This window comes from Oncorhynchus clarkii, chromosome 2 (genome assembly GCF_045791955.1).
Source record: "Oncorhynchus clarkii lewisi isolate Uvic-CL-2024 chromosome 2, UVic_Ocla_1.0, whole genome shotgun sequence".
In the NCBI taxonomy this organism is placed as follows: domain Eukaryota; kingdom Metazoa; phylum Chordata; class Actinopteri; order Salmoniformes; family Salmonidae; genus Oncorhynchus; species Oncorhynchus clarkii.
In genome coordinates this window covers 16,752,284-17,040,641 of record NC_092148.1, presented here as the reverse complement: position 1 = coordinate 17,040,641, position 288,358 = coordinate 16,752,284, and the positions used below count along the sequence as shown (strand labels likewise).

The following is a 288,358-nucleotide window of genomic DNA, read 5'->3' as shown; positions in this document are numbered from 1 at the left end:
CACTGATAGACCTGACTTATATCTCAGGAGGCTGGTTAACTTCCGTTGGATTGGTTGGTATATTCATCGATAGTCATTAGGATACACATGAAAACACCATATTGAGAGTTTACTTCAACAGTTATATAATAAACAAACTTTCCAAGGAGAAGTAACAGTAAGGTAAATCCATTCACTTTTTGACAGCACTATTTTTTACTTGAACGAAACCTTCCATACATATTTGAAGTGCTCAGAAATTGTATTTTTGGACCCGAACACCAAAACATTCAAGAGATAAAAGTGCTCAAAGTCGACCTATTTTAGATACCCCCCAATACCATGAGACATCCATGTCTTTATCACTGGAAAATATAAACAGTTGAGATTAATATGATTTAAAAGCAGACTGTCAAACTGTTTAATAATTTATTGAAAAAAAAAAAACGTTTTGTTATTTAAATTATTAAAAGTTTTAACCATAAACATATTCGCATATGTTGTACCATATTTTACATCCTGTTGTGCCCGCCATTGGTTGAGACTCAACATGCTCTTGGCTAATACGTACTAAAATGTAGACTTTAGACACACATCAAAGAATGTTGACTTCAATGGCCATATCTGTTGTTTTAAATTATACTCTCAATCCTCCATAGAAAACCTATTAAAATAATAGAAATATAGATAATAGAATAGACATGACCATGGTGGGTGGACCGGCGGCCATCTTTGTGGTAGTAATTAGAAGTTAAAATGTAAATTAAATTTAAAGCTGCAATATGTAACTTCTTAGGCGACCCATCCAAATTCACATAGAAATGTGTGTTATAGATCCGTCATTCTCATTGAAAGCACGTTTAAGTAGTGGTAGATCTGTTCTATGTGCACTATTTCTATTATTGTATCTTTTAGTTTCAGTTTTGTACACCAGCTTCAAACATCTGAAAATAAAATATTTTTGGTAATGGAAAAGATATTTCAGATGGTATGATTCTCTACATTATACTTGCTTGTTTTGTACCATAAACCCGAAATTAGGCAAACTATTACAATTTTAGCAACTAGGAAATGGCAGAGCGATTTCTACATAGTGCATCTTTAAATGTCAATGATGTACCAGATAAATTGCAGTGGTCTGAAGGGATAGGTCCATTCTATGAATTCTATGATTGAAATGACACCCACCCTGTATTCAAGAGCATCTTGTGTCTCAACCAATGGCAGGCACAAAACCTGAGATGATGTAAAATAGGGTCTAAGCTACAACATATATGAATATGATACAAATCTGAAATGATGTGTTTTTAGATAATTGATGTTAAATCTAAAAAATAAATCATTTTTATTCAAAACATTTTTTTCTATAAATTATCAAATAAAGTAGTTTGACAGCCTGTTTGTAAGCTTTGAAATGATATCAAACTCAATTGTATTTATTTTCCAGTGATGAAGACATAGATGTCTCATGGTATGGTGGGGTATGCAAAATGGGTCAGCTTTGAGCACCTCTATCTCCTGGTTGGTTGGTTTGGCATTCAGGTCCAAAAAGTCACTTTCTGACCACTTCTTCCATGGGCAAACATGTATGGAAAGTGTTGTTTAAATTTAAAGGGATGTTTTCAAAAGTGATTGAATTCACATGGATTTATCCAGTATAAAATTCTGGAATGTTCTCTGAAAAGAAAAGAAAAACACAGACTCTCAAGACATCTACTACAAACACTATGTTGAAGATACGTCAATATTCCCCAGAAGCTGGAGAAATAAATAAATTAGGAATTCCATCCCCGCCACATGCGCTGAACACCTGCTCAATCCTGGGGACTTCTGTGTACCAAGCTGTGAAGTTTTTATTTCCAGAATAAATAGCAGCCAGGTGAAAACGGGAGTTTTCTCCCGACTCTGCCAGGAGCCACAGCATCTGTCGGCTGACAGTGAGCATAAGGCCCCAGCACTGCCCAAATAACGACTAGACCAGATCACTGCGACTTAGGCATCTAAAACCTGTTTAGGATAATATCAGTAAATATATTGCAATTGTCCTTAGTAATTCACTGGACTCTTTCCCCCCTGGGACATCCCTATCTGATACCTTTTGATCCCAAACTGGATTATGTGGGACTAATACACACCAATGCGAGTTTGTGTTTTTGTGTGTGTGTGTGTGTGTGTGTGTGTGTGTGTGTGTGTGTGTGTGTGTGTGTGTGTGTGTGTGTGTGTGTGTGTGTGTGTGTGTGTGTGTGTGTGTGTGTGTGGAGAGGGAGAGGAGAGGAGGTAGAGGTTACAATATAATAGAGAACTATGATCTGATCCTGCCATAAATGACCATGCTTATTGAATGCCATGGTGAAACCTATAATGAGTTCAAATTGCAGCTCGGAAGGATGAAAAATTCCTGCCACTAGTTGGTGTTGGTGCGAACAGATCGCTGTTTGATTTCCTTTATGGCCAGCTCAACGGACTATTGTACGATTGGACCAGAGAAGAACGCACTTAAGCCTGACAAGACCCAAGCTATTAGAGCAGAGGCAAGGTAACATTGTGTGAGTGTGAGACCGGGTGAATGTGTGCACTAATCTGTATGATGTGTTTGCCTCAGATGATATGTGTGTGTGTGTGTGTGCGTGTGTGTGTGTGTGTGTGTGTGTGTGTGTGTGTGTGTGTGTGTGTGTGTGTGTATACTGGTGTGTACGTGTGTAACTGTGTGTTTGTACTGACCGAGAGCCGGTGAAGGTACTGTATGTGTGTTGAATATTAAACTCCTCACTCCTAATCTCCTCATTGCAGGTTAGATCGCCAGATAAAAGAATTGGGGCTCCAAAAATATAAATAAAGAATTAGCGCAGGGAGATAAGAAGCCGGCTCCTCGGTGGTTCAGTACCTGCTCCTCGCTCCTCTCCCAGCCCACACCGCCTGCCTCCACATTCTGCTGCTCATCAGGATGGCCCCTACCACTAACCCAGTGCCCTGTTCAGGCCCCTATCACTAACCCAGGGCCCTATTCAGGCCCCTATCACTAACCCAGGCAGGCACTTGCACAGATAGGGCTCAACCAGTGCCCGGGCACCTGCCGTTAAAACCTCCTATGAAAAAGTGTCCTTGCAGTGCAGTGAATTTTGAACATTTTCTGAATTACATTTCCTTTGATCTCTTTACATTTTTGGTTTTCATTTTAAATGTAACTATTTGCTCATCAAACTAGCTAATTTCATAAGCTCTTGAATCTCGGAAAATAACCCTCCCACCGCCCTCCCGCCCCAAGAGCGCTGTGGGCGCAGGGCAGAGAAACTTGAATACTGGTAGGAGGATACTTTTGAGTTGGATCTGTCAATCTGACTGCTTGTTAGTAAGAGGAAGATGGTAGTAGCAGAACAAATTCAAATCAACAGCAGGCACGTGCACCAATAGGGCTTTAGCGGTGCCTGAGCCTCTGCCCTTTTGCCCTCCAATGAGAAAAGCGCCCTTTCAGATTGGTAGCAATTTCTCATTAATACATATTTATTTTACTTTTAGTCTCCTTTCTCTGTTGTTCTGTGACAAATTGCACATCAAACTAGCTAATTTAAAATGTTTGAATCTTGGAAAATTTACTGACGCCTAGTGATAGTATTGTTTAGTGGCACACCGGCCACTTTTTGAGTTAAACGTCGTCTCTCGCGGTCAGAGACAGGGAAGGGGTTAATACAGCTGTTTTAAAGTATGCCTAAAGTGCAGATGTTAGCAGCAGAAGAAACTCCAATCACAGGATAAGAGTAGGCTAGTTAAATTGTTACAACAGCATAGCTAACAGTTAGCTAGCTAACTAGTTTACTGATTTACAACATCGACATTCTCTATTTGTCGTCTTCTGTGAGCAGTAGGCTAGGTAGCTTGCTTATGTTGGGATGAAAGGCATTTGTTAAAATAAAAAAGATGTGTTGAAATGTGGCTACATGAGCAGTAGAGAATTATGAATATAAGACATTTGTGTTACACCAATTGTTTGGTGGTAGGGGGTGCACAAAGGTCTGTGCACAGCCCCAGGGCTCTGTTCATGCCCCTATCACTAACACAGGGCTCTATTCGGGCCCCTATCACTAACACAGGGCTCTGTTCAGGCCCTATCACAAAAACAGGGCTCTGTTCAGGCCCCATCACTAATTCAAGGCTCTGTTCAGGCCCTTATCACTAATACAGGGCCTTGTTTAGTGATATGACGCCATTCTCCTAATGGAACCTGATGGAATGACTCAGACATTCTCGTGTATTATTCTGCTATGGGGATGTAGAGTACAGTACATGTACTGGTTGCATATTCCTCTCTGTTATCCACTCCACCTCTCCCCATACGCAGAATACTTTTTCATAACCTAAGGCTGCTGTGCTGTGGCACAAACATTTCATGTAACCTTTTGCTGTGGAGGAAATATATTCAAGCAGAATACCTTGAAAGCATTTAACCCCCGCCTCTAACACTTGTATATTCCCTCTCTGAGCCTCACTCACACTTCCTCTCTCTCAGCATCTCTCACTCATTCTATAACAACCCGGGTACCTCTCTCTTTCTCTCTATATATCTCCTTTTTTTACCTCTCTCTGCGTCTTTTCACATCCCTGGTTCTCTCTCTCTAGCTATCTCGCTACATCATATCTCTCTCACTCCATCTTTCTCTTTCTCTACATCTCCCTCTCTCTCTCTCTCTCTCTCTCTCTCTCTCTCTCTCTCTCTCTCTCTCTCTCTCCTCCTCCTCATCTCTCTCCAGTGTGCAGGCAGAGCCAGCAGATAGGGTTTCCAGCCTTGGCCCCTGGGGGTGTTGCTGATGGAATGTATTTGGGAGGCCTGCAGCTTTCTCTCTCTCCCTGAGCCACATGGAAAACGGTCCCACTGGGGAATGGACCAGTCCCTGTTTACAGCACAGGGGAGAGGCAGCACCATGGAATCACCACCGGCCATCTTAAACACCCTACAAAGATAGGTCCACACGATCCCCCCCAAGTTACAACGTTTTACTGCTGGTTGAAGAAAGAGAGAGAGAAAACCTGCCAATGGCTGAAAGTATGCTGGCTTACATCCAGTCACGGTGGAAGTCTCTTTTCTAATTCCTGTTTCATGTTCCCCGACATGAGAATTTAATTTATGAGCATGACAGAGGAAGAGATGCCTTTATACTCACAGTAGACACATACACAGACACACCGAAATATAGCAGCCGCTCACAAAGGCACTGGCGAAAACCTACAATGGAAATATAGAGTAGCACACACATGTACACACAGACAAAATGCTGTCACAAATTTCTGCTGATTCGCTCAGGCGGGGATCTCAGGAGATTAAACTCAGAGTAATTTACAGTATTTTTGGGTGAAACCCACTGTTTTACACTGACTTCCATTTAAAAATCAAATTTATTGATTTTCACAATAGAGTTTTTCCGTCGGGTGACCCCCCAGCAGTTAAATATTTATAAGTCATTAAAAATAAAAGATGCACATTTTGTACGTTTGACCTGTTGTAATATACGGCACAGTGTATAATATGCTCAATCCAGCGTACTGTCCCACTCTGAGGCGTACTGTCCCACTCTGAGGCGTACTGTCCCACTCTGAGGCGTACTGTCCCACTCTGAGGCGTACTGTCCCACTCTGAGGCGTACTGTCCCACTCTGAGGCGTACTGTCCCACTCTGAGGCGTACTGTCCCACTCTGAGGCGTACTGTCCCACTCTGAGGCGTACTGTCCCACTCTGAGGCGTACTGTCCCACTCTGAGGCGAAGCGGTTGCTGCGCAGGCGGAAAAACAACATTAGCAACTTGCATGTTTCAAGTTGATTAGAACTTGATGAAAGAGACACTGCAATCTCCGGATTTGGCAGATAGAGTGCCGGCAAATATCTTCATAACATTACAGTTGTTAGTGTGGTCATTTTATAAATGTATATTGTATATGTATGTATGTATAAATGAAAATTGGTTACCATTATTACATTTAGATAAGATAACTGCACAGAGCAATACAAAAAATGTAACTTGGAAAAGCTATAGAAACCTTTAATTAAAGAACTACTGCTGTTCAGACAACTGGGGAGATAGAACCGGGTGTATGCCTTGAAAATCCCTTTAAAGAGAGAGGGAGAGAAAGAGGGAGAGAGAGAGGGAGAGAGAGGGAGAGAGAGAAAGAGAGAGAGATGGAGATAGAGGGTGGGAGACGGTGAGAGAGTGAGGGAGAGAGCGGGAGAAGATAAATGAGTGACAATATAGGGATGAGTTTTATTCCCTGGGTAAAGCTGGGTAAATCTGACCTGTATGAATCCAATAAAGAACATTAAGACAGAATGAAACTCAAATCCTCGATGGCTCACTTTTGTGCGAGGGGAAATAAGGGGTAAGCTTTTTGCCCTCTGTTTCAATTCTCTCTTCTTCTCTATTTCATTTCTCCAAGCAGCTTTTCATGCTTCTGTCATTGCAGGAGAGTGGGGCAAGCTGGCACAGCGTGAGTCTACCCATCTTGAGAAAAGATGCATTGGATGCGACGCTCCCTGCTGAAACCATGCTGGGGCTGAGCTGTCGACTGGGACGCCCAACTCTAATCAACCAACACCAGTTTAAAAGTAGCCATGGGTAGTTTCACAGGGCTGCACCCGAGGGAAGACTTGGAAGGAAAGGATCACTTGGGCTTTTCAGCTGAGCCAGCGAATATAGACGCTAGTCACCAAGCGCCAACCACTAGCCCCTTGTAGGAAGTCAAGGGAATGTGACGAGAGGGGAGGAAGATGGGGGAGGAAAGGGGAGGAGGGGACAGGAAACAGGGTTTAGGGAGAGACACCTACCCTTAATTAGGAGCCCCATCAGGGGACATCCTGGAGATTTGAGCTAGTGTGTATGTGTGTGTGTCTGTGTCTGTGTCTGTGTGTGTGTGTGTGTGTGTGTGTGTACATGTGTGCGCATCTGTCAGCAGATGGAGGCACACTGAGGTTATCTCTAGGGCCTACGGTGAGAGGCAGACAGAGTATATATTGACTGACAGAAAGAGAACACACAGTCAGACAGACAGACAGCGCTAGCTGCTCATGAGACCACAGCAATAAAGACAACACCCAGGAGGATCCTCATCATGGTTTGTCATCTTAATAATCAGCCTCCCTCCTTCTTCCCTCCAAGAACACCCTTGTCCTCAAAAACACACATCTAAATAACCCCTCCTCCCCATCATCTCCCCATCAATGTCAAAAGCACAGCCTTCCCCCACCACCAGCACTACCACCCCCTCTCCCTCTCCCCTATTCCAGTTCTCATTTCATCCTGATCCCTACTGTAAAGCCTTCTCCAGTAGGATACTTTTTTTTTTTTTATAGATTTTATTGTCAGATACACCGAATAGCTGCAATGAAATGTATTGTTTTACAGGGTCAGCTATAGTAGTACGGGCACCCCTGGAGGATATTAGGGTGAAGTGCCTTCTCAAGGGCATATCAACACATTTTTCGCCTTGTCGGCTCAGGTATTTGAAATAGTGACCTTTAGGTTACTGCCCCAATGCTTTTACCGCTAGGCTACCTGCCACCCTAAACACCTTGAGGTTAATGAATACCTCTCCTGAATATGCCTAAATAAAACAGGGCCGCAAAACAAGTGGTAACATGGACTACAACAAGAGAAAAGCAAGATAAAAAACTACAGTGGATGAAAAACATCATCCAGGGGCCATGTTCATTTTACAACATTTACCAAAGATCAACAACATATTCTTGAGTAATTTATATGTTTTGCAGCATGTACAAGTACAGTAATCCTCAAAAATTATTTGTAAAAATATTTACACCCCCAAAAATATTCACAATAACTTTTCAAACCTATTACATGGTCACTCACTGTCTGCACCTGTCCTCATGCTAGTTGTTTCTAGAGAGCTAGGATCAAATAGGAAGTCATGCGACTCAGATATCTGCTATATGATACTATTGACTATTTCATGTTGGGATGGAGTCAAGACACTTTCTGGAAAACAAGTGGTAACATGGACATGATTACCTACAAGAAAACAACAACATCTAGAGGATATAATCAGTTGATTGTTGAGGATGGGACTCGCGTGTTATCTCCATGTGATTCAGAATCCAAGAACAGAGAAGAGATGCCGTTAAAACCACTGCAGAAATCACTGTGCTTCTCTCTCTCTCTGATGAAGAGAAATGAGCAGTATGTCTATGCTGTACATTTGAGTTATATTGTATTCGCTGTCAGCCAATACATTCAGTGATTGTAATGCTTACTAAGAGTTTCTCAAGACTGAAGAGAGCCAAGCAGCTATCGTAAATCACACCAGCATGGATTAAGTCCAGCCAGGTGATCATATCAGGGAACCCTCTCTCTCACTCAGCACCTATAGCTGGCCGGCCCCAGCCCGGCCCGACATTCAGATCCTTTGGCTCTCTGGCATGGGGAGATTTGACATGGAATACTAACTGTGAGAGAAAATCTGCCCCTGATTCTCATGCCTTCGCCACAATCCCCCCTCTCTTACTAAAGTAGGTCCTAGTCAGGCAGAGCCAATCTGGGAGAAAAAGGAAAACAGCCTAAAAATAAGGAAACAGCAAATAAACAAAAAAGACAAGAAGAAATCAAAAACGTATCTCTGTTCCATCTTTGGATGAGCCACAACTAAATGCTTCCAGTCTGATCCGTAGGGGTGGAAATGAGCCTGCGAGCCAAGAAAAAGCATTGTCTTTTGGATGAGGAGTTATGGGAAGAAAACTGTGTAGCCTACATACAAGAGTCGGCACGGCGCACAGCTCTCAGCAACAAAAAAAACAGGAACAGTGAGCCGGTGTAATCCACCCAAGACATAAGCTGGGGGGTGTAATTGAAGCAGCGCCGACAGGAGCACAAAAAAACACAAGATTGGAGATTGAAGGGGGTGTGTAGGGAGGGTGCAGGGGGAAATGATTGCAGATGGTTCAATTCCTGTTTTGTTTTTTAGGGACATGGTAAGGTCAGGGTTATAGCGTCACTGCTCCCGGGTCACTTGTTATCTCTAAGATGCAGGGGTAAATCCACACCACCTTCCCGCGTAGCGTTTCTCCAAGAGGATCGTCATATGTGGTTAGGCCAGTTCATTTCCTCCCAGACACCGCGTTTCCCCTTCTCTTCCCTTCCTCCTTCCTTCCCGTCCTGTGCTGTAAAAACCCTGCATGCATGCACCATCTTCTTCTCCACTCCTCAAAGATTCCAGAGCACCTTGGATGTGTCTCTCCGGGGAGCGAAGAGTAAAAAGAGGGAGAGAGGAAGAGGGAGTGAAAACAGCAGAGGAGAAATGGAGAGAAGGAAGGAAGGAAGGATGGAAGGAAGGAAGGAAGGAAGGAAGGAAGGAAGGAAGGATGGATGTTGGGGGAAAATAAGCAGGTTGTTTTTTTATAATGTTTGCAGTCTGTCCTTTTGATGTACACACCAAAACAACCTGGAGCCCTGAGCCGCCAATCCCACAATCCCACAGGCTGATGTGACAGTCGGCTTGGCAGCCGCCCCGCAACAGGCCAGACTCACCCCACTCCTCCTTCTAGCTATCCTCCGCCCCGTCCTCCACGCACCGCTCCTCGCCATCCTCCTCCCTCTTCCCTCACTACCCATCCTCCTATCCCACATGCCAGCTCTCAGTTTGCATTCCAGGATCAAACCTCGCCACTCTGCCAACCGCTCTCCCCGTGATGCCAATGCCTTGGCATCGAGCGGGTGCCATAAAACTGGCACACCGTTGCGCGGCGGATACTGCTGCCCGCTTACACTCAACTTTATAAAAAAAAGAACAACGCCAGAGAAGAGGAGGGGAGAATCCTCTTTGTGTTGCTGCTCCATTAAAGCAGCCAAGAGCTGACTGAGACAATAACACAACATGGCTGTAGAGGCTGTGGTGCTGGAGCCCGACGCAGCGGAGCAGCACCACTAGTCTAATGCAGGCAGGAGTCAGGAGCAGCCTTGCCAGACAGAGAGAGGGGATGGCACCCATCTAAACCCAGACACCTCCCAAACCAACACCCAATTTCACGGAGAAATTCATAACGATAGTAATGCATATGCTGAATAATAATTGAATAATAATAGTGATTATGATGAGGGGGGCATAATAATAATGACGGTTATATATAGTCATTATATACAGCTATTGCTGGCAGGGGTGTTTGTGATCATCGCCGTCACTGTTCTTTATTGTCTGTCACGGCCGTTAAGAGGCGATTAAAATCAATCGTGGGTGCCTCGCTCTCCCTGCGGCCTGCCAGCACGCCTCGCTCCCTAGCTGCAGTGCTCCCTCCCGTCCAGAGCTCTTGAGGGCGGTGATGGCTCTCCGCAGAGCACCCCGTCCCCTCTCCTCCTTCCCTATCTCCCATCCCTCCCTCCCTCCCCTCTCTCCAGCACCACTACTCCTCTATACTCTGCCATGGATTGAGATAGCTATCAGCGTGAGGCACGCTTTTAATTGATCTCGGTCACAGTTTAATGTGAGGCACGGATTAGCTCTTATCACACCGCATGAGAGAGAGGCGAGAGTTTTTCGGGAAAAGGAGATCACACTCCCCAACGTTAAAACCCCAGAGCCCTCCTTGAAATGGATGCTCTGGCTCTGGAGCGACCCACATAGACAGGAGAGAGAGAGCCGGCTGGGTGGTGGGAGCAGGAGGGACGAGGGACAGGGGACATCAGGCTGGGCCTTTATCCCAGTGTCGGTGTGACGTGTTGGGGTTGGCTCTGGGCTATTTATGGCCTAGTGTGGAGCTACAGTTTGGTGCTGGAGCTGGGCCTGCGGCTGTTTAATCACCAACTGTTATGTTAGTGGGATTTATAGGACAACCACTTCATATGGAGGTGAAGCATGGGGAGAGATGTGGCTGGGTGGTTCACCAGAGAGCCACTGGGGACCATGGGGACAGCCAGAAAGCATGTCTGGGACTGGGCCGTGCTCTCTATCTCTCACATCCATATTGACATCCATCGTCTGAACTCCTGTTCAATCATACTGCAGTCGTTGCGATTCCCCTTGGTTCAATAAACCGCCAGATAAATTACGCACAGGGCAGAGCGGACGACGTTAATCAGCGAATTACACAGGTTCAAAAACGGGTGAATATTATGAACATCCTGCTGCGACCACCACACACACTCACATCAGTGGAGGCAAAAATAACTTTACTCTTTTTTCTCCGAAGTGAATTTCAAAGTGCTCCTCCACTGTAGTTTAAATGCCAGGGCGACATGAAAAAAAAGAACAGAGAAAATGCGGCGCAGTGTGCCAACTGGTAGAGATTCAAACCGAATGAGAGGAACGTCATTACAGCTGAATAGAAATGGCAGTGTCCTTGTTTTGTTATTTTCTGTAGGCAAAAAGAGTCCCTTTTCAAATAAGGGAACGTTGTGAAATTCTCTGTCAAACGAGCCGGAAGAGGGAAAGACAATGAAAGGAGGAACAGAAGCTTGGTTAACAGAAGAGTGTGACATCAAAGAGGACAAAAGCAGGGGAGGATGTGGGGATGAGGGAGAGATGAAGGAGGGATGAAAGGGGTGGTTGGTGGTAAATCTCCTTTAACACAACATCCCGGTGGGATTTCGGAGGCCTGTTTATATAGAGAGGAAAATCTGTTTGCCATTTTGGTTCATTTATATGTGGTTCATAGATAGCAGAGTCTGGCGGCTCGAGGGGCTGCAGACGAGCAAAACAAATCCAGCTACCCCATGCCTCCTCTCTGCCTCTTCTTCCGCTACTCCGCTCCTCTACTCTCTGGCCTCCGAGGTTTTCCTCCTTCAGAACGTCTCCACTGACAGTAGACTATAGTTCAACAGCCTCTTCACAGTCCCTCCCTCCCTTTGCTCTGAGTTCCCCAGACAACACTTAGCTCTGAGGATGTATGATGAATCAGTGACAGCTTGATGTTCCATTCGGCCCACGGAGGAAGGGGGAGAGTTGAGGGAGGAGGAGGAGGACTGTTTGGACTGGTGTCAGACATTAGATTAACTTGTTAGACTGAGTGTCAACAGTCGATAGACAATACCATCCCCGGGAAAAGACAAGAGATGTTAAACGGTAGCATACATGTAATCAGGTCTTATTTTCAATGACAAACCCCTCATTGGGGATAGATCGCCCAATAAATCCTGATCCACAAGCTATTGATCAACAAATTGTATAAGCAAATTAAATGAAAACCGTTTTACAACTCCCGATATGAAGCATTAGGGCTCATGCACCAACACACACATAGGTTTATGAGTACACGCCAAATGTCTCGGCAACCTCCGACTTCCCCCACCATAAAAAATATATATTTATGAGAGCATCAGGCCATTGAGCCATGGCAATGTTTGCCATTTTCTCTTCGCTTTATGATTCCATCAATGCTCCAAGATTGACTTGGAGAGCTCCTACAGAGTCACCCTCCATAAGGAATACATATAATTCAACAACAACACGTATCTTTTCTTCATAAAACATACACTCATACTATTACCAGCCCTCAGCAACAAACTAAACCATCCTGGAAAGAGAAAGGATTCTTGGCTTGGGAAGATGGAGAGGTGGGGTGTGGGGGAATGGATGTGGCTGAGTGAGTGTGTTTAGCCAAGTTTCTATTTTTCTTCACCACCACATACAGTGCTAGCAAACACAGAGGGCCCTGTGTTTTTCCTTGCAACAGAGAAAGCAACAGACTGGCACATCAGGGGACACTGCCAACTCAACAATCACCAATCCAGGCTGGCAATTTTCACCCAGTCGTTTCTAATGTCCGTGGCGGGCCAGATGCTCAGAGAATATGCAGGGCAGTCAAACACAGAGAGGCCCAGGCATTGAACCTGAGCCCAGTGGAGAATTCCTGGGCATCTCTCCTCGCCTGCTTCTGTGTACCGGTATTTTAGTGTGACTGACTGTGTGTGTGGGGTAATGGGGTGTATACTGTATGGGGGATGGTGTGTGTGTGTGTGTGTGTGTGTGTGTGTGTGTGTGTGTGTGTGTGTGTGTGTGTGTGTGTGCGTGCGTGCGTGCGTGCGTGCGTGCGTGCGTGCGTGCATTCGTTCAAGTGAGCATATTAAATCAAATTGTATTTGTCACATCTGCTGAATACAACAGTTATATTAGTCCTTACAGTGAAATGTTTAGTTACCAGCCCTTAACCAACAATGTAGGGATTTTAAAAAGGTAAGTGAACAAAAGAAAAATGGTAACACAATAAAATAACAATAACGAGGCTATGGGTAAGAAGTCAATGAGCAGGGGCACGGGTTGCCAAGGTAATCGAGGTAATATGTACATGTAGGTATGGGTAAAGTGACTATGCATAGATAATAAACAAAGTAGCAGCAGCGTATGTGACGAGTGTGAAGGAATGTGTGTGTGGGTGTGTGTGTGTGTGTGTTGTTATTGTTGTGTGTGTTTGGCGTCAGTATGCATGTGTGTGTGTGTTTTGTGTGTGTGTGTCAAAGCCGTGGGTGTACATGACACATTACCACGGAAGGGGGGAGGTGGAGCATTGTGGGTCTGGTATGTGTGGGCTTCTGTTCAGTTGAATCCCCTTCCTGGCAACAGGGGTCTCTCTGGGCTAGGCAGGACCACCGTCGTTACATCCACGCACTCGCACAAGCAGATGGCTAAACAGATGATCTTCGCTCATCCCACTCATGGCCATCCATATTTATTTCATGATGGCTGTGCCCGGAGTCTCCCTCTGACTATCACTTCTCCATGAGTGATTTGGCAGGGGGAGGGCTGCTGTCGCACAAGCGTTTGGAAAACAAAACTGGCATAAAAGAAGAGGAGAGAGACAACAGAGAGAGAGAGAGAGAGAGAGAGAGAGAGAGAGAGAGAGATGATCTTCGCTCTGTCAAAACACACGTGTTGCTCTGCATTTTGTTGCCAAACTTACTTTGCTACCTGATAACTTTACGGTTTTTACTTTTTAATTACCGTTTATATTTTTTGTTTTTCCCTCACTCAACTTTTTTTCATTCAACTGTTTCACTCCAGACGCTTTATCTGGACATGGTTCGTCAGGACCACCAACAGCCGAAGCTAAGTAGTAACATTAGCATGATGCCTTCTAATTGTAGTCGCTGTACTCATAATATACAGGAGAACGATCGCCTTACGGCGAGGATAGCTGTTGTCGTGACGTTGTATTAGTTAATGTGACGACTGTTGTTCATCGAATGATTAAAAGTTTCTAATTGCGTGATTAACTGAATCAAGCAATTATTAACTCATTAACCTCTTGAAGCTAGGGGGCACTATTTTTTTGGGGGAAAAATAACGTTCCCAAAGTAAACAGCCTATTTCTCAGGACCAGATGCTAGAATATGCATATAATTGACAGCTTAGGATAGAAAACACTCTAAAGTTTCCAAAACTGTAAAAATATTATCTGTGAGTATAACAGAACTGATATTGCAGGCGAACGCCTGAGAATAATCCAATCTGGAAGTGACTCTTATTTTGAAAGCTCTGTGTTCCTATGCATCCCTATTGACCATTGAAGGGGATATCAACCATATTCCTTTTTCTATGGCTTCCCTAAGGTGTCTACAGCCTTTAGACATAGTTTCAGGCCTTTATTTTGAAGAATGAGCGTGAACGACCACATTCCATAAATGGTAATGTGAGGGCTCTCAGAGTGATTTTTGCGCAAAAGAGAGAGGCGGCCATTGTTCCCCCCGGTCCTAGTGAAAAGCCAACTGTCCCGGTTGATATATTATCGAATAGATATTTGAAAAACACCTTGAGGATTGATTTTAAAAAACGTTTGACATGTTTCTGTCGACATTATGGATATAATTTGAAATTTTTGTCTGCGTTGTCGTGACTGCTATTTCCGGTGGATTCCTGGGCATAACGCACCAAACTAACGGAGGTATTTGGATATAAAAAATATCTTTATGGAACAAAAGGAACATTTGCTGTCTAACTGGGAGTCTCGTGAGTGAAAACATCCGAAGATCATCAAAGGTAAACGGTTAATTTGATTGCTTTACTGATTTTCGTGACCAAGCTTCCTGATGCTAAGTGTACATAATGCTATATTAGGCTATCGATAAACTTACACAAACGCTTGTATTGCTTTCGCTGTAAAGCATAATTTCCAAATCTGAGACGACAGGGTGATTAACAAAAGGCTAAGCTGTGTTTCGCTATATTTCACTTGTGATTTCATGAATATGAATATTTTCTAGTAATATTTTTTGACTGTTGCGCTATGCTATTCAGCGTTGCTGATGATAAAACATTATCTTTGATTTGGATATTTTCCATACAACGTACGATGTATAAACATCAAACATATACTAGGAAAACTTCACGTTACAATGTTTTCGTAATAACGTCATCTATTAACCTTTAATAACAAAACAAAAATGACATGCATGTTTATATTCCATCTATCGTCATGACCACCATTGTGGCTGACGGAAACCATTGTTCCAAAGTCCCTTTATTTCATGTTTAATGTTCTGAGGCTGGTTCTCCATAGTAACAGGACAAAGGAATTTGTCTGTGGCCTGAGATTTACCAGGGGCGTGAGGGGTCATTAAACCCCCACATCTTCAGACCCCTAGATCTCTCCTCCTCTGTTGGGGTTGAGAGATAATCTGTAGGGTTGTGGTCTCCTGTAACCTGACCTGATCAGGACAGTCATGACACAATGCAAGTGTAATGTCAAGGCAAGTGTAATGTCAGTGTAGGAAAGGATGAAACAGCGTCTGTGCCACCAGTAAGTACAGATAGTGACGTTAGTACAAATCCCCTCGCACGGTCCCCGCAGCCGGACAACTTTCTCATGGCTTCTGGAGGGAAATGCTTTAGGAATGCTCAACTGGTGTCGCTCATTCAGCTGACAGAAACTTTCAACCGGTTTTCCCCATTAAGCAGTGAGTCGGAGTCTGAGGCCGAGCCTTCTCTGGTCTCTACTCCTCCCATTACGGGGTCTGAGACGCCGAAGCTTCCCACCATTAGCTCTGACAAATTGAAAACCCTAGTCATTGGCAACTCCTTTACCTGCATTATTAGACTTAAAACAAATCATCCAGCGATCATACACTGTTTACCAGGGGGAAGGGCTACCGACGTTAAGGCTAATCTGAAGATGGTGCTGCCTAAAGCTAAAACTGGTTAGTGTAGAGAGTACAGAGATATTGTTATCCACATCGGCACCAACAGTCAGAGGTCACCAAGCGCAACATACTGTAGCTTCAGCCTGTAAATCAGCTAGAAAGATGTGCCGGCATCAAGTAATTGTCTCTGGCCCCCTCACAGTTAGGGGGAGTGATGAGCTCTACAGCAGAGTCTCACAACTCAATCGCTGGTTGAAAACTGTTTTCTGCCCCTCCCAAAATATAGAATTTGTAGATAATTGTCCCTCTTTCTGGGACTCACCCACAAACAGGACCAAGCCTGGCCTGTTGAGGAGTGACGGACTCCGTCCTAGCTGGAGGGGTGCACTCATCTTATCTACCAACATAGACAGTGCTCTAACTCCTCTAGCTCCACAATGAAATAGGGTGCAGGTTAGGCAGCAGGCTGTTAGCCAGTCAGAGAAGTCAGCTCAGCTATCCCCATTGAGACCATGTCTGGGCCTCAACCTAGGTTGGGCAAAACTAAACATGGCGGTGTTCGCCTTAGCAATCTCACTAGAATAAAGACCTCCTCCATTCCTGCCATTATTGAAAGAGATCGTGATACCTCACATCTCAAAATAGGGCTACTTAATGTTAGATCCCTCACTTCAAAGGCAGTTAAATCCAATGAACTAATCACTGATCATAATATTGATGTGATTGGCCTGACTGAAACATGGCTTAAGCCTGATGAATTTACTGTGTTAAATGGGGCCTCACCTCCTGGTTACACTAGTGGCCATATCCCCGTGCATCCAGCAAAGGCGGAAGTGTTGCTAACATTTACGATAGCAAATTTCAATTTACAAAAAACATTTTAGTCTTTTGAGCTTCTAGTCATGATATCTATGCAGCCTACTAAATCACTTTTTATAGCTCCTGTTTACAGGCCTCCTGGGCCATATACAGCGTTCCTCACTGAGTTACCTGAATTCATATCAGACCTTGCAGATAATACTCAAATTTTTGGTGATTTTAATATTCACATGGAAAAGTCCACAGACCCACTCCAAAAGTCTTTCGGAGCCATCATCAACTCAGTGGGTTTTGTCCAACATATCTCTGGACCTACTCACTGTCACAATCATACTCTAGACCTAGTTTTGTCCCATGGAATAAATGTTGTGGAACTTAATGTTTTCCCTCATAATCCTGGACTATCGGACCACCATTTTATTACGTTTGCAATTGCAACAAACAATCTGCTCAGAACCCAACCAAGGAGCATCAAAAGCCATGCTATAAATTCTCAGACAACCCAAAGATTCCTTGATGCCCTTCCAGACTCCCTCTGCCTACCCAAGGACGTCAGAGGACAGAAATCAGTTAACCCCAAACTGAGGAACTCAATTTAACCTCTTTATCCTACCCCCTCCTTTTTCGAACATTCTGTTAAAAATCGCGCAACATTTCAGCGTCCTGCTACTCATGCCAGGAATATAGTATATGCATATGATTAGTATGTGTGGATAGAAAACACTCTGAAGTTTCTAAAACTGGTTAAATCACGGCTGTGACTATAACAGAGCGTGTGTTTCATCGAAAAGCGCAAGAAAAACTGGTCACTGAAATCTGAAAAAAGTATCCATGCGCCCCTTTCTTGGATTATTTGAAGGAAACCAAATTTAATATGGAGACGGATGCAATTCCTACAGCTTCCACACGATGTCGCCAAAAACGTCATTTTCATTGACAAAAATCCTTTGAGACATTACAAATAGATCCGTGATTCCATCCAGCCTACCTCAATCGATTTTGGAAGATTGAAAAATGGACACTGTTTTCTTTTGTAGCTGCTATTGAATACAGATCGCCCAGTGATCAATTTGATCGCTTATTAACGTTTACAAATACCTAAAGTTGGGTTATAAAAGTAGGTTGAAGTGTTTTGTCAAAGAATATAGGCAACTTATATAATTTTTAAACATGACCTTGCGTGTTGGAAGAGAGCTTTTTTCGTGATGCAGACAGGCTATACAAATGGATATCTTGGGCATACATGGACGGGAAAAAGACCAATTTGTGATGTTTATGGGACATATAGGAGTGCCAACAAAGAATATCATCAAAGGTAATGAATGTTTTATATTTTATTTCTGCGTTTTTGTGTAGCGCCGGCTACGCTAATTATTTTGTTTACGTCGCCTTCAGGCATTTTGGGGTGTTGCATGCTATCAGATAATAGCTTCTCATGCTTTCGCCGAAAAGCATTTTAAAAATCTGACTTGTTGGCTAGATTCACAACGAGTGTAGCTTTAATTCAATACCCTGTATGTGTGTTTTAATGAACGTTTGAGTTTTAACGAGTACATTTAGCATTTAGCGTAGCGCATTTGCATTTCCAGGTGCCTACTTGAGACGTCTGCGTCTCAAGTAGGAGCAAGAATTAACCTTGCGCAATACCCTAGATGCAGTTGCACCCCTATAAACTAAAAACATTTGTCATAAGAAACTAGCTCCCTGGTATACAGAAAATACCCGAGCTCTGAAAGCAAGCTTCCAGAAAATTGGAACGGAAATGGAGCCACACCAAACTGGAAGTGTAACGACTCTCCTCTTCTTCTGACGAGGAGTAAGAGAGGTCGGACCAATGTGCAGCGTGATACAGTGCCTTGCGAAAGTATCCGGCCCCCTTGAACTTTGCGACCTTTTGCCACATTTCAGGCTTCAAACATAAAGATATAAAACTGTATTTTTTTGTGAAGAATCAACAACAATCATGAAGTGGAACGACATTTATTGGATATTTCAAACTTTTTTAACAAATCAAAAACTGAAAAATTGGGCGTGCAAAATTATTCAGCCCCTTTACTTTCAGTGCAGCAAACTCTCTCCAGAAGTTCAGTGAGGATCTCTGAATGATCCAATGTTGACCTAAATGACTAATGATGATAAATACAATCCACCTGTGTGTAATCAAATCTCCGTATAAATGCACCTGCACTGTGATAGTCTCAGAGGTCCGTTAAAAGCGCAGAGAGCATCATGAAGAACAAGGAACACACCAGGCAGGTCCGAGATACTGTTGTGAAGAAGCTTAAAGCCGGATTTGGATACAAAAGGATTTCCCAAGCTTTAAACATCCCAAGGAGCACTGTGCAAGCGATAATATTGAAATGGAAGGAGTATCAGACCACTGCAAATCTACCAAGACCTGGCCGTCCCTCTAAACTTTCAGCTCATACAAGGAGAAGACTGATCAGAGATGCAGCCAAGAGGCCCATGATCACTCTGGATGAACTGCAGAGATCTACAGCTGAGGTGGGAGACTCTGTCCATAGGACAACAATCAGTCGTATATTGCACAAATCTGGCCTTTATGGAAGAGTGGCAAGAAGAAAGCCATTTCTTAAAGATATCCATAAAAAGTGTCGTTTAAAGTTTGCCACAAGCCACCTGGGAGACACACCAAACATGTGGAAGAAGGTGCTCTGGTCAGATGAAACCAAAATTGAACTTTTTGGCAACAATGCAAAACGTTATGTTTGGCGTAAAAGCAACACAGCTGAACACACCATCCCCACTGTCAAACATGGTGGTGGCAGCATCATGGTTTGGGCCTGCTTTTCTTCAGCAGGGACAGGGAAGATGGTTAAAATTGATGGGAAGATGGATGGAGCCAAATACAGGACCATTCTGGAAGAAAACCTGATGGAGTCTGCAAAAGACCTGAGACTGGGACGGAGATTTGTCTTCCAACAAGACAATGATCCAAAACATAAAGCAAAATCTACAATGGAATGGTTCAAAAATAAACATATCCAGGTGTTAGAATGGCCAAGTCAAAGTCCAGACCTGAATCCAAACGAGAATCTGTGGAAAGAACTGAAAACTGCTGTTCACAAATGCTCTCCATCCAACCTCACTGAGCTCGAGCTGTTTTGCAAGGAGGAATGGGAAAAAATGTCAGTCTCTCGATGTGCAAAACTGATAGAGACATACCCCAAGCGACTTACAGCTGTAATCGCAGCAAAAGATGGCGCTACAAAGTATTAACTTAAGGGGGCTAAATAATTTTGCACGCCCAATTTTTCAGTTTTTGATTTGTTAAAAAAGTTTGAAATATCCAATAAATGTCGTTCCACTTCATGATTGTGTCCCACTTGTTGTTGATTCTTCACAAAAAAATACAGTTTTATATCTTTATGTTTGAAGCCTGAAATGTGGCAAAAGGTCGCAAAGTTCAAGGGGGCCGAATACTTTCGCAAGGCACTGTAAGTGTCCATTTTAATATATAAAATGGAACTACAAAAATACAAAATAACAACGTGAATGAACAAACGAAAATCGAACCAGTCCAGTATGGTACAAACACAGACACAGGAAACATAATCACACACAACTCAAAAGTGAAACCAGGCTACCTAAGTATGGTTCTCAATCAGGGACAACGAATGACAGCTGCCTCTGATTGAGAACCATACCAGGCCAAACACAGAAATCCCAAATCATAGAAAAAGGAACATAGACAACCCACCCAACTCACGCCCTGACCATACTAAAACAAAGACATAACAAAAGAACTAAGGTCAGAACGTGACACGAAGTCTTCCGACTAGCTTGGAAAGACAGTACCGTGCAGTATCGAAGAGCGCTCACTGCTGCTCCATCATCCTGTTTTTCCAACTTAATTGAGGAAAATAAGATCAATCTGAAATTTATTTTTGATACTGTCGCAAAGCTAACTAAAAAACAGCATTCCCCAAGAGTTGGTGGCTTTCACTTCAGCAGTAATAAATTCATGAACTTCTTTGAGGAAAAGATCATGATCATTAGAAAGCAAATTATGGACTCCTCTATAAATCTGTGTATTTCTCCAAAACTCAGTTGTCCTGAGTCTGCACAACTCTGTCAGGACCTAGGATCAAGAGAGACACTCAAGTGTTTAAGTACTATATCTCTTGACACAATGATGAAAATAATCATGGCCTCTAAACCTTCAAGCTGCATACTGGACCCTATTCCAACTAAACTACTGAAAGAGCTGCTTCCTGTGCTTGGCCCTCCTATGTTGAACATAATGAACGGCTCTCTATTCACCGGATGTGTACCAAACTCACTAAAAGTGGCAGTAATAAAGCCTCTCTTGAAAAAGCCAAACCTTGACCCAGAAAATATAAAAAACTATCGGCCTATATCGAATTCTTCCATCCCTCTCAAACATTTTAGAAAAAGCTGTTGCGCAGCAACTCACTGCCTTCCTGAAGACAAACAATGTATACGAAATGCTTCAGTCTGGTTTTAGACCCCATCATAGCACTGAGACTGCACTTGTGAAGATGGTAAATTACCTTTTAATGGCATCAGACCGAGGCTCTGCATCTGTCCTCGTGCTCCTAGATGCTAGTGCTGCTTTTGATATCATCGATCACCACATTCTTTTGGAGAGATTGGAAATCCAAATTGGTCTACATGGACAAGTTCTGGCCTGGTTTAGATCTTATCTGTCGGAAAGATATCAGTTTGTCTCTGTGAATGGTTTGTCCTCTGACAAATCAACTGTATATTTCGGTGTTCCTCAAGGTTCCGTTTTAGGACCACTATTGTTTTCACTATATATTTTACCTCTTGGGGATGTCATTCGAAAACATAATGTTAACATTCACTGCTATGTGGATGACACACAGCTGTGCATTTCAATGAAACATGGTGAAGCCCCAAAATTGCCCTCGCTAGAAGCCTTTGTTTCAGACATAAGGAAGTGGACGGCTGCAAATGTTCTACTTTTAAACTCGGACAAAACAGAGATGCTTGTTCTAGGTCCCAAGAAACAAATAGATCTTCTGTTGAAACTGATAATTAATCTTGATGGTTGTACAGACGTCTCAAATGAAACTGTGAAGGACCTCGGCGTTACTCTGGATCCTGATCTCTCTTTTGACAAACATATCAAGACTGTTTCAAGGACAGCTTTTTTCCATCTACGTAACATTGCAAAAATCAGAAACTTTCTGTCCAAAAATGATGCAGAAAAATGAATCCATGCTTTTGTTACTTCTAGGTTAGACTACTGCAATGCTCTACTTCTTTCCGCCTACCCGATAAAGCACTAAATAAACTTCAGTTAGTGCTAAATACGGCTGCTAGAATCCTGACTAGAACCAAACAATTTGATCATATTACTCCAGTGCTAGACTCCCAACACAGGCTTCCTGTTAAGGCAAGGGCTGATTTCGTAGTTTTGATGCTAACCTACAAAGCATTACATGGGCTTGCTCCTACCTATCTTTCCGATTTGGTCCTGCCGTACATACCTACATGTACGCTACGGTCACAAGACGCAGGCCTCCTAATTGTCCCTAGAATTTCTAAGCAAACAGCCGGAGGCAGGGCTTTCTCCTATAGAGCTCAATTTTTATGGAATGGTCTGCCTACCCGTGTGAGAGACGCAGACTCGGTCTCAACCTTTAAGTCTTTACTGAAGACTCATCTCTTCAGTAGCTCCTTTGATTGAGTGTAGTCTAGCCCAGGAGTGTGAAGGTGAACGGAAAGGCTCTGGAGCAACGAACCGCTCTTGCTGTCTCTGCCTGGCCGGTTCCCCTCTCTCCACTGGGATTCTCTGCCTCTAACCCTATTACAGGGGCTGAGTCACTGGCTTACTGGTGCTCTTCCATTCCGTCCCTAGGAGGGGTGCGACACCTGAGTGGGTTGAGTCACTGACGTGATCTTCCTGTCTGGGTTGGCGCCCCCCCTTGGGTTGTGCCGTGGTTGGAGATCTTTGTGGGCTAAACTCGGCCTTGTCTCAGGATGGTAAGTTGGTGGTTGAAGATATCCCTCTAGTGGTGTGGGGGCTGTGCTTTGGCAAAGTGGGTGGGGTTATATCCTGCCTGTTTGGTCCTGTCCTGGGGTATCATCGGATGGGGCCACAGTGTCTCCTGACCCCTCCTGTCTCAGCCTCCAGTATTTCTGCTGCAGTAGTTTATGTGTCGGGGGGCTAGGGTCAGTCTGTTACATCTGGAGTACTTCTCCCGTCTTATCCAGTGTCCTGTGTGAATTTAAGTATGCTCTCTCTAATTCTCTCTTTCTTTCTCTCTTTCTTTCTTTCTCTCTCTCGTAGGACCTGAGCCCTAGGACCATGCCTCAGGACTACCTGGCATGATGACTCCTTGCTGTCCCCAGTCCACCTGGCCGCGCTGCTGCTCCAGTTTCAACTGTTCTGACTCCGGCTATGGAACCCTGACCTGTTCACCGGACGTGCTACCTGTCCCAGACCTGCTGTTTTCAACTCTCTCGAGACAGCAGGAGCGGTAGAGATACTCTTAATGATCGGCTATGAAAAGCCAACTGACATTTACTCCTGAGATGCTGACTTGTTGCACCCTCGACAACTACTGTGATTATTATTATTTGACCCTGCTGGTCATTTATGAACATTTGAACATCTTGGCCATGTTCTGTTATAATCTCCACCCGGCACAGCCAGAAGAGGACTGGCCACCCCTCATAGCCTGGTTCCTCTCTAGGTTTCTTCCTAGGTTTTGGCCTTTCTAGGGAGTTTTTCCTAGCCACCATGCATCTACACCTGCATTGCTTGCTGTTTGGGGTTTAGGACAGCAACACAACCCAACCAAATCATGAGAAAACATAAAGATAATTACTTGACATATTGGAAAGAATTTACAAAAAAACAGAGCAAACTAGAATGCAATTTGGCCCTAGACAGAGAGTACACAGTGGCAACTGGCCGAAACTTAAGGAACGCTTTGACTATGTACAGACTCGGTGAGCATAGCCTTGCTATTGTGAAAGGCCGCTGTAGGCAGACCTGGCTCTCAAGAGAAGACAGGCTATGTGCACACTGCCCACAAAATGAGGTGGACATTGAGCTGCACATCCTATCCTCCTGACAAATGTATGACCATATTAGAGACACATATTTCCCTCAGATTACACAGATCCACAAAGAGTTTGAAAAACAAACCCAATTTTGATAAACTCCCATATCTACTGTGTGAAATACCACAGTATGTCATCACAGCAGCAAGATTTGTGACCTGTTGCCAGAAGAAAAGGGCAACCAGTGAAGAACAAACACCATTGTAAATACAACCATATTTATGTTTAGTTATTTTCCCTTTTGTACTTTAACTATTTGCACATCATTACAACACTGTATATAGACATAATATGACATTTAAAATGTCTTTATTCTTTTGGAGCTTCTGTGAGTGTAATGTTTACTGTTCATTTTTATTGTTTATTTCACATTTGTTTGTTATGTACTTCACTTGCTTTGGAAATGTTAACATATGTTTCCCATGCCAATAAAGCCCTTGAATTGAACTGAATTGAGAGAGGGGGGGAATAACATTTGAGAACTAAAAGAAAAACAACGGCGCTGGCCTACCAGTCGCCCGTCAAAGTTCTTAAATAACTTCACATTGATCAAAGAAAGCAGCGAATCCATGCGTAGTTCTGAGCTAGTGCTGATGACTAAGGCCCTGGTCGATGCTGGTTGACGTGATTTATACAGCTTCCTGGAGTGCCAATAAATGGAAAGACTGATTTGCCCGGTGTAGGAATGGGGTGGAATGCCTCTGCACTCGCTCCCTTTGATCTCTCCTGGTACTTACTGAGGAAATGAGCAACCTCGCTGCAGACAGTTTCTCACTGAGAGACCCATACAATACTACCTGGTCCTCCTGGAAAATGTCCAAAGCTAAAAGGACCAAATTGGTCGAGACCAATGGTGTTTAATGGAAGCTGGAAGGGGCCATTTTTCCGTGTAACGCAGATTGTGGCACGTTGATAGGGTATGGCTCTTTGCTGAGGTGGGGAGAAAAACATACATTTTGCCTGGCACTCTAATTATATTTATTGAGACTTTTTTACTTTCTGTCCAGATCTGAACATTACATTTCAGATTTATTTGCCCATCATCACATCTTAGGCTACCTCACCCTCACCCTCCTCTCTCTCCTCCCTCTCCTTCGCTCCTTATTATGGGAATGTCTCAGCACATACTTTTTTGCCTTACTAGATCTGGCAGCGGTCCTGGCCGATGGATGATATTTAGGTTGATCATAGGAAGTGACACGCCGGGTTTCCCCTGAGGCCAGTGGCTGAGTGAGCAACTCAATTAACAGCAAACCGCCTCAGACAGGGCAGGCCAGGCCTGACCCCTGGGAGCTCCGGGGAGAAGGAGGGGGAGGAGGGAGATCAGCTAAGCACTGCTCGTCCTCCCTCCACCCTACGTGGGCAGGGGATGGAATGAGTGCTGGGCCTGGCTTGGCCTTGCTGGGCATGGCTGGGCCTGGATGTCGGTCTGAGCCTAAGCCATGGGGCAGGGTGACAGTGTGCTCCAGTTGTTCTGATGATTCACCATGTCCTCCTACAGGGGGCCCGGGGGCAGCACATGCCACACGCACAGATGACTGGACAGCAGCTTTGTTCCATTATCAATGGGCCGGAGGGTGTAAGCGAGCATGAACATTACAAGCCCCCCATAGCGAGCCCCGTTAGGTCTACAGAGGAGACCTCCAGTGTGGTTGGAGATAAGGCCAGATTATGGCTGTCCAGCTGGGACACAGATAGGGCTCAGGAGTCTGAGAACAGATAGCTAGTTGTATCCAGGGTTCAAAAGGGGAGCCTAGAGTCAAAGTGCAATCCCATCCTATAGCATGGAGCAGATAGGAAGTGCAGGCACCCACGGGCAGAGCAGAAGCAGGATTAAAACCAAAGTTTTCTCAACGACATCTAAGACATTCTGTGTCTCTGCATCTTTTTAACTGAAGGAGACACAACAGGATCAGGACCTGTGAGGACAAAGCCTTCAAAAACAGTGCGGTCTGTGACATATATGTCCACTAAACAGACTCAAATACAGCAATCAATCACACTGCAGCATATCTGACTGGCTGCTGTCACTGCTCCCATCTCTGTTCTCTCTCCTCTCTTCTCCTCTCATTTCCTCTCCTCTCTCCTTTCCTTGGTCTACAGATATTACCTACAGATGAGTGCAGCAGTAAAGTACTCAAACATGTCCCTCCATCCCTCAATCCCTCCATCCCTCGCTCTGTCCAACTCAACTACCTCCTAGTTCCTCTAGCCTAGTTGCCGTGGCGATGGCGAAGGGCAGGCCCTGACCTGCAGACTCTCCAAAAGGATAATGAGCTTCATCATGGCGTGGGTGGGCAGGGTTCAGCTTCCTCCAACACACAATGAGCTCACTCTACTCACTTTTTAAACTGAAACCTCAAAAGCATTTTTTTCCCCATTCTCTTCGTCGACCAAATCTGGTAACCGAGGACAAAAAGTACAAGAAGTTCAGAAATACAAAAAAAAAAACTTGAAGCTCGTTGGTGATGACCATCAGTGAGGAGCAGAGCGGGATCAGAGCAGAGTCATAAACATTATGAAATGAGACACCCGCCGACATTTTGAGGTCAGTGTCACTTCCTGCTCTTCAGCTCTGGCTCCTCAGCGTTTCTGATTGGCTGTATTAGCGAGAGGGGACACAGAGTGCCTACCGTGTCTCTAATTAACAGTGACAAACAATGCAACAAACAAAACAACATATGAGATGCATAAATCCTTTCTGAAGGCGCTGAGTGGTACAAACATGCTAGTCAACCTTCCCTTCTCCTCCCCCTCTCCCCTCTCCCTTCCCTTCTTCTCCCCCTCTCCCCTCTCCCTTCTCCCTTCCCTTCTTCTCCCCCTCTCCCCTCTCCCCTCTCCCCTCTCCCTTCCCTTCTTCTCCCCCTCTTCCCTCTCCCTTCCCTTCTTCTCCCCCTCTCCCCTCTCCCCTCTCCCTTCTCCCTTCCCTTCTCCCCCTCTCCCCTCTCCCTTCCCCTCTCCCCTCTCCCTTCCCCTCTCCCTTCTCCCTTCCCTTCTCTCCCCTCTTCCCTCTCCCTTCCCTTCTTCTCCCCCTCTCCCTTCTCCCTTCTCCCTTCCCTTCTTCTCCCCCTCTCCCCTCTCCCTTCCCTTCTTCTCCCCATCTTCCCTCTCCCTTCCCTTCTTCTCCCCATCTTCCCTCTCCCTTCCCTTTTTCTCCCCCTCTCCCCTCTCCCTTCCCTTCTTCTCCCCCTCTCCCCTCTCCCCTCTCCCTTCCCGTCTTCTCCCCCTCTACCCTCTCCCTTCCCTTCTTCTCCCCCTCTCCCCTCTCCCTTCCCTTCTTCTCCCCCCTCTCCCCTCTCCCTTCTCCCTTCCCTTCTTCTCCCCCTCTCCCCTCTCCCTTCCCTTCTTCTCTCCCCTCTCCCTTCCCTTCTTCTCCCCCTCTACCCTCTCCCTTCCCTTCTTCTCCCCCTCTCCCTTCCCTTCTTCTCCCCCCTCTCCCCTCTCCCCTCTCCCTTCTCTCCTCTCCCCTCTCCCTTCCCTTCTTTTCCCCCCTCTCCCCTCTCCCTCTCCCTTCCCTTCTCCTCCCCCTCTCCCCTCTCTCTTCATTTCTCCTCCCCCTCCCCCTCTCCCCTCTCCCTTCCCTTCTTCTCCCCCTCTCCCTTCCCTTCCCTTCTCCCTCCCCCTCCCCCTCTCCCCTCTCCCTTCCCTTCTCCTCCCCTCTCCCTTCCCTTCTCCCCCCAGCCCCTAGCCCCTGGTGGCTGCTGTAATAAACTGGAAGGTAAACAGGGCTGGGATTTTGGCCATCAAACGCTTGTCATCCTCCCAGAGCAGGCAGGGAACAGAGGTGGCCAAGGGAGACAGTTGTTGCTGCATTGTATTCTGAGAGAGAGAGAGAGAGAGGGGGTGTGTGTGTGTGTGTGTGTGTGTGTGTGTGTGTGTGTGTGTGTGTGTGTGTGTGTGTGTGTGTGTGTGTGTGTGTGTGTGTGTGTGTGTGTGTGTGTGTGTGTGTGTGTGTGTGTGTGGGGAGGGGGGGGGGGGGGTCTGATGGGATAGACAGAGGTGGAGAGGACAGTCACTCACAGTAGTGGGACTTGTCAGGAGCAGACGCTGTCAAGCATGGACACCTGTGACAGCGGTGTCACACTCGGAGTGAGCCGGCGTGTCCCCTGCCACGGTGGAGATTACAATGATCACCATCCTCACTGTATGGTCCCCACATGAGACACTAGACAGACAGACAGACAGACAGATAGGCAGGCAGGCAGGCAGGCAGGCAGGCAGGCAGGCAGGCAGGCAGGCAGGCAGGCAGGCAGACAGACAGACAGACAGACAGACAGACAGACAGACAGACAGACAGACAGACAGACAGACAGACAGACAGACAGACAGACAGACAGACAGAGGAGGAGATGGGATAGAGTCTATTCTTTCATTGCAATGCTGCTATTTCTATTTTATTCAGATAGGAACTTCATTCTGAATTCAGTCGTGAAGACTGAAGACTCCAAGGGAGGATGTCCTCAGGTGAATGTGAGAGTGGGTTTTTAGGGACATGAGAATTGAAGTGCACTCATGCATACAAGAGTTGTTGATATAATCTTCAGTGGCAGAATGATAGTCCACCTGAGAGCTCTCACACACTAGCCGAAAAAAACTAAGTTAAGAGGGACACCTTTCCAAGTACCATTTATCCGTACTCCAGAACTACCTGAATAGCGCCTTATAATAACTTGCTGGGCGGGACAAGGAATACCAAAGAAAAGAGCCGCTGTATAAAGTCATTATGGAGACTTAAACATCTGTGGTCAGTGAAAAATTTCTTATCACAACCTTGATAATGTCTTCTCATTTGAATTCCAAAGGGGCGTTGTTCCCCAGCTAGCCGTTAAAGGAACAGGTGTGAATGTGACCTGGTGGCTTGAATACTGAACCTGCCGTGGCATCCATTCGGAGGCGCGGGTCCCCACGGAGATCAGTGGAGGGATCTGGGAGGGATCTGCAGCCACGGCCTCTCAGTCTCTCAAACAGACCGATAATGATGCCTCTCAGCGGGGCACTGATTTCATCAGGACTTTGATGTGACCGCTAATCGCTGATGACAGACAGGGCAGTGTAGGGAGACTCTTTCCTTTCCTCACATCATCAAATAAACAGAGAGAGAGAGAAATTGAAGAAATTGAGAAACCTATCCAACAGAAAACATAGAGACCGAGAAAACGTGAGCCTACAGTATGCCTTCAATATGGTGAATCGCTAAAACAATACAGAAATAGACTACGGAAAAAGAAGGAACAGCACATCAAAATCAGCTCAATGTAATTGAAGAATCCATAGAATCTAACCACTTCTGGGAAAATTGGAACACACAAAAAAAACACGAAGATGTTTCTTTCCAAAACAGAGATATATGGATAAACGACTTATCCAATATTTTTCTCCCAATAATAAAGAACAAACAGCAAAAACATATACATGATCAAATACAAATCTTAGAATCAACTATTAAAGACTACCAGAACCAACTGGATTCTCCAATTACATTGAATGAACTACAGGACCAAATATTTTATATTCATTTATCTAGGCAAGTCAGATAAGAACAAATTCTTATTTACAGTGACGACCTACCAGCCAAGCCCAGATGACAGTGGGACAATTGTGTGCCGCCCTATGGGACTCCCAATCTCAGCTGGATGTGATGCAGCCTGGATTTGAACCAGGCACAGCAGTGATACCTCTTGCACTAAGATACAGTGCCTTAGGCCACTGCGTAACTCAGGAACACCTCCAAATCAAAAAGGCCTGTGTGTGTTTATGGTATCCTAAATGAAATGATAAAATATACAGACCAGAAATTACAACTGGCTATTAAACTCTTTAACATCATCCTCAGCTCTGCCATCTTCCCTAATATCTGGAGCCAAGGACTGATAACTCCAATCCACAAAAGTGGAGACAAATTTGACCCCATTAACTACAGTGGGATATGTGTCAACAGCAACCTTGGGAAAATCCTCTGCATTATCTTTAACAGCAGACTCGTACATTCCTCAGTGAAAACAATGTACTGAGCAAATGTCAAGTTGGCTTTTTACCAAATTACCGTACAACAAAAACATTTTTGACTCAATTTGGCATGAGGGTCTGCTATACAAATTGATGGAAAGTGGTGTTGGGGAAAAACATACAACATTATAAAATCCACGAACACAAACATCAGGCATGTGGTTAAAATTGGCCAAAAACACACGTCTTTCCACAGGGCCGTGGGGTGAGACAGGGATGCAGCTTAAGCCCCACCCTCACAAATATATCAACAAATTGGTGAGGGCACTAGAAAAGTCTGCAGCACCCGGCCTCACCCTACTAGAATCTGAAGTCAAATGTCTACTGTTTATTGATGATCTGGTGCTTCTGTCTCCAAGCAAGGAGGGCCCACAGTAGCACCTAGATCTCCTGCACAGATTCTATCAGACCTGGGCCCTGACAGTAAATCTCAGTAAGACAAAAAATAATGGCGTTCCATAAAAGGTCTTGTTGCCAGGACCACAAGTACAAATTCCATCTAGACACCGTTGCCCTAGAGCACACAAAAAACAATACGTACCATGGCCTAAACATCAGCGCCATAGATCACAGCTTTGTGGAAGTTAACGATCTGAGAGACAAGGACATCAAAAATAACATAACATTTGACATACCAGTTAAGATTTGGTTAAAAATAGTTGAATCAGTTATAGAACCCATTGCCCTTTATGGTTGTGAGGTCTGGGATCCACTCACCAACCAGTAACTCACAAAATAGGACAAAAAAAAGAATTGAGACTGCATGCAGAATTCTGCAAAAATATCCTCCGTGTACAATGTAAAACACCAAATAATGCATGCAGAGCAGAATTAGGTCGATCATTTTCAAAATCCAGAAAAGAGCCGTTCAATTCTACAGCCACATAAAAGGAAACGATTCCCAAACCTTCCATAACAAAGACATCCCCTACAGAGAGATGAACCTGGAGAAGAGTCCCCTAAGCAAGCTGGTCCTGGTGCCCTGTTCATAAACACAAACAGACCCCACAGAGCCTCAGGACAGCAACACAATTAGACCCAACCAAATCATGAGAAAACAAAAAGATAAATCACTTGACACATTGGAAAGAATTAACAAAAAAACAGAGCAAACTAGAATGCAATTTGGCCCTAAACAGAGAGTATACAGTGGCAGAATACCTGACCACTGTGACTGACCCAACTATGTACAGACTCAGTGAGCATAGCCTTGCTATTGAGAAAGGCCGCCGTAGGCAGACCTGGCTCTCAAGAGAAGACAGGCTATGTGCACACTGTCCACAAAATGAGGTGGACACTGAGCTGCAACTCATGCCTAATGCATGACCATATTAGAGAAACATATTTACCTCAGATTACAGAGACCCACAAAGCATGGAAAACAAGTCCAATTTTGATCAACTCCCATATCTATTGAGTAAAATACCACAGTGAAATATATGTACATCGTCACAACACTGTATATAGACATAATGACATTTGAAATGTCTTCATTATTTTGGAACATTTGGGAGTTTAGTGTTTACTGCAGATTTTTGTTGTTTATTTCACTTTTGTTTGTTATCTATTTCACTTCCTTTGGCAATGTAAACACCATGTTTCCCATGCCACTAAACCCCTTGAATTGAGAGAGAGAGACCCTTATTGTGTTTCTCATGCTGCTGCCCCACTACTGAAGGACCCACCCCTCCACCACCACCAGCGGCTTTGGGAGGATTGATTTAATCTGACCCTCGCAGAAGTCACTGCTAAATCCACATTAGCCGCTCCAGGATTAACCAGAGAGAGGGATAGGGGCCTAAACTTGTTAAGGTGATCTGGCGCCAAGCTAGGCAGAGGACTTTCTCTCTGAGCTGATGGGAAGACAACCTTTCCCTGGTACCATATGTACACATTCCTGGTTCACATACTACTCTCCTTCCTGTGTGCTGGGTTATAATGCTGGTGTGCCATGTCCCAAAATAATTCAAAATAATGCCATGCCATGTTTGAATATAACATTAAAACTGATGCTTAGGAACGCTTAAGGTCTGTCACATTGTATTATGTTGTCTGTCTCACACATATCAGGACACACACACAAACACATGTATGTACACACACACACACTCTCACCACCCCCCTTTGTTCCAATTATGACCCTGTATCTCACTTTCCACCACTGGGTTGGCGGCCCGGTGGACCAACCATAATATTTCCCATGTGGCAGTCACAACAGGTTTGACTCTTCGTCCTGACCAGTCAGTGCACATCGATTTAACAGGTTTCAGCTGCGGTGCAGGCATGTCAAACCATGAGTACACAAGTCAATCATATTTCAGTTGGAGCATGCAGGGGCTAACCACAACCCAACATCACCCTTCCCCCTCCCTCGCTCCTTTCTACCTCTCCCTCCTCCCTTCTTTCTCCCATTTCAGTCTTTGGGGCAAACAGCACTGGGAACGCTTAGTGAATCAAATGAGCTGTTCACACGGGAAACCCTCACACACACCCTATGGATGGTGAATGTTCATGAATTTGTTTAGATTGAGGTGAACCGCAAAAACCTGTTTTCACATGGAGGTAGTTTGCTGCAATAAAATCGCAAGGTTCCATAGTGATTTTTCTTTAAATAAAATGTTTTTAAAATGTCCAGAACCGAATGGTTCTGGGTCTATAGGAGTCCTTGGAGTGAATACATTGTTGATTCATGTTTTCCTGAAATACGATAATGATGAACAGCTGAGAAACGGATGTTGTTCATTTATACGGGTTTAGCCTTCTTAATTGGGAGAATAAGACTCAATCTTTGTTTAAGAATTCCATTCAACAGTAAATTAGGCTATATTCTACAGACCGTTATCAATAACACATCACAGTACACAATACAGTGTTACAGTGGCTTGCTAAAGTATTCACCCCCTTGGATTTTTAACCCAATTTTGTTTCCTTACAACCTGGAATTAAAATCGATTTTTGGGGGGTTTGTATCATTTGATTTACACAACATGCCTACCACTTTGAAGATGCAAAATGTGTTTTTTTATTGTGAAACAGACAAGAAACAAGACAAAAAAAACAGAAAACTTGAGCTTGCATAACGATTCACCCCCCCCCCCCCCCCCCCCCAAATCAATACTTTGTAGAGACTACTTTTGCAGCAATTACAGCTGCAAGTCTCATGGGGTATGTCTCTATCAGCTTGGCACATCTAGCCACTGGGATTTTTGCCCATTCTTCGAGGCAAAACTGTTCCAGCTCCTTCAAGTTGGATGGTTTCCACTGGAGTACAACAATCTTTAAGTCATACCACAGATTCTCAATTGGATTGAGGTCTGGGCTTTGACTAGGCCATTCCAATACATTTAAATGTTTCCCCTTAAACCACTCGAGTGTTGCTTTAGCAATATGCTTAGTGTCATTGTCCTGCTGGAAGGTGAACCTCTGTCCCAGTCTGGAAGACTGAAACAGGTTTCCCTCAAGATTTTCCCTGTATTTAGCGCCATCCATCATTGCTTCAATTCTGACCAGTTTCCCAGTCCCTGCCAATGAAAAACACCCCCACAGCATGATGGTGTTCTAGGGGTGATGAGAGGTGTTGGGTTTGCGCCAGACCTATTTTTTTTTTAAGCAATGCCTTTTTTTCTGGACACTCTTCCGTGTAGCCCAGCTCTGTGGAGTGTACGGCTTAAAGTGGTCCTCCTTTCCTTGTCTGTGAATTTTGGTGGGTGGCCCCCTCTTGGCAGGTTTGTTGTGGTGCCATATTCTTTCCATTTTTTTAATAATAGATTTAATGGGACTCTGTGGAATGTTCAACGTTTCAGATCTTTTTTTAAAACCCAACCTTGATCTGTACTTCTCCACAACTTTGTCCTTGACCTGTTTGGAGAGCTCATTGGCCATCATGGTGCAGCTTGCTTGGTGAAGCCCCTTGCTTAGTGGTGTTGTCACGATCGTCATATGGAATGGACCAAAGCGCAGCGTGGTATGCATAAATTCTCTTTTAATGAATGAACACAGAACAAAAAAACAACAAAATCAACGACCGAAACGTGACGCTATACAAATAGTGCTGACAGGCAACTAAACATAGACAAGATCCCACGAAACACAAAGGGGAAATGGCTGCCTAAATATGATCCCCAATCAGAGACAACGATAAACAGCTGTCTCTGATTGGGAACCATATCAGGCCAAAATAAAAATACAAATTCACCTAGATGACCCACCCAAGTCCCCATCACGCCCCAACCAACACAGAGAAAAAACAGCTTACTATGGTCAGGGCGTGACAGGTGTTGCAGACTCTGGGGCCTTACAGAACAGGTGTATATATACCATGTGACAGATCATGTGACACTTCGATTGCGCACAGTTGGACTTTTTATGTGACTTCTGAAGGTAATTGGTTGCACCAGATCTTATTTATGGGCTTCAGGGCAAAGGGGGTGAATACATATGCACCACTTTCCGTTTTTTATTTATTTTAAATTTTTTAAACAAGTCATTTTTTTCATTTCACTTCACCAATTTGGACTATTTTGTGTATGTCCAGTACATGAAATCCAAATAAAAATCCATTTAAATTACAGGTTGAAATGCAACAAAATAGGAAAAACACCAAGGGGGTGAATACTTTTGAAAGGCACTGTAGATACAGTTGAAGAAAGAAGTTTACATACACCTTAGTCAAATATATTTAAACTCAGTGTTTCACAATTCCTGACATTTAATCCTCGTAAATATTCCCTGTCTTAGGTCAGGTAGGATCACCACTTTATTTTAAGAATGTGAAATGTCAGTATAATAGTAGGGAATTATTTATTTCACCTTTTATTTCTTTCATCACATTCCTAGTGGGTCAGAGGTTTACATACACTCAATTAGTATTTGGTAGCATTGCCTTTAAATTGTGGAACTTGGGTCAAACATTTTGGGTAGCCTTCCACAAGCTTCCCACAATAAGTTGGGTGAATTTTGGCCCATTCCTCATGACAACGCTGGTGTAAGTGAGTCGGGTTTGTAGGCCTCCTTGCTCGCACATGCTTTTTCAGTTCTACCAACACATTTTCTATAGGATTGAGGTCAGGGCTTTGTGATGGCCACTCCAATACCTTGACTTTGTTGTCCTTAAGCCATGTTGCCACAACTTTGGAAGTATGCTTGTGCTCATTGTCCATTCGGAAGACCCATTTGTGACCAAGCATTAACTTTGTGACTGATGTCTTGAGATGTTGCTTCAATATATACACATAAGTGCACAAGTCCCTCCCGCAGCAAAGCGCCCCCCAACATGATGCTGCCACCCCCGTGCTTCACGGTTGGGATGGTGTTCTTCGGCTTGCAAGCGACCCCTTTTTTCCTCAAACATAACGATAGTCATTATGGCCAAACATACCACAAACGTGGTACCTTCAGGCATTTGGAAATTCCTCCCAAGGATGAACCAGACTTGTGGAGGTCAAAAAAAAAAAATTCTGAAGTCTTGGCTGATTTCTTTAGATTTTCCCATGATGTCAAGCAAAGAGGCACTGAGTTTGAAGGTAGGCCTTGAAATACATCCACAGGTACACCTCCAATTGACTCAAATTATGTAAATTAACCTATCAGAAGCTTCTAAAACCATTTTCTGAAATGTTCCTGTAATGTCCATTGTTCGAATGAGACCAAGATGCAGCGTGAAGTGATAACCAGGAAAAACAAGAAAGAGAAAACCAACAGCCTTGTAGGGCTCAACAACAACAATACAAGAACAAGATCCCACAACATAGGTGGGAAAAAAGACTAAGTATGATTCTCAATCAGAGACAACGATAGACAGCTGCCTGTGATTGGGAACCACACTCACACACATACAAAACATAGAATACCCACCCAAATCACACCCTGACCAAACCAAATAGAGACATAAAACGGCTCTCTAAGGTCAGGGCGTGATAGTTCCAAGCTGTTTAAAGGCACAGTCAACTTAGTGTATGTAAACTTCTAACCCACTGGAATTGTGATACAGTGAATTATAAGTGAAATAATCTTGTCTGTAAACAATTGTTGGAAAAATGTATTGTGTCATGCACGAAGTGGATGTCCTAACCGATTTGCCAAAACTATAGTTTGTTATCAAGAAATTTGTGGAGTGGTTGAAAAATGAGTTTTAATGACTAAACCTAAGTGTATGTAAACTTCCGACTTCAACTGTGTATCTGCTGGGGGGCAAGGAGAATCCTAGTTCCACTAAAACCATTGACAACTGCGACAACTATTTGGTTGTAATGTCACCACCTCTTGAAGAGCGTAGGCAGAATAGCACAATTCCCATTATTCCTTGCAAAACAATTGCACACATTTAGCTCTACCATCAGAGTTATTATTTATTTATTTAACTAGGCAAGTCAGTTAAGAATAAAATCGTATTTTCAATGATGGCCTACCCCGGCAAAACCTGGGCAAATTGTGCACCGACCTATGGGACTCCCAATCACGGCCGGTTGTGAACAGCCTGGAATCAAACTAGGGTCTGTAGTGACATCTCTAGCACTGAGATGCAGTGCCTTAGACCACTGAGCCACTCTAGATCCCAAAATAGTTAACATGTATTTAACAATCCTTTGAAAACTGCATGTCGGTGTCAGTGGTTTTAGCGAAGCTGGTGGTCTCCTTGCCTCCCAGAAACCAAATCGAACGCTCTGCACCGTATTGTGACGTTTCATTGATAATGACCTATACAAACAATATAGAGTAACAGCATATCTGGGCTTAAACATATTTTAGAGACTTTGATACAGTCACGGATACATTTCACAGATCCCCTCTCTGACCCTCAGGGGCCAACTAACTGGTATAAATAAAATGTAACGCAACTGGTCAGCCTTCCCTCATTCACGTCTCGGAGCTCTCACGTGATCATTTATCAGCACCACCAATCTATTTTCATTTCACAGGAGGTCCTTTTTCATTTTAATTCATGGGGCCCACTTAATATGAGCACGATCCTTTTTAATACAACACACGTTATGTGGAACGGTTGTACCCTTGAGCAATGTACTTTACCTGCCGACATTCCTCTGGTGCAGAGCTCAGCTCAGAAAATGGTTTCCAGAATTTGTGAGTCACTTGGGATGAAAGTCGGAGCCAAACCAAATTAATAATAATACAAATATTTTCATAAGGGTCTCTCCTCTTTCCCCCCTTCCCTCTATCTCCGTTTGGTAGAAGGCCCAATTTACAGAAAGGAAAGCAGCATTGTCTGGGCAGGGGAGCGGTAAGCCATCCCTTTATTGGCTGCTGCTTTTAGTGCTGATGCGGGGAGCTGTGCGGAGCGGCGTAGACGGTACCTCAGCCTCAGCAGTGTGAAATGTAATTAAGTCAGTGAAGTAAGTGGGGTGTCTCCGGGTGGAATTACACCCAGCCTGGCAGAGCCTTGCCTGAGTGTGACGAGGGCTGTGGAGTTCCTTTGGGTCACTATCCCTAATCACAGCTTGGATCCTACCAAGGATGTAGCTGCCCACGCAGAGGAAGAAGCACAGGAAATTAAGATGGGGAGAGAGTGGAGGGGAGTTGACTCCAAGAGTTGTTCCTAGGCGAAAAGGAATCCGGCCAGGAAGAGGATGAAAAATGCAATCAGGAAATACTGGAAGGAAGGCAGTAGCAACAACGACTGGCTGGCTAATAATAGGACAGTGATAAGAGAGAGACAATAACAATGATGGCTGTGACTCCAAAGCAATGTGCAGTCCAACTTTTCAGTGCCAATGCCTGGCAATATGTCAGCGGTTTACAGTGCTTATGTTGGAAATTCAATGAGGACAAGCCATTTTGCAGGCAGTATTGATGGTGAAACAATAAATTTTTATTCAAGCACCTCTTCTCTTAGTGGCATAGACTACTATAATACATAAACCATAACAGCATTCAAATATGTATCAAATCGTTTTGTCAGAAACATTAGTTTGGCAGTACCAGTGAATTATCATAATATGAATATGATTATTATCATCCTTTATTGAGTTTCCCTTGTTGAATAGAATACATTTTCAGATGTATTTTTCCAATATAATATGAGAATAGGAAAAATTATCTTGAGGTGTTTTCAACATGGAACAAGGGATTTGGTCAGAATCCCCCATCTTGGCTTTGATCCTTTTGACCTTGTAACAATCTACTCTGAAAATCCCAATCTTTTCCCCCTCCTTTTCCACAGGGACAGATCAAGAGACCAAAAGGAAGCCTACATGATGTGTACGTGCCTCGTCTTTGAATCCAAACAACCTTTACCTCATTCTCCAAAACACAATCTATTTGTCTGCCCTCTTCACCTAAGGAGTCCCAAACAACAGATGCTCATCTTGGGCTCCGACAACAGGGGATCGGTGACTCAGAGGAAAAAAACACTCCTCCAGATGTGTAAAAACATAACAAGGCCAGTGTTTTCAGTGTCCGGAGAATTTCCTTCCAACCTTGGTCTTTAAAACTCAACCCAACCTGCTTCCCATTCACCACTTGGCTCGAAGCAGGAACCAACACGACTCAGGAGTGACGTGTATTTTCTAAACCTCTGAGGTTATGACACTGGTATCTTCAAAGAATATCGAAGGGAGGACAGTTGGAGCCAATAGTAGATTGTTGATCCGGCACAGTTATTTAAAACAACCATGTGTTTTGCCAATCATGAACTGTTTTTAGTCAAGCGGCAGGAGGCTAGTGAAATGGAAAGGATCCTCTGACCCTTGAAACAGCTGAGGACAACTTGCCAATCTTTAACTTGGCCTTTCTTTGCCAGTCTCTTGCACACAGAGGGGGCCTTTGTGGTTTGCTCCCCCCACGGTTGGCAGCTGTGGGCTTAGCAGCCAGACATCCATAGAGGGGCACATTTTGCCGTTTTGGGAGAGGTTGAGAAAGCAGCAGTGTTTTTGTCTCTTCTCTTTTTCCCATCAAGCACTGTCCATCTCTGGGTTCTCACAAATCTGGTGAGTCACCTGTTGAGGGTTGTCCATGCTGCCAAGGGGGGTTGTTGATTGGCCGGAGTGTGTGTTTGCATCACTCTCCTGTCATCCAAACAGACTCTCTTTTGTTTGCTTATAGTTTGTTCTATTTCAATATCGAGACCAACAAAATGACATATTGTTTACTAACCACATGTATTCATATCCCTGCTCCAAAGTACAATCTGTTGCAAATGTGAGCGATTATGATCATAATTGTAGATAAGTAACACAACATCACTGTCCGATGAAAACCGTGTAACCCAAAGCAGTAACTCCCCTCAATGTACTCTGACATTTCATGTTCCAAGAAAATTTAGTAAATTTAGCTTCTGAAGATTCAAAATTGTATATTCATTAATGGTCAAATATAGCAGTTTTTTTTCAATTTCCTGAAAAGTTTCTGTTTTGGAGATGAGAAATTTCCCTCTGACAGCGACAGGTGTGTTTGTGTTAAAAGCGGAGGGAAGTATTACTGCGATTCTGAAGCATACAGTATGGGTGTAGCTTTCAGGCTCTTTAGATGTCAAATATAAGTGTAATTACAGTATAGTGTATGCCATGTTTGCATTGACTATATGCATCAGTCCCTCATTAGGCAGGGAGTTAGTATATTGAATCCTTTCCAAACGTTGTAATCAAAATCCTCCCCAACTCTGTTGGAAGCAATGTCAGTCCAGGAATTCCCTTTGGGTAGTAAATATAAATATGGCCTTTAACGGTTGGTGATGTTTTGCAGGGAGGAATCAGCACTCACTCTGTGTTCCAAAGTCTCCTTCCTGCTTTCCCTCCAGGCGCTCCCAGTCTTGTGCAAACCTACTGTGACATCCACCTTTTGTAGCTAAGATGGCTTGACCAATAAGTTATGACCGCTCACATTTTTAATTTAGGAGACTGATGAAAAATTTACTGTGGCAATGCAAGACCTTGATTTAAAACAACCCTCCTCCTTCCTGCTCCCTTTCTCCACAACAAATTGTCACTCTGCCTCTCATATAAATATGTGTGCCTTGCACTCGCTAGGAAAGAGGAGGGAGAGGGGTTGATCCCTAAACTCTGAGAGGCTGGGCGGGCGGCCCAGAAGCTGCTCCAACCGGAACACCTCTTCTCCCCATGTTGGTTTGGGGTCCACCTCCGTGATCTTCCTTCGTCTACCCCTGCTCAGCATAATACCTCCTGAAAGGTAGCTAACTATTAATAGAGCTCACACAGCACTGCAGTCATACAGATGGCCCCGCAGCACTGTGACTAAGTAGAACTGATGTCTCTAGTGACAAGTGCTCGTGTTGCTGTCACCCAAAACGTGCAGACACTCTGCATACATTACAGACTGCTGGTTTCTTCTCCTCTCCGTCCCCCCCATTCCCCCTCCATTCTGGAGGGCGCCACAGCTGCCCCAAAGGGAATTCCAAATGAGGGGAACTGCCAGGGTTTGTTTGCTGCAGGCCTTGATTTTACACTATTATTTTGCAGATGGAGAGAGAGAACCGGGAGCTTGTTCTGGAGAGTCTACCCCAGAGCAGAGAGCTACTAGTGGACGCTGCCTCTCTCGCCTCAGATCTGGCATGGTGGTCCAGACACTCTTAAACACAGATAATGGTATGGCAGGAACAGGAATGCAAGACGTTTTCATGCCCTGAAAACAGCCTGTCTGTTATAGGTTCAGAAGCCAAGACAGCCCGACAAAGCTCTCTCTCTCTCTCTCTCATATCCATCTACACATAGCCATCTGTTCTTCATTAATTTTTCTCAAGCGCAGCTGCATATGTAAATAATCCATGATGTCTCCTGTTAGATGGGTGGATCCTCCCGACCAGGGCATCTTGTGTTGTCTGTGAAAGCACTAAGCACTCTCTCCTCTGGTGCTCTCAGCTCAGTGCAGGACCAGATTACTTTAAAGTCATGTTGCTGTTCATCTGGGCCATGGGCAACAGTAAGGCAGGAAGACTGTCTCCAGCTGATAGGGTCTCCCTCTTCTCTGAGTCAGAGTGACTGGCAGGCAGGGCTTCAACCTCTGCCCAGCTTACCAAACACAAGCATAAAAACTGTATCTTATCTCAAAGTGCTAAGATATTCGTTCCAGGTCAATGAGTGTTTTCTGCTGTTGTTTTCTGTATGTTTGAGTCTGTATGTTAGAGCGTCCCAAATAGCACCAACCCATTTCTTCTTCCCTCGTGGAAAACCATCAACTCTGCCATCCCCAAGAAAGACTGACAACCGACCAGCCACATAGGTGTACAGGCACATCGACCAGAACAAACATAAAGCTGGAGTCAGAAGGAGAAAAGGGGGAAAGGGAACAGGGGAAAAGAGGGAGAAATGGGAGAGGGGAGCCCCTAATTATGGCCGTGGCTTGACATGCTATGGAAAGTGACAGTGGACAAGTCATCCATTATTTATAGCAACGCAGTAGAGCTGTATTATTTATGTTTTCAGCAGCGTGAGCAGTGAGGGATCATGGCACAAAACAAGCAGCCAGTCACGGCCCATTCCAGTGACTGGCAGCAGGGCAACAGGGCAACAGGGCCTGCCGGTGCAGTGTGGTGTGGTGGAGGTACTGTAGCTAGCTGCATGGTGCTGGGTGGGCTGGACACTGCACCACAGAGGCATACGGCTGGGCCAAGCTGTCTCTGAGTATCTCTCTCTTTATCTAGTCAGGTGGATGATATGCTCTGTCAGTCTCTATAGGCTCCTCTCAAAACATAGAAGATATGAGTAAAATATAGTGTCAATAGCTACAGTATCATATCACCTAAAGGTGATCTAACACGTATTCCTGCAGTGCAGAGATATATCTCCAGACACTCCGTCAGCACTGTATATAGGGTATGTCATTGCTAGAGGGAAGAGTGGGTAAAATAAGCACTATAATAATCATAAAGTGGTGATAGAGCCAAAAATCAATTGACACATTCATCAGCAAGTGACAGAAATACTGATCTGAATGTGAGATTCCCAGTAATCTATTCTTATGTTCAATATGATCAGTGTCATTGCCTCTGATATGTATCTGAAGTGAGAGAGGGAAAGAGGGAAAGAGGGAAAGAGAGAGAGAGAGAGAGAGAGAGAGAGAGAGAGAGAGAGAGAGAGCGCTAGAGAGAGAGTGAGCGCTAGAGAGAGCAAGCTCAAGAGAGAGAAAGCGAGAAAGAGAGAGAGCAATAGAGAGAGGAAACAGAGAAACACGTGTACCTGGCAGGCCAGAGCGTAGCACTGCAGATTGGGCATGGCAGATAGCGGGGGCCTGACTTGACTCTATGGAATGCGAGTCACCATTACCAGGTGTTGCTAATGGTGTGGACCACCTGAGTCAAAAGACCCTTGCATTATTAATAACTCGGTCAATTTGCTCCAGTTTTCTTATCAAGAGGGTCTTACTGTACAGCAAGTGATTTAGCCTACAGTGATCCTACCATCATCTTTTGGAATGTTACTGTAGCTAGATCTCTATGCTCCTCTACATGACCACCTGACCACCCCGTAACAGACCACCCTGTAACAGTCAGCGTTGGGGAGTAAATGATTACATGTAAGGGATTGCTACCAGCAAATATATTTTAATCAAATTACAGATACTTTTGAAAAACTAGATGATTACTTTGAGTATTACTTTAAATTCAGAAAGGATATTTGCGTAAAAAAAATGCTGACACTTGTTCTCAATGACATTCAAATTAGCATTGAAAAAAGGCGCAAATTTAAGTTCCACATGAGGGAGTCAGACCACAAGTCAGAGACCACTATGATGACACACAAAATGTGTTTGATGGATCGCAGGAATAGGCTTTTGTAGGCTACAGTCCAAGCTTTGAATTCAACAAGTTTAAGCTGCCTATCAATCATTTGTTTTTGAAAACAGTGGACAGCCAGTGAAAAATGTGCTCTTGCAACAGCTGCATAGGGCAGATCCCAGCCTATGGAATAAATGTGGGGCTTTTATTGCTCAATCTAATTTATGCTGATAAAAACCCATAGGCCTAATTGTAATGCAGTGTGTGCTGGTGACAGGGAAGTCAGGCGCAGGAGAATGAACTTGGTAAAAACGGAACTGTTAAATACATTTTAAAAAATTAACTCTGAAAACCAAAGTATACAAAAATAACATAATAGGGTGCAAAACCCATCACACACCAGAACAAATAACACACCTACATACAACAAACCATCTCTGACAAGGACATGAGGGACAACAGAGGGTTAAATACACACCTACATACAACAAACCATCTCTGACAAGGACATGAGGGACAACAGAGGGTTAAATACACACCTACATACAACAAACCATCTCTGACAAGGACATGAGGGGAAACAGAGGGTTAAATACACATGTAATGAATGGGATTGGAACCAGGTGTGTAGGAAGACAAGACATAACCAATGGAAAATGAAAAAAAAAATCAATGATGGCTAGAAGGTCGGTGACGTCGACCGCCGAACACCAACACAACAAGGAGAGGGACCGACTTCGGAGGAAGTCGTGACACTAATAGACTTAAAGGGACAATCTTTAGTTGCTACATCCATTTGTGGACTTAAATATATATATCCATATAAATATATATATATATATATATATATCCATTGAAACTTAGAAATGCCTAATGAGCTTAGTTCAACTGTCACACTCCATGAAAACCCAAAATAGAAGCTTGTTTTACTCCAATGTTAATAAACATTGTAAATGTAAAGAAACACTGTATGGCCTCATAACATGGTTAAAACAATCATTTTGATATGATGGATGGTCAGTCCTTGCATCCACAGCTCTGTCTATTCATCTGAGAGTGGTTACATTTCTGCCATTTCATGAGCGCAACATTTATTTTTCCACTCACAATCAATGAGTCCAATCAGTCCTCCATGACAACAAAATCATAAACAACAGAGTAGGGCTGGCTAATAAGTCCTTAGTTTTGGGGTTATGCTCAGGTAAAACCATTTGGTTAATCTATACTTCCATATTTACAGGTCCTATTCTTGAGAATTAAGGGTTAAATACACATGTACATTTACTGTAATGACTGGAATTCTGAAAGACTTTGGTTTTTAATGTAAACGTATAATTGAATCGTATTATTATATGTAGTAGAAAGTGATGGGTTAGACGAAGCCTACATAACAAACCCATAAAGCAAAATGTAACATCCATACATGGCCAGATACGTAAACTTTAACATTGATTTATCCTACAATAGATGTCATTCAATTGGTAACATACATTTTTGTCTTCTCCTAATGCCACTTAAGGAGAAAGTCATCTAAAAGTAACGGAATGTAATCAGATTACGTTACTGAGTTTGGGTAATCCAAAAGTTACGTTACGGATTACAATTTTGGACAGGTAACTGGTAACTGTAACGGATAACATTTAGAAAGTAGCCCACCCAAACCTGGTATAAGCCAATCAGGATGACCGGATCTAAGAATACATGGAATCAAAGTCTGTATGTAACGGCAGATTTCCTCCTCTTCGTCTGAAGAGGAGTAAGGATCGGCGTGGTAAGTGTTCATGACGATTTTAATAAGAAAAGCACTGAACACTATGAAATACAAAAACAATAAACGATAACGTGAAATAAACCAAACCGAAACAGTACCGTGTGGTGACAAACACTCACACGGAAACAAACACCCACAAACCAACAGTGAAACCCAGGCTACCTAAATATGTTTCTCAATCAGGGACAACGATAAACAGCTGCCTCTGACTGAGAACCATATCAGGCCAAAAACCTAGAAACACAAACATAGACTGCCCACCCCGACTCACATCCTGACCATACTAAATGAAGACAAAACAAAGGAAATAAAAGCTCAGAACGTGACACTGAAATCATTCTGGATGTCTGTGGGTTGAAGCATTAGTCCATTTCTGCCTAGTTAAATAAAGGTTAAATACTGTTATTTATTTATTTATTCTGTAATCCACACGCTCTCCCAGGTGTAGTTTGAACCAGCAGCCTCAACCTTTCCTTGGCCCCTGAAGGACAGAGTTCCTCCACCACATCCTCTGAGAGACTACCATTACGGCATAAACAGCATCCAACAGGGTGGGCATAGCCCTATGTTGATATTAAAACGGAGGACAGAGTTGACGTGAAATCGAGAAATAGTAATGGCTCGTAGGCGATTGACTGCCAACCGCGGTGCTCAGGGTTGGCGTTGTCGCTTTAACAGCCTCTGCAATTGCGCTCGTCAATCAAACATAAAAAATATGCTTAATCGTGGATTTGAGCCCAGACTGACGTCATGTCCTTCGAATTTGAGTGTGGAGGCAGGTTTTGAATTGCATGCATGCCTGGTGGATGAATACCATGGCATTAGCTATGCTGCGCTGTCTGGCAAAGGTATAAGTACTAATGAGTTATGAGCGTGTAGCTGTATTCAGAGTTATGGTTGACACAGATCAGCACTGCGCTCAATATCACAATTACAGTAAGAGCTGTTGTAATGTTGCTCATATGGTTAGGATAGGGACACCTGCTGCTGGACCCCTGCAAACTCAAATACAGCTACTCCCAGAGACTGCTACTCCCTGAGAGATCAGTTATCATTGGATCTAAAGAATAACACCTGTCCTATTCTTACGTCCTTGTTATTTACATGGATTCCTCTTGGACTCATTTGAGTATTCAGGAAAACTAATGTGATCTTGACATTACAAAACGTATGTAGGTGGTTTTGTCTGAAAATGTGTGACTTTTTGTCTGAAAATATTTAAACCTTGACCTGACAGCTTTCAATGCTTTAAGATGTCCAACAATGTCCCTGTACCTAAGCAAGCAAAGGTAAACTACCGAAATGACTATCGCCCTGTAGCACTCACTTTTGTCATCATGAAGTGCTTTGAGAGGCTGTGGTCAAGGAACACATCAGGTCCACCTTACCTGACACCCTCGACCTACTACAATTTGCATACCGACCCAACAGATCCACGAATCATGCAATCACCATTGCTTTACACACTGCCCTATCCCACCTGGAGAAGAGGAATGCCTATGTGAGAATGCTGTTCCTCGACTACAGCTCAGCCTTCAACATCATAGTCCCCTCCAAGCTTGTCACTAAGCTCAAGGCACCTCCCTCTGCAACTGGATCCTTGACTAACTGATAGGCAGACCCCACCCACAAGTGTGTGGCCACGCACAACTCCAACATCATCATTAAGTTTGTCGATGGCATGAAGGTGGTGGGCCTGATCGCCGATGGCGACGAGACAGCCTACAGGAGGTTAGAGCCCTGGCAGAGCAGTGCCAGGAAAACATCCTCTCCCTCAACGTTAGCAAAACCAAGGAGCTGATCGTGGACTACAGGAAACAGAGGGCAGTGTGAAGGCCCCTACTGACATCAGTGTGGCTGCCATTGAGAGGGTCAAAAGCTTCAGGGTGTCCCAGAGGACCTGTAATGTTTGTCTGATCAACCTCAAGAAGTGCTACAGCTGCACAATTGAGAGCATCTTGACCAGCTGCATCACCCCCTGGTATGGCAACTGCACCGCCCTCAACCACAAGGCTCTACCGAGGGTGGCGCTGATGGCCCAATGCATCACCGTGGCCGAGCTCCCTGCCATCCAGGACATCTATACCAGGCGGTATTTGAGGAAGGCCCGGAAGATCGTCAAGGACTGCAGTCATCCGGGCCACGGACTGTTCACTCTGTTACCATCTGGTAAGCGGTATCGGAGCATCAGGTCTCAGACCAACATGCGCCAAAACAACTTCTATCACCAGCCCACCCGACTGCTAAACAGCAAACCCTACGTGTATATCCCTACACAGACCTGCACTTTAGAGACTATATGCACCTCAGACTATCTGCTCCTTAGAGATTATTTCTCTGACTCTCCACACATTCAACCCTTACACACAAACACTCATAAACACTCACACACAAGTACACGCACACACTCACACACACACACACGCACACACACTTGTAAATACAGTCTATTATTACTATGCATACAACCTCTTCTATTACTTGTTATTACTGACTTGACTCTTATTATTGTTATTGTTGTTATTGACTGATGTACTACAATGTTGAGGGAACTAGCACACAAACATTTCACTGTCTGTTTCATACCTGCTGTAAACTGTGTATGTGACAAATACAATTAGATTGGATTTCAATCAGATGTTTATATTTGGAGAAGAAACTCAATGAGTCACATTCTTTAAGTGTTTTCTTAGTTAGATATTTCTTTATATTATTATAGAAGTCGTGCTTTTCTTCCTTTTGTTGATAATGAAGTCTACGTCATACTGTTTAATATTCATTCAAACTAAACACACGGTGTGTGTCGTTGGTAAGAACACGTTTTTATTCCACTTGAACGTTGGATCAGCTTTCCAACCAGACAGAAGCGAAAGCACCAATTGTAATTGCAAGGCTCCGCTTCGGCATTCGCCGACGTTGACGTTTCTTTTTTAATTGACCCCAGGTCAAATAGGGACTGAGATAATATTTTGTTAAATTAATCTTATTTCCCCGGGAATCGCATTTCCATATAACTTCACTTCATGCTTTATTTATAATCCTTCTTGCAATTACCATGGAAACGACATCTTAACTGCCACCCTTTCTCTCACTGAACAGTTTAGTAAATATCAAACTATATTCATTATTAATAAACCCACAGCCGAAAAACCCTCTTTTTCTATATATATAAATAATTTGCATGCTGAAAAGCTCGGGGACTATGGGTGCCCTCCATTTGATACTACAGAGACCAGCTTAATTAAGAGCATTGCTATGAGTGACACTAACATATGCTGACTGCATCAGAACTAGCTTCTGTTGGAGAAAAGAGTTGTTGTTGATCCACAAGTCTCAGTCGCAACTTGTCACCAGGTGACAGACTTTACACATTGGATGTTGTGTGAACCCCCCTCGGTTTTAGGGCTCCCATTTAATTCCCCCATCCCCCCTTTTACACACACACACAAACTCTCTCACACACAAACACAAACTCTCTCTCTCACACACACACACACACACACACACACACACACACACACACACACACACACACACACACACACACACACACACACACACACACACACACACACACACACACACACACACACACACACACATTTAATACACCCACACTACATAGATTTGCTCAACACAGCTGCTGCGGCCTCAAGGCAAGCTGTTTCTTACATCAACATGTGTTTGCTGGCAGGGGACCCTGACATTTGCATTACAGCATGGCAATAAACAGTGACTGAGGCCCCAGGGTTTGTTAGAAAACTATTGTTTGGGGAAAACCCTTAAAGCTATGAGTGTAATTATTGAGTAGTAGAACTACATTACCGTCCAACTCTTGACATACAGTATGTTTTGGAAATGATTTTAAATTAGCAGGAAAAGACATTACCTCCCTCTATTTTGACTCATGTGTCCATCAATCTCTCACATTGTTTAGTGTCAGACCCTAAATCTCACCTTTTCTAGTGATCTTTTCACACAGTAATTATCAGTAACCTGAAAAGTGAGAATGTGATAGGCTAGATCAGAGTTGTGTGGGAAAGTCAACAGGGGTTGTTTGAGCCAATGCCTGGGCATGGGTGATCAATACGTTAATTGATTGCCCCTTTATTAGATTAATCAATGGTTAAGGAATAATTCATGAATAACACCAAAGTAGTAGGCTAGTCAATAAAAGAGAACAGACTGTGGTCCTGTGTGGCTCAGCTGGTAGAGCATGGCACATGCAAAGCCATGGTTGTGTGTTTGATTCTCACAGAGGACCTGTAAGTCACTCAGATAAGAGCATCTGCTAAATGTAAAAAAAAATTGATGGATTTTTGGATACAAATCAACCATTAGGACTATGTTTGGTAGTCTTTGGGGAAGCATGCTGCCCAGTTTTTGTGCGGTGCCCAGGCATTGAATTTGAGGTTAAAGCATTATTGGTAGAATGGCAGAGTTCCGCATAGGCTATGTAGGGAAAGTTCAACTCTTCCTTTCTGTGGTCTGACAGACATAACCAATACCATGAACGTTTTCTTCTCCAATTCCAACTATGATGGGATTAGTCTATTTCATCCTTATGTTTTAAATCAATATTTAGACTACAACTGGATGTGTTGGGTATAATACTAATATTTTGTCATTTATAATCTAGTGAAGTTAGATCTCTAAACTTGTTCAAAATATATAACAGTAGGGGAACCTAAACATAAATAAGCCACTTGAAAGAGAGTAAACATTTCATTAATTTTAAATAAAGTATCATTTTAAGTAACATTTTAAGTGAGTATGTTTGGGGCAAAATGCTAAATGCCCCCAGGGCAATCAATGCAACTCAATGGTACCAATATTAGTATTTTCCAAATCATGTCCAAATCATCTATAAATAACTAATTTGAGTTCCACAATCAATTTTGAGATACTTTAGGATGATTTGGACAGGAAGGGTGAAAATAAAAAGAGGGCCATACATCAAAACCTCATCATAGTGTGACACCCTGATCTGTTTCACCTGTCTTGTGCTTGTCTCCACCCCCCACCAGGTATCTCTCATTTGTCCCCATTATCTCCTATGTATTTATACTTGCATTTTCTGTTTGTCTGTTGCCAGTTTGTCTTGTCCCGTCAAGTCCTAACAGTGTGTTCCATTGTTTCCTGTGCTCTAGTTTTTGTTTTTCTTAGTCTTCCCAGTTTTGACCTTTCTGCCTGTCCTGACCCTGCCTTCCGTCATGTACCTGCCTGACTCTGATTTGGATTATCACTCTTTGCCTGCCTTGACTTACATTTTTCCTGCCCCTTGTACTTTAATAAACTCTGAGTCTCGTACTATCCTGTGTCTGCATCTGAGTCTTATCCTGAGTCCTGATAGTACGAACTGGCCTTGACTGACCAAGCAGATTCAGCCAGCTCCGCGACGCCGTCTCCTCCCACGGAGCCACCATTGGAAGACACGAGGAGTTACTTCACAACCTTATGGAACGATTCCAGCAGTTCGTGGTGGAGGTCGACGCCTCAGAATTCGGAGTGGGGTCTGTCCTGTCCCAGTGTTCGGCCCAAGACCAAAACTGCACCCTGCGCTTTCCTCTCCCATCGTCTCAACACAACGGAAAGGAATTACGACGTGGGTAACTGAGAACTACTCGCGGTGAAGATGGCATTGGAGGAGTGGAAGCACTAGTTAGAGGGGGCGGAACACCCATTCATTGTATGGACAGATCATAATAACCTGGAATATCTCTGCACTGCCAAGCGCCTCAACTCCAGGCAAGTTGGATGGGCCCTGCCATTCACTCAATTCAACTTCATCATCTCCTACCACCTGGGGTCCAAGAATGTGAAGCCGGATGTGCTTTCACGCCTCTATAGCCCCGCTGATACACCATCGTACCCCAAGATTATCCTCCCTACCTCTTGTCTCGTGGCTGCACTCATCTGAGGTACAGAGAACCATGTTCGTGAGGCGCAGTATTCCTTGCCGGGCCCTGGGTTGGGGGCCGACTAACCGGATGTTTGCCCCGGACTTTGCCCGTTCCTCGGTTCTGGAATGGGCTCATTCCTCTCGACTGGCCTGCCACCCTGGCTCCCGTCAGACCGTGGCCTTTGTAGGATTATGTTTTTGGTGGCCCACCTTTGTTCCTGACATCTCTGCATTCATCAAAACCTGCACCCTGCATCATCATGGTGGTGGATAGGTTTTCCAAAACCGGCCATTTCATTCCCCTTCCCAAGTTACCCTCAGCCAAGGAAACGGCCCACATCATGGTGCATCACGTCTTCCAGATCCATGGTCTCCGACCGCGGTCCTCAGTTCTCGTCCCTGTTCTGGAAGGCCTTTTGCACCTTCATTGGGGCATCGGCCATCCTTTCCTCTGGTTTTCAGGCCCAATCTAACGGACAGTCGGAGCGAGCGAATCAGGACCTGGAAACCTCTCTTCATTGCCTCGTCTCCGCCAACCCTACCACCTGGAGCCAGCAACTTGTGCGGGTGGAATACGCCCACAACACCCTTCCCTGCTCGGCCACTGGTCTCTCGCCGTTTGAGTGTTCCATGGGTTATCAGCCTCCGCTCTTCCCTGAGTAGGAGGAAGAGGTCAGCATACCCTCGGCCCAGATGTTCATCCGCCGCTGTCGCCATACCTGGAAGAGAGCCCGATCCGCCCTCCTCAAGACCACTTCCAGGTATCGGCGAAAGGCAGACCGCCACTGGTCTCCTGCTCCCCACTATCATCTTGTGCAGAGGTTATGGCTGTCTACTCGGGATCTGCCCCTCCGGGTGGAGACCCACAAACTTTTCCCCCATTTTAAAGGCCATTTCTCCATCTCTAATGTCCTTAGCCCCTCTGCTGTTTGCCTTCTGTTGTCCAACACTCTCCATATACATCCCACTTTCCATGTATCTAGAATTAAACCCCTTTCTCACAGCCCTTTGTCTCCTGTTTCCAGGTTTGGATTACGACTCCTTGTTTGCCTTGACCTACTGATTGCCTGACCCTTCATCTTTAATAAACTCTGAGACTCGTACTATCCGCCTCCTGTGTCTGCATCTGGGTCTTAGCCTGAGTCCTAATACATAGTGAGGATAATAATAGTGAGATGTGTAAGGTAATTTGGTTAATATATTATGATCTACGTATTTAATTAAAATAAGACAGCTTGCTTTTAAGAGTCAATTGCAAAGAAAAATCCAAAATAAAACATATAAAATGGATGTCTCCCCCCTGATAGTCTTTCTAAATGTTCTGCTTTTTTAAATAACAACAACAAAAATATTCTGCCTTCAAAATGTGTTTTCTGAAGGACACCCAGTATGCACATATCTAAATCTTACCAAACGTAGCTTTTTTTCAGTCAGAAAATATGCATTTCCTATAAAGGAAAACAATTTTTTTAGTATATATTTCATTAGTCATTTTTGAAATAGTCCCAAAGCGTTATCCATGTCAGCAATCAAGTTTTCAAGATATATAACTTTCAAAATACAGTCAGTATGATGTATAATGATGCAGAGCACATCATACCAGAGAGAAGGTTATATACTATTGAAGTCGGAAGTTTACATACACCTTAGCCAAATACATTTAAACTCAGGTTTTCCCTGTCCTAGGTCAGTTAGGATCACCACTTTATTTTAAGAATGTGAAATGTCAGAATAATAGTAGAGAGAATGATTTATTTCAGGTTTTATTTCTTTCAGCACATTCCCAGTGGGTCAGAAGTTTACATACACTCAATTAGTATTTGGTAGCATTGCCTTTAAATTGTGGAACTTGGGTCAAACATTTCGGGTAGCCTTCCACAAGCTTCCCACAATAAATTGGGTGAATTTTGGCCCATTCCTCCTGACAGAGCTGGTGTAACTGAGTCAGGTATGTAGGCCTCCTTGCTCGCACACACATTTTCAGTTCTGCCCACAAATTTTCTATAGGATTGAGGTCAGGGATTTGTGATGGCCACTCCAATACCTTGACTTTGTTGTCCTTAAGCCATTTTGCAACAACTTTGGAATAATGCTTGGGGTCATTGTCCATTTGGAAGACCCATTTGCGACCAAGCTTTAACTGATGTCTTGAGATGTTGCTTCAATATATCCACATAATTTTCTTTCCTCATGATGCCATCTATTTTGTGAAGTGCACCAGTCCCTCCTGCAGCAAAGCCGTCACTGAAAATAAGAATTTGTTCTTAACTGACTTGCCTAGTAAAATAAAGGTAAAAAAAAATAAAAGAATGCTGTTGTGCCTTCTTCACCACGCTGTCTGTGTGGGTGGACCATTTCAGTTTGTCCGTGATGTGTACGTTGAGGAATTTAAAACTTTCCACCTTCTCCACTACTGTACCATCGATGTGGATGGGGGTTGCTCCCTCTGCTGTTTCCTGAAGTCCACGATCATCTCCTTTGCTTTGTTGACGTTAAGTGTGAGGTTGTTTTCCTGACACCACTCTCCGAGGACCCTCACCTCCTCCCTGAATGCCGTCTCGTCGTTGTTGGTAATCAAGCCTACCACTGTAGGGTCGTCTGCAAACTTGATGATTGAGTTGGAGGCGTGCATGGCCACGCAGTCATGGGTGAACAGGGAGTACAGGAGATGGCTGAGAACGCACCCTTGTGGGGCCCCAGTGTTGAGGATCAGCGGGGTGGAGATGTTGTTTCCTACCCTCACCACCTGGGGGCAGCCCGTCAGAAAGTCCAGGACCCAGTTGCACAGGGTGGGGTCGAGACCCAGGGTCTCTAGCTTAATGACGAGTTTGGAGGGTACTATGGTGTTAAATGCTGAGCTGTAGTCAATGAACAGCATTCTTACATCGGTTTTCCTCTTGTCCAGATGGGTTAGGGCAGTGTGCGGTGTGATTGCGATTGCGTCATCTGTGGACCTTTTGGGGCGGTAAGCAAATTGGAGTGGGTCTGGGGTGTCAGGTAGGGTGGAGGTAATATGCTACTTGACTCGTCTCTCAAAGCACTTCATGATGACGGAAGTGAGTGCTACGGGGCGATAGTCGTTTCGCTCAGTTACCTTAGCTTTCTTGGGAACAGGAACAATGGTGTCCCTCTTGAAGCATGTGGGAACAGCAGACTGGGATAGGGATCGATTGAATATGTCCGTAAACACACCAGCCAGCTGATCTGCGCATGCTCTGAGGATGCGGCTAGGGATGTTCTCTGGGCCGGCAGCCTTGCGAAGGTTAACACGTTTAAATGTTTTACTCACTTCGGCTACGGTGAAGGAGAGTCCGCAGGTGTTGGTAGCGGGCCATGTCGGTGGCACTGTATTGTCCTCAAAGCGAGCAAAGAAGTTGTTTAGTTTGTCTGGGAACAAGACATCGGGGTCTGTGACGGGGCTGGTTTTCATTTTGTAGTCCGTGATTAAACCCTGCCACATTCCTCTCGTGTCTGAGCCTTTGAATTGCGATTCAACTTTGTCTCTATACTGACTCGTAGCTTGTTTGATTGTCTTGCAGAGGGAAAAGCTACACTGTTTGTATTCAGTCATGTTTCTGGCCGCCTTGCCCTGATTAAAAGCAATGGTTCGCGCTTTCAGTTTTGCGCGAATGCTGCCATCAATCCACGATTTCTGGTTGGGAAAGGTTTTAATAGTCGCTGTTGGTAGAACATCACCGATGCACTTGCTAATAAACTCGCTCATCGAATCAGCGTATACATCAATGTTGTTGTTCGACGTGATCGAAGCAATCTTGAAGCGTGGAATCAGATTGGTCGGACCAGCGTTGAACAGACCTGAGCACGGGCGTTTCCTGTTTTAGTTTCTGTCTATAGGCTGGGAGCAACAAAATGGAGACGTGGTCATATTTGCCGATACTTTTGTACCTGTTGTCTCCAGCATCTTCACAAGGTCCTTTGCTGTTGTTCTGGGATTCATTTTCACTTTTCGCACCAAAGTACGTTCATCTCTAGGATACAGAACGCGGCTCATTCCTGAGCGGTATGACGGCTGCGTTATCCCATGGTGTTTTTACCTGCGTACTATTGTTTGTACAAATTAACGTGGTACCTTCAGGCATTTGGAAATTGCTCCCAAGGATGAACCAGACTTGTGGAGGTCTACAATTGTTTTCTGAGGTCTTGGCTGATTTATGTTGATTTTCCCATGATGTCAATCAAAGAGGCACTGAGTTTGAAGGTAGGCTTTGAAATATATCCACAGGTACACCTCCAATTGACTCAAATTATGTCAATTAGCCTATCAGGAGGTTCTAAAGCCATGACACCATTTTCTGGAATGTTCCAAGCTGTTTAAAGGCACAGTCAATTTAGTGTATGTAAACTTCTGACCCACTAGAATTGTGATACAGTGAGTTATAAGTGAAATAATCTTGTCTGTGAACAATTGTTGGAAAAATTACTTGAGTCATGCACAAAGTAGATGTCTTAACCGACTTGACAAATCTATAGTTTGTTAATTAACAGGAAATTTGTGGAGTGGTTGAAAAATGAGTTTTAATGACTCCAACCTAAGTGTATGTAAACTTTCGACTTCAACTGTATATTGAACACTTGATTGCTGACATGCAAAACAATGGGTGTTTACCCCAATATTACCCTTTCAACCCCTACAAAAATGTAAATGAATTATAATCCACATAATAAATCACATTCCCTGTTGCTGCAGGATTATTTTCCTGCTGTTTGAAACTGGCTCAAATTAAGAACATACATACTTTGCCACCATGGCCTATTTATTGCCTTACCTCTCTTATCGCACCTCATTTGCGCATGCTGTATATAGATTTTCCTACTGTATTATTGATTGTATGTTTGTTTATTCCATGTGTAACTCTGTTGTAGCAGCCCCCCCCCCCCCCCCTCGGAGATTTACGAGAAATTGAGGAGGACGAAATAGAGAGTGTGTGTGTGTGTGTGAGAGAGAGAGAGAGAGAGAGAGAGAGAGAGAGAGAGAGAGAGAGAGAGAGAGAGAGAGAGAGAGAGAGAGTGTGTATGTATGCGCTGCTGAAGATACAGAGAGAGAGCAGAGCAAGAGCGGGAGAGTGAATCTTGAGTGGAGGGTTGAGAGAGTAGCAACTTCATTGAGTTTAGGCAAAACTGCGCGAGAAGCAGGACGGAGCGCAACTCAGCATCAGTACCGACCGGAAAAAGAGAGAATAGCCTTCAGGACACTACTGTGGACAAACACACCGTGAGATGTACTTCATTCAAAAGCAGTGAGTTGCAACAACTTGAGAGGGAAGAGGAATACATCGATCGCACAGAGGATACATATACGCTGTCATACTGAAAAAGTTCCTAACTATGGAAAATAATTCCTAAATGACTGTAAGCAAAGTGTTCGGACAATACCAGTGCTTTGAGAAGCATACGATTCCAGAGACAGGCACATCACCGGTATGTTTGATTTACCCAAGCAGTGATATTGTTTTGCACGGCGGTTGAGAATAACCAGCAAGCGGCAGCCCTCACCCCAGTCGCATTGACGGAACAATAGATTCCCGTCCTACACTTTCGGGGAAAACACAGCCAAACCGGCGACAGAAGACAAGATAAAATGTTGGCGTTTTACCTCGTCATTTGCCTTATGGGAACAGGTAAGAAAAGTGTTCTTGTCACATTTTTTCTGGTTGTTTTTCTGCGCTATTGCTAGAAACTCATGAGATGCTCGCTCCGCGTTCCGTTCAGGGCGCGCTGCGTCAAACTGTATCCTAGTCGATGCGCTGTGCTGACGGGGATTAGAGAGGAGATAATATTGCGACTCTGCTTTTGCTCCGAGGAACTATAGTTTTTCTAGGGATGTTGAGACAAAGTTCCGCTACTGAAAGAGCTGACCCGTGGTACCGGTTCAATGGCACTAACGCCTATCCTTACCAAAGCGCACAGTGGCGAGATGATGCGGTTTTTGTTGTTTTACGCATTCGGTTATTTATCTGGTGTAGGCTATGCGGGGTGGGTTTTTTTGCTAATCGTTTGGAAACAGTCCATCATGTTAGTGCACGGGTTTGTTTGATAGGCAGACATAAGGCTAGAAACGATGCTGACAGACCAAAACTCGTGCAGTCCGGGCTTGTTGCCACTGAGGTATTTGGTGACATCAAAAGTCGCTGTTGAAGCAAGTGGTTTGTGTGTGTGAGTGAAAGAGAGAGAGAGAGAGAGAGAGCAAGAGGCATATAGCAAGAGAAAGAAAAAGAGAAATAAAGAGATAAAGCAGAGAGAAGGATGGAGAGAAATGCTTATATCCGCCTCTATATCCGCACTAGTTTACCAGGCGAAGGATAGTAGCCTATGAGGTTGGCCGCAGGTATCACCGATCATCATTTCTAATGAGATGTGGGGGGAAACACGGTGCTCGTTTCTGCTGAAACGAGCAACATGTATAGCCTAGTAGAGATAAACTGGGAACACTCCCCTAATGCAGCCAAGCAGACCTTAAAATGCACCAGCTAGGAATCGACCTCTCCACCCCAACACACTCCCTCTCTCGCCCCATACACCTCCTCTCTCACCCATATTTCATTTATTTTTGAATGGGCTTTATATTTTAAACGCAGAGTGTAATTGCATGAGGATTGAAGCGTGTGAGGAAACCACGTTATGTTGTAAGACCGCCGAAACAAGCTCTCCATCTCTTTTTTAGCCGACCTTTACAGAAGTTGATCAAATGCCACCGTGTGTCATTCATATTAAAATATATACTAGCCTATTATGGAACCTGTATTTGTAATGTATCAGACAACACTATTGTGTTATTATTCTATATGGAAAGTAACAATGTAGCCTATAAAGTTGATTCACGGACCTCGATCAGCCGAAAGTCCAGACCAAATAGCGTTCGATAGGTTTAAGAGGGGGGACATCTAGGCTATTTCTCGTTGTAAGTGCATAAACAGCCATGGGGTTGGATTTGAGACGGCTTTTAAACACACGTCTCCAATTAATAGTTTCATAGCCAAACGCAGCCAGGTGGAAAAGGCTGCACCACCACTAGGCTACACGGAAAAGGTCAATAATGAAACGATCTAGAAATAAAGTATAAATGTCTATTAAAGGCAGCCAACAGACCCCGGGCATGGTGCAATGATTTTTCTTTCCTCTGTGCAACTGCTGTTTGTGTTATTTTATCGTGAGGACTTCAGCCACTGGGGGCAATCGTCTAATGGGAGTCAACATTAGCGTGTCAATCATTTGTGTAGTGGCCTATGCCAATGATAGTTTACTATAAACTGTCGCTGTATTTACAAGTCTCTGCAATGTCCAATTAGTGTGCCTCTTAGGAAAGGAGGTTTCACATTCAACTGTTCCAAACAGTGGGTCTTTCTTTTGATAGGCTACTAATCTTGGCTGTGTGTGTGTGTGTGTGTGTGTGTGTGTGTGTGTGTGTGTGTGTGTGTGTGTGTGTGTGTGTGTGTGTGTGTGTGTGTGTGTGTGTGTGTGTGTGTGTGTGTGTGTGTGTGTGTGTGTGTGTGCATGTGCATGTGTGTGCGTGCATGTGTGTGTGCATGTGTGTGTTATTATGTGCTAGAAAATCAGTTGATGTGGCCTTTGAATGGTTATGCAATATCAACATGCCTGAATATAATAGCAGTAAAACCCATATAGAGCAAATAAAACCTCTAGGGTACTTTTTCCATAGTTACAGCACAGTAGGCAATATAGGTTATTGCATTATTCTGTAAAATAACATAATCCTTTATTAATCCCCCAGAGAAGAAATGTGATTGCACCAGCCAAAACATACATCATTCTGTATTGGAAAGTAAACAACAATGGCCCCTATTGAGGTCTAAGGGCCCTTTGATTGATTGAGACCACAGTCATAGAAAATGTATATTTTCATACCAAACCCCTCGTTGCTCTATTTTTATGCATGTGTGTTGTTGTTTCCAGTTTCCACGCCTTTAAACAAACATTTCCTTCGTTTTGGTGTATTATTAACGCCGGCTTTGATTCGGCTCTAGATAAAGGCTTCAAATCCCCCGACCCCTCGGATTCAGAGGATCTTACTTCTTCCAATTAACATTGAGCATCCAGGAGTAAAGTAAAGCGCTTTCGGTCAACGCTTCAGTAAATGAATTAAAAACAAAATGTTTATTGGCAGTTAAGCCGTGTTTTCTTCCCACTGTCTTTGATGAACGAGAGCCGAGTACAGACACATGGGGAGGCAGTAATTAAATTTAAATGTTGAATCAGAATACACAACGTTGTCACACTGACACCCACTCTCCTCTGGGAGGAGAAGAGAGAGGAGATGGAGATGGAACGCCTGCTGGAACTGGAACACAAGCACAAACAGACTTTTCCCTCCTAAAGAATTGTCAACGAGTATTGGGAAATACAGTATTCCCCTAACTATTGACTGTGAGGAGCACAAACAAACAACAGCAGAGTTCCAGGGTCCTCGTGGATCCATTCCTGACAAACAAACACCACAAATGGCAAACAAACTGTAATGTCCCATTTGTCATGGTAGAGTAGTCATAGATTTACCTTGTGTCTGTCATGCATGTTTTTCTCTTCAGATCATCAGGGGGGGGGGGGGGGATAACACCAGCAGCAGAACAATGTAAGATAACACCAGCAGCAGAACACACACACACACACACACACACACACACACACACACACACACACACACACACACACACACACACACACACACACACACACACACACACACACACACACACACACACACACACACACACACACACACAGTCCCAGAAAACTTGGTTGTTCAATGCTTGTTCACCCATCCATATGTATGTCCTCTCTGTGGCCCTCCTCTGCAGCAGGAGCAACGGCAGCATCTATCCGTCATTTGCTTTCTCAGGATGTCCCCTGGCTTCCCACTGGAATTGGATTCCACCCTGCATCAGTATTCTGAGTAATCTTCAATGAGCTCTTTTTTGGAACCTTTAGCTTTGGTTTGCTGAGTCTCATAGGGCCAAGTTCAAAGGCTGGGAGCTGAGATCACACGTTTCCCTCGCTGCTTTTTCCTCAAGTCCTGGCTGTCGCCACTCGTGTCTAAACCCAGTGAAGCACCCTGAAAATGCATTACCATCACCATCCTCCTCTGAACTTGTCCAGTGAGGGTAATGTGTTGTGGGGCATTAGTAAGTCTAGTAGAACTCATCTACACACAAACAAACACGGCCTTTCACCATGGATATACTGTAAATACACAATGAGGCCTAGACAGGCGCCATCATAGGAACATATAGCTTTGCCTTGACCCCCCCCCCACACACACACACCTCCTCCCCCTTCCCCATTAGCAGAGATTTGTCCTGGATCTGAGCTGTGTGGCAGAAATATTTCTGGGCGATTCGGTAGCAGGGTGGCTAGGGAGGTTTGTTTTAGGGGACCGTGCATATTTCATGAACCTCCGCTGCTTTGAATTCTTGTGGAGGAGTCAGACTTGGGCAGAGTGAGCGGGGGACAGAGGAGTGTAAGGGGTTGTAGGGCGAGGGAGGAGGAGAGAGACAGGACTCAGAAGTGTAACTACCAGTGTGATGATCAAGTTGACGCGAGGCGGGAAAACGTTAGGGAATACCATGGAGCATCATTAACTTCTCTCCATCTTTTCTCTCCTTTCCCGCCTATCTCTCTCCCTCATTTTCTATCTTTTGCTGAGGGGGGGGAAGGGATTGAGGAGAAAGTAAAATGAGAGAGAATAAGTTGGAAGGCAGAGTGGGAGAAGAGAAGCCAAGTTGAGGATGAGTGTCAGACCAGGGGTGCACAGTCACAATAGCGCTGACGCAGCAGAATCCGTCTTGTGTAGAAGTCTGTTGCATTATTTAGGAGACACACCCATGGCAAAGATATGGCTGAGTTTGGCCTACTTTCATTCCCACACTAGGAGTGCTCTCTGCAATGGACCCATGGCTCAAACGGGTGGAGATTTGATTTCCAGACAGACCTCATAGACTATGGAAAGGAATAGGATTCAGGGGAGGGGGCACAAATCAAACTTTAAAGGTCGTTTTGGTTTATGGCATGAGAGCTCTTAAGATTTGTTTTGTTTTGAGTGAAATTGTAGACACTTACTCGTGAGTCACTCTGAAAGAGTTATTCTCCCCAGACCAGTACACTCAGAAAACCAACAATTCATATCCATTCCCAACCACATCTTAACCTTTTGTAGAGAGCCCTCCTTTATCTGCACTTTCACTTTCCCCCAGTAACTCCGATCTGACTCATCCGAAGGTACTAACAGACAAACCAACAGACATACAGTCATACAGACAGAAAGCCAGACAGGCATGCAGGCAGGCAGGCAGGCAGGCAGGCAGGCAGGCAGGCAGGCAGGCAGGCAGGCAGGCAGGCAGGCAGGCAGGCAGGCAGGTAGACAGCCATGCAGACAGACAGTCATTCATACAGACAGTCATTCATACAGACAGACAGACAGACAGGCAGGCAGCGGGTGCAGGGGTGCAGAGGGTAGAAACTATAACAATGGGTTACTGTGTCTTCCAGCCATAAGACATGTTCATGCACACTGGCATTGTCTTCTTCCTCGGACCTCGCCTCCTTGACTAACAACACAATGACCCCTGGGGTCTTCCTCACTCATCTTTGGCCCCCAATCCCCCCAACCCCAATCCCCTCAAAAACTTTGCTGTGTACAGAGACAGAAATTGGAGGGAGAAAATAAACAATGGGGCTTCATAAAACAAGCTCTGTCTCACTAATCAGCTTTGCCATGCGGGGAAACAGAGATAAAGAACTTGGCATTGTGTCCAGGGGCCTTGTTATCAGCTGTTAGCTACTTCACTGGATGTGGTTGATGGCACGGCTCAACACAACAGGGAAGGCCTTGTGTTGTGTGGGCAGCCAGGCAAGATATGCTGGAGCTGTACTACCAGCTGGGGCACTTGGCCACTTCCATCCCTGTCTTTGTCTCTCTCTCTCTCGCTTCCTCTCTATTCGCTCTATTTTCTCTCCTTCTTTTCATCCTCTCTCTCTCTCCCCCCCTCTCTCTCTGCTCTCTCTAACGCTAACTCTCTGTTTCTCTAACTCTCACTGCTCTCTTCCTCCCTTCCTTCTCTCCTTGTCTCTGTCTTTGCACGTCCTCACCTCTGTTTCCCTACGGGGCAGAGGAAGATCCTTGCAGGAAGTGACACACAAAGACAGGGACAATGGAGGGGCTGTGTCAGCTTCCTCTTCCAAATAACTGGTCCACACACATGCCGTCCGGCCCCTCAGCCTCTCAGCTCAGGGCCCCTACCAGTCCTACAACAGCTCCACTTCCATCCACTGCCAGCAGATTACTGGGCTCTATTATCACCCACTGATTAGAATATAGTAGGGAGAGAGCAGAGGCTGTTTACTCTCTGCATTCTCCTTCACCAAACAGTGGTACAGCGAGACGGAACCCTGGGTTAATTCTTTACAAATCATTAAAACAGAGCTCAGAGTGAGAGAGTAGAGCAGTAGCACAGCCACTGTGTTCAAACAGTAGCAAGCCAGCTAGCTATTTTAGTGAAACAAATTGTATTTTTATTATATTTTTTGGGGGGGGATACAAGTGACACATCTTTCTAGAGAGATGTATCACAATTTGGCAAGACCTCCAACCCAAGAAACCCAGAGAGCATAGAGAGAGCTCCAACATACTAGACCAAACATTTGTTTTTATTTTCCAATCAATTTCTGCCCTCCAAGACAAGAATTTCCTATCTCCTGCCGAGACACAGAAACCAACAGCAAATTGAAATGAATCTCCCGTGTTGAAGCAATATCTGGGCCATTGTTATCTTCACTAGCCGTGTTCCTCAACCTTCTTTTAAAGATTGCCCTGTTGGGGGGTGTTTCTGGCAGCTGGGAAGGGACTGAGGGGGAAAAACCCATGCGGTTATGAGTCCCGTGAGAAGCTATTTATTTGTCTATCTATATATTTTCTACTTATTTATCTATTTTTATTCCCCACTCGATCCGTTCTTGAGATGCGGTCCGATTTTCAGTGGCTCCTCTTGAGCAGAGCGACGTTAATATCATGTGGCCATTGTGTGTTATTTTGGAGGGTTGTTGTGTGTGCACATCCATAAGTGACTCATGAGGAGCTTATCAAAGCAACGCCCTAAACTATGTGTTGCTCATAGTATACACACACACCTACACACACACAAACACACACACACCTACACACACACAAACACACACACACACACACACACACACACACACACACACACACACACACACACACACACACACACACACACACACACACACACACACACACACACACACACTAAGACAAGGGGTCAAGGGCATGCATTGGGGCAGAGGATGATGAGCTGAGATGAGTGTTTCCCGTCTTTGGGGCTATGTGCCCTTTATGGAGCGGTTAGTCAAAGCCCGACTGTCTAATTAATGACGCTCTATCTCTCAGGATGTCATGTCTCCACTCAACTCAACCCAACCAGGGGGAAAGGAATGCACTCAAGGAAACAAGCGATGGCCTGGCTGGGCTGGGCGGACATTACAGAGACCAGAGGGTTGAGTGCGTGCAGGGAGGGACAACTCTCATGCTCCCCTGGGCTTCAGGTCCCCTCCTTCCCCTCTCTCTGTCTCCTTCTTTCTTTCTTTCTCTGGCTTTTTTTCTCCTCCTCAAACAAAGAGCTCCATCTTCCTGCTTCTTGACAGTTTAAGCTGACTGGAATCTGAGGGCAAATATTGTGATAGTGACTCAACCGTTAACAAAATACTGGGCTCGGCAGTCAGGAAAGGAAACCGCTTCTTAAACTCTCTTTCTCCTCCTCCTTCTCTCAGTGAGAAAGGTAGGTCTCTCTGCCTCTCTGTGTTGTTTTGAGTGGCAGACAGCTGGGCGAAGGGTTGGCGGAAAGTGTAGCAACTTTTTTTCTTCTCTCCCTTCTCCTCCAGCGGGGAATTTAGAGCAAGGCTTTGAAACTCTCCGTGGGAGGCCGCTAGGAAAGCCGGCCAATTTGCTATCAACTGAGGGGTGTCAGTCAAAGCTCATCGATCAGGCTTTTAACTGTGGCTCCCTCAATGTCCAAACATGGTAATTTTATTGAGCCGTGTTGGAGATGAGAGGCGCAGTGAGGGGTGGGGCGACAGCCGGGGGTGGCGGAGGGTTTGGGGGATAGGGGTGAGAGTCAGTAGGTGGGTAAGGTGGGTCTCCAACTTCCGTGGTGATGAAAAGCAGGAGCTTCACACAGAGAGAGGCATTGGAGATCCTTTGGACAGGGGGTTGGGAGGAGATGTTTGTCTGAGGAGGGAGACAGAGAAAGAGAGAGCTGTGCCTCAGCTGGGGGAGGAGGGAGGGGAGAGAGAGAGACAGAGAGGGAGAGAGAGAAAGAGAGAGGGGGGGTCAGAAGGATTTACTGCCAGCAGCATAGCATTAAAGGTAATGGATATGCTTGTATTGGTGTAAAGCGAACCTGTGTTTTTCTCCCAGCACAGGGTAGCTAAAAGAATAACAAAGATGTAAACTGAAGTGAGAATCCGGGAAGGAAGAATTGAAAGGGGTTGTTTCATCGCCTCAGGGCGAAACATTACAACCTGAGGTATCCCTTTGCCAGGTAGATGGACTTAAGACACAGAATGTTTTTTGAAGTCTGTGTGTGTCGGGGGGGGGGGGGGGGGGGGGGGGTTCCAGCGGGGTTAGGGTCTGGAAAGCTAAGTGCTTCCCAAGCTGACAGGGGTGAACCCTATAACCCTCTACACCCCTGCACCCTCGCCAGGAGTCAGCAGCAGTCCCTCCTAGGGTTGTACCATTCCGGATACTTTCGGGAATTTATTGAAAGCAACCCTAGTCCCTCCGTTGTTCCAGCACATCTTACCTGTCCGATGTAGGCATCCCAGCACTCATCAGATTGAACTGATTGTTCCCTCCATAGATTGGGCTTCTACGCCCTCCTGCTACAGGATGATGTCTGTTTGCTTTTGAAAGTCCCAGCCATGGTGCATGGAATGGAACGCTCTGGAGGGGGGGGGGGGGGGGGGGGGTAGAGTTAAGGGAGAAGCAACAGCAGGGATAGAGGGAAGGGAGAAGCAGAGATAGAAAGGGAGGAAAGAGAGAAGGGGAGAGAGAGGGAGAGTGTTACATACACAATAGGGATGGCATTGTCTAAGATGATGTGAGTGTGAATCCAGTGTCAGTCTATGGCATATGATATAGCCTGCTATTGATAGGATTGTTGGGCTGGAGGGAGGGAAGGAGAGAGTATAGATACTGCAGGTTTTCAGGGAGTTTCCAAACAGAGACAGATAGAGCAGGAGATAACATTGGAGGAGAGAGGAGTGGACGGAGGGAGGGAGAGGGGGATGAGACGCAGAGTTCCAGGCTGCATCCATCATGTGGTTTGGTGCAGGAGCCATGTCTACCCATTGTTCTTCATCATTTGTTTTCTCAGGGCTCTGCTAGGGGGGGGGGGGGTGTTTAGCCATTTGTTTTTGCTCTAATTACATAAGTGAGACAGCATAATTAGACATATAGATAAAGATAAAGGCAGAGAAGAGAGATAGATAGCCACAGGGAGATAGATACAGAGGTGCAGATGAAATGCGTAGACGACGGAAAAGTCCCTTTCCATTTCAACATTCAAGGCTGCCAAGGAGGAGGAGTAAGGGTGCGGTATAAAGTAAAGGAGACAGAGAGAGACGGAACGATAACGGATGAGAGAGAGGAGGAGAGAAAAGCTGTCTTCAGAGCCTGCACTTTGAGGTGCAGCCCGATGCTGCCTGAAAAGTCACCCATTTGATGCAGGGAGGTGGGGAGAGGGGGAGGGGAGGGGATAGAGCGGTAGAGAGAGAGTGGGGGGAGATGAGGAATGAGAGAGAGAGGGAGAGAAAGAGGAGGAGAGAGAAAGATTAACATTGAGAAACAGAAGAGAGAGAGGGGAGAGGTAGAGAGAGAGGGGGGGTGAAAGAGATGGGGAGAGGAAAGCAGAGAGAGAGAGAGAGAGAGAGATCTCCTCCAGATCAAGGCAGTGTCTGGTCCCTGGAAGTGCCTGTTTGTTTTCAGTTGTTTGGAAGGGTCTCCAACCTCCATGTGTGAGGCCACAGGGCCCTGCTCTTGTCTCCGTCAGACACAACCCTGACACATACACACACAACTCTGACACACTCACACAACCCTGAAACACACACAATCACACACCGTTTTATCTCTGTTTCATACACCTCAAACACAGCCACCTGCCAAACCATCACTACAGACACAGCACACACTCTCTGGCACCGCTATACACACACCCCGACACCACTTTACACACACCCTGGTTTGTGAGTGTGTGAGGTTGAGGAGGTGGGGAACATGTGGAGCAGTAAGCTGCAGGCAGACAACAGAAGAGCAGCAAGTCCTCAGTCTGTCCTTCAACTTGTTCAATGGAGAGATGTCTGGAGTGAGATGATTACAGGTTACTGTCTGAAACTACAGCCCAAGACTAATCAGTCTGGGGAAGATCGTTTGTGAAAAACCTGCAGCTCCTGTTATACTTTCAGGGCCGGATTAAGAAATCTAATTGTGAGTTGTTAAGAAAACTGTTTCTATTGGTTCTACAGACAGACTAGTCTTCTCTTTTCAGCAGTAGCCATTTGCTTTACATTTCTCCCCGCAATTGTACTTTGAAATCTGCAAAACGCAAACCGGCTGCTGCAACCAACCATAGAAATATAATCCATAGATGGCAATTCCCATTCAAGTCAGGACTGGTATCCATTGCTAGTGTACCCATGAGTATAATAGTCAAATTGCCTGTAACTGACAAACACTTGAGTAAATGAGGGACACAAAGTACATGTTATGGTGTGGGTTGCATTTTCCTGGCACCACTGCGACCTGTACTCTCTCGTTGGCTGGCCCTCGCTTCATACTCGTCGCCAAACCCACTGGCTCCAGGTCATCTACAAGTCGCTGCTAGGTAAAGCCCCGCCTTATCTCAGCTCACTGGTCACCATAGCAGCACCCACTCGTAGCACGCGCTCCAGCAGGTTTATCTCTCTGGGCACCCCCAAAGCCAATTCCTCCTTTGGCCGCCTTTCCTTCCAGTTCTCTGCTGCCAATAACTGGAACGAACTACAAAAATCACTGAAGCTGGAGACTTATCTCCCTCACTAGCTTTAAGCACCAGCTGTCAGAGCAGCTCACAGATCACTGCACCTGTACATAGCCCATCTGTAAACAGCCCATCCAACTACCTCATCCCCATACTGTATTTATTTATCTTGCTCCTTTGCACCCCAGTATCTCTATTTGCACATTCATCTTCTGCACATCTACCATTCCAGTGTTTAATTGCTATATTGTAATTACTTCACCACCATGTCCTATTTATTGCCTTACCTCCCTTATCTTACCTAATTTGCACTCAGTGTATATAGACTTTTTTGTTTCTTCTTCTACTGTATTATTGACTGTATGTTTTGTTTATTCCACGTGAAACTCTGTGTTGTTGTATGTGTTGAACTGCTGTGCTTTATCTTGGCCAGGTCATAGTTGTAAATTAGAACTTGTTCTCAACTAGCCTACCTGGTTAAATAAAGGTGAAATGAATACAAATAAATAAAAATAGGTCCACCTTTAGAATCTATGCCAAGGTGCATTAAATCTGTTCTGGCAGCTCGTGCCTGCCCAACACCCTAATGAGACACACACGGTTAAATGAAAATAAATATATATGCTTTATGTTGGTGTTTACTTTATTTTGTTAGTTACCTGTATGTGCATTTTTTTGGTCGCTTGGGCCCAGCCCCTGACTCACACAATTGACCCGTCACATGTATTTATTATTGCAGTTAATTTTTTACTTTTTATTAATCAGTTACCCAATGAAGGCAGGGCCCCCCAGTTACCGACGTGTTCCCTACCTCCTCTCCTCCCCCATCTGAGTATTAGCAGAATGGCAGCAGGCTGTCTACACTCCTATATCCTCGTGTGGTTGGCGGTTGCAGTAAAAAATATATATATACATACTACATATATAATATGTATTGTATTGTATGTCCAGTACATGAAATCCAAATAAAAATCTATTTAAATTATTGTTTGAAATGCCAAAAAATAGGAAAAACGCCAAGGGGGAGAATACTTTTGCAAGGCACTGTAGATACAGTTGAAGTCGGAGGTTTATATACACCAAATACATTTAAACTCAGTTCTTCACTATTCCTGACATTTAATCCAAGTACAAATGCCCTGTCCTAGGTCAGTTAGGATCACCACTTTATTTTAAGAATGTGAAATGTCAGATTAATAGTAGAGAGAATGATTTATTTCAGCTTTTATTCATTTCATCACATTCCTAGTGGGTCAGAAGTTTACATACACTCAATTAGTATTTGGTAGCATTGCCTTTAAATTGTTGAACTTGGGTCAAACATTTTGGGTAGCCTTTCACAAGCTTCCCACCAATAAGTTGGGTGAATTTTGGCCCATTCCTCCTGGCAGCGCTGGTGTAACTGAGTCGGGTATGTAGGCCTACTTGCTCGCACACACTTTTTCAGTTCTGCTCACACATTTTCAATAGGATTGAGGTCAGGGCTTTGTGATGGCCACTCCAATACCTTGACTTTGTTGTCCTTCTTAAGCCATTTTGTCACAACTTTGGAAGTATGCTTGGGGCCATTTTCCATTTGGAAGACCCAAGCTTTAACTTCCTGACTGATGTCTTGAGATGTTGCTTCAATATATCCACATAATTTTCTTTCCTCATGATGCCATCTATTTTGTGAAGTGCACCAGTCCCTCCTGCAGCAAAGCACCCCACAAAATGATGTTGCCTACCCCGTGCTTCATGGTTGGGATGGTGATCTTCAGCTTGCAAGCCTCCCCCTTTTTCCTCCAAACATAACGATTGTCATTATGGCCAATCAGCTCTATTTTTTATTTCATCAGACCAGAGGATATTTCTCCAGAAAATATGATCTTTGTCCCCATGTGCAGTTGCAAACCGTAGTCTGGCTTTTTTAGGGAGGTTTTCGACCAGTGGCTTCTTCCTTGCTGAGCGGCCTTTCAGGTTATGTCGATATAGGACTTGTTTTACTGTGGATATAGATACTTTTGTACCTGTTTCCTCCAGCATTTTCACAAGGTCCTTTGCTGTTGTTCTGGGATTGATTTGTACTTTTCGCACTAAAGTACGTCTCTAGGAGACAGAGCACGTCTCCTTCCTGAGCAGCATAATGGCTGCGTGGTCCCATGGTGTTTATACTTGCGTACTATTGTTTGTACAGATGAACGTAGTACCTTCAGGCTTTTGGAAATTGCTCCCAAGGATGAACCAGGTCTTGGCTGATTTATTTTGATTTTCCCATGATGTCAAGCAAAGAGGCACTAAGTTTGAAGGTATGCCTTGAAATACATCCACAGGTACACCCCCAATTGACTCAAATGATGTCAATTAGCCTATCAGAAGTTTCTAAGGCCATGACATCATTTTCTGGAATTTTCCAAGCTGTTTTATGGCACAGTCAACTTAGTGTATGTAAACTTCTGACCCACTGGAATTGTGATACAGTGAATTGTAAGTGAAATAATCTATCTGTAAACAATTGTTGGAAAAATTACTTGTGTCATGCACAAAGTAGATGTCCTAACCGACTTGTCAAAACTATAGTTTGGGAACAAGAAATTTGTGGAGTGGTTGAAAAACGAGTTTTAACTTCTTGATCCTACTTGAGACGCAGAGGTCTCAACTAGGCACCTGGAAATGCAAATGCGCTACGCTAAATGCTAAATGTACTCGTTAAAACTCAAACGTTCATCAAAACACACATGCAGGGTATTGAATTAAAGCTACACTCGTTGTGAATCTAGCCAACGAGTCAGATTTTTAAAATGCTTTTCGGCGAAAGCATGAGAAGCTATTATCTGATAGCATGCACCCCCCAAAATACCAGCACGACACGTAAACAACAGATTTTGCGGTAGCCGGCGCTACCCAAAACGCAGAAATAAAATATAAAACATTCATTACCTTTGACGAGCTTCTTTCTTGGCACTCCTATATGCCCCATAAACATCACTATTGGGTATTTTCTTCGTTTAAATCGGTCCATATATACCCAAAATAGCTTTCTATGGAAGCTGTGTCATTCAGAAAAAAACATCGTTTTTAAACGCTGCGTCATTTTTTTAAATTAAAAAAGTCGACGATAAACTTTCACAAAACACTTCGAAATACTTTTGTAATCCAACTTTAGGTATTAGTAAACGTTTATAATCTATCAAAATGATTACAGGGCGATGTGTATTCAATAGCTCCTCGTCTTCACATCAATGGCTGCCAATGTGCACATTCAAAACATCCTGGTGGAGACCGGAAGAAATTGAATCCAGTTAGTTGGATTTACCAAGAAAAAACTCCCTGGAAAATGACGACAATGGCTGTAGGAATTGCATGCAGATCCATAATTAATTTTGTGCCCTTTTAACAACCCATGAAAGTGACTTATGGAAATTATTTTTAGCTTTCAGAGAGCAGTTTTTCTTGCGTTTTTCGATGAAACACACAATCTGTTATAGTCACAGCCGTGATTTAACCAGTTTTAGAAACTTCAGAGTGTTTTCTATCCACACATACTAATCATATGCATATACTATATTCCTGGCATGAGTAGCAGGACGCTGAAAAGTTGCGCGATTTTTAACAGAATGTTTGAAAAAGGAAGGGGTAGACTTAAGAGGTTTGACTCGTCCGACTGCCGACTTCAACTGTAGATAATATATACAAGTATATATTTCCTTTATTATTATTTGTTGTAAATAAATATAAATTTTTTTTTGCTTCCTCTTGGGCCTGGGCCCAGGGGCTTCAGCTGCATTAATTCGGCCTTCTGTATTTTAAAAGCATGTATGCTGAGCGACAGATGTCCTTGGAGTTATTGAGAGACTGACAGTATTTCGGGTGTTATTTGAGAACTATTGAGTTATTATACCAAGCCATCACAGTTGTTTATCTTTTAACACAGTGACGGTGCTGGCAGTTTGAAGTTGCTCGTAGTGCACTAGATAGACATAAAGTGGTCATATTGGGGTTCTGAAAAGCCTGTGTCCAGTCACGACTCCAGTGTGTGTGTGTATGTGTGTGTATGAGAGATGGTTTATGCGTGTGTGTGTCGTTTGTGTGAGTGAGTGTGCCCGTGCGCCCATGCGCATGCTCCGTTCCGCTGTCTCTGTGTGGGTGTGTCCATGAGTGTCACCCGCTCTTTCAGAGCTCTGGCGCAGGGAAGGGAGATAAATGGGACATTCATGGAACCACTCAATCACAGGCTACTTAAAAAAAAGCTGACCATAGACTGTGGGGCAATCAGTCCTACTCCGAGGCCCATTCAGTCTGCATTCAGCCTGGGCTCGAGGAGGGAGGCTCTGGGTCCTTCAATCTCTGGATTAGCCATTCACTGCACCATAGACCACGGCCTAACTGCCTTACATTGCCTAACTGACTGAGCACTCCTTTAGAAAAACCATAGGGGCTGGAGAGAGTGATCTCTAGTTTTAAAAAAGAGTTCTGATTGTTCTTGGAGGTCTTTAAAAGCCAGTTAGATTTGGGCTCTTTTGTCTTGCACCTCCGGGAGTTTGAATAGTGACTAAATTATGTGAAGGTTTTGTTTATTGTGTGCTTTTGTTTATTGTTCGGTTTCGTTAACAGCAGATAGGTTTTTGAAGTGGTGCATGGCTTTCTTAGGTGAGAACAGGAATGAATGGGGAGGGGAAATCTATGGTTCTTCAGTTGTGCCGTAGGAGCATGACGGTTGCTTTAATGGTGTGAAAATGAACAGTGGCCATGTCAATTCCACCTTTACCTCTGGGGTCGAATCGCAACTGTTGCTTCTGATTAATTTCCTGCAGCTTTGATTAGAAATACACAGTGGTCAAGAAAAGCCTTTTCACACTGTTAGGTTCTTATTTTTCAGAGTAAATAACTCACGGACACCTTAGAAGCTTTAACCAAGTTTAATTCTTCCCAAAGGTTCTGTACAGCTGTAATTCAGACAACCCAACATTTCTCCCATCCAGATATATATATATCCCACTTAAGACACTCCTCCTTCTCTCCAATCCTTACATCTTATGGTTTATTAACAGGAAAAGAGTAACAAGATACCAAACCCTTATTACTCCCTTCAGGGGATCTGACCTGACCTCCTGACCTCAACCTCTCCATCTAATCCACAGATGTCCATCTGTCTCCCCTGTATCAACACATTGCTCTCCTCTTTTCCACCCAACACATTCCACAGCTATCTGTCTTTCTACAGAGACCCAGTCTCTTTCACTCCTTAATATACTATGCATCTGATCTATCATGTCTTTAATATCTCAATGTTCAAAATGTCGAATCCAACAACACTTACCGCCGGGGGTACGGAAGAGGAAGCTGCCATCTTGTGTGAAACATGAACTGTGTTAGCCAACACCACAAAGGTACAAACACAACACTGGGGTCAAAATGTTCCCCCTCTCTGCTCCATATAACCAACCACTCTTCTTTTCTCTAATTTCTTATCTCTCTCTCCCTCCCTTCTGGGTAATGTGTTAATGAGCAACAGCTTCTCAGAATACCCATAACATTAGTGTGTGCATTTGTGTGTGTGTGTGTGTGTGTGTGTGTGTGTTTTCACACAAATTAATAAATCGCTTTGTGAGGCTGTTGAGGTGACGATGGCTTGTCTCTTGCCTGCGCGCGGGCGGGTGTGTTTCTTCCCCCATTCTCTATCCCGTGTTAGACCGTTCTCTCTCCTGTGTTAGACCGTTCTCTCTCCCGTGTTAGACCGTTCTCTATCCCGTGTTAGACCGTTCTCTCTCCCGTGTTAGACCGTTCTCTATCCCGTGTTAGACCGTTCTCTATCCCGTGTTAGACCGTTCTCTATCCCGTGTTAGACCGTTCTCTCTCCCGTGTTAGACCGTTCTCTCTCCCGTGTTAGATCGTTCTCTATCCTATGTTAGATCGTTCTCTATCCTGTGTTAGACCGTTCTCTCTCCCGTGTTAGACCGTTCTCTCTCCCGTGTTAGACCGTTCTCTATCCCGTGTTAGACCGTTCTCTCTCCCGTGTTAGATCGTTCTCTATCCCATGTTAGATCGTTCTCTATCCCGTGTTAGATCGTTCTCTATCCCGTGTTAGATCGTTCTCTATCCCGTGTTAGACCGTTCTCTCTCCCGTGTTAGACCGTTCTCTATCCCGTATTAGACCGTTCTCTCTCCCGTGTTAGATCGTTCTCTATCCTATGTTAGATCGTTCTCTATCCTATGTTAGACCGTTCTCTCTCCCGTGTTAGACCGTTCTCTCTCCCGTGTTAGATCGTTCTCTATCCTATGTTAGATCGTTCTCTCTCCCGTGTTAGACCGTTCTCTCTCCCGTGTTAGATCGTTCTCTATCCTATGTTAGACCGTTCTCTCTCCCGTGTTAGACCGTTCTCTATCCCGTGTTAGACCGTTCTCTATCCCGTGTTAGACCGTTCTCTCTCCCGTGTTAGACCGTTCTCTCTCCCGTGTTAGACCGTTCTCTTTCCCATGTTAGACCGTTCTCTCTCCCGTGTTAGACCGTTCTCTCCCGTGTTAGACCGTTCTCTCCCGTGTTAGACCGTTCTCTCCCGTGTTAGACCGTTCTCTCTCCCGTGTTAGACCGTTCTCTCTCCCGTGTTAGACCGTTCTCTCTCCCGTGTTAGACCGTTCTCTCCCGTGTTAGATCGTTCTCTCTCCCGTGTTAGACCGTTCTCTCCCGTGTTAGACCGTTCTCTCCCGTGTTAGACCGTTCTCTCTCCCGTGTTAGACCGTTCTCTCTCCCGTGTTAGACCGTTCTCTCCCGTGTTAGACCGTTCTCTCTCCAGTGTTAGACCGTTCTCTCTCCCGTGTTAGACCGTTCTCTCTCCCGTGTTAGACCGTTCTCTCCCGTGTTAGACCGTTCTCTCTCCCGTGTTAGACCGTTCTCTTTCCCGTGTTAGACCGTTCTTAATTAATTAGCCCTCTCTGTAATTAGCGCAGGGGGACGAGTGGGAACATGAGAGACCTGAACACAAGCCTAATCAGGGGGGGCAACGAGTTTGATTCGCCACAACGCCAGCGAGAAAGTTCACACATATGTATAATTCCTGGCTCGACTCAGACAGACTGCGTTTTCACAGTCAAATTAGCAAGGATGTGGATTGGGAAGATTGGACTCTTTTTCGTTCTCCTGACTTGTTTTTGAGTTTGATGACCATTAATATAAAACCAGACTCTCTCTCTCTCACTCTCTTTTCTCTCCTCCTCCACACTAGCCCTTCCTCCTGGGGCACTGCAGAACAATTATTTTGCTCTACTCCCTTCCCTCCCTCCCTCTCTCTCCAGATAATTCAATCTGTCCAATATCAAATAATCTTCCCCAATTTTTCAGCCCATTTTAACCTTATCGCTCAAACAGCCGCCTCTAGGGGATTAGTCTCGTTCCACCTTGTTAAAAGAAAAGGGGAGAGAAAGAGAGAGAACCCGGGAAAGGGGGATGACAAATAGCTCTCTGAGGAGTGGTTTGAGAAGCTTCTGTTTGCCATTCTCACAGGCAATATGTAAGAGCCGGCAAAGATAGAGAGGGGGGGACCAGAGAGGAAAAAGAGAGGAGAGAGGGAGAGAGATATAATATTAGTGAAAGGGTGGGGGATGAGTGTAGGCTAGGTGATGAAAGTAAAGTTGGCCTGGTGTTACCACTCTACTCTAATTTGTGTCCCACAGCACTGTATAACACGCCCCTCTACAAGCTCTCCCCCAGCTCAGAATTACAATCCAATAAGGTGGCCTCCTGTTGGTCTTTGTTCCCCCATAGTGTTTACCCTGTCCTCCGGCTCCGCTCGCTGCCTAATCTACCCAAGAGCTGAATGGCAATAGGTCAGGGACAAGGAGGGACAGAGCCGAAGGAGGGAGGAGAGGGGGAGGGAAGAAGGGAGAGAGGTTTGCCCTCTCTCCGGTTCTCCCACTCTCCTTCCTCCTCTTTTCTTTTCAATTCTAATCTGTCTGCTTGATTGTTCTAGGCTGCTTTCAGCCGGCCCCTGGGAGAGCTGGAGGTTTGGAGTCTGTTTTAATTCTGATTTAAAAGAAGCCTTCCTCAAAAAGGGAGATGTAAGAGTAGGCCAGGCTGAGGAGAGTGGAGGTGGGACAGATTGCATGGCGGTGGTGGAATAGGATGGGAGGCAGAGAGGTGGCTTCAGCAAACACCAGAAGTCATAGAAATAGAAAAATATATGATATGCCACACAATCTCTCTCTTTCCCAATATTCTCTCTCTCTTGTGCTTAAACACACACATATACACACTCCCAGGCATTGGGGTGGTTTAAGCCAAATGGGATTTTTTTTATCCCATCTGTAATCAAGAGGCACAATCTATATACAGTAGATTGATCTCAACTTCCTGTGATTCATACCATATCCTGTAGAGACGATATGGCCAGCTGAGAGGGTTATCTCCACGCTCTGTCTAATGATCGATAATCTCCCCGGATGGCTTTAGGAGCCTGCAATGCTCCACTTGTTTATCAGGGCCACAAACCAGGGGGCAAAGACAGAGCTGTGAACTGCAAATGAAAAAATATATAAATCAGTATTTGCAGAGAGAGAAGAGATAGCCGTTTGGCATAATAGCACTAAAACTTTTGGGCTGCTGTGTGGAGTGAACAGTCATGGTGTGGGTAGATAGTGGTCCATTTCCCTGCTTGGTGGGGTTATACTTGGGTGCAATGTCACTGTTGTGGACTCCCTGGACGTCCTTGTTAGACACTTAATTTAAAGGCCTTATCACACTGAGGCACAGTGAGATTATCCTAGTATAAGTCTGAACATCAAAGATACTGGCACCAAGACTATCCATTACTGCAGCCAGGCAGATTGGCAAGTTGCAGAGCAACGTGTGGGTGTGTGTGTCTCTCTCTCTCTCTAGTTCTCTCTCTTTGTGTGTGTGTGTTTTCTCTGTTTGCATCTCTGTGTGTTTGTTTGTGTCTCTTCCTTTGTGTGTGTGTTTGAGTGTGAGTGGTGAAACAGTCACACATCTGTCCCTCAACTAACGAACCCCCAAATAATAAACCCCACTCCAGAAAATGGAGTGACACAATGAAGTGGTTAAGTTTATCAAGCCACCAGCTTTGCTCAGGCAGGCAAGGTGTTAAGGGCCAGGCAGAGGTCAAGGGCCCAGCCCACAGCATTCTTCAGCTAGGCACGTCCCAGCACATCACACAGTCAGGGACCATATGTCCAGGTCCCCCAGTCAATGGGCCAGCCCCGCCAGCAGGACAAAGACCCATTCACACCCACTGAGCTCTAAGGAAATCTGTAATTCCACGCTGCCATTAGGCCAGAAAACAGCACCAGTGAGTCAACACCAGGGATACACGAGTTAGAGATATGGAGAGAGGGGAAGAGGAAGAGGGAGAGAGAGGAAGAGGGAGAGAGAGAGAGGCCTTTACCAGGCATTACAAGCAGGCTGAGGATGATGCCCTGTGCTGTGGCCCCATCTCTCTGTTCTTCCACAGGGCTGCAGCAGCCTTCTCTCCAGGGGGCCTTAGAGACCCTCCCTGCAGCCCCCCTCTCTCTCTCTCTCAATTCAGTTCAATTCAAAGGACTTTATTGGCATGGTAAACATATGTTTACATTGCCAAAGCAAGTGAAATAGATAATAAAAAATGAACAGTAAACATGACTCAACATTCCACTCCAAAGGAATAGAGACATTCCACGTGTTATATAATGGCTATATACAGTGTTGTAATGATATGCAAATAGTTAAAGTACACAAGGGAAACTAAATAAACATAAATATGTACAATGGTGTTTGTTCTTCTCTGGTTGGCCTTTTCTTGTGGCAACGGGTCAGAAATCTTGCTGCTGTGATGTCTCTCTGTCCCTCTCTCTGCCCCTCTCTCTCTCTCCCTCTCTCTGCCCCTCTCTCTGCCCCTCTCTCTCTCTCTCTCTCTCTCTCTGCCTCTGCCTCTGCCTCTGCCTCTGTCACTCACAACTCTGCTAATAAGGCCAGCAATAAATGCCAGGAAGGATACCAAGCCGGGATGAAAGCTATTCCTCTCCTGTTCAAGCTTTGAGGATATGTTTTCCTGGAGTAAGAAGGGAGGAGGTTGGGGTAAGAGTAGGGTGGAGAAGGATAGGCTTTATAGTTATGTTGCATTTTAATGGCCCTCGGTAAACCTATCCCATCATAAAATAATATTTTGTGTGTCATATCCTGTTGTGTGTGCACTATGGGACATTTGCCAGTCCCCCCAGCACTGAGTAAAGTGTAAAGGGGGAGAAGGGGGGGGATCCTGAGGGGGGAATAGATCACACATATTTTATATCACTGCAGCGATGAATATGGAAGAAAAAAAGGTCAAACTTGACTGGAAACACTACAGTAGATCACAATTACAGTCCAGGCCCACATTTCATACATCAAGTCCCCGCTGTGATGTCTCATCAGCCCCTGGTCACACTGGAGAGGCCCACGCCGCACATTATCAAAGATTGATGGGGTGTCCTACTTAAAGCCAGGGGGTGGGGTGGGGGGGGACTTTGGGTTATCTGCGGGAGAGGGAAGGGGGGCATTCAGTGTTGGCCGTGTGGTCGCATGGCAGCAGTAACCGCCCACCAACATCGCCGCCCAGTGCCCACAGAGCGCGCCTCATAGTAGTTTGAGGTTCTGCCAGGCTCCACCATTACACAACCGCATGACTACAGCCTTGATGTACTGGAGAAGTTGCAAAGCCTGACGTTACAAGATCAGCACTTACAAGACAGTACTAGCTGAGTCAGGAGTTTACAGAGAAGAAGACACGAGCTGAACAAATGTTAAAGGGTTGGCTTCACTCTTGTCTTCCGTCTCCCTCCCTCCCACCCACCTCGGAAAAACTATACAAACTGAGTGAACAAACAGGCAGACCCTTCCCTCCAAATCCCCCTCTTTCTAATACCGCACACCTCAACCCATCCCTCCATCCCTTTTCTTCCCTGCTGGCTGCCATCCTCCCCGTCTTCTTGTTCAGAGTGCTTGCTTAATAATTCATTGATTAATTTGTTCTCTCATTAATCATTTATTCATTAATCACGGCCTGCTTTTTCTAGAGGAAGCGGTGGAATCTGAAGAAAAAAAAGCCTGACTTCACATTTCACTCTAATTACGCGGCTGCACTAATCAACGCTTAAGAAATTGAGTTTCAGGAAATCCGGTTATTCCCTTCTTTCCCAAAGCAGGATGTATTGAGTTCGCCAGGTAACGTTTTCTTCCCCCTCTCCTCTCTTTATTGTACTCTGAAAGCCCTTAGTCATCACCAATTGTAAAAGAGTGTCTCAAGGCAGATGTAATCTGATGAACGGAAAAAAGTTTGACATTTTATCACAACTTGCCTTTTTCCCCATCTTTCCCAGAGAAAGGGGAATAGAAACGGTGTTGGCCGGTGAAACTGCGGACATTGATGAATAAACAACGGTTTGAAGACGGTTTGTAAGAGGAGACAGGCGCTGGGGTTGTAGAGGAGAGGTCTATGCTGTTTCCCCGGGATCTATGGCTCTCCCGGGACGTCGCTGGGTAATTTGTGTAATCGTTAGGAGTTACGTGCCCGGGGAGTTCCAGAGGTGTGGGGAAGAGTAGCCTAGACAAAAAAAATAAATTGTGTGATGCAACCGTGAGAGTGAAAACGAATAAAAAGCATTGTGAAATGGTTTAATTACATTCATGTTTATCTCTGTTGGATACACAGTTCACACACAAGTCATTTTCTCCCTCTGAAGCCCTCTGTCAGGTCCTGGGAAGAGAAGAAAATTCCATCTCAAATTAGAGGGAAGCTTCAACGGAATGGATGCCAATTCGACATTAACCTCTAAGCTTTATAAAGCACACACATTATGCAGCACTAATGAGACTCTCATTGAACCAGTCTTTCTTTATTTTCAAACACACACACAAAAAATTGCTTTGACTTCAATGTGCCGCCACCACTGTTACCGACAGAGGTTGCCTCTGCTTTATAGTTCAACAACACCAGCACACAGCACAGCAGCATCAGCAGACAACAATAGTACTGACATGCATACATTTACAACGTTACCACCCTAATTAAAGAAGAATCATAAAAAAGGAAGAAAAAAAAGTATTCATTAGGAAACGCACTACTTCTTATCGCAAAGAGCCAAGGGGACCTCCACTGGGCTCAATTAGGAAGTGTAGGCCACAAATCCCTGGACTAAATTAATTGACACCCCAGGGCATTGGACCCAGAGTCCCAGTGGTGGAGTCTAAGTGGAGAATTCCTTTGTTTTCATTTCCTTTGCCTTTGAGAGAAAGTGCAAGTGAGCGAGAAAGGGGAGGAGACACTTTTTAACATTAAAAATCTATAAAACATTGAAAAGATCCTTTATTGTTTAATTATTTGTTGTTGTTTACTTGTGGTTTTCTGCAGCAGGGGAGCGGAGTGGGGTGGATGTAAGAAGAAGAGTTTATTTATTTAGTTGCGTCCCATCTTTGAGCAGCTAGGCCTCCCGTCACATGTTGAGCACTAGTGCCATTTTATCCAGCATGTCAGCTGTTGTGTGCGCGCTAAACCCAGGCTTTTGCAAACGGCACAAGAAGTTACGGATTTAAAAGCACAGTAAATTATACTGGGTACTAGAGAGAAGGAGGGAGAAGAGAGAGGGAGAGACAGAGGAGAGAGAGATCGAGGGGGCGGACTGGGAGTGAGTATGACACACTGATTCAGCCAGCAGCTGTCTTGTACTGAAAACACCAGGGGGCAAGAGGGAACCAAATGACAAGACTGGCTCAATCAACATCTTGTCAAGACTGTTGGCTGATGTGTACAGACAATTTTATACCGCCAACCCCCTCCCCTGCCCTCCGCTTTTCATTTCCAGTTCTAGAGTCAGCCAGTCAGCCAGCCACCCCCTGTATAGCGTCAGCTCTTAGGCACTGGAGTGGAGCAGTGGATGGGATGGCAACTGTGGTATAATGACACTCAGAGAACTTCTCCTGCTCGCTAGAGACACCAGAGAGAGCACAGGAAGTGTCCGTGCCAGTGTCTGTGACACACACTCCACACACTTCCACACACACACACACACACACACACACACACACACACACACACACACACACACACACACACACACACACACACACACACACACACCCTACACAGACACACACACCCTACACAGACACACACACTACACACACACACCCTACACAGACACACACACTCCACACACACAGTATTCTTCCCTTCAGCACCCCTCGGTCCCCTCCTCCTTTCCTCTCTATCACTCCATTCACTGTGTCTGTGGTGGCAGGTGCCCAGGGAGACACAGCCGCTGCTTGCCCATGCGATAAGCTCCTCATTGGCCCGCCTCCCTTGCAGTCCGCCTCGCCCTGATGGGAGCAGCGTGGAAATCAACGTCATGCAGGGTGACAGCACATGTGACGGACTGATTACAGCATTCCATCAATCACCTCTTACAGCCCCGACCCTTTACAATTGAGACCTGACAGGAGACCACTTTTATGTTTATTTTTCTTTACAACCGTACAGTACCTCAGGTTTTTCACTCCAGTGTGTCTTTTCTTGTTGTTGCCTCCCGCTGTCCTGGTTCTTCTAGCACAGTGTGTTGACAAGCTGACACAAACCCTTGCAATTTTCACGCCAGGGATGGAGAAAAAGAGGAGGAGAAAGGGATAGGGAGAGAGAGAATTAGTGAGTGTGTGAATGAGAGAGAGAGATAGAGAAAGAGATGGAGAACAGAGAGAGAGAGAGAGAGAGAGGAAGGCTGGGTAACGATGCTGACGGGGGTAGTGTGTAGAGGAGAAGGCGAGTGGTGTCAGAAAGAGCCATGGAGAAGGCAAATCAACAATTAGTAACACCTTATATAACTCTGAAAAGGAGCTTGCAAGACACTGATTTCAGGGATCATGGCTGACTGACTCTATAGTATGAGAGATACACAGAGGAAGGGGGGACGGGGGAATCTGGCGGAGAGGCTGACGTGTGGAGGGACGGAGGGATGGTAGAAGAGAATGGTGGGTATGGAGGGTGTTGGGTGGTGAGGGGAGGGGAGGGGAGGGGGGGCAGGCGGGTGGATGGATGAGCCGATCTTCTCCGTATAAAAGAGGTCCCGGTCTGAGCCAAGAATCTTCACAATGGAAGAAAGGCTGGAAGGGGAGGCTAGGAGGATTAAACTCCAGCAAAACAGCTCTTAAAAAGCTGTTAGACTGCAATTTAGACACAAAAATACACAAAGGGGAGAAAAGGGGGGTTATGGGTAGAGAGAGAAGAAAAGTGCGTCTGGAATGCAAGGCGGGGAGGAGATAAGGCATGAGAGACAAGGCCAGATAAAGGGAGAGAGACAAACACAGGAATGCTTCAGCCAGGACCATGTCCTAAGACCAGAGAAGCAGATGCAGGCGGTCACAGATTCAGCCTGTGTCTGGAGACTAGAGACTATGGTGGTGTTTGGGTGGTGGGTGGTATCCTCTGCTCGCTTCGCTCCAAGTCCACACAACTCCTGTAGGAGACTTGGTAATGAGATTACAGTCTGGCCCAATCAGACCTGAGACGTTAGGGAGCTGGGATGCCCATTGGAACAAATTATTTTGCTCGGCTGCCTAAGCATTATGTGCTGTCGTTTTACACACGCTCACACATACAGCGGGATATTTACACATACACACACATATACACACACAAACACATGCAGCAAGAGACAATGAGAGGAAGACAAAAGACCCTGAGTCAAAACAAAAGGATAACCATTCAGTACAGAGAAATGGAGCTTGCATTTTGCAGCCCGATATAGAGGCCTTATCTAGACACAGTACAATAGATGGTATTTGGGGAGAGGGCTTGTTTATTCTGAGCATGACATTTTTTTGCTGATTGTTTTGTGTTCTTTTTTTTCTGCTTGTGCTTCCTCCCCCTCTTATTCTCTCTTTTACTGTGGAAAATCCACACCAACACCACTGAGACATAGAACACTGCTACTGTGGAATATCCACACCAACACCCCTGAGACATAGAACACTGCTACTGTGGAATATCCACACCAACACCCCTGAGACATAGAACACTGCTACTGTGGAATATCCGCACCAACACCCCTGACACATAGAACACTGCTACTGTGGAATATCCACACCAACACCACTGACACATAGAACACTGCCATTGTGGAATATCCACACCAACACCCCTGACACATAGAACACTGCCACTGTGGAATATCCACACCAACACCACTGACACATAGAACACTGCTACTGTGGAATATCCACACCAACACCACTGACACATAGAACACTGCCACTGTGGAATAACCACACCAACACCCCTGACACATAGAACACTGCCACTGTGGAATATCCACACCAACACCACTGACATATAGAACACTGCTACTGTGGAATATCCACACCAACACCACTGACACATAGAACACTGCTACTGTGGAATATCCACACCAACACCCCTGACACATAGAACACTGCCACTGTGGAATATCCACACCAACACCACTGACACATAGAACACTGCCACTGTGGAATATCCACACCAACACCACTGACACATAGAACACTGCCACTGTGGAATATCCACACCAACACCACAGACACATAGAACACTGCCACTGTGGAATATCCACACCAACACCACTGACACATAGAACACTGCCATTGTGGAATATCCACACCAACACCCCTGACACATAGAACACTGCCACTGTGGAATATCCACACCAACACCACTGACACATAGAACACTGCCACTGTGGAATATCCACACCAACACCCCTGACACATAGAACACTGCCACTGTGGAATATACACACCAACACCACAGACACATAGAACACTGCTACTGTGGAATATCCACACCAACACCACTGACACATAGAACACTGCCACTGTGGAATATACACACCAACACCACTGACACATAGAACACTGCCACTGTGGAATATCCACACCAACACCACTGACACATAGAACACTGCTACTGTGGAATATCCACACCAACACCCCTGACACATAGAACACTGCCACTGTGGAATATCCACACCAACACCACTGACACATAGAACACTGCTACTGTGGAATATCCACACCAACACCACTGACACATAGAACACTGCCACTGTGGAATATCCACACCAACACCACTGACACATAGAACACTGCCACTGTGGAATAACCACACCAACACCACTGACACATAGAACACTGCTACTGTCAGAGTGTACAGGACACCAGTAGATATTTGATTATATTTTTTAACATTTGTAATTATTACTGCATGGAGCAATTGCCCAGTCAAGTTGAGAGTGCTCATGTTTATAGAGCCTGTTAGATCGGGGCGGTGCTCTCTAGAGCCGGACTTCAGTGGACGGGAAGAGAGGACGCTCAAGATTATCCTAAAATAGAAACTGTTCCTGCCTCTACTGAGCTCAGAACCTCTTAGCCTGAGTCTCCACACACACACACACACACACACACACACACACACACACACACACACACACACACACACACACACACACACACACACACACACACACACACACACACACACACACACACACACACACACACACACACACACACACACACACACACACACACACACACACTTTAAGTGTCATTGTATAACCAAGGGGAGCCTGTGTAGCTGAAGTGGGCTGTTGAGTCTCCCTGCTTGTCCATGGAAACTACACTAGCATGACGAGGACACTTAAGTGTTAAATATACATAAAGTGTTTGTGTGTGTGTGTGTGTGTGTGTGCGTGTGTGCGTGTGTGTGGTTGTGAGATCCCTTTCTTGGGGTTTAGGGCTTCCAAGCCTGTTTTAGCCAGGCCGCTATGTTGGCATGAAAGATTATGGTTATAGTGATTTGCTGCTTTCAGTAGTTAGCCCCAGTGCACCCAAAGGTCACATCCACTACTTAATTGGTCTACACTGAGATTTGAACAGGACACACAGATACACATTGCCACACACAGACACACTTCCCCATAATTCCATCAAGGCCATGTTAGTCCCCAGTGCAGATGCCCAGTAGCGGATCATTGGAGACATCTGTCCATCCTGTCCCCATCAGCAGCAGTGTGCCTCCCTCCCTCCCTATCCGTTCAGATGGCACAGAGAGAGAGGAAGGCTGGTGCCAGGGGACTGCAAAGCTCTTCAATATGTTATGCTCCATGTCAGCCCTGCTGTTCTGGACTTAACTCTGACCGTGTGACGGAGAACGCAAGTCACTATGTCAAAGTAACTGCTTAATGTGTCCTCAAATCCCTTACAATTTGCTTGCCCTATTTATGCTACAACAAACACACACAGGCACACACTCAGAGGCACACACACACACACTAACCTCTGTGCATCCACTGCCGTGAAATGATATTCCGTTTAGAAAAATTGGGATTAAAATATGTTTTGACCTTGTACTGGAGGGATGCACACACACACACACACACACACACACACACACACACACACACACACACACACACACACACACACACACACACACACACACACACACACACACACACACACACACACACACACACACACACACACACACTAACCTCTGTGCATCCATCCTTTCCCAGGCAGAACTTGTACCATACCTACACAGACACAAACACACCTCCTCAATAAGGTGTTTAAAACAAATAAACCCACAGGTCATCCACCTTCCTTTTCAGTGTAGTTTCAATGGCAGCCAATTGACAAGGGACCCTCTGTAAGTAGACTGAATGTGTGTGTGTGTGTGTGTGTGTGTGTGTGTGTGTGTGTGTGTGTGTGTGTGTGTGTGTGTGTGTGTGTGTGTGTGTGTGTGTGTGTGTGTGTGTGTGTGTGTGTGTGTGTGTGTGTGTGTGAGAGAGAGAGAGACGGTAGACAGCAACACACAAGGACCACTTCACACCCACGGCCCCTCTCCCCTCCTGTCCTCTCCTTTACTCCCTCTCTCCCCTGTCAGAAATGTATTCATGTAATTAAGCTGCTAATACACCGTCAAGGAATTGGCTAATTCAGCAAGGAGGAATTAAAGGAATATGCAATGACTCATTAGCCAGCGGAGATGTTTTGTTGAGCATTCTCAATAAGGAATTTGGAATGCAATGAATCACTCCATGGTGTGAAGTAATTTGTCAGTCTGTATCACACAGGCTATATATAAAAATGTACCCATACGTGTGTGTGAGAGAAGAGAGAGAGAGAGAGAGAGAGAGAGAGAGAGACAGAGAGAGAGAGAGAGAGAGACAGACAGAGAGGGAGACAGAGAGGGAGACAGAGAGGGAGACAGAGAGAGGAAACAGAGAGAGAGAGAGAGAAAGAGAGAGAGAGAGAGAGTAAAAGAGGTAATAGATGTAATCCACTTCTAACAACCTGCCAGTGTGATAAAGGATGGCCCATTGTAAATATTTAGGTACTGTGGGCAAGATACGTAATTGCAATCAATGTTTATACTGCAGCAAACATAAAGAGGAAAATCCCCAACGCGCCATCCAGTGGAGAGGCCTATGAAAATGCTCGATATAGCAACAAAAAAAAACGAACATTAGGGACAGACAGCCTATAAAAGCAGCAGTTTTGAAGGCATGACTAGAAAATGTCAGCCTTTAACAAATGCTTAATAGCCTGAGCATGAAAACATTTCACTGCTCATTGACACTCAAATTGGACTCTTTTGATCTGCAGTCTATGACACAGACACATACACACACAGATTGATATGCTTATTTAAAGACATTAGCAATATGAAGGGAATTGGGGTTAGTGGACTTTCCTGGTGATATTCACTGCTATTATACATGATTCTCTCCATTTCTCCATCTTTCTCATCCTAAAAGGAGAAGAAAGGAGGAGAGTGCTTGGGCAGACGTGGGAAAGCAGTAGGTGTTAGAAGAGCTGCAAGCTGCAAGGCTTGAGCCATGGAGAACTCACGTTCCTGATGGACTAACTGTTTGGCAGGTCTGATTATACTGGAGGGAGGGAGGTTAGGGAAGTGGGGGAGGAGGAGAAGAACAGGGTTCAGTTAGTGGTCCTGGTCCAGCCCTAGATGAAGTGGATAATTGAGTAGGGAACAAACACCGCCAACCAACCTCGGAAGCCCCCTTTTGAAAAGAAAGAAAAGCTAGAGAGAATGATGGAGTGAGAGAGGAGAGGGGTGAGCGGGTTGAGAAGGAGAGAGAAAATCCTAGCTTCCCTCGGGGGGAAAAATCTGCTATTGAAAAGCTATTAAACTTGCATTTAGCAGGATTGATTGGAAATGAAGAGGCCTATTAAAAGAGAGGGACAAGAGGACAATAGCGCGTCTCTGGCCGCCGTATGTTGCCCTCCTTTCACCGGCTTTTCTTTCCCCAGGAGAGTCCCCCCACCCCCCAGCCTGTCTGTTTAAGCACTCCCACCCAGAGAACCATTGGAGAGGGGCTTAGCACTGAGTGAATAGAGCCCTCTTTATCTTCCCCCTGGCTCCCCCCCATTCTCCTATTGAGAGAGAGAGAGAGAGAGAGAGAGAGAGAGAGAGAGAGAGAGAGAGAGAGAGACAGAGAGCATTTAAAAAACAAAGTAAGGTTTTTTCTTTTAAGGGAAGGGGAGAGATAAAGCCAACCAAATCTATTCTCTCTCAGCCCCTTCCTCTCTTCATATCTCCCCCAATGGTTTAGCTCTACCTCTGGAGGGGAGCCATATTCTTCCTCTGCCAGTTGGGTTTGTAATATTCACTCTCCAGCATCGTGGCACAAACAGGGGGAAACAAGGAGTCGTATTCAAACTTTGTGTGTGTGTGTGTGTTTGTGCAGGTGTATGTTGCGACGCAAGTGGTGTGTGTTGTGAGTGTGGTTGAGTATTCCAGTGTGTGTGAGGGAAGGCGAGCCAACAGCTCTCCGTGTGTGTGTGTATGTTCGGTGTGTGTGTCCCATCTTTAACACAGCAATGGAACAGACAGAGGCAGGTGTCTTGGTTGACGTTGAGCAGGCTCAGACGGATGCTTCCCCTGGGACACTTAATGGAGTTTTGATTGTTTAACATCCATTTTAACAAAAAGCTCCCCCAAAGAGTGGCAGATTTCTCTCCTCCACGGTGTGCCTGTTTCGTGTCACCACGCGGTGGCTGCCATATGGTCTGGGGAAAGAGTTAAATAAGTCATGAGGCAGCTGACTCTTCCTGCTCAGCTCAGCCACCATTTTAAAGGGAAAATACATATTTTCAGCCTCCTCCATCCACCCCATGTAACAACATGGCAACATGTAAACAACAGAATGAACAGGCCAGTCCATTATGGGGCCAGGCTAAATATGGCCATGCATTTGGCTCAAGTAATGCTATTAGACTATATCATTACATGTTACTCATCAAACCTCCCCCGTTCTTCCAACAGCTACCCAAGCAGCCTACTTTTCCCAGCAGCCCCAAGACCAGGTAGTGGTGTCTGGCCAATCGGTGACTCTGCCCTGTGTTATCGTGGGGTACCGGGGAATGGTGCAGTGGACCAAAGACGGCCTGGCGCTGGGTGGAGAGAGAGATCTGCCAGGTATCTGATATGACCAACATCTTTCTGTGTGTCTCTCTCTCTCTGTCTCCCCCCTCACTCTCTCTGTCTCCCCCTCTATCTCTCGGACTCCCTCTCTCTGACCCCCCCCCCCCCCCTCTTTGTCTCCCCCTCTCTCTCTGTCTCCCTCTCTATCTCTCGGACTCCCTCTCTCTCTCTCTGACCCCCCCCCCCCTTTGTCTCCCCCCTCTCTCTGTCTCCCCCATCTCTCTCTTTCTCTTTGTCTTTCTCTCTCCCACTCTCGCTCCCCTACTTCTCTCTCTCCCCCCTGATCAATTCATGGTCTCATTAGGAAGCCTTGGCTCTCTGTCTGTCTGTCTACTCAAATTAATGGAGGTGGAGAGAAACAAATATACTGCAGACAGCCTTTCTACCTCAAACAGACAAAGAGCGTTTAATTTGTTGTTTAGCATTTTGAGGCTTCTGTACCAAGGTGAATAATCAATTGGCTGGTGTCACGCGCTGACATTTAGCTGTGTTCTGGACTAGTGGGAAGGGGGATGAGGCTCGGGGTTGACCTTAGACACTACATCTTGATTTTGTCTGTGCTTTAAAGGACAGTCAGTCGCCTCACGCCCCCGTCTCGCATGTAGCTGCTGCCTTCCCCTAGCCAGTCCCACGCTGCTCAGCCAACTGAATGGCTCAGTGCTTAACCGGGGGTGGTGCAGCACCATTTCCATTTATGTCTTAAAGGCCCTTGGCGTTTGTTTGTGGCGTGAGTCTGCTCATTTTGCAGTCTTTTCATTCCGGTTTGGGTTTGTTGTTCTGCTGGTGATTGTTGGGTTTGTTTTCTTGTTTTCTTTCCCATTCTCTGACTCACTGTATTCCTTGTGTTGGCTTAATGCAGGGTGGACACGCTACTCCTTAATGGGCGACCCGCTATCAGGCGAGCACAGCTTGATGATCGACTCGGCAGAGCTGGCTGATGACGCCGTGTACGAGTGTCAGGCTACGCAGGCCGGACTGCGCTCCCACCGAGCCAAGCTCACTGTTCTAGGTAAGATACACAGCTGCTGCACACACACCACAAACGGACACACACAGGGGAACCGTGATCCGCACAACAGCCCTCCAGCCAAAACCTGCAGGTTGGCTCTACAGAGGGAGATTGTCAGGCACCCATCTTCATTATGGTTCTGACACACAATAATATATACATAAAGTGTCTATGTGTGTTTGTGTGTGTGTGTGTGTGTGCGTGCGTGTATGTGGTTGCGAGATCCCTTTTTTGGGGTTTAGGGCTTCCAAGCCTGTTTTAGCCAGGCCGCTATGTTGGCATGAAAGATTATGATTATAGTGATTTGCTGCTTTCAGTAGTTAGCCCCAGTGCACCCAAAGGTCACATCCACTACTTAATTGGTCTACACTGAGATTAGAACAGGACACACAGATACACATTGCCACACACAGACACACTTCCCCATAATTCCATCAAGGCCATGTTAGTCCCCAGTGCAGATGCCCAGTAGCGGATCATTGGAGACATCTGTCCATCCTGTCCCCATCAGCAGCAGTGTGCCTCCCTCCCTCCCTATTCATTCAGATGGCACAGAGAGAGAGGAAGGCTGGTGTCAGGGGACTGCAAAGCTCTTCAATATGTTATGCTCCATGTCAGCCCTGCTGTTCTGGACTTAACTCTGACCGTGTGACAGAGAGCGCAAGTCACTATGTCAAAGTAACTGCTTAATGTGCCCTCCAATCCCTTACAATTTGCTTGCCCTATTTATGCTACAACAAACACACACAGGCACACACTCAGAGGCACACACACACACACACACACACACACACACACACACACACACACACACACACACACACACACACACACACACACACACACACACACACACACACACACACACACACACACACACACTTAAAATTATCACGGTTTCTATGTCTTGGGACTGTTTATGACATCACCTGCTGTTATCAACTTTCACAAATAACACCTGGAAAATGTATTTACTGCCGTATATCAGCCCTGTAAATATTTTTCAAACCCAACAGAGCCAGAAAAAAAAATGGTTTTCCCTTCAGTATCGATAATCAAGACTGTGGATGTCTAGGATAATGTGATTGCTGCAGTCACAAATGACTTGCGTGGACACTTAAAAAGTCAAGTTCTGCACAGTTAGCACATTTTACAGTGAGTCACAATATTTGTCAACCGTGGGGCAGCTTTTACATTAACGCAAAGTGAGTGATCTACATATTCACCAGGCATCCAGAGGTGGGGAGAGGAGGGTGGTGGTGGAGAGAGGGATGGCGGAGGGGAGGGTGAGAGGAGAGAGAGCGGCCACTCGTGGGACTCCAAGACAGTGAAACACTGCTGGCACCTGGTGGCCGATGGGGGAACCGGCAGCAGCACATTCGTTAGTCTTTACTGAGCGTCTCTCTGATGATCTGGCAAATACACCCAACGAAGCAGAGAGACAGTTACAGAAGACACTGGAGCCTCAGCTCTATGCACCAACAACAAGGCTAGGCTACTGTACTGTCTCCCCACTGCCCTGCTTGTTTCTGTCATTTTGTGAGCGTTTTGTAAGCAGCGAGACGAGGGAGAGAAGAAAAGGCAGCAAATGAAAGGTTGATCATGTGATTGGTTAGCGTGAGCGTGAGCCACCTCCGCAGTCACACTGACCTTAGCCTTTGTGGACAGAAAAGGAGGTAGATGTTGTTTCCTCAAGCCTTGTAGAATGTCCGCATTATGACAGGAACAAATCAAGCAGGGACCGGGGTGTGTGTGTAGGCCTGTTTCGAGAACACAGATACACAGAGTCTTGAAGTGTGTGTGTGTGTGTGTGTGTGTGTGTGTGTGTGTGTGTGTGTGTGTGTGTGTGTGTGTGTGTGTGTGTGTGTGTGTGTGTGTGTGTGTGTGTGTGTGTGTGTGTGTGTGTGTGTGTGTGTGTGTGTGTGTAAATCAATGCAGCCAGATGAGACCAAAGCAATCCGGCGCATTCAAAGGAGTCAATGGCGGGAGAGCAGCCAAGGGAGTCGACATGGAAATTAAAATCACCTAGCACTCGGATTCCATTAGTATCCGGGCCGCAGTGGCGGAAGGACCTTTGACAATTCAGATACACACACAGAAATTGGTTCAGCGGAGGGAGCAAGAGAGAGAGATAGACCGGGGCGCAGGCCCGTTGCTGTTTACGCCTGCTGTTATTGGTTGGGGAGATAGACGCCTTCATCAGGGGTGGCAGCGTGTGCGAAACCATGCAAATAAATGAACAAATAAGCAATTCAGATGAAACATCACTGGGCAGCAGTGGGAGTAAAAGAGAGTACTAATGCCAGTCTCAATGTTAAGAAGGAAAATGAAATAGCTCTTCTCTTTTTTTCTTCTCAAAGCCAAATGTTGTCGGTTTCCATTCCAGTCTACAAAGTAGAAACACACCTCGTGAACCAACGCGATGATGAAAGAATATTGTTTTCTCTGTGTGCAGTGGATGAATTGATGCAGCGTTAACACATCACATTAATCTCACTAGATGTTCCTCTCATTCAGAAGCTGTGTACTGTAAAAGGAGCTTTCAGTTTGGTGGGTTGTTTCTCTCCTCTAACATGAATGCGTTGTGTTTCCTCCTTCTCTCCCTGTAGTTCCCCCCACAGACCCGGTGGTGGAGGGAGGTCCTATCATACGTGTGAAGGCCCACACACCCTACAACCTCACCTGCCGCGCCTCGGGGGCCAAGCCTGCCGCCGAGATCACCTGGTACAGAGACGGAGAGGTCATGGACACGGCCATATACTCCAAGGTACAGAAAGACTACAGCATAATCAGATAACAGGTCGGGCCAGGGCAGGTTAGAGAGAGCAGGGCCATGCCCAACCTCATCAGGATCCACTAACAGCCACACAACACCAACACAGCACAGCAGAGTACAGCCGATCTCATCTAAGCAGGTAAGGCAAGGTACAGCAGAGCCCATCCAAGCAGGCCATGGCAGGGTACAGCCGAGCCAATCTAAGCAGGTAAGGCAAGGTACAGCAGAGCCCATCCAAGCAGGCCATGGCAGGGTACAGCCGAGCCAATCTAAGCAGGTAAGGCAAGGTACAGCAGAGCCCATCCAAGCAGGCCATGGCAGGGTACAGCCGAGCCAATCTAAGCAGGTAAGGCAAGGTACAGCAGAGCCCATCCAAGCAGGCCATGGCAGGGTACAGCCGAGCCAATCTAAGCAGGTAAGGCAAGGTACAGCAGAGCCCATCCAAGCAGGCCATGGCAGGTTACAGCCGAGCCCATCTAAGCAGGTAAGGCAAGGTACAGCAGCTACTCAAAATGCAGCAACTTTCTCTCAGCCAACTCTTCCTTTTCCGTTTCTCTGTTTTCTCTCTATTTTCTTCATTTTCTTTTCTATTTCTCCCTCTTTCTCTCTCAGGACCTGTTCTTTCTCTCCCTACCTCCCTCTCTGCAGTCACCCTCCCCCTTTTAACTCATACCTGAACCCCCCTCCTCTCTCCCCTACTCCCCCTCCCCTCGCACTCTAATGCACTGACACTACAACATAACTGGAGCATGCCAAAGCTCAGACAGGCATGAGCGTTTGATACAGTAGAATTTCTGCTGAGGAGAAATCACCCACAACAATGCCAAAACACAATGGGGGGACGCGCCAGAGCGTGAACCAGCCGCAGTCGGGAGAAAGTCACATTTGTCATGCTCTCTGACCACGCTAAACTATGCTAAATGACACATTTAAGGAGACTAGAGCCCACAGTGGAGAAAAGGAGGGGGACAGGAGTGGAGAGAAAGAGATAGGGAGAGAGAAAGTGGGAGTAAAATAAAGAAGGGTGGGAGATACTGAGATACAGTTCACTGAAAGAAAGAAAGAAAGGAAGAAAGAAAGAAGACGGGTGCTTTTAGAGAGAAGGAAGGCTAGAGTAGGTGAGGGGGAGGTAGAGAGGGGGAGAGGTGGCTTGGGGCAGAGTGAGGGGTGGTGACAGGGAGTGATGCGACTCGATCTAGCGTAAAAATGCTTTTTGTGTGTCTGGCTGAGGAAGTGATTCATTGATTCAGCTGTCTGTTTGTCCGTCCATCCAGGGAATGGGCTCTGCTCTGCTCTTGCCCTTTTCCAGAGCTGCCTGTGAGACAACCCTCCCCTGGCCCCCCCTCCTCACGGCTACAGCCCAGAAATACAGACACAGACACCTCTGCCATTACTGAACACTGTCTGACAGCACTGTGTGTGTGTGTGTGTGTGTGTGTGTGTGTGTGTGTGTGTGTGTGTGTGTGTGTGTGTGTGTGTGTGTGTGTGTGTGTGTGTGTGTGTGTGTGTGTCCTTCGAAAGCGACGGGCGATATCTCCAGAATCTACCCCTTTCCTCACTTAGGCGTATTGATTCCTGCGAGCAATAAATAGATCTCAAAGATGATGACAAACAAGGAGCGCTGACTGGGAGCACTCTCAGAAATGTGGGAACAGCACATATCCCCAGGCGCATCATAAAATATATGATTTAACTGCCATGCCAATGGACTGGATGGCAATTTGAATGCCTCACACGTCAGAAAGATAGGTCCCGCAGTGTCACACAGACACCCAGAGGGGGAAGACTCAGCAGGGCCTTTACATGAGGCTACACTTATTCTAAACCTTACTTCCCTACTTAAACCACTTTGTCTCTTTAGAGACCAAAATATATTAATTAATGGATGTAACCCAAGAGGTGAAATAAGGACTCATAACTCCCTCTGCATGTTTAACAGCTGTCTCTTGTCTGTCTTGGCCATTGAGATGTACAGTAAACATCGTAGATGTCTTGTCTCCATGTCTCTTGTCTGTCTTGGCCATTGAGATGTACAGTAAACATCGTAGATGTCTTGTCTCCATGTCTCTGGTCTGTCTTGGCCATTGAGATGTACAGTAAACATCGTAGATGTCTTATCTCCATGTCTCTGGTCTGTCTCTCCTAGACGCGGATGGAGGATGGGAAGAGAGAACTGGCTGTCAGTATGCTTCCTGTGGTGCCGGAGGACAAGGACTCTGGCCGTACCTACACCTGTCGCGTCCTCAACCCCGCCGCCCCCGCCGGACTCCAGACCTCCGTCACCATCAACGTCCAGCGTGAGTGTCCTCAGTGGCACTTAGTGTCCCCTTAGTGTCACTCCGTAGTGTCCTCGTCCCGCGTGATGAGGACACACCTAAGGTACAACACTCCCTAGTGTCCTCGTCCCAGTGATGGGGACACATTCGGGTACGAAACTCCGTAGTGTCCTCGTCCCAGTGACGGGGACACACCTTGGGTACAACACTCTGTCAGAGGACGGAGAACTCAGAGTTAAATACATTAAACTACCAACTATCACACTTGCATACTACTTAGTATGTACTGATGTACTGTCCATGGACACCAGTATGCTATTGTGGATGCTAGTATGCTAGTGTGGATATTGGGACATAGTCCTATAGGTAAAGTTTATAGTGACAAATATACTGCCAATAACGACAAGGTAGTAGCCTATACACATATATCATCTATAATATATTTATCTATATACTTTAGGCATTAGTTGAGGGCTTTGGTTGAATAAATACATTTCACCCAGCACCACTTTAGAGTTAATGGAAGAGTGGTTAGTTCTGCCTTCCTGCACATGCACTCGCTCACCCTTCAATGATTCATACACCAACCTCTCTGTGACAAACACACACCCCTTCATATAGGTCCTAGCTCAGTGACACATACCTCCAGTGTTCACAGAGCTTCCTTTAGTACTGCTGTCCTGTTCCTTCTCCCTTGACTGACACATATTCAGCCTTCATATACTGTAGAATCCTCCTGTAAAGGAGTGCGTAACTGGTGGCAGGGAAGTCAGACGCAGGAGAGCAGAACTAGGTAATAGCCGGAGCAGTTTAATACAAAAACCAGCGGCATAAAGAAATAACCAATATGGGTACAAACCCGACGCACACTAGTAATCATGTGCACAAGCACTTACAACAAATTCCACACAAAGACATGGATGGAACAGAGGGTTAAATACACAACAATTAATGAGGGAAATGAAAACCAGGTGTGTAGGAAAACAAGACAAAACAAACAAGGAGAGGAACCAACTTCGGTGGAAGTCGTGCCACCTCCATAGTGATAGATATGACACATACTATGTTCACCTCTCAGTAATGTTCCCCTCCATCCTGCAGACCCCCCATCGGTGACCCTGTCCGTCCAGCCCCAGACTGTCATGGAGGGAGCCAAGGTTCTGTTCATCTGCTCTGCCTCTGCCAACCCTGAGATCACAGGATACAGGTAAAAAACAGCACCTCAACCTACACTTTATTGGGTTCATTTCTTTCATAGAGTCAGTGTGTACTGCATTATTATGGAACTATTATCCTTTTAGTTGGTACAGTTTGGACTTTATCATTATGGCACAACTCAAAATTATCTAGTGACCCAAAGTGACATGGTAACCCAATATGTTCTGGTAAACCAAAGTGATCTTGTAACCCAATGTGATGTGGTAAATTGACCTTCCAACTTTATGTGAGCTGGTATTTTGACCTTCTACCCCTATGTGATGTGGTAAATTGACATTCTAACACTATGTGAGCTGGTATATTGGCCTTCTAATCCTATGTGAGCTGGTATATTGACCTTCTAACCCTATGTGAGCTGGTATATTGGCCTTCTAATCCTATGTGAGCTGGTATATTGACCTTCTAACCCTATGTGAGCTGGTAAATTGGCCTTCTAATCCTATGTGAGCTGGTAAATTGGCATTCTAACCCTATGTGATGTGGTAAATTGACATTCTAACCTTATGTGATGTGGTAAATTGACATTCTAACCCTATGTGATGTGGTAAATTGACATTCTAACCCTATGTGATGTGGGAAATTGACATTCTAACCCTATGTGATGTGGGAAATTGACATTCTAACCCTATGTGATGTGGTAAATTGACATTCTAACCCTATGTGATGTGGGAAATTGACATTCTAACCCTATGTGATGTGGGAAATTGACATTCTAACCCTATGTGATGTGGGAAATTGACATTCTAACCCTATGTGATGTGGTGATCTGGTGGTCCAGGTGGTCCAAGGGAGGAGTCCCGATCTCAGAGGCGAACGGGGACAGCCTGGAGGTGACGGTAGACCACTCGTACTTCACAGACCCTGTCTCCTGTGAGGTGTCCAACTCAGTGGGCAGCACCAACGTCAGCACCCTGGTGGATGTACAATGTGAGTGGAGCACATCAGTGTATCATAGTACTGTACTAGTAGCCTATAGTGTAATCCAAGTAGTGTGTCTGTGAACACATGTCCACCCTCGTCACAAGAGTTATCGTGTCTTTGGAGGATACTGTGTAATGTGCTTTATGCTTTGAAAATGCCTTAGGGGATATGATAAAGTCATAATGAATGGTGAATAAGGGCTGTATTAGTTCTGATGGTGTCCTGGGCTCCTCTACAGTTGGTCCCAGGCTGCTGTCGGAGCCCAAGCCCATGAACGTGGACATTGGGATGGACGCTGCCTTCACCTGCACCTGGACAGGCAACCCTCCCCTCACCCTGGCCTGGACCAAACAGGGCTCAAGCGTGGTAAGACAAGTACCCCAATCAATACTTATACTGTGTGTGTGTGTGTGTGTGTGTGTGTGTGTGTGTGTGTGTGTGTGTGTGTGTGTGTGTGTGTGTGTGTGTGTGTGTGTGTGTGTGTCGGATGCAAGTGTGTAATGAGAGAAAGCCCTCAGACATCAGAGCTAAACCTTCAGAGGCAGTGTATGTGATGACTGTCAGGTTCTCACACTGCTGAGAGCAGGGGAGGTGACACTCTGTCATAACAACGTGACCACTAAATCAATCACATCCACAGTTGAGACACACTAGTTAAAAACCAGCCGACACATTTCACATCCCACTCAGAGAACAGCTTCTCAAACCGCTCCTCAACCCGGACCAAGACACAACACAAAGAACATCTAGGGAGGAATATGTGAGGTAGCTTACAAACAGCCCAGTTCCACCTTTAGTTAGCGTCATCCTGGTTCAAGGTCTCCCACCCCACCCCAGGCAACACTATCAGCGCTATCTCCAGGGAGCCTCTCTCCCGGTGTTTAATCGGATTTCAGAGGCAGCTTTTGCTAAAAACGCCACCGCTAAAGAGAAGAGAGCTGCAGGACAGCAGGCGATGCTGTAAAAGCCACGCTGTCATCTCCATCTCCCAGACTGAACCAACGCTCTCCGGAAGAAAAGAACAGGCGGTGCTCTCTAATCCACACGCACCGTGGCCACCACGCCTCACACAGCTACCAGTAATGGATTCATTAGGTTACTCTCTAATTGTGGTTGAATAGAAAATGGTGAGTGGGAGTGAAAGGACGGAGGGAGGGAGAGGAGGGGCTTAGATGGAGAGGAAATGGATTAATCCCAGCTTGACGGAATGGTGGGATCAATGAGCTAACGAGTGCGCAAGTGTAGAGGGAACTGTAGCAGCCTCTAAAGGCTACGGCCCACTCACACCATGATAACGTTATGCTCTGCCGGCAACGTTTAATTAGGACAATCTCCACAGCAGCATGGTCACTCCAGAGGAGCCTGGCTGTAGCTGGAGTCAGAGCAGCAGTGGCTGGAGTGCTTCATGTCTGGGATTAAAGCCACAGCATTGTCACCAACATTAAATTAAACTGAAACAGAGTGTAGGAGCTGGAGAGACTGTACGTACGGCCACATCCGTTCTGCTGCAACAACTGCCCCAATGAACTGCTGCTAAAAAGACACTCACTCGCTCCCCTCCCTCTCCTCTTATCCCTCCTGTCCACCCCTCTCTCTCTGATTTCCCCTCCCCTCCTCTCCCTCCTACCCCTCCTCTCCCTCCCCAGGTGCTCAGTAATGGCAACACCCTGCAGCTGAAGGCTGTCACCCAGGAGGATGCTGGGACATATACCTGCAAGGCCATCGTTCCCCGCATCGGTGTGGCTGAGAGGGACGTCACGCTCACTGTCAACGGTAAGTCTCATATGAGTCTCAATAGTCTGAAAATAGGGCTAATTCAATATCACTTTCAACATGTTGTTTTTGGTTGACTTTTAGATGTAGAATATTAAAGATGCACGTTTGGTATTATCTATGTAGAATGCTTACTCAAGCATCATATGTGTCAACCATCTGACAATGCAATGTCTCAAAATCTCCCTCTTTCTCTCCCCCACGACTCTCTCACACAAACACTTTCTCTCTCTCTCTCTCTCTCTCTCTCTCTCTCTCTCTCTCTCTCTCTCTCAGGCCCACCTATCATTACAGCGGACGCCACACAGCACGCTGTCAAGCACTCCAAGGGCAAGCTAGAGTGCCTGGTGGGAAACAGCCCCCCGCCTGACAAGATTGTAAGTGAGCCTCTTGCCTTTTCCTGTCTTTCCTGTTTCAATGTTTCAATGTGTGTGTGTGTGTGTGTGTGTGTGTGTGTGTGTGTGTGTGTGTGTGTGTGTGTGTGTGTGTGCTTGCGTGCGTGCATGTGCTCACGCACACAAGCGTGTGCACATTTAATACACACTGCATCCCCCCACCTTCACACACACATCATCCCTTCACCACTCAATGGGGATGAGAGAGAGAGAGAGAGAGAGAGAGAGAGAGAGAGAGAGAGAGAGAGAGAGAGAGAACAGAAAGGTAACTAGATGGGGGGGGGCTTCTGCAGGCTGCAGCCAAACCACATGGCTCAATTAGCGCTGCATCCATCAGGCCTCGGTGGGCTGACCCGTCAGGTGACCCTGGGTGCGTGGGCAGCTCTGACAGAGGATAATTAGGGTCTGAGGGGGAGTGAGAGGCAGGCACCCCGTTGACCTTAACTAGCAGCAGGAGAGAGGCTTCAGCACCAACAAGAGCATCTTACACAGCCTCACAGGTCTGGCAGGGCTTAGAGGCTGACAGGGCTTACCTCCAGGGCAAGACGTAGGAGGCAATTTAGAGCTACGGCTCTTAGCAATGTCAGCCAGGTGGATGGAGAGGGAGGAAAATAGAGAGAAGGAAAGAGAGAGGGAAGGAGGGTGGTTGGTTAGAGGGATTGATCTAAGCATGGAAAGTAGTGGTTGATATGAGCTCTGACAGCGCTGCTAGCCACTCACCTGTTGTTCATCTCCCATCTTTCTCACTAGGTGTGGACGTTTGGAGACGTGACCCTCTCCTCGGGCTCCTCCGGTCGTTTCTCTGTCCAGACGGTGACCAGCGACCACGGGGTCCTGTCCTCCCTGGTCCTGTCTGAGACCCTGGCCCAGGACTTCCTACTCCGCTACAACTGCACCGCATGGAACCGCTTCGGTACAGGCACCGCGCTGGTCACCCTCAAGGAGCAAGGTACGGGTAGGAACTGGACAGGGGTCCTTATTATCTATGATCTCACACAGTCAGCACGACCAATCTCACTAAGACGAGCACTGTGGAGAGACGGTAATGGGAAGAGAGAGGGGTTAGATGAGGTCAAAGCAGAACTCCAATTGAGTGCTTATCTTAATAATACTATTTTAATCAATATCATTTAATCAGCAGATGGTGGGCCTTAATGAATACATTGGGCCCATAACATAGATATTGATCGGGGACTAAAGTCAATTAGATCAGGCCACAGGTGTCCTGGGGCCGAGTCGCCGGCGGTCCCTTAGCTCCCTCTCTCTCTCTAAGTGTGTGAGAGCCACCCTCTTCAAATTTACTTAAACCACAATTTACTTACTCACACACACACACATATGCACACACAAACACACACTCTGCACATTGGAGTTGGCGGGGGTAAGGAAGGAATGACTTTGTTGCAGTAGACACCAAAAATAAGGTCCTCGCCAGCAATTTACATCAAGGCAGCTCAGCCGGGGTCTCGGGAGAGTTGAGTGGTGCGCCGTATCTCTCTCCTGGAATCTCTAATTAGATTACTGTCTATTGCTTCATTGCATGTCAGGCCTTGTTACCCTTCTTCCAGAGAGATTAAACACAATAGCCGAGGCTGTGGGGACGCAGCGGGCTCTAAGTGTGTGTGTGTGTGTGTGTGTGTGTGTGTGTGTGTGTGTGTGTGTGTGTGTGTGTGTGTGTGTGTGTGTGTGTGTGTGTGTGTGTGTGTGTGTGTGTGTGTGTGTGTGTGTGTGTGCGTGCGTGCGTGCGTGCGTGCGTGCGTGCGTGCGTGCGTGCGTGCGTGCGTGCGTGCGTGCGTGCGTGCGTGCGTGCGTGTGTGTGTGTGTGTGTTTCTGAGGGACCATGAGACTTACTGCAGATGAATTTATATAGGAGCAGGCGTTGGCAGAGATTAGTTGGGGGGGAATGAGTAGAGTGGCGTTAGAATAGGAGACTGGATCTAGTCCTGCCTGTCTGTCTCTGATCAGTAGCATGATCCTGACACTTCTCTCTTTTCCTCTATCTCCTTACAGAGGCCCTGCCCATGATGATCATCATTGGGGCGGCAGTGGGCGGAGGGTGTGTCCTGCTTATCTGTGTCGTCACCCTGGTCTCTCTCTGCTGCAGGCACACCGGAAAAGGTGAGGTCGAAGGTCAGATATGGGCCATACTGGGGTTGGGCTACATTCCATGTCAACTCACCCTATTCAAGGAAATGAATTGACATTCAGTAAATGACTATTCACTCAATATTTTTCAATCAATGTGAACTGACTGAATTGAAATAGAACTGACCCCAACCCTTAGCGATGCATGGCTAGTTTCAACTTCATGAAAGGAGCACAATAAAATCATTTTCTATAAAGGCAACAGGCATGAAAAGCAGTATTGGAATCGTTTCTAAATCACCTGTCTCTTTTGAATCCTCACAGGTAAAAAGTGCACACGCCTCTCAAAGAGTGACATCAGAGTTCAGATTGTGCACAGCGACCACAACGCTACCCGTGGCAACGATGATGAGGAGGATGTCAAGGAGCCGATGGTAAATGCCTCCGTTCAATCACTTTCAGTAGGTTTTCAAATACCTTTTCATCTTTATATAACACATATACAGTATATAATGTATATTACTGTGATGATGTGATGATACACAGTACAGTCATTTTGTTGTGCTCATGTTCGTCTGAGTCTAAGATGTTCCACCTTTGTAATTGTAGGGCCTGTTGTTTACCCCTCAGGCCCCCAACAGCAGTGAGTCTCCTGGGACGTCCCGGACGGAACACAGTGACCTGCTGGAGGAGGACGAGGACGAGAGGTCCGACATCAAGGTAAAAACCGTAAGGAGAAACACTCACTTATACAATGTTTATACAATATACATGCATGGGAAAAAATGCAAACATTTGTTGAGCATTTGTTGCATGTGCAGATTTGCTGGGTGTTTTGAAAAAGTCTGAAATCTCTATATACATACTGTATCTTTAAAAGTGGTTTAACAACTTAATACCATGTTGTTATTTCCTCTCCCCTCAGGACCCCACTAACGGCTACTACAATGTGCATGCTCACGAGGACCGGGTGATCCGCAGTGGTTTCTCAGATTACGTGCCCAACCCCCGTCCTGTCTACACGCCATCCCAGCTGCCCTCCCCCAGCCCGCTGTACGGCCAGCACACAGTGGTGGCAGCCACACAGCCCCGAATCTACGACTTCTCCCACCGCTACGCCACCACCACAGGGGCCCGCTCCACCTACGAGCAGCAGCAGGCAGCGGCAGCCCAGCCCGGGGCCATCTACCCCACCGACCCAGTCTACAGTGGCTCTGCCTACCTGCCCACCGCCGCCACATACGGCCGAGCCTTCACCAGCTACGTCAAGCCCGCCTCCTACGAGAAGGTGGACGCCTACGATCAATCGGACCAGGCCAGCAAGGTGTCTAGCTCCTCCCGTTTCTCATATGCATCATCGCAGGTCTCCTCCCAGCAGTCCGACTACGGACGGCCGTCACAACGCATGCAGACTCACGTCTGATTGGACAGCGGAACAGGGGGTGGAGCACGGAGGGCCATGTAAAGGGGAAGCATTGGTCATCTCTATAGGAAGTGTGGCCAGACTAACATGAGGAGAGAGAACTGGATGGCTGGTCCTTCTCCTGGACACGTTTTGGAAGGAGATGTAGGTGACAGGGATTGCCTTCCTTATTTGTTATTCAGTTGTCATTCTGGGATTGAATGGTCCCAATGGAGTCCCAATGGAGTCCCAATGGAGTCAATGATTGTGATGTGCCACTCACATTCCCCATCAATAAATAATCTACTACAGTGTCTGCTACTTCAGAGATGAGCCTGCTATTCTGTCATGGCACTGGTTTTGTTTTACCAGTGAGGGGATGAGAGGAAGGCAAACTGGAAATCACCAGCTTTGGGTGGCCTAAACTAACTGGATGCTGGAGCCTAGCTAACATTTCTCAAAAAGAACAGACTGCTCAGACAAATAGAACTTCTAACAGACTATGAACAAAATTAAAAATACAGACGTCTTCATTTAAAAAAAATTTAAAAAAAGAGTCAACACATTGTGGTCATTTGGTGTTTGTCGGCATGTGAAAGGAGTTCTAAGCACATTCCTGTCTCTCTATCCATTTAAAGAAGCCTGAGCTCCACAATGGCAGCCATAAACCGCTCTGCAAAACAATACGTTTAGCTTGTGTGTGGGTTATCTGGGAGTGAAAGCAGAGTGAGGTATGGAGAGAATGTGTATCCTGGCCTTCACCTAATAGAGAGACAGCCTGTGTGTTACCGTTCTACCCTGGAGGACAAGAAAAGGAAATGGAAAAACCCAAAGATGGTGAGCTACAGTACATAGCAGTGTATTGAAAGAGTTAGGGATAGAGATGAATTCCTCTGGGTACTGTATTACTTCTGTGTTTACCAGATTGCTATTTCCAGAACAATCAGAGAATGTGGTTTGTAAAATGGTGGCAATCTTGAACTTGAATAATCTCAATGTGCAGTCTCAACTTGAACAGGCTAAGATGGGTTCTACTTGTGAAACTGTCCCTCTTCAGACACCATCCACACTCCAGTCTTTATGACACAATCAAGTAGCTTCAATATGTTTACAAAAACACAGTACTACCCTGAAATACTGACTAGATCAACTGTACAAATGGGTGAAGAAGGCCCATTCTTTCTCTGTTGCATGCAGATGATGTGTCTAGTGAAACTCTTCAGCATTTCTTTTCCATGTCCATTATGCTTGTTTGAGAGACTGCTTACTGCACCTGGCTCAGTTGCATTCCGGTTCTGGACACTACTGGAACCCTGTACTGCCATTTTGTGTCGAGAGCCGTGCTACCGGTCAGTCGGCCCAATTGGAAAACAAACGTCACTAAGTGAACCAAGTGATTTCAAAAAAGATCATCGCTCGTCTTTATTTTTATATTTTATATAAGCCTTAATGTACAGCTTGTAAGCTGATTTACTGTAAAGTATCTTTATATTATATATACATATAATTCTATATCTTGATTGATTTTATTTGGGTCCACAATTTCTCTCCTTCTGTTCCGTTGTTCATCAATCACTGAATGCAGAAAGATGAACTATGCTTTTTGGGAACACAACTAATTGCCATTTGTTGGTTTGGTTCATTTTGTTTTTTTTAATAATGTATTAAGGATTTTATTTGCTAAAAATGAGCTATTGTTGCTTGTAACTTTGTACACATATTTATATTTAAATAAAACCATTTCAGATAAAGACCAGCGTGGTTTGAGTACTGTACTGTACATTGGCACGGTGAGGAGATGCAGTGTGTGTGCTGTGCGTATGTCATGGGGGAACAGGTACAAACAAAGATGCTTATGTACCGAAGTTGATGAATACATAAATTAGAAGAGCTGTCTATGTTGATTCTCCTATTCCCGTGGTGGAGCGTAGCTTTTAATGAAGACAGATGTGATTGTAGATCTCCTACTGTCTGTGTATCCACCTCCTTACACCCACACGCCCAGCTCCCCTGGTAACAGGATATTGCTGTGACAAAGCTAGGTATAATGTGACAATATCAGCTTGTCATGTCACCTCGGTCTCTTGTTACATCTCGTCTCCAGATAGACATGCTCGTCACAGCAGGGAGGAGATGAGTGCTATGAGAGCTACACATTCACAACAGGCTGCTGTGTAAAGGGACATGGCCCCACAATAGACTCAGATAATACTTACTATGCAATAACTATTATGGGGCGGCAGGATAGCCTAGTGGTTAGAGCGTTGGACTAGTAGCCGGAAGGTTGCAAGTTCAAAACCCCCGAGCTGACAAGGTCAGATGAATCTGTCGTTCTGCCCCTGAACAGGCAGTTAACCCACTGTTCCTAGGCCATCATTGAAAATAAGAATTTGTTCTTAACTGACTTGCCTAGTAAAATAAATCTAATTAAAACAATTATAGAGACCTGAATCGGTCAATTACAAATGGAGGTAATTGACATGCAGAAGATTCAGGTATGTTTATTGTCTAGGATCCATAAATATTTTACAAAAAAATATATCTTCAACCTTTAACAATTAAAATCTCTTCAGCACTTCATCATTTACAAACATAATCGAGATCTTTGGGTTTTCAAGTCACAGTAAATGTACAAACACAAGACAAAATAGAGAGTGAAAGAAAACCAATGAAGAATCTGAACAGTTAAAAGCAGGACCAGGATTGTCCAATAAGAAGTCCACTGTTTGAGAGGGATGAGATGAACTCATTGTGTTGCTCCGTGCAAACAGCTAAACCCAATTGATTTTCTTGAGCTGCCGTGCGTAGGGGAGTGAAGACCCGCATCACCCTCAGCTCAACTGGCAAATGGAGACCATTTTAGCTAGCCTGTATATTGAGTTCTCCTAGAATACTAATGTGAGTAAAATGGCCAAGCATCTATAGGAATTGATAGGAACCTCCAAATTGCACTGTGCCCATTGACCCTCAGAGAGGAAGAGGCGAAGCGAGAGGTTTTACTCTGGTCAAAATCTGTCCACGAAAATAAGTCCATGAGGTGTCGAATTTGGTCAACAAACATTTTATTGCTAATTTGCAACGTGCCTCTTATTTGATGAAATATACATTTTGTAATACTTTGGTTATTACGAATGCACTGATATAAGTGGAAGCATGTGGCCTTTCTGCAACTTACCCAAAACAACTTTATATCAGAGTTGTGCCTATTTTCACAGAGGACTCATCATAGATATAACCCCTGTATCATGGGCATTGCCATTGAGGGCTTCCACTATTTTAAATTAGTCAACTGGGTGGGGATTCGAGAGTTGGAAGCGATCATCCAATGAAGAAGAAAATTGACTACTTTAAAATGGAGATAGCTAGGTTTGAGCAGTATACGGTATCCCGGGGTATTTAGAAATACGCTCGGTCTGATTTTCCAATTGAGTTGTTTTTGAATATCTGTACTTCTTAAATAAATATCTGTATTCAACTTATGCACTAGGTAATAGATAAAGCAGATCGCATTCATCATTTCCCGTTACATTATTTTTCACTATGAAGCCTGCATGTACTAGTTTCACAAAACAGCTGTTTGAGCCAGTCAAGTGCTTGTTTACAAAGAAGCACAACAAAGAAAACAGGAGCTTTGTGAGATGATTCACTCCTGCTTCACCATTTCCTGGTTGCTAAAACTAAATAATTGCCTAATTTCAGTTTGTGTGACAAACAAAATAAGATAGTATAGTGCAGATGATCATTGCACCATCTGTGAAATATACAGCATTTTCCATAACCAAGAATATTGTTTCAGTGGTTTGATGCTGTTATACAAAACGGAAAGTTGGAGACGCAAAAACAAAACTTAATAACGAGAAGCATAGAAATAGCCCACATAGAACAGGTCTACCGCTTCTTAGACTTGCTTTCAAGCAGAATGATCGATCTATAACTCACATTTATGTGAATTTGATCAGGTACCCAAAAAAGTAAATATTTCCATTTTAAGTGAGGTGGTCAATTTACAGGAAATGTACTGTTTGCCAGCTAGATATCTTATTACTATTAAGTTAACTAAGACGTGCCAGATAGCATTATCAAGTTAGCAAAACCTGGAAATAATGTAAGTGGCTAACATTAGCTTAAAAGATCAAGCTTCTCGGTAACAGCAGCAGAGACAATCCCCTCCTGGACTAAGATCCCTGTGATCTAAAATTAGTTTTGTGGTCTGAAAACTGCACTTTGAGATACCGTTGAAGTCAGAAGTTTACATACACCTTAGCCAAATACATTTAAACTTAGGTTTTCACAATTCCTGACATTTAATCCTAGTAAAAATTCCTCTCTTACGTCAGTTAGGATCACCACTTTAATTTCAGCTTGTATTTCTTCCATCTCATTCCCAATGGGTCAGAAGCATACACATACACTCAATTAGTATTTAGTAGAATTGCCTTTAAATTGTTTAACTTGGGTCAAACGTTCCAGGTAGCCTTCCCACAATAAATTGGGTTAATCTTGGCACATTCCTCCTGGTGTAACTGAGTCAGGTTTGTTGGCCTCCTTGCTCACACACAAAATGTTCTATAGGATTGAGGTCAAGGCTTTGTGATGGCCACTTCATTACCTTGACTTTGTTGTACTTAAGCCATTTTGCTTGGGGTCATTGTCCATTTGGAATTTTAACTTCCTGACTGATGTCTTGAGATGTTGCTTCAATATATCATTATCCTGCCTCATGATGCCATCTATTTTGTGAAGTGCACCAGTCACTCCTGCAGCAAAGCACCCCCACAACATGATGCGGCCACCCCCGTGCTTCACGGTTGGGATGGTGTTCTTCGGCTTGCATGCCTCCCCCTTTTTCCTCCAAAACTGAATGATGGTCATTATGGCCAAACAGTTCTATTTTTGTTTCATCAGACCAGAGGACATTCTCCAAAAAGTACGATCTTTGTCCCCATGTGCAGTTGCAATCCGTAGTCTGGCTTTTTTATGGCGGTTTTGGAGCAGTGGCTCCTTCCTTGCTGAGCGGCCTTTCAGGTTATGTCGATATAGGACTCGTTTTACTGTGGATATACAGTGCCTTGCGAAAGTATTCGGCCCCCTTGAACTTTGCGACCTTTTGCCACATTTCAGGCTTCAAACATAAAGATATAAAACTGTATTTTTTTGTGAAGAATCAACAACAAGTGGGACACAATCATGAAGTGGAACGACATTTATTGGATATGTCAAACTTTTTTAACAAATCAAAAACTGAAAAATTGGGCGTGCAAAATTATTCAGCCCCCTTAAGTTAATACTTTGTAGCGCCACCTTTTGCTGCGATTACAGCTGTAAGTCGCTTGGGGCATGTCTCTATCAGTTTTGCACATCGAGAGACTGAATTTTTTTCCCATTCCTCCTTGCAAAACAGCTCGAGCTCAGTGAGGTTGGATGGAGAGCATTTGTGAACAGCAGTTTTCAGTTCTTTCCACAGATTCTCGATTGGATTCAGGTCTGGACTTTGACTTGGCCATTCTAACACCTGGATATGTTTATTTTTGAACCATTCCATTGTAGATTTTGCTTTATGTTTTGGATCATTGTCTTGTTGGAAGACAAATCTCCGTCCCAGTCTCAGGTCTTTTGCAGACTCCATCAGGTTTTCTTCCAGAATGGTCCTGTATTTGGCTCCATCCATCTTCCCATCAATTTTAACCATCTTCCCTGTCCCTGCTGAAGAAAAGCAGGCCCAAACCATGATGCTGCCACCACCATGTTTGACAGTGGGGATGGTGTGTTCAGCTGTGTTGCTTTTACGCCAAACATAACGTTTTGCATTGTTGCCAAAAAGTTCAATTTTGGTTTCATCTGACCAGAGCACCTTCTTCCATATGTTTGGTGTGTCTCCCAGGTGGCTTGTGGCAAACTTTAAACAACACTTTTTATGGATATCTTTAAGAAATGGCTTTCTTCTTGCCAATCTTCCATAAAGGCCAGATTTGTGCAATATACGACTGATTGTTGTCCTATGGACAGAGTCTCCCACCTCAGCTGTAGATCTCTGCAGTTCATCCAGAGTGATCATGGGCCTCTTGGCTGCATCTCTGATCAGTCTTCTCCTTGTATGAGCTGAAAGTTTAGAGGGACGGCCAGGTCTTGGTAGATTTGCAGTGGTCTGATACTCCTTCCATTTCAATATTATCGCTTGCACAGTGCTCCTTGGGATGTTTAAAGCTTGGGAAATATGTTTGTATCCAAATCCGGCTTTAAACTTCTTCACAACAGTATCTCGGACCTGCCTGGTGTGTTCCTTGTTCTTCATGATGCTCTCTGCGCTTTTAACGGTTCTCTGAGACTGTCACAGTGCAGGTGCATTTATACGGAGACTTGATTACACACAGGTGGATTGTATTTATCATCATTAGTCATTTAGGTCAACATTGGATCATTCAGAGATCCTCACTGAACTTCTGGAGAGAGTTTGCTGCACTGAAAGTAAAGGGGCTGAATAATTTTGCACGCCCAATTTTTCAGTTTTTGATTTGTTAAAAAAGTTATTTTGTTATATATCCAATAAATGTCGTTCCACTTCATAATTGTGTCCCACTTGTTGTTGATTCTTCACAAAAAAATACAGTTTTATATCTTTATGTTTGAAGCCTGAAATGTGGCAAAAGGTCGCAAAGTTCAAGGGGGCCGAATACTTTCGCAAGGCACTGTAGATACTTTTGTGTCGGTTTCCTCCAGCATCTTCACAAGGTCCTTTGCTGTTGTTCGGAGATTGATTTGCACTTGTCGCACCAAAGTACATTCATCTCTAGGAGACAGAACGCGTCTCCTTCCTGAGGTGTATACTGGATGCGTGGTCCCATGGTGTTTATACTTGCGTACTATTGTTTGTACAGATGAACGTGGTAACTCCAGGCGATTGGAAATTGCTCCCAAGGATGAACCAGACTCGTGGAGGTCTACACATTTTTTTTCCTGAGGTCTTGGCTGATCTCTGTTGATTTTCCCATGGTGTCAAGCAAAGAGGCACTGAGTTTGAAGGTAGGCCTTGAAATACATCCACAGGCACACCGGATTTAACAAAGAAAAATAAGATAAATTGCACTGCTGGTAATATCGTATATCCCAGGATGGCACAGTATGAAGGTATAGAAATATGGATACCGCCCAACCCTAGAGATAGCATGGGAAGCACCATTGATACGTGTGTGAACAGACACTATAGTGGCACAGATTCTAAGGTGAGCCATACATCTATCTCTATGGCCTGTTGTGCACAAACACACGTATTGGCCCTCTCATTGGCTAGAATGGTCCCACCTGATCTCGCCTCCTCCTGCCTGCCTTCCATCTTTGAGGACATGTACTTCCATTGTTAGAGCGGTCACTCAAATATCTTGTCAATTCCTCCTGAAAGTATTCATACCCCATGACATTTTCCACATTTTGTTCTGTTATTTTCTGATTTTAAAATGTATTAAATTGAGATTGTGTCACTAGCCTACGCACAATATTACATAATAAAGTGGATTTATGATTTTAGAAATTAAAAGGTGAAATGTAGAGTCAATAAGTATTCAAACCCTTTGTTATGGAAAACTCAAAGTTCAGGAATAAAAACAAGTCACAAATTGCATGGATTCACTCTGTGTGCAATAATAGTGTTTAACATGATTTTTGAATGACTGCCTCATCTGTATAACCCACACATACAGATAATTGTAAGGTTTCGAGCAGTGAATTTCAAACACAAATTCAACCACAAAGACCAGGGAGGATTTCCAATGCCTCGCAGAGGGGCACCTTATTGGTAGATGGGTGTATAATTATTTATTTTTTTAAGTAAAAAAGAAGCAGACATTGAATATCCCTTTGGGCATGGTGAAGTTAGTAATTACACTTTGGATGGTGTATCAATACACCCAGTCACTAGAAAGATACAGGCATCCTTCCAAACTCAGTTGCCAGAGAGGAAGGAAACCGCTCAGGAATTTCACCATGAGGCCAATGGTGACTTTAAAACGGTTAGAGTTTAATGGCTGTGACAGGAGAAAACTGAAGATGGCTCACCAACATTGTAGTTACTCCACAATACTAACCTAAATGACAGACTGAAAAGAAGAAAGCCTGTACAGAATAAAAATACTACAAATATTCCCAAAACATGCATCCTGTTTGCAATAAGGCACTAAAGTAAAACTGCAAAAAAAATGTGACAAAGAAATTAAATGCACACTACCGTTCAAAAGTTTGGGGTCATTAGGAAATGTCCTTGTTTGCGAAAGAAAAACACATTTTTTTGTTCATTAAAGTAACATAAAATGGATCAGAAATACAGTGTAGACATTGTTAATGTTGTAAATGACTATGGTAGCTGGAAACGGCAGATTGCTTATGGAATATCTACATAGGCATACAGAGGCCCATTATCAGCAACCATCACTCCTGTGTTCCAATGGCACGTTGTGTTAGCTAATCCAAGTTTATAATTTTATAAAAGCTAATTGATCATTATAAAGCCCCTTTGCAATTATGTTAGCACAGCTGAAAACTGTTGTGCTCATTAAAAAATAAACTGGCCTTCTTTAGACTAGTTGAGTATCTGGAGCATCAACATGTGGGTTCGATTACAGGCTCAAAATGGCCAGAAACAAATAACTTCCTTCTGAAATGCGCCAGTCGATTCTTGTTCTGGAATGAAGGCTATTCCATGCGAGAAATTGTCAAGAAACTGAAGATCTCGTGCAATGCTGTGTACTACTCCCTTCACAGAACTGCGCAAACTGGATCAAACCAGAATAGAAAGAGTAGGAGGCCCTGGTGCACAACTGAGCAAGAGGACAAGTACATTAGTGTCTAGTTTGAGAAAAACACCTCACAAGTCCTCAACTGGCAGCTTAATTTAATAGTACCCGCAAAACACCAGTCTAAACGTTAACAGTGAAGAGGCGACTCAGGGATGCTGGCTATAAAAAAAAATCTGCCTTTCCAACTTCAATAGTAATTTACAACATTAACAATGTCTACACTGTGTTTCTGATCAATTTGATGCCATTTTAAAATGGACAAAAAAAAATGGCTTTTCTTTCAAAAACAAGGACATTTCTAAGTGACCCTAAACTTTTGAACGGTAGTGTATATCCCGAATACAAAGAGTTATGTTTGGGACAAATCCAACAACACTGAGTAACACTTCATATTTCCATGCATCATGGGTATGCTTGTCATTTGGATAGAGCTTGGGAGTTCTTTTTGGGGAGGGGGAGGGGGGGGCAAAATGGAAGAGAGCTAAGCACAGTCAAAATCCTAGAGGATAACCTGCTTCAGTCTGCTTTCATACAGACACTGGGAGACAAATTCACCTTTCAGCAGGACAATAACCTAAAACACAAGACCAAATATACACTGGAGTAGCTTACCAAGATGACATTGAATATTCCTGAGTGGCTTAGTGACAGTTTTAAATTAAAATAGACTTGAAAACCTATGGCAAGACTTGAAAATGGCTGTCCAGTAATGATCAACAACCAACTTGAAAGAGCTTGAAGAATTTTGAAAAGAATAATGTGCAAATATTGTACAATACAGATGTGGAAACCTCATTAGGGACTTACCAAGAAAGACTCGCAGTTTTAATCCCTACCGAAGGTGATTATAACATGAATTTACTCAGTGGTGTGAATATACATATGTAAATGAGATATTTCTGTACAAACATTTCTAAAAATAGGTTTTCACGTTGTCATCATGGGTTATTGTATATAGATGGGTGATTTTAGTTTATATTTAATCCATTTTTAATTCAGGCTGTAACAAAATGTGGAATTACTAATATCACCGGTATCACACTGACTTATAAAACATTCCATGTTCTTGTCAAGGCACTTTAAGTGAAAATTGGCAGGTGAAAACAGCTGGTAAAGAAAAACATTGTAAAAATACAACCAACTATTCTACTTCTGTTCCAATTCTAATTCCCTCAGTTCATTTGGTATGTCTGTCTGTCTAACAGAAGATGTGATCTCATATCATAGCAATGGCGGAGATTTGGCAAATACTGTACCACTTCAAAATATACATCTTCCATAATTTACACTGGGAGAATATTAATCAAACCAGTGGAACATGACATGATTGATGGAGGTGCAGGAGTCTTGCTGCTTCTCGGAGCCTTTGAGAACCAGGGTTGCATCAGTACAGCATAAAAACATTGAAAAATCTAATCCAAAACCCATTTGAAATCATTCATCTGAGCAGTAGCTAGCCCCATGCAGGCCCTCAGTGGGTGTCGGAGGCTGGTTGAGGCTGGCTAGATGGATGGATAGCTCTGGTCATCATGGGGGGACTCGTCCTCAAACAGATTCAATGTTCCATATTCCTTATTTTTTTGTCTTGTTCTGTCAGACCCCCAAACTGTCTACCCGCTGTCCCTCCCCCTCCCCCTCCCCCATGTTCCATCATCATCAAACCCCCGTTTTCTTGCGGATCCAGTCTCTCAGCTTGGTGACACGCGAGTAGACGCCGGGCTTGTTCCGACGAGCGCAGCCCTCACCCCAGCTCACGATGCCTGCCTGGAACCACATCCCACTTTCCTCGAAGCACACCAGGGGACCCCCTGAGTCTCCCTAGTGATGAGAGCAACAGAGGACAGAAACATTACATTGGGCACAAAGGAAACGTGTTTAGGAGTGTTTTAAGACGTAGGTGTATGCCATATGTTTCTGTTTATAATTGCAAGTTTTTGTATTGTGTGTGTGTGTGTAGTATGTAGAGTGATAATGTAGCCTGCCGTGCGTATCCTTCCCACCTGACAGGCGTCGACTCCTCCGGACAGGAAGCCGGAGCAGAGCATCCTGGATGTGACCTGACCCTCGGTGACCACGTTACACACCGTGTCGTTAATGATCTTCACCTCTGCCTTCTGCAGCAGCCGTGCTATGGCACCTGACCGCCACAAGAAAGAGAGGACACGTGGTTATAACTAGCAGGAGACGTCCTTCATGTCCACTAGCTACTGCCTACAACCCAGGTGCTAATGAGTTGGCTTTGGGTTGACTAATGGGCAGTTAAGAGATCCCTCAAGAGAAAGAGGGAGAGAGGGAGGAGGTCTGGTATGAAATATGGGTGTGGAGGAAGGTGTAATGGAAGAGGGATGATAGGAAAAAGATGTGGGAGAGATGAAGGGAACAAGATAAATGACATGAGAGAGATGAGGAAAATATTAGGATGAAAGATGAGGGAGAAGGAATGGGAACGGGGTGACAGAAGACAGGGACGTCATGAGAGATGAAGGGAGACAGAGCGGGATGTCATGAATGGGAGAGATGAGGGTTGAGAATGAAAATGGGGAGCGGGTGAGGGAAGACGGACGTCAGGAGGAGTGAGGGATGAAGGGAAGAGAAGGATGCCATGGCGATGAAGGGAAAGACACCATGATGGGAGATATGAGAGAGGGATGAAGAGGGAGGGATGGAGTGAAAGCGCGACAAATGTCAAGATGAGGGAAGCGCAGAATGCCAAGAAGAAAGAGAGATATAAAAGATGTGTGTGTAAATATATACAGTGCCTTGCGAAAGTATTCGGCCCCCTTGAACTTTGCGACCTTTTGCCACATTTCAGGCTTCAAACATAAAGATATAAAACTGTATTTTTTGTGAAGAATCAACAACAAGTGGGACACAATCATGAAGTGGAACGACATTTATTGGATATTTCAAACTTTTTTAACAAATCAAAAACTGAAAAATTGGGCGTGCAAAATTATTCAGCCCCCTTAAGTTAATACTTTGTAGCGCCAACTTTTGCTGCGATTACAGCTGTAAGTCGCTTGGGGTATGTCTCTATCAGTTTTGCACATCGAGAGACTGAATTTTTTTCCCATTCCTCCTTGCAAAACAGCTCGAGCTCAGTGAGGTTGGATGGAGAGCATTTGTGAACAGCAGTTTTAAGTTCTTTCCACAGATTCTCAATTGGATTCAGGTCTGGACTTTGACTTGGCCATTCTAACACCTGGATATGTTTATTTTTGAACCATTCCATTGTAGATTTTGCTTTATGTTTTGGATCATTGTCTTGTTGGATGACAAATCTCCGTCCCAGTCTCAGGTCTTTTGCAGACTCCATCAGGTTTTCTTCCAGAATGGTCCTGTATTTGGCTCCATCCATCTTCCCATCAATTTTAACCATCTTCCCTGTCCCTGCTGAAGAAAAGCAGGCCCAAACCATGATGCTGCCACCACCATGTTTGACAGTGGGCATGGTGTGTTCAGGGTGATGAGCTCTGTTGCTTTTACGCCAAACATAACGTTTTGCATTGTTGCCAAAAAGTTCAATTTTGGTTTCATCTGACCAGAGCACCTTCTTCCACATGTTTGGTGTGTCTCCCAGGTGGCTTGTGGCAAACTTTAAACGACACTTTTTATGGATATCTTTAAGAAATGGCTTTCTTCTTGCCACTCTTCCATAAAGGCCAGATTTGTGCAATATACGACTGATTGTTGTCCTATGGACAGAGTCTCCCACCTCAGCTGTAGATCTCTGCAGTTCATCCAGAGTGATCATGGGCCTCTTGGCTGCATCTCTGATCAGTCTTCTCCTTGTATGAGCTGAAAGTTTAGAGGGACGGCCAGGTGTTGGTAGATTTGCAGTGGTCTGATACTCCTTCCATTTCAATATTATCGCTTGCACAGTGCTCCTTGGGATGTTTAAAGCTTGGGAAATCTTTTTGTATCCAAATCCGGCTTTAAACTTCTTCACAACAGTATCTCGGACCTTCCTGGTGTGTTCCTTGTTCTTCATGATGCTCTCTGCGCTTTTAACGGACCTCTGAGACTATCACAGTGCAGGTGCATTTATACGGAGACTTGATTACACACAGGTGGATTGTATTTATCATCATTAGTCATTTAGGTCAACATTGGATCATTCAGAGATCCTTACTGAACTTCTGGAGAGAGTTTGCTGCACTGAAAGTAAAGGGGCTGCACGCCCAATTTTTCAGTTTTTGATTTGTTAAAAAAGTTTGACATATCCAATAAATGTCGTTCCACTTGATGATTGTGTCCCACTTGTTGTTGATTCTTCACAAAAAAATACAGTTTTATATCTTTATGTTTGAACCCTGAAATGTGGCAAAAGGTCGCAAAGTTCAAGGGGGCCGAATACTTTCGCAAGGCACTGTATATAATTACACACACACATCTCTCACAGAGGAGTTATATAACACACCTGACGGAGTCAAATACTATGCCAAATGGTTAGTATGTGAGGTGAGCTGATTCAGCACTTTCTTGAACTATCCCACTGTCTCTTGGCTCCTTTCCTTTCAAACGAAATCAAGTGCAGCTCGAGCATATGGAAATACTTGACCTAATGCACAGTATTTGACCCAAGTCTGCCGTATGAGAACAGTAGTGCTGGTCTAAATGAGACTCTTAATACTAAATCAAGCACAGCTCAACTATCTTAAAGTATTCAACATGTATGAACTAGGGATGGGCATGAGTAATTGAGTACTCGAATGGATGTCAAAAATCGATCTTTAACCAGAGATTGGCGGTAGTGTGCATCTCTCTCCATGTACACTCTCCCGACAATTTGTGCTCAATCATTGTTTTCATGGTGTGAATTGTTTGTGAAAGTTTATGAATTCCCCGCTATATCTCAAAAGTACCACCAGCAGTAAATGTAGGCTCCCGTTAATCATTGCAATTTCCCCATTAATCTAGAATGTTTGGTTACGGTCATTTCTGTTAATTCAATGTATTAGTCCGGCATACCATTCTCCTTCTTGTAGTGGAGACGTTGTTTGAGGTCACAAACTACGCGGTGATGATGAAGTTGTGGTTTATTAATCATATTTACCAGTTTTATGTCAACATGTCTGGTATCTCCGTCTTGTCAGTATTGCTCGAGTGCGCACAGATGTGGATTACTTAGGCCGAACACCGGGATAGGTGGTGGAGTTTAAACCCTTTCACCTGCGTTTTATGTTGGAAGTCGTGTTTTTTCTTCAATGGAGTGATCAGGGTTGAGCAACTATATCCTTCACAGAAAATACATTTGCACAACACATTCATCAGGAAATAGCTTCATTTTCATCAGTTGACATGCGAAGTGCAACACTATTCGGCTATCAGCCACACAATTAAATGAGCTTCCAATGAGTAAGATCATTTTTTTCAAAAGTGATGCATTGCCATCATATACATTTCTAGTGTTGTTTATCAGCTCCATTTCTTAATCAAATGTTTTATTTGAAGTTAATCTTGCATTTTACCAGAGAAAAGGAAGCTACGAGAAAAGTAGCTACAAATCTGTCAGAGTGCTGTCTGCTGATAGAATGCCAGTTGGTGAATTCTCAGAGTGAAGAAGTACAACTGAAGCAGTCTGATGCCGAGCATGTAGATCTGCGTTTAGAAAACGCAGTAAGATTATTTCCTTATGCGTTTTCTCTTTTATATTTTGCCACTGCTAGGCGAAGCCAGAGCCGAGCAGGTAATACAGCTCATTATGGTTTCAAATTAATGATTCTAAAATGGCACTTGGTTTTTTATTGACTGAATATACTAGGCTATATAGAACATGTTATCTGTGAAGGTTATGATAAATTAGGCGTTTTTGCTGTTGGCATGTAGATAAACGCGCACATATTTTCCCCAAGTGTGTTCTAATATACTTTAACTTGAATACTCTAGTACAAAAAAAGAATAATGAGAGTACTCTTAACAGTAAAAACATTTCAAATGCCCATCCCTAGTATGACCCAGTTCTGTAACATAAAATAGAAGTAAATGTATGTAAACTTTGACCCCATGCACTAAATCAATTGCAACATTAGCATTTGGAACTATTCAACATATGTATTGTATATGACCTAGGTCTATAAGAACAACAGTGTAACTATATGATCGCCCACCTCCTTCGCGGAGAGTGCCCCAGCCTGTAACCCAACAGGACATGCCAGCAGGGAAGAGGTGGGAGCGTGCGGGTAGGCAGATGGGGTGGATGGTGTTGGTGAACTCCAGCGGCTGGCTCAGCTCCAGCAGGGCGATGTCGTAGTCATAGGTCATCTGGTTGTAGTCTGGGTGGGTGAAAATGGTCTTCACCGAGCTTCTCTGAACATTATCCTGCTTATACTGGTCCTGCATGCCACTGTACGTCTGCCAGTTGGAGGCCACGTGGTTTCTAGAGGCGGTGTGTGTGTGTGTGAGTGAGAGAAAGAGAGCATGGGATGTTAACATTATTCAGTTATTCTGCTGGCCTCTCTGCCTTTGAAATTTCACTTGAAAGTGTTTTTTTTTTTTTTACAAAGTACAGGAGTGGATAGAATTGATTGTGGGCATGTTAACCAACCTACAGGGCCAAGGGCTGGCAGTCTTATCTGAAAGGGGCCAGTGTGGGGGCAGGCTTTTGCTCCGGCCAAAGCAGCAACACACCTAATTCAAATAATGAACTAATTAGTCTTTAATAAAGACTCAATTGATTGAATCGGCCGTGTAAGATTGAGTCTAAGATTGCCTACTGCTGCTATAGGATATGAGCTTGAGCTACTCCTATAGAGCCTCTCCACAGCATAAGAGAATACTGTCTGTAAACACAAAGGAAGCCGTTTCTCTTCCAAGCTGACTGTGTGATTGTGAGAGGAACCAATGCTAGCAGCAGAGCTCTGTAAATCTCTGTACTGTTCATGAAACTGCCGCAGTGCACAGCTACATCATCCCCTACAGTGGCTGGCTCGAAATGGAAAAGACCCCATCCATCCCAACACAGCAGTGCTGGATCACATTCTAGTGCTGGGATAGTGCTCCACCTACTGGCAGCCCAGCTAATTACACACAGTATATACACACTATAAAGCTGCTTCGATGTAAATGTGGCCCTGAAGCATCTCTTCTAAACAGTATAATCAAGGGGTAATTTCTCAGTCCTTGTGCTGTGGATCAAAACTCCTGTGTTGTGTAAAGCACCGTTTACCCATCATACTCGTAGGGCTCTGTTCAATCCGCATTGAGGAAATTCAGCTTTACAGCATGATTGAAATGTAAAGGCAATGTTTCCACTAGTGGAGAACGCATTCATGGTAAACGCTGCAAATGTTGGCTCAATACCTTTACATTTCTATTGTGGAACCTGGAACTCTTCAGCTTTACAGATTGAAGAGCCCCTTAGTATTAAATGAACAAACAGGATCCCTAAAACGATGTCCTCTGGAATAATGAATAATAATAATAACGAGAATGGGGCACCAACAAACTAAGTTAACTCAGTGAAGTAGATGAAAGACAGCAGAGTGGCCATAAACTCCCCCGAGCGTGGGAAAGGTGAAAAAAAAGATGTTTGAAAGCAGAGTAGAAGGAGGAGGAAGATATCAGTGGCTTCAGAAGCAGAGATGGGACGATCTGTCTGTGAATCAGAAACCAGAAGAGGTGTGAGGGGTGCCATGTACACATACAGGGCTGGAGATCTTGAAAGAAGCTTCAGTACAGTAAAGAAGCCATAAACTACCCACAGGCATGACGGGATAGACAGACCCAAAAAAGAGGCATAGAGAACAAAAGCGAGGCAGAGGGAGGGATGAAGGGAGGGCATTTGAAACAATAGGAAGGACAACCTGCAGAGAGGCAGGAGGAGCAGAGAGGAAGGAAGGAGGAGCAGGGAGGAAGGAAGGGAGAGCAGGGAAGAAGGAAGGGAGAGCAGGGAAGAAGGAAGGAGGAGCAGGGAGGAAGGAAGGAAGGAGGAGCAGAGAGGAAGGAAGGAAGAGTAAGGAAGGAAGAGTAAGGACGGAAGAGCAGGGAGGAAGAAAGGAGGAGCAGAGAGGAAGGAAGGAGGAGCAGAGAGGAAGGAAGGAGGAGCAGAGAGGAAGGAAGGAGGAGCAGGGCGGAAGGAAGGAGGAGCAGAGAGGAAGGAAGGAGGAGCAGAGAGGAAGGAAGGAGGAGCAGAGAGGAAGGAAGGAGGAGCAGGGAGGAAGGAAGGAAGAGTAAGGAAGGAAGAGCAGGGAGGAAGGAAGGAAGAGTAAGGAAGGAAGAGCAGTGTTGTGTATGTGGAACTCACTCAGGGCTGATGGTCTTGAAGCAGTGGGCGGCAGACAGGAGCCAGCGGTTGGAGATGATTGACGCGCCACACACATGCCCACGGGTCTGGAAGTGCAGGCTCACCTGCCAGGGCCACTCCCCCAGCTGCGCATTCTCCCCGCCCACAATACGGTTAAGCTTGTATGGCCGGATGCCACAGTCTATTGGAAGGTATGTGGGAGAGGAAGAGTGAGACGAGCGTTAATGAACAGAGAGAAGAGAAGGAGAAAATAACTTCAACTTGACACCGCAGCCTTGGCGCTGAACCGCACGGCTCGTTGAAATTATAATAAGGTACCGACATTTGCTTATCAAAAAAACACTGCCAGACCCCGAGGCTTGTAGGAAAGGAAAAACACAACAATATTCACACAGATGTCAATAGTTCTCCAAAGAAGAATTAAATAAATAAAAGTGCTGGATGGAGGCCCTCCGGCTTGTTTGGTGCTCTGTAGACAAGTAGCCAGTCATACGTCATCCCAACCCCACTACTCTGCTGTCCTGTAGCTCACTGTTAGGAGTGACAATGATACATTTACCACTGGTTTCATGTGCTAGTCGAGGTTTTTGAATCAAACAGGAGTTCTAAAAGTACATGCTAACTCAGAGAATAGGAAACGAGTGAAGATGTAAATGAGGAGGAGGAATGAAAGAGCTTGCTGCTGGGTTGTCTTGTCTTACCGCAGCCCTCCTCATCTGATTCGTCGGTGCAGTCTTTGACCCGGTCACACTCAGCGTTCACCTTGTTCACACACGCCTCGTTCTTACACTTAAAGCTGAAGTCAGAGCAGATACCAGGAGCTGCACAGAGAGAGACGTGGATAAAAATGTAAAATAAAAAGTCAAAACCCATGAAGAGATAAGACAACACATTTCTGATATTAAAAAACAATCCCATTTTTCATAAACCTATTTCAGTGCTAGGCCAGGTTTGATGAAAAGGACACTCCAATCAGTCAGGCATTAGAATGCAGTGCACCATACACAGTGATGGTGCTGTGGTTTACATTGACTGGCTGTATTGATTGAGATGGTCTAGTCTAACATCCCACTTTATCCACAAAACTGAGATTGAAAAGGAGTGACAGGCTTTTAATGTGAGGAAAAGTGTGTGCAGTAGCATAAACATAGCTAATGTATGTCAAAAGAGAGGTGTGTCCTGTCACGTAATGAGTGAGTCTGGTGTGTGTTGACTTACAGACGGTACAGGAAGCCTCGTCACTCCCGTCTACACAGTCCATCTTAGTGTCACACACCACATCCTGAGGCAAACAGGTCCCGTCGCCACACCTCCACTCATTCTTAGCACAGCCTGGGAAAGGGGGGAGGAGAGAGAAAGATACATTTTTACTGATGTGGTCAGACTGGATGCTTGCTCTCCCTCCATCTCTCCCCTGCTCTGTGTTTTAAAAGGCTGAATGCATTATACATGATTAAGAGTCTAGACGGAGGCTGAGCAAATTGGGCAAGGCTTCCAACAAGCCACATTACTGATAAAGTAATGACCACACACAGCCGAGCTAGAAGCCAGTGTCCACCGATTAGTGCCTTTAATGTTAGCACAATTAGCATGGCATTAGCGGTCCCGATATAGCCCGCAGACTGGCATTACATAGATAGAGAGGGTCTGGCCGACTAGGAGGCTACTCACTGCAGTGCTTCTCATCACTCTCGTCACCGCAGTCATTGACACGGTCGCACACCCAGTACTTGGGCTTGCACATCCCATTGTCACAGGCAAACTGGTCCTTTTCACATTCTGAAAATAGCAAGAGGAAATGTCCAGTGTGTCAGAGGCTTCTATCACACAGACATGCACACACACAGGATTGTGAGGGGAGTGAGAAGTGTGTGAAGGGAGGGTTGAAGGGGCAGTGAGGAAGGGTTGAAGGGGCAGTGAGGGAGGGTTGAAGGGGCAGTGAGGGAGGGTTGAAGGGGAAGTGAGGGAGGGTTGAAGGGGAAGTGAGGAAGGGTTGAAGGGGCAGTGAGGAAGGGTTGAAGGGGCAGTGAGGAAGAGTTGAAGGGGAGGTGAGGGAGGGTTGAAGGGAGAGCGAGGTAGGGAGGGGTGAACGCGAAGTGAGGGAAAAAGAGGGAGGGGAGTGAGGTAGGGGTGAGGCCAAGCAAGGCCAGAATCTACTTACTGCAGTTCATTTCATCACTCATGTCCCCACAGTCGTTCCAGCCATCACAATGCAGCTCCTTCTTGATACAGAACCCAGAGCCACAGGCAAACTGGTTGGGGCAAGCTGCACACAGTAACAGAATGGAGGGAATGAGGAAGGAAGGAGGGAGAGAGGGAGACAGGGGGAAGAGGCGAATGAGAGTGAGCGATGAGAGAGAGCGAATGACAGAAGGCGTGTGAGGGAATGACAGTGTATTTCCGGCCCATCCGTCTTGTTGCAATCTGCTCGTACCTATTGATCAAAGCAATTAGAAATCCATTATGGCCCAAACTCTGAAAGAGCAGCACTACAGAGGGTAGAGGGGACGAGGGGAGTGGAGGGGGCAGACAGAGACTAGAAGTGCTCCTGACTGATAAAACGGACAATGAACACACTCTCATGGTGATTGGTGGACCTGTGATGTCAGAGCTGCAGTCTGTAAACCTCCATCATTGAACCGTCTCTGGCTGAGTGTCAGTCAGTGTGCCACTGGGTTTGGGGCACTAGTTCAGTTGTTTTAGTGATGATTACTATGTCATATAGAAACTTTCACTTGAATAGCACCACCACTCCCATATCAGTTGCCATGGAGATTAAGAGGGGTTTGAAAACAGTACCATAAAATGGTAACACCTTCATAGGACGTTTCATACAATCCAGAGTCATATATAAACACCAGAGAGAAACTACTCACGGTTGGAAGGATCATATGCGTTGTACTGAGCCTGGAAGCCTTTGTCTGTGAAGGACTCATCAGAGTGGAACATCACAGCCAGAGAGCTGGTGGTACTGGTAAGGGCCAGAGAAGACAGCTCCCCACAGTACCTGAAACAAAGCACACAACATTTATTTGGGTGGAAATACTGACATTCTATGTCAATGGAATGTGATGGTTTAAAGCAGAGGACACATTTCCTTTATCCTGTGATAATTAATAAAGTCATACTGGTCTATAGAGCTCCAGTAAGTAGAAGACAATTCTTACTTGGTGCCCATGACCTCTATGTAGTCTTTGTGACACACCCTGACGTCCACTCTCGGCTCCTTCATACGGAACATGGTGAACTTCACACGTACCTGCTTCCCTGCAGGGACCTGAGACAGGGTTGTGTTCACGTGAGTCTTAAGAGTTGAAAAATGCCACCACTTTTCCCCTCTGCCCTGCTCCTTAGAGGTACGCACTTGTTCCTTCCTCCTCATAGTTTCTAAATAAATGGTGTAAAAAATATAGTGGTCCCTCAAGCCTGCTTACACCAAGTCGATGATTTGTAATCCACAAGGGGAATGGGACCAAGTGGGAGGTGTAGGGAATTGCAACTCAAACTACAATAACTGTGAGAGAACACCTAACCCACCTCCTCCCCCAAGACACAAAACCTTAAGGACGGCTGCTGCAATAGGACATATGAAGATGGAAGAGGTACTGAACAGCCTGGCTGACATTCTGTAGCCTCAGCATTCCCCTCATACAGAGCTATGGATGGTGCAGGAAAGAGGGGACAAGAGAGAGGGACCAGAGAGCGAAGGGGTAAATAGAGAGGTAGCAGAGAGAGGGGGGTAACAGAAGGGGCTATGGTGCAGGATCACCAACCTCGATGGTCCACTTGCAGTCCAGTGCTGGGGGATAGAAGCTGGGGTAATGGGGAGAGCTGAAGTTCCCCTGAGCATCACTCAGGACTCCTCCACAACTTTTGGCTAAAATGGGGTCATTAGAGTGTTCATCTTAACTTAGTGAAATATGGACTGTTTGACTGGTATTGTCGTTGTACATCTTGGTAAGGGGATGACTGTGTGATGTTATCTTACATGTTGTTAGGGGGATGATTGAGTACTCTGCACTGAAGCCGGGCCTCTGGACAGCGCTGTCGGTGATGAGGTTGATGAGCATGATGTTACTGGACGACACCACCTCCAGGGGATTGCTGGGAGGCCTCTGACCACACTTGCTATAGGAGGCGATTCATACAGGAAATTGAGATGTCAATCAATGTCAGGGCTGGGCAACACTGGTCAAGGTGTGAGACTTCAATTAATTCACTGACAGAATGTGGTGCAGGCATGAAAGGCATAAACCATCAGTATACCATCTACACTGTGTTGTTAGAGTGACATAGTTCACTTTTAATAAAACACATTAATCAGAAACCCAAAGAAGCCCATTAAAATACATTTGAAATGTCTAAATAACTGTTGAGCACCCACACATCAAAAAGCATTAAGTCAACTATTGAAGGGAAGAAAAATAGCCCTGCCCGCTCAGACACACACAGCATTTCAAAGTCAAACAGGTATTTTAGCGAAACGCTGCAAGAGCAGCACTACATCTACCTGCAGCAGGGTAATGCCATTAGAAACTATTGTATTAAGGCCCTCATAAACCTGGTGTCACCTTGGATAAAGCTGATCGGCTGAGCAGCAATAGAAAATCTTATGCATTGCCTGGCTACCCGCATTTGTTGGGCGAAGGGTTTGGAACTTGAAATTGCCTGCAGTGTAGCCCCCACTGATTTGCACTCAGGTTGCCACAGTGGGGGAGAGAGAGAGAGAGAGAGAGCGAGAGAGACGGACGCCCACAGAGTCCACAACAGACAACCAACCACAATTACACACAGCAGCATGGCTGCTGGGTGGCACCCCTGGTAGATTGGAAAAGAGAGGTCCTTCTGAGCCAACTCAATCTCACTGAAGGTCCCCAATGTTAACAATGAAAGACGACGTGCTGGGCTAAATGCACCAGGATCCCAACAAGTGGCTAAAATCACCAATGATGTATTGGGAATGAAGTCCACAGCATTCGCTACACTTCAAAACGACCGTTTTCTCCCACGTTTTTCTATTCCCACTGGGGACCTTAGCCAAATACAAAGTGATGTTCCTGGGAATCCTGGAAAACTACATGACACACTTGTACTTTCTTTCCTCATTAAGTAAGCATATGTTGGTACTGGTAGTATGCATGTCTTGGTTCGACCCTAAATTAATACAAGGTTGTAAACAAGTGGGATACACTGAGTGTACAAAACATTATGAACACCATCCTAATATTGATGTTGGCCCATGTTGACTCCAATGCTTCCCACAGTCGTGTCAAGTTGACTGGATGTTCTTTGGGTGGTGGGCCATTCTTGATACACACAAGAAACTGTTGAACGTGAAAAACCCAGCAGCGTTGCAGTTCTTGACACAGTCAAACCCAGTGCGCCTGGCACCAACTACCATACCCCGTTCAAAGGCACTTAAATCTTTTGTCCTGTCCATTCACCCACTGAATGACACACACAATCCATATTTCACTTTGCTTAAAAATAATTTTTTAACCTGTCTATGTATCTTGGTAGGATGAAGACTATATTATTTATTGTGCTAAAAGAAAGCAAGTTTGAAGTTGACTTCCTGCTTCCTTTTCCCCCACTGTTAACATAACCTTATCGATTGGAAACAAACCCGCATTCTCGCAGCACAACAACCTATCAATTACACTTAGCCTAGACACCAGGTAACCACCTTTGATTGAACAAAGCCAATATGTCTCACACAAATTTGCAATCTTACAATTGAATTCACTTGTCTGTGTATCACTGCTGATATTAAGACGGAGTTTGTCACAGATTACCTTATGACAAACATTATGACAAACATTGGCCTGATTCAGCCTCTCTCACCATCCCTGTACTAGAGTCTTTGGCTCCATGAAATGCACTAATAAAAAATCTATGCATTATTCATATTATTTATCTATCATCATCATCATCATCATCATCACAGTAGTGGTTGTGAGAGCACTCACTGAGTGATGGCCTGGGACTCATCCGGGCTGAGGGAGTCGTAGATGGACACAAAGTCATCGGAGCAGTCGTCCTCTATGTGAAAGTGGGAGAAGCGGACTGAGATGGCGTTCTGTTCCGGGGCTCTGATCTGCCACTGGCAGCGGGACTGGGCCGGGTACTGATCTGGAAAGCCTGGAGACTGGAAGCTCTGAACTAAAGTGTTAGCCTCCAACCGGAAGAAACACTCGTAATCTGACGGGCAGGAAACAGCAAAACAGATTACATTAGTAGATGTACAGACATACAGGTACAGTAGCCCAACAAGGCTGTGGGTTTTCCCTGGTCAGCTCACATGCTAAGGAAGAACTTTAGACTCTAGTCCCAAAAGTGCAAACGCCAAGGCAGATAACTTAGTGGAAAAAAGAGCTCAAAATGTCATATCATGGTGAGGAGAAATGTACACATCTTATACCACATCTACTACACTGTTCATCATCCAGTGTCATCTGTTGATGCAATGTCAACTCTATCAACTCTCATCTGAAATTAAATGTAACATGCGCAAAATCGTTTGAGGATTACGCCTCAACACAGAGGGTAAAAAAAAGACGAATGAAATAGGCCAACATCCATTTTTATTCAGTAGTCCACTCATGTACTATATAGCCAGGGCTCTCAATCTCTTCATGAATAGAGCAGCAGCAGCAGCATGTATCACGAGGGGCAGGCATTCGTCACAGAATGGCAGCAGCGGGGTGAACATCTAGCGGGCTGGAAAATTACAGCGGCGTGTGATTGAAACGGGAGACAGTGGGTTTACTCACCGGCTCTGGGGTTCCTGGCCATCCTGGGGTCTGTGCCTGGAGAGAGGGGGGAGGGGGCAGAAGAGTGGTGGAGTAAGAGGGGGAGGGAGAAGAGGGAGAAGGAGGAGAGAGAAAGGGAAAATGAGAGATAAGGGGGAGGGTTAAGAGAGCGTTACCTTACTGAGAGGCTGATAGAGTTTGATGCACGGGTGTATAATATTTGGGTTGCACTTTTACTGTTCCAATTCGCCGTACACACTGCTGTTGAGAGAGCTGCCGATGGAGTCCCCCCCATTGCCCCACGGAGCCCAGGGATACATCTCTGTCTAACCGTCTGACAGCCACATCAAACCATATAAACAGAAATCATTTTAAAACAGAGCAAAACCACTAAGTCATATAGGGTGACCTTTTTGCAATGCAATGTGAAGTAGACAGAAGCTAGAATAATGATAATGGCTACAGCCAGGCAGCTAAAGGGCAGCCCAGGGGCCAACTACTGTAACGTCATTACCCAGACTACCCAAACGACATAAAGTGTCCAATCACTGATACAATACAAACAGAGTGGCGTCCCTTATACCTCCACGTTATCTTATTAGGGCATGTCAGACATCTAGCTGGCATAGAACAGCCATTAATGCAGAAATCATATCAGATATGAATGCTTATGTAAGATGACAGAGGGGGCTTTCTTCAGACCATACATTTATCTTCATTAAACATAACCCTTTAGTTGAGGGGAAGCCAACCCTGCATCTGGAGAGCTACTGGGTGCACAGGCTTTTGATCCAACTCTGTTGCCCCTCATTCAGCTGATCAAGGTCCTGGTGAGCAGCCAATTAATAGAATTAAGGTTTTGGATTTGGGTTGAAGTGGAAGCTTGGAGTAACTCTCCAGGTGGGTGGGTCACTGCTTGCTTAGTTTAAACCTTAAGCATCTTAGGGTTTAACCCCTTGCCCCAGGGACTACACCCCCTGGTTTGGTCTTGACTGGGTTGTACTAACTATTAACTCACGTGAGGCAGTGACTTGGCTGATGTGGAGGCTCTGGCCGGAGCGTTTGCCCTGCTCCCTGATGCTGTTCCACAGCACCTCCAGGACCCGCTCCTCAGAAAACTCTGGTAGTATCTCCAGGTCCGCTGCCGGGATGTCAAACTGGGTCCAGTAGTAGGCCAGCACCCCCTCACTGGAGAGAGAGAGGGACTTGAAGGAAGGAGTAGAAGACCAAACTATGCTGACTGAGGCCTTCATTGATCACTCACAGTCATGCACTTCAGCATTTCTATTGTGCAGGTTTGACCAAACCTCTCCTCAGGAACAGCTGGTGTTTTGAGTTGCTGCAATGGACGTTCCATTGTCCAAATCACACTTATCCAATAAGCATTTTCAAAGACTCATATTATGTAATAAACAAAGTGATCTCATGACTAGCTTTATGGCCAACTGTACATTACCAACATGCAGAAACTCCACATCCCAGAACACTCTCCTACCTGAAGGCAGTCACCACAGATGTGGTGTAGTACTTGGAGAGGAACTCAACTTGTTTGTAGTTGCTCTTAAGCTGGTGAAAAAAGCCAACATAAAAATTAGCATTCACTAGGTTACCTGACAACCCATTTTCTGTTACTATGGCGAAGATATGGAGCCATGACCTCAGAGTTCAGCCGAATCCTCCAAGGTTTAATTGATCAAGGTTACCATGGTGTTGGGAGTGCTCCAGGTATTGGCCAGTTCGATACCAAGAAAAGTTTGTCTGCGAGTCTGCAATAAGGCCCCTGAGAACAAGTGTGTATGCTTGCATTCCAACTGCCTGCATGCCATGAATAACAGGGTTTTCATTGGAGATCCCATGGAGGACGAGTGCTTTCAGCTAAAGACATGTGAAAGAAATGTAGAAAGAAACTGGATATCTAATCCTAGCATGTGTTGTTACTAATCATGCTGTCTATTCATAGTGTGTGTGTGTGTGTGTGTGTGTGTGTGTGTGTGTGTGTGTGTGTGTGTGTTAAACTCCAGTTCAGACTGTGAATAAGAACGCATGTAGCGGACATGCAATTATCAGGCTGGTAAATGTTAAATCCAAAAGGTACATTATAAAAGGCAGTGTAGCTGAACTCACCTCAGCTCCCTGAAACAGACTGAAGAGAGTAGTGAACGATCTTCATCTGTATCGACTCTGATAAGACCACATTGAGAACCGAGAAATGGGCTGGAGACTTTTCAATGGACCACAATGGAGAAAGCCCATTAACAATTCCAGAGGAGAGCAAAATGAGTGATCCACTGAAGTTGAACCCAGAAGTGTAGAATGTGATCCCATTGCAGTTTGCAGAGCTCAGACAAGAGACACAGTGTCTCCTAAGTGTGGATTTCCTTATTCAAAGTTGTTTCTAAGCACAAATAACATTCTACAGCAGGTAACAGCAGACTACCAAGTCGACCACACAGCACCTCCAACATACAGAGAGGTGCATTGTTCCCTCAACAAAAAAAAAGAATAAAAAAAGAACTCAGTGTATTCTTTAGTCTTGCCAGTGGAGCCAATAGTGTGTTGGTTTCTGATTGGCTTTGTTAGTTCAGTTGTATATACTGTAGACCCAATCACCAACATGTAATGACACTTTGCTCTACTGCATCTGCAATACATGGCCAGAGGAAGAACTGAATGTACCGAGCAGAGAGAAAAATGGTGGGGGTGTGTTCTGTCACATTAATGCTCATTGAACAGTCATCTAGAATTCCATTCAGACCACCTACCTTATATTGTCACTCATGCAGCTATACATTCTAAAGCAATGCCACACTGACCGGGGGTTTAGCAATAGCAGTTTATCATTGTCATGTTCCCAAGTGGCGATACACACATCTCCATAACTCCAATTAAAGGAAATGTTGTTGGAGGAAATAACAGAGTAACTAAATGATGTTCTCTCTTCCAGTTGACCCACACAAATATGCCTTTAGCAATCTCCTTCCACCAGGAGAAAAACATGCTGTGGCAGATAGCTACAACAAACAAGAGAGAGAAACTGAATCTCAGTCAGTTCTGAACTCTGACACCTGACTTAATACCATACCTGGCCTAAAGGGTATTGTGGTTGGAGGTTAACTTGGTAGAAGCGTATTGAGCCAGTCATCAACCTATCTATCAAAAGTTCAACTAATTTCAACTTTTGACACAGGCAGGAAAATGATGGGAAATTACTGATGTCTGTCTGTCATCTCATCACTTTTGTCTGTCACCATAGAAAAACAATAATCTCAATCGTTTTTTTTTAACAGAACATCACCAGGACGTGGTATCTGAGCATAAACCTGGGTCAAACTCACTATCTCTTCCAGGTCATCTGCCAGCTTTTGGAACTCTGTGCTGGTGGGGTCCTCCAGATTCTGGTTGTAGGGCACGTTGTCCAGTTTCATGTGCCCGCTATACACCCGCTGAGCTGGGACACGCTTCATACTTATGGTGGCCGCTGACTCCCTGCCTTTGACTGAGGGAAAGAGAGTGGGAGAAAGAGCAAGTCATTTAATACAATTCTACATGCAACACCAATGCCTCCTCATAAACTTCCAGAGATGGTTAATAAAAAGAGAACAGGGATTTAGGAGAATTAGGAGTTTGTTTATCTGTTGATTATCTCTCTGTAAAAGCCTCTTTGATCAGGCTGTAGAGTGAGCGTGTGTGTGACTGTCAGGGTGTTCCGTCTACTCTGCACCGCACCACTTTACTCCCCTGAATTATTAACACCAACCAAATTAAGGCCTGTCAAACAGGTTATCAATGTCAAATTAAAAACTTCCAAACTTCACACTTCATTTGGATATTTGTATCAAATGTCTAGGCCATCAAAGCAGCAGTCAGGCAGCGCCTGTGAATGTGAAATCTCCTGGGTGGGCCCTGTAGATGGCAGGTTTAGATTGCCCAATTGCAGTTGGCTAGGGCTGCCAACTCAAACTCAAGTCTTTCCGGGTAGATTATAACAATCTGTTTGCCATTATTTACATTTCAGGTATCAATTTTATATTCAGACATTAGAACAAACCTCCCAGAATACTCCAGGCCAAACTGAGAGGGTTGAAATTAGCAACATTAGTACAGTTGGAGTTATTGAGCCACTTTCGGGCATCCTTTGCATTTTCACTCCGTCAGACTGAGCGATAGTACCTAGTCTATGATTATTACATGCATTAGTCTCAGACTACATAGCAAAGTTGTACTCACTAACAAAGAGCCAGACGAGGATTCCTGTCACGGCTGCCAAGACAAGCAGAGTGATGAGGACTCCCACTATCACTCCAGTCTTCTTCTTCGATGCCATCTTCTCTTTGTTATCCAGGAAGGTGACCTGCTCATGCCGCCCGTTCTGCCCCTAGGTAGACAGAGGCAGACAGACATAAAAAAGAGGGAGATGAGTAATTAACTTACCTACAGTTATATGATGAGATTACTAATACTCAAGACGTAGGAGTACAATAACATATGCAGTGTAGTGTGTGAGTCACCTAACTTGGAGGACATGGAGATTGTTAGGAGATCAGTGTTCAGTCTCTTCCTAAAATCCTCCTGAAACTAATTGCAAGACAGTAGCTATAGCCACCTCCAGACTCCAGTCTTACCATACGAGTTGAAAGTAATGACAGTGGACTTGTAAAAAGCTACAAAGGAAAAGCCTGTGATATCAACGAAGGCACTAGAAACAAAGTGCCAACTCTACTGTTCCTGGCATCAGAAAGTTCCCATCGTCAACATTCGAACAGTAACAAAAAACTAAATGAAAGCTAAAATTCTGTGGCTCGGCAACTAAAATCAAGAAGCAACCGCAGCTGCATTATCCCGAAGAGGAACTGATCCAAATCACTGTTCTCATCAGGAAGGGTTATGTATCACTAGTATAAACTATGCCATACTTCTCATTTCTTATTGGAGGCTAAAGCATTTAAAAAGAGATGAGCGCAGAGAGACAGAGGGGGAGATGAGGTGCTGCCATGGAAAGTTCAGTGTGTGTCTATCGGTGTAGTAGTCAGATGTGTGGTGTGTGTAGGTGAGCAGGGGAAAGACAGACAATTGCGTTGTTTGTGAAACTGACCACCATCTTGATCATCACCCTGTATTAGACTTACGGTGTATTGCAAAGACGGCTAACACGGATTCACACCATAACAATAACGTGTCTGTTTTACATTACTTTTCATGTTTTTGTTTAGGGAGAATCACTGACAAGTTTAAACAGGCTCAGAACGAATCCTGACGTAAAAACAGGCCCAACCAGTTTAGTGATCTGAGAGCACACATGTTGCACGGCAGAGAAGACTTCCCTGGCACTCTGTATATGCTTCACCTTCATTAAGGAACAGCCAACGGTGAGCAAGTACTTGGTGACAACAACAATACTCCCTAGCCACTGCCTCACCATGTCACTAAAACATCAACAAAACGAAGGAGCTGATTGTGGACTTCAGGAAACAGCAGAGGGAGCACGTCCCTATCCACATCGACGGGACAGCAGCGGAGAAGGTGAAAAGCTTTAAGTTTCTCGGCGTACACATCACTGACAATCTGAAATGGTCCACCCACACAGACAGGGGCTGTTGCGCCTTCACCACACTAAGACCCACAAAGTTTTACAGATGCACAATTGAGAGCATCCTGTTGGGCTGTATCACTGCCTGGTATGGCAACTATACCGCCCACAACCGCAGGGCTCTCCAGAGGGTGGTGTGGTCTGCACAACGCATCACCAGGGGAAAACTACCTGCCCTCCAGGACACCTACAGCACCTGATGTCACAGCACCTGATCATCCAGGACAACCACCACCCGAGCCACTACCTGTTCGCTATCATCCAGAAGGCGAGGTCAGCGCAGGTGCATCAAAGCTGGGACCGAGAGACTGAAAAACAGCGTCTATCTTAAAGGTCATCAGACATCAATAGCTGGCTACCACCCGGTTACTCAGCCCTGTACTTTAGAGGCTGCTGCCCTATATACACAGACATGTAAACACTGGTAACTTTAATAATATTTACATACTGCTTTACTCATTTCATATGTACAGTGCCTTCTGAAAGTATTCAGACCCCTCGACTTTTTCCACATTGTTACATTACTGCCTTATTCTAAAATGGATTTTAAAAATCCTCAGCAGTCTACACACAATGCCTCAAAATGACAAAGCAAGAACATTTTGCAAATCTATTAAAATAAAAAACAGAAATACCTTATTTACATAAGTATTCAGACCCTTTGCTATGAGACTCAAAATTGAGTTCATGTACATCCTGTTTCCATTGATCATCCTTGAGATGTTTCTACAACTTGATTAGAGTCCACCTGTGGTCAATTCTATTGATTGGACAACATTTGGAAAGACACACACCTGTCTATGTAATGTCCCACAGTTGATAGTGCATGTCAGAGCAAAAACCAAGCCATGAGGTTGAAGGAATTGTTCGTAGATCCCCTAGACAGGATTGTGTCGGGGCACAGATCTGGGAAAGGGTACAAAATCATTTCTGCAGCATTGAAGGTCCCTAAGAACACAGTGGCCTCCATCATTCTTAAATGGATGAAGTTAGACACCACCAAGAATCTTCCTAGAGCTGGTCGCCCGGCCAAACTGAGCAATCGGGGGAGAAAGGCTTTGGACAGGGAGGTGACCAAGTACCCGACGGTCACTTTGACAGAGCTCCAGAGTTCCACTGTGGAGATGGGAGAACCTTCCAGAAGGACAACCATCTCTGCGGCACTCCACCAAATCAGGCCTTAATGGTAGAGTGGTCAGAATGAAGCAACTCAGTAAAAGTCACATGACAACCCGCTTGGTGTTTGCCAAAAGGCACCTAAAGACTCTCAGACCATGAAAAACAAGATTCTCTGGTCTGATGAAACAAAGATTGAAATGTTTGGCCTGAATGCCAAGTGTCACATCTGGAGGAAACCTGGCACCATCCCTACGGTGAAGCAAGATGGTGTCAGCATCATGATGTGGGGATGTTTTTCAGTAGCAGGGACTGAGAGACTAGTCAGGATCGAGGCAAAGATGAAATGAGCAAAGTACAGAGAGATACTTAATAAAAAACCTGCTCTAGAGCGCTCAGGACCTCAGACTGGGGTGAAGGTTCACCTTCCAGCAGGACAATGACCCTAAGCACACAGCCAAGACAACGCAGGAGTGGCTTTGGGACAAGTCCCTGAATGTCCTTGAGTGGCCCAGAACCCGATCGAACATCTCTGAAAATAGCTGTGCAGCAACACAACAACGCCCCCCCCCCCCCCCCCCCCTCCAAACTTGACAGCGCTTGAGAGGATCTGCAGAGAAGAATGGGAGAAATTCCAAGGCTGTAATCACTGCCAAAGGTGAATCAAGAAAAAACTAGTTAAGGGTCTGAATACTTATGTAAATGTGTTGGGTATTGATTGATGTGGGAAAAAAACAATTTAATACATTTTAGAATGAGGCCGTATCCTAACCAAATGCGTAAAAAGTCTAGGGGTCTGAATACTTTCCAAAGGCACTGTGTATACACTTTATTCTATTCTACTGTATTTTAGTCAATGCCACACCGACATTGCTCGTACTAATATTTATATATTTTTAAATTCCATTCTTTTACTTTTAGATGTCTTTGTATTGTTGTGAATTGTTATATATTACTGCACTGTTGGAGTTAGGAACACAAGCATTAACATCTGTTAAATATGTGTATGTGACCATTAAAATTTGAATTGATGTCATATTGACTTACGTGCATATAGTGACTCTCTATATCACAGCCCTCTCCCTACAGTACGATAGGTAAGTTCAGGGCTACCTGGGGCATAGGCTAAGATCTATGTGCCCTGCCCTGGGTCCAGGGTGTGTCCGAGTCCTCTTGCACACACAGACGACAGAGAGCGATTACAGAGCAGATAGTAATCACCGCACACAATTGCATCTGCGCCTGTGGCCCAGTGTGGAGAAGAACCCGATCCACCATTAGGGACAGGAAAATCGCTTCGGTATTAAATCAATTTGTCAGAAGTGCCGCCCCTTAAGATTGGGGCTCAATTACACTGGTCTAGATGATAACTCATCGCAATTAAAGGCCATTCTTACGATGCTCCGGCTCTCACACATGCCTCCTAAAGGGAATTTCTAACAGCAATCATGGTCTGGAATTAAGGGAATCATTAGGGATGGGGTCAGTGAGCGCTCGGGGGTCGCTCTCTCCATCAGTCACCCTGATCACAGCCTAATAAAACCATTACATGCTTTTCGTCATATCCCGTCTCCATCTCTCTGCCCCCAAACAAAAATACTACTCCCTCGAGTTAGATCCATTTGTAAACTGTGCTGGTTGTCTTTCCAACTACAGGCCTCAGTAGTGTCCTATGATTACACAGGAAATGGTGTTGAATGCAGTGGACACATACAAACAGAACAGAAGAAAACAAATCAAAAACACTGCAAAAGCCTATCACAGTATTACACCACAAAAAGTAAAATACAGAGGCTTCGGAAAGTATTCACACCCCGAACTTATTCCCCATTGTTGTGTTACAGCCTGAATTCAACATTCATTACATACATTTGTCTGACCCATCTACACACAAGACCCCATAATAACAAAAGTATTTTCTAAATGTTTTCAAATTTATGAAAACGAAAAACAAATATTGAATTTACATAAGTATTCAAACCCCTGAGTCAATACATATTAGAATCCCCTTTGGCAGCAGTTACAGCTGTGAGTCTTTCAAAATTGCTTGTTGAACATTGAACATTACTAGACAACCATTTAAGTCTTGCCATAGATTTTCAAGCAGATTTAAGTTCAAACTAACTCGGCCACTCACCCATAACACGACACAGTCACCACTATGTTTGAAAATCTGGCGAGTGGTACTCAGTAATGTGTTGTATTGGATTTGCCCCAAACATAGCACTTTGTATTCAGTACAAAAAGTGAATTACTTTGCAACATTTTTTGCAGTATTACTTTAGTGCCTTGTTGCGAACAGGATGCATGTTTAGGAATAATTTAATTTTGTACAGGCTTCATTCTTTTCAGTCATTTAGGTTAGTATTGTGGAGTAACTACAATGTTGATCCATCCCCAGTTACTTCCTATCACAGCCATTAAACTCTGTAGCGGTTTTAAAGTCACCATTGGCCTCATGGTAAAATCCCTGAGCGGTCTCCTTCCTCTCCGGCAACTGAGTTAGGAAGGACGCCTGTATATTTGTAGGGAATGGGTGTTTATACACCATTCAAAGTGTAATTAATAACTTCACCATGGTCAAAGGGATATTCAATGCATGTTTTTTTCTCTCCCCCCCCCCCTCTGTTTTTTTATACCCATCTACCAATAGGTGGCCTTCTTTGCGAGGCATTGGAAAGCCTCCCTGGTCTTTGTGGTTGAATTTCAAATTCACTGCTCGAGGTACAGAAATTAAGTAGTCATTCAAAAAAATCACGTTAAACACTATTGCACAGAGTGAATCCATGCAATTTGTGACTTGTTCAGCAAGTTTGAATTCAAATCGTTTTTGGTCACATACACATGGTTAGCAGATGTTATTGCGAGTGTAGCGAAATGCTTGTACTTCTAGTTCCGACAGTGCAGCAATATCTAAAAAGTAATATCTAACAATTCCACAACAAATACCTAATACACACAAATCTAAGTAAAGGAATGGAATAAGAATATACAAATATATGGATGAGCAATGACAGAGCACCATAGGCTAAGATGCAATAGATGGTTTAGAATACAGTATATACATATGAGATGAGTAATGCAAGATATGAAAACATTAGTAAAGTGGCATTATTAAAGTGACTAGTGTTCCATTTATTAAAGTGGCCAATGATTTAAAGTCCGTACGTAGGCAGCAGCCTCTCTGTGTTAGTGATGGATGTTTAACAGTCTGACGGCTTTGAGATAGAAGCTGTTTTTCAGGCTCTCGTCCCAGCTTTGTGGGACCTGTACTGACCTCACCTTCTGGATGGTAGCGGGGTGAACAGGCAGTGGCTCGGGTGGTTGATGTCCTTGATGATCTTTTTGGCCTTCCTGTGGCATTGGATGCTGTAGGTGTCCTGGAGGGCAGGTAGTTTTCCCCTGGTGATGTGTAGAACGCACCACCCTCTGGAGAGCCCTGCGGTTGTGGGCGCTGCAGTTGCCGTACCAGGCAGTGATACAGCCCGGCAGGATGCTCACAATTGTGGATCTGTAAAAGTTTGTGAGGGTTTTAGGTGGCAAGCCAAATTTCTTCAGCCTCCTGAGGTTGAAGAGGCTGTCGCGCCTTCTTCACCACACTGTCTGTGTGGGTGGACCATTTCAGTTTGTCAGTGATGTGTACGCCGAGGAACTTAAAACTTTGGTTGGGGGTTGCTCCCTCTGCTGTTTCCTGAAGTCCACGATCATCTCTTTTGTTTTGCTGACGTTGAGTGTGAGGTTATTTTCCTGACACCACAATCCGGGAGCACTCACCTCCTCCCTGTAGGCTGTCTCATTGTTATTGGTAATCAAGTCTACTACTGTTGTGTCATATGCAAACTTGATGATTGAGTTGGAGGAGTGCATAGTCACGCAGTCATGGGTGAACAGGGAGTACAGGAAGGGGCTGAGCACACACCCTTGTGGGACCCAGTGTTGAGGATCAGCGAAGTGGAGATGTTTCCTACCTTCACCACCTGGGGACGGCCCGTCAAAGTCCAGGACCCAATTGCACAGGGCAGGGTTGAGACCCAGGGCTTCAAGCTTAATGATGAGCTTGGAGGGTACTATGGTGTTGAATGCTGAGCTGTAGTCAATGAACAGAATTCTTACATAGGTATTCCTCTTGTCCAGATGGGATAAGGCAGTGTGCAGTGGTGATGGCGAATGCATCGTCTGTGGACCTATTGGGGCAGTAAGCAAATTTAACTGTGTCTAGGGTGACAGGTAAGGTGGAAGTCATATTCCTAAACTTTAGGTTTGCGTCAACAAAGGGGTTGAATACCTATTGACTCAGGACACTTCAGCTTTTAATTTCTTATTTATTAGTAAACATTTCTAAAAACATAATTCTACTTATTGTGTATAGGCCAGTGACAAAAAAATCTAAGTGTAATCCATTTTAAATTCATGCTGTAAAACAATTTTTATTTTTTTTAAACTCAAAGGGTGTGAATACTTTCTGAAGGCACGGTACCACTACAAGCACGAGGGGACATCTGGAGAGCTAATGGCATTAACTAAACAATAAGGTATAGTTGAACTGCTAGGCATACAGTAAGGTAGCAGCATATTAGTCAAACCAGTTAGACTGATGGGTAATGAGGTGTTCTGTACTGAGAGGTGTGGTCCAGAGAAATAGCTAACAATGACAATCTCCTTTTCACACACAACCGTTTGTAATGTAAACATACATATGTGCATCCTCTGTGTTTATCATATTGTATAGTACACATAACAAGATGTGGCTTTCGAGAGTGGGAATGAAAGTTAAACCAAATCAATGAGTGGTCTGATTCGGCCTACACAATATAACTAAGCAGAGCAACTGCGCTTTAGACAGGCATTCCATCTGTTTAAACATTAACCAGGACTCTCAATGGCTGTTATTTAAACCCTCAATCATTATCTATGTAGCACCTTTCCAATGTCAGCTCCACCAGAACTTTAGAAACATGTTGGTTGAAATATCTCCGCCTAAAACTACATGACAAATACATTGTGAGAAAGTGAGGAGCGCGAGATCTGAAATGACTTAAAATTCACAAATGAAGTGATCTATTTATGAAAGTGTAATGCATTTGTGAAAGCATATTTAAATGTAAATTTCACATCAAAATGACTACACTAACCTTCTCAGGCTAGTAACATTAACTTAAATTGAAAATGTAGTGTTCTAATAAAGTCATGATATAGCTATGCTTGTTTATGATAATGAGCATCCTAATAGTCCATGTTATGGAACTTTGACCATATAATAACCCATAACATTAGATTACAGATAAGTGGTGGAAAATGGTCATGACAAGTGTCAGGTTATTTTGTTCTAGTACAATAACATCACCACATTGTGATGAGTTAGTGTGAATTCTCTCTCCCTGGACACCATGTGGAACTGAACTGAAGATGTTACTAGGTGACTGGGTTAATTTACTAACCAACCTGCTCTACTGGTCATGTGTGAGAGACTACAGTAGGCAGGGTTAACGGGCCATTCCACAGGGAAGTCAAGAGATAAGACCGCAGACTGTCGGAGACTCCCTTGTTGAATTCCTACCTGGGTGTCCCCGTACTGCTCACTTCCACTCTGACCCACACCGTTCACTCTGATCTGTCCGAAACCGCCACATTCTTCCATAATCACACCCCAATGCTGACACTGATCCTGTCTGGAAAAGGACCGGTCACACTGACCTCACCTGACCCTCAGCTCAATCTTGGGATCCTAAGATCAGAATATTGCTGTTGTGCCCTTACATTTGGGGATCCACCTTGTTTATGGATGTAACGCATCTCCACATGTACAAATAGATCTTCTGTGAACAATATGCATTACTGGCCAGAACAGAGTTGGTGGTGGTTATGTTTTTAGAAAACCTTTCTTCAAGTGCAATTAAAAATGGGCAATCTGCAGTTCAAACAATAACAAAGTGGGTACCCTGCCACTGTTATTGTAAAAAGCTGAGGTATGAGGCAGGAGAAAAATAACCACTCTCAAATCCATTATATCAACATTTTAGATTTAACCATGTTGAGACTATACGGTGTTTGTTTACGTTTACAAACAATAGCACTAAAACAAGCTTACATTTGGGGCTCTGATGGGTACGACAGTTGAACTAAGCTCATAAGTTATATTCTTCCAGAATTATTGGGTGTACAATGAGTACAGCCAAAATAAACAGCATCATTACAAACTCTGAGTGAAGGGATTTCTCTATTATAAATACTCACTCACTGTTATTCACCACTAGACCCGCCAAAGGTCTCTTCACAGTCCTGAACAGATTATGGAAGGCACACAGGACTACATAGAGCCATAACTACACGGAACTCTATTCCAAATCAAGTAACTTATGCAAGCTGTAAAAATCAGACTTACATTTTTTTATCAAAATGCACCTTAAGGAACAACGGGGACTGTGAAGACACACACACACATACGGATCTTGTGTTGTAGATATGTGGTAGTAGAGTAGTGGCCTGAGGGGACACAATGTGTATCTGTTGTGAAATTTTATGTCATGTTTTTTAATTGTATAAAACTGCCTTAATTTGGATGGACACCAGGAAAATAAGCTGCTGGCATAATAAATACAAATACTCAAGAGGATTCACACAGGAAATCCTAAATTGGTAACTGAGGAAATGACAAAGCACAAATCAGGACTATGACATCATTCCCCGATACTAAGGTGGATAACATAGAGTGCCTTCAGAAAGTATTCATAACCCTTGACTTATTCCAAATTGTGTTGTGTTACAGCCTGAATTCAAAACGGAGTACATTTATTAAAAAATGAATTCAATACCCCGTAATGACAAAGTGAGTGTGATGTCAGGAAAATAAACTCACTCATTGTGTAAAAAAAAAAAACTATGGCGATGGTAGTGGTCTTCAGGAAAGAGCAGAGGGAGAACCCCCCAACCATATTAACGGGACAGCAGTGGAGAAGGTGGAAAGTTAAGTTCCTCGGCGTATACATCACTGACAAACTGAAAGGGTCCACCCACACAGACAGCGTGGTGAAGAAGGCATAACAGCGCTTCTTCAACCTCAGGAGGCGGAAGGAATTTCGCTTGTCACCTAAAACACTCAAACTTTTACAGATGCACAATCGAGAGCATCCTGTCGGGCTGTACCACCGCCTGGTACGGCAACTGCTCCGCCCACAACCGCAAGGCTCTCCAGAGGGTAGTGTGGTCTAGCCAAAGCATCACCGGGACAAACTACCTGCCCTCCAGGACACCTACAGCACCCAATGTTACAGGAAGGCCAAAAAGACCATCAAGGACAACAACCACCCGAGCCACTGCCTGTTTATCCCCGGTACCATCCCGAAGGCAAAGTCAGTACATGTGAATCAAAGGTGGGACCAAGAGACTGAAAAACAGCTTCTATGTCAAGGCCATCAGACTTTAACAGCCATCACTAACATAGAGTGGCTGCTGCCAACATATATATAGTGGGGCAAAAAAGTATTTAGTCAGCCACCAATTGTGCAAGTTCTCCCACTTAAAAAGATGAGAGGCCTGTAATTTTCATCATAGGTACACTTCAACTATGACAGACAAAATGTGAGAAAAAAAAATCCAGAAAATCACATTGTAGGATTTTTAATGAATTTATTTGCAAATTATGGTGGAAAATAAGTATTTGGTCACCTACAAACGAGCAAGATTTCTGGCTCTCACAGGTAACTTCTTCTTTAAGAGGCTCCTCTGTCCTCCACTCATTACCTGTATTAATGGCACCTGTTTGAACTTGTTATCGGTATAAATGACACCTGTCCACAACCTCAGTCACACTCCAAACTCCACTATGGCCAAGACCAAAGAGCTGTCAAAGGACACCAGAAACAAAATTGTAGACCTGCACCAGGCTGGGAAGACAATCTGCAATAGGTAAGCAGCTTGGTTTGAAGAAATCAACTGTGGGAGCAATTATTAGGAAATGGAAGACATACAAGACCACTGATAATCTCCCTCGTTCTGGGGCTCCACGCAAGATCTCACCCCGTGGGGTCAAAATGATCACAAGAACGGTGAGCAAAAATCCCAGAACCACACAGGGGGACTTAGTGAATGACCTGCAGAGAGCTGGGACCAAAGTAACAAAGCCTACCATCAGTAACACACTACGCCGCCAGGGACTCAAACCCTGCAGTGCCAGACGTGTCCCACTGCTTAAGCCAGTACATGTCCAGGCCCGTCTGTTGTTTGCTAGAGAGCATTTGGATGATCCAGAAGAAGATTGGGAGAATGTCATATGGTCAGATGAAACCAAAATATAACTTTTTGGTAAAAACTCAACTCGCCGTGTTTGGAGGACAAAGAATGCTGAAGAACACCATACCTACTGTGAAGCATGGGGGTGGAAACATCATGCTTTGGGGCTGTTTTTCTGCAAAGGGACCAGGACGACTGATCCGTGTAAAGGAAAGAATGAATGGGGCCATGTATCATGAGATTTTGAGTGAAAACCTCCTTCAATCAGCAAGGGCATTGAAGATGAAACGTGGATGGGTCTTTCAGCAAGACAATGATCCCAAACACACCGCCCGGGCAACGAAGGAGTAGCTTCGTAAGAAGTATTTCAAGGTCCTGGAGTGGCTTAGCCAGTCTCCAGATCTCAAACCCATAGAAAATCTTTGGAGGGAGTTGAAAGTCCGTGTTGCCCAGCAACAGCTCCAAATCATCACTGCTCTAGAGGAGATCTGCATGGAGGAATGGGCCAAAATACCAGCAACAGTGTGTGAAAACCTTGTCAAACGCTTTCTGTAAGTCTTCACCTCTGTCATTGCCAACAAAGGGTATATAACAAAGTATTGAGATAAACTTTTGTTATTGACCAAATACTTATTTTCCACCATAATTTGCAAATACATTCATAAAAAAATCCTACAATGTGATTTTCTGGATTTTTTTTCTCACATTTTGTCTGTCATAGTTGAAGTGTACCTATGATGAAAATTACAGGCCTCTCATCTTTTTAAGTGGGAGAACTTGCACAATTGGTGGCTGACTAAATACTTTTTTGCCCCATACATAAAATGATATACACTATTTATTTAAAAAATTAGGTGAACACCGCTTTAAACATTTGTGGATTTTGATATTTCAGCCACACTGCTGACAGCTGTATAAAATTTAGCACAATGTCATGCAATCTCCATAGACAAACATTGGCCGTAGAATGCCCTTACTGAAGAGCTCAGTGACTTTCAACATGGCACCGTCATAGGATGCCACCTTTCTAACAAGCCAGTTGGTCAAATTTCTGCCCTGCTAGAGCTGCCTCGTTCAACTGTAAGTCCTGTTATTGTGAAGTGGAAATGTCTAGCAGCAGAACTGGCTCAGCTGCGAAGTGGTATGCCACAAGTTCACAGAAGGGGAAGCTCGTAGCCTGTAAAAATTGTCTGTCCTCGGTTGCAAAACTCACTACCGAGTTCCAAACTGCCTCTTGAAGCAACATAAGCACAATAACTGTTCGTCGGAAGCTTTATGAAAAGGGTTGCCATGGCTGAGCAGTCGGCTGGAGTGGTGTAGCCGCTCACCGCCATTGGAGTTCGGCGCAGTGGAAACACGTTCTCTGGAATGATATATCACACTTCACCATCTGGCAGTCTGACAAATTAATCTGGGTTTGGTGGATGCCAGGAGAACGCTACCTGCCCCAATTTATAGTGCCAACTGTAAAGTTTGGTGGAGGAGGAATAATGGTCTGGGGCTGTTTTTCATGGTTCAGGCTAGGCCCCTTGGTTCCAGTGAAGGGAAATCGTAACACTACAGCACACAATGACATTCTAGATGATTCTGTGCTTCCAACTTTGCGGCAACAGTTTGGAGAAGGCCCTTTCCTGTTTCAGCATGACAATGCCACCGTGCACAAAGCAAGGTCCATACAGAAATGGTTTGTCGAGATTGGTGTGGAAGAACTTGACTGGCCTGCACAGAGCCCTGACCTCAACCTCACTTTTGGGATGAATTGGAACGCCGACTGTGAGCCAGGCCTAATCGCCCAACATCCGCTCCCAATCTCACTAATGAATGGAATGGAAGCAAGTCCACGCAGCAATGTTCCAACATCTAGTGGAAAGCCTCCATATTAATGCCCATGATTTTGGAATGAGATGTTCGACAAGCAGGTGTCCACATACTTTTGGTCAGGTAGTGTACGTGTTCATCAGGGAACTGCTCTTAACGACACTTGTGGAAGCAAAGGAATATTTTCCTTTAGACACAACTAATGCAAAGCTACTGCGGGGCCTCCCGGGTGGCGCAGTGGTTAAGGGCGCTGTACTGCAGCGCCAGCTGTGCCATCAGAGTCCTGGGTTCGCGCCCAGGCTCTGTCGTAACCGGCCGCGACCGGGAGGTCCGTGGGGCGACGCACAATTGGCCTAGCGTCGCCCGGGTTAGGGAGGGCTTGGTCGGTAGGGGTGTCCTTGTCTCATCTCGCACCAGCGACTCCTGTGGCGGGCTGGGCGCAGTGTACGCTAGCCAAGGTGGCCAGGTGCACGGTGTTTCCTCCGACACATTGGTGCGGCTGGCTTCCGGGTTGGATGTGCGCTGTGTTAAAGAAGCAGCGGCTTGGTTGGTTGTGTATCGGAGGACGCATGACTTTCAACCTTTGTCTCTCCCGAGCCCGTACGGGAGTTGTAGCGATGAGACAAGATAGTAGCTACTAAACAATTGGATACTACGAAATTGGGGAGAAAAAGGGGTAAAATTCAAAAAAAAAAAAAAAGAAAAGCTACTGCATTTACTAACTTACTGTGTAACCTGGAAACATATCAATGACAACCAGGATATCTGTGTGGACATCTCCATGACCCGATTCTACAGACAATACTTAATCCAGCTCTTCATGTGTAGCTAATATTTAACTAAAGACCTCTGGTGACAGAGTGTTTACTATAATTTCTGTATTTGTTACAGGAAACCTAGAGACAGTCCAAGAACTATGACAATGCATACTGTACAAACCATATGACTACATTCCTGAGCATGAATGAACTGCACAAGCACCCATCTCATCAGGACACTCAGGGAAAACAGACCATATTATTCAGTATACCAGCAAGAATTCAGAATTGTTGTTCCTTACAAATATGATATCCATTTCTGGTCCCTAAAAAGTGCATGTTCTTTCAGGACTCCAACCTCCTGTTTGCGTTTCATTTTTGACTGAGCTCAAAACTATGTAGCATTTCTCAACCCTCACTTTTTAATCAACATGACTATGTACGTGTATAAACATCAAAGCCAACATTTAGAATAATATCAAAATGTATAGTGTGTGAAAGAGATATACCATAGAGGAACCTACCTTCCCCCCCTCTCTAAACTCCTCTGTGCAGCGACTAACTTTCTTCTCAGTAGTCTTCCTCTGTGGGTGAGCAGCAGCGAGGCTGGAGGGGGATCAAGTCAGGACAAGTCTGGGATCCACAGGGTATCAGAATACCTGGAAGTTGGGGCAGGGCAGCACTGTCTGGGCTGGGAGTGGGGACTCAATACTATGTACTGTTACCAGGGGGCCGGTGCCTGCCCTTAGTACAGCAGGGACATGAAATTAGTTTGTGATCACTGAACACTGCAGGTATATGAAATCAATATGGCCGCCCTGACCAGTGAGGGAGAGATCGAGTACACAGAGCTGACATATTAGAGTGATGTGACTTATACCATGAATTGATACCTTTACACTTGTCATGTGTCTCTCTTATCAAAGTGTTTACGGTCTTTCAATTAACATAAGGTTGGAGAAATATCCAGACAGTCAAGATGGGGAGGGTCGCTGCTAACTAGTCTACAGGTGTTTCATTCATGCTATCTAGGGCTCATCTGGGAAAACAGATGTAATTCTCAATGTGACTTCCCTGTTTAAATAAAGGATATTTTAAAACAACATATCCTATCCTGTGTTTCTTCCTCCAACACAATTTTTGCTTAAGTCATTCAAAAGACATCGCATTCAAAACAAATCTAATTTTTATTTTAAAATGATTTAACCTTTATTTAAAATGCAATTATGCCCATCCATCTTCAAATTATATGATCATGAATAATTACCCTTCATAAAAGTTAACTATACAAGTTTAAAATTAACTGGGATAACCTGAAGGCCAGTGAGAAAGCAACGTACTTCCTTGAAGTGTTTACTTGTTGTCACTAAAAAATGTTGTCACTAAAAGTCCATTGGAGTAGGTTTGCCTATATGGCGGAGTTTGACAGGTGGACCTTACAGAAACATGATGGTGACTGGAATTAAACGTTATGCATTTGTCTGTGAAATAGAATGTCAAATGAAGTTTCTAACAACAATACAACTGTGAAAATGCAAAAGTGACAGCAATGGCGCATGCGCGACTTGGTTACATCGTTGTTCCGACATTTCTAATTTGTTTGGTTTACACAACATTTCCACAAAAACAAAAAAAACTTACCTCGTATTCAAATCTTGCGGAATTCATGTTCTTCAATTACTTCAGCGTTAAATCCAGTTGGTAGAAAGTTCTATCAAACAAAACGATTTAGACACTTTAAATGCACGGGACTATAGTCCTCCCTCCCTGGGGTCCAAGAAGTTTCAAATCAACGCGTGAGGGAGATTAATTCAAATGTTGATCAAAAGTAGCAACGGTCCCTTTGGTAAATTCCTTCAATGACTCAAATCCTGTGGTTAAAAGGTGTGAAAACGTTATGGTTGTCGTGGCTGAGGTGTTTGTTTCAGTCAACAATTGTACACCTTGAAACTGACCCTTTCCATCCACACCCACGACATTTAGCCACGCCCACACCTGGTGCAGCCTTGTAAAATTGCCAGAACGCCAGGTGAGATCAGGAAGTTGCGATATTACAGAACATTTAAATTAGAAGTAGTTTGTGTAAACAGGTGCGGTTCTGTTATATCAGCTCTATATGTACGTAGGCTAAAAACATATATATCTTCTCGATAGCAACGTTTTATAACAAATAGGTCTATATCACATCTTCATAACGCTGAGAAAAATATTGTGTAGCAGTAGAAAAATCGCCAATACAGTATTGAAGACACTGATAGCCCTCGAGCAGAGAACGAGGCCATTAGCTTACCTTGTGTGCCACCTATTGACCAAATACAGTATTTGGATTGGAATGTTTTTATCTTTCGTATGATGAATGACTGGGTCCATTGCTGAATGCTTGGGCCAGGAAATATTTTTTGGACCCGACCATACTTACAACGTAAAACACACAGCAATTCAATCAAACACGCACTACGGAAAAAACCACCAACGTCTCGTGCATTTTTTAAAATCGGCCTGTGATCAATTACATCATTGTGAATTGGAAGGTTATTGTGTTTTTAGGGTGCGTTCTGCTTTTTCTTCTTTGATGAGGTTTAACCGCGGTTGCCATCCAATAAATATTGCATTACCGTGACCTACTAGACTGGAGTATAACTCCCTTATACGTTGCTAAAAAATAATAAAATAAAAACAATACCCTACCTAAAAATAAAATAAATACCATACTCCACTATTCAAATCTATTTAGTCCTACTTCAGGCCAACAGCCTGAAAGGGTGGGACACCCCCACTTAACACACCATGTAACTCTTCCGAAGTCAAATCTCCCAATCCCAACTCGGACATTTCAAAGTTGCCTAGTTCCGACTAGCACATGAACGCAGCCTCTTTCACAACTGCTGTAACTGAATTCGTGACGCATATTATGAAACGCTCAGGCAGTTTCATAGATCGACCATTTTCTATCCACTGCCTGCACTTCCCATTCATATCCATTGGGTGTCTCCCTCTACCAAATCAAACCGCAGTTAATCTAAAAATGTTGGCGCTTTGAGGAAAGTCCATGGTACAATACGAGCTCGTAGATGGGCGTTGAGAGCCAGACTGCAGCCACATAATAGTCTGGACTGCGATTGGAGAGAGCAAGTGCGCACGGACGCAGACGCAGGAGATATCGGAGGCAGGCACCGAACAGAACAGAGCTCATCATAGTATCTGATTTAACTGTATTTGGGAATCAATTCAGATTATAAAGAAAAAACGTTCCAATTGAGAAACGGAAGAAGAAGGAGTGAAAATGGGACATACAGTGTTACCCATTTTGATGGCCGTATTGTCCCATTGCATGTGGGGAAATGTCGAGGTAAGCCCCAATAGTAGTATCTTTAATTTCTATGATAAACACATTTTTGCTTTATATTTGTTGTATAAACATGCGTTTTGCTCGAAGTGGTGTTGTAAATGTTCATATCTATATCACTCATGTCATGAATATCAATTCGTATCCTTTTTGCTGACGCGCACCGTTATCTTGGACAGATTTAATTAGCAAATGAATGCGCACACAGACTGTCAGATGATAAATGACACGTCAACAAGAAGGAACGCTCAGTAACCTACCTACGCAGAATAAATGCTATTGTCCAATTAGCAAATTTGTATTATTGAAATACAGAAGATATCTGTAGACATTTGGTCATGCCAACCAAGTATTCAAGCCAATACATTTATTTTGTATTAGGCTATTGTATGTCAGCCTCTCCCCATGGGTTTTAGTGAGCAGGAGAGAGAGACCATCTGGGATCTACGCTTGATAAACAAAGAGATAAATGTACTGAACGTCTTCATAGCCTGGGGTGGGGTCATTGTTTTTTGTTTATTTTTATTCTGGTCTAATTGGAAAAAGAAAAGAAGAATGCAACGCAACATCTAATTTGTTAGTAACATATCAGTAGGCCATAGACTGGTATATGCTATTATAGGCCTGCAAGTCTATCGAAATAATGCACAATCAAGTGCTGTTTGAACATCACAGAGCCATGAATGCAATGGTGGCCTTATACCATCAGTTAAGAAGGTAGGGGGGCTGTAGAGGAGCCCCACTGGCTGCCTGCTTGCTTTGTCATGATGCCCATGCTAGGAATGCTGAATGAGAGAACGCAGTAGGCCTTTCCCGGCTGCCTACAGAGAGAGAGTAGCATCACACCTGCTATTTTAATGAAAATGTACAGTCTTCTCCAGGCTATGTCTTGAATCTGGGACTTGCATCGGATGCATAAGATTTATCTGCAGTGGAGGCCTGTGCTTGAACCTTTATTGCGCCACTGTGAATCCAGGGGAAAGAGAGAGAAATTCTGTATTGATTGTGAAACGTGGTGCTTTTCATCTTACACCCTTGTTTCTTTTTTTAATGAGTGCAAATGATCTTTCTGTAAGCCTACACCTTAGCCTCCTGCTTTAATATGGGGTCATCTTTGATCTAAGTTTGATCCGACTACATGTTGTATAGCAGGATGTAGAATGAACTAAGGCTGAGGCCTGAGCCACTACTAATCTCCATCTTGTCACTGCACTGAATGAAGAAAAAAAATGCAAATGGCTGTTCTCAGGTCAGCTCAGCAGGCTCTATCTCACCATGCTTCATGTGTTGTAGATAAGAGTCTCTGACAGACAGACTGTTCTGGGGCCAGATCAATGTAATGACCAGGCAGCCATCAGTCACTCTGCCCTCCCACCATACAGCTATCACTGACAGCAGACTTTAATGAGCTCTACCACTGCATAGCACTGCACTCTCCAGACTATGACTCTTCCATTTCCCCCATGGATCACTAGAATAGACCCAATTATTTTAGTTTCCCCAACTCAAAATCATGACGTTTGAATTGTTAGTACCTTGCTGTGTTACTTGAATGGGGTAATTTTATTTTTTATTCTACCTTTTTACCTTTTTATATAACGGCTCGTGTATCTCAAAGTGCTAACACTTAGACATAACATTTAACCTTGTCCACAGAGGATCAAATCACTCCCTAGGCTAATTGGGAAACCATAGCACATGTGCAGAATTTTCTCACATCTGGCTATTCTATATAGAACACCTGTGAAGGTCTAAACTCCAGACTGATATGTGCCATCAGGGGCCCTTTCAGCCTGTGCCACCCACCACCGAGCTGTGCCAATGCGTCAGAGGTGACTTCCAGGGACCACTAGACCCAGACGCCGCCTTCACCCAGCCCCCAGAGGCCTTCAGCCCCACAGCTAATGAGGGAGGCCAGGCTCCCTGTGGGGGATCTGGAGTGGAGGGGAGGTATAAAATGGCAGAAGGGCGTGCTGGGTGGAAAGCAGGGGAGAGTGGGGCGTGAGCAGTGACTCATGGAGCCTCAGCTGGTGTTACAGTGCGGGTCAAGCTCACTTTCCACCTGGGAATAGAAGTGAGTTTTTCCCTCTCTTTGTTACTGTTGCATTGTAAGGGTGTAGGTAGACTAGAGGAGAAGCTCTATGTTCCTCTGTAAGAACTAGCTCACATGCATAATCTGTCACTCTATCTATCTACACATCGATCTTTCTATCTATTTATTGTATCTATCCATATACTGTCTACCAACTGTACATTATGCCCTTGGAAGGTATTAGAAATCCCAATCTCCAGTCAGTAGAAAGCATGTAATCATCATAGTGTGGTGTGTAAGGATTCATTCTGAAGATGTTAAGAGGATTAGCATGTGTATTTATTAACCATCGGCGCTGGTTGCTCACAGTGCGTTTTATTAGCCATAAACCTGTTCCTTTCATTGTGGAATTATTCCACTGCTGTAAGAGCATTACTGGGATTACTGCTGTATGCTGAGGAACCATGCTTAGGTTTACAAAAGGAGACCTACAGATATGTGAAGGTTTACAGTCCAGATTACACTTTGAAGAGGGCTGGCTTGTTGGCTTAACACCCTGGTATTAGCTGTGTTAAAGATGGTTCTTGCCACCATTTCTGTGGTAAACGTTGAAATTGGCAATTCTGCGTTGCTACGGCCTGATCTTTTCCACTTAATGCATTGTTGGTAGATGGCACTACTCTGTTTTTTTATAGTCTAATAATGCCTTTGTATATGAGATGGAGGCAAACTGTTGTCTGTATCATGTAATGGCTTTAGGGTGCAGTACAAATGGTGTTTGTTTACAGAGAACAAAATGTAAGAGAACGAAGGCATTAGAGTTTCAATGCACAAGGGCAAAGTCAACATTTACCTATCTGAAACACAACCATTATGCAATGTGTACTTCTGCTCTCTGTCCTTGTTCTCCATTTTGATTGCTATTCCCATACTGTGTATGATGTTCTTACTGTGTATTGTGTTAAAAGCAGGGACCAGTGCATTGTAGAATACATTTTCTTACTGTTTACTTCACTTCAGTGTCCATGAAGCTGACACAGTAGAGTGACACTCCTAGCATGATACTTTGACAGTTTATCTATACTGTCCTAGGTGCCTTAACCTCAGCCACCTTGGATGCAATGACATGTGCCACTTGCAGTGCTGAGATTGTTTCGTTGATTGACAACTTGGCATAGGTCTTGCCTGATGACTCAAACTGAATTCTTCATTCGCTAAATACTTCAGTCTGAGACTGCAATCTCAATTAGTTTGTGGTGACATCAAAATGAGGGGTGTTGTACAAAACAAAGCCATCAGTGATTGGATCATCTCTAACCAATCAGAGTATCAAAGACAATGATGCATTTTCAAAATGTTGCTTTACCCACCTGTGTTTTGTCTCTGGCCCAACCCTGGATTGCTGTTGCTATGTATTGGCCATTGAGAGGCTTTGAAGTCACCTATCTGACATATTGGCACTCCCCAGTAGGAGCAGTCCTCCATAAGAATCAATGGAATTCTACAGTATTTCAATACAATTTTCAAGGACAAAATTACATGTATTTTTGTTGTTGTAGTGGGGACAGAAACATAATTTAAAATAAGTACTTTAAGGATTTGTTTTAATACATTTTTATTTGAAATGTTTTATGTTTAGCTCACAATCTAATTTAAAAGTATGCATTAGGGTGTCTCCATCAAGGTGTCTGTAGACATTAAAAAATGCATTTCTATATATATATATATATATATATATATATATCCCCTTGGGCCCTACCCATCAGTTTCTGAGACCAATCAGACTGTCTAGAATGACCAATCAGACGTTCTAGAACATGTTTGCTTTCTAGAAATTGTAGGGGAGGTACTCAGATCAGACTCATTGCAGAGAAGAAACTAGTGGGTGTGGCGTAGCGTTTGGCCGGAGCAAAGAGTTTTGGTAGTCAGGCAAGCAGAGGTCACCTTCCCTACAATAACACAGCGTGTGTCATGACTCTGACAGAAAATAACTGCTATAAAAATATTATGTTGATGATCTTAAACATTGACAGATTCTGTTTATAACAGCACTTCAGCCTCATGCTACTTCAGCCTAATGCTACTTCCACCTGCCTGAAAATAGAAAGATGGTAATGATGATGAAGATGAACGTAACAAAGCCTACCATCAGTAACACACTACACTGCCAGGGACTCAAATCCTGCAGTGCCAGACGTGTCCCACTGCTTAAGCCAGTACATGTCCAGGCCCGTCTGTTGTTTGCTAGAGAGCATTTGGATGATCCAGAAGAAGATTGGGAGAATGTCATAATGGTCAGATGAAACCAAAATATAACTTTTTGGTAAAAACTCAACTCGTCGTGTTTGGAGGACAAAGAATGCTGAGTTGCATCCAAAGAACACCATACCTACTGTGAAGCATGGGGGTGGATAAATCATGCTTTGGGGCTGTTTTTCTGCAAAGGGACCAGGACGACTGATCCGTGTAAAGGAAAGAATGAATGGGGCCATGTATCGTGAGATTTTGAGTGAAAACCTCCTTCCATCAGCAAGGGCATTGAATATGAAACGTGGCTGGGTCTTTCAGCATGACAATGATCCCAAACACACCGCCCGGGCAACAAAGGAATGGCTTCGTAAGAAGCATTTCAAGGTCCTGGAGTGGCTTGGCCAGTCTCCAGATCTCAAACCCATAGAAAATCTTTGGAGGGAGTTGAAAGTCCGTGTTGCTCAGCAACAGCCCCCCAAAAATCTCTGCTCTAGAGGAGATCTGCATGGAGGAATGGGCCAAAATACCAGCAACAGTGTGTGTAAACCTTGTGAAGACTTACAGAAAACGTTTGACCTCTGTCATTGCCAACAAAGGGTATATAACAAAGTATTGAGATAAACTTTTGTTATTGACCAAATACTTATTTTCCACCATAATTTGCAAATAAAATCATAAAAAATCCTACAATGTGAGTTTCTGGATTTTTTTTTCTAATTTTGTCTGTCATAGTTGAAGTGTACCTATGATGAAAATTACAGGCCTCTCATCTTTTTAAGTGGGAGAACTTGCACAATTGGTGGCTGACTAAATACTTTTTTGCCCCACTGTATTAATGATGAGAAATGAGCAGGTTTTGTTATCTGCCCGTGCATATATTTGAGTACAGTACAAGCCTCCCGAGTGGTGCAGTGGTCTAAGGCACTGAATCGCAGTTGCTAGCTGTGCCACTAGAGATCCTGGTTTGAGTCCAGGCCCTGTCGCAGCCGTCCATAACCAGGAGACCCACAATTGTCCCAGCGGCGTCCGGGTTACAGGAGGGTTTGGCCAGCAGGGATGATCTTGTCCCATCGCGCTCTAGCGACACAGTCGCCAGGTGTACAGTGTTTCCTCCGACACATTGATGTGGCTGGCTTCCGGGTTAAGCGGGCATTGTATCAAGAAGTCGTGCGGCTTGATTTGGTCGTGTTTCGGAGGACGCGTGGCTCTCGGCCTTCGCCACTCCCGATTCCATACGGGAGTTGCAGCAATGAGACAAGACTGTAACTACCAATTGGATACCACCAAATTGGGGAGAAAAAGGGGTAAAAGTAAAAAAAAATAACAAAGGAGTACAGTAAACTGCACGCTTTGGGGGAAATAAATGACTGCAGAGAAGGCCACTGGAACCCAGGGAGGCCGGAGAAGCTGCCGGCCATTGGTAGAGCCATGAAACGCAGCTTTCCGGGTCTCATATACACTCCAATTTATGAGGGACGAAGGGGGAGAATGATAGTGGGGTATGTTTAGAAGAGGAGGAAGAAGATTAAACGGATACAGGGAGTTACTAAATTGCTACGCATGTTCCCCCCCTTAGCATTTTCAGGCCTTGTGTTGGAGCACAGACGCTCACCCCTCCACTCCCCCTGCCCGTGACTGGAGTGCTATGGATATGTAGAAACGGTTACAGGATACTAGCAGCTCTCTCTATCTCTGTCTGTATTTCTTTCTCCTTTAATTAATTTCCGAGCCAGGAGATAATCAGGTTTCCTTAATGGCTTCCCTTGTGCTTTGCTCTGTCGTGTGCCTGTGCCTGTGCCAGAGGACATGTACCATTTTATTGGATCCCATCTTTCTTCTCCTCTCTTTATTGTGCTCTTTCCAAGCGTTTTGAAGGGAAAAGCACATAACAAGGACCTGATCCAAAATCTTGCACAGTCATTGTGAAATTTAACCTGGGCACAATGAAAGGAAAGGCGTGAGATAAAATAATTGCTGGAAATGTGCCTCAGCAATCAAGCCATTACCAGTGGTGACAGCTAAATGAAAAGGTTACATGTGCCATTAAACAAGCGGCCTGGGTTATTCGTGCCGTGACAGACATTCAAGGAAGTGCATGGTATCACGAAGTACGAATGGCCATCGGGAGACTCATGCAAATCCAACAGCTAGGGAGATTGGGAGGGTGCAGCGCGAATGGGAACTAAGATTCCCTAAAACTGTGTGTGTATGTTTAGGAGTTAGGGGAACGTGTGGAGAGAGAGGGAGTGTGAGGCATACAGTACATCCATAGCTACTCTGATCATATCTGGATCCTGTGCCTGCCTGCATGTCAGAACTTCTGGCAGGCTGGAGATATCACTCCAACCCAAGGTCTCCCATCCCAAATGCTAGGCCTGGTAAGCCTAATTGGCAAAATTTCTGCTATAAAATGTTGAAGCGAAAGAGAGCTGTAGGTCTGGCTGGTCCCTGCTGAAGCCACCAGGAGGTTTCAGTAGAGCTGCCCGTGAGACATCTGCTGTGGAGTGATAACATTTGTCCTCCGTGTTGAGAGCGAGAGAGACCTCCATTAGTCAGGGAGAGTGGGGGAGGCTAAAGAGAGTAGACAGAGAGGGAGAGGAGACAGTTTACTGAGAGAGAGTGGCGATATACGCTTGGTGGGTAGGAGGGGAGTAGAAGGCACATAGTTGGTGCTAAGAGAAACTCTAAACCCACAGGCTCTCTGGCCCTGGTGTCTTGAAAGGCAGAGATTAATATCTGTCATGTACTGTATATGTATTCATAGGTGGCCCAGGGAAAGTGGAGGAAGGACACTGCCTGCAGGCCATAGCACTGAGCCTAGTCATTACCCATTCACACACATGTGCTCGCACACACACTCAGAGAGCCAGTGAAGAGGAGGGCGAGGAGGGGCTGGACTGCAACAGGACATTTCCATAATGGCACTGGGACGCATGGATACGTTTTTGGAGGCTGGCCTGGCTGACAGGGAGTGGGGAGGAAGCTGGCCTGGCTGACAGGGAGTGGGGAGGAGGCTGGCCTGGCTGACAGGGAGTGGTGGGGAGGAGGCTGGCCTGGCTGACAGGGAGTGGTGGGGAGGAGGCTGGCCTGACTGACAAGGAGGGGTGGGGAGGAGGCTGGCCTGACTGACAAGGAGGGGTGGGGAGGAGGCTGGCCTGATTGACAAGGAGGGGTGGGGAGGAGGCTGGCCTGACTGACAAGGAGGGGTGGGGAGGAGGCTGGCCTGGCTGACAGGGAGTGGGGAGGAGGATGGCCTGGCTGACAAGGAGGGGTGGGGAGGAGGCTGGCCTGGCTGACAGGGAGTCGTGGGGAGGAGGCTGGCCTGGCTGACAGGGAGTCGTGGGGAGGAGGCTGGCCTGGCTGACAGGGAGTCGTGGGGAGGAGGCTGGCCTGGCTGACAGGGAGTCGTGGGGAGGAGGTTGGCCTGACTGACAGGGAGTCGTGGGGAGGAGGCTGGCCTGGCTGACAGGGAGTCGTGGGGAGGAGGCTGGCCTGGCTGACAGGGAGTCGTGGGGAGGAGGCTGGCCTGGCTGACAGGGAGTCGTGGGGAGGAGGCTGGCCTGGCTGACAGGGAGTCGTGGGGAGGAGGCTGGCCTGGCTGACAGGGAGTCGTGGGGAGGAGGCTGGCCTGGCTGACAGGGAGTCGTGGGGAGGAGGCTGGCCTGGCTGACAGGGAGTCGTGGGGAGGAGGCTGGCCTGGCTGACAGGGAGTGGTGGGGAGGAGGAGGATGGCCTGGCTGACAGGGAGTGGTGGGGCGGAGGATGGCTTGGCTGACAGGGAGTGATGGGGCGGAGGATGGCTTGGCTGACAGGGAGTGTTGGGGAGGAGGCTGGTCTTGTTGACAAGGTGTGGGGGAGAGGATGGCCTGGCTGACAGGGTGTGGGGAGGAGGATGGCCTGGCTGACAGGGAGTGGTGGGGAGGAGGATGGTCTGGCTGACAGGGAGTGGTGGGGAGGAGGTTGGTCTGGCTGACAGGGAGTGATGGGGCGGAGGATGGCTTGGCTGACAGGGAGTGTTGGGGAGGAGGATGGCCTGGCTGACAGGGATTGGTGGGGAGGAGGATGGCTTGGCTGACAGGGAGTGTTGGGGAGGAGGCTGGTCTTGTTGACAAGGTGTGGGGGAGAGGATGGCCTGGCTGACAGGGTGTGGGGAGGAGGATGGCCTGGCTGACAGGGTGTGGGGAGGAGGATGGCCTGGCTGACAGGGAGTGGTGGGGAGGAGGATGGTCTGGCTGACAGGGAGTCGTGGGGAGGAGGTTGGCCTGACTGACAGGGAGTCGTGGGGAGGAGGCTGGCCTGGCTGACAGGGAGTCGTGGGGAGGAGGCTGGCCTGGCTGACAGGGAGTCGTGGGGAGGAGGCTGGCCTGGCTGACAGGGAGTCGTGGGGAGGAGGCTGGCCTGGCTGACAGGGAGTCGTGGGGAGGAGGCTGGCCTGGCTGACAGGGAGTCGTGGGGAGGAGGCTGGCCTGGCTGACAGGGAGTCGTGGGGAGGAGGCTGGCCTGGCTGACAGGGAGTCGTGGGGAGGAGGCTGGCCTGGCTGACAGGGAGTGGTGGGGAGGAGGAGGATGGCCTGGCTGACAGGGAGTGGTGGGGCGGAGGATGGCTTGGCTGACAGGGAGTGGTGGGGCGGAGGATGGCTTGGCTGACAGGGAGTGTTGGGGAGGAGGCTGGTCTTGTTGACAAGGTGTGGGGGAGAGGATGGCCTGGCTGACAGGGTGTGGGGAGGAGGATGGCCTGGCTGACAGGGAGTGGTGGGGAGGAGGATGGTCTGGCTGACAGGGAGTGGTGGGGAGGAGGATGGTCTGGCTGACAGGGAGTGATGGGGCGGAGGATGGCTTGGCTGACAGGGAGTGTTGGGGAGGAGGATGGCCTGGCTGACAGGGATTGGTGGGGAGGAGGATGGCGTGGCTGACAGGGAGTGTTGGGGAGGAGGCTGGTCTTGTTGACAAGGTGTGGGGGAGAGGATGGCCTGGCTGACAGGGTGTGGGGAGGAGGATGGCCTGGCTGACAGGGTGTGGGGAGGAGGATGGCCTGGCTGACAGGGAGTGGTGGGGAGGAGGATGGTCTGGCTGACAGGGAGTGGTGGGGAGGAGGATGGTCTGGCTGACAGGGAGTGGTGGGGAGGAGGATGGTCTGGCTGACAGGGAGTGGTGGGGAGGAGGATGGTCTGGCTGACAGGGAGTGGTGGGGAGGAGGATGGTCTGGCTGACAGGGCGTGGTGGGGAGGAGGATGGTCTGGCTGACAGGGAGTGGTGGGGAGGAGGATGGTCTGGCTGACAGGGAGTGTTTGGAAGGAGGATGGTCTGGCTGACAGGGAGTGGTGGGGAGGAGGATGACCTGGCTGACAGGGAGTGGTGGGAAGGAGGATGGCCTGGCTGACAGGGAGTGGTGGGAAGGAGGATGGCCTGGCTGACAGGGATTGGTGGGGAGGAGGATGGCCTGGCTGACAGGGATTGGTGGGGAGGAGGATGGCCTGGCTGACAGGGATTGGTGGGGAGGAGGATCGCCTGGCTGACAGGGAGTCGTGGGGCGGAGGAAGGCCTGGCTGACAGGGAGTGGTGGGGCGGAGGATGGCCTGGCTGACAGGGAGTGTTGGGAAGGAGGCTGGCCTGGCTGACAGGGCTGGTGGGGTGGATTTCAGAGGGTCTGGTGAGGCTGATCAGCAGTGCATTAACATTCCACACACTGTTGGATGGGTGGAGTTGATTGGCATAGAGGGAGATGTCTCTATCAGTGTCAGTGCCCTGCTCTCTGCCATCTCTAGCAGCAGAGGGATGCAGCATGGCACAGCGGTAGCTAGGGCAAACCCAGCAGCTGGTGGCAGGGGGTGAGGTGGTGTGGTGTGAAGCGGGTGAGCTAGCTACTCATTTCCTCCTTCCTATGCTCACATGAATACTAAAGGGATCGTGGGTACACAATGCACCTCAATGACACGCACACCTCCACACACGCTGACAGACAAACAGCCCAGACACATGCAGGGTAATCCAACACACACACACACTTTCCAGGCACTCACACTCACTGCTTTAAAAAGATGGCACGCTGCGGCAGCTGCATCAATTATTGACGGTCTTGGAAAGGTTTGGGCTCTTGCTTGTTGGATTGAGCTCTGGAACTCTTGTCACGCACTCACTCCTCCCCAGAACCCACCCCAACCCCATTCCTCCCTCCGTCCTCCCCTCCCAGCCTCAGAGTGGATCCTGACCGTACACCAGCTCTTCTCCAGGTTTTTTTCTACACATACAATATGTTTGCTCTTGAAATATTCATCCTCCCCGCCCACTCTCTGTTCTCTCTCTCTACCTCGCTCTCTCACTCACTCTCTCTACCTCTCTCACCCACTCTCTCTCCTGTCCTCTCTTTTTCCCTCTAGCTCTCTCTCCTCTATGTTCTCTCTCAACACACAGACACTCTGTCTCCACCTTCCTTGTCGTCCATCCTCACCCAACCTCATCAGATCTCACTGCTGCTCGTCTGTGTACATTTTTCATACCTCCAACGAGATAATATCCTCCACATACAGTATGTTCTCACAACAGAAATCTCTAATTGCCATAGCACGTATTCTTACACCAACAAAAGAGTGCGTTGACAGATAGATATCCTCTTACTGTATTGCCATGAAGTAATGTATGGACCGAGGATACCATGGTTGTAAACATGTTATAGTGACACCTACAACCTTGTCAAGATGTTCAGACCTTTTGGGGTAATGGCTAAGGTGACAGACGTAGGTACGATATGGAAGGGAACAGCTAATGAAAAGTCTCAGGTATTTAATCTGTGACAATAGGACTCCGACAGAGACTGAGACGGCTCAATTTTTCATTCATCCCCCAGCTCACCATGGTCGAGGCCAAGCTCTCAGCTGCACACACCAGCCAATATTCACGCTAACTCCACTGACAAATTGGATATTTTTTGGTCTACTGTCTGCAAAAAAATAAGTTCAGAAAGGACAAGAAGCTCAAATGGAGGTTTCCAGGCCTGGAGATATATGGTTCATTTTACAGATCGTCTGAATGATTCAACCATTCTTCTCCCCCATCTGACAGTCTATAGGGATTTGATGGCCTGAGGAAATGAGATAATACTAATGTTTAATCTACTGAGGGACTGGAGCGCAGACAGACCAGCAGACTGCACCCTGCAACACATTATCTCACTAGAGCGGCACAGGGTGAAATAACACACAGAGAGACAGACCAGCAGACTGCACCCTGCAACACATTATCTCACTAGAGCGGCACAGCCTGAAATAACACACACAGAGACAGACCAGCAGACTGCACCCTGCAACACATTATCTCACTAGAGCGGCACAGCCTGAAATAACACACACAGAGACAGACCAGCAGACTGCACCCTGCAACACATTATCTCACTAGAGCGGCACAGGCTGAAATAACACACAGAGAGACAGACCAGCAGACTGCACCCTGCAACACATTATCTCACTAGAGCGGCACAGGGTGAAATAACACACACAGAGACAGACTAGCAGACTGCACCCTGCAACACATTATCTCACTAGAGCGGCACAGGGTGAAATAACACACACAGAGACAGACCAGCAGACTGCACCCTGCAACACATTATCTCACCAGAGCGGCACAGCCTGAAATAACACACACAGAGACAGACTAGCAGACTGCACCCTGCAACACATTATCTCACTAGAGCGGCACAGGGTGAAATAACACACAGAGACATGACATGCAGTTACACACACATACCGGGGCAGTACAAGACAGGACATGTCATTTTGGCATGGTTTCATAACACTATTCCCGGCCTGATATCCGCAGTGCCTATTTTTCCATCTTGCGTCACGACAAGATGCCAGCCCTCAAACCATTTCTTTAACTGTGATTTAAAGAGGGGGAATAGCAGGAAAGCAATAACACAATGCAGTGTTCATATTAAGAGGCCCTGTGCTGTGTCTGGAAGTGACAGGCTCCAGACAGATGACAGATTGAGTGGAGAGATGGTGTCAAGCCTCTCACAGTGATCGTTGTAGCCCTACAGCATGTAACATGGTGATATGTAGCCTTGTCTAAATTGCATAGCCTACTGTTAAAGGACTAGTGCATGTAGGGTTGTACGTAGCCTTATCTGAATTGTATAGTGTACTCAATTTTGTATGGTTGACCTTTATGTCATACATTGTTGTGACTCATATTATTGTGCTATTACCATGTGGTGAAGTGACTGATAATATTGTGCTATTACCATGTGGTGAAGTGACTGATATTATTGTGCTATTATCATGTGGTGAGGTGACTGATATTATTGTGCTATTATTATGTGGTGGAGTGACTGATATTATTGTGCTATTACCATGTGGTGAAGTGACTGATATTATTGTGCTATTACCATGTGGTGAAGTGACTGATATTATTGTGCTATTACCATGTGGTGAAGTGACTGATAATATTGTGCTATTACCATGTGGTGAAGTGACTGATATTATTGTGCTATTACCATGTGGTGAAGTGACTGATATTATTGTGCTATTACCATGTGGTGAGGTGACTGATATTATTGTGCTATTACCATGTGGTGAAGTGACTGATATTATTGTGCTATTACCATGTGGTGAAGTGACTGATATTATTGTGCTATTACCATGTGGTGAGGTGACTGATATTATTGTGCTATTACCATGTGGTGAAGTGACTGATATTATTGTGCTATTACCATGTGGTGAAGTGACTGATATTATTGTGCTATTACCATGTGGTGAAGTGACTGATATTATTGTGCTATTACCATGTGGTGAGGTGACTGATATTATTGTGCTATTACCATGTGGTGAAGTGACTGATATTATTGTGCTATTACCATGTGGTGAAGTGACTGATATTATTGTGCTATTACCATGTGGTGAAGTGACTGATATTATTGTGCTATTATCATGTGGTGAAGTGACTGATATTATTGTGCTATTATCATGTGGTGAGGTGACTGATATTATTGTGCTATTACCATGTGGTGAAGTGACTGATATTATTGTGCTATTATCATGTGGTGAGGTGACTGATATTATTGTGCTATTACCATGTGGTGAAGTGACTGATATTATTGTGCTATTACCATGTGGTGAAGTGACTGATATTATTGTGCTATTACCATGTGGTGAAGTGACTGATATTATTGTGCTATTACCATGTGGTGAAGTGACTGATATTATTGTGCTATTACCATGTGGTGAGGTGACTGATATTATTGTGCTATTATCATGTGGTGAAGTGACTGATATTATTGTGCTATTACCATGTGGTGAAGTGACTGATATTATTGTGCTATTACCATGTGGTGAGGTGACTGATATTATTGTGCTATTATCATGTGGTGAAGTGACTGATATTATTGTGCTATTATCATGTGGTGGAGTGACTGATATTATTGTGCTATTACCATGTGGTGAGGTGACTGATATTATTGTGCTATTATCATGTGGTGAAGTGACTGATATTATTGTGCTATTATCATGTGGTGGAGTGACTGATATTATTGTGCTATTATCATGTGGTGGAATGACTGATATTATTGTGCTATTATCATGTGGTGGAGTGACTGATATTATTGTGCTATTATCATGTGGTGGAGTGACTGATATTATTGTGCTATTATTATGTGGTGGAGTGACTGATATTATTGTGCTATTACCATGTGGTGGAGTGACTGATATTATTGTGCTATTACCATGTGGTGGAGTGACTGATATTATTGTGCTATTATCATGTGGTGGAATGACTGATATTATTGTGCTATTATCATGTGGTGGAGTGACTGATATTATTGTGCTATTATCATGTGGTGGAGTGACTGATATTATTGTGCTATTATCATGTGGTGGAGTGACTGATATTATTGTGCTATTATTATGTGGTGGAGTGACTGATATTATTGTGCTATTACCATGTGGTGGAGTGACTGATATTATTGTGCTATTACCATGTGGTGGAGTGACTGATATTATTGTGCTATTACCATGTGGTGGAGTGACTGATATTATTGTGCTATTATCATGTGGTGGAGTGACTGATATTATTGTGCTATTATCATGTGGTGGAGTGTTACCTCCACTACAGGGTGAGTCACCTGCAGTCAGTTCAAACATGGTGATAGGGGTGGCAGTGTGGATTCCATGATAATGACTGTGTCAAGGAAATGTACAGGTGTTGAGTCATACAAGACGAGGTGTGTGTGTGTGTGTGGCATATCACAGCAGCTGTCAGTAGAACAGATTCAGACTTGAAGATCGAAGGCGAGGATGATTAAAAAATAAGGAAAGAGAGGCACAGCCTGTTCTGAAGCAAGATGCGTTGTCATTCCACAGTGCCCTGAGGCAGGGGGAACAGAAGGGATGTTGCCACAAGTTAAGGGATTGGGTAATCTAATGGTTCATCAGGAGTGGCGCTGACCAGTGGCTCACGTCTGGGAAGAGCAGGGTGATTAGACCGGGGAAGAAGAAATATCTGATTTGATTTGAGGCTCAGCAAATCAGACTGTTATGAGTTTGTTTGTTTATCAGTAGTGTTGGTAAAACATGAGCTCTAAACAGATCTATCCTCCACTCTGTTAGTGTCCTCTACTACTCATTAGTCTGGACCTGAGGCCTGAATCATTGATGTGATTCCTATTAACATGACTCTTACGCATGCAGAACTCTGATAGACTGTTTGGATGGGAGATTTCTGTTCAGAGATTGGTGATACATTTTAGTTAGTCAATTGCATTTAATTATTTCAATCATTTTGATGATGTGCCAATTGTTTCTAGGAATTTGTAAAGGAGGCACTCTTAAGATGGAGGTTTCAGAGAGGAGGCAGACAAGTTGTAGCAGTGCAATGTCCAGGGGGAGGACTTTTATTTAATGTTAGGAGAGTGGGTGGCAAACTCTACACTGTGTATATGTATACAACAAAAATGACGATGACTAAGATAGGTACCATAAACTGGGGATAACTAAATAAATCAAATAATACATTAAACTCATATAACGCAGGCCTCAATCATGCCTGAAGCAGCAGTATACCAGCCTTACCCATGTCTGCCAGTTACATAAATGACGAGGCTTAAATAGTGCCTGGGATGTCCTCCCACCTGGAACATACCAAAATTGACCAATCAAATATCACTGGCGTGAAATAAAGACAGGAAATGACCAAAAGGCATGTGCAGGCATTTCCATGGACATTTTATAAATGCACACTCTCCAATAACAGGTTAGCAAGAAACATAAAGCATACCATCGCCCGGGGTAAGCAGTCATAATATCATGCACGGACTGACACCAGCTCCGTGACAGAATTCTTGAAAACATTTTTCCGATGTTGTCTTTCCCAACAAATGCATACTTCCACGTTGACGGGCAATTGAATGGATGTGTAAACTAAACAACAACCAGCTGGCAATGCTAAACATGCCGAACCAACCATTCCTCCAGCCATCAGTGACCTACTGAGCCCATATCACTAAGCGAACATGGAGACACAATTATCAGACACAGTGAGAGCAAGCAAAGGAGAGGGACCAAGTAGCGTGTTTTGAAATTCTGCAGGGAGCCAGTTGCTACAGTAACAGGGAATGTAGCCAGCTCCGATGGGAGGTGTTTCCACGGCAACGGGTCTCAGTGGCCAAGTGATCTTGCTGAGAAAGAGAAGAGGTAGTGAGAGGGGGGGTGGAAAATGTATGCGTAAGTGTGTGATGTGAGCAAGCGAGTGAGAGGGGATGTTAAATGAGATGAGAGGAGGAGAGGAAGCTGATGAAAAACGTGTGAGTGTGTCATTGAGGTGTGCCGTGATGCGTGTTTCATTAATTAGTCCATTTAGCTGAGCTTCCACTCCTCATGGAAATTTCTTACCCTCACTTCACAGAGAGAGAGGGTTAAAATAAAGAGATGGAAGGGGTGAGAGGGACTGTGAGAGCTGGGATACCCTGGGGTCTCATTTATAAACTGTGTGTACGTACAAAATATACCCCACAATGTACGTGCTCTAGTTTTCACACAAAAGTTTGAGAATGTGCTCATCTCCTCGCAATATTTAGACCAGGTCTCTCCAACCCTGTTCCTGGAGAGCTACTGTCCTGTAGGTTTTCAGTCCAACCCTAATCTACCACACCTGATTCTAATAATTAGCTGGTTGATAAATTGAATCGGGGTAGTTATAACTGGGTTTGGAGTGAACCTACAGGAGAGTAGCTCTCCAGGAACAGGGTTGGAGGGCCCAGCTTTAGGCCATGTGTATGCACATCCGCTAGTGGTTGAAATGTTGTACTGAAAGCTGACAAATATGTATTTTGTGCTAATGGGGGATATGATGAAAAGCTTATTAATAAAAAAATTGAAACAGGAAAACATAATAACAAGAATGCAACCATTTGCCGTTAGTGAGAAGTGTTTTATTGTGTTTTATTTTTAGAATCTGAAATAATTACATACAGTGGATCATTCAGAGATCCTCACTGAACTTCTGGAGAGAGTTTGCTGCACTGAAAGTAAAGGGGCTGAATAATTTTGCACGCCCAATTTTTCAGTTTTTGATTTGTTAAAAAAGTTTGAAATATCCAATAAATGTCGTTCCACTTCATGATTGTGTCCCACTTGTTGTTGATTCTTCACAAAAAAATACAGTTTTATATCTTTATGTTTGAAGCCTGAAATGTGGCAAAAGGTCGCAAAGTTCAAGGGGGCCGAATACTTTCGCAAGGCACTGTATAGGAATCTTATAATTATAATAATCTTTTTCCTATTTTTATTTTTATAGCAATTGCAGAATATACTGTAATCCTCACCTTTTCTGTCTGTGATAGGTTAATATTCCTGAAGGAGCCATACAACAAATGACCACGCACATCTCATTTAATTGGACCTAGTAGCCTATTAAATAGATAGGCTATATGTATTTAAACTTTTGCAATATCGTAGGCAGCACTGTTTATATTACCAGTATACAGTTGAATTTAACAGCTGATCTTTAATGTTGGGGTAGACCTACGTATCAAGTTCCATGTTTTTATTGTCACGTGCGCAAGTACAGTGAAATACCTTTCTTGCTTGTTCCCAACAATGCAGTAATGAATGTCAGTATTACTAATTTTTTTAAAAAGTCAAGTAGAACAAAATGCATGAGAAATAGAACTGTAAGTACTGTAATTTAGTTTTTTGAATAGCCTACCCTACAATGTTTCAGAATTCGCAGGCTTTAATGCTCGTTCATGTGCACACAGTTTTACGAACGGTCTGATTTATAACAGGAAACATGCGTATGTATGGCGTGCACCAAGTTTATATATCTCAATATTTGGTGTGAAATTTACACAAGGGTTATAAATGAGTCCCCTAGTCACCTCAGTGGAGCACAGCAGAGACCCCAGCCTCTCCACAGCTCTCTCCACAGCTCTCTCCCAGGCAGCCCCAGTTGCTCTGCCTCCTGTCCATTAAAAGCACATTAGCAGCTCCTTTACTATCATGAACAATGTGCCAAACATGCTGGGGTGGCGGGGACAGGAGAGACATTGGGAGAGGGGGACGTCATGTTCACTCACTCACTAGATGTTGGGGCCAGACCTCGGGTCACCCCCCCCCACCTGTGAGGTGTGTAGGCTTCTCAGAGTGTAATTCCGATGGGCTTCACTGTGTGTGCATTGGCCTTGTGTGTGTCTGAGAGTGTGCGAATGTGCATGTGTGTCTCTTTGTGGAGTGATCTCAGCTTTGTATCTTGTGTTGTCAGCCACAATGGTCGAATAATCTCTCATTTTAACCACCTCCACCACCCCCCCCCCCCCCCCCCCCCACACACACACACACAAATACACAAATACTGTCTGAAATATCTCATTTCAAAGTCTTATTTCAATATCATGCATCTGCCATACAAGCACCCTGGAGAACTGTGGTGGCACGAATTTGTGTGAGGAAGAGGGGGGAGATAAAGACGGGGAGAGGGAGAGAGAGAGAGAGAAGGAGAGCGGGATGAGTCCCACAGGTAAAAATGTGTAGTTGTAGTCTTCAGCTGAATCTCATATAGGATCAAATAATTTGGGTGCATGCACTGCTCATGTTACTACGCTTTCTCCCCCCTCTCTCTTTCTCCCCCATCTCTCTTTCTCCCTCCCTCTCTCACCCTCCCTCTCTGATACACTCCTCCAATCTTAACTACCTGTGGTGTTGGAGTCAGTCTGTGTGTTTGTGGCAGGGCTGAGAGATCAAGCGGAGGAATATTCCAAAGCCACCGCCATCTATTAAATATGCACACGTACCACAGGCCCACGGGACCCCCCGCGCCAAGTAGCCCTGCTGAGGAAAACCTCCTGCATACAGAGTAAGATGTAGAGAACTACTCAGAAAGCCATTTACTGAGAAAGTATGCGGGTAGTGGAGTAGTGAAGGGGAGAAAATGACACACATCCATTTTAAGAGAGACAGAGCAGAACAGAAGACATCTCCTGGGAGAGGAGGGAAAGACATCAATAGAGATGTCAGTATAGATGGAGAAATGCAGGGACCAAGGCCTAGAGCAGGAAAGGAAAGCTGATAGATCAGAGATGCTTCCTGACAGGAAACACACATGAATGAGTGGATCAGATGTTTATCTGGATGTTCTAAATCTATTATGCCATTGTTTTAATTTGGCCCCTGTACAGTAGTCTACAATGGCTCTGCCACTCATGCACCTTTTATTTTAAAGAAAGACCAAAAGAAATTTAAAGAAAAGCTTAGTTTCGTCCCCCCCACCGCCCAAAAAAAAAAAAAATCCAATCTCGCGCATATTCCCTAATCTCCAATAACCTGGGATGAAAAGTGCCGCTCCAAAGGGGGATTAACAATTTCACACTGGTAACATACCCAGTTCTAAGCACGACTATCTGTCAGCCAGTTAAACGTCGGGCGGCTGATTCACCACGCTCAAATCGAGGAGGAAAGGAGATGCAGCTGCTGTCCTGTCTTGTACTGGCTGTCCTTTCCTGACTGCTGTCCTTTCCAGCTAGAGGCCTGGTTCTCCTGTTTAGCTGAAGCCCACACTGTATTGGTTCACTATGTGACGATCTATGGATTTATATTTTTGATGTTTCATTTGAATAGGGACAGAACATTAGATTTGTTTGTATTAGGCCTATGCATTATTCATCCCTGTCGGGATGTTATTTTGTCACCTTGGCCATGGCATAAAACACACATGCAATACAATGACAGACAAGGCACTGGGCACACACTGGTTAATCCACAATGTTTACACGTAATTTCAATGAAATGAAGTTGAACCAATGTGGAATAGACTTTGAGTTGACGTCTCTGGACAGCTGGAAGCATCTTACATGGCATCATATAACAATGGTTTAATAATTGAATCTAGCAATTTAAACCATTGACATATTGAGTAAACATATCATCTTTGTTGCACACCAGCTTTTTAGATGAGCTTTTACAAAGGATAATATGGTCTTTTGAGACATGTTGGGGCTGCTTTTCATACTGCCCGTCTTTATCTGAGGCAATCAGCCAGGTGCTGAGTGAAGTCTCTAGTGCTCAATCTCTGATTGGGTGGCAGATGAGTTGACAGTTGGGTGTTGCAGTCAGAGAGATCTGTAGTGGAGCTCCAACTAGAGCTAAGCCTTTGATTCCTTAAACCCCTGAGGGTTCAGATGTCGGATCTTAATTTGACCAGTGTTATTATATATAGTATGTTATACAATTTTCAGCAACAAAAGAGTTAAGCTCCTACATCTGTAATACTTTAGCTGGGAGGCCTTCGTCACATCTGGAAGAGTTACACAACACTTGGCATTAACATGATGACATTACCAGTGTGATGTTCACTGTCATGGACGACCAGTATGTTACATGGAAATTGTATTTCATGGTTTGTATCGATGGACCAGGTTATCTAATGTGAATTTCAGTGGACATGATGTTGATCTTCTGATGGGTATTGACTGACTGCTGGACTTGCATGTTAGGAAGTCTCCTTTTGAAGCACAGGAACATTTTACAGCCTACTAATGCAAAGTTAGACAAGTTCAGTTTTCAAAGTCCATGGTCCTCTGTAGTGTCAGTGGAGACGTTGGCACAGGAGGACATTCTGGGCAGACCTCCTTATGTTTGAAGATCAGAACACTTACTGTACGCATGTAGGTTCCCACTTCTAGTGTGACGAAGGTGCATGACTCAGAACGCATCTGTCAAGACGTGGGAGTCAGAGAGGGGGAGAGCGAAAGGAGGTGGGGTGGCCTCTCTTCAACCAATCACTACATTCTCTAAAGAGAAATCCTGACTACAATAGAACCGTCAATATAACAAGTCTGGGAATGAGTGCCTCTCAATAAGAATCATTCCAGAGCAGATGAATCATTTTAGTGTCAATGGGAGTTATTGTATTGTAAGGTTTTCATTGACTGTTAGGATGACTCTTGATGTGTCTTCAGTCTCTGTTCTATTGTTTAGTAAATGGAGAGAAAGTATTAGGTAAACAAATGGATAACAACAAAAGTGGTTAAGTCCATATTTCAAATGACTAAAGCCTTGCCTCTAATGGAAGAAAACAGCTAGATAAAACCCTTAGTGTATGAATGCATAAACAAACCACTGAAAAGGAGTGGAGAAACAGAATGTGGACAGAAGATGGATACATTGAGTGGAATGATTAAAATGTGCTCCTACACTATAGCATTGATACAAATACTGTGTGTGTGTGTTTGAGTCACGGCTGTGAACCCATCTGTGTGAATGTGGGAGTTTTGTGGAGAAGATGCCTACAAGTCTGTTGGGTGATATGCTCCTGGACCTGGCCTGGTCTGTGGGAGACAGGACTCTGTCAGCCAACCACAGCCTCATGACTTCAGGAGAAGTTTGGGACCTTTGCAGAGGAGAGATGCCTCTACTGTAAGTCACGACTTACCGTGCTGCTTATATTCTCCAAGTCACAGCCTGATAGGTCAGGATGAAAAGCAGGCGCTTAGAGAATGGAGCTGTAGGCTAGTAAGGTTTTCTCTACTAAGTATCTATGATTTTGTATATGTAGAGACCAGTGCAAATTATACACACTGTAGGTTTACTTCTAAGAGGTATAGGCATAATAAAAATTGCCAAAATATGATGATCACTGTCATGAACTGGTTTATATACCTGCTGACCACTCTCTCCATCTCTGGACTCTCTGATGTTTGTGTAAGCTGATAGCCTATTTTAACTCACATCTGAAATGAAATTAAATGTTGCTCTTTGGCTGGTTTCTGGCCGGTGCTGTGGCCCTACGTGACCTGGGGGGTGCCGGGGTGATTATAGACCATCTGCTCCCAGTGGGCCCAGCTGGATGGGGCACCGCTGTAATCTGGTTGGATGAAGTCCGGGTCGCTGGGAGACAATGATGTCACAGCATAACATAAATAAGACCCTCTACCAGGATGACCTAAAGCCATGTTTTATTTGATTTGATTGTGTAAGGTGTCCACTAATTTCTGGGTTGAAGGAAAGACAGCAATCCTCCATTAAAGGGAGAGATGCCGAGTCAGATTTGTTTTGTTCTATACACACTACCAGTCAAAAGTTATAGAACACCTACTCATTCAAGGGTTTTTCTTTATTTGTACTATTTTCTTCATTGTAGATTAATAGTGAAGACATCAAAACTATGAAATAACACATATGGAATCATGTAGTAACCAATTATTTTTTTAACAAGTCAAAATATATTTTATATTTGAGATTCTTCAAATAGCAACCCCTTTGCCTTGATAGCTTTGCTCTTGGCATTCTCTCAACCAGCTTCACCTGGAATGCTTTTCCAACAGTCTTGAAGGAGTTCCCACATACAGTGGGGCAAAAAAAGTATTTAGTCAGCCACCAATTGTGCAAGTTCACGTACTTAAAAATATTAGAGAGGCCTGTTTTCATCATAGGTACACTGCAACTATGACAGACAAACTGAGAAGAAAAAAAATCCAGAAAATCACATTGTAGGATTTTTAATGAATTTATTTGCAAATTATGGTGGAAAATAAGTATTTGGTCAATAACAAAAGTTTATCTCAATACTTTGTTATATACCCTTTGTTGGCAATGACAGAGGTCAAATGTTTTCTGTAAGTCTTCACAAGGTTTTCACACACTGTTGCTGGTATTTTGGCCCATTCCTCCAGATCTCCTCTAGAGTAGTGATGTTTTGGGGCTGTTGCTGGGCAACATGGACTTTCAACTCCCTCCAAAGATGTTCTATGGGGTTGAGATCTGGAGACTGGCTAGGCCACTCCAGGACCTTGAAATGCTTCTTACGAAGCCACTCCTTCGTTGCCCGGGCGGTGTGTTTGAGATCATCATCATGCTGAAAGACCCAACCACGTTTCATCTTCAATGCCCCAAAGCATGATGTTTCCACCCCCATGCTTCACAGTAGGAATGGTGTTCTTTGGATGCAACTCACCATTCTTTGTCCTCCAATCACGACGAGTTGAGTTTTTACCAAAAAGTTATATTTTGGTTTCATCTGACCATATGACATTCTCCCAATCTTCTTTTGGATCATCCAAATGCTCTCTAGCAAACTTCAGACGGGCCTGGACATGTACTGGCTTAAGCAGGGGGACACGTCTGGCACTGCAGGATTTGAGTCCCTGGCGGCGTAGTGTGTTACTGATGGTAGGCTTTGTTACTTTGGTCCCAGCTCTCTGCAGGTCATTCACTAGGTCCCCCCGTGTGGTTCTGGGATTTTTGCTCACCGTTCTTGTGATCATTTTGACCCCACGGGGTGAGATCTTGTGTGGAGTCCCAGGACGAGGGAGATTATCAGTGGTCTTGTATGTCTTCCATTTCCTAATAATTGCTCCCACAGTTGATTTCTTCAAACCAAGCTGCTTACCTATTGCAGATTGTCTTCCCAGCCTGGTGCAGGTCTACAATTTTGTTTCTGGTGTCCTTTGACAGCTCTTTGGTCCTGGCCATAGTGGAGTTTGGAGTGTGACTGTTTGAGGTTCTGGACAGGTGTCTTTTATACTGGTAACAAGTTCAAACAGGTGCCATTAATACAGGTAATGAGTGGAGGACAGAGGAGCCTCTTAAAGAAGAAGTTACAGGTCTGTGAGAGCCAGAAATCTTGCTTGTTTGTAGGTGACCAAATACTTATTTTCCACCATATACCACCATATCCACCGAAATAGACCTTAGGCTTTCCCAACCGGACCTAATCTGAATGAGGGAAGCAGCAGAAAAGTATTTTTTTAAAGCTATTTTATTAACCGGAGCTGATAAAGCGAGAGAGGGAGAGAGAGATGCCGCTCTAGCAGGCGGGGGAGGGGCTGCAATGGGAGTGAGTGAGACGGGGAAGAGGGAGGGAGAGACGGCTACCAACCAAGCCGACTCGCGCTATAGTAGACTTAAAGTTGCCATAGCTATGTTATTTATCATAAATATGATTACGTAGGATCTGTCTTGAATGCATCAAACTGGGAGAAGCTCATTAAGCTAACATTAGCTAGCTAGGCTAATTGAGTCTGCATGCATTTTCTCATCCTACAGTTACAAACATCTCCTTTCAGCATATTAAGTAGCAGCCTACCTGTTGGTTCTTGGTAGCAGCCTACATGTTGGTTGTAGCCTATCCTTCTCCTTGAACTTTAATTTAGTAAATGTAATTCCATCTTCCATTGATTAAATATCCCCTACCTTTTGCCACAAACTGAGGCTCTATGACTGTAGCTTATTGCAGCTTTGATGACTTATGATTGGCCAACAACAACAAGCTACATGCTCCACTCTCTTGAAAAGCAAGAGTAGCAGCATAAATGATCAAATTTATCTCACTACTGCAGCAGTCACGTTCGGATCTGTACGTTCCTTTCCGGACAAGTCAGTTAAAATTATGATACATGAGACAACCATATCAGATCCAACCCAGATCTGTTACATTTAGAATTTGGGATCCACACGCTCCTGGATCGTGTCTCGTGTATTCAGGCACAGGTAGATCCGTGAAGACCTCTACACAGGACACCAGATAAGACAGGACTGGAGATAAGACAGAGACTGAGACCGGGGGGGTCGGGGGACACTGGCCCAGTCCGACAATACCCACGGATAGGGCAAACCAGGCAGGATATAACCCCACCCACTTTGTCAAAGCACAGCCCCCACACCACCGGAGGATATCAACAGACCAGGAACGTACTACCCTGAGACAAGGCTAGGTATAGCCCACAAAGATCATAGTAAACATTGTTCTATTGATTGAATGCATCTGAAGTGCGTTCTTGCAGTGCAATAATCTTTTGTCGTCTTAGCCTGGAACCTGACAGCTTTTATTGAACTGTGGCCTCTTAACCATATCCCTGGCATGATGTCTACTTTTGTCCGCTATTGTGCATGTCAAATTGGATCTCTTTTGTGCATATCAAATTGGATCTCTTTTGTGCATATCAAATTGGATCTCTTTTGTGCATATCAAATTGGATCTCTTTTGTGCATGTCAAATTGGATCTCTTTTGTGCATGTCAAATTGGCCATTCAGCAAAGGTAGCGTACATTGGGGGTTAAGAACAGCAGATTAAGGGCCTACCAATCCGCCACTAAGCTGGTGTGTGGGGTTTTAATTAGTATGGAGCGATGATGGGGGTTGATGTTGATGGCACGCTATTCCCTATATAGTCAAATGTATTTTATATATATTTATTTTATAAATATAGTGCATTATTTGTGATCAGGGCCCCCATTTGTGACACACACCTTAACTGTCTCCATGCTCCACCAGACCAGACTCTCTGCATCCCTGTGTGCCTGACGCTCCTCTCTCATTATCATGGGCCCAGCCTGCCTGGCAGATGAGGAAGAGACCCTGGAAAAGCCAATTAAATTTTAAACACTGTGATTACTATGATGAATACTCCCAAATCTATTTCACCATTTAGTCTGAGCTCAGCAATAGGGATGGAACAACAGCAGAGTGTGGGGCTTTGTGTGGAGGCGGTGAGGGGTGGGGTAGGAAGGTGTGGTGTGGAGAGCGAAGGGAGTGTGGGTTGGGAAGGTGTGGTGGTGAAGGGAGGGAGGGAAGGTGTGGTGTTGAGGGAAGGGGAGGGAAGGTGTGGTGAGGGAGGAAGGGGGAGGGAAGGTGTGGTGAGGGATGGGAAGGTGTGGGAAGGGGAGGGAAGGTAGGTATGGTGTGGGCAGCGAAGGGAGTGGTTTGGCGAGGGAAGGTGTGGTGGTGAGGGACGGGAAGGGGAGGGAAGGCGTGGTAAGGGGAGGGAGGGAGGTGTGGTGTGGGGAGCGAAGGGAGTGTGGGTTGGGAAGGTGTGGTTCGGGGAGGGAAGGTGGGAGTCTGGGTTGGGACAGGCTGGCTGGAGAGATCAGGAGAGAGAGAGCGAGAGACTCCAGGATAGGACAGAGTGGAGGGAGAGGACCGAGATCAAAGGGAATGTGGGAGGGGTGGAGGGATGGAGAGAGTCTAGGAAGGAAGGATTCTACAGAGAATGGAGGTGGGATTGAGAAAGAGGGAGAGAGGGGACAGATATCAAAGGGAATGTGGGAGGGATGGAGGGATAGTCTAGGAGGGAAGGATAGGACAGAGAGTGGAGGGGGGATTGGGAGGGAGGAGGGATTAGAGGGAGGGACAGAGGACAGAGATCAATGAGAAAATGGGAGGGATAGTCTAGGAGGGAAGGATAGTACAGAGTGGAGGGGGATTGAGAGGGAGGGATGGGAGGGAGAGGACAGAGATCAAGGGAAATGTGGGATGGAAGTAGGGATAGACTAGGAGGGAAGGATAGGACAGAGTGGAGGGGGGATTGGGAAGGAGGGAGGGAGAGGACAGAGATCAAAGGGAATGTGTGAGGAATGGAGATATAGTCTTGGAGGGGATGATAGAGAATGGAGGGGGATTGAGACCAAGGGATAGGAGGGAGGGAGGTAGAGGACAGGTATCAAAGGGAATGTGGGAGGGATGGAGGGATATAGTCTAGGAGGGAATGATAGGACAGAGTGGAGGGGGGATTGAGACCAAGGTCGGGAGGGAGAGGACAGAGATCAAAGAAAATGTGGTAGCGATGGAGGGGTTGTCTAGGAGGGAAGGATAGGACAGAGTGGAGGGGGGATTGAGAGGGAGGGAGAGAAAGGACCGAGATCAAATGGAATGTGGGTGGGATGGAGGGATAGTCTAGGAGGGAAAGATAGGACAGAGAGTGGAGGGGGGATTGGGAGGGAGGTTACAGAGAGCAGAGGGAAGGTGGGAGGGAAGGAAGATTGGGATAGGAGGGAGAGGACAGAGGGTAGAGGGAAGTTGGAAGGGAGGGAGGGGCAGCAGGGCCCGGCAGCCACCCACTCTCTGACCATCTGTGCTGCAGAGAACCACAGGCACAGCAAGGCTTCAGGCTGTGTGTGTGTTTGTAAGTGTGCGTTTCAGCGTGTGTGTACGTGCGTGCATGCATTTCTGTGCATCCGTTCATGTGCATTAATGTGTTTTAATCCGTGTGTGTGTGTGTGTGTGTGAGTACATTTGTGCACAGTATTTATCCCAGTGTATGTGCTTATATGTGTGTGTGTGTGTGCGCGCCTCACCCTTGCAGTGTCACCCGGCCAGCCAGCCCTCAGGGAGGAGGGATGTAAATTAGCAGGTGAAATAACCCAGATCCCTACTGCTAAGGGATTAACCCCTCAGAGGTCCCATGTCTCCGGTTCACCACCCGACCCCCCCTGAACATCCATCAACATCATTACACCAGTGTGAACATAGACTTAACATGGTCCTCTCAACACACAGCCCTTAGCTACAGATCAGCTGACCCTCCCCAAGTCCTAACCTTATCCACTAGAGGGAAGAAACTGACCTTAGATCAGTGTCATTAGGCTAGGACCCCCCCCTTTCTCCCGCCGTTGACTCCTTTGAATGCGCCGGATTGCTTTGGTCTCATCTGGCTGCATTGATTTACACACACACACACACACACACACACACACAACACACACACACACACACACACACACACACACACACACACACACACACACACAGGAAGTGATGAGCTAGATGAGTCGGTGTCAGACGTGCAGCTCAGCTAACATTTATGGCATTCCATCTGATGGATTAAAGGGATTGACAGACGATGGAGTGGCTCCTCCCCCTCCGCTGCCTTGCCTTGCCATGTAGGGCTTGGAGATTGCATCATATCAGAGGATGAAGTCATCCTGCAACAAAAGGCATGCAGGGGGGAACAGGTGCTGCATATTTAATTAGACAAGGGGGTGGGCCGTGGCGATGCCAGAGGAATATGTAAATTTGATGGAGGCCCTGGCCTGGCATGAGTTAAACCCAGCTGACACAGAGATATTTATGGGCAAGATTATGGTTTTCGTTTGGTCTCTTTATTTTTCCCCTGTACTCAGTCACACACATGCATCTGCATTGCAGCTTAATTACCTCCTATCAGAGGTATATCTGAGAAATGAGGATGGCTGTCTCTCTTTTTCTTCATGCAAAAATGCTATGCTAGGATATTCCCAGACCGCTGTGCTTCCCTCTGCCCTTTGTGCTCAATACCTCCTTGTGATGTTTTCTTCCTTGGAGAATAGGGAACATGGGGACGATGGTGTACTATTCATGAAAGGAGTAGAGTCCATCCAGCCCCAGTTAGTGGATGATGGAGAAAAAGAGGGAAATATCAGGGGAGAATGAGGAGCATGAGAGAGGTAAGGAACCAGGAAAAGACAAAAAGGCAATCGATGTCTCTGGGCTTGTGTCAACAGGCAATTATTAATGATGAGGTGGGCTCTGGCTCTTTGCCTCTGTGCAGTGGTAGAGTCAGGGAGCTCTCCTCTCCTGTCCACTGTGTTTAGCTCCCTCAGCACTAAGGTGTGATTTGTGGGAGAGAGAGAGGGGGAAGGGGGGGAGCGAGAGAGGGAGGGCCTTGAAGGAGGTGGAGGGGTGGGGGATGGGGAACCACACACACCCCTCTCAAACACACACACACACACCTCAGCTCACACTGTACTCTACATCTCTGGGAGACATCCAGGCCTTTACTGTCCAATTAAGGTTTGCCCAAGGGGGAAAGTACAGAACAGAGCAGCCTCAGCCTCTCTCTCTCTCCAGTCTCAGCCTCTCTCTCTCTCTCTCCAGCCTCAGCCTCTCTCGCTCTCCAGTCTCAGCCTCAGCCTCTATCTCTCCAGGCTCAGCCTCAGCCTCTCTCTCTCTCTCTCCAGCCTCAGCCTCTCTCGCTCTCCAGTCTCAGCCTCAGCCTCTCTCTCCAGCCTCAGCCTCTCTCCAGCCTCAGCCTCTCTCTCTCTCTCTCCAGCCTCAGTCTCTCTCTCTCTCCAGCCTCAGCCTCTCTCTCTCTCTCCAGCCTCTCTCTCTCTCCAGTCTCAGCCTCTCTCTCTCTCTCCAGACTCTCTCAGCCTCTCTCTCTCAGCCTCTCTCTCTCTCCAGGCTCAGCCTCAGCCTCTCTCTCTCTCCAGTCTCAGCCTCTCTCTCTCTCTCCAGACTCAGGCTTAGCCTCAGCCTCTCTCTCTCTCCAGACTCAGCCTCAGCCTCTCTCTCTCCAGTCTCAGCCTCAGCTTCAGCCTCAGCCTCTCTCTCTCTCCAGACTCAGCCTCTCACTCTCTCCAGACAGCCTCAGCCTCTCTCTCTCCAGGCTCAGCCTCAGCCTCTCTCCAGTCTCAGCCTCTCTCCAGCCTCAGTCTCTCTCTCTCTCTCTCTCAGCCTCAGCCTCTCTCTCTCTCCAGCCTCAGTCTCTCTCTCTCTCCAGTCTCAGCCTCTCCAGCAGCCTCTCCGGCCTCAGCCTCTCTCTCTCTCTCTCTCCATGGAGGAGCTGGGTAATTGTTAACAGATTGGGAAGTGTTATCGTGAAGCAGTGTGGATCAGGACATCTCAGCCAGCTGACCAGACCAGTCAGTCAGCCAGCCGGCTGGCCAGGGGTGTCTGTTTGAGAGGCTCACACCACTGTGGTCACAGCAGAGAGGCCTTAGTGGTCTTAAGCCTAATTGACTAAGAAATAGAATGAAAAGCCCCCGTCCTGGCAGACCGAGGAACCCAGGCTGGCTTTTCTACTGAGCAGAGAACGAAGACTATTAGAGAGATAATTAAAAGTCAAAAACTGACAAAACATACTTTTTATGTGAGACTAATTATCAGTTCCAATTTCATTAGGACTCATTTTAAAAGTATACTGAATATATATAGAAAAATGAATTACACCTGGAAATGTGTTTGCTCTAGCGGTCTATTCCTGCTACCCTTCAGCAAAAGCATCTTCTCAGTTGACTGCCTTGGTTAGGTGGGGGCTACACTTGACTGATTTACCCTTTTAAACAGGATTAGTGACTGGCTGCCAGATTCCCCTAGTGTGCCAAGACAAACGCCAAGACCACACCAGCACCTTTTCATTCAGGCTTTTGGTACTTCCTCCTAAAACTCATTTATGCATGCTGTCTTGTCTGACCAACCAATCACATCTCCTGCCAGGGACCTAAACAGTTAGGATTTTGATGTTCAAAATGTTCCAGATAGAGGTGCATTGTATAGAATAGATGTGACATTATATTGTGTGTAATAAGCTGTCATGCCAGGTCTATGCAGTGCATTTCTATCTGCAACCCACCAGATTGAACAGGCCCTGGGTGACTGTAGAACAGGCGTGCTAAACAATTGTCATAAGTAAATGAGTGACGGCAGCTAGTTCCTGTTCACACACATGTAACTGTACCGTTCCTTCTGGAAACAACAGTGTTAGTCAGCCTGTCTGATTCACTGACAACAGAGATACAAGGCTTCTTTAATGAGTCTGTGTGTGGGTGGGAGAGTTTGTCTCTCCTGGGTCTCTCTATTGAAATGGACTGATTTCATGCATTTATGAACAATTTCATGCATTAATGAACACACTGTGAGATACTGTACCTTTTTAGCATTGTTGTCAATTCAGAATTTGAATTATGAGTTTCAAAATTACTATAATGCAAATATGCCAGGGCTTTTATTTAGTGAACTGAATGCAACGGAGCTCTGATTGGAACATTTAAACTTGGACTATCATGGCCTGCATTGGTACTTTCATGCCATCAGACCTGTGACTTTTCCCAATTAGCGCCATACTGAGACACTGCGTTTTAGAGTGGCAGTCACACCACGGAGCAGTAGGAGAGACTGGGAGGGTGTGATGTCAGTCCTTGTGTGATGGTTGTCATGATGATGAAATGCAGAGTGATTATAGAGAGAGAGAGAGAATGTTTGTGATTAGTATTTGTTATCACGGCAGGCCCATCTAATCTGGTGGGGAATCAGGGAGAGCTGGGATTGGCTGAGGTGCTGCGGAGCCTCCTCTCCACGCTGGAGGTCAGGCCATCTGGCTCCAAATGGGCTCCTATTGATCGGAGGGAGCATGGCGATCCAATTGCAGGCGTACATCATCGATTTTCTGTTGGAGTGGAGAGAGCAGGGGGTGTGGGCTGGAGCACAGCAGAGCTGTCAGGTCATCTTCTCAAATATCCAGAAGTATTTTTTGTGGCGTTGACCTTCCCTGAGTCAAAGAGACATATCTATTTAACCACTACCTCAGCAGGCACAGTGGCTAGTCGCTGTGGGCTGTGTGTAGCTTAAGCAAGCGCTCTAATTCACACACACACACAAACACACACACACACTTTCCTTAACACACATCAATAACGTGCTCCCAGAAAGCTGCCAGTTCAGCAGAAATCAACATCTCTAAGCACCACTCTTAATAATATGCAAACAGTTTCTATGTCCACTTACTGTATATGGGGAGTTGAGTCTAAAGTCACGTACAGTACCAGCAGTCACTCAGAGAGACTTTAATTAACAAAGTACAGAGCTAAGGTTATCACTGAACTCCAAATAAATTGGGTGTCTGCACCATTCGGGAGCTCCAAACCCACTTCCTCAAGGCCTCGCTCGGCCACGTCCATACAACTTTCATTAGAATCCAATGAACTCATTATCATGGTTTCCATTCATATCTAAAGTGGGGCTCTAATGCTCATACTCCTACAGTCCTATTATATTTATTGTATTTTTATTAATGGGTTTTGTATATGTTTATTTCCGATATTATACATTTCAATTAGAACTTCAAACACTTTAGCAGCTTTCGGCTGAGGCAGAGCTTCCCTTTGATCAGACGTCACTCGCCCTGCTTTCCTCTCTCTCTTCTCTTCTCTCTCCCCCTTACCCCTGGGCATCTTGATGCTAATAGGCTGAGTGTTGCTCTTCCTGCCTGTCAGTCCGCCTGTCTGTCTATGGAGATTAAAGCAGTCGGGCCAGTCATAAGACGGGTTGAATGGGTTCTGGGTTGCCACTTTCAGTGTGGATAGGGATATTGTTTGAACTTTCCGTCATATTAGTTTTTATAAGTGTCTCTTGGCTGTTAAGCCAGAAGAATGGCAAGACTGAGCAAAATTATTTGTTAGGTAGATGTTCAAGCATGTCTTTGAAATATTCCCCTACTTTTTCTGCACCAAAGAGGACTATGTGCTCTGTGCTATGTATACTGTACGTGTGAACACAACACCTGATAACTCCATCCCTCTATGTCCCTTTCTAAAATAATCCTAGTGAGGCATTGACGTCATAATACACAGCTTGTGTTAGAAAACGAGCATGTTTGGTCTCTACGTCTGGGGAGATGATCTCCTGCAGTGTGTACATCATTGTGTGTACCCTCCCCCCCTCGACTCTCCTCCTTTCCTCTCCCTTCCTCTCCTACTCTCTCCCCTCCTCCCTCCCTCTCCTGTGTGTTAATGTACTTGAAGTGGCCCGGTGGTCAATGAGCTTGTATTAACACCTGACTGGGAGCAGCGGGGCTGGGGCCGGCTGGTGTTTGTTCCTCCACGGTGCCTCCCCTGGGCCCGACCCCCAGTATTAACACCTGACTGGGAGCAGCAGGGATGGGGCCGGCTGGTGTTTGTTCCTCCACGGTGCCTCCCCTGGGCCCGACCCCCGGTATTAACACCTGACTGGGAGCAGCGGGGCTGGGGCCGGCTGGTGTTTGTTCCTCCACGGCGCCTCCCCTGGGCCCGACCCCCAGTATTAACACCTGACTGGGAGCAGCAGGGCTGGGGCCGGCTGGTGTTTGTTCCTCCACGGTGCCTCCCCTGGGCCCGACCCACAGGCTGCAGGCAGATGGAACGGATCCCATGATCAATAACAACATCCTAGCAGGCTGCTGAGGGTAGGAAGGAGAGAGGGGGAGAGGATGGAGATAGGGAAAGGAAAAGAAAAGAGAAAGAGCTAAGGGAGAGAGACAGTAGGGGAGAGATGGAGAGAATAAAGGGGAGTGGTAGAAAGAAGATAAAAGAGGGGCAGATGGGAGCAGGTTTTACAGAATATAGTTGTACACTTCCTGTTTATCCACCCTATCTTTATATTCTCAACTCTTAACATTGCTAACAAAACCAGGGCGTAGTTTGTCAGTCGATAAGTCAGACTTTTCATCGGCTTTGGGTGTCACTCAACGCATGATCTGGTATAAATGTTTTCTGATCCTTGTTTCTGCCAATATTCTCTATCACTGTAGCTACAGTGCGTGAGACTAAATGGTATATGCATTAGCTTGAAAGTCCATCTCTCTCTATACAAATATGGCACACACACAATGCATACAACGATGTATACACAGACACACACTCTCTCTCTCACTGCAGCTCAGCCATTGTCTGTGTTGGGAGATAGATCAGAGAGACTATATCAGCAAGTACATTTAGACTAATCTAAGGTCCTGTCCTTCATTCTCAAACTCGATATTATCCCACCACTTTGTTTGTATTGACTGCTCTCTCTCTCTCTCTCTCTCTCTCTCTCTCTCTCAATTCAATTGTTTTATTGGCATGGGAAACGTGTTAACATTGCCAAAGCAAGTGAAGTAGATAATAAACAGTAAACATTGCACTCACACTCTCTCTCAGGACAACCATAACAAAGTATTTATTTTCCTCCACCTTTCCGCCTTCCTTCCTTGCTACTTCCATCTATTACTCTTTCTATTTCTCAACTTGTCTTTTCTCTTTCCACCTCCCTCTCTCTAGGCCTTGGCCGTGGCTGAGGTGAATGGACCGGGGCCCCTGGTGGCCGAGCCGCAGATTGCCATGTTCTGTGGGCGTCAGCTGCTGCACATGAACCCTGAGACTGGCCAATGGGAGCCTGACCCTCAGGGCCGCCAGGGCTGCTTTACAGAGCCCAACCAGATCCTGTCCTACTGCCAAGAGGTAGGAGCCAACACCACTGCTATGGTTATCTGATCGACCTCATACTGCACTATTACTGCACTGTAATGCTCAGCTCATCGCCAATGCTGCTGCAATAGCATAGTAGAGAGCAGATACTTTAGATAGGTTTATGGATATAAAGATAGTGGTAGATTCAGTGCCTTCAGAAAGTATTCATACCCCTTGACTTATTCCACATTTTATGGTGATACAGAATGATTTGAAAATAGATTTTTTTTAATCTACACACAATAATGACAAAGCGAAAACATGTTTTTGCAAACGATTAAAAGCACACACAGAGCAGCCACCACTATGCTTGAAAATAGGGAGAGTGGTACTCAGTAATGTGTTGTGTTGGGTTTGCCCCAAACATATTCAGGACAAAAATGGAATTGCTTTGCCATATTTTGTGCAGTTTTACTTTAGTGCCTTGTTGCAAACAGGATGCATGTTTTCTGTACAGACTTCTTTATTTTCACTCTGTCAATTAGGTTAATATTGTGGCATATGGTAACTGCAATGTCGTTGATCCATCCTCAGTTGTATCCTATCCCAGCCATTAAACTCTGTACCTGTTTTAAAGTCACCATTGGCCTCATGGTGAAATCCCTGAGTGGTTTCCTTCCTCTCCGGCAACTGAGTAAACAAGGACAACTGTATCTTTGTAGTGACTGGGTGTATTAATACTCCATCCAAAGTGTAATTAATAACTTCACCAAGCTGAAAGGGATATATGTATATTTACCCATCTACCAATAGGTGCCCTTCTTTGTGAGGCATTAGAAAACCTGGTCTTTGTCGTTGAATCTGTGTTTGAAATGCACCGCTCGACTGAAGGGCGTTACAGATAATTGTATGTGTGGGTTAGAGAGATGAGGTAGTCATTCAAAAATAATGTTACCCACTATTATTCCACACAGTGAGTCCATGCAACTTATTATGTGACTTGTTAAGCAGATTTTTACTCCTGAACTTATTTAGGCTTGCCATAACAAAGGGGTTGAATACTTATTAACTAAATTTTTTATTGATTTGTAAACATTTAAAAACATCATACCACTTTGACATAATGGGGTGTTGTGTGTAGGCCTGTGACAAAAAAAATCAGGCTGTAACAACAGATAGCTAGATACCTCACACAACATTACAAATAGGAGTAGTAGTAACCAACCCTAATCTCCCAATCTGTCTCACTTGGTTTGTCTTGTTCTATCAAATCTATATATTTCCGTATATATAGTGGAGTGATGGTGGTCAGGAGGAAATATTTATTGATATTTCCTGAATATTAATACTACCATCCATCGGTCTTCCTCCTGCCACGTTTATCCCCCTAATTCCTGAAAGTCTCCTGCATGCCAAACTTAAGGCACATCAATGGCGTACCAGGCCTAGCCACAGCCTTGGTTTGATTAGAGACTCGCTGCTCCCCCTCTGAAACAAGAGGAAGGAGCCTGTTTTTATAAAAGGACATCATGCGCCACCTGGTGGCTAAATGAAGCACGGCGGGTAAAGGAAACAGCAGTCACACAGTTGAAATGGCTGTAATGTGATTACCCAGCTCATTATGCGTCTGTGATTGCTTTTCCACAAAAGCGTTTATTTTTCCTCAACGTCTGTGGATCCGGCTCTCAGACAGCGTGCCAAATACATTTCTCAATCCATTAAACCTCATTATAGGGCTGTGCTTATGCCATTGCCCTACATTTTAATTGAAAGTAGTCAGATGTGAAATTGGGATTATTGAAATAATTGGAAGTGGGATTGTATAGGTCAACTTGTTTTCAGCCTGGAATTTTCCATACAACTTTAGGAGAATATCAGTGTACGACCTGCATAGTCAGAAAATAGACCTAGTGCCAAAGTGTTTCAGACCGTTGCATGAGTCTCTCCTTTTTACCTTTCTCCCTATTGATTGTGCTATCCTTCTTCCCTCTCCTCCTCACTCCCTCTCTCCATCCTCCTTTCCTCCTCTCTCCCTCTTACCCTCTCCTCCACTCTTCTTCTGTCTACTGTACGTCTCCTCTCCCCTAAACCCTCCTTTTCCCCTCAATTTGTCTGACCCTGTTGTCTCTCTCCTCTCTCTTGTCCTAACTCCTCCCTGATGTCCTGTCTGTCCATATCGTCCGTCCATCCATCTTTCCCTCCCTATGTCTTTCTGTCTGTCTCTCCCACCGTCTGTCTGTCCGTCCATCTGTCCAACCAGATGTACCCAGCCCTACAGATCTCCCATGTGGAGGAGTCCTCCAGCCCCGTCACCATCCCAGCCTGGTGTAAGAAGGGCTGGGGCCACTGCCAGACACGCCCCTTCATCGTCATGCCCTACCGCTGCCAGGGTAAGAACCACATGTCTGCAATGTCTGCACCCTCAGCATCATCATCATCATCATTCTAATCTTCAGCATATCCCTACACAAACATCACTCAAAACATTGCACAACTTCCCTATGATCACCCACCCCATATCGGAGGATAACTTTATTATATTAATAAGTAACATCATGTCATCATTATGTTTAATACAAAGCATGTCATTTCCATGATATGGTTAAGTAGCGTTCAAATTCAGCCTCGGGGAAGTAATAATAGAAACGGACATAGTATGTCTAATAGTTCATATGAATGGATTCCATTGTCAAAGCTTTGTCAGGTCTACCAAAGGGCCAGTCTGTGTTGAATTTTAACCCACTTGTCCCCACATCTTATACCATTAGTAACCCTAACACGTAATCCAAATTGCTTTACAAAATAACAGTAATTGAAAGGAATGTAAAAAATAATTGTGACTGATGGGAACATAGTGCTCTGCCTATAATAACACTAACAGACGTTTGCCCCAATATCTACTGTATATACCTCAGCTCATTTACACCCAGATACACTCATATCCTAGCCCCGAATGATACACCCCTATCCTAGCCCCGAATGATACACCCATATCCTAGCCCTGAATGATACACTCATATCCTAGCCCTGAATGATACACCCATATCCTAGCCCCAAATGATACACCCATATCCTAACCCTGAATGATACACCCATATCCTAGCCCCGAGTGCCCTATTTGTTACTCATAGACCCCAGATCCTTTACACCTCATCCCTGATACTTGCCGATCTCAGCCCTTTTACCCATTTTCCTTAGGCCTGTATTCCCCAAGTCACCAACAGTAACCTATATCCAGCTATTCGCTGCACACCCCAACCCTGTTATTAGCATATCTTAGTCCTGTGACCTCTGACCTGTATACGCTAATAATTTCATAGATAAACTCATAGTTGCCAGAAAGGATTTGAATGGCCAATAGACGTCCATCCAGACCCATTGTCTGTATGAGCCTTGTTTAACCCTACATTCTTAGAAAAAAGGGTTCCGAAAGGGTTCTTTGTTTGGCTGTCCCCATAGGAAAACTCTTTTTGGTTCCAGGTAGAATCCTTTTGGGTTCCATGTAGAACGCTCTGTGGTTCTACATGGAACCCAAAATAGTTTTACCTGGAACCAAAATTGTTCTTTCAACCTGGAACCAAAAAGGGTAATTCAAAGGGTTCTGCTATGGGGACAGCTAAAGAAACATTTTAGGTTCTAGATAGCACCTTTTTGTCTAAGAGTGTACACCCCTTTCCTCAGATAAACAAGGGAAATCCATGTGCGTACTTATATAAAACAGGTCTACCCCAGTGCCCAAGCCTCGATATTAATACAAACCAGGTTTACACTCGTACTTCAGACCCAATATTCTTACAGATCAGGTGTACACCTGCACATCTAACCTAATATTCTTACAGATCAGGTGTACACCTGCACATCTAACCCAATATTGATTCAAACATTTATAAAAAACAGGTCTACTTCTGCATTTCAGCCCCAATATTCATATAAACCAGATATACACCTGTACTTCACCTCCAATTTACATATCTGTAAAGTCTGCACCTGTGTTTGAACCCAATTAGTCAACTAAGCCAGGTCTAAATGCACCGAAGCCTGAATACCTATAAACTGTAAAACAGGTCTACCCCTGCACCTCATCTCCAGTACTCCTACAAACTAGGTCTACATCTTTGACTGAGTCCCAATACTAATATAAACCAGATCTACCCCTGCATACCGACATTGACGAGAGAGCCTATAGGGAGGAGGTCAGAGACCTGTCTGTGTGATGCCATGACAACAATCTCTCCCTCAAAGTGATCAAGACAAAGGAGATGATTGTAGACTACAGGGAAAAGAGGACCGAGCACACCCCCATTCTCATCGACGGGGCTGTAGTGGAGCAGGTTGAGAGCATCAACTTCCTTGGTGTTCACATCACCAACAAACTAACATGGTCCAAGCACACCAAGACAGTCGTGAAGAGTGCACGACAAAACCTATTCCCCCTCAGGAGACTGAAAAGATTTGGCATCGGTCCTCAGATCCACAAAAGGTTCTACAGCTGCACCATCGAGAGCATCACTGCCTGGTATGGCAACTGCTCGGCCTCCGACCACAAGGCACTACAGAGGATAGTGCGAACAGCCCAGTACATCACTGGGGCCAAGCTTCCTGCCATCCAGGACCTCTATACCAGGCGGTGTCAGCGGAAGGCCCTAAAAATTGTCAAAGACTCCAGCCACCCTAGTCCTAAACTGTTTTCTCTGCTACCGCATGGCAAGCGGTACCGGAGTGCCAAGTCTAGGTCCAAGAGGCTTCTAAACAGCTTCTATCCCCAAGCCATAAGACTCCTGAACATCTAATCAAATGGCCACCCAGGCTATTTGCATTGCCCCCCTCTTTTACACCACTGCTACTCTCTGTTGTTATTGTCTCTGCATAGTCCCTTTAATCAAATCAAATTTATTTATATAGCCCTTCGTACATCAGTTGATATCTCAAAGTGCTGTACAGAAACCCAGCCTAAAACCCCAAAAAGCAAGCAATGCAGGTGTAGAAGCACGGTGGCTAGGAAAAACTCCCTAGAAAGGCCAAAACCTAGGAAGAAACCTAGAGAGGAACCAGGCTATGTGGGGTGGCAAGTCCTCATCTGGCTGTGCCGGGTGGAGATTAAAACAGAACATGGGCAAGATGTTCAAATGTTCATAAATGGCCAGCATGGTCGAATAATAATAAGGCAGAACAGTTGAAACTGGAGCAGCAGCACGGTCAGGTGGACTGGGGACAGCAAGGAGTCATCGTGTCAGGTAGTCCTGGGGCATGGTCCTAGGGCTCAGGTCCTCCGAGAGAGAGAAAGAAAGAGAGAAGGAGAGAATTAGAGAACGCACACTTAGATTCACACAGGACACCGAATAGGACAGGAGAAGTACTCCAGATATAACAAACTGACCCTAGCCCCCCGACACAAACTACTGCAGCATAAATACTGGAGGCTGAGACAGGAGGGGTCAGGAGACACTGTGGCCCCATCCGAGGACACCCCCGGACAGGGCCAAACAGGAAGGATATAACCCCACCCACTTTGCCAAAGCACAGCCCCCACACCACTAGAGGGATATCTTCAACCACCAACTTACCATCCTGAGACAAGGCTGAGTATAGCCCACAAAGATCTCTGCCATGGCACAACCCAAGGGGGGGGCTCCAACCCAGACAGGATGACCACATCAGTGAATCAACCCACTCAGGTGACGCACCCCTTCCAGGGACGGCATGAGAGAGCCCCAGTAAGCCAGTGACTCAGCCCCTGTAATAGGGTTAGAGGCAGAGAATCCCAGTGGAAAGAGGGGAACCGGCCAGGTAGAGACAGCAAGGGCGGTTCGTTGCTCCAGAGCCTTTCCGTTCACCTTCCCACTCCTGGGCCAGACTACACTCAATCATATGACCCACTGAAGAGATGAGTCTTCAGTAAAGACTTAAAGGTTGAGACCGAGTTTGCGTCTCTGACATGGGTAGGCAGACCGTTCCATAAAAATGGAGCTCTATAGGAGAAAGCCCTGCCTCACGCTGTTTGCTTAGAAATTCTAGGGACAATTAGGAGGCCTGCGTCTTGTGACCGTAGCGTAGCACTGGAGTAATATGATAATTTTTTGGGGTTCTAGTCAGGATTCTAGCAGCCGTATTTAGCACTAACTGAAGTTTATTTAGTGCTTTATCCGGGTAGCCGGAAAGTAGAGCATTGCAGTAGTCTAACCTAGAAGTGACAAGAGCATGGATACATTTTTCTGCATCATTTTTGGACAGAAAGTTTCTGATTTTTGCAATGTAACGTAGATGGAAAAAAGCTGTCCTTGAAATGATCTTGATATGTTCTTCAACAGAGAGATCAGGGTCTAGAGTAACGCCAAGGTCCTTCACAGTTTTATTTGAGACGACTGTACAACCATTAAGATTAATTGTCAGATTCAACAGAAGATCTCTTTGTTTCTTGGGACCTAGAACAAGCATCTCTGTTTTGTCCGAGTTTAAAAGTAGAAAGTTTGCAGCCATCCACTTCCTTATGTCTGAAACACATGCTTCTAGCAAGGGCAATTTTGGGGCTTCACCATGTTTCATTGAAATGTACAGCTGTGTGTCATCCGCATAGCAGTGAAAGTTAACATTATGTTTTCGGATAACATCCCCAAGAGGTAAAATATATAGTGAAAACAATAGTGGTCCTAAAACGGAACCTTGAGGAACACCGAAATTTACAGTTGACTTGTCAGAGGACAAACCATTCACAGAGACAAACTGATATCTTTCCGACAGATAAGATCTAAACCAGACCAGAACTTGTCCGTGTAGACCAATTTGGGTTTCCAATCTCTCCAAAAGAATGTGGTGATCGATGGTATCAAAAGCAGCACTAAGGTCTAGGAGCACGAGGACAGATGCAGAGCCTCGGTCCGATGCCATTAAAATTTCATTTACCACCTTCACAAGTGCCGTCTCAGTGCTATGATGGGGTCTAAAACCAGACTGAAGCATTTCGTATACATTCTTTGTCTTCAGGAAGGCAGTGAGTTGCTGAGCAACAGCCTTTTCTAAAAAGGAATGGAAGATTCGATATAGGCCGATAGTTTTTTATATTTTCTGGGTCAAGGTTTGGCTTTTTCAAGAGAGGCTTTATTACTGCCACTATTAGTGAGTTTGGTACACATCCGGTGGATAGAGAGCCGTTTATAATGCTCAACATAGGAGGGCCAAGCAAAGGAAGCAGCTCTTTCAGTAGTTTAGTTGGAATAGGGTCCAGTATGCAGCTTGAAGGTTTAAAGGCCATGATTATTTTCATCATTGTGTCAAGAGATATAGTACTAAAACACTTGAGCGTCTCTCTTGATCCTAGGTCCTGGCAGAGTTGTGCAGACTCAGGACAATTGAGCTTTGAAGGAATACGCAGATTTAAAGACGAGTCCGTAATTTGCTTTCTAATAATCATAATCTTTTCCTCAAAGAAGTTCATGAATTTATCACTACTAAAGTGAAAGTCATCCTCTCTTGGGGAATGCTGCTTTTTAGTTAGCTTTGCGACAGTATCAAAAAGGAATTTCGGATTGTTTATTTTCCTCAATTAAGTTAGAAAAATAGGATGATCGAGCAGCAGTAAGGGCTCTTCGGTACTGCACGGTACTGTCTTTCCAAGCTAGTTGGAAGACTTCCAGTTTGGTTAATAACTCTACCTTCATGTACATATTACCTCAACTAACCGGTGCCCCCGCACATTGACTCCCACTGTATATAGTCTCGCTATTGTTATTTTACTGCTGCTCTTTAATTACTTGTTACTTTTATTTCTTATTCTTATCCATATTTTCTTAAACTACACTGTCGGTTGGGGGCCTGTAAGTAAGCATTTCACTGTATTCGGCGCATGTGACTAATAACATTTGATTTGGTTTTGAATCATACTTGACACCTGAATAATGCATAATATATGGCTTATTTGTTAATAAATACAACTTTAACTTCTCTAGAGTCTGTAAAGTACAAAATAAAAAAAAATCACTATTGTGACCGATGTAATCAAATGACTTAAATGAAAATCTGAAATTAAGCATATTTCACATTGTTCTGTCCTTGACTGACTGACTGGCTGCCTGCAGCTATTGAAAGTAGAACTGCATGCAGCAGCACACCATGGTGTTCTGGATCAATCTCCACTCCCCACCTTGTCCTCAGCTCAAATAGTGCAGAGGCACTGTAATGTTGGCATTATCTTATAATACTGAACCTTTCTAGTTCAAGTCTCTCTCTCTCTCTCTCTCTCGGGTTCATGAACGTTTTTGATCATTAATTTTTTTTTATCAACCAAGGCAAGTATTAAAATATAAAATATTCTCCCTCTCATTCCATTCCCTCTCTCTCTCTCCTCTCTCTCTCTCTCTCACTCTCTCACTCGCTCTCTCTCTCTCGCTCTGCAGTGGGTGAGTATGTGAGTGAAGCCCTGTTGGTTCCAGACCGATGCCGTTTCCTGCACCAGGAGCAGATGGATGTCTGTGAGAGCTACGTCTACTGGCACAACATAGCCAAGGAGGTGCGGGGCGGAGCGACATTATATTAACTAAGATTATATTAGAGTTAATTAAATTATGCATAAATTATATTACATGTTCATTTTTCAATTCATTTCTTAAGTTTTAATTGGGTTTTAACACAACTAGGACTCTTTATAGAGAGTTAGCATAGACTCTATAAGACATTAAACTTGGACTTGGACTAATTGAGTCAATAACTAAACTGCAGTGTAGACTGCAGTAAAAGACTTGGGCTGGAAGCTAACTGTACCCAGCTGGGTGTAGTGTAACATACAGTACCATACTGTATCAGCAGAGAGAGTAGCTAGAGGAGTTTAATATAGGCCGGGGAGGTGAGGTAGTTTAATATAGGCCGGGGAGGTGAGGTGGTTTAATATAGGCCGGGGAGGTGAGGTGGTTTAATATAGGCCGGGGAGGTGAAGTAGTTTATTATAGGCCGGGGAGGTGAGGTAGTTTAATATAGGCCGGGGAGGTTAGGTGGTTTAATATAGGCCGGGGAGGTGAGGTGGTTTAATATAGGCCGGGGAGGTAGTTTATTATAGGCCGGGGAGGTAGTTTATTATAGGCCGGGGAGGTGAGGCAGTTTATTATAGGCCGGGGAGGTGAGGCAGTTTATTATAGGCCGGGGAGGTAGTTTATTATAGGCCGGGGAGGTGAGGCAGTTTATTATAGGCCGGGGAGGTGAGGCAGTTTATTACAGGCCGGGGAGGTAGTTTAATATAGGCCGGGGAGGTAGTTTAATATAGGCCGGGGAGGTGAGGCGGTTTATTATAGGCCGGGGAGGTGAGGCAGTTTATTATAGGCCGGGGAGGTGAGGCAGTTTATTATAGGCTGGGGAGGTGAGGCAGTTTATTATAGGCCGGGGAGGTGAGGTAGTTTAATATAGGCCGGGGAGGTAGTTTATTATATGCCGGGGAGGCGGTTTATTATAGGCCGGGGAGGTGAGGTGGTTTATTATAGGCCGGGGAGGTAGTTTATTATAGGCCGGGGAGGCGGTTTATTATAGGCCGGGGAGGTGAGGTAGTTTAATATAGGCCGGGGAGGTAGTTTATTATAGGCCGGGGAGGTGAGGTGGTTTATTATAGGCCTGGGGGGGGTGAGGCAGTTTATTATAGGCCGGGGAGGTAGTTTATTATAGGCCGGGGAGGTAGTTTATTATAGGCCGGGAGGTAGTTTACTATAGGCCGGGGAGGTAGTTTATTATAGGCCGGGGAGGTAGTTTATTATAGGCCGGGGAGGTAGTTTATTATAGGCCGGGGAGGTGAGGCAGTTTATTATAGGCCGGGAGGTGAGGCAGTTTATTATAGGCCGGGGAGGTGAGGCAGTTTATTATAGGCCGGGGAGGTGAGGCAGTTTATTATAGGCCGGGAGGTGAGGCAGTTTATTATAGGCCGGGGAGGTGAGGCAGTTTATTATAGGCCGGGGAAGTGAGGCAGTCTATTATAGGCCGGTGAGGTAGTTTATTATAGGCCGGGGAGGTAGTTTATTATAGGCCGGGGAAGTGAGGCAGTCTATTATAGGCCGGTGAGGTAGTTTATTATAGGCCGGGAGGTGAGGCAGTTTATTATAGGCCGGGGAGGTGAGGCAGTTTATTATAGGCCGGGGAAGTGAGGCAGTCTATTATAGGCCGGTGAGGTAGTTTATTATAGGCCGGGGAAGTGAGGTGGTTTAATATAGGCCGGTGAGGCGGTTTATTATATGCAAGAGAGGTGAGGCGGTTTATTTTATGCAAGAAAGGGGAGGCGGTTTATTATATGCAAAGGAGGTGAGGGGGTTTATTATATGCAAGAGAGGTGAGGCGGTTTATTATATGCAAGAGAAGCGAGGTGGTTTATTATATGCAAGAGAGCTCAGGTTGTTTATTATATGCAAGAAAGGTGAGGCGGTTTATTATATGCAAGAGAGCTGAGGTTGTTTATTATATGCAAGAGAGGTGAGGTGGTTTATTATAGGCCTGGGGGGTGAGGCGGTTTATTTTTTGCAAGAGAGCTGAGGTTGTTTATTATATGCAAGAAAGGTGAGGTGGTTTATTATAGGCCTGGGGGGTGAGGCGGTTTATTATAGGCCGGAGGGGTGAGGCAGTTTATTATAGGCCGGGGAGGCAGTTTATTATAGGCCGGGGAGGTGAGGCAGTTTATTATAGGCCGGGGAGGTAGTTTATTATAGGCCGGGGAGGTGAGGCAGTTTATTAAAGGCCGGGGAGGTAGTTTATTATAGGCCGGGGAGGTGAGGCAGTTTATTATAGGCCGGGGAGGTAGTTTATTATAGGCCGGGGAGGTAGTTTATTATAGGCCGGGGAGGTGAGGCAGTTTATTATAGGCCGGGGAGGTAGTTTATTATAGGCCGGGGAGGTAGTTTATTATAGGCCGGGGAGGTAGTTTAATATAGGCCGGGGAGGTGAGGCAGTTTATTATATGCCGGGGAGGTGAGGTAGTTTATTATAGGCCCGGGGAGGTGAGGCAGTTTAATATAGGCCGGGGAGGTAGTTTATTATAGGCCGGGGAGGTAGTTTATTATAGGCCGGGGAGGCAGTTTATTATAGGCCGGGGAGGTAGTTTATTATAGGCCGGGGAGGCAGTTTATTATAGGCCGGGAGGTGAGGCAGTTTATTATGGGCCGGGGAGGTGAGGTAGTTTATTATAGGCCGGGGAGGTGAGGCAGTTTATTATAGGCCGGGAGGTGAGGCAGTTTATTATAGGCCGGGGAGGTGAGGCAGTTTATTATAGGCCGGGGAGGTGAGGCAGTTTATTATAGGCCGGGAGGTGAGGCAGTTTATTATAGGCCGGGGAGGTGAGGCAGTTTATTATAGGCCGGGGAAGTGAGGCAGTCTATTATAGGCCGGTGAGGTAGTTTATTATAGGCCGGGGAAGTGAGGCAGTCTATTATAGGCCGGTGAGGTAGTTTATTATATGCAAGAGAAGTGTGGTGGTTTATTATATGCAAGGGAGGTGAGGCGGTTTATTATATGCAAGGGAGGTGAGGCGGTTTATTATATGCAAGAGAGGTGAGGCGGTTTATTTTATGCAAGAAAGGGGAGGCGGTTTATTATATGCAAAGGAGGTGAGGGGGTTTATTATATGCAAGAGAGGTGAGGCGGTTTGTTATATGCAAGAGAAGCGAGGTGGTTTATTATATGCAAGAGAGCTCAGGTTGTTTATTATATGCAAGAAAGGGGAGGCAGTTTATTATATGCAAGAGAGGTGAGGCGGTTGATTTTTTGCAGGAGAGCTGAGGTTGTTTATTATATGCAAGAAAGGGGAGGCGGTTTATTATATGCAAAGGAGGTGAGGGGGTTTATTATATGCAAGAGAGGTGAGGTTGTTTATTATATGCAAGAGAGGTGAGGCGGTTTATTATATGCAAGAAAGGTGAGGTGGTTTATTATATGCAAGAGAGGTGAGGCGGTTTATTATATGCAAGAGAGCTGAGGTTGTTTATTATATGCAAGAAAGGTGAGGCGGTTTATTATATGCAAGAGAGGTGAGGCGGTTTATTTTTTGCAAGAGAGCTGAGGTTGTTTATTATATGCAAGAAAGGTGAGGTGGTTTATTATATGCAAGAAAGGTGAGGTGGTTTATTATATGCAAGAGAGCTGAGGTTGTTTATTATATGCAAGAAAGGTGAGGCGGTTTATTATATGCAAGAGAGGTGAGGCGGTTTATTTTTTGCAAGAGAGCTGAGGTTGTTTATTATATGCAAGAAAGGTGAGGTGGTTTATTATATGCAAGAAAGGTGAGGTGGTTTATTATATGCAAGAGAGCTGAGGTTGTTTATTATATGCAAGAAAGGTGAGGCGGTTTATTATATGCAAGAGAGGTGAGGCGGTTTATTTTTTGCAAGAGAGCTGAGGTTGTTTATTATATGCAAGAAAGGTGAGGTGGTTTATTATAGGCCTGGGGGGGTGAGGCGGTTTATTATAGGCCGGAGGGGTGAGGCAGTTTATTATAGGCCGGGGAGGCAGTTTATTATAGGCCGGGGAGGTGAGGCAGTTTATTATAGGCCGGGGAGGTAGTTTATTATAGGCCGGGGAGGTAGTTTATTATAGGCCGGGGAGGTGAGGCAGTTTATTATAGGCCGGGGAGGTAGTTTATTATAGGCCGGGGAGGTAGTTTATTATAGGCCGGGGAGGTGAGGCAGTTTATTATAGGCCGGGGAGGTAGTTTATTATAGGCCGGGGAGGTAGTTTATTATAGGCCGGGGAGGTAGTTTAATATAGGCCGGGGAGGTGAGGCAGTTTATTATATGCCGGGGAGGTGAGGTAGTTTATTATAGGCCCGGGGAGGTGAGGCAGTTTAATATAGGCCGGGGAGGTAGTTTATTATAGGCCGGGGAGGCAGTTTATTATAGGCCGGGGATGTGAGGCAGTTTATTATAGGCCGGGGAGGTAGTTTATTATAGGCCGGGGAGGCAGTTTATTATAGGCCGGGAGGTGAGGCAGTTTATTATGGGCCGGGGAGGTGAGGTAGTTTATTATAGGCCGGGGAGGTGAGGCAGTTTATTATAGGCCGGGAGGTGAGGCAGTTTATTATAGGCCGGGGAGGTGAGGCAGTTTATTATAGGCCGGGGAGGTGAGGCAGTTTATTATAGGCCGGGAGGTGAGGCAGTTTATTATAGGCCGGGGAGGTGAGGCAGTTTATTATAGGCCGGGGAAGTGAGGCAGTCTATTATAGGCCGGTGAGGTAGTTTATTATAGGCCGGGGAAGTGAGGCAGTCTATTATAGGCCGGTGAGGTAGTTTATTATATGCAAGAGAAGTGTGGTGGTTTATTATATGCAAGGGAGGTGAGGCGGTTTATTATATGCAAGGGAGGTGAGGCGGTTTATTATATGCAAGAGAGGTGAGGCGGTTTATTTTATGCAAGAAAGGGGAGGCGGTTTATTATATGCAAAGGAGGTGAGGGGGTTTATTATATGCAAGAGAGGTGAGGCGGTTTGTTATATGCAAGAGAAGCGAGGTGGTTTATTATATGCAAGAGAGCTCAGGTTGTTTATTATATGCAAGAAAGGGGAGGCGGTTTATTATATGCAAGAGAGGTGAGGCGGTTTATTTTTTGCAGGAGAGCTGAGGTTGTTTATTATATGCAAGAAAGGGGAGGCGGTTTATTATATGCAAAGGAGGTGAGGGGGTTTATTATATGCAAGAGAGGTGAGGTTGTTTATTATATGCAAGAGAGGTGAGGCGGTTTATTATATGCAAGAAAGGTGAGGTGGTTTATTATATGCAAGAGAGGTGAGGCGGTTTATTATATGCAAGAGAGCTGAGGTTGTTTATTATATGCAAGAAAGGTGAGGCGGTTTATTATATGCAAGAGAGGTGAGGCGGTTTATTTTTTGCAAGAGAGCTGAGGTTGTTTATTATATGCAAGAAAGGTGAGGTGGTTTATTATATGCAAGAAAGGTGAGGTGGTTTATTATATGCAAGAGAGCTGAGGTTGTTTATTATATGCAAGAAAGGTGAGGCGGTTTATTATATGCAAGAGAGGTGAGGCGGTTTATTTTTTGCAAGAGAGCTGAGGTTGTTTATTATATGCAAGAAAGGTGAGGTGGTTTATTATAGGCCTGGGGGGTGAGGCGGTTTATTATAGGCCGGAGGGGTGAGGCAGTTTATTATAGGCCTGGGGGGTGAGGCAGTTTATTATAGGCCTGGGGGGTGAGGCGGTTTATTATAGGCCTGGGGGGTGAGGCGGTTTATTATAGGCCTGGGGGGGGTGAGGCAGTTTATTATAGGCCGGAGGGGTGAGGCGGTTTATTATAGGCCTGGGGGGTGAGGCGGTTTAGTATAGGCCTGGGAGGTGAATTAGTTTATTATAGGCCGGGAGGTGAGGTAGTTTATTATAGGCCGGGGGGTGAGGTAGTTTATTATAGGCCGGGAGGTGAGGTAGTTTATTATAGGCCGGGGAGGTAGTTTATTATAGGCCGGGAGGTGAGGTGGTTTAATATAGGCCGGGGAAGTGAGGTGGTTTATTATAGGCCTGGGGGGTGAGGCAGTTTATTATAGGCCGGGGAGGTGAGGTGATTTAATATAGGCCGGGGAGGCGGTTTATTATAGGCCTGGGGGGGGTGAGGCAGTTTATTATAGGCCGGAGGGGTGAGGCGGTTTATTATAGGCCTGGGGGGTGAGGCGGTTTATTATAGGCCGGGGAGGTGAATTAGTTTATTATAGGCCGGGAGGTGAGGTAGTTTATTATAGGCCGGGGGGTGAGGTAGTTTATTATAGGCCGGGAGGTGAGGTAGTTTATTATAGGCCGGGGAGGTAGTTTATTATAGGCCGGGGAAGTGAGGTAGTTTATTATAGGCCGGGGAGGTAGTTTATTATAGGCCGGGGAGGTAGTTTATTATAGGCCGGGAGGTGAGGTAGTTTATTATAGGCCGGGGAGGTAGTTTATTATAGGCCGGGGAAGTGAGGTGGTTTATTATAGGCCGGGGAGGTGAGGTGGTTTATTATTGGCCGGGGAGGTGAGGTGGTTTATTATAGGCCGGGGAGGTAGTTTATTATAGGCCGGGGAAGTGAGGTGGTTTATTATAGGCCGGGGAAGTGAGGTGGTTTATTATAGGCCGGGGAGGTAGTTTATTATAGGCCGGGGAAGTGAGGTGGTTTATTATAGGCCGGGGAGGTAGTTTATTATAGGCCGGGGAAGTGAGGTGGTTTATTATAGGCCGGGGAGGTAGTTTATTATAGGCCGGGGAGGTGAGGTGGTTTATTATAGGCCGGGGAGGTAGTTTATTATAGGCCGGGGAAGTGAGGTGGTTTATTATAGGCCGGGGAGGTAGTTTATTATAGGCCGGGGAGGTAGTTTATTATAGGCCGGGGGGGTGAGGCAGTTTATTATAGGCCGGGGAGGTAGTTTATTATAGGCCGGGAGGTGAGGTGGTTTAATATAGGCCGGGGAAGTGAGGTGGTTTATTATAGGCCGGGGGGGTGAGGCAGTTTATTATAGGCCGGGGAGGTGAGGTGGTTTAATATAGGCCGGTGAGGCGGTTTATTATAGGCCTGGGGGGTGAGGCGGTTTATTATAGGCCGGGGAGGTGAATTAGTTTATTATAGGCCGGGAGGTGAGGTAGTTTATTATAGGCCGGGGGGTGAGGTAGTTTATTATAGGCCGGGAGGTGAGATAGTTTATTATAGGCCGGGGAGGTAGTTTATTATACGCCGGGGAAGTGAGGTAGTTTATTATAGGCCGGGGAGGTAGTTTATTATAGGCCGGGGAGGTAGTTTATTATAGGCCGGGAGGTGAGGTAGTTTATTATAGGCCGGGGAGGTAGTTTATTATAGGCCGGGGAAGTGAGGTGGTTTATTATAGGCCGGGGAGGTGGGGTGGTTTATTATAGGCCGGGGAGGTGAGGTGGTTTATTATAGGCCGGGGAGGTAGTTTATTATAGGCTGGGGAAGTGAGGTGGTTTATTATAGGCCGGGGAAGTGAGGTGGTTTATTATAGGCCGGGGAGGTAGTTTATTATAGGCCGGGGAAGTGAGGTGGTTTATTATAGGCCGGGGAGGTGGTTTATTATAGGCCGGGGAGGTAGTTTATTATAGGCCGGGGAAGTGAGGTGGTTTATTATAGGCCGGGGAGGTAGTTTATTATAGGCCGGGGAAGTGAGGTGGTTTATTATAGGCCGGGGAGGTAGTTTATTATAGGCCGTGGAGGTGAGGCAGTTTATTATAGGCCTGGGGGGGGTGAGGCAGTTTATTATAGGCCGGAGGGGTGAGGCGGTTTATCATAGGCCTGGGGGGTGAGGCGGTTTATTATAGGCCGGGGAGGTGAATTAGTTTATTATAGGCCGGGAGGTGAGGTAGTTTATTATAGGCCGGGGGGTGAGGTAGTTTATTATAGGCCGGGAGGTGAGGTAGTTTATTATAGGCCGGGGAGGTAGTTTATTATAGGCCGGGGAAGTGAGGTAGTTTATTATAGGCCGGGGATGTAGTTTATTATAGGCCGGGGAGGTAGTTTATTATAGGCCGGGAGGTGAGGTAGTTTATTATAGGCCGGGGAGGTAGTTTATTATAGGCCGGGGAAGTGAGGTGGTTTATTATAGGCCGGGTAGGTAGTTTATTATAGGCCGGGGAAGTGAGGTGGTTTATTATAGGCCGGGGAGGTAGTTTATTATAGGCCGGGGAAGTGAGGTGGTTTATTATAGGCCGGGGAGGTAGTTTATTATAGGCCGGGGAAGTGAGGTGGTTTATTATAGGCCGGGGAGGTAGTTTATTATAGGCCGGGGAAGTGAGGTGGTTTATTATAGGCCGGTGAGGTAGTTTATTCTAGGCCGGGGCGGGGCGGCAGTTTATTATAGGCCTGGGGGGGGTGAGGCAGTTTATTATAGGCCGGAGGGGTGAGGCGGTTTATTATAGGCCGGGGAGGTGAATTAGTTTATTATAGGCCGGGAGGTGAGGTAGTTTATTATAGGCCGGGGGGTGAGGTAGTTTATTATAGGCCGGGAGGTGAGGTAGTTTATTATAGGCCGGGGAGGTAGTTTATTATAGGCCGGGGAAGTGAGGTGGTTTATTATAGGCCTGGGGGGTGAGGCGGTTTATTTATAGGCCGGGGAGGTGAATTAGTTTATTATAGGCCGGGGAAGTGAGGTGGTTTATTATAGGCCGGGGAAGTGAGGTGGTTTATTATAGGCCGGGGAGGTAGTTTATTATAGGCCGGGGAAGTGAGGTGGTTTATTATAGGCCGGGGAAGTGAGGTGGTTTATTATAGGCCGGGGAGGTAGTTTATTATAGGCCGGGGGAAGTGAGGTGGTTTATTATAGGCCGGGGAGGTAGTTTATTATAGGCCGGGGAAGTGAGGTGGTTTATTATAGGCCGGGGAGGTAGTTTATTATAGGCCGGGGAAGTGAGGTGGTTTATTATAGGCCGGGGAGGTAGTTTATTATAGGCCGGGGAGGTAGTTTATTATAGGCCGGGGAAGTGAGGCCGGGGAGGTAGTTTATTATAGGCCGGGGAAGTGAGGTGGTTTATTATAGGCCTGGGGGGTGAGGCGGTTTATTTATAGGCCGGGGAGGTGAATTAGTTTATTATAGGCCGGGGAAGTGAGGTGGTTTATTATAGGCCGGGGAAGTGAGGTGGTTTATTATAGGCCGGGGAGGTAGTTTATTATAGGCCGGGGAAGTGAGGTGGTTTATTATAGGCCGGGGAAGTGAGGTGGTTTATTATAGGCCGGGGAGGTAGTTTATTATAGGCCGGGGGAAGTGAGGTGGTTTATTATAGGCCGGGGAGGTAGTTTATTATAGGCCGGGGAAGTGAGGTGGTTTATTATAGGCCGGGGAGGTAGTTTATTATAGGCCGGGGAAGTGAGGTGGTTTATTATAGGCCGGGGAGGTAGTTTATTATAGGCCGGGGAAGTGAGGTGGTTTATTATAGGCCGGGGTGGTAGTTTATTATAGGCCGGGGAGGTGAGGCAGTTTATTATAGGCCTGGGGGGGGTGAGGCAGTTTATTATAGGCCGGAGGGGTGAGGCGGTTTATTATAGGCCTGGGGGGTGAGGCGGTTTATTATAGGCCGGGGAGGTGAATTAGTTTATTATAGGCCGGGAGGTGAGGTAGTTTATTATAGGCCGGGGGGTGAGGTAGTTTATTATAGGCCGGGAGGTGAGGTAGTTTATTATAGGCCGGGGAGGTAGTTTATTATAGGCCGGGGAAGTGAGGTAGTTTATTATAGGCCGGGGAGGTAGTTTATTATAGGCCGGGGAGGTAGTTTATTACAGGCCGGGAGGTGAGGTAGTTTATTATAGGCCGGGGAGGTAGTTTATTATAGGCCGGGGAAGTGAGGTGGTTTATTATAGGCCGAGGAGGTAGTTTATTATAGGCCGGGGAAGTGAGGTGGTTTATTATAGGCCGGGGAGGTAGTTTATTATAGGCCGGGGAAGTGAGGTGGTTTATTATAGGCCGGGGAGGTAGTTTATTATAGGCCGGGGAAGTGAGGTGGTTTATTATAGGCCGGGGAGGTAGTTTATTATAGGCCGGGGAAGTGAGGTGGTTTATTATAGGCCGGGGAGGTAGTTTATTATAGGCCGGGGAGGTGAGGCAGTTTATTATAGGCCTGGGGGGGGTGAGGCAGTTTATTATAGGCCGGAGGGGTGAGGCGGTTTATTATAGGCCTGGGGAGTGAGGCGGTTTATTATAGGCCGGGGAGGTGAATTAGTTTATTATAGGCCGGGAGGTGAGGTAGTTTATTATAGGCCGGGGGGTGAGGTAGTTTATTATAGGCCGGGAGGTGAGGTAGTTTATTATAGGCCGGGGAGGTAGTTTATTATAGGCCGGGGAGGTAGTTTATTATAGGCCGGGGAGGTAGTTTATTATAGGCCGGGAGGTGAGGTAGTTTATTATAGGCCGGGGAGGTAGTTTATTATAGGCCGGGGAAGTGAGGTGGTTTATTATAGGCCGGGGAGGTAGTTTATTATAGGCCGGGGAAGTGAGGTGGTTTATTATAGGCCGGGGAGGTAGTTTATTATAGGCCGGGGAAGTGAGGTGGTTTATTATAGGCCGGGGAGGTAGTTTATTATAGGCCGGGGAAGTGAGGTGGTTTATTATAGGCCGGGTAGGTAGTTTATTATAGGCCGGGGAAGTGAGGTGGTTTATTATAGGCCGGGGAGGTGAGGCAGTTTATTATAGGCCTGGGGGGGGGGGGTGAGGCAGTTTATTATAGGCCGGAGGGGTGAGGCGGTTTATTATAGGCCTGGGGGGTGAGGCGGTTTATTATAGGCCGGGGAGGTGAATTAGTTTATTATAGGCCGGGAGGTGAGGTAGTTTATTATAGGCCGGGGGGTGAGGTAGTTTATTATAGGCCGGGAGGTGAGGTAGTTTATTATAGGCCGGGGAGGTAGTTTATTATAGGCCGGGGAAGTGAGGTAGTTTATTATAGGCCGGGGAGGTAGTTTATTATAGGCCGGGGAGGTAGTTTATTATAGGCCGGGAGGTGAGGTAGTTTATTATAGGCCGGGGAGGTAGTTTATTATAGGCCGGGGAAGTGAGGTGGTTTATTATAGGCCGAGGAGGTAGTTTATTATAGGCCGGGAGGTGAGGTAGTTTATTATAGGCCGGGGAGGTAGTTTATTATAGGCCGGGGAAGTGAGGTGGTTTATTATAGGCCGGGTAGGTAGTTTATTATAGGCCGGGGAAGTGAGGTGGTTTATTATAGGCCGGGGAGGTAGTTTATTATAGGCCGGGGAAGTGAGGTGGTTTATTATAGGCCGGGGAGGTAGTTTATTATAGGCCGGGGAAGTGAGGTGGTTTATTATAGGCCGGGGAGGTAGTTTATTATAGGCCGGGGAAGTGAGGTGGTTTATTATAGGCCGGGGAGGTAGTTTATTATAGGCCGGGGAAGTGAGGTGGTTTATTATAGGCCTGGGGGGTGAGGCGGTTTATTTATAGGCCGGAGAGGTGAATTAGTTTATTATAGGCCGGGGAAGTGAGGTGGTTTATTATAGGCCGGGGAGGTAGTTTATTATAGGCCGGGGAAGTGAGGTGGTTTATTATAGGCCTGGGGGGTGAGGCGGTTTATTTATAGGCCGGGGAGGTGAATTAGTTTATTATAGGCCGGGGAAGTGAGGTGGTTTATTATAGGCCGGGGGGGTGAGGTGGTTTATTATAGGCCGGGGAGGTAGTTTATTATAGGCCGGGGAAGTGAGGTGGTTTATTATAGGCCGGGGAGGTAGTTTATTATAGGCCGGGGAGGTGAGGCAGTTTATTATAGGCCTGTGGGGGGTGAGGCAGTTTATTATAGGCCGGAGGGCTGAGGCGGTTTATTATAGGCCTGGGGGGTGAGGCGGTTTATTATAGGCCGGGGAGGTGAATTAGTTTATTATAGGCCGGGAGGTGAGGTAGTTTGATTATAGGCCGGGGGGTGAGGTAGTTTATTATAGGCCGGGAGGTGAGGTAGTTTATTATAGGCCGGGGAGGTAGTTTATTATAGGCCGGGGAGGTAGTTTATTATAGGCCGGGGAGGTAGTTTATTATAGGCCGGGAGGTGAGGTAGTTTATTATAGGCCGGGGAGGTCGTTTATTATAGGCCGGGGAAGTGAGGTGGTTTATTATAGGCCGGGGAGGTAGTTTATTATAGGCCGGGGAAGTGAGGTGGTTTATTATAGGCCGGGGAGGTAGTTTATTATAGGCCGGGGAAGTGAGGTGGTTTATTATAGGCCGGGGAGGTAGTTTATTATAGGCCGGGGAAGTGAGGTGGTTTATTATAGGCCGGGGAGGTAGTTTATTATAGGCCGGGGAAGTGAGGTGGTTTATTATAGGCCTGGGGGGTGAGGCGGTTTATTTATAGGCCGGGGAGGTGAATTAGTTTATTATAGGCCGGGGAAGTGAGGTGGTTTATTATAGGCCGGGGAAGTGAGGTGGTTTATTATAGGCCGGGGAGGTAGTTTATTATAGGCCGGGGAGGTGAGGTGGTTTAATATAGGCCGGGGAAGTGAGGTGGTTTATTATAGGCCGGGGAGGTGAGGCAGTTTATTATAGGCCGGGGAGGTAGTTTATTATAGGCCGGGGAAGTGAGGTGGTTTATTATAGGCCTGGGGGGTGAGGCGGTTTATTTATAGGCCGGGGAGGTGAATTAGTTTATTATAGGCCGGGGAAGTGAGGTGGTTTATTATAGGCCGGGGGGGTGAGGTTGTTTATTATAAGCCGTGGAGGTGAGGTGGTTTATTAGAGGCCGGGGAGTTGAGGCAGTTTATTAGAGGCCAAGGAGGTGATGTAGGTTGTAGTTTTTATAACTCACCTTCATCATGCTGAGGATGAGGTTACTCCCTGTCGTGTTCCATTCCTCCTGCTAGTTAGTTCCCTTTGATCACAGTCACATTTCTTCTCTTTTTCTATACACCCCTGCTGTCTCTATAGTTCACCTTCACCTCTCTAGTTCACCTTGGTCTTTTCCAACTTGATTCATGTAACATATTTTTCTCATCCTCTCTCTTTCTGTTTCAGGCCTGCACAGCAGACAGTCTGGAGCTGCATAGTTATGGGATGCTGTTGCCGTGCAGCGACCGTTTCCGTGGGGTGGAGTATGTGTGCTGCCCGGGGAGGGGCGGGTCCAGTGGCAGGGGGGAGACCGAGGGAGGGGACATTCTCCCAGCAGGACCCCAGGCCCTTAACCCTCAGGCCAAAGTCAACACAGGGTGAGTCCCATTACCCCTTCTCTCTGTGGTGATGATAATGATGATGATCGTAATGTTTGACCTCGTACCCCATTCCCAGAGTCAAAGTGACAACACCCACCACAAGCCCCTCTCCTGACACCGATGTGGATGCGGCAGACATGGAGGAGGAAGATGATGAGATGGTGGAAGAGGATGAGCAGGTGGTGGAGGAGGAGGAAGAGGAGGAGGAGGCAGTAGAAGATGAGGAGGAGGAGGAAGAGGAAGAGGAGGAGGAGGAGCAGCAGCAGGAGGTTGCAGAAGCAGCAGCAGTGAAAGAGGAGTATGAGTACTCCATTGACTCTGGCCCCTACCAGGCTACTGACTACACAGACTCCTTCTACTATGAGAAAGGCCAGGGTCAGGCTGGTCGCAACCCCTCCACATCCCCACCCCAGACCAGGGGAGACAGCCGTGAGTAACCCTCTACCTTCTATCACACAGTTACATCTTTGCCCTGTCCAGAAACAATCTTTAGCCCCTACTTACCACCTCTCAACTAGATCTGAGAGTATTTAATGGGCATAAGCTTTATATGAAGTGGTGTATTAAGTAGTGTCAAGGGTTCTGTGTCTAGTCTGGATTTTTCTCACTCAATGCCAGTCTCCATAAGGGAATAGACTGTAGTTGCTACCCTTAGAGTGGTTAACAGGGCAGTAAAAAGACTGGGTAAATGCTGACATCACTCTCCCATCTCCCACTTACTCTTACTTACTGGGGAATGAACTGTAGTGCCCAGTTAGCATCTCCAATACTTTCTCTCTCACACTCTATCTCTCTGTAATAGACTAAGGATGATTACACACACACATGCATGCATGCATGCAAGGGCACGTACACGCACACACACACTCACCATGCCTATCTGTCTGGCTGGATATAGGAGTTAGATAGGAGTGGCTGATGTATTTACAGCACTACTCGTCTCCAACTCAATAATGCTGACCACTCACCCTACTATCTGGATCAATGGCTCTCTGGCTCCTTGTCTCTCTGGGTAATGGCAGTGATTAGGATATCTTTCTGTCTCCCTCATCCTTCCCCTGTCTTTCATTCTGCTGCACTGCCTGTACCTCCATCTCTCTCTCTTCTCTCCTTCTCTGTTTTCCATCCTTTATTCTCCCTCCTCTCGTTCCCCTCCTCTCCTTATCCCCCTCTCCTCCTTCTCCTCTGTAGTACCCACCCCTCACCCCACAGATGGCGTGGATGTTTACTTCGAGATGCCAGGGGACGACAGCGAACACGCCAACTTCCTGCGTGCCAAGATGGACCTGGAGGAGCGTCGAATGAAACGCATCAATGAGGTAAGGTGGGTGGAGAGGCGGGTTTGGACAGGCAACGAACCAATGAGATGAAGCCAGGCCTGCTGTGCGGTTTCCATATCTGTGATCTCCTACAGAACCCACTGTTGACAAATGGGGGCAAATTGCTCTGGGACCTGAAGTGAGGTTTTAATGCAATATTAATATAATGGGAGAATCTCAATTGAATACTCTTTATGTCCTCTTTCCTCAACTCCTTCTCAAAACCCATTGGAGGAGAAGGTCAGAGGGCGGGACCGCTGGCTTTCTCATCCAATGGGTTTTGAGAAGGAGTTGAGGAGAGAGGACGCGAGGAGTATGCATTTGAGATTGTCCCACTGTTTACTTCTAGTAAACCAAGCCAAGTGGATACCCAAGAACAGAGACTTTTTTAGTAGCTGCAGTTTGAGGCAGATATGGAGCATTTTAAATATCAGAATGGTCCTCGGTGGATTCCTGTCTGAGGAAATTAGTACTTGGCTCTGAGTGTGTTTGTGAATGACGTTAACGCACGTTGCCTTTTCAGATCATGAAGGAATGGGCTGAGGCTGACAACCAGTCCAAGAACCTGCCCAAGTCTGACCGCCAGGCCCTTAATGAGGTAAGAAGATGGAATAGGAAGAGGAGGGGATGGAAGAAAGGAGAACATATGGGAGATGGTCACTCATACACCTATTAACACAACAATGATCCCCTCTCCTCTGCCCCCAGCATTTCCAGTCTGTGTTGCAGACTCTGGAGGAGCAGGTGGCAGGGGAGAGACAGAGGCTGGTGGAGACCCATCTGGCCCGCGTGGTGGCCACCCTCAACAACAACCGCAGACTGGCCTTGGAGAGCTACCTGACCGCCGTGCAGGCAGAGCCCCCTCAGGTCCGCAGACAGCAGGGGCAGCAGGGATATCTACATTTTGTTAGGCAGAGAGCATGACTGTACAGATCTGCACCGCTGCTGGGCTTTTCACGCAACTATTTCCTGTGTATCGGTGTATATTTGTTAGGCAGAGAGTATGAGTGGACTGTAGTGTATTGATCATTTCTACCACACCTTCTCCACCCGCTCCATTCTCTGACTATAATATCACTCTCCTCTCAACAGCCGGAGCGGGTGCTGCAGGCTCTGAAGCGATACATGGCAGCAGAGCAGAAGGACCGCAGACACACTCTGAGACACTACCAGCACATTGAGGCCGTCGACCCCCAGAAGGCTGAGCAGATGAAGTTCCAGGTGTGAAATGAAAATATTCCGGAATATACTAGGATGAAAAGATACTGTACCTCTTCCTTAAGCAGTGATGCTGCTTCATGAAAAACTAAACTCATAAAATAACTCTTAAAGGGGCAATCAGCAGTTGAAACAATAAAAAAAAGTGTATCCCCGCCCCGTTTCGGTAAAAAGCTGAGGGAGCTTTGTCTTGTAATGAACCTAACCAGCATTGATCTCTTGGGGTTGCAGGTCTACACCCACCTTCATGTGATTGAGGAGAGGATGAACCAGAGCTTGGCATTACTCTACAAGGTCCCTGCCTTGGCTGAGGAGCTGCACGATGATATCCGTACGCTGCACTCCTCTCTACTCTCCTGTTAGCCATGTAGACCAGGATGTGGGGTTACTGCCCCTGTCCTTATATTCATGTTTTAGTTCCTTCATAAGACATTTAGAAAGAGATAAGCTAGCATTTATCATGATGGCTTTTGTAAGACATTGCATGTTCCAAATTCACATGATCTATTAGTAGGTTATTATTATCTTGACATTTCTCTAGGGAACTCTCATTCAGAAAAAAAAGGATTGGTGTATATAAGGTGTAAATAACGCAGTGTTACCGTAAATACATGATACTTTACTGTATATCAAGCTTTCCTGTTTTTAAAAGCTACTTGTTTCTCCCTCCCTGTAGAGGAGCTGGTGAAGGCGGAGCGAGGAGATATCAGTGAGCTCATGACCACTTCCTTCTCTGAGACACGCACCACCGAGGAGCTGCTTCCTGCCGAGAGTGAGGAGGAGAAGGATGATGAGGAGGAGGAGGAGAGAGCCTTCCAGAACAGGCCCTACCCACCTCGCATCGGTACGGACACACACACACACACTCATGAATGCACACATACACACAAAATGTCTCCTCCTCAAATAGTTCAGGAATTAATTAATTTATTTGAATACAAACAGTAGGTTAACATTTTATTTATCTCTATTGTTTCTGTCCTGTCAAGACCCACAGCCCAACACTAAGAAAGGTGAGTTAAAGGGAAGGGACATGAAATCTGATATTTGTCTGCCAAAATGTAATTTTCAAAGACAGAAACGTTGAAGTTGATCTGTGTTTTCTGCCTCTGCACTCAGCCTCTACAGATGAGTATGACTATGCCACATCTGAGAGAAGCCCCACATATGAATATGAGGAGAAAGTAAGAAAAATCTATTTTTTTTTATTACAAACATACACATCACTTTACGGACATGGTATGCCACTTGCACTTGTGTTTACAACACAGCCAAGAGTTACGCTGACACATTATGCCAATCATCTCATCTCTCCTTCTCTCCCTCCATCCCAACCCATTTTGTATCTCACCTCCTCAAGTGTATATGGAAAAATAGTTTGTGTCGCACTGCAGCCTCCACGTGATCAACTGCTACATTTTTACTCACATACTATAACATCCTCCCATAGCAGGAAGACAACTCCCATAGAGATATAGTTAATGTGTTCTATTTAATTCTGTGGTACTTCCTCTGTAATGACCTATTAAATTACCCCCTCTCTCACTTTTGCTCTCACTCTCTAGATTAACACCTCTCTAGAGCTCAAGCAGGTGGTCTTCAAGTCTCCTGAGATCCAGACCGATGAACTGGTGAGTCTGCTACCTAGATAAGTGTCTGGATGGGCTGGGCGGACCCGTCCCCTCTTGTGGTATTGTAAGTCATTCCCATGATGATATCAACCTCTAATTTCTCCATCTTCCCCTCTTTGTGCCTTCTCTTCCCCTTTTCTGTTACTGTCCTTAGCAACCAGACGCCCTGGAGACGTTCAACCGTGGGGCCATGGTGGGGTTGCTGGTGGTTGCCGTGGCCATCGCCATGGTGATGGTGATCAGTCTGTTGCTGGTGCGCAGGAAGCCGTATGGCACCATCAGCCACGGCATCGTGGAGGTAGGAGGCAGGGAATCAGAAAGAACAAACACCTGCTCACTTTGATGCTTCCAACACTTGTAAACTGGAACAACTTGTTCCGATTGGTGTTTTTAAATCACCGATGAAGGATTTTGAGGCTGATTCCTTGACCTGTCAATGTTTTTAATTTGCTGTTTTATGATTTTGTTATACTCTTGTGAATTCTATGGTTTTTACGAGACTACTTGTAGTTTTTCATGTTGTCTGTCTGTAATTGTGTAATGACTTGGTGCTGCCTATCTTGGCCAGGACACTCTTGAAAAAGAGATTTCAAATTTCAATGAGCCCTTCCTGGTTCAATCAAGTAATCAAGTGCTTTACAGATACCTAGCCTAAAACCCCAGAGAGAAAGCAATGCAGATTTAGAAGCACAGAGGCTAGGAAAAACCTAGAGAGGAATCCGGCTCTGAGAGGTGGTCAGCCCTCTTCAGGCTGTACCGGGTGGAGATGCATGTGGCCATTAAGGCCAGATAATTTTTGAAGAAGTTCAAACGTTCATAAATGACAAGCAGGGTCAAATCATAATCATGGTGGCTATAGAGGGCGCAGGAGTAAATGTCAGTTGGCTTTTCGTAGGTAGGTATTCCCTGCAGCGGCAGGTAGGAGAGGCACTTTATGCTTATAGCACATTAGTGTCCCCTCCTTCCTGCTGATAGCACTTCCTTATACCGTAGCATTTACTTGTACTGTATCAGTATAACCTTTGACCCGCCATGTCTCACAGCAGGTTGACCCCATGCTGACCCCAGAGGAGCGCCAACTAAACAAGATGCAGAACCACGGCTACGAAAACCCCACCTACAAATTCTTTGAGCAAATGAACTGAGGCGATGGGTGTGGCCTCCCGGTCATGCCCAATCACACGAGGCGCTCCCTTTCCTTGTTCCCCTCCTAGAGGTGGTCCCAGTCACACCGCCTATGATGTATTAAGATGTATCATTACGACCAACACTTTAATGTAACTTGACAGGCAAATAGGGGGTATACGCCCCAATCCTCTGACCAACCATGTCCCCACATCAGTTTTGGAATGTAAACCAGTAACAGAGATGTATTACCAGCTGACCCATCCTCTTACTCTTCTGGTCTAGAATAAAGGGGTGGACATTAATGCCACAGTGTAACAATCATCTCCTTTGGAGAGATTTACTCCTGTCTGCTTGGATAGGAATGCCATTGGAATGGCTTGAGTTGACCCCCTTATTCTTAATAAAATTGATTGATATTTGTCAGAAACTGACTCAATGTTGAACAGTGCATTTTGCTTTGTTGTGTATGTCATCTGTTTATTCTTTGTTGGATTGTGTTACAGCTTTGATTCATTATATTCCAGTTCAGATAAATGGTGTAAAATGTGAACAAACAATATAGTCTGATTATAGTATAACTGATTTAAATCTCCATATAAACTGGCTACAATGACTCTGACATGATGACCACCAAGCCAACCCCAACTCCATGAGTCAATGTAGGACATCTTCTTTCAAAGCCAGGCACAGTTGTAAAGGTTAAGCAGAGATGAGGAGGTTGGGAATGTGAGGTATTGAAGCTTGATTAACTTAGTTGTTACTTAGTTATTACTTACCCACATATATTTTCAATCCATAGTAATATGGGTTGGTGATCTTTTGATATTAAGCCCAATCTCATCTCCTTCAGTCTGTGGCATCTGACACAACTGGCACCCAGAGCCTGTTCTATGCGATGTGAACTATATAATTGAACTAATGTACCAAATGTTCCATTAAGTGAATGACTGCTACCTAAAAAATTGTAACAAAGTAATGAGAAGTCCATTGTTTTAATGAAAGCATGCAGATTTGGTGTATGATGCTACCGTCTTTGTGTTGTTCCTGTTCTTTGCTTTTGATAAGATGGAAATGTGACAGATTAAAATGGACAGTGTAAATATCTTTAGAAAAAAAAAACATCTTCAAAATAGACATTTCTAGAATGATTTTGCATCAGTGTAATGGAATAAAAAAATAATAATACCTTGTGCTGTTCAGAGAGAGAACATTTTCCTAACATGGCTGATTGAAAACGGACTGTTGTAAAAAACCAGCACAAGACGATACAGTTAACTTCTGACTGAATGTATTTTAGGTAGAAGCTGAGACTCCATTTCTTCTTCGGTAGGGCATCACTCCCCTAGTAGAACCCCAAGGACTAACCGGTAATCAGTAGACAAGCTACATATCCAATACCTTCCTCATTATCTCACTGTAGTTTAACACTGGATGTCTCTTTTCACTATTTGCAGGTCTGAATGAGAACAGTGGAATGTCATTCATTATTGTGGTGCAATGGACTTTAGCATTAGGGAACATAGTGATGTTGGCAACATGGTGATATTGTGGAACAGTTGCACCTAAGGAGGTATGCCGAGGACTGGACTATTGCTCAGATTGGGTGGGACCACAATATTTGCTCGAGCACACCTGAGCTATTTTCAGTTTGTTTCAAATTCAAGTTGAATCTTTATTAGGGACATAGCCGGTTTCAGGCAGGATGAACATACAATACAGAACATATAGATGCTGTATAAACACCAGTTGAATGTTAGTCTACTAGGGAGATGTGTTGTGTCTCACTGAAGTCTCTGTCACCGTTATTATGATCAATATCATTCACTGTATACAGATAAGAAGGGATTGTCCACTTTTCAATGGCTGATTGTTGCCTCTTGGATGGGTTTTATGTTGAATTTATTTTCCACTACATGATTTTGGCACCAGAGAGTTCTCTGTGTTGGATGGTCACATACACAGTAGGAGGTTTCTTCGTAATCTACAGTGTCAACTCCAACTACTGTTGGCCTACTGTACTACAGAGGATCCTAACCAAAACCAATCATCCTTCACTACTCTCAGAATTCTGAAAATAGCACTTTGTAAAACACCACCAGTCCTGAAACATCCTTAGATGTTTGTTGTTTATTTATAACTCATGGCTAGGTTGTTCTGCTGTGTACTCCATGAAACCTCTTGTGACACGAGGGAGTAAATTATTGATCACATCAGAGGAGAGATGTGGCTGACTCGCCCTCATCACCTCAAACCGTTCTGTTTCTTTATTCAAACACTGCTTTGAATATGGGAAGAGGAGTTCAAATGCTTGAACTCAGAGATTTGATTTGTTCATGTATTGCTTTTGGATTGTAGTAATCACAGGTTGTGTTTGCTGCATCAAGATAAGTAGAAAGCCGAGATAGTCTTTGTATAATTTGTACAGCTCCGTTTAGTGAATGAAAACGTGGAATGTTCACAGTTTAAGTCAGTTGAACCTTGTATCGATACTACTGAAACCATAGAAGAGAATAAGCTTGCCTATGTTTCCCCAAAGATTCAAGGTTTTCATACCAGCATTTAGCAGATGTAGAATGGTGTATACTGTAGTGACTGAACACACATTTGTATGTCCTCTCTTGATTAAGATACTTCTGTTGGCCTTCCTCCCCTCCCCACCAGAGAAAATATAAACAATTATATGGAGAGTTTAATTGCTGCATTATTGCCTTTTACAATGCTGTGTTTTGGATGTAATTCTGTATTTTTTATTTGAGTAATTATCAATTGGATTGAGGGTCATGTTTTCTCACTGTATGAAAAATGTAGTACCTTGTTTAAGGCACCGTTTAGAGGTTACATGTCTAACCTGCAGTTCAGATACAGTAGACCTACACTGTCTAAGTGCATTGTTGGGCCAGTAACCGAAAGGTTGCTGGATCGAATCCCCGAGCTGACAAGGTTAAAATCCGTTGTTCTGCCCCTGAAAAATGCAGTTAACCCACTGTTCCCTGGTAGGCCATCATTGTAAATAAGAATTTGTCCTTAACTGACTTGCCTAGTTAAATAAATGTTCAATTTAAAAATAAAAAAGTCTAACTAAATTGTCCATGGTGTGGCGCCAAGCACAACTGAACAAAATATTGCTCTGTCAGACAGATACTGACTGTATATAATGTGAACTCCCACCGTTTTGACTATACTCTGATTGGAATGAGGGAGCTGATCTTCAAATCCATTCAGAACTTGACCAAAGACATACTCTGCTCTAGAAGAGGTCAGACAACTGACTAATTTGGCCAATTGTCCTGAGCTATGTAGAATGTAATTCATGTGCAAGAAATCTGAGCAATGGAGATCTGATTAAGCTAATTAAAACTGTAATAAAATTACAAATGACCCACAAAACACTGTTTCTTGAATCACTGTTCTTCCCCTCTGACTACAGGATGGGATAGTTGTCTTGATTTTATAATATCAGCCAGAATGGGGTCACCAAGAGAGACGCATGTGTTCTGTCACAGCTATGACCAGAGAGATAGTCTATGGTTATAATAACACATTAATAAACACACCACCCACAGGAAAGTAGAGTGTTGTAAAGTATGGATTTTATTGTGGCTGGGTATAGCCTATTTTATTATCTAGATTGGTGAAGGTATCTGTCTATACTGTGTGCAACACTATAAAGTTTGCTGCCATATTTGGGGTTTGATGTCTTGATTGAAACCCACTTTCATATTTGTACAAAATAAAACCAGCGTTGATAGTTAAGGAAATAAAACCTCAAGTGTTGTGAAAATGTGTTTATGCAGGGAGTTGAACATAACCACACATCAACCAAACACCTATTTAGTTTCAATAGAACATGAAGCACAATGACATCACATCCTGTTCTTTCACCTCAATTTCCATTCCAGTTTTAAAACGTCACAGACTGAAACTATCTGCAATGTCAGGAAGTCAACATGGTTATGGTTTTATGGTTTATTCTAGGCCAAATGACAACCCTCGGCAGCAATATTGTCTTAAACACCATAGACAATGGTTTTGCTTGTCTACTAAGTTAAATTCACCTGTTTCAATTGAAACTCATCTTAGTGGAATATCTTTTTTTTTTTAAGTGTCAGCAGGCTCAGCTCACATGTTATTTGGTTGTAACGTTATTAGGCTCTAATTATGACTTTTTATATGACATTTGATACATTATTATTTATCTAGGCCAGTGGTCACAAACCAGTCGGTAGCGATCTACTGGTCGATCTCAGAGGAATTCCTATTCGATCATCAAGCATTTTTGTAAAAAAAACAACAATGTGCGTTCCCCCTACAACCAGTACTGCAGCTGCATTGAATGAGTACAGCAAAGTGTTCCGATAAGCTTGCGCTGTTATTATTAGCAGCTTGTGTCTAATTTAATATCAAGGAATATTTCACTTTCTCTGGTCAAATGAGTAACAACATCAATTGGTGCATGAGTCAGAAATAATGCAGTACGACCTGAGTTTGGCCATCAGTTGGAATATGGTGTCCCCACAGATAGAACAATGAGAGAGAGTTTAGAACTTCTTAGGGCTAGGCCTCTTTTTTCTCCATTTCCACCTGAATGACGTACCCAAAGTAAACTACCTGTTGCTCAGTCCCTGAAGCCAGGATATGCATATAATTGGTAGCATTGGAAAGAAAACACTTTGACATTTGTAGAAATGTTAAAATAATGTAGGAGAATATAACACAATAGATATGGTAGGAGAAAATCCAAAGAAAAACCAACCAGAATTTTTTTGAGAGAGACCATCCTCTTAGAAGGGTAAGTGAATGCTCCCTGGATGCAATTCCTATGGCTTCCGCCGGGTGTCAGCAGTCTATGATCAAGGTTTCAGGCTTGTAACTTCAAAAACAAATAAGAAATATCAGTTTTAGTACAGGGACAGCCTTGGAAATGTGTGTTTGCGCGTGCCATGAAGACAGGACGCACCTGCTAAAATTTCCTATTGAATATACTTCTTTCCATAAGAAACATTATAGTTTGATTACATTTTATTTAAATAAAGGTATTTAAAAAAAAAAAAAAAACCTTGCAACACTCCCTGATCTACTGGGTGAGCAGACTTCTATTCCAGCCCAGCAATAATACACATTAATAATACACATTACTATCAACTCATTAGGTTTGATAAGGTGTGTTAGTGCTGGGCTAGAATATAAGCCTGCACACCCAGCATACATGAAGTAAAAGGATTGGCCTGCAACAGTTGTAATATGTTTGTAGCCTACGTTGTGTGTGACTTTTAACTGTATTGTTGTATACAACATTTGCTAAAATAAGTACACATACAATGTGGTAGGAGAATCAGAATTAGCTAGGTAACATAGAAAATGAAGATGTCTTTTCTGCAGAATATGCTTATATGATTGAACTGTTGAACTCTTGTCCCCCTTTTCTTACTCTGGTGTTGCCAACTGCACTTCCTCCCTCATATGGGTCTCAGTCACCTGGGACCCAGAGAAGGGAGGAGTCAGGCTTGTCTATCACATGTCCCTGTTGCTGTGCAGAATATCAGAAAGAAAATAGTGCAAAGGAGGTCAGAAGGGAACATTGTTTCCATATGTAAATGTGTCTTTACCTATTGCAAACCATGTGAAGGGATGGCGTGATTACTGGGGAACCAATCACTTGTCTCCACAATGTCTGTGCATCAGTCACCCCCTCCTTGGGCCTTGGGGGGATTGTTCTCTCCCCTAGTTCCCTTTTTAGCAAGGTGCAGACTAAGTAACAACAAATGCCCTTTTAAGTTCTTAGTAGTGAACAAAACAACAAGATATTTATATTTGGGGCCAATGTCTGGCACAGGATGTGTGGGGTTGGTGTCTAGAACCATTCCAACGTCATTTTTATCAAAGATTCTCTGTAATGAGTTATTACGCGATTACACTGATTTATCATGTAACCGTAATTACTAGGAAGTCGGGGCACCAAGGAAAAATATTCAGATTACAAAGTTATCATTTCCTAAAATAACTTTTCAGATGTTTTATCTGATCAATTAGTCTCAGAATTAATTAATGATTTACTTTACCTCACGTTAGTCTCATTCCAAACGTTGTAAATTGTTGGTTATCTGCACGAACCCAGTCTTCACTATGAGTCATCCATACATCAATTGTCTTAAATAATTTATTTATTACTAACTAAGTAATTCACAGAAATGCACAAACAAACAAACAAACAAGGTAAATGTAATGATAGGAGAATGTGCCCTTGTGGGCTAAACCGGCATGGCGGCTTGTTAGACAAAAGGGGAAGTGGGGGTCAACTAAGAAGTCACTAAAGAGTGATAATTATAACAATTGAAATGCTAATCCTTTACACATGAACGCTCACTCATTCCGGAACAATTGCAATCTATATATATATATGTATTTACGCTCAGTGTGTCGTCTTAATCGCTGGTGAAAAGTTTGTATTTTGTAGAATTGTCCGTCTCTCTCCCTCTGTCTCTCTCGGTTGTGGTTAGAATAAAATAAAATCAAATCAAAATGTATTTGTCACATACACATGGTTAGCAGATGTTAATGCGAGTGTAGCGAAATGCTTGTGCTTCTAGTTCCGACAATGCAGTAATAACCAACAAGTAATCTAGCTAACAATTCCAAAACTACTACCTTATAGACACAAGTGTAAGGGGATAAAGAATATGTACATAAAGATATATGAATGAGTGATGGTACAGAGCGGCATAGGCAAGATACAGTATATGGTATTGAGTACAGTATATACATATGAGATGAGTATGTAAACAAAGTGGCATAGTTAAAGTGGCTAGTGATACATGTATTACATAAAGATGCAGTAGATGATATAGAGTACAGTATATACGTATACATATGAGATGAATAATGTAGGGTATGTAAACATTATATTAGGTAGCATTGTTTAAAGTGGCTAGTGATATATTTTACATCATTTCCCATCAATTCCCATTATTAAAGTGGCTGGAGTTGAGTCAGTGTTAGACTCAATGTTAGTGGTGGCTGTTTAACAGTCTGATGGCCTTGAGATAGAAGCTGTTTTTCAGTCTCTCGGTCCCAGCTTTGATGCACCTGTACTGACCTCGCCTTCTGGATGATAGCGGGGTGAACAGGCAGTGGCTCGGGTGGTTGTTGTCCTTGATGATCTTTATGGCCTTCCTGTGACATCGGGTGGTGTAGGTGTCCTGGAGGGCAGGTAGTTTTCCCCCGGTGATGCGTTGTGCAGACCTCACTACCCTCTGGAGAGCCTTACGGTTGTGGGCGGAGCAGTTGCCGTACCAGGCGGTGATACAGCCCGACAGGATGCTCTCGATTGTGCATCTGTAGAAGTTTGTGAGTGCTTTTGGTGACAAGCCGAATTTCTTCAGCCTCCTGAGGTTGAAGAGGCGCTGCTGCGCCTTCTTCACGATGCTGTCTGTGTGGGTGGACCAATTCAGTTTGTCTGTGATGTGTACGCCGAGGAACTTAAAACTTACTACCCACTCCACTACTGTTCCATCGTGTGTTACCTACCCTCACCACCCACACTCCGGGGCCCTCACCTCCTCCCTGTAGGCGGCCCGTTGTGTCGTCCGCAGTCGTGGGTGAAGTCCAGTACCCAGTTGCACGGGGTGGAGGGTTACGAGGTCCAGTACCCAGTTGCACCCAGGGTCTCGAGCTTGATTACGAAATGTCCGTAAACACACCAGCCAGCTGGTCTGCGCATGCTCTGAGGGCGCGGCTGGGGATTCATGCTGGGCCTGCAGCCTTGCGAGGGTTAACACGTTTAAATGTTTTCCTCACGTCGGCTGCAGTGAAGGAGAGTCCGCATGTTTTGGTTGCGGGCCGTGTCAGTGGCACTGTATTGTCCTCAAAGCGGGCAAAAAACTCTGCCTGGAAACAAGACATCCTGGTCCGTGACAGGGCTGGTTTTCTTTTTGTAATCCGTGATTGACTGTAGACCCTGCCACATACTCTCTTGTGTCTGAGCCGTTGAATTGAGATTCTACTTTGTCTCTATACTGACGCTTAGCTTGTTTGATTGCCTTGCGGAGGGGGTATAGCTACACTGTTTGTATTCGGTCATGTTTCCGGTCACCTTGCCCTGATTAAAAGCAGTGGTTCGCGCTTTCAGTTTCACGCGAATGCTGCCATCAATCCACGATTTCTGGTTTGGGAATGTTTTAATCGTTGTTATGGGAACGACATCTCCAACGCACGTTCTAATGAACTCGCTCACCGAATCAGCGTATTCGTCAATGTTCTTGTTTGATGCAATACGAAGCATATCCCAATCCACGTGATGGAAGCAGTCTTGGAGTGTGGAATCAGATTGGTCGGACCAGCGTTGAACAGACCTCAGCGCGGGAGCTTCTTGTTTTAGTTTCTGTCTGTAGGCAGGGATCAACAAAATGGAGTCGTGGTCAGCTTTTCCGAAAGGAGAGCGGGGCAGGGCCTTATATGCGTCGCGGAAGTTAGAATAGCAATGATCCAAGGTTTTTCCAGCCCTGGTTGCGCAATCGATATGCTGATACAATTTAGGGAGTCTTGTTTTCAGATTAGCCTTGTTAAAATCCCCAGCTACAATGAGTGCAGCCTCAGGATATATGGATTCCAGTTTGCAAAGAGTCAAATAAAGTTTGTTCAGAGCCATTGATGTGTCTGCTTGGGGGGGAATATATACGGCTGTGATTATAATCGAAGAGAATTCCCTTGGTAGATAATGCGGTCGACATTTGATTGTGAGGAATTCTAAATCAGGTGAACAGAAGGACTTGAGTTCCTGTATGTTGTTGTAACCACACCACGTCTCGTTAACCATGAAGCATACGCCCCCGCCCCTCTTCTTACCAGAAAGATGTTTGTTTCTGTCGGCGCGATGCATGGAGAAACCAGCTGGCTGCACCGACTCCGATAGCGTCTCTCCAGTGAGCCATGTTTCCGTGAAGCAAAGAACGTTACAGTCTCTGATGTCCCTCTGGAATGCTACCCTTGCTCGGATTTCATCAACCTTGTTGTCAAGAGACTGGACATTGGCGAGAAGTATGCTAGGGAGTGGTGCACGATGTGCCCGTCTCCGGAGTCTGACCAGAAGACCGCTTCGTTTCCCCCTTTTACGAAGTCGTTTTTTGGGGTCGCCGGCTGGGATCCATTCCGTTGTCCTGGGTGAAAGGCAGAACACAGGATCCGTTTCGCGAAAGTCATATTCTTGGTCATACTGATGGTGAGTTGACGCTGCTCTTATATTCAGTAGTTCTTCTCGACTGTATGTAATGAAACCTAAGATGACCTGGGGTACCAATGTAAGAAATAACACGTAAAAAAACAAAAAACTGCATAGTTTCCTAGGAACGCGATGCGAGACGGCCATCTCTGTCGGCGCCGGAAGTCACAGAGGGGATAGTTCAGAGTGACATTCGTTATAGAATGGATGTTTCGGCGGTTGTCGTTCAATGATACCGAATTCCTAGCTGCAGACTAGTAATTAGTATCAAAGACTTGTTCTTATTCTGTCGGTATCGATAGACTAAGAGTTTAACCACGTGGTATGGTTAACAGAATCAGCAATGGTCTACAACCTTTGTCCCCCTCCTAATGGAGAAAAACATGGTCTGCAACCATTAACCATCTCGTGATTGAGGTAAGCTCGGTCTGCTGATCACAAACCCGAGTGGGGTTTTTATTCGGAAGGGCCGAAAAGGGCTGTCCCAGGATGTATGACCCTAACTGGGCTCAGGGGCGGTCCTATGATTTAGTTCAAATCAAAAGGGAATTGTATTTTTCTTCATTAAACAGTCCAAAATCATATTACACAATTATACAAACAGTATCATACTCACTCATTCATCTTATACAACAATTAGATGTAAACCTCATATCTGAGGCTATTATATAAACAGCGTTATGGTAATGTGGCCACACCGTCTCCCATGAGCTTCCCCAAGTCGTGACAAATGGACCAGTTCGTATCTGGATTCTTCACCAATCTTTTATACTTTCTCCAGAACATGAAATTTGTTCGTACCTCAAGTTCTGTGAGGTGGAAGGAATTCCTTTGTTCTCCATGAAAATCTACTCTCTCTATACTGTGCGTCCATGAGGAGATCCTCAGGAATTTGCGACGTCTCTCTGACCGCAGCAACCTTGTTGAAGGAGGCAAGGGGGAGACAGGGAGAGGGGGATGGGGCTTGCTATACCCAAAGAGGCCAACGTCATGACACACCTATATAGTATATAACCCAGAGACTCACTCCACTCAGTGGGCTCTCACTCTACTCACTTTGTGGGTGGTATGACCAGCTCCCTTTACTAAAGTTAATATCCTGATTGAGTAAAATGTCCACCACATTATTTGGTTTTTAGCATATAGATCATGCTCCAACAGTCTTCCCACTCTTTTCCATGGCCCGTGGATGTGGAAAAGGACATTTTCCATTCGTCGCCTGCACGAATGCGCACCAGATTGTAGGCGCTCCTCAAGTCCAGTTTCGTGAAGTACTGGGCCCCATGCATTTGTGTGATGATGGTTGGGATGAGGGGTAAAGGGTAGCTGAACCTAGTGGTGGCTTTATTCAGAGTTTGATAATCAATGCAAAGCCGCGGTCCCCCACCTTTCTTTTTAACAAAAAAGAAGCTTGAGGAGGCTGGTGACATTGAGGGGCGGATAAAACCCTGCTGTAGGCTCTCCTGTACCTAGGTCTCCATGACCTCGGTCTCCGCATAGGAGAGGGGATAGACATGTCCTCTCAGGAGGGATGCGTCAGACAGCAGGTCAATGACACAGTCCCAGGGGCGATGAGGAGGCAGGTTTGTAGCCTGGGTACTGGTGGCCCACTTTGGCTAAGGATGTGAGGGTTTATGTTTCCTTCTGCTCGGTGTGTAATCAGTGTAAGGCTCTTAGGCACCTGCCAGATCAGACACCATATCCTCAGGCACCCCGTAGTGCCAGAAGACGTGCGTAAACAAGGCTTCCGTAGTCTGAAGGGCTGTCTGAGGTGCGGGAGGTTCCTCCGCCCCCTCTGGACATCGAGGGGGTCCCAGCCTACTCCGTTCACTCTATAATGGATTCGAGGCGTCGGGCGAGGGGCCTCCAGTACCTCGTGGACTGGGAGGGGTATGGTCCGGAGGAGATATGTATCATTACCAGGGCCTCCCAGGTGGTGCAGTGGTCTAAGGCACTGCATCGCAATGCTAGCTGTGCCACCAGAGATTCTGGGTTCGAGCCCAGGCTCTGTTGCACCCTCCGGGTTAGGGAGGGTTTGGCTGGCAGGGATATCGCGCACTAGCAACTCCTGTGGTGGATCGGGCACAGTGCACGCTGACCAGGTCGCCAGGTGTACGGTGTTTCCTCCGACACATTGGTGCGGCTGGCTTCCGGGTTGGATGTGTGTTGTGTCAAGAAGGAGCACGGCTAGGTTGGGTTGTGTTTCGGAGGACGCGTGGCTCTCGACCTTCGCCTCTCCCGAGTCCATACGGGAGTTGCAGCTGTGAGACAAGACTACCTACCAACACTTTAATGTAACTTGACAAGCAAATAGTGGTTAATGGAATGTAAATCAGTAACAAAGATGTTTTATCAACTAATCCATCCTCTTATTCTTCTGGTCTAGAATAAAGGTCCATTATTTTAATGAAAGCATGCAGATTTGGTGTATGATGTAGTTTATGTTGTTCCTGTTCTTTGCTTTTGATAAGATGGAAATGTGTAATGGAATAAAAAAATAATAATACCTTGTGCTGTTCAGAGAGAGAACATTTTCCTAACATGGCTGATTGAAAACGGACTGTTGTAAAAAACCAGCACAAGACAACACAGTTAACTTCTGACTGAATGTATTTTAGGTAGAAGCTGAGACTCCATTTCTTCTTCGGGAGGGCATCACTCCCCTAGTAGAACCCCAAGGACTAACCGGTAATCAGTAGACAAGCTACATATCCAATACCTTCCTCATTATCTCACTGTAGTTTAACACTGGATGTCTCTTTTCACTATTTGCAGGTCTGAATGAGAACAGTGGAATGTCATTCATTATTGTGGTGCAATGGACTTTAGCATTAGGGAACATAGTGATGTTGGCAACATGGTGATATTGTGGAACAGTTGCACCTAAGGAGGTATGCCGAGGACTGGACTATTGCTCAGATTGGGTGGGACCACAATATTTGCTCGAGCACACCTGAGCTATTTTCAGTTTGTTTCAAATTCAAGTTAAGCTTTAGGAACATAGCCGGTTTGCAGGCAGGATGAACATACAATACAGAACATATAGATTATGTTTAAACACCAGTTGAATGTTAATCCACTGTTGTTGCTACTTTTTCAGTCCCATTTCTCATCCAAGGGAAGTGGGTTGCATCTCACTGAAGCATCGGTCACAGTTGTTATGATCAATATCATTCACTGTATATAGATAAGAAAGGATTGTCCTCTTTACAATGACTGATTGTTGACCTCTTGGACCTCTTTAATTTATTTTCCACTACATGACTTTGGTACCAGAGAGAGTTCTCTGAGAGTTCTCATTTACAACTGCGACCTTGCCAAGATAAAGCAAAGCAGTGCGACAAAAAACAACACATGGGATAAACAAAAGTACAGTCAATAACAATAGAAAAATCTATATACAGTGTATGCAAATGCAGTAAGGAGGTAAGGCAATAAATATGTCATAGTAGCGAAGTAATTACAATTTAGCAAATTAACACTGGAGTGAATGATGTGCAGATGATGATGTGCAAGTAGAAATACTGGTGTGCAAAAGAGCAAAAAAGTAATGAAAAACAATATGGGGATGAGGTAGGTAGTTGGATGGGCTATTTACAGATGGGCTGTGTACAGCTGCAGCGATCGGTGAGCTGCTCAGATTGCTGTTGCTTAAGGTTAGTGAGGGAGATATAAGTCTTTCTGATTTTTTGCAATTCGTTCCAGTCATTAGCAGCAGAGAACTGAAAGGAAAGGCAGCCAAAGTAGGTATTGGCTTTGGGGATGACCAGTGAGATATGCCTGCAGGAGAGCGTGCTATTAGTGGGTGTTGTTATCATGACGAGTGAGCTGAGGTAAGGCGGAGCTTTACCTAGCATAGACTTATAGATGACCTGGAGCCAGTGGGTCTGACGACGAATATGTAGCGAGGGCCAGAGCATACAGGTCGCAGTGGTGGGTGGTATAAGGGGCTTTGGTAACAAAACGGATGGCACTGTGATAGACTGCATCCAATTAGTTGATGTGGATGACATCGCCAAAGTCGAGGATCGGTAAGATAGTCAGTTTTACTAGGGTAAGTTTGTCGGCGTGAGTGAAGGAGGTTCAGTGAAGGAGTACAAAACAATATATACATACAAAAAGTAAACGAGAGGACGATAAACCACGTGTGCACTGCTACGCCATCCCTCAACGAGATCAAGACAAAGGAGATGATTGTGGACTACAGGAAAAAGAGGACCGAGCACGCCTCCATTCTCATCGATGGGGCTGTAGTGGAGCAGGTTGAGAGTTTCAAGTTGCTTGGTGTCCACATCACCAACAAACTAACATGGTCCAAGCACACCAAGATAGTCAGTCATTTATTACCTTTATTTAACTAGGCAAGTCTGTTTAGAGCAAATTCTTATTTTCAATGGTGGCCTAGGAACACTGGGTTAACTGCCTTGTTCAGGGGCAGAACAACATATTTTTACCTTGTCAGCTCAGAGATTCGATCTTGCAACTTTTCGGTTACTAGTCCAACGCTCTAACCACTAGGCTACTTGCCACCTAGCGGCTATTCCCCATTAGGAGACTGAAAATATTTGGCATGGGTCCTCAGATCCTTAAAAGGTTCTACAGCTGCACCATTGAGAGCATCCTGACTGGTTGCACCATCCAGGACCTCTATACCAGGCGGTGTCAGAGGAAGGCCCTAAAATGTGTTAAAGACTCCAGCCACCCTAGTCATAGACTGTTCTCTCTGCTACCACACAGCAAGCGGTACCGGAGCGCCAAGTCTAGGTCCAAGAGTCTTCTAAACAGCTTTTACCCCTAAGCCATAAGACTCCTGAACATCTAATCAAATGGCCACCCAGACTATTTGCATTGCCACCACCCCTCTTTTATACCGCTGCTACTCTCTGTTGTTATCATCTACAGTATATATAGTCATTTTAATAACTCGCCCTACATGTACATATTACCTCAACTAACCGGTGTCCCCGCACATGGACTCTCTACTCCCCTGTATATAGTCTCGCTATTGTTATTTACTGCTGCTCTTTAATTCAATTATACTTTTATTTGTTATTGTTATTCGTATCAAACACCTGCATTTTGTGACTAATAAAATGTGATCTGATTTGAATTTCAGGATCTGAATGGTAGTTTGATCATAGCACTCCTCTCACAGCTATACAAGTATTCCCTGAATTTACTCAGTTTGTTTGGAATGGGAAGTATACCCAGCATACCTCCAGCAGAAGGATTGGCCTGCTAGAGTTGTAATGCGTTTGTAGCCTACATTGTGTGTGACTTATATATAACATTTGCTAACATGAGTACACATTGCATACAATGGTGTAAGTTTCATTTTTTACCTTTATAAACTCAACTTGCGTCTGTAAATATCTGTATTCATTATACTATTATTATTTCCGTAGCCTAGGCTACACTAATGGTCACGTTCCAAGCCCTATGCCTGTAAAGTGATTTGAACGCCAATCGGCTGCACTCCGGTACTGTACCTGCACCACGGTAGGAATTTATGTTTTACGCCTCAATTTGAACCAAGATTAAAGTGAATAGTTAACTTGATTATGATAAATTATGTAATAATCAATAGCATAGTAGTTCTACAGTAGCTATAGAATGAACGTTGTAAAGTTGAAAAGATAAAATAAAGACAAAAGCAACATTTAACTTTCGATTTTGATCATACTGTAGGTAGCCGATTGTATTACCTCATCTATCACTATGTATATATATCATACAACATAAAGTTAAATGAAGAGAGTAGGTCTAAACCTAGCAACAGCAAAAAATATCACGTCCTTCTGCCATATTGATAATTATGTGTTAAATATACAGTCTGGGATTTGAAAAACAGCAGAGGCTATTAAAGCTTTCATTTGAATATCCTCTGGGATTTTATTTAGCTATCTGAGATATGGGGCTGAAACGTAACCACTCTCATTTATAGACTGAGCTATGAATGGAAGGACATGATTATGCATTGATTGAAAATTATCGTTTTAACCATGGTTTAAAGTGGTACGGTGTTACGTTTATAATTAGAGTACATTGTTTACAAACAATGGAGGAAAACAATGTCTTATTTTGTGTTCTTATGGTGTAAAACAGTGGAATTTAACAATAGTCAATGGCTGTATAATTCATTTAAACGTCCAATAATAGATGTACCAATCAAATAAACTTGATTATGATGAATTATTTGTTCATCAATAGCATAGTAGCCTACAGTACCTCAAGAATGAACATTGCAAAGTTGAAAATAAAATAAAAACGAAAAAAACATTTTACTTTCGATTTTGATCCCCATGACGCCACAAGATTTTATCTGACCGGTTTTGCAGGTGAACTACAAAACTCTGCACCCGACTGTAGACTAGGCTAACCTACATGTATGTGGCATTGGTAGCCTATTTCATTAGCTCATCCATCACTATTCACATCATATACAAATATACACCAGTTTATTAGGTGCACCAACCCGTTCACAAAAATTAAGCGTGATTCGTCAGTCCAGAGAAATCGTTTCCACTGCTCCAAGTGCTTGACACCACTCCAGACGACGCATGACATTGCGCATGGTTATTTTAGGCTTGTGTGCGGTTGCTCGGCCAACAAACAGTTATTTGGGAATTCGGTAGTGAGTATTGCAACTTAGGACAAACTATTTGTTTGCGCTAAGCACTTCAGCACGCAGCGGTCCTGTTCTGTGAGCTTGTGTGGTATACCACTTCCCAGCTGGGCAGTTGTTGCTCCTAGAGGTTAAAACTTCACAATAATAACACTTACAGTTGACTTGGGAAGCTCTAGCAGGGCAGAAATTTGAAGAACTGAGTTGTTGGAAAGGTGGCATCTTATGACGGTGCCACTGAAAGTCACTAAACTCTTCAGTAAGGCCATTCTACTGCCCGTGTCTATGGAGATTGCATGGCAGTGTGGTCGATTCTATACACCTGTCTGCAACAGGTGTGGCTGGAATAGCCGAATCCACTCATTTGAAAGGGTGTCCACACACTTCTGTGTATATATAGTGTATATTATTATGCTCACTCAACTGTGCCTCACAATAATAATACAACAAATTATATATTACCATTGTGATCATATAGATTTTGTAAATATAATTTTCAGAAGAACAACATTGGCAGGGCAATTCAAGCATAGTGATAATGTATTGGGCCTACTGTACATGTGGCCATAGAGGCCAGATCGTTTTTCAAGATGTTCAAACATTCATAGATGACCAGCAGGGTCAAATCATAACTATGATGGCTATAGAGGGTGCAACAGTTCAACACCTCAGGAGTAAATGTCAGTTTGCTTTTCATGGCAGATGTTCAAAAGTTTCTCTCCCTGCAGTGGCAGGTAGGCAATGTATTTTATGCTAATGAGACAGTAGTGTCCCCTCTTTCCTGCTTATAGTACTTCCTTATACCTTAGCACTTATTTGTACTTTATCAGTGTGACCTTTGACCAGTGGCGACCCACCTTTGACCAGAGCCCCTCCTGTTTTGAGCCCCACCTGTTTAGCTAAAAAAATATATAATAATAATAATAATAATAAATATATATATTTTTTTGCATATATCATATATCAGTTTGCAAATAATGTTAAAAAAATTATGTAAAAAACATGTTTTCTTTCTTGCTTTCTTGAGTAAGGCAGCTCCAAAATGCAGGCGTTTGATTAAGGCAGAAAACACATTTCAGTTGAATGCATTCAGTTGTACAACTGACTAGGTATTCTCCTTTCCCCGTTCACCCTAGCTCAATGCTTTCTGTGTTGGTGGGGTAGCCAGCGGAAAATACGGAGCATAGGGGCTAGTAATGTTCTCTAGTTGCGGCCTGATTGGCTCAGTGTTCTGTCACTCACACAAAATCTATGGGGAGAGATCGAAAATTCAAACCCCTTGGGTGCTGCCATAGAGTTACATTAGATGTGCCCATCCACAAAGGCTCAAGGTCATTGGCCACAGACAAAATTATGTCAAATCAGGTTATATGTCCCATAGCTTCAACATCATACATTCAAAGTCTTAGCTAGCAACCATCATCATGAATGAAGTCAACAATCTACTGGCAAATCCTTTACAATCGTTGTCATATGAAGAGAAACTATAAAGAGAAATTAAAGATACAATGTATCTGTGCTCATCGGCCATTGGACAAGTTGGAAATCACTAATTCAACAATGAATGGTTTGGTAGGAATCAGTGGCTAACTCCAAGCATTGCAAAGTAAATACTGGCCTGCTATTCAGTGGAGTGTGTGTGGTCCAAGTCTGGGTTTAAGTGTCTCTTTTCCAAGCTTATAAGGACAAACATTCAACACTGGTGTCACGACTTCCGCCAAAGCCGGTCCCTCTCCTTGTTCGGGCAGCGTTCGGCAGTCGACGTCACCGGTCTTCTAGCCATCGCCGCTCCACCTTTCATTTTCCATTTGTTTTGTCTTGTTTTCCTGCACACCTGGTTTACATCTCCTCATAATTACTATGTGTATTTAACTCTCTGTTCCCTCCATGTCTGTGTGGGGTATTGTTTACTGGCAAGGTTGGCACGCTTCCGGCTGGTTTGTGCCAGGTTTTGTTTTGTACCCGTGCTTTGTGGCAGCCGGTACTTTGTACTTGGTTATTGTACTTTGTATTGCCTCAGTAAAGTGCTTTGTCCACTCATCTCTGCTCTCCTGCGCCTGACTTCCATGCACCAGCTACACTCACCATTTGACAGAATACCTCACCCTCAATGGAGTCAGCAGGTGCAGGTGCCCCTGTTTTAGGGGTAGAGGAGCGCGTCCAGGAACACGCAGCGATGCTCCACCATCTCGGCACCGCCATGTTATTTCTTACATTAGTACCCCAGGTCATCTTAGGTTTCATCACATACAGTCGAGAAGAACTACTGAATATAAGATCAGCGTCAACTCACCATCAGTACGACCAAGAATACGCTTTTCGCGACGCGGATCCTGTGCTCTGCCTTACAAACAGGACAACGGAGTGGATCCCATGCAGCGACCCAAAAAAACGACTCCGAAAAAGAGGGAAACGAGGCGGTCTTCTGGTCAGACTCCGGAGACGGGCACATCGTGCACCATTCCCTAGCATTCTTCTTGCCAATGTCCAGTCTCTTGACAACAAGGTTGATGAAATCCGAGCAAGGGTAGCATTCCAGAGGGACATCAGAGACTGTAACGTTCTTTGCTTCACGGAAACGTGGCTTACTGGAGAGACGCTATCCGAAGCGGTGCAGCCAACAGGTTTCTCCACGCATCGCGCAGACAGGAAAAAACATCTTTCTGGTAAAAAGAGGGGCGGGGGCGTATGCCTTATGACTAACGTGACATGGTGTGATGAAAGAAACATACAGGAACTCAAATCCTTCTGTTCACCTGATTTAGAATTCCTCACAATCAAATGTAGACCGCATTATCTACCAAGAGAATTCTCTTCGATTATAATCACAGCCGTATATATCCCCCCCCAAGCAGACACATCGTTGGCTCTGAATGAACTTTATTTGACTCTTTGCAAACTGGAAACAATTTATCCGGAGGCTGCATTCATTGTAGCTGGGGATTTTAACAAGGCTAATCTGAAAACAAGACTCCCCAAATTTTATCAGCATATCGATTGCGCAACCAGGGGTGGAAAGACCTTGGATCATTGTTACTCTAACTTCCGCGACGCATATAAGGCCCTGCCCCGCCCCCCTTTCGGAAAAGCTGACCACGACTCCATTTTGTTGATCCCTGCCTACAGACAGAAACTAAAACAAGAGGCTCCCACGCTGAGGTCTGTCCAACGCTGGTCCGACCAAGCTGACTCCACACTCCAAGACTGCTTCCATCACGTGGACTGGGACATGTTTCGTATTGCGTCAGACAACAACATTGACGAATACGCTGATTCGGTGTGCGAGTTCATTAGAACGTGCGTTGAAGATGTCGTTCCCATAGCAACGATTAAAACATTCCCTAACCAGAAACCGTGGATTGATGGCAGCATTCGTGTGAAACTGAAAGCGCGAACCACTGCTTTTAATCAGGGCAAGGTGTCTGGTAACATGACCGAATACAAACAGTGCAGCTATTCCCTCCGCAAAGCTACCAAACAAGCTAAGTGTCAGTACAGAGACAAAGTAGAATCTCAATTCAACGGCTCAGACACAAGAGGCATGTGGCAGGGTCTACAGTCAATCACGGACTACAGGAAGAAATCCAGCCCAGTCACGGACCAGGATGTCCTGCTCCCAGGCAGACTAAATAACTTTTTTGCCCGCTTTGAGGACAATACAGTGCCACTGACACGGCCTGCAACGAAAACTTGCGGTCTCTCCTTCACTGAAGCCGAGGTGAGTAAGACATTTAAACGTGTTAACCCTCGCAAGGCTGCAGGCCCAGACGGCATCCCCAGCCGCGCCCTCAGAGCATGCGCAGACCAGCTGGCCGGTGTGTTTACGGACATATTCAATCAATCCCTACACCAGTCTGCTGTTCCCACATGCTTCAAGAGGGCCACCATTGTTCCTGTTCCCAAGAAAGCTAAGGTAACTGAGCTAAACGACTACCGCCCCGTAGCACTCACTTCCGTCATCATGAAGTGCTTTGAGAGACTAGTCAAGGACCATATCACCTCCACCCTACCTGACACCCTAGACCCACTCCAATTTGCTTACCGCCCAAATAGGTCCACAGACGATGCAATCTCAACCACACTGCACACTGCCCTAACCCATCTGGACAAGAGGAATACCTATGTGAGAATGCTGTTCATTGACTACAGCTCGGCATTCAACACCATAGTACCCTCCAAGCTCGTCATCAAGCTCGAGACCCTGGGTCTCGACCCCGCCCTGTGCAACTGGGTACTGGACTTCCTGACGGGCCGCCCCCAGGTGGTGAGGGTAGGCAACAACATCTCCTCCCCGCTGATCCTCAACACTGGGGCCCCACAAGGGTGCGTTCTGAGCCCTCTCCTGTACTCCCTGTTCACCCACGACTGCGTGGCCACGCACGCCTCCAACTCAATCATCAAGTTTGCGGACGACACAACAGTGGTAGGCTTGATTACCAACAACGACGAGACGGCCTACAGGGAGGAGGTGAGGGCCCTCGGAGTGTGGTGTCAGGAAAATAACCTCACACTCAACGTCAACAAAACTAAGGAGATGATTGTGGACTTCAGGAAACAGCAGAGGGAACACCCCCCTATCCACATCGATGGAACAGTAGTGGAGAGGGTAGCAAGTTTTAAGTTCCTCGGCATACACATCACAGACAAACTGAATTGGTCCACTCACACAGACAGCATTGTGAAGAAGGCGCAGCAGCGCCTCTTCAACCTCAGGAGGCTGAAGAAATTCGGCTTGTCACCAAAAGCACTCACAAACTTCTACAGATGCACAATCGAGAGCATCCTGGCGGGCTGTATCACCGCCTGGTACGGCAACTGCTCCGCCCTCAACCGTAAGGCTCTCCAGAGGGTAGTGAGGTCTGCACAACGCATCACCGGGGGCAAACTACCTGCCCTCCAGGACACCTACACCACCCGATGTCACAGGAAGGCCATAAAGATCATCAAGGACATCAACCACCCGAGCCACTGCCTGTTCACCCCGCTATCATCCAGAAGGCGAGGTCAGTACAGGTGCATCAAAGCTGGGACCGAGAGACTGAAAAACAGCTTCTATCTCAAGGCTATCAGACTGTTAAACAGCCACCACTAACATTGAGTGGCTGCTGCCAACACACTGACACTGACTCAACTCCAGCCACTTTAATAATGGGAATTGATGGGAAATGATGTAAATATATCACTAGCCACTTTAAACAATGCTACCTTATATAATGTTACTTACCCTACATTATTCATCTCATAGGCAAACGTATATACTGTACTCTATATCATCGACTGTATCCTTATGTAATACATGTATCACTAGCCACTTTAACTATGCCACTTTGTTTACATACTCATCTCATATGTATATACTGTACTCGATACAATCTACTGTATCTGCCTATGCTGCTCTGTACCATCACTCATTCATATATCCTTATGTACATATTCTTTATCCCCTCACACTGTGTACAAGACAGTAGTTTTGGAATTGTTAGTTAGATTACTTGTTGGTTATTACTGCATTGTCGGAACTAGAAGCACAAGCATTTCGCTACACTCGCATTAACATCTGCTAACCATGTGTATGTGACAAATAAAATTTGATTTGATTTGATTTGATTTGACCATGTCGTCCAAACAATGGACCGCTGGGAGAGACAGGGAGTCCCTCCAGCACCTCCACCAGCACAACAGGGGCCTACACTTCTCGCTCCCCATGTACCCGGTTCCAGGTGTATTCGTCTCGCCCTCCCCAGGGAGTACGATGGGACTCCCCAGTGTTTCCTGCTGCAGTTGGAGTTATACCTGGCGGCCGTCCACCCGGCTCCTTCGGGCCATGAGAGGGTGTCCGCCCTCGTCTCATGCCTCTCGGGGAAAGCCCTGGAGTGTACAAACGCTGTGTGGGTGGAAGGAGATGCGGTGCTGGACCACTTAGAGGAGTTCACCCGTCGTTTCCGAGCAGTCTTCAACCACCCGCCCAAAGGTAGAACGGCTGATGAAATTCTCTTTCACCTGCGGCAGGGGACGAGGAGCACCCAGGAGTTCGCTCTGGACTTTCGGATCCTGGCCGCCGGAGCGGGATGGAACGGCAGGGCCCTGATCGACCACTATCGCTGCAGCCTGCGCGAGGATGTCCGTCAGGAGTTGGCCTGCAGAGACACCACCCTCACCTTTGACCAGCTGGTGGACCTGTCCATCCGGCTGGATAATCTGCTGGCCACCAGCGGACATCCAGATCGGGTTTTGTTGGTTCCATCCTCCATCACCACCGCTCTGATACCTATGGAGCTGGGAGGTGCTGCGCTTAGAGAGGCAGGAGGAGGGGCCTTCTCGTGCACCATCTGTGGCCACAGAGGTCACACTGCTGGTCGGTTTCGAGTTTGTTCCTCTGGGGGTCGAGGCAACAGGCAGGGCACTCTAGCGTCACCCCAGTTGAGTCGGCACCATTCTCACCCAGAGCCCTCTGTTGCACCCCTGTTTTTGCATGTCATTTTTCCTGAGTTTTCCCCGCAATCCCAGCATAAGGTGCTCGTCGCTTCAGGCGCAGCTGGGAATTTTATAGACAGAGCATTCGCTCATAGTTTAGGGATACCTATTGTTCCAGTGGCTGTGCCCTTCCCACTTCACGCCTTAGACAGTCAACCATTAGGGTCAGGGTTGATTAGGGAGGCCACCGCTCCCCTGGGCATGGTGACGCCGGGGGGTCACAAGGAGAGAATCAGTCTCTTCCTCATTGACTCTCCTGCATTTCCCGTGGTGCTAGGCCTACCCTGGTTAGCCTGTCATGACACCACTGTTTCATGGCAACGGAGGGCTCTCACGGGGTGGTCGCGAGAGTGCTCGGGGAGGTGTTTAGAAGTTTCCGTTGGTGCTACTACGGTGGAAAGTCCAGACCAGGTCTCCACCGTGTGCATTCCCGCCGAATATGCTGATTTGGCTCTCTCCTTCCCCAAAAAGAAGGCGACTCAATTACCACCCCATCGACGGGGGGATTGTGCGATAAATCTCTTGGTAGACGCCGCACTTCCCAGGAGTCACGTGAATTCCCTGTCACAGGCGGAGATGGCGGCTATGGAAACATATGTCTCCGAATCCCTGTGTCAGGGGTTAATTCGGTCCTATACTTCACCCCTGTGCCTCCTCAAGTTTATTTTTTGTGAAGAAGAAGGAGGGAGGTCTGCGCCCGTGTATTGACTATCGAGGCCTAAACCAGATCACTGTGAGGTACAGTTACCCTCTCATAGCCACAGCGATTGAGTCAATGCACGGGGCGCGCTTCTTCACCAAACTAGATCTCAGGAGCGCTTACAACCTGGTGTGTATCCGGGAGGGAGACGAGTGGAAGACGGCGTTCAGTACTACCTCAGGGCATTATGAGTACCTCGTCATGCCGTACGGGTTGATGAATGCTCCATCAGTCTTCCAAGCCTTTGTAGACAAGATTTTCAGGGACCTGCACGGGCAGGGTGTAGTGGTGTATATTGATGACATTCTGATATACTCCGCTCCACACGCTGAGCATGTGTCCCTGGTGCGCAGGGTGCTTGGTCGACTGTTGGAGAATGACCTGTACGTCAAGGCTGAGAAATGCTTGTTCTTCCAGCAGTCTGTCTCCTTCCTGCTTCCGTGCTCTCTCAGCGCTCGGCTACGCCACCGAAGCTCCACCCCTGTGCCTTCTTCTCGAGGAAGCTCAGCTCGGCGGAGCAAAACTATGACGTGTGGGACCAGGAGCTGTTGGCTGTCGTCAAGGCTTTGAAGGCGTGGAGACATTGGCTTGAGGGGGCTAAACACCCTTTTCTCATCTGGACTGACCACTGCAATCTGGAGTACATCCGGGCAGCGAGGAGACTGAACCGGCGCCAGGCAAGGTGATCCATGTTTTTCACCTGTTTTGTTTTCACCCTTTCTTACAGACCTGGTTCCCAGAACATGAAGGCAGACGCACTTTCCCGGCTGTATGACACAGAGGAGCGGCCTATGGATCCCACCCCCATACTCCCGGCCTCCTGCCTGGTGTCGCCGGTAGTGTGGGAGCTGGACGCGGACATTGAGCAGGCGTAGAGCCTGCTACCCTCCAGTGTCCCGCTGGGCGTCTGTACGTTCGGTCTGCTGTCCGTGACCGGGGTGATCTATTGAGCCCACACGTCACCTTCCTCTAGTCATCCAGGCATCGATCGGACGGTGCACTGTCTGAGTGGGAAGTACTGTTGGCCCACTTTGGCTAAGGATGTGAGGGTTTATGTTTCCTCCTGCTCGGTGTATGCTCAGTGTAAGGCTCTTAGGCACCTGCCCAGAGGTAAACTACACCCCTTACCCGTTCCACAACGATCCACAACCTGTCGACCGATCTCACCCATCACAGGGAAACACCACGATCCTGGTTGTTGTGGATTGTTTTTCTAAGTCCTGCCGTCTCCTTCCTCTGCCCGGTCTCCCTACAGCCCTTCAGACTGCAGAGGCCTTGTTTACGCACGTCTTCTGGCACTACGGGGTGCCTGATGATATAGTGTCTGATCTGGGTTCCCAGGACACTTCGAGGGTCTGGAGGGCGTTCATGGAACGTCTGGGCGCTCTGGCGCCTTGGCATCAGAGTCAGACTGAGGCTCCTGCGGTGAACGGCGCGGTTCAGGCGCGCGGAGGATACATGGGACGCCGCCCATGTTCACCTCCAGCGGGCCGTGCTGCGCCAGAATGCCAGCACAGACCATCACCGCAGTGAGGCCCCGGTGTTCCCCGGTCTGGCTCTCAACCCGAAACCTGCCCCTCCGCCTGCCCTGCCGGAAGCTGGGACCGCGGTTTGTGGGGCCATTTAAAGTCCTGAGGAGACTGAACGAGGTGAGTTACAGGTTACAGCTTTCCCTTGATTAACGTATTAACCCCTCGTTCCATATGTCTCTCCTCAGGCCGGTGGTGGCTGGTCCACTCCAGGAGTCTGAGGTGCGGGAGGTTCCTCGACCCCCTCTGGACATCGAGGAGGTCCCAGCGTACTCCGTTCACTCTATAATGGATTCGAGGCGTCGGGTGAGGGGCCTCCAGTACCTCGTGGACTGGGAGGGGTATGGTCCGGAGGAGAGATGTATCATTACCAGGGCCTCCCAGGTGGTGCAGTGGTCTAAGGCACTGCATCGCAATGCTAGCCGTGCCACCAGAGATTCTGGGTTCGAGCCCAGGCTCTGTTGCACCCTCCGGGTTAGGGAGGGTTTGGCTGGCAGGGATATCGCGCACTAGCGACTCCTGTGGTGGGCCGGGCACAATGCACGCTGACCAGGTCTCCAGGTGTACGGTGTTTCTTCCGACACATTGGTGCGGCTGGCTTCCGGGTTGGATGTGTGTTGTGTCAAGAAGGAGCGCGGTTAGGTTGGGTTGTGTTTCGGAGGACGCGTGGCTCTCAACCTTCGCCTCTCCCGAGTCCGTACGGGAGTTGCAGCGATGAGACAAGACAACCCTACCAACACGTTAATGTAACTTGACAAGCAAATAGTGGTTAAACCTCTGACCAACCATATCCTCACATCTGTATTTGGAATGTAAATCAGTAACAGAGATGTTTTATCAACTCTTACTCTTCTGGTCTAGAATAAAGGTGAAGTCCATTATTTTAATGAAAGCATGCAGATTTGGTGTATGATGTAGTTTATGTTATTCCTGTTCTTTGCTTTTGATAAGATGGAAATGTGTAATGGAATAAAAACCAAAAAAGAATACCTTGTGCTGTTCAGAGAGAGAGAGAGAGAGAACATTTTTCTGACTGAATATATTTTAGGTAGATGTTGAGACTCCATTTCTTCTTCGCGAGGGCATCACTCCTTCTTCAGTAGGGCATCACTCCCCTAGTAGAACCCCAAGGACTAACCGGTAATCAGTAGACAAGCTACATATCCAATACCTTCCTCATTATCTCACTGTAGTTTAACACTGGATGTCTCTTTTCACTATTTGCAGGTCTGAATGAGAACAGTGGGATGTCATTCATTATTGTGGTGCAATGGACTTTAGCATTAGGGAACATAGTGATGTTGGCAACATGGTGATATTGTGGAACAGTTGCACCTAAGGAGGTATGCCGAGGACTGGACTATTGCTCAAATTGGGTGGGACCACAATATTTGCTCGAGCACACCTGAGCTATTTTCAGTTTGTTTCAAATTCAAGTTAAGCTTTAGGAACATAGCCGGTTTGCAGGCAGGATGAACATACAATACAGAACATATAGATTCTGTTTAAACACCAGTTGAATGTTAATCCACTGTTGTTGCTACTTTTTCAGTCACATTTCTCATCCAAGGGAAATGGGTTGCATCTCACTGAAGCATCGGTCACAGTTGAAAGCAAAGCAAAGCAGTGCGACAAAAAACAACACATGGGAGAAACAAAAGTACAGTCAAAAACAATAGAAAAATCTATATACAGTGTATGCAAATGGAGTAAGGCAATAAATATGTCATAGTAGCGAAGTAATTACAATTTAGCAAATTAACACTGGAGTGAATGATGTGCAGATGATGATGTGCAAGTAGAAATACTGGTGTGCAAAAGAGCAAAACAGTAATTAAAAACAATATGGGGATGAGGTAGGGAGGTGAGCTGCTCAGATAGCTGTTGCTTAAGGTTAGTGAGGGAGATATAAGTCTCTCTGATTTTTTGCAATTCGTTCCAGTCATTGGCAGCAGAGAACTGAAAGGAAAGGCAGCCAAAGTAGGTATTGGCTTTGGGGATGACCAGTGAGATATGCCTGCAGGAGAGCGTGCTATTAGTGGGTGTTGTTATGGTGACCAGTGAGCTTTACCTAGCGAAGACTTATAGATGACCTGGAGCCAGTTGTTCTGGCGATGAATATGTAGCGAGGGCCAGCCAACGAGAGCATACAGGTCGCAGTGGTTGGTGGTATATGGGGCTTTGGTGACAAAACGGATGGCACTGTGATAGACTGCATCCAATTTGCTGAGTAGATTGTTGGAGGCTATTTTGTAAATGACATCGCCGAAGTCAAGGATCGGTAGGATAGTCAGTTTTACAAGGGTATGTTTGGCAGCGTGAGTGAAGTAGGCTTTGTTGCGAAATAGGAATCTGATTCTAGATTTAATTTTGGAATGGAGATGCTTAATATGAGTCTGGAAGGAGAGTTTACAGTCTAGCCAGACACCTAGGTATTTGTAGTTGTCAGAACCGTCCAGAGTAGTGATGCTGGTCGGGTGAGCGGGTGCAGGCAGCGATCGGTTGAAGAGCTTACATTTAGTTTTACTAACATTTAAGAGCAGTTGGAGGCCACGGAAGGAGTGTTGTATGGCATTGAAGCTTATTTGGAGGTTTGTTAACACAGTGTCCAAAGAAGGGCCAGATGTATACAGAATGGTGTTGTCTGTGTAAAGGTGGATCAAGGAATCACCCGCAGCATCATTGATATCATTGATATATACAGAGAAAAGAGTCGGCCGAGAATTGAACCCTGTGGTACCTCCATAGAGACTGCCAGAGGTCCGGACAACAGGCCCTCCAATTGTACACACTGAACTCTATTTTAGAAGTAGTTGGTGAACCAGGCAAGGCAGTCATTTGAGAAACCAAGGCTGTTGAGTCTGCCGATAAGAATACGGTGATTGATAGAGTCGAAAGCCTTGGCCAGGTCGATGAAGACGGCTGCACAGTACTGTCTTTTATCGATGGCGGTTATGATATCGTTTAGTATCTTGAGCGTGCCTGAAGTGCACCCGTGACCAGCTCGGAAACCGGATTGCACAGCGGAGAAGGTACGGTGATCAGTGATCTGTTTGTTAACTTGGCTTTCGAAGACTTTGGAAAGGCAGGGCAGGATGAATATCGGTCTGTAACAGTTTAGGTCTAGAGTGTCACCCCCTTTGAAGATCTTTCCAATCTTTAGGAATCTCGGGCGATACGAAAGAGATGTTGAACAGAATAGTAATAGGGGTTGCAACAATGGCGGCAGATAATTTTAGAAAGAGAGGGTCCAGACTGTCTAGCCCAGCTGATTTGTACGTGTCCAGGTTTTGCAGCTCTTTCAGAACATCTGCTATCTGGATTTGGGTGAAGGATCAGCTTGGGAGGCTTGGGCAAGTAGCTACGGGGGGTGCGGAGCTGTTGGCCGGGGTTGGGGTAGCCAAGAGGAAAGCATGATCAGCCGTAGAGAAATGCTTATTGAAATTCTTGATTATCGTGGATTTATCGGTGGTGACAGTGTTTCCTAGCCTCAGTGCAGTGGGCAGCTGGGAGGAGGTGCTCTAATTCTCCATGGACTTTACAGTGTCCCAGAACTTTTTGGAGTTAAAGCTGCAGGATGCACATTTCGGATTGAAAAGCTAGCCTTTGCTTTCCTATCTGACTGTGTGATTTGGTTCCTGACTTCCCTGAAAAGGGACTATTCGATGCTAGTGCAGTACGCAACAGAATGTTTTTGTGCTGGTCGAGGGCAGTCAGGTCTGGAGTGAACCAAAGGCTATATCTGTTCTTAGTTCTACATTTTTTGAAAGGGGCATGCTTATTTAAGATGGTGAGAAATGTACTTTTAAAGAACAACCATGCATCCTCTACTGACGGGATGAGGTCAATATCCTTCCAGGATACCCGGGTCAGGTCAATTAGAAAGGCCTGTTCGCAGAAGTGTTTTTGACAGTGATGAGGGGTGGTCATTTGACCACGGACTCATAATGGAAGCAGGCAATGAGGCAGTGATCGCTGTGATCCTGATTGAAAACAGCAGGGGTGTATTTGGAGGGCAAGTTGGTCAGGATAATATCTATGAGGGTTCCCATTTTTACGGATTTAGGGTTGTACCTGGTGGGTTCCTTGATAATTTGTGTGAGATTGAGGGCATCTTGCTTAGATTGTAGGACGGCCGGGGTGTTAAGCATATCCCAGTTTAGGTCATCTAGCAGAACAAATTTTTAAGATAGATGGGGGGCAATCAATTCACCAATGGTGTCCATGGCACAGCTGGGAGCTGAGGGGGGTCTATAACAGGCGGCAACAGTGAGAGACTTATTTCTGGAGAGATAATGTTTTTTTAATTAGAAGCTCTAACTGTTTGGGCATAGACCTGGAAAGTTTGACAGAACTTTGCAGGCTATCTCTGCAGTAGATTGCAACTCCTCCCCTTTTGGCAGTTCTATCTTGATCATTTTTCACTACTGTCAGAATTCTGAAAATAGCACTTTTTAAAACACCACAAGTCCTGACACATCCTTAGAGGTTCATAGTTTATTTATAACTCATGGCTAGGTTGTTCTGCTGTGTACTCCATGAAACCTCTTGTGACACGAGGGAGTAAATTATTGATCACATCAGAGGAGAGATGTGGCTGACTCACCCTCATCACCTCAAACCGTTCTGTTTCTTTATTCAAACACTGCTTTGAATATGGGAAGAGGAGTTCAAATGCTTGAACTCAGAGATTTGATTTGTTCATGTATTGCTTTTGGATTGTAGTAATCACAGGTTGTGTTTGCTGCATCAAGATAAGTAGAAAGCCGAGATAGTCTTTGTATAATTTGTACAGCTCCGTTTAGTGAATGAAAACGTGGAATGTTCACAGTTTAAGTCAGTTGAACCTTGTATCGATACTACTGAAACCATAGAAGAGAACAAACTTGCCTATGTTTCGCCAAAGATTCAAGGTTTTCATACCAGCATTTAGCAGATGTAGAATGGTGAATACTGTAGTGACTGAACACACATTTGTATGTCCTCTCTTGATTAAGATACTTCTATGTTGGCCTTCCTCCCCTCCCCACCAGAGAAATCTGAACAATGAATTAAGCATTTTAAAACTGTAATACAATGACAAATGACCCACAAAACCCTGTCGCTCTGTTTTCTTGAATCACTGTTCTTCACCTCTAAGCACAGGATGGGATATTTGTAATATCAGCCTGCTAGGGGTCACCAAAAATATGAATATGTTCTATCACAGTTAGAACCATAGAGGTGGTTATAATAACACATTAATAAACACACCACCAACAGGAATGTGGAGTGTTCTGAAGTATGTCGTATGACTTAGATTGTGTGGCTGGGTGTATTGTATTGTCTAGATTGGAGCATCTATACTGTGTGCAACACAATAAACAATTTGCTGCCATATTTGAGGTTTGAGAAACATAACCAGCATTGATAGTTAAGGGAATAAAACCTCAAGTGTTCTGCAAATGTGTTTATGCCGTTTTATGGATGTCAGAGAGGGGAGTTGAACACAACCACACATCAACCAAACCTCTATTTAAATTAAACAGAACATGAAGCACAAAGTCATCACATCCTGTTCTTACACCTCAAATGTTCCATTGCAGCTGTTCTCCTTTAGAGCTGAAACCATCACAGACTTTTCTCAACCATGAACTGTGTTGTAATGGCAGGAACAGGAGCTAATCAGAGCCAATCAGTAAAAAACAACAGCACTTTTACCCCACATTTTAACACTTTTGTGTCAATGTTTTTTATTCAACTAAACCAACTGATTGAAAAAGGCCCTGGGGTTTGTTGTGTGCGATCATTACAACAAATGTAAATTTTCATCAGCAATGCTGTCTAGGCTTTGTCCGGCTATTTAGTAGTGAATGTCGCGACATACATTTATCTGAGTGTGCTATGTCATTGTTTACTCAGTCTTTTTTCCATCCCGAGGTGATTGTGATAAAGTGCAGTTATGACAATTATTTTATGGATTTACGAACCTAATCTTATCAAAAATAATTGTGGCAAAAATGGATTTGGTCAAATATATTTGAGCATATACAGTTTATTAATTCAACTGTAATCCATCCAAAAACAATTTATTGTTTTTGGTTTCGTCAATAATTATAAATCTATGAATGGTGCTGTCCAAGCTGTCACAGAGTGCCCGCTTTGTGCTCTATCGTTTTTATCGTGATGAGATTAATTTTTTTTATGACAACACAAACAAATCACATTCCCTACGACCATTCCGTGTTTTCTCCACATTCAAGATGTCGAAGGTGACCTACTTTAGTTTTCAACTTAATTATATAATAAACAATGAACTTATTTACTTTTAATCAATATTATATCAATAGCAATATGTCTGTTTTAACATTATAGGCTACACAAAGAAATGTTGGTGATATAGGAATTGCCTCACAAAAGTAAAAGAGGCAGCTGTAGCCTAGCCTTGTGCAGGGCTTCCCAAACTCGGTCCTGGGGCCCCCTCCTGGGTGCATGTTTTAGGTTTTGCCATAGCACTACACAGCTTATTCAAATAACCAACTCATCATCATGCAACTTTAGGAAACCCTGGCGTAGTGTGTGGCTGCAACCTGGACTCAGGTAGACAAAACATAGTAAAATCACATCAGGGACACTCCAATTACAATGATATGTTAAATTTTGTATGGTATGTATACATTTGTAGATGTCCATAATCCATTTTATATAATATGTTATGAATTGCAATTTGACGTGGCTTACGTTAGCTAGGTGGCTAACGTTAGGCTGGGGATTAGGTTAAAGGGTTAAGGTTAGGTTAAAGGGTTAAGGTTAGCTAACATGCCAAGTAGTTGCAAAGTAGCTAAAAAGTAGTAAGTAGTTGCAAAGTTGCTGAAGTTATCCAAGATTAGATTCAAATGTAACCTTTTGGGTTGCTAGACATACGTGTTAAATGCCCACCCATTCACACCGACAGTTGCTAGACGTTTGTGTTATACGCCCACTCATTCACCCTGACCAACCACCCTACTTTTGCCTTAAGTAACCCTACCAAAAATAAGATATACTAATATCAGTGTCCCGGGCTTATGTTTACTATGTTACATCTAGTCTGAGACCAGGCTGGTGTGTGGGAGAATGTATCCATATCGTGCATAGTGTCACATGGAATGACGCTGGAGAGACGAAGCAGGTACGGGAGTCAAACATTTAATAAAGAACCGACATGAGACAGGAACAGCGTCAGTAAACTAATAATACAGACAAAAAACAATCAATGCATCAGCAGGGAAACCGGCTGCGACCGGGAGGTCCGTGGGGCGACGCACAATTGGCCTAGCGTCGCCCGGGTTAGGGAGGGCTTGGTCGGTAGGGGTGTCCTTGTCTCATCGCGCACCAGCGACTCCTGTGGCGGGCTGGGCGCAGTGTACGCTAGCCAAGGTGGCCAGGTGCACGGTGTTTCCTCCGGCGCATTGGTGCGGCTGGCTTCCGGGTTGGATGTGCGCTGTGTTAAAGAAGCAGCGGCTTGGTTGGTTGTGTATCGGAGGACGCATGACTTTCAACCTTTGTCTCTCCCGAGCCCGTACGGGAGTTGTAGCGACGAGACAAGATAGTAGCTACTACAACAATTGGATACTACGAAATTGGGGAGAAAAAGGGGTAAAATTCAAAAAAAAAAAAAAAAATGCCTTTCAGTAGGCATACATTCTATACATTAGAGTAATAAAATATGAACAGGCCTAAAAACACAATAAAAATGCAGTGCATGAAGAAAGCTATTGTTCCGAAAACGTTTCAAATCACAGTTTACAGTTTACTAAAGGTAACATAGGTTTACTAAAAGCATAGGCTTTAGGCTATAACTCGGAAGAGTGCTTCAGGCAATATTTTAACAACTAATGCAATCCCTTTTTAATTCATATTCATTTGGGTTCTGATGTATGACACACAAATTATTGTGGCCACAATGAAAATCAGGATGTTTATGCTGAGAAAAACATGGTTCAGCCAAGTGAGAGCATGTTCCTGTTTGATTTCTGAAACAAGAGGAAAGTGGTTGTTACAGTCATGTCTACTTGAATAGTAGGCTAACAAAACAGACACATGTCAAGTTGTACCAACACTTACCCTTTGGGACCAGTGTTGTCAACTTTGAGACCAGGGTCATCTGGTTGATGTCTTACACAGGAAAAAGGAGAGATGGCCACTTTACAATATTATAAACCATTTCTTTAGAATTTCATCAGAAATTCAGCTGCATAACAATGGTTTATTTCGTAATGTAGCCTATATGCCTGTTACATTCTTAAAAGTGTTTCAAAAGTATGCATAAGCTACAACAATTTTGTGGTTGTTGGGTAACACCCAAACATGTGCTCTCTGTCATTATGAATTATTATGTAACAGTACAAAAGTACAGAAAAAAAACATAAGAACTTATCTGGTGTTTTCACCTGCAAAAGTTTTTGAAAGCAAACTAAAGTTTTATCCATATTTTCTGAAAACCAATGTAATTTAAACCAATTACATGTCAGTGGTGGTGTTGATGATATACATACCTTCAAAAATGTGAAGTGTGCCACCCTCCCCATAAACCTTGCTGTTGACAAGGGCAATGATGCACTTTGCGATGCAAATTGGCATAATGGTGTCACTCAAGGTCAGGTTTCTCAATGTCGTAGTAGCTGTTTTGCTCAAATTTATGTTGACACGTTGCGTATACAACTCCAAACTTGTGACATCACCTTGATCTTCAATGATCCATCTCATTTTGCAATTTCTTATTTCCTCATGATCTGAGGTTATGTTGCAATAAAGAGCAGCTGTTTCCCCTACTATGTAAGCATTCTTTGAGGACCACTGGTTCATCCACACCCTGGCATTTGCAGGGACTAGGAGGAAACAAACATGCATAGTAATGAATGTCTGAACTACCCTTTAACCTTAACTTGCATGCAGTATGATTGTCAACATCTTCTGAAAATGTTCAAGGTAAAAGTGCCTTACATTCTTATTTTAGAAATAACATCCATTATATCAACCATAGCAATACTTATCTTAGATAATTATTATGGATAATAATATCTTACATATATTTGTTAAGTGTCTTACCTGGGAATAACAGCAATACTATAGAACACCAAAGGGGAAGTTTGCACATGATTCTGTAGATTGTTCTTGTTCAGTGTCAACTACGGATGAAAATGAACAGCCCTGTTTTCCTGTAATCATATAACTTCATACTGTAGAACAGAGTACAAAAAAAAGCCACAATGAACACAGAGACTCAGAAACGGTACGGAAGCCTGTAGACAGGATATGCTGTATAGGCTACTTGTCATAAAGTGCAGCTTGGTCAATGGTTCCCCGTAACGTACAGTGGGGCAAAAAAGTATTTAGTCAGCCACCAATTGTGCAAGTTCTCCCACTTAAAAAGATGAGAGAGGCCTGTAATTTTCATCATAGGTACACTTCAACTATGACACTTCAACTATACTTATTTTCAACCATAATTTGCAAATAAATTAATTAAAAATCCTACAATGTGATTTTCTGGATTTTTTTTCTCATTTTGTCTGTCATAGTTGAAGTGTACCTATGATAAAAATTACAGGCCTCTCTCATCTTTTTAAGTGGGAGAACTTGCACAATTGGTGGCTGACTAAATACTTTTTTTGCCCCACTGTATATTCTAGGAGTCAGGAAGCAGGTGCAGAAGGTGTGTTTTAATAATGAGAATAAGCAGATAAACAAAACAGAAGAAGTGTACTGAACGTAAACAAAACCAATACTGCTTGAAGACTGAGGCTACTGTGTGCTAAATAAAGGGTAACTAATCAAGGTAATGATGAAGTCCAGGTGTGCATGACGATGGGGAGCATGTGTGCGTAATGATGGTTGCCAGGTGTGCGCAATGTGGGTTGCCAGGACCGGGTTTAGTAGACCTGCGATGTCGAGTGCAGGAGAGAGAACGGGAGTAGGCGAGACATTCCCAACCTTTTTTCAGTTACTTTACCACCAACTAAATTAGGCTTTGCCAGAAGTACCCCCTCATGTGCATTTTAACAGTAGGCATAGGGTGTCATGACCTTATGTTGATAGGCCAAGTACCCCCAGGGATCCACTGAGCTAGATCATGCTGCAGTTGCCTCATCTGACATCTGAAGATAGTTGATGATGGCAGACTATTTGATTAAATTGGTGTTGGATCACATAATCCTACCATCTTCACATAGGCTTACTGCAAGTTATAGCACATTGTCAAATTATATTTCTCAGATTCCCAAGCAATCTCTGCATATTTTCTCAGTTTTTATTGATATATGAAAGAACTTATATGAAACTGAATTGACTATCTTCTGAAGATTTTGTTTTGGTTTATGGTTTATCTTGGTTTGTCTGAATGTAACACATTTTTGAGTTGAGTCACATTGCCTTGAAAGTAAACATACTAGCAAGATGCCATGGGATTGTGGGTAATTGTGTGTCCCTTGAGTTCATATTTCTTTGTTTCTTGTTCCTGTGTTGGTGTCTAGAGGTGTTTGTGTGTTTGTCTCTAGCCAGATTATTTAAAAGGCATAGTTCATATATTGGTACCTTTTGCTAATTTATCAAACACTGCAACATAAACTCATAAACGTATTACCTACTGTAGGACGACAGATTTTGACTTCGCCAGAAACATTTCATTATAAATTCCCCCAAAATGATGACATCAGCTTGCCTTAGACTTTTATATTTGAAATATTCTACAAAATCATACTCTTCAAGTTCTCTTGAAGGGATGTTGTAGAATCTAGTTTTAGTGAAAGTGTCTGTCCTAACCGATGCCATCCTGAAGATTACGGATATAGTTACATTATGGTTATATCCAAATTAAATACCTTGACTGACAGAAAAAAATCTATCTTTTTTTTGTCTCTTTCAGAATATGACATCGGTTTTCCTCTATATAACCATTATATTTGTTACGCTACTTGGGCGTACCTATAATGGTAAGACACCTAACCTATTTTGTTGACTATTGTAATTACCTTGTCCAAGAGACATTTTAACCTGCAGTAATTTAAGAAAATTAATTCTCAATTAATAGACCATAACTGTTATGGTTGTTAACTACAATTAAAGCCACAGTCTAACATTTACAGTCATTTTAAGTCATGAAATATAGCCAATGATTTTGAAGAATGTTCATGAACTAAATGATGTTTTACTTGTATTTGGTTTCTAGGTTTGGAAGAGAACCATAAACCAACCATTGAATTAAATTGTAATGACAGTGGTAGACGCATATGTTCTAACATCATGGATTGTAGATGGACTGGCTTCTTGAAAGACGTTGTATTTGATTGCCCGCTTGATAATGGTAAGTTCAGCGATTAGCATTTGTAAACGTGTTCTAAAATGTTTTACTGTATTTATCAATGGCAATTAATCCCAATGAAATGTTCACTCTTTTTATGCTGTAATATAGACAAGTGAAAACATTGTTCTCATGCAATTGATTCATTTTTCACAAAACTACAAGATAAGTTTCCCCCAAACACTGGTCCAGAGTCACAGTCTATGAGTGCCACCAAGTCCTTTCTGACCTCTCTTGTTTTCCCTACAAATAATAATCATTGTAATTGTACTCAGTACCACCAGGGTTGGCAGAGGAGAGTGAAGAAGAGGGTTTCTAATGTGCACTTTTATATGATTTACTTTTCTAGACAAGTTTCAATGTTCAGTGGAGACGGATGAAGTAAAGAAAAACCAGGAAGAACAACAAACAGTACCAGTGGCACCGATATGCAAAGACAATAGAAGCTGTGGATTCCCTACAACATTTGTCGGTGAAAGTGTAAGATGCACCATACATATGCGTAAGTATATACTGTAGCTTGTCATTTGGACTTATATAAATGTTTTATAATGTATACAATAATAATTTGAATGGCAGCAGGGATATCCATATCCTGTACTAGTAGTGTCGTGAATTACATCATTACAGGTTTACATTATTGTGCATATTTCATTGCTGTTTCTTATTTAGAAGTTGTGTTTTTTCCATATTTGCAACAGAAACACAACTACCAACAAGATCAAGAGAACCAGACAATCTGAAGAATGAAACAGGTAATTTATTGTTTACATTTTGTATTAGATTTTATCACAATGACAATCTCTCAGTTCCCCAGAAGAAGAAAAAGCATTGGGTTGGAAGATGTGGATGTATTAATACCTGATGTACAGAGATACATTGCAAAATGAAGGGTCTACTGGACAGAGGTTGATCTACAGCAGTGGTTCCCAAATGTTTTAGAGTCCCGTACCCCTTCAAACATTCAACCTCCAGCTGTGTACCCCCTCTGGCACCAGGGTCAGCGTACTCTCAAATGTTGTTTTTGCCATCATTGTAAGCCTTCCACACACATGAGTGTGAGTTTTAGTCACAACCCGGCTCGTGGGAAGTGACAAAGAGCACTTATAGGATCAGGGCACAAATAATAATAATCAATCATTTTGCTCTTTATTTTGCCATCTTACATATAAAATCTTATTTGTTCACCAAAAATCGTGAATAACTCACCACAGGTTAATGAGAAGTGTGTGCTTGAAATGATGCACATAACTCAGCAATGTTGGGTTGTATTGAAGAGAATCAGTCTTAAATAATTTTCCACACACAGTTTGTGCTTGTATTTAGTTTAATGGTAGTGAAGGCAGATAATCCACGTGGTACGTGGTTGCAAAGGGCATCAGTGTCATAACAGCGTGATATGCCAAGCCAGGATACTCTGAGCGCATCCCAATCCAGAACTCTGGCAGTGGCTTCTAATTAAATTCAATTTTCACAGAACCGCTTGTTGAGGCTCCCTTGTTCAGATTTCGGTAAGTGGACTGGAGTCAGGGCATGAAAGGGATAACGAATCCAGTTGTTTGTGTCATCCATTTCGGGAAAGTACCTGCATAATTGCATACCCAACTCACTCAGGTGCTTCACTATATCACATTTGACATTGTCCGTAAGCTTGAGTTCATGTGCACATAAAAAATCATACAATGATGGGAAGACCTGTGTGTTGTCCTTGTTAATGCAGACAGAGAAGAGCTCCAACTTCTTAATCATACCCTCAATTTTGTCCCACACATTGAATATAGTTGTGGAGAGTCCCTGTAATCCTAGATTCAGATCATAAAGGTGTGAAAAAACATCACCCAGATAGGCCAGTCGTGTGAGAAACTCCATCATCATGCAAGCGGTCAGACAAGAGATAATTATGGTCAGTAAAGAAAACTTTAAGCTCGTCTCTCAATTTTAAAAAAGACGTGTCAATACTTTGCTCTTTGATAACCAGTGCACTTCTGTATGTTTTAAAAGCATTACATGGTCGCTGCCCATATCATTGCATAGCGCAGAAAATACACGAGAGTTCAGGGGCCTTGCTTTAACAAAGTTAACAATTTCCACTCTGTGTCCAAAACGTCTTTCAAGCTGTCAGTCATTCCCTTGGCAAGAGCCTCTCGGTGGATGCTGCAGTGTACCCAAGTGGCGTCGGGAGATACTGCTTGCACGCACGTTACCACTCCACTATGTCTCCCTGTCATGGCTTTTGCTCCATCAGTACAGATACCAACATGAGCAGCAGCTACATTTGGTTATATATGGACCATTAGTGGAATTCCCACGAGAGAGTTATGGTTAATGTGATTGGATGTTAATTATTTGACTAGGCTACCTGTATTCAACATTGTGTTGTTATTTCGCTGAACACCAGATGGTTAAATTTTTATTTTGGGCAGTGAAACAAGGCTACTCAGGCGAGAGAGAAAAAACTCACCCAAATGTATAACCCCGTTGGAAAATATAAGGACTGTTTGAAAATGTGGAAAAAAATTGAACGTTTTTTAAATGTGAATCACATTTTTGTTTGGAGTAACCCTGACGGTATTGCGCATACCCCCTTCCCAGTTTGGGAATACCTGATATACAGTATGTATCTGCATGGATTCATTTGAGTATCAGTCGTGTATTGTTCCTTTGGAGTTCCATGTCATAGTTATCATGTTTTTCAGAGCCAAAACACAATATACCCTGGTGGATTTGGTTAATAATTTGCCTTTGCCTTTGGCATTAGCGTTGGCATTGGTGTTGGGATTTGGATTAATCGATGTCAGGTAAGTTATCTACAGTAATATAATTGTGCTTTGTAGAGACATTTTTTATTCAGAATAATTTATTCATAATAGGAGTATGATTAAGTGTTGATATACTGTAACTCATTACTGTTGTTTTTTCAATAATTGCTATGATTTTGGAGCACCAACAAAAATAAATATGCAATCCAACCTTTGTTTTATTCTCAGAAGAAAAAGGATTCATTTGAGACACGTGATGAGGCGTATATAGAAGTGGATGGAATGGTATAAAAAACGAATGAGGTGGTATTATTGCAGGGGTTAACCTATGGGTGCACTAGTATGAGCCATCATCACCCCTCAGCCAGCAGGCTATTTTAATACTAATCTCATTGGGGTAAATTAATAAAATGTTTTAAAAGATATATAAAATCTGCATGGATTAGTGTTTGCCATCATGTGTGATGCAGTGATAAAACACCTGAAAGAATGCCTACATTAACATACAGTACCGGTCAAAAGTTTGGAGACACCTACTCATTCCAGGGTTTTTCTTAATCTTTTACTATTTTATACATTGTAGAGTAATAGTAAAGAAGACATAAAAACTATGAAATAACACATATGGAATCATGTAGTAACCAAAAAAAGTGTTAAACAAATCCAAAGAAATTCTTCAAAGTAGCCACCCTTTGCCTTGATGACAGCTTGGCATGCTCTTGGCATTCTCTCAACCAGCTTCATGAGGAATGCTTGAAGAAGTTCCCACATATGCTGAGCAGTTGTTGGCTGCTTTGCCTACACTCTGCGGTCCAACTCATCCCAAACTATCTCAATTGGGTTGAGTTCGGGTGATTGTGGAGGACAGGTCATCTGATGCAGCACTCCATCACTCTCCTTGGTCAAATAGACCTTACACAGCTTGGAGGTGTGTTTTGGGTCATTGTCCTGTTGAAAACAAATGATAGTCCCACTAACCTTACAGTGAAATGCTTACTTACAGGCCCCTAACCAACAATGCAGTTTAAAAAATATGAATAAGAATAAGAAATAAATGTAACAAGTAGTTAAAGAGCAGCAGTAAAATAACAATAGCGAGACTATATACAGGGGGTACCGGTACAGAGTCAATGTGCACTGGTTAGTTGAGGTAATATGTACATGTAGGTAGAGTTATTAAAGTGACAATGCATAGATAATAACAGAGTAGCAACGGCATAATAGGGGGGGGGGGGGGCAATGCAAATAGTCTGGGTAGCCATTTTATTAGATGTTCAGGAATCTAATGGTTTGGGGATAGAAGCTGTTTAGAAGCCTCTTGGACCTAGACTTGGCACTCTGGTACCGCTTGCTGTGCGGTAGCAGAGAGAACAGTCTATGATTTGGGGGGCTGGAGTCTTTAACAATTTTAGGGCCTTCCTCTGACACTGCCTGGTATAGAAGTCCTGGATGGCAGGAAGTTTGGCCCCAGTGATGTACTGGGCCGTACGCATTACCCTCTGTAGTGCCTCGCGGTCGGAGGCCGAGCAGTTACCATACCAGGCAATGATGCAACCAGTTGTTGATGGTGCAGCTGTAAAACCTTTTGAGGATCTGAGAACCCATGCCAAATCTTTTCAGTCTCCTGAGGGGGAATAGGTTTTGTTGTGCCCTCTTCACGACTGTCTTGGTGTGCTTGAACCATGTTAGGTTGTTGGTGATGTGGACGCCAAGGAACTTGAAGCTCTCAACCTGCTCCACTACAGCCCCGTCGATGAGAATGGGGTCCGGTCCTCCTTTTCCTGTAGTCCACAATCATCTCCTTTGACTTGATCACATTGAGGGAGAGGTTATTGTCCTGGCTCCACATGAAGCTTGTTGAGCTGTCATCAAGGCAAAGGGTGGCTCCTTTGAAGAATATCAAATATAAAATATATTTTGATTTGTTTGACACTTTTGGTTACTACATGATTCCATATGTGTTAGTTACTTCATAGTTTTGATGTCTTCACTATTATTCTGCAATGTAGAAAATAGTCCAAATGAAGAAAAACCCTGGAATGAGTAGCTGTGTCCAAACTGTTGACTGGTACTGTACCTTAACAGAAAGTTTGAAAATGGTTTACAGTAGTTACTACAAATGTTATAATAAGGAGTAATTAATATGACCGCCACAAAATGACATACGATCAAAGGCTTCTCCCTCTTCTATTGTTAGTTTAATAATCTGATAAAATGTGAAGCATGACTCAGGTGGAACGTGGGAGGTTTCCCAACATCCACTCACTCAATCTACTCCCCATGACTCAACTTTACTGTTAACTGCTGGGGCTCAAACTGGATATAGCTGTTTTAAGGTTTGCGACACTACTAACTACACTAACTGCATTAATCATCAACTGATATGAGTACTTTGACTTCATCCTAACCCCAATTACAATACTTTTTTCAAGATACCAAACAAATAACATAATATTTGGTTAAGATATGATAAGATGATAATTTTTGAAGAGAGCAAATTACTTTTTTTGTCCATGTCACTGGAATAGTAAAATTAACTTTAGTTGTCCATACAGTGTAGTTACTGTTTTGCCTAACCCTCTCCTACCTAGGACTTATTGTTTACTACTGTTAAATACTAATTGTGTTTGTGCACTTACTCAAGAAAATATTTGTGTTCAATTTTAATTATTGAAATGTTTTTATTTCTGTAATTTAGGATTTTATAATTGTGGGGATTTCTTCTACTGTTGTTTTTGATTTACAGTACCTATGGTGCATTTTGTGCTTGCTTCATTATCCTTATTGGGATGCACTCATTGCTTGATCATCAGCTAAATGATTGAATTGTTCATTGTAATTCTAATGTTACATTTTAGATGTTCAAGCAACTTTAAATAAGGTGAAGATTTCCTTTCTTAATGTAATCGGAAAAATAACATTTGAAATAACCGTAAATATGTGAAAACTGTGGAAAAAACAAGCTACAGTCTAATATGCATACGGAATTATATTGGTGCAGGCACATGATTCTACCTTGTACCTAGCAACGTCCTTAAACTGTGACTATGTTCATGATGTAACAGGACCTCATGTGCCATAATGCTCAGGGAGATTAGCAGACACTAAACCAAATGAATAAAGCTGGGATTCAATCATTGCTGATTTTATTATACTTCTCCCCGGCTATTTATGCAGTGTCAGAGGTGCCTGATTTATTATGGCTGATAAACTTTTCTGCTTCCTATCACAACCCTGTGCACTCATATAATGACATTCTGTTGACATTGTCATTGGATATTGATATAGTATGAAGACACACCCATCCTAACCTTCCTTTGTATTTTCAATATGAATTGTTTGTTATTTTGTGGACTTTGGTGCTTTATCCACAATGATTGAATTCTGCCTAAATGAGCTCTGTTGATATACTTACAGTAACTCCACCTTTTTGTCACAAGAGGGCAGTGTCTTGCTTTAGAGAGAGACAGAGGGAGAGGCGGGATCAACATCCCACACTTCATCTCCCAGCTTCTTATATTGGCTTTTAAAAATATATATTTTATTTTATTGTGCTTACTTGATTGACTGAATGTGCATCTTGTCAAATGTCTTCAGTTCCAATACTTTTAAATATGCAACTAATTAAGTATCATTAAATGGCATGAACACTATATTTGCATTAGTCTTGATAATAGAAATATATGAGTTTGACTTCACTGTGAAATGGTTCTGTGTACTACAGTGTGAAAGGGGAACTGAGAGGGTACACCCTGTATAAAGGACCTAATTGGATGTACATATAGTGGGTTCCTGCTCTTTAACATTGGGGAAGACCCCTCCCACACTCTACTCCATACTCAGTTCTGAAATATACATTTAAAAGCAATATTTTGCATTCGTGGAGACAGCATTCAAGGTAAATGCTGCATATGTTGGCTCAGCCGGAAATGACCTGATCTTCAGTGCCACGGATTGAGTCGAGCCCTAAGAACCTTGAACTGACCAGAAACCTTGAACTAACGTAACTACTCAGGACTAGACTATAATGTATATATTCCCTTTGTTTTTAACTTTTCTACCATGAATTATGTTCACTGTGTCTGGTGTGTGTACAGGTTATGCAAGTATAAAGATTTATATTAATTTGTAACTTTGTCGCTGTGATCTGAAATAAATCAATTTCCTAACAGGTTCGGTTGGTATGACAATAAAGTGTTGAATCTTGATTGTTCCCTTCCTTCCTTGGAGATGTTGCAATACATGATAAGCATCTGTAGGCTATATATAGAAGGGGAAGTAATTGGAGCTTTTATTGTGCTACCTGTGTAGTGTAGAAGTTGTCATTGAATGGTTCATGTTGGGTAGGGGGAAGGCCCTCTGACTCAAAGCAGTGCACATTCAAGTTGGAAAATGTGCTTTTCTTAGGAAATAGAAACTTACACAAGAGTTTATACAGTCATGTACATGTGCACACAACTGGATGGATAGCTCGAGATTTCGGCAATGAAGCCCTTTATCTACAGTGCCCTCTGTATTTATTGGGACAGTTCTATTGGCTCTATACTACAAAAGTTTGGATTTGAAATCAATCTATGAGGTTAAAGAATGGATTCTCAGCTTGTATGTATGTGTATTTGTGTACATATTGGTTGTACCATTTAGAAATGACAATGCTTTTTACACATAGTCCCCCCTATTTTTTTTTGTGGGCGGTCTATCTGTTGTTCCATGTGGTGAATCTGTTATTTAATGCGTTTGTATGGGCTAATAGTACTAAGGGACAAAATCATTTTTCATTCAATATTTTTTGTATACATTTTTGGGATATTTCAAGGGGTCTTACAATTCTAAATCAAATAGCAAAATGATGCTTGGTATGACCTTCTTAAAACAATTCCACATAGCTTAGTATTTTATTTGTCACTGCGCCGAATACAACAGGTGGAGACTTTAAAGTGAAATGCTTACTTACAAGCCCTTAACTTCTTAACCTTAACCTTAACCTTAATCCTTAACCAACAATGAAGTTAAGAAAATTAACTGTTAGGAAAATATTTCATAAATAAACTGAAGTAAAAACAAATGTATACAAAAATAGAAGCCAAGAATGCTAGTACCATGCAAAAATCTTGAACTATCCCTTTAAGATTGTAAGCAGAAGAGTTTAGCTGAAAGTAGATATTATCATCTGTTCTCTTGTACCATAAGGACTACTAACTGGCTGCCTATTACCTCAAGGATTCCTCACTTACTCAAACGTTGACTACAGCAACAAGCTAGGGTTCCACCGTAAAGATTTTCACTTAACACCAGATTTGACCAAAGGCTGGGGCTCTCTGGCCTATTGGGTTAAGACAGACTGAAAAAAAAGAGGTGTAATGTAAAATGTGTTTGCTGTATTCAGGCTTGTGTCATGAATTGTGGTTATGGTACATGCACATTAGCCAGCTACTTGGTGAAATGTTCTCTACCTCCTTGTCAGGAGCCACACCACCTCTTGGTTCCATTGAAACCTTTGCACATGATGCTATTGTCCCCATCTGACCCCACACCTAATGGGGTGTTAGTTACACCCAGACCCACGGTATTTCCACCCAGTCTGTCTTGGTTGAGATTCTCATTAAGCATACCCACACTTATGGAGCAATTGGGGTTAAGTGCCTTGCTCAAGGGCACATTAATTAACAGATGTTTCACCTAGTCGGCTGGGAATTCGAACCAGTGACCTTTCGGTTACTGGCCCAATGCTCTTAACCACTAGGCTACCTACTGCCCCGGCTGTAACACTGGCTTTATGTGTCTGCGGGACCAAGAGAGCGTCTAGTTTGCAAAAATTGTAGAAGACTCCAGCCACCCAAGTCATAGACTGTTCTCCCTGCTACTGCACGGCAAGCGGTACCGATGCACCATGTCTGGAACCAACAGGACCCTGAACAGCTTCTACATCCTAGCCATAACACTGCTAAATAGTTTGTTAAATAATTAACCAAATAGCTACCTGGACTATATGCATTGACTCTTTTTGCACTAACTTTTTTGACTCATCACATACGCTGTTGCTATTGTTTACCATCTGTCACTTTATTCCTAGTTATATGTAAATATCTACCTCAATTAGCTTGTACCCCTGCACATCGACTCGGTAATGGTACCTCTGGAATGTAGGCAAGTTATCGTTACCCATTGTCTATCTTTTATTATTACCTGTTTTACTTCTCTATTATTTCTCTATTTTCTTTCTCTCTGCAGTGTTGGGAAGGGCCCAAAAGTAAGCACTTCCCTGTTAGTCCACACCTGTTGACAAGAGTTTGTTGACCGGGGCTATACAAGGTATGGTCCCTATACAAATAATCCTGTGCAAATAGATCAATCAATGACATTGGCACAACACACAATGCTTTATCTGTCTGTACCACCTTTCCCTGCCCAATGATCAATACAGAACTACAGTTACAAAATGACATTTTTCTCATACATCTACAGTGCATTTGGAAAGTATTCAGACCCTTTGACTTTTTCCACATTTTGGTAGGTTACCGCCTTATTCTAAAATTGATTAAATTGTTAGTTTTTTCTTCATCAATCTACACACAATAACCAATAATGACAAAGCAAATGTTTTATTTAAAATAAAAACTGAAATATTACATTTGCATAAGTATTCAGACCCTTTATCAGTACTTTGTTGAAGCACCTTTGGTAGTGATTACAGCCTCAAGGCTTCTTGGGTATGACCCTACAAGCTTGACACACCTGTATTTGGGGAGTTTCTCCCATTCTTCTCTGCAGATCCTCTCAAGCTCTGTCAGGTTGGATGGGGAGCATCACTGCACAGCTACTTTCAGGTCTCTCCAGAGATGTTCAATCGGGTTCAAGTCCGGGCTCTGGCTGGGCCACTCAAGGACATTCAGAGACTTGTCCCGAAGCCACTCCTGCGTTGCCTTGGCTGTGTGCTTAGGGTCGTTGTGCTGTTAGAAGATGAACCTTTGACCCAGCCTGAGGTCCTGAGCGCTCTGGAGCAGGTTTTCATCAAGGATCTCTCTGTACTTTGCTCTGTTCATCTTTCCCTCGATGGTCTGTGCGTCCTTTAGGTGCCTTTTGGCAAACTCCAAGCGGGCTGTCATGTGTCTTTAACTGAGGAGTGGCTTCCGTCTGGCCACTCTACCATAAAGGCCTGATTGGTGGAGTGCTGCAGAGATGATTGTCCTTCTGGAAGGTTCTCCCATCTCCACAAAGGAACTCTGGAGCTCTGTCAGAGTGACCATCGGGCTCTTGGTTACCTCCCTGACCAAGGCCTTTCTCCCCCGATTGCTGTTTGGCCGGGCGGCCAGCTCTAGGAAGAATTTTGGTGGTTGCAAACTTTTTCCATTTAAGAATGATGGACGCCACTGTGTTCTTGGGGACCTTCAATACCCTACCTTCCTACCTTCAATATTGCAGCATGTTTTTGGAACCCTTCCCCAGATTTGTGCCTCAATACAATTCTGTCTCAGAGCTCTACAGACAATTACTTTGACCTCATGGCTTGGTTTTTCCTCTGACACGCACTGTCAACTGTGGGACCATATATAGACAGTTGTGTACCTTTACAAATCATTTCCAATCAATTTAATTTACCACAGGTGGACTCCAATCAAGTTGTAGAAACATCTCAAGGATGATAAATGTAAACAGGATGCACCTGAGCTCAATTTCGAGTCTCATTGCAAAGGGTCCGAATACCTAAGTTTTATTTATTTATGTTTTATATATTTTTTTTATACATTTGCACCAAACAAATGTGTTCTGTCATTATGGAGTATTATGTGTAGATGTATGAGGGGAAAAAATTATGTAATACATTTTAGAATAAGGCTGGAAAAAAGTGAAGGGGTCTGAATACTTTCCGAATGCACTGTAATTGCAGTAGTAGCATTAGCATACAATAGACACAAGACCAAATACCTTCAGCAGTCTCTGACACAGTTCCCAGGCTATGATCCACCTGATAGTCAATGTGTACAGGCTCTCATTGTCATCTCCACCATCACCCACAAATTAGAGAGAATTTCACAGACCTGTCCCCTTTATTTCTCACTGCAGCTTCACCTCTACCACACCACAACTTTTAGGCGCCTCTGCTCTACTGACTGTAAGACCTGTATACACAGATTACTCTGAACAGGGTCTGCGGCCGTACAGTGACGGTTTGCCATTCATGCATTTTGTGTAAGTCACAGTCATCTTGGTAGTGGTTCCTCTGAAGTACTCAGACTCAGGCGTTTACGTGTTGTAGTGTACTGTAACAACGCAGCATCGTAGCATCACATTCAAACCTTATCAATTCTGTTAACATCTCACCTGCTGCTTCTGCTTTTCATTCATGGACTCTTTGATTCATTCAGAGACAATATAAAACTGTTTCTAATAGAAACAAAGATGTGTGTCAAGAGACTCAGATCAAAGCAGGGAGAATTAACAGTGAGTTTGTCTCATCTGAGTGATGACTGAAATATAGGTGTTGTCATCCAGGTCACCTGGGACTAGGAGAACTGGAATAAACATCTGTAGCAAAGTGACAGATGTGCTGAATGGACGACCATGTCAGCAACCATACAGACATTCCACTTACATTGGTTTGGTTGATAAAGACTAGACACACACACACACTCCAGTGACACACACCAGTGAGTCAGCATAGACGCGGGGCAGGGTGAGTGTAGTGAACGTTAAACTGGCAGTAGAGGACTAGCAGGTGTTAGGGGGTGGGATGTGGGGGAGAGGTACTCTTGCTATTACTGTATAAGAGACCGTAAAGAACAGCCTCATACACCATCTCTCGCTGTCTCTGCCCGGTATCTGAAAGGGTGACATTTCTGTGTTTGGTTAGAGGGACCACTCATAATCACTTACAGCCACATAGAGTAGACGAGACAGTCCGGTGTTTTGAGTTCAAGTCATTTCAACACCAAACAGTGAAGCAGTCTCAGAGCATGACACAGGAGCTCTAACGCTAACTCTCTCTTTCAGCTAAATTAATTGCCAAAGCAAGTGAAATAGATAATAAACAAAAGTGAAATAAACAATGTAAAATGAACAGTAAACATTACACTCACAGAAGTTCCAATGGAATAGAGACATTTCATATTTCATATTATGGCAATATACATTGTTGTAACAATGTGCAAATAGTTAAAGTAGAAAAAGGAAAATAAATCAACATAAATATGGGTTGTATTTACGATGGTGTTTGTTCTTTCCTGGTTGCCCTTTCGTGTGGCAACAGGTCACAAATCTTGCTGCTGTAATTGCACTGTGGTATTTTACCCAATACATATGTGAGTTTATCAAAATTGTATTTGTTTTTTAATTCTTTGTGGGTCTGTGTAATCTGAGGGAAATATGTGTCTCTAATATGGTCATAAATTTGGCAGGAGGTTAGGAAGTGCAGATCAGTTTCCACCTCATTTTGTGGGCAGTGTGCACGTAGCCTGTCATCTCTTGAGAGCCAGGTCTGCCTACGGCGACCTTTCTCAATAGCAAGGGTATGCTCACTAAGTCTGTACATAGTTAAAGCTTTCCTTAAATTTGGGTCAGTCACAACGGTCAGGTATTCTGCCACTGTGTACTCTCTGTTTAGGGCCAAATAGCATTCTAGTTTTCTAGTTTTTGTTGTTGTTAATTATTTACAATGTGTCAAGTCATTATCTTTCTCTCTCTATCTCTCTCTTTCTCTCACTCACTCACTCTCTTTCTCACTCTTGCACAATGTGAATAGTTTTCTTCTGAAAGGTTCTTCTTTCCTGTGAGAAAGATGCGTAGGTGTGTTTCTTGACAGCTACCCTTACACCTTGTATTATCTGTGATCTAAATAATGTGAAGAACAGACCACCATGTGGCTAACCCCAACAACAGGAGTGCTTGATGAGGACTAACTAAGGGAAATGGCAAGTTGGTCATCAACACCTCCATCATTTCAAATGGAATGCCTACTGCACTTCATCATGGTATTTGCGTTACTTCTGTTTCAAGCAGGCAACATGCACATCCAGAGTCAACGTGTTATGAACATTATGAGGATGAAAGACTTTTCAGAAAGTTACATTTTGGATCAATCAAATCACATGATCAGTTACTTTCTCTGCTGAAAAAAAGATGTCCTGTAAAAATAAACAAAATGTCTAAATTCAGCTTTTCTTTGTGTGGACCTATAAAGGGGAGGATTAGGCAGGGAACCCCACCTAAGGGTTTGACACTAAAGTTGACATGGTTTCCCCTCGCGTGTGTCATCGTTGCTCTTTCTGTCTCGGAAAGCCGTTGGGCAGATATGCAAAAACAGGCGTTAGGGGTGAAGGCGTAGGGGTGAAAGGGAAACCACTGGACCATTCAGATGGTTGAGTGTCCCTCTCACCCACCCACCCACTTTCTTAGTAAAATTGAAAAAAACATCAGGCATAGTGCAGAACAAATGATTGGTCAAGACTCTCTATACAGTACAGTATGTCTTCTCAACACAATGGAGGTTCATTTAAAGGGCCAATGCAGACGTTTTTATGTCAATATCAAATTATTTCTGGGTAACCATTAAGAATCTTACTGTAATAGTTTTCAATTAAAATGGTCAAAAGAATATAAAAGATTTCTCAAACAAGAATTTATCTCCGACTGTCTGGGAGTGCTCTGAGTGCGGAGGGGGAGAAAACTGTTATTGGCAGAGAAGTTTGGAACTCTCGTTGTGATTGATTTATTAACCCTTGTGTAGTCTTTTTTTTTTTTTTTTTTTTTTTAATTTTACCCCTTTTTCTCCCCAATTTCGTGGTATCCAATTGTTGTAGTAGCTACTATCTTGTCTCGTTGCTACAACTCCCGTACGGGCTCGGGAGAGACGAAGGATGAATGTCATGCGTCCTCCGATACACAACCCAACCAGCCGTACTGCTTCTTAACACAGCGCGCATCCAACCCGGAAGCCAGCCGCACCAATGTGTCGGAGGCTACACCGTGCACCTGGCAACCTTGGCTAGCGCGCACTGCGCCCGGCCCGCCACAGGAGTCGCTGGTGCGCGATGAGACAAGGAGATCCCTACCGACCAATCCCTCCCTAACCCGGACGACGCTAGGCCAATTGTGCGTCGCCCCACGGACCTCCCGGTCGCGGCCGGTTACGACAGAGCCTGGGCGCGAACCCAGGGACATTCTATATACTCCCCTTGTCCTAAGGGTCAAAAATAATCCGCATTCACTAAACCCCTAAAATAAAACCGCTTCACCCAAATCTATTTTGCATGAAGAAACAACCTGTCATTCATCACAAACTTTGTGAATATCGGGATTTTCCCTCTTCACAATGCAGAAAGACTGCATTTCATCAGGGGACACCACAATTTTTTAAATTATTGCTAAAGGTACTGTATAGGTGTCAACATCAAATCAAATCAAATTATATTGGTCACATACACATGGTTAGCAGATGTTAATGCGAGTGTATCGAAATTCTTGTGCTTCTAGTTCCGACCATGCAGTAATATCTAACAAGTAATCTAACAATTCCACAACAACTACCTTATACACACAAGTGTAAAGGAATGATTAAGAATATGTACATATAAATATATGGATGAGTGATGGCCGAACGGCATTGGCAAGATACAGTAGATGGTATAGAGTACAGTATATACATATGAGATGAGTAATGTAGGGTATGTAAACATTATATAAAGTGGCATTGTTTAAGTGACTAGTGATACTTTTATTACATCCAATTATTAATTATTAAAGTGGCTAGAGATTGAGTCTGTATGTTGGCAGCAGCCACTCAATGTTAGTGATGGTCTTGAGATAGAGCTGTTTTTCAGTCTGGATGATAGCGGGGTGAACAGGCAGTGGCTCGGGTGGTTGTTGTCCTTGATGATCTTTTTGGCTTTCCTGTGACATCGGGTGGTGCAGGTGTCCTGGAGGGAAGGTAGTTTGCCCCGGTGATTCATTGTGCAGACCTCACTACCCTCTGGAGAGCCTTACGGTTGTGGACGGAGCAGTTGCCGTACCAGGCGGTGATACAGCCTGACAGGATCCTCTCAATTGTGCCTCTGTAAAAGTGTGTGAGTGTTTTTGGTGAAAAGTCAAATTTCTTCAGCCTCCTGAGGTTGAAGAGACGCTGTTGCGCCTTCTTCACCATGCTGTCTGTGTGGGTGGACCAATTCAGTTTGTCTGTGATGTGTACGCCGAGGAACTTAAAACTTTCCACCTTCTCCACTACTGACCCATCGATGTGGATAGGGGGGTGCTGCCTCTGCTGTTTCCCGAAGTCCACGATCATCTCCTTTGTTTTGTTGATGTTGAGTGTGAGGTAATTTTCCTGACACCACACTTCGAGGGCCCTCACCTCCTCCCTGTCGGCTGTCTTGTCATTGTTGGTAATCAAGCCTACCACTGTAGTGTCATCTGCAAAATTGATGATTGAGTTGGAGGCGTGCATGGCCACGCAGTCATGGGTGAACAGGGAGTACATGAGATGGCTGAGAACGCACCCTTGTGGGGCCCCAGTGTTGAGGATCAGCGGGGTGGAGATGTTGTTTCCTACCCTCACCGCCTGGGGGCGGCCGATCAGAAAGTCCAGGACCCAGTTAGCCCGGGCGGGGTCGAGACCCAGAGTACTATGGTGTTAAATACTGAGCTGTAATTGATGAACAGCATTCTTACATAGGTATTCCTCTTGTCCAGATGGGTAGGGGCAGTGTGCAGTGTGCGTCGTCTGTGGACATATTGGGGCGGTAAGCAAATTGGAGTGGGTCTAGGGTGTCAGGTAGGGTGGAGGTGATATGATCCTTGACTAGTCTCTCAAAGCACTTCATGATGACGGAAGTGAGTGCTAAGGGGTGATAGTCGTTTAGCTCAGTTACCTTAGCTTTCTTGGGAACAGGAACAATGTTGGCCCTCTTGAAGCATGTGGGAACAGCAGACTGGGATAGGGATTGATTGAATATGTCCGTAAACACACCAGCCAACTGGTCTGCGCATGCTCTGAAGACGCGGCTGGGGATTCCGTCTGGGCCGGCAGCCTTGCGAGGGTTAACACGTTTAAATGTTTTACTCACGTTGGCTGCAGTGAAGGAGAGCCCACAGGTTTTGGTAGCGGGCCGTGTCAGTGGCACTGTATTGTCCTCAAAGCGAGCAAAGAAGTTGTTTAGTTTATCTGGGAGCAAGACATCGGTGTCCGCGACGGGGCTGGTTTTCTTTTTGTAGTCCGTGATTGACTGTAGACCCTGCCTTTGACCTTTTTTTACCAAGAGATAGCACTTGTATAGCCTAAGAAAGTAGCATAATTATGCAGAAAGTAGTTTTGAATGCATTTTATTGAAGGGAAACAACAACAGTCTTGAACTTTTTTGTAAAAAAAAACATTCTTGATTCTCTTTGGGAGTTAAGAAACTAGAGTGGTGGTGAGGCTGAAGGCAAACTTTGATGAGAAGGCCTTTCTCCCCCTTGATGCGAGGAGTGCAGGGGGGAGCTCAGTCTTGTTCTTTCTAACTGTGCCAACCATGGTGATCTTCCTCTTCAGGAGCTGTTGGCTGAGTTCATAAGAGGTGAAGAAATTGTCACGTGATATTGTGCCCCCTCAGTCCATCTGTCACATCAAGCACAACCCCAGGTTCTTCTCTGGGCCTCCACTGGTCGGCTTCTCTGTGTAGACTTGCATCTTCCAAGCGTAGCTGGATTGTGAGTCACAGGCCACCCATATCTTGACGCCATACTTTGCTGGCTTGTTGTGCATATACTGCCGGAAAGGTCAGCGACCTTTTGACAAAAGAGATTACGATCAGTAATTAGTATCGGTAGCACAGAAAACAATCACATACATTAATGATATTACAGCAATACATAATAAAATGAACAGTGAAATCCGTTACATCACAGATATGAAAATAAAAACTTACCTCTGATCAGTTGCTCATCCACTGTTACTTCAGGCCCAGGGTTGTAGAGCTATGGCAGACGCTCCACCCACTTCTCCCAGACCTCTCTTATGGCCGCCAGTCTGTCTCTCACACGTCTTGCAGGTCTTGACTCACGCTTATCAAATCGTAGCATTCTTGAGAATATTTCAATTGCCCTTCCACTCTCTGCCCAGAGACTACATGTAGCCTTGCCTCAGGACCTATACAGAGATTAGCAGCTCTATGTAGGCACGCAGGTCAATCTCGTCCATCCTTTTCCAGTTGTCTCCATATTTACGGAAACACTCCAAATTTGTCATCTCCAGGATGATTTTTTTCGATGGCTGGTGTGATGAACATGTAGAAGGTTGAGGAGATGTCCTGGGCATGGCAACTGCATGTCTTGTGGGCCCTGTGGTCAACCTTATGAAATTTTGTGCTGCCATCCTGCCCTGGTTGTCATATGGTGACAAGGACCATGTTATTTTGCTGTTCTTTGATCAAATTGTCTCTCTTTCAGATTGGGGGATTTCTTCTTCATCTGAAGATGATGCATCGTGCTCTGGGTTGTATTCTTCCTCATCTTCTTCTTCAGATACCTCCTCCCCTTCTAAATCATTTGTAACGCTTGAAGAATGATGGGTGTGGAGTCAGACACAGAGAGCTGAAGATTCGAGGGAAAAACGCTTTAATGTCCAAAAACCAGGAACACGTACAAATGGGTGAAGCCAAAACACAGGCGCAAACACAGTCCAAGGACCACTGGTAATAACCCGGACAGCGTAAACCCAACAATAAACAATACACCTCTTACGTACATAGAAACAAGCCCGCACAAACACAAGCGGGCTAATCGAACTTAAATAATACCAACCCAAAAACCCCAACAAGGAACAGGTGAAAACAATTAGACAAAACCAAACGAAAAGGAAAAGGGATCGGTGACAGCTAGTAGACCGGCGACGACGACCTCCGAGCGCCACCCGAACAGGAAGGGAAGCCACCTTCGGTGATATTCGTGACATCATTGTTCTCTTGTTCCTCCTGGACATCTGAAAAAATCTGATCTACGACCTGTTGGGCACTGAAACGTGCACTCATGGCACGAAGAGAGAGAACAGGGTGGACTGTCATCTGCAGCACCTTTATAGCCTCTGACTGCATTAGTAAACAATGCTTTCAAGAAATTTTTATTTTGTCTGAAATGTTGTTTATTTTGTCTGAAATTGTTTTTATTTTGTCACTTGAGTCATGTGTGGGGTCGTGGAGGGGAGATGCTGCACATGCCCAGTAAAGTTTTAATTTTGTCTGAGTTCAATCAGTAGCACACATAGTTTCATTGTGTGTGTGTGTGTGTGTGTGTGTGTGTGTGTGTGTGTGTGTGTGTGTGTGTGTGTGTGTGTGTGTGTGTGTGTGTGTGTGTGTGTGTGTGTGTGTGTGTGTGTGTGTGTGTGTGTGTGTGTGTGTGTGGTTTGTAAATGATTTTATAACTGCCGGGTCAAAATGACCCTAAGACAATCTTTGTACCCTGGTGGTGTACAGCTTACATGGGAATATGAACAAAGGTGATGTTTCACTTTTTCTAATGTTGGGGTCACTCTAGGATAAGTAAAAATAAAAAATATAATTTAGGGTGTTTTATCTGCTGTTAAACATAGTGGCGGGACATGTTTTACCCTTAAGACAACACAAGGGTTAATTCATTTACCACCTGGTCACCAGCCAAGACGAAACTTTACCCATGGTCCTGTGTAGATTGTATTTTCAACCAGCAAATATCAGGAAATAACACTGATCAAATGTATTTCATCAGCTGTACAATATGATACAAACTGAATTTTGACTGAACTGGTCCTTTAATCAACATAAATATCTTTGAAAAACAGAGCCTTAAATTTCCAAGCTTCACTTCTGTATAACGTATTACTAAAGATGATGCATGCATTGTAAAGAGTGCAAGATCTGACCATTGACCCCACAGTAGTAACCTACATCTCCATATCATTAATTTATCATCGTTTTCACATCAGCCATCTCACACCCACATGAAATGCCGCACCATCAGGCTAATGCGTGTGCTATTTCAGGTAGACAGGTTGTAGCTTGGTTCTATGTTGTGAAAGCCTCTCCAGCCTCTCTAGCGTTCAACATCCTGTCAAAGCAAATGGTTTTCTCTGAGTACTGTACAAAATAGAACCTGGTTGTTTTCCCCACACTAAAACAGTTTGTCTTTTTTAAACATGAAAAATATATATTAGAACATTTCAGTAACCTGCAACTGTGATGTGAGTGGGACAAATATGATGTTTGTGCCTTTAAGGATAAGATCATAAATATGATTAAAGAGATTACTCTGGTATAACCTGTGTGTTGCTACATTTCAAACTGTCAGTCACAGCCTAACACATTATTTTGAAATTAGATAATTAACCAAGATCAATAACTTGCCAGTTCAACTCTGTATACTGTACTAACCAATCATATCTCACGGATGCTCCCATGACAGACCAATCAGGGCCAGATGAGGTTTTAAGAGGAGGGGCTGAGAAGAGAGAAGAGGTAACCACCCTTTCCCTTACCTAAACGGACACCCAGCCAACCCTGTCATTTAACAGCCAGGTCACAATGCGTGTAAGGTCGACACTCTCCACAGTGGGTGGGTTGAGTCACTCGTGAACTGGTGAGTCTCTCCATCACACTGAACACCTCTGCTTTACTACACTTTTCGTCCCTGCATGGTCTCCCAAGCCATTCTGCTCAATTTTACACATTTTCTCTAGATTTCTTTCTATCTTTCTTTCATTCTTTCTCTCACTCACTCACTCACTCACTCACTCACTCACTCACTCACTCACTCACTCACTCACTCTTTCTAACTCTTTCTCTTCACTATCTCCTCTCTGTTGATCCTGTCATCTAGCTGGTGTCTCTGTGGTTTTTAGCTTCAAAACGTTCCTCGCATGCGACTCCAGCCTTTACATGTGAGTAGAGGAGAGGCCCTCCGGTTTTTCATGTGTTGTCAGAGGATGTTGAAGTTGTGTCAGTGCACACTAGGTTTTCCCCTTAGCTTTATGGGCTATTGAGGACATGTAGATTTGCTTGTGGTAATATTGAGGCCTGCATACTGAGGGCCTAATGTCTGTCTGTAGCCCGCTACTGTATGTGTGATATTCAGTAATCACATCGCCATCAGAACCTGATTTATGATGGTACTGTCCTATATGCGTATAACCAGGGAAAGTCTACTCATTCAACGTTGTGGATCGATTAGTTTGTATGGATGGTTGCATTGATGGTGGATCAAGCTGTTGTTAAAGGTTCTGCATGTAACATTTCTACCTGCAAATGTCAATAATAATAATGCATTTTACTTCTATAGCACATGTCAGTATCAGTAAAGGAACATACAGAGGTGACTCAAATTATTGTCACCCTGATAAAGATTAGTAAAAAAGACTGTATAAAATAAATAATACAAGCTATGCTGAAAATATTAGAACATGGTATTATTTTTACTAATACAATTGCTCAGAGAAAGATCTTTTGTTTAACAACTAATATTTTCTTTCTCAAAAAGATAGGGGTCATAATGATTGGCACCCCTGTTTTCAATTCTCCGGTACCCTCCCTTTGTGAGGACAACGGCTCTGAGTGTTTTTCTCAAATGTTTTATGAGATTGGAGAACACATTGGGAGGGATCTTAGACAACTCCACCATACGAAATCTTTCCAGATCCTCGATATCCTTCGTCTGTGCTTATGGAGTGAGGGCTCTCTTCAATTCAAACCACTGGTTTTCAATGGTGTTCAAGTCCGGAGACTGAGATGGCCATTGCAAAATGTTAATTTTGTGGTCAATTAACCATTTCTTTGTGGAATTTTATGTGTGCTTGGAGTTATTGTGCTATGGCTGGATGACATGAAAGTAAACATGTCTGGCCACGCAAGAAGGATGTGATAAACAGAAAGAACCGCATACCTACAGTAAAATATGGAGGTAGATCTTTAATGTTATGGGGCTGTTTGGCTTCCACTGGTCCTGGGGCCCTTGTTAAGGTCAATGGCATCATGGAATTTACCCAGTACCACAACATTTTAGACTAAATCCAGGTTGAAGGCAGGCTTGGCCAGAGTTTAATTTTCCAGCAAGACAATAACTCCAATCCCAAAAAGAATATATAATGTCCCCTTTTTTTCAGCATACAATATAGTATTTGTATTATGTATTTTATACAGTATTTTCTGCTCATCTTTATCAAGGGTGACAATCATTTCTGTGATGACTTTATTTTTTTTTAAATTAACTAATATACAGTAAATAATCAAATTAATGTCAGTGAATATGTTCTATAAATGTTCACCCTATAAAGTATTACTGTACCAATAAAAATAGGGATGAAATGATGATGGAATACATTGTCGATAACTGCAAATCTGTAGTTTCACTGACGCATTAACATCATTGTCATTTTCAAGAAGGGTGGTCAATTTAATTTAATTAACTTAAAGCAGTTGCTTCTCAACAATAAGAAATTCCAAAATTTGATTGCGGGATCCCTCATGTTGTGTAGAGAAAGTTTAGCAAAGAAATTTAAATCAGAATATGATGACTTCAATGATCTGTTTTGTCCCCACCACCAATACCCAGCGTTATTGAGCCTTGAATGATTGGCCTTTGTGTGTGTGTCTTGGCAGGGAAATGTATTCCACAGTTGTGGACAATGTGAATCCATTATGTGGTGCATAATATGGGGGGGGGACGCAACGCGGACATGACGCAACGTGGAGCCGTGGTATATTGGCCATACACCATACACCCATGAGGTGCCTTATTGTTATTATAAACTGTTTACAAACGTAATGAGAACAGTCAAAATAAATGTTTTGTCATACCCGTGGTATACAGTCTCATATACCACAGCTTTCAGCCAATCAGCATTCAGGGCTCGAACTACCCAGTTTATAATATGATATAATCTATAATAATACAGAGGTCATGATTATTTCCTAAAGCTACAGATTAGGGGTACTAGCAGTGTAGCTGCAGGAAACGTTCAAGAGACACACAAACAAAAGTACGAGAGAGCAGGCATCGACCCATTCAGCAAACAAACCACATTTAGGGTGTTTAGTAATATGTAAGCAAATAAAGGAATGTATTACTTAAAATACTGAGTTCATACTTTTGGGAGTGGAACTGACACTTTGTTTGACTATGTGTGTGTTGGAAAGAGATTAAGCATCAATTACAGTAACGATGATATTAACGTGCTGTCATTTCAGTACCGGTATGTCTACTTTCGATCTTATCGACTGTCGCCGTCGGCGGATAGAAATGGAGTTACTGTACTGAGCAGAGGTTACTGTGCCAAAGTGCTCCATGGGACAGTTCTCTCAGAGACAGGTCTGCTGGAGGGGCAGAACAGAGGATACACAACCACACATCACTGACCACTTGAATATTTTAATGAAGGGGGTTTTAATGAGTTAAAAAATCAAGTTCATTTGAACCTGTTTTGCAGTAGTGTAAGTAAGTGGGTTTTTTTTAGTATCTGTTCTTCACTATTTATATTTTTGACTACTTTTACTCCACTACATTCCTTAAGAAAATGTACGTTTTACTCCCATGCATTTTCCCTGACATCGAAAAGTACTCGTCATATTTCAAATGCTCAGGCAGGACAGCTATATGGACCAATTCACGCATCTATTAATATAACACGTTGTCATCCCTACAGCCTCTGATCTGGCTGACTAAACGCAACTACTGCGTTTGTAAATGATGTCTGCGTGTTGGAGCGTGACCCTGGCTGTCCGTAAATAAGAAAACCAAGAAATTCTTGCCACCTGGTTTGCTTAATAAAATGAATTTTTATGCACAACATTTACTTATACTTTTTACTTTCACTCAAGTATAACAATTTAGTACTTTTTCCACCATTGTAGTTAAGTACATTTAAAACCAGATGCTTTTAGACTTTTACTCAAGTAGTATTTTACTGGATGGCTTTCACTTTTACTTGAGTAATTTTCTATTAAGGTATCTTTACTTTTACTCAAGTATGACAATTGAATACTTTTTCCACCACTGCTGTTTAGTAGGATTGTGCACAATATAGCACAGAACTACGGTTGACCCACTGTAAATTGACGTGACCCCGCTTCTTTTCGACACAATCCTGTCATATCAAGACTCACTACTGCATGTTCCAATAGCACAACTTGATTTATACCACACACAGCACACTGTTACAACTATAGATGCCTATCTAAACCAAATTACAGTACACTATAGGTTGTTGTTGATCAAACAAACTTGTCGTCTGTCTGTGAAGCCTGTGTGTACTGGCATTAGTCATAGTGTCATATTCTGAGGAGGTTTGTGGCTTCTGAGCGTATCGCTGAGAGATTCATTTCAAAGCTGACATGAAACATAACATTTCCACACGTCAACCAGACATAAAGCCTCCGCCACTTATTTTTACAACAGAGGTCAGATATAAGACGTGCTAAAAACATCTGTGAAATATGCTGTACTTCATCAACCACAGAATTGACATAGACCTTTTAAGCCACAGATTGCCACACAAGGATTTCAGGGGAAATGGACTTAAAGATAATATCATGAATGGAAATAATTTAACACAACATGTTCTTGAGATTCATTTCAGTTCATGCTGCAGACTGTGAAATGCCACTCAATATTTATTGATATGTAACATGATCGACATATCAATCGCTCCTGTAATGTTGAACTTTTTTAAGTCGTCCTTGCATTGTGTCTGTCCCTTTCGGGCTATGAATTTCCAAAACCCTAGTAACCAACAGCACGTTATCAACCTAACCTACGTCAGCAGGTGATACGATCTGCCCGCTGAGTTTCCAACCCCCTCTTCTCTCACCCCTGATAGCTTGATGGAAAAACACTAAGAACCAGAGGAGTGGGATATAATCTATTTATCACAAACTCAATCTCTGCAATTTACCTATTTATACAAATTCATTTTCCAACTTGCTATCTGACAATTTTTATTTCTCAGAAACATAACAAAAAATGACCACATTTAGATCATTTCACTGTCTCCTTTTTCCTATAGGTTGAATGGCGTTGTCTCAAACAGTTTCTAAACCATCTACTATTCACCTGCCCATCTCCTCTTCCCATCACTCCTCCAGACCTCCAAGATGGTCCGAGTTCACAACACCCAGTACTCCCTCTTCCTGCGCCAGGCAGATGTCCTGCGTCGCTCGGGGACGCTGTGTGATGCTGTCATCTCAGTGGAGAGCCAGGTGTTCAGGGCCCATCGGCTGGTGCTGGCCTGCGCTAGCAAAACCCTGGAGCATCAGCTCACCCTGCAGGCTGCATACTCAGACCAGCCTGATCACCTCGACCAACCTTACCACTGTAGTCTGGAGCTCCTCTCTCCACAAACATTCCAGCAGGTCCTGGACTTTGCCTACACCGAGACCCTGGAGGTCCCTGTGGATGATCTGCCCCAGCTTCTGAGGGCCGCCAAGCTCCTGGAGATGCATTCCCTGGAGGAGCAGTGTCGCAGCCAGCTGAAGAGAAATCGGGGGTGCCTGACGAGAGAGAGAAGAGAGTTGAGAGAAATAAGAGTGAGAGGAACAAAAGAAACTAGAGAAATGACAGAAACGAGAGAACTTCAGATAACAGAGGAGAGAGATGAGAAAGAATTCCTGAAAGAAAGTCACATTCCAGAAGACGGGGATCCCCAGACAATTCCCTCCATTGATCTGGAGCCCCAGAGCAGCCCATTCACTGAGGACCCCACTCTTCCTGACACTAGGGATAACACCTCTGGTTCATCACCCCCACAGAGAAAAAGGCCAAAGCCACTCACACCCACACTAGTGACCACCACACCGCCTCCATCCAGAGACAGTGTCATCGCCACCACTGCTGCCACCATCCAACCCCATCCCCCTCCTCCCCCAGCGTCGAGGGTCATGTGGCACCAAGTCAACACCCTGAGGAGGATGGCCTTGAACTATAACGACATCCTAGCAGCCAGTTCTTCTTCCCTTCAACCCTCACAGCACCTGGTGACATACCCTTTCCAACTCTCCACTCCTCACATGTACCCCCTGCTAATGTCCTCCATCCCGCCCCAGGTCCACAGCGCCGTCCTGGGCTACCCTGGTATCCTGCATCCATACCACCACCCCCTGCTCTCTGGGTCTCAGGAGCTGGGGGACATCCTGACGCAAGGTTTGCTGGGAAAAAGAGACCCGATGGATAAAGTGTTGATAGGTGGAGCACCAGGGGAAGGGCAAAGGTAAAACGGCTGTGGAGGGGTTTTATACTACAGACGTTTTGGTCTTCATTCTTCTCCTTCTTTCCCTGTTCTCATTTCTACAATATAGTTCAGAATATCCCTAGTTTGCTTACATTAAGTAACACATATCGACACAGCTATCTGACTCTTTGTGTTTTGGGTGGATCTGAGTGAAAGTCTCCTGTTCTTTCCAACAAGCAGAGTTTCCCCTGTCTCCAGCTAACACTCTCCTGTCTGTCATATTCACATGATGTATATTATGGATGTAGATGGTCATTCATATTAGCTGTGTCCAAACCACAGAACAGCTGCTGAAGTCATGTTATGTGGTCTGTCCCTTGATGGTGGCATTACACACTATCTGGTTTCTGGTTTTACAGTGAAGCTACTTCCTCTTTTCTAATGCAGAGACATGATGTACAGTATGGTGTAATTGAAAGGCTCTATAAAGCAGTTTTCTGCATAGTATCTAAAGGGGGAGCCCCCTTAGTTTCTCTCCTCCCTTGCAAATATCTATCATGAAAGACATTCAGATCCACTATAGATCGGTTACAAATGGTTTCAGTTCTGTTCTTAATTAAACAATGTCTGCCTATTTTTATTTTTTTTTATTTAATCAGGAGAGTCCATTGAGCCCTGAGGACAAGAAATTCAACACAAACATTCCAATAAAATGTCAAAAAGAAGATATAAAGAAATACATGTTACACTTTGGTATAATGAAATACATGGTAGGCTCAGACGGACCGGCAGATTCCGACAGGACAAGACAAGGTTACAGCAAACATGACGACAGTCTGGTTCAGGCATGAAACACAACAAACAAGAATCCGACAAGGACAGGAACAAAAACAGAGAGAGATATAGGGGACTAATCAGAGGGAAAAGGGGAACAGGTGGGAGAAGGGGTGACGAGGTAGTCAAGAGGAGACAAGGAACAGCTGGGGGAAAGCGGGGGAGAAAAGGTAACCTAACAACGACCAGCAGAGGGAGACAGGGTTACACTTTGGTATAAGCCTGAGCGGAGGGGACGCTGGACTCGGCGAACTGAGATGAGAACAGCGGAGGCTGGTACCCGAGGCTACTCTGAAAAGGAGATAGCCCGGTCGCAGACGAAGGAAGCGAGTTGTGGGCGTATTCTGCCCAGGGGAGCTGTTCTGACCAAGACGCAGGGTTGCGAAAAGAAAGACTGCGTAAGATGCGACCAATAGTCTGATTGGCCCGTTCTGCTTGACCGTTAGACTGGGGGTGAAAGCCGGAAGAGAGACTGACGGAAGCCCCAATCAAACGGCAAAACTCCCTCCAAAATTGAGACGTGAATTGCGGACCTCTGTCCGAAACGACGTCTGACGGAAGGCCATGAATTCTGAAAACATTCTCGATGATGATTTGTGCCGTCCCCATAATACACATTGCGCACACACACACACACACACACACACACACACACACACACACACACACACACACACACACACACATTAGTCTTAAAACTGTGTTTATGTGATCCTGTTTCAGTGAGGAAACTATCGGTCGTCAACATCTCTCTGACTTCCTCCTCCCTCTTGTTGCTGATCTCTGAGGTTTATCTGACATCTCTGGCCATTTCATTTAGGTGGTGTAGAAAACCATCTAGCAGACTTTGTAGCAGATTTGTCACTTTTGTTTATTGTGGGGATTTTAGGGCCACATAAAGAGCATTACGTCTCTTCCTTTAATCTCTGAAAAATCATTCACCTATGGTTTTTCAGTCGAGCTAACAAAGTGCGTCAGATGCTGTGGAAAGTCCCTTTTCTATGTGACACTAAACATACAGTACCATTGTAAGGCCTGGCCTCTTCCTCAGAACTCCAGCCTACGACAGTTGGGTACTTACATTTGACATCAATAGACAGGTACATCTAGCCTGCGGTTGGAGAGGCCGGGGAGAAGGACAGGATGTCTAAAGGTGGTGTGCAAATCAATCTGCTTTGGCATGACACTCATTGCAACACATCAACTGGGTTATCTAATAGTGGTTCGGTGACCACCATGCTCGCGTGTTTGCCTTACAACAGTTACGTTGACTCTTGTCCTTGAAATAAGGTTTGATTATGAACCTGTCTTCTATGGGGCCAGATACTCCCAGGAGCGTCCAGGAAGAACCCAGGACTGTCAGCACTGCAGCAAGGTCCCCCTGGGCAGCTCATGGCTGCAGGCCTCAACCACCTACCCCTCAGGTACTGTAATGTCACAACATTCACTCAGTGCTTTTTCACTAGACCTCTAACTGGGGTACATTGCAAAAAGCATCATCTCAAAATGTGAATATTGTATTGGGAGCTGTACAGAACTAAGACGTGACTGTATTCTTAATATTCTAATGGATACATGGCAGTGACATTTCTTAACCCCTGTCGTCATAGGGACAGAGCATGTAGGAAACATGAGAGAGAGAGAAGAGTGCCTGAGGGAGAAGGAGAGAGAACGAGAGAGAAAGAGAGTAAGAGAGTGCAAAAGAGAGAGTGGGGGAGATAAAGGGGAGAGAAAGAGAGAGAGAGAAGTGTGTCTTAGGGAGAACGAGAGAGAAAGAGAGTGAAAGAGTGCGAGTGAGAGTAGGGGAGAGAGAAAGTAAGAGAGAGAGAGAGTGAGCGTGAGAGCAAGAGCGTGAGCGAGAGAGAGAGATACAGAAACAGAGACAGACAGACAGACAGAGTGAGTGAGTGAGTGAGTGAGTGAGTGAGTGAGTGAGTGAGTGAGTTGTGGCTTTGTGCTGGCGGTGCAGCAGTGCGGTAAGCTGGCAGAACAAACAGTACGTTCTGCAATGTTCTGGTGGTTTTGATACAGTGCCAAAGGCAAAAAAGCTTACATCTTTTTTTCACTCTATGTAGGGTGGTCAAATCAGCCTCACATCTTTACAGTCTGTGTTTGTGTGATGGGGTTAGCACTGTCACTCGCTTGTTACAGTATGACTGAGAGACCGTATTCATGTGACTCAAGATTATCTCCACTGATTGTCTCCACTAAATTGAATGGACAGCCAAGAGTAACACATTTAGTTGTATAATGAGTGTTTCACTGACTTCAACTGGTCACTTTTATCATGATTGATCATTTTAGTCCCCATAAGTGGGGACTTACAAGCTTAGACATCAGAGGTTTGTGTGTTCTAAGCGAGAGGCCAAGGAAGGTTTGGACAGGAAGCTAATTGAGAACAGGCTGAATTGTAGTGAGTGAACACTTTATTGTGGTCTTTGTCCTTGCTCTCCCCCATCTCTCTCTCTCTCTCTCTCTCTCTCTCTCTCTCTCTCTCTCTCTCTCTCTCTCTCTCTCTCTCTCTCTCTCTCTCTCTCTCTCTCTCTCTCTCTCTCTCTCTCTCTCTCTCTCTCTCTCTCTCTCTCTCTCTCTCTCTCTCTCTCTCTCATCATCATCTCAATCTCCCTCTCCAGTCCCCCTCCCCAGCCCCCCACCCCTATTCAGCATCCTGTATGTGTTCTACAAGGCCCCATAGTAACTGTGTAAAACAGGATCACTAACTGCCACCAAAGGGCTAGAGAGCTGACTGCTCTACTTCAGAATCACACCTCGGTCAGATTATAGAGAAGTACAAAGGTACACGATGAGAGGAAACCAAGGTTCTTCTTGTCAATTTGAACCTTGTGAAGGGATGTGGTGTATTTATAGAACTATCTCTGGTAAAAGGAGGTCTTAGGTGTCATTATCTAGGTGTGTGACAAACACAATTAGGCTACATAACGGTTGTAAAATACCATTTCATACAATACCCACTGTAATAAAAAAATAAAAAAAGTAATCTTTGAATTTATCTTCACAAATGAAGACAACAAAACATATTGAGTGAAGAAGGTTGCTGCTATGACAACAGTGAGCCTTTACAGTAATGAGTGTGACCCCTGTCCTACAGAGAATCCATCTGCATGCAATGTGACGGAGCTCACATCACCCTTTCATGCTATTAGTAGGTCATCACTCTGGCCTGACACTATTGTTTAACCGAGTAATGGTCACCAATGATTGTGCTGATAAATATAGACGTTTGAGAAAACAATTAACCCATATGCTCAATTATACAGGCTGCACAGGGGGAACGTCAGGTGCCGAAACGCATTATAGTATAGAAATGGAGCTAAGCTAGGTTTATTAATACTGATGTTCAGTGGACGGTTCTGTCTGTATACACATAATGTATATTCATGTAAAGTTAACTATAACTAATTATAAGTTACTCATCACAAGATACTAAATGAAAGAAGGAATTTACATGACATGGAATGATTACAATTCCACCCCCACCCCATCTTGTTGCTCTCTCCTCCCCAGGCTCAGGTGAGACTTCTCTGGGGTGTAAGTACTGTGATCGTGGCTTCAGGGTGGAGCGGTCACTGCCGTCCCACCGACGAGATCAGGGAGGAGAGAAGCCCTACCAGTGTAATCGCTGCTCCAAGAGGTTCAGCCTCAAACACCAACTGGATACACACCACCGGGTACACACAGGTATTATATCCCCCTGTGTGTGTGTGTGTGTGTGTGTGTGTGTGTGTGTGTGTGTGTGTGTGTGTGTGTGTGTGTGTGTGTGTGTGTGTGTGTGTGTGTGTGTGTGTGTGTGTGTGTGTGTGTGTGTGTGTGTGTGTGTGTGTGTGTAAGATTGGGGGTGTGGGTGTAGGTGTAGGTGTGTGTTTCAATGTGTCAGTTATTGTGTATGTGCTTGCCTGCTCACTCTCAATGTCAACCCCAGGAGAGAAGCCTTTTGAGTGCCGTCTGTGTGGCCAGCGGTCAAGGGACTACTCAGCCATGATCAAGCACCTGCGGACCCACGGCGGGGCCACACCCTACCAGTGTACTGTCTGCCTGGAGTTCTGTAGCAGCCTGGCTGCCATGCAGAAACACCTGAAGAACCACCCGCTGCAGGACTTTCCCCCAGACTGGACCATCAGCAGCACCTACCTGTACACATGCCATACCTGAACTAGCTTGAAGGCAAATGTAATGTCAATAGAGAATAATTTTACTACCAAACAAATACATCTCAGGGAAACTAACTCATAGAATGTAATGTACATACATGGTAACAAGACACCAGTTACCGTAACATTTATCCATGTACTCCAAAAGTGCATGGAGTACGTCAATGCATATTTCCACCACTAGAAGGACACTGGGTCTCAGAAAAGAATGTAAAACATGTCTAGCACCAGCAGCATTATCATTATCAAGCACAGTATTATTACCATTCTATCGTGGCTGCAGCTGAAGTCAGTCACTTACAAGAGACAAGGAAAGGAAACATCAAGACTATTTAGAGGCAGCAAAAAATGTGTCCTTGTTTCATATGAATGTGTCCATCTATGTTTGGCCGTTATCTCTCTCAAGAAGACTTGGGGCAATCGTTTTGTGCACAAATTTTTGATTTTCATTTAGTCATGTGTGTTTAGTACATTTAGATGTTGTTTGATTCATATTTACAGTGCCTTTAGAGTCTGCACCTCCAGGATTTTTTTCCCACGTTCTTTTGCGTTTCAAAGTGGGATAGAAATATATATATTTTTTTTATCATTCAGCTACACAAAATAGTCCCTAATGTCAAAGTGAAAAGAAAATTCTACACGTTTTTACAAATTAATAACAATTAAATGACTAAAATATTGTAGCTGCAGAAGTACTCACACCCTTTGTTTAGCAAAGCCTAAATGAAGTAAAATTGTGTCTTAACAAATCACATAAGTTATATGGACTCCCTCTGTGTGAAATAACAGGGATTGACATGATTTTTTAATGACTACCCCTTCCTCTGTTCTCCATACATAGAACATATGTAAGGTCCCTCAGCCAAGTATTGAATTTCAAACTCAGATTCAACTACAAAGACCAGGGAGCTTTTTGAAAGCCTCATAAAGAAGACCAGTGATTGGCAGATGGGTAGCAATAACAAATCAGACATTGAATATATCTTTAAGCATGGTCAAATTAATAATTATGCTGTGGATTATATATTAAACCACCCAGACACATCAAAGATGCAGTCATCCTTCTGATCTGAGCTGCAGGACATTAAGGAAACTGCTTAGGGTTGTTATTGTGAGGCCATTGGGGATTTTAAAACAACTACAGAGTTCAATGGCTGTGATGGAAGAAAACTGAGGATGGATCAACAACATTGTAATGACTCCACAATAATGACCTAAAAGACAGAGTGAAAAGAAGAATATAAATATACAGAATACAAATAATCCAAAACATGCATAAAGGCACTAAAGTAATACTTTTTGGCCTAAATGCAAAGTCTTATAATTATCTAATCAAGGTATATTAGTGTTTAATTTTTTATTAATACAAAAAATACAAACATCTTCCACTTTGATATTAGAATATTTTGTGGAAGCCGTTAACCTAAAAAATACAATTAAATACATTTTAATCCCACTTTGTAACACCATAAAATGTGAAGAAATCCAAGGGGGTGTAGACTTTTTAGAGGCGTTGTATATGTGCTTTAAGCCTGTTGCTATTTTAATGATAGTATTGTTATAATCAATGTACTAGTTTAGCAGATGGCCTGTTTTGGTACTGAATGTAGATCCTCACACAGTCACACCCAACCACAAGAAACAATAGCCTGTCAAACCTTTATGATATGAGACCATTGATTTGCTCTGAACTTGAGTGTGAATACATTTTGGCATAAATTACACAGCAGCTGGCATGCAGAGTGTATTTGCAATTAGTATCTCTTCAGAGAATAAATGTTTTAAATACATATTTATTTTTGACAGGTTGTGTCAGTCAGTGTTCTACCATTTTACTTACTGTACTTTTTTTTTAAACATAAAACAACCATATCTAACATCTTATTCATCTGGTCTAAGCAATCCTCATAATTTATCTGAACTATCTGAAAATATATCTGAAAAGCTGCATTCGCTAAGGCAGCACTTTAAACAGTCAGTCTTAAATAAATAGGAATAAACAAATAAATGAATGTTCTACATTTAAAATTACAGTTGCTTATTATCTTAAATTAAAATAGCTTAGTTGATTATAATCAGTCCATGTGGAAGCCTGAGAGCACCTGATATATATCCCTCTCCCTCTCTCGGCCTTGGAGGGTGAGTGGAGCGAAACCCTCCACCAGGACGTTAAGCTGCTGGGTCTCGCGGGCGCTGCAGTGGGGTGGGGTGGAACCGACGCAGGTCCACCCGGAAGGATCCCTTCTCCAGGGTCATGCATGGCTCACATCAAGCCCCCTACTCTATCAATTCAATTTAAGGGCTTTATTGGCATGGGGAACATATGTTAACATTGCCAAAGCAAGTGAAGTAGATAAACAAACGTCTGTATCTATGTAGGAGATATTCGCTTGGCAGATCATACCTGGGAGAGGAGAGGAATACAGTCGGTCCAGACACTGCATCTGGAAATGTTTGCAAATAAGCTACTGAATACTTTCTGCTGCATAGCCAGCCATGACACTTAATAAAGTTATACATCATTTGAACGACATTTTTCGAATTACCATATTCTGCCACAAGAGGTCACTATGAGTCAAAACTTGCATCTGTTACTTATGGTTGTTCATAATAACCGTTCTCTTTGTAACCCCTGGTCATTTAGAGTCTAAGTAACATAATTGAAAACAAAATCCCCATCCAAATCTGTCAGTTTAAACTAGAGATGAATTTTATTGTATGGGCTGCGTCCCAAACAACCGCATCGGGCCTATGTTGCCTTAGGCCAAGCTACAGTGGTGTTTGTCTGACCATTAGACATCGGTCTTTTCACATCTGTTGCATCGGAATGGTTTGGCCCACAAACTAATATGACCAGTGACCACTCTATGGAAAGGGGAGAGTCTCATGAACACGTTTTGCTCGTTGGCCAACACACGTGTCAAGGGAATTGTCTGAAGGTAACCCATACAAATGAGTGGAAGTATGGAGGTAGTTTTGTGCCAACAAAAGTAAGGGGTTAAATATGAGTAAAATATATATATATTTCCTGAGCTTTCGTATGTCCTAGATATAGGACAGACACTTCAAAACCTTATTCCTTATGATTTATTTTTGGACTGGTCTTTTTTGCCATTTATGAATGTTTTGTTCAATGTGTTTCTATGGGTTATAGTAGTAAAGGAAAAATTCAATATTTTATCAAATACATTTCTTATATATTTTTTTTTGACACCGAAAGGGGTCCAAAATTCTAAATCAAAAACAATTCCATATTTTTAGACTTTTAGAGGTTAATGCCTGTCTGTCAGTGTGCTAGAAAACTACAACACATGATTGTAATTAACATGGTTTAGATAACTGTGATCTTGTGCAACAGTCATTACATGGCACAGCCCTTCTACAGTCCTGTGTAACCAATGTATTCACTCAACATAAAACAAAACAGCTACTCATCATCCTTCGCTTTTCTAAATATTTATCTGATTCTCGGCCAAAATTACAACACGTAGTTTTACTCTAAACTGTATATCCAAATCTGGCTCTGATTTTAGACTAAACATTTATGTCCCTATTCTACACAATGTGTTATTCTAGCTCTGAGTCAGTGCCACAGCCCTGGTTGTGGGAGTCCCCCATCCAGAATAGAACATGTAAACATGAACACTTGGCTCTTAACCACACTGTCCATGGGTAACTCCATCCTCCCTCCCTCCTTCCATAACGGAAAACTGATGGAGAGTGTTTGACCCACAAGTGGCCTCCATGATGCCCTCCAGGAGGGCGATGATCTCAAACTCATGCTTCCTCAGCTGTTCAGGGCCCAGTTCCCAGAAGGGGCTGGAGAATGTGGCTCTCACTCAGGTCCCTCAGTCGGAACATCAGACACAGCTGGTCGTCACGGTTGGCGATGACGCAAGTGCAGCTGAAGAGCAGTGTATCTGCCCTCTTCTTGGAAGGGAGATCTTGACGAACATGCAGCCCACCATGAGAGTGTTGATCATGGAGCCCACGATGCACTGCATCATGACCAGCAACACGCCCTCGCGGCAGGCCGGGATGACGGCGAGCGAGCTGTAGCCGATGGTGCGCTGTGTCTCCACAGAGAAGAGCAGGGCTGAGATGAAGTCATCTACTCCCAGGTAGCAGGGCTGCTGCCCCAGGGTCTGGTCCTGGCTGCTATTAGAAGGAGGCTCCAGGTCCCCACAAAGAAACACATTCAGGATGTAGAGACCAGCAAACCAGAACCAGGTGGTGGTGTAGCACATCATGAAAATAAAAATGAACCAGCAGAACTGCAAGTCCACAAAGGAAGTGAAGATGTCAGACAATAAATGGCCCCCTCTCGGCAATGTGACACAGGTTGACCCAGCACTTCCTTTCCTTGGCCATGCTGTCCTTCTCACAGGTGAGGCAGGGACTGCTTGAGGGTTGCGGTGGGGACAGGGGTGAGACCCTGTAAGAGGTTGGCTTGGCCATGATGGGCACACTGGGGGCGTGTCGGGGAACACCATTGACCTAGGAGCAGAACAGGGCTAGATCTGCCTACCTGGAGCCCTGGATGGAGATCCACTGGCCCCAGAAGTAGCCATGCCCCCCCCCCCTCCCCCTGGTATGGGCTGTGGGGGATGTCTGTGGTGCTTGTGTCGACGCATGAGGGAGCTCAGGCTGGGAGGAGCCACTGGGCATGATGTCAGGAAAGGGGAGGGGGTTGATGCTGCGTGGGGAGTCTGGAAGGGAGATAGAGAGAAAGAGAGAGCTCTTTAAAATCTAAAAATTTCAAGCAGACAACCTCGGACAAGTTCTGGCCTGGTTTTTATCTTATCTGTCGGAAAGATATTAGTTTGTCTCGGTGGATGGTTTGTCCTCTGACAAATCAACTGTAAATTTTGGTGTTCCTCAGGGCTCTGTTTTAGGACCATTATTGTTTTCACTATATATTTTACCAGGCCTCCTAACTGTACCTAGAATTTGTAAGCAAACAGCTGGAGTCAGGGCTTTCTCCTATTGAGCTCAATTTTTATGGAATGGTCTGCCTACCCATGTGAGAGACGCAGACTCGGTCTCAACTTTTAAGTCTTTATTGAAGACTCATCTCTTCAGTAGGTCCTATGATTGAGTGTAGTCTGGCCCAGGAGTGTGAAGGTGAATGGAAAGGCACTGGAGCAACGAATCGTCCTTGCTGTCTCTGCCTGGCCGGTTCCCTTCTCCACTGAGATTCTCTGCCTCTAACCCTATTACAGGGGCTGAGTCACTGGCTTACTGGAAGATCACCAGTAAGCCAGTGACTCAGGAGGGGTGCGTCACTTGAGTGGGTTGAGTCACTGACAGGATCTTCCTGTCCGGGTTGGCGCCCCCCCTTGGGTTGTGCCGTGGCGGAGATCTTTGTGGGCTATACTCGGCCTTGTCTCAGGGTAGTCGGTTGGTGGTTGAAGATATCCCTCTAGTGGTGTGGGGGCTGTGCTCTGGCAAAGTGGGTGGGGTTATATCCTGCCTGTTTGGTCCTGTCCGGGGGTATCGTCGGACGGGGCCACAGTGTCTTCAGACCCCTTCTGTCTCAGCCTCCAGTATTTATGCAGCAATAGTTTGTGTCGGGGGGCTAGGGTCAGTCTGTTATATCTGGAGTATTTCTTCTGTCTTATCCGGTGTCCTGTGTGAATTTAAGTATGCTCTCTCTAATTCTCTCTCTCGGAGGAACTGAGCCCTAGGACCATGCCTAAGGACTACCTGACCTGATGACTCCTTGCTGTCCCCAGTCCACCTGGCTGTGCTGCTGCTCCAGTTTCAACTGTTCTGCCTGCGGCTATGGAACCCTGACCTGTTCACCGGACGTGCTGTTTTCAACTCTCTAGAGACAGCAGGAGCAGTAAAGATACTCTGAATAATTGGCTATGAAAAGTCAACTGACATTTACTCCTGAGGTGCTGCTGTTGCACCCTCGACAACCACTGTGATTATCATTATTTGACCCTGCTGGTCATTTATGAACATTTGAACATCTTGGCCATGTTCTGTTATAATCTCCACCTGGCACAGCCAGAAGAGGACCGGCCACTCCTCATAGCCTGGTTCTTCTCTAGGTTTCTTCCTAGGTTCTGGACATTCTAGGGTTTCCTAGCCATTGGACATTGGACATCCTGGACATTCTAGTTTTTCCTAGCCACAGTTCTTCTACACCTGCATTGCTTGCTGTTTGGGGTTTTAGGCTGGGTTTCTGTACAGCACTTTGTGACATCAGCTGAAGTAAGAAGGGATTTATAAATACATTGTATTGAATTTGATTGATAATAAAAAATAAACAATGCCAAATGTTTGACCAAATTGACACTGCAAACAGAATTCTGCAAAAACATTATCTGTGTACAATGTAAATCACCAAATAATGCATGCAGAGCAGAATTAGGCCAATACCTGCTAATTATCAAAATCCAAAAAGGAAGTGTTCAATTATACAACCACCTAAAAGGAAGCGATTCCCAAACCTTCCATACCAAAGCCATCACCTACAGAGAGGTTAACCTAGAGAAAAGTCCCCTAAGCAAGCTGGTCCTGGGGCTCTGTTCACAAACACAAACAGACCCCACAGAGCCCCAGGACAGCAGCACAATTAGACCCAACCAAATCATGAGAAACAAATATGATACATTGATAAGAAAATTGATACATTGATAAGAATTAAGAAAGTAACTGAGCAAACTAGAATGCTATTAGGTCCTAAACAGAGAGTACACAGTGGCAGAATACCTGACCACTGTGACTGACCCAAACTAAAGGAAAGCGTTGACTATGTACAGACTCAGTGAGCATAGCCTTGCTATTGAGAGACTTGGCTCTCAAGAGAAAACTGCCCACAAAATGAGGTGGAAACTGAGATGCACTTCCTAACCTCTTGCCTAATGTATGACAACTTTAGAGAGACATACGTCCCTCAGAGTACACAGACCAACAAAGAATTCAAAAACAAATCCAATTTTGATAAACTCCCATATCTATTGCGTGAAATACCACAGTGTGCCATCACAGCAGCAAGATTTGTGACCTGTTGCCACGAGAAAGGGGAGAACAAGAACAAACACCACTGTAAATACAACCCATATTTGTTTATTTATTTTCCCTTTTCTACTTTAACTATTTTGCACATCGTTCTAACACTGTACATAGCCGTAAGACATTTCAAATGTGTATATTCCTTTGAAACTTGTGAGTGTAATGTTTACTGTTAATTTTTGATTGATTATTTAACTTTTGTTTATTATCTATTTCACTTGCTTTGACAATGTACACAGCCCTTTACACACACAGAGAGCGAGAGAGCAAAGTTTGTCCTGAGAGGAACTCTAGCTTCTGGGAAAAGCTAGAAGAACCTCTGGTTTACATGAATAAACCACATTCCTTAGACCTGGCCCTTTTTTTTCTTGCTCACATTAAGTTTCCCTTTTTGTGCCTCATGCTGCTCTGCTGAACTTACATTTTAAAACTTTCCACACCTTCTCAGGAGATGCCTTTTTCATCTGGAAAACTGCAATATAGTCAGTATAGAAAATGTTTGTTTTTTTAAATCCCTGTTATCTCTTCTGTTTTCCTTTTTGAGCAAACAAATCTAACCATTGGTATTAGTTTTCCAGTGCTGTCCATTGAGAAAAAACATAAGAAACGATTTTTAAAAATCTAGTTATAAGAACATTATTCAATAAACACCCATGTAAACATTTGATTCCTTCACGTTGATGAGGTGAGTCTGATAGTGAACGGTCTCCTCTGGAGCTCTGGTCTGGACCGTCATGGTAGCTTTGGGCTGATTGGTGATGGATGTCTGCCGGCCCTGTGGACCCTCCTGTATGGTCCCTGTGGATCCTGTGGAACCCCAGGCCTCAGCACTAGGGGCCCCTTTGGCCCTTGTCAACATACTATAGCTGGTGAGGCGTCAGATATTGGAACAATGTTCATGGCAGGGGAGAGTCTCCCAGTCATTCAAGACCTAAAGAAACACAAGAGCATGTCAACAAACAGAACACAGAAACAGATGAGTACTTGGTCTTGAAATAACCAGCAGGTGATGAGATCCCAGGAATCCTTTACATCTCCAGAGCAGCTGGTTATAGCTCACTGGGCACTGCCATCAATTCAACGTCTATTCAATGTTGGTTCAACTTAATTTAATTGAAACAACATTGATTCAACCAGTATGCCCAGTGGGTGGTCATTTACCCAGGCAGTCTGAGCTCATTAAAAGCTGCTTACAGATGACTGGTTCACCCATGATTTTTTTTCACCTTTATAGGCCATGGTGGCGAAGTAAATACAATATAGCAATTAAAACACTGGAATGGTAGATTTGACAGTAGATGAGTGTGAAAAGTAGAAATACTGGGGTGCAAAGGAGAAAAATAAATAAATACAGTAGGGGAAGAGGTAGTTGTTTGGGCTATTTATAGATGGGCTATGTACAGGTGCAGTGATATGTGAGCTACTCTGACAGCTGGTGCTTAAAGCTAGTGAGGGAGATAAGTGTTTCCAGTTTGAGATTTTTGTAGTTCGTTCCAGTCAATGGCAGCAGAGAACTGGAAGGAGAGGCCGCCAAAGAGGAATTGGGTTTGGGGGTGACAAGCGAGATATACCTGCTGGAACGCATGCTACGGGTGGGTGCTGTTATGGTGACCAGCGAGCAGAGATAAGGGGGGACTTTACCTAGCAGGGTCTTGTAGATGACCTGGAGCCAGTGGGTTTGGCGACGAGTATGAAGCGAGGGCTAGCCAATGAGAGCATACAGGTCGCAGTGGTGGGTAGTATATGGGGCTTTGGTGACAAAACGGATGGCACTGTGATAGACTGCATCCAATTAGTTGAGTAGGGTGTTGGAGGCTATTTTGTAAATGACATCACCGAGGATCGGTAAGATGGTCAGTTTTACGAGGGTATGTTTGGCAGCGTGGGTGAAGGATGTTTTGTTGCGAAATAGGAAGCCAATTCTAGATTTAACTTTGGATTGGAGATGTATGATGTGAGTCTGGAAGGAGAGGTTACAGTCTAATCAGACACCTAGTTATTTATAGTTGTCCACATATTCTAAGTCAGAACCATCCAGAGTAGTGATGCTGGACGGGCGGGCAGGTGCAGGCAGCGATCGGTTGAAGAGCATGCATTTAGTTTTACTTGTATTTAAGAGCAGTTGGAGGCCACTGAAGGAGAGTTCGTCTGAAGCTCGTCTGGAGAGTTGATAACACAGTCTCCAAAGAAGGGCCAGAAGTATACAGAGTGGTGTCGTCTGCATAGAGGTGGATCAGAGACTCACCAGCAGCAAGCAGCAAGAGAGACATCATTGATGTATACAGAGAAGAGTCGGCCCAAGAATTTAACCCTGTGGCACCCCCATAGACTGCCAGAGGCCCGGACAACAGGCCTTCAGATTTGACACACTGAACACTGAACTCTGTGGGAAAAGTAGTTGGTGAACCAGGCGAGGCAATCATTTGAGAAACCAAGGCTGTTGAGTCTGCCGATGAGGATGTGGTGATTCACAGAGTCGAAAGCCTTGGCCAGGTCAATGAATACGGCTGCACAGTATTGTTTCTTATCGATGGCGGTTAAGATATCGTTTAGGACCTTGAGCGTGGCTGAGGTGCACCCATGACCAGCTCTGAAACCAGATTGCATAGCGGAGAAGGTGCGGTGGGTTTCGAAATGGTTGGTGCTCTGTTTGTTGACTTGGCTTTCGAAGACCTTAGAAAGGCAGTGTAGGATAGATATAGGTCTGTAGCAGTTTGGGCCAAGAGTGACCCCCCCTTTGACGAGGGGTATGACAGCAGCTGCTTTCCAATCTTTGGGAATCTCAGACGACACGAAAGAGAGGTTGAACAGGCCAGTAATAGGGGTTGCAACAATTTCAGCAGATAATTTTAGAAAGAAAGGGTCCAGATTGTCTAGATTGTCTGATTTGTGGGGGTCCAGATTTTGCAGCTCTTTCAGAACATCAGCTGACTGGATTTGGGAGAAGGAGAAATGGGGAAGGCATGGGTGAGTTGCTGTGGGGGGTGCAGTGCTGTTGACCAGGGTAGGGGTAGCCAGGTGGAAAGCATGGCCAGCCATAGAAAAATGCTTATTGAAACTCTCAATTATAGTGGATTTATCGGTGGTGACAGAGTTTCCTATCCTCAGTGCAGTGGGCAGCTGGGAGGAGGTGCTCTTATTCTCCATGGACTTTACAATGTCCCAGAACTTTTTTGAGTTAGTGTTGCAGGAAGCTAATTTCTGCTTGAAAAAGCTAGCCTTGGCTTTTCTAACTGCCTGTGTATATTGATTCCTAACTTCCCTGAAAAGTTGCATTTCACGGGGGCTCTTCGATACTAATGCAGAACGCCACAGGATGTTTTTGAGTTGGTTAATTAAGGGCAGTCAGGTCTGGAGAAAACTAAGGGCTGTATCTGTTCCTGGTTCTAAATTTCTTGAATGGGGCATGCTTATTTAAGATGGTGAGGAAGGCATTTTTAAAGAATAACCAGGCATCCTCTACTGACGGGATGAGGTCAATATTCTTCCAGGATACCCGGGCCATGTCAATTAGAAAGGCCTGCTCGCTAAAGTGTCTCAGGGAGCGTTTGATAGTGATGAGTTGAGGTCGTTTGACCACTGACCCATTACGGATGCAGGCAATGAGGCAGTGATTGCTGAGATCTTGGTTGAAAACAGCACAGGTGAATTTAGAGGGCAAGTTGGTTAGGATGATATCTATGAGGGTGCCCGTGTATATGGCTTTGGGGTTGTACCTGGTAGGTTCATTGATAATTTGTTGGAGATTGAAGGCATCAAGCTTAGATTGTAGGATGGCCGGGGTGCCACAGTTTAGGTCACCTAGCAGCAGAGCTCTGAAGATAGATGGGGGGCAATCAGTTCACATATGGTATCCAAAGCACAGCTGGGGGCAGAGGGTGGTCTATAGCAGGCAGTGAGATACTTTTTTTTTAGAGAGGTGGATTTTTAAAAGTAGAAGTTCAAATTGTTTGGGTACAGACCTGGATAGTAGGACAGAACTCTGCATGCTATCTCTGCAGTAGATTGCAACACCGCCCCCTTTGGCCATTCTATCTTGTCTGAAAATGTTGTAGTTAGGGATGGAGATTTCAGAGTTATTGGTGGTCTTGCTAAGACAGGATTCAGACGCGGCTAAGACATCCGAGTTGGCAGAGTGTGCTAAAGCAGTGAATAAAACAAACTTAGGGAGGAGGCTTCTAATGTTAACATGCATGAAACCAAGGCTTTTATGGTTACAGAAGTCATCAAAAGAGAGTGCCTGGGGAATAGGAGTGGAGCTAGGCACTGCAGGGCCTGGATTCACCTCTACATCGCCAGAGGAAGAGGAGGAGTAGGATAAGGGTACGGCTAAAAGCTATGAGAATTTGACGTCTAGGACGTCCGGAACAGAGAGTAAAAGGAGCAGGTTTCTGGGGGCGATAGAATAGATTCAAGGTATAGTGTACAGACAAAGGTATGGCAGGATGTGAATACAGGGGAGGTAAACCTAGGCATTGAGTGATGAAAGAGATATTGTCTCAAGAAACATAAATGAAACCAGGTGATGTCATCACATGTGTGGGTGGTGGAACTGAAAGGTTGGATAAGGTATAATGAGCAGGGCTAGAGGCTCTACAGTGAAATAAGCCAATAAACACTAACCAGAACAGCAATGGACAAGGCATATTGACATTAAGGAGAGGCATGCTTAGCCAAGTGATCATAAGGGTCCAGTGAGTAGTGAGGTTGGTTGGGGTCACGGCGATTCACACAGCTAGCCGAGCCATGGGTAGCAAGTTAGCAGAAGATGGAGGTCTGTTTTTAGCCACCCCGTGCGTTTCCGTCGCTAGATTAATGGGGTTCCGTGTGGTAGAGGGGACCAATCCAATTGTCAAAATAGTTAGTTATAGTGGCCCAAGAAGATTGTTCGATAGACCTGTTCAGATAGCAGCCGATGACCAGAGAAAGGAGATACAGTACATTTCCATAACTGTTTTGTGACTCAAGCAAACAAAACCTTGTTGGCAGAGTCAGGGCATGGTCATAGGTATGGTTGACCAGCTCCCATTTCAGAACCACAGACAGCTCAGGTGCCTCGTTTATAGCCGTTGCGTACATGACACACTAAATATATTTCTGCGACATTTTTTAAAAGACTGGACAAGTATAAAACTATTGTGATTTAACTTAGCGCACGCCATGTTTCCCGTTATAAATCAGACCCGTCCTGAAACTATGCGTGCGTGAACTAGCATTACAACTCCGCCTCAAAAATACCCATCATTCACCTTTTATGGTGAGAATAATGCCCTTATTTGCTGTATACTTTGGAAGTATTGGAATTAAGTCAAGAGTATCTAAAGGAAATAGCAATGGCGAACTTGATCAATGTCTTTGTAGCTGTTGACAGAATGTTTCCTTTTGAGCTATCTAACCGTTTCTGAAATACAAAAACAATTGCAAATTGTTGTGGACCTGTAAACAGATCGTTTGAATTCAATAATGTTGTGCATTTAATTTTCCTGAACATAAATATGCAGCACTGCCCGCGAATTGTGAAACATTGTCTAGCCTGATTATTTTTTAAACTACATTGGGACTACTTGCAGTGGTAGCTAATACACTTCAATGCCAAATATCTACTCTTCACCTGTATGTTATAAACCGCGCTCCCCTTCTGATGCATAGAGCAAAAACTTGAAATTATAATAGCCCATCTAAATGGCCCAATTAAATGAGATGCGCATGGTAATTTGTTGTATGGCTACTTCGGGAATATTAACTCATCATGGCCATTCCTCTCTGGGCTAGGTGTCCCGCTAGCGTCCCACCATGACAACATCCGGTGAAATTGCAGAGCTTGAAATTCAAAATACAAACAAATCATAATATTAAACATTCATGAAAATACAAGTGTCATACATCATTTAAAAGCTTAACCTCTTGTTAATCCAGACGCTTCGTCAGATTTCAAAAAGGCTTTATGGCGAAAGCATACCATGCGATTATCTGAGGACAGCGCCCTGCATACATCAGCATTAAAAACATTTTCCAAACCAGCAGAGGCATCACAAAAGTCAGAAATAGCGATAAAATAAATCACTTACCTTTGAAGATCTTCCTCTGTTTGCAATTCCAAGGGTTCAAGCTACACAACAAATGGTCATTTTGCTCAATAAAGTCCTTCTTAATATCCCCAAAAAGTCAGTTTATTTGGCGCGTTTGATTCAGTAATCCACCCGTTCAACGTGCATACAAAGGAATCCCAAAAGTTACCAATACCAATAAACTTCGTCCAAACAAGTCAAACAACATTTATAATCAATCCTCAGGTACCCTAATATGTATATGTATATAAATGATATAATAAATGAATTTAAGACGGAATGTAGTATGTTCAATACCTGAGATAAATAACGAAGTGCGCGCCCTCCTCCACACTCGCCACAAGACTACAGTCCAAAATGAGAGCCACCTTGAAAAACTACAATTACTAACTCATTTTTCAAAAAACAAGCCTGAAACCCTTTCTAAAGATTGTTGACATCTAGTGGAAGCCATAGGAACTGCAATCTGGGAGGTATTCCTTTGAATATCCCATAAACAAGCATTCAAATGGGCTGTGACCTGCCATATCAGTTCTGTTATACTCAGACATTATTTATAACAGTTTCACAGTTTATTATTTATAACAGTTTTAGAAACTTCAGAATGTTTTCTATCCAATGCTACCAATTATCTGCATATCTTAGCTTCTATCTTAGCTTATTTAATACATATCATAATATGATAAATGTATTGTTTATAAATTAAATATTGTCTACTCGAGAAAAGGTGATCCTCTGCTCTACTGTTAAACTGTGCTTCAGGAATGGATCGCATAGAGCAAAATACTTGAACAAGCTTATCTATTTACTACTGTGAAGTGGAGACAATGAAATGAGAGATGGAATGAAAAGAAGCCTATCCTTACTTGTTGTAGGTTTATAGGCTATTTCAGGAGTATGCAACCACCAGTCAGAAAAGGTGAGGAATTTATTCTGCAATGATCACGGAAATGAAATAATAGGAAATAGATCCCAATTTCTAATTTTAGAATGCAAATATACAATAAATAGATTTTCACTGTTCTCATGAACGGCAGATTATTTCATATTGTTATTATAGCGCATTTACAGTGCCTTGCGAAAGTATTCGGCCCCCTTGAACTTTGCGACCTTTTGCCACATTTCAGGCTTCAAACGTAAAGATATAAAACTGTATTTTTTTGTGAAGAATCTACAACAAGTGGGACACAATCATGAAGTGGAACGACATTTATTGGATATTTCAAACTTTTTTAACAAATCAAAAACTGAAAAATTGGGCGTGCAAAATTATTCAGCCCCTTTACTTTCAGTGTAGCAAACTCTCTTCAGAAGTTCAGTGAGGATCTTTGAATGATCCAATGTTGACCTAAATGACTAATGATGATAAATACAATCCACCTGTGTGTAATCAAGTCTCCGTATAAATGCACCTGCACTGTGATAGTCTCAGAGGTCCGTTAAAAGCGCAGAGAGCATCATGAAGAACAAGGAACACACCAGGCAGGTCCGAGATACTGTTGTGAAGAAGTTTAAAGCCGGATTTGGATACAAAAAGATTTCCCAAGCTTTAAACATCTCAAGGAGCACTGTGCAAGCGATAATATTGAAATGGAAGGAGTATCAGACCACTGCAAATCTACCAAGACCTGGCCGTCCCTCTAAGCTTTCAGCTCATACAAGGAGAAGACTGATCAGAGATGCAGCCAAGAGGCCCATGATCACTCTGGATGAACTGCAGAGATCTACAGCTGAGGTGGGAGACTCTGTCCATAGGACAACAATCAGTCGTATATTGCACAAATCTGGCCTTTATGGAAGAGTGGCAAGAAGAAAGCCATTTCTTAAAGATATCCATAAAAAGTGTTGTTTAAAGTTTGCCACAAGCCACCTGGGAGACACACCAAACATGTGGAAGAAGGTGCTCTGGTACGATGAAACCAAAATTGAACTTTTTGGCAACAATGCAAAACGTTATGTTTGGCGTAAAAGCAACACAGCTGAACACACCATCCCCACTGTCAAACATGGTGGTGGCAGCATCATGGTTTGGGCCTGCTTTTCTTCAGCAGGGACAGGGAAGATGGTTAAAATTGATGGGAAGATGGATGGAGCCAAATACAGGACCATTCTGGAAGAAAACCTGATGGAGTCTGCAAAAGACCTGAGACTGGGACGGAGATTTGTCTTCCAACAAGACAATGATCCAAAACATAAAGCAAAATCTACAATGGAATGGTTCAAAAATAAACATATCCAGGTGTTAGAATGGCCAAGTCAAAGTCCAGACCTGAATCCAATCGAGAATCTGTGGAAAGAACTGAAAACTGCTGTTCACAAATGCTCTCCATCCAATCTCACTGAGCTCGAGCTGTTTTGCAAGGAGGAATGGGAAAAAAATGTGAGTCTCTCGATGTGCAAAACTGATAGAGACATACCCCAAGCGACTTACAGCTGTAATCACAGCAAAAGGTGGCGCTACAAAGTATTAACTTAAGGGGGCTGAATAATTTTGCACGCCCAATTTTTCAGTTTTTGATTTGTTAAAAAAGTTTGAAATATCCAATAAATGTCGTTCCACTTCATGATTGTGTCCCACTTGTTGTTGATTCTTCACAAAAAAATACAGTTTTATATCTTTATGTTTGAAGCCTGAAATGTGGCAAAAGGTCGCAAAGTTCAAGGGGGCCGAATACTTTCGCAAGGCACTGTAGCTACCTGTTTTTTAGGAATAAGAGGCTAGGCTACTTATGCCTACTTGCAATGCAATACTTCAACCACTAGAAACTGTGCTTACGCTGGGTCTAAAGTTTGCAGGAAGATAAGCAAATTCTCAATCAAGTTCAGTTTTCATAAATGTCAACTTTAGCATGAAAACTGGCGCACGCATATTTTGGGGCATATTTTGTGCATATGCAATGTTTATAAATGAGGCCCCTGGTCATTACAACAATGTGTTAACTAAGGACAACAATGCTCACTCCACACATCAGCCACAGTTTAATTATGGCATGTTTTGACATATCTTAAAAGGGCAAGACACGCCATATCTCTGTTGCCTGCAGTTATGCCAAATGTCTCCATTTTCTTTAGAGGTTGCATTGGGCATTTCCTGATCCAGACACTATCTTTGGAAGGCTTCAGCCTAAAATAAAACCGGCCTGAATAATTTACAAATCTTGTTTGCTTGTTTAGCCACTTCTACATGTCAGGGACATCACATAAAGTACTTTCCTACAACCATGTTCCTAGCCACTCCCTAGTCTAACTGGCAGCAACCCACCAACCAAGAACCCTATAAAACCATGTGCAACAGAACCACTTTGTTAGCGTTTCCTCTACGCACTGCTGAGATCAGATACACAGTCTGGAGTTGTCCTGGGAACAGTGTTTACAGCAATAGGGGGATTTACTAGACAGATAAAGACAGAGTAGGGTGAGCAGGCTAAACTAGCTAGCTGCATTTGCTAGCTAAGTCAAGGTGAAAGTTAGACTGCATTTACACAGGCAGCCCAATTCTAAGTTATTTGTTCATCTTATTCATTAAAAGCAGTTAAAAGCAGTGGGAAAAAAGTAGTGGAGAGCAACTTACAGTTAGTTATGTTTCACTGTTTTTATTTTTATGAAATTCACTGAAAAGGATCGTCCTCCCCTTCCTCAGAGGATCCTCCACTGCTTTTAACCAATGAATAAGATGAATAAATAACTTAGACCGCATTTACACAGGCAGCCCAATTCTGAACATTTTCATTAGTTGGTCTTTTGACCAAATGGGCTCAGCTCTTTGCCAATAATTGGGCAAAAGATCAGAATTGGGC

The 288,358-nt window shown here is 44.6% G+C and overlaps 4 protein-coding genes and 2 long non-coding RNA genes across 13 annotated transcripts; 4 read left to right on the top strand and 2 right to left on the bottom strand.

The window, feature by feature from the left end:
* The first annotated feature begins 55,383 nt into the window (after window positions 1-55,383).
* Window positions 55,384-102,453, top strand: LOC139423155 (kirre like nephrin family adhesion molecule 3, like). Of its 5 annotated transcripts, none has more exons than XM_071174892.1 (15): window positions 55,384-55,939; window positions 86,689-86,841; window positions 87,707-87,856; window positions 90,466-90,623; window positions 92,779-92,929; window positions 94,010-94,115; window positions 94,905-95,053; window positions 95,286-95,413; window positions 96,694-96,820; window positions 97,097-97,197; window positions 97,966-98,164; window positions 99,226-99,333; window positions 99,625-99,761; window positions 99,931-100,020; window positions 100,226-102,453. In XM_071174892.1, exons 1-15 carry the CDS (start codon window positions 55,900-55,902, stop codon window positions 100,721-100,723), a joined length of 2,295 nt encoding a protein of 764 aa, XP_071030993.1. In that variant the 5' UTR covers window positions 55,384-55,899; the 3' UTR covers window positions 100,724-102,453. The 5 variants fall into 5 exon arrangements, with proteins under 5 accessions (XP_071030993.1, XP_071030984.1, XP_071030975.1 ...); XM_071174883.1 differs by having other exon boundaries at window positions 55,691-55,939; window positions 99,625-99,734; window positions 100,226-100,839; XM_071174874.1 differs by having other exon boundaries at window positions 55,691-55,939; window positions 99,625-99,734; window positions 99,931-100,029; window positions 100,226-100,839.
* Window positions 102,454-108,691: 6,238 nt separating this feature from the next.
* LOC139422952 (suppressor of tumorigenicity 14 protein homolog) lies at window positions 108,692-144,117 on the bottom strand. Of its 2 annotated transcripts, XM_071174462.1 has the most exons (19): window positions 143,635-144,103; window positions 128,713-128,860; window positions 127,821-127,981; window positions 125,981-126,051; window positions 125,504-125,673; window positions 124,507-124,542; window positions 123,703-123,934; window positions 121,722-121,861; window positions 121,507-121,610; window positions 120,901-121,010; window positions 120,610-120,740; window positions 119,895-119,999; window positions 119,405-119,512; window positions 118,952-119,065; window positions 118,435-118,554; window positions 117,734-117,914; window positions 115,599-115,867; window positions 111,489-111,625; window positions 108,692-111,306 (listed from the first exon to the last, which is right to left on the bottom strand). In XM_071174462.1, exons 1-19 carry the CDS (start codon window positions 143,659-143,661, stop codon window positions 111,145-111,147), a joined length of 2,526 nt encoding a protein of 841 aa, XP_071030563.1. In that variant the 5' UTR covers window positions 143,662-144,103; the 3' UTR covers window positions 108,692-111,144. The 2 variants fall into 2 exon arrangements, with proteins under 2 accessions (XP_071030563.1, XP_071030571.1); XM_071174470.1 differs by lacking the exons at window positions 108,692-111,306; window positions 111,489-111,625; window positions 115,599-115,867 and adding an exon at window positions 115,924-117,085 and having other exon boundaries at window positions 143,635-144,117.
* Window positions 144,118-145,060: 943 nt separating this feature from the next.
* LOC139422960 (amyloid beta precursor like protein 1-like) lies at window positions 145,061-209,255 on the top strand. 2 transcript variants are annotated; one of them, XM_071174483.1, is made up of 17 exons: window positions 145,061-145,342; window positions 178,646-178,825; window positions 181,035-181,164; window positions 187,165-187,277; window positions 200,201-200,391; window positions 200,471-200,823; window positions 201,586-201,713; window positions 202,237-202,311; window positions 202,422-202,580; window positions 202,806-202,934; window positions 203,163-203,262; window positions 203,608-203,775; window positions 203,921-203,944; window positions 204,051-204,115; window positions 204,497-204,562; window positions 204,717-204,860; window positions 205,606-209,254. In XM_071174483.1, the coding sequence occupies exons 1-17, from the start codon at window positions 145,277-145,279 to the stop codon at window positions 205,705-205,707; spliced, it is 2,193 nt and encodes a 730-aa protein (XP_071030584.1). In that variant the 5' UTR covers window positions 145,061-145,276; the 3' UTR covers window positions 205,708-209,254. The 2 variants fall into 2 exon arrangements, with proteins under 2 accessions (XP_071030584.1, XP_071030593.1); XM_071174492.1 differs by having other exon boundaries at window positions 145,092-145,342; window positions 205,609-209,255.
* A 29,063-nt stretch (window positions 209,256-238,318) lies between these two features.
* On the bottom strand, window positions 238,319-239,367 carry LOC139423146 (uncharacterized). The gene is made up of 3 exons (XR_011635803.1): window positions 239,302-239,367; window positions 238,749-239,081; window positions 238,319-238,368 (listed from the first exon to the last, which is right to left on the bottom strand). It is a non-coding gene; the product is annotated as an uncharacterized lncRNA (long non-coding RNA).
* Window positions 239,368-241,116: 1,749 nt separating this feature from the next.
* LOC139423138 (uncharacterized) lies at window positions 241,117-244,107 on the top strand. Of its 2 annotated transcripts, none has more exons than XR_011635802.1 (4): window positions 241,117-241,184; window positions 241,421-241,555; window positions 241,902-242,032; window positions 242,254-244,107. It is a non-coding gene; the product is annotated as an uncharacterized lncRNA (long non-coding RNA). The 2 variants fall into 2 exon arrangements; XR_011635799.1 differs by having other exon boundaries at window positions 241,902-242,054.
* A 16,705-nt stretch (window positions 244,108-260,812) lies between these two features.
* Window positions 260,813-273,257, top strand: LOC139422998 (zinc finger and BTB domain-containing protein 16-like). Its single transcript, XM_071174539.1, has 5 exons — window positions 260,813-260,886; window positions 265,304-266,503; window positions 268,622-268,722; window positions 270,824-270,997; window positions 271,239-273,257. Exons 2-5 carry the CDS (start codon window positions 265,392-265,394, stop codon window positions 271,466-271,468), a joined length of 1,617 nt encoding a protein of 538 aa, XP_071030640.1. The 5' UTR covers window positions 260,813-260,886; window positions 265,304-265,391; the 3' UTR covers window positions 271,469-273,257.
* The last annotated feature ends 15,101 nt before the right edge of the window (window positions 273,258-288,358 follow it).

What these genes read in the sequence shown, in the direction of transcription:
- LOC139423155 (XM_071174858.1), top strand. Translation starts at nt 55,900, where the DNA reads ATGTTGGCGTTTTACCTCGTCATTTGCCTTATGGGAACAG. An exon ending in TGGAGAGAGAGATCTGCCAG is followed by an intron (nt 86,842 to 87,706) that starts GTATCTGATATG and finishes GGCTTAATGCAG; the next exon opens with GGTGGACACGCTACTCCTTA. An exon ending in GCCCCCCGCCTGACAAGATT is followed by an intron (nt 97,198 to 97,965) that starts GTAAGTGAGCCT and finishes CTTTCTCACTAG; the next exon opens with GTGTGGACGTTTGGAGACGT.
- LOC139422952 (XM_071174462.1), bottom strand. Translation starts at nt 143,661, where the DNA reads ATGAATTCCGCAAGATTTGAATACGAG. An exon ending in ATAGAGGTCATGGGCACCAA is followed by an intron (nt 120,741 to 120,900) that starts GTAAGAATTGTC and finishes GCTTTGTTTCAG; the next exon opens with GTACTGTGGGGAGCTGTCTT. An exon ending in GAGTGATGAAATGAACTGCA is followed by an intron (nt 119,513 to 119,894) that starts GTAAGTAGATTC and finishes TGCTATTTTCAG; the next exon opens with AATGTGAAAAGGACCAGTTT.
- LOC139422960 (XM_071174483.1), top strand. Translation starts at nt 145,277, where the DNA reads ATGGGACATACAGTGTTACCCATTTTGATGGCCGTATTGTCCCATTGC. An exon ending in TCCTGTCCTACTGCCAAGAG is followed by an intron (nt 178,826 to 181,034) that starts GTAGGAGCCAAC and finishes CTGTCCAACCAG; the next exon opens with ATGTACCCAGCCCTACAGAT. An exon ending in CATATGAATATGAGGAGAAA is followed by an intron (nt 204,116 to 204,496) that starts GTAAGAAAAATC and finishes CTCACTCTCTAG; the next exon opens with ATTAACACCTCTCTAGAGCT.
- LOC139422998 (XM_071174539.1), top strand. Translation starts at nt 265,392, where the DNA reads ATGGTCCGAGTTCACAACACCCAGTACTCCCTCTTCCTGCGCCAGGCA. An exon ending in CTCAACCACCTACCCCTCAG is followed by an intron (nt 268,723 to 270,823) that starts GTACTGTAATGT and finishes TCTCCTCCCCAG; the next exon opens with GCTCAGGTGAGACTTCTCTG. An exon ending in ACACCACCGGGTACACACAG is followed by an intron (nt 270,998 to 271,238) that starts GTATTATATCCC and finishes TGTCAACCCCAG; the next exon opens with GAGAGAAGCCTTTTGAGTGC.